At 46.5% G+C, this 230995-nt stretch overlaps 1 protein-coding gene, 1 non-coding gene and 1 pseudogene across 2 annotated transcripts; all 3 read left to right on the forward strand.

Annotated features, from left to right (window-relative positions):
• The first annotated feature begins 39813 nt into the window (after positions 1-39813).
• LOC144102642 (putative sodium-dependent multivitamin transporter) lies at positions 39814-108493 on the forward strand (annotated as a pseudogene).
• Positions 78998-79070, forward strand: TRNAS-UGA (transfer RNA serine (anticodon UGA)). The gene has a single exon. It is a non-coding gene; the product is annotated as a tRNA-Ser (tRNA).
• A 19224-nt stretch (positions 108494-127717) lies between the features above and the next one.
• LOC144102644 (sodium-coupled monocarboxylate transporter 1-like) lies at positions 127718-219509 on the forward strand. The gene is made up of 17 exons (XM_077635861.1): positions 127718-127755; positions 134528-134698; positions 140524-140787; positions 151193-151258; positions 154124-154175; positions 157723-157790; positions 167836-167993; positions 170256-170396; positions 170554-170683; positions 177325-177413; positions 181981-182090; positions 183150-183217; positions 191708-191794; positions 199932-200119; positions 209877-209977; positions 212946-213040; positions 219354-219509. Exons 2-17 carry the CDS (start codon positions 134585-134587, stop codon positions 219507-219509), a joined length of 1887 nt encoding a protein of 628 aa, XP_077491987.1. The 5' UTR covers positions 127718-127755; positions 134528-134584.
• Positions 219510-230995: the final 11486 nt, after the last annotated feature.

Here is a 230995-nt window from a genome sequence, read left to right on the forward strand (position 1 = left end):
TGTGTGTGTGTGTGTGTGTGTGTGTGTGTGTGTGTGTGTGTGTGTGTGTGTGTGTGTGTGTGTGTGTGTGTGTGTGTGTGTGTGTGTGTGTGTGTGTGTGTGTGTGTGTGTGTGTGTGTGTGTGTGTGTGTGTGTGTGTGTGTGTGTGTGTGTGTGTGTGTGTGTGTGTGTGTGTGTGTGTGTGTGTGTGTGTGTGTGTGTGTGTGTGTGTGTGTGTGTGTGTGTGTGTGTGTGTGTGTGTGTGTGTGTGTGTGTGTGTGTGTGTGTGTGTGTGTGTGTGTGTGTGTGTGTGTGTGTGTGTGTGTGTGTGTGTGTGTGTGTGTGTGTGTGTGTGTGTGTGTGTGTGTGTGTGTGTGTGTGTGTGTGTGTGTGTGTGTGTGTGTGTGTGTGTGTGTGTGTGTGTGTGTGTGTGTGTGTGTGTGTGTGTGTGTGTGTGTGTGTGTGTGTGTGTGTGTGTGTGTGTGTGTGTGTGTGTGTGTGTGTGTGTGTGTGTGTGTGTGTGTGTGTGTGTGTGTGTGTGTGTGTGTGTGTGTGTGTGTGTGTGTGTGTGTGTGTGTGTGTGTGTGTGTGTGTGTGTGTGTGTGCGTGTGCGTGTGCGTGTGCGTGTGCGTGTGCGTGTTTTGTTTAACTATGCTGTAAGTTGTTAATAAAATTCGCCATTTTCTATAAAATACGTCTTCCTGCACTTTAAAACTTATTTCACCTCTCAGCTTTTGAGCCACCAATCCCCCCATCACTTTTTGCTAATTTCCACCGCAGATTTATTTACATGACTATTGTTATCTATAAACCCTAAGACCTCAGGAAGAGTGTCTGTGCCTGCATCGATGTCGGGATGGATACCATCACATATTAGAATGAGGTGTTCTATTGTTTCTACAGATTTACGACACACACAACATGTGTCATCTTCTTCGTTAAATTTCTTTTTGTAGCTGCGCGTTCGAATACACTCTAACCTAGCTTCAAAGAGGAGGGCACCGCCTCTTGAGTTATCATAAAACCTTTCCTTCCTGATCTGTCTTTTCCAGCATCGATATAGTTCTACACTATGCTTATTTTTCATTGAATCTATCCAATTTTTACCTTCGACGCTTTTAACCTGTCGTTTAATGCTCCTTCTTTCTCCTTCCTCGTCTCTGGCAACCTTACTGGCCAGCCTTCTAGTTCGTTTCCGTCACTGTGTGTCGACGCTCTTTCTCTAAAGGTACTTAAATATTTTAGCTGCCCACCTGTTATCGTCCACTTTCCTCCGGCGTTCTTCGTATAGTACTTTACTCCGAGCTTCCCGTGCTTCGAACGTTGCTCCGCCCATATCCCCCTGTACTGCCTCGTTTGGGGTTTTCCCGTGGGCACCTATTGCTAACCTTCCGACAGTTCTCTGATTTACTTTTAATCGCGACAGAACTTCAGCCCTTAAGCATAGAACCGCATTCCTGAAAGTAAGCCCCGGCACCATTATTCCTTTCCAAATACCTCTGAGGACTTCATACCTGTTATACACCCCCCCCCCCCCCAATGCCCTATGTTTCATTATCCCGGCATCTCTTCGCCCTTTTGCTATGAGAGACTGTTCGTCCTTTTCCGTACACATATGCTCTTTGCATACCCATACCCTGAGATATTTGTATTTGGCCACTCGGGGTATTTCAAGGCCTGGTAATGTAAGCTTCTGATCAGTTGTACAGTTGAAAACCATCACACCTGACTTAGTTGCGCTAAAATAGAAACCTAGACCGTCTCCTTCGTCTCCCCAGCAATTCACAAAAGTTTGCAAATCTTCCTGGCTATCAGCTAACAGTACAATATCGTCCACATACATTAAACCCGGTAGTCGTTGCTCAGCAACCTTTCCGCCTAATGTGTACGACAGATCATAACCTAGATTGCTTCCTTGTAGCCTTCTTTCCATACTTATCATATAAAGCATGAATAGCAGAGTTGATAGAGGACAACCATGCCTTAATCCTTTGTGTACCTGGACAGTCGTTGTACTCTTAATTCCTTCCCAAGTTATTTCTACTTCATTTTCTCGATATATTTCCTGTGTAAAATTAATTACCTCATGACAGACACCTTCACCTTTTTATATGTTTTACAGGAGTTCCCTGTTCACGTTGTCGTATGCACCGCTTATGTCCAGGAAGGCTAAATACAGAGGTATGTTTTCCGCCTTAGCTATTTCTATGCACTGGGTAAGCACGAACAGGCAATCATCTAAGCGCCTACCACTTCTGAACCCGTTTTGAAGTTCTTCGAGTATTCTATTACTTTCTACCCATGACTCATTTTTATTTTCACCGCCTGCATCGCCAGCCTGTATGTAACTGATGTTATCGTAATCGGTTGGAAGGATTTTATGTTCGTCTTATTGCCTTCCCCTTAATAATTCACATTAATTTTACTCTGTTTCCAGCTGTGCGAAATTTGCTGATTTGTTATGACTGCCTCCAATATTTTTATCAGCGTTTGCTTGCCTCATGAGCCAAGTTCATTAATTAGCTTGATTGGAATTTCGTCGATCCCTGCTGAAGTACATCTTGGAATATTTGCTTCCGCCTTTTTCCAGTTAACATTCGTCCGTTCCACGCTGTTTTCTATTGTGCGTTCCTGTGTTGCTCCCTCATTTGGGGTGATTACTCTATCGTCTTTCTTAAATGGCTCAGCTATAACTGATGCAAGGTAGTTCACAGCGTCATCTCCCTCTAAACATTTTCCCTCCGCATCGTGAATCTGTTCCTGCTTTCTGTGATTCGCTTTGCCCAGCCAGCTTATGTGGTTCCAGAATTTTCTTGGCCCCCCTTTAGTTGCATCGCAAACTTCAGCCAGCCAGCGATCAGAGGACTGCTTTATTTTAGCCTGGACGAGGACCTGCACTTGCTGTTTCTTTTGTCGATAAGATGCCCGTTTTCGGCCTATTTCCTCTTCAGATAACTGCGCCCTCTTTGCTTCACTGTGTTCCCGTGATGCCAACCGTCGTTGTTCGATGGCCTCCCTTATTTCCTTATTCCACCAACTTCGTGGCTTCCTCTTTCCTCTCCAGCGGTTTACTCCTTTTATTTGTTTTATTTTTGTACTAATGAGTAGTTCTAACTTATTATAATCCCACTTTTTCATGGGATGTGTCTCTATTGTTTCCCCTATGCAGGGCGCTATTTGCGCTATTTGTTCGAAATTTAATTTTGCATACTCTTTTTGGCTTCCCTTCATTTCCCCTTTGAGGAGGGCTCCAAACTGTAAACTCATACGCTTATGACCACTACCGAGGCTGTACTTCCCCTCTACGTCTATTTCTATCATTGCGAGCTTGCTATACATCCCCTGCGAGATTAAGCAGTAGTCAATGGTCGCTTGCCTGTTACGGGATTCCGACGTGATTTGTTCCTCACACTTAGTCTCTCTATTTGCAATAACTAGGTTGCGTCGCTCACAGAAGTCTAGAATCAACTTCCCGTTACAATGTGTGTATCCATCCAGATCCTCGATGTGGCCATTCATGTCCCGAAACAGAATAATATCGGCGCCTTCTCCAAACTGCTTTATATCGTCATTGAGACACTTAACTAGATCCGTGTTCTCTTGCCTGCATTTGTCCCCTGTCCATAAATAAACTACTACTAGCCATGTCATTTTACCGGTAATTGTACCCGATACCCAGACATGTTCTTTGCAAGTTGACTTTATACTTTGCCAATTTGTTCGTTGATGTATCACCATACCTACCCCTCCTCCCTTCCTCCGTTGTTGTTATGTTGCTCCCTTCCCAGACGTAGCCATCAATATATGGTGGGTCTTCTAGATCCCTGAGATGTGTCTCGCATAGCGCGTATACACCTACTTCTTATTTTGTGGTTTTCTTCCTGGACCTCCTAGTGGCCATTTTATTGGTGTCAGCCTGCATTGCTACACTTTCTACTTTGCTTCTACCTACCTCTATGCCCTAAGCCGCAGTGGACTCCCTAAAAAAGCTACTGCCCTGCCTGCCAGGCGCCACCCGATCTCGGCTCCTAGCTTTCCATTAAAGTGGACACCATCTCGTGTAAAGCCTGCGCCAAAGCCTGCTCTATGCACTTCCCTGTTTATGTCTCCCACCTCTAAGCCTTTCTCCTGGCTTAACTTCCTTATCTCTCGATTAACAGCCACAAAGTCCTTAGCAATTTCTCCGTTCCGTCCTTGTACTTCCGGCACTGTGCACACCACGACCTGTCACAATTTCTTGTCAGCACCATCTGACTGCGCGTGCATGCGGGCGATATATGTCAGGCGCACCTTCCCTGATGTGCTGGCCTGTTCGCGCGCGCATTTCAGACAGATACGCCATTTTGGAGACAAGCTGCAGATGCCGCTCTTTGCTGGCTCTCTCGTGCAGACAGCCTGCTGTCTGCACGAGGGAGTCATCATGCGAGAGCAGCGTAACCAGTCAATCTGTATCGCAAATTGCCACCTCGGCACAACTTCTCGCTTACGTTATGCATGCTGTCCATGAAACGGATCGCTTCAACGGCGGTAGTTATTTCCACAAGACCGTACTGCAGCGTGCAAGCCATGTCAGCCACCGCTCTAAAACCGCGTCCGATGGGCAATGCGTGCGCGAACAGGCCGGCAAATTAGGGAGAGCGTATTGCGCTTATCTCGACAAACAAATGTCACGCCTCTTTGGATAGCGCCGAGAAGCAGTTCTGCCACCATTCCCGTCGTCCTTCTACTTTTGCTCACGCCTACACATTCGGCATGTGCTGACTGATATTGTGTTTCGTACATGTGACCTCGGTGATAGCCTGAGTGGCTTTTCAGCCTAGCGACAGAGTTCGATGGCTTGCGCCGTGTTCTATAACGCCTACCGACTGCTGGGCGTTCGTACCGTTTACGGTGTTGCTGGTAATGACCCGCTTGAAAATACATCTCACCCCTTGGTATCAGGATTTGATACTGTTCGTCGGTGCTTTTATTCGTGTGGACACGTGTCTCCTTTCCTTTCGTTTTGTCCCCGGAGGCTACAACGCAGTCGGTCCGGCAACTGGGGCGATAACGACACTGCCTGACCGAATGGCCAAACAAGCCCAATACGGTGTGAACGCCCCTGGGAGCTGGTGGTTTGGAATTTGCTATGCACAACGGGCCTCAGTATGGCCACAGCGTCACTTTATGAGCAGTCCAGATGCGAGGCGAAAGACTCCGCATTGCCTGCAATGCTTCCCGTGCTCACGTCCTGTTGTTGCGACGGCCACTTAGCATAGACGCAGCAATAGCCTGTTACCGGAATCTGCCAGTGGAGCTGGCACATGTAACATACTTCACGTTTACGCAACTTTCTCGCTTAGCAAAGTTCGGTTCTCGGGGAAAATCACGTATTTGCTATTTCGAGACGCTAATTCATCAATTTACCTTGTTTAATTTTTCTCCGTTGGTGGCGATGCTCTACAATTCTGTATGAATTTCTATGCTATCGACGAAATGCGCACCACGTGAGGTTCTGGGCATCTGCGCGGCAGGAAAATGTGCAAAGTCACATTTGGCGGAAATGCGGGTACTTCGAAAGTGTAGACTAGACAAGCTACACGTCCACAAGGGTATAAAAAAAACTGCTTAATGGCGCAACTTCTGCAGAGGCTTGAGACCAAAGCACAAGTTGCGCAGGCAAGCACTCAGGTATGTGGAGCTCCTGCCCTAACTGCATAAATGACCCCTATATGCGCCCTATCTGTGCGGCTACAGCCAATACCTTTGCTAGAAACATGTGACAGCGTTTCCTGTTCGCGGCGCGATTTTGCTATCAAAGCAGGAAACTTCTGCGCCGACACTACAAGAAAATAATATTTGTTATCATTCGATACGATTCCAAGAGGGCAAAAACAAGAAATCAGCGCGGTCGGCAATTCGATGAATGTTGGTCAAATATTTACCACCACCACTGCAGGCGCTGTTCTCGATGTGAAGCATTGCTGGCCCGGCCGCCAGATGTGAAGCATTGCTGGCCCGGCCGCCATGTTCATCATCCGGTCCTCTTTTATCCGTGTTGTACCCGCACCCTCCGGAGGGGCATGTGCACGCGACGAAGACAATTTTTTTTCTTCTAAATTTATTGCAGCAGTTATTTATTACTCTTTTACCAAGACAAGCGCCACCTCCTCAGAAAGGTTAGCAGCAAGTTTTAGTACGAATAAGTGGTGTTTGAGACACATTAACTCCAAAACACGAAGCCTTCATACAACGAAATACATTGTACATGCGCTCCCGTAGCTAGTACTGTTGCATAGTGCTTTTGAGCATTGCTCTAAAACAACTCGCAGAATGTCACAGTCTCAATCCGCGCACGCCTATCGCAGGTTTATTAAATGAGTGAATGAATCCGAAAGACCAAGAGAGGAAGAAAGCGGTTGAATAAAAAAAAAATTTCAGCCGGCGTGCTTAACTGCCTGCCAGCTACTCTGCACACAGGACAGAGACACGGGCAAAAAAGGCGCAAGAGAAAGATTGAGAAACGTAGTCACAAAAGAGAAGATTAATAAAAATAAAAATTGGCCTTCTTAAGTTTATAGTGAAAACATTTCAAGTCATGATCAAAGTATAGCTATTCCAAAAGATCAATGCTTGGACAAAGGTAAGGGAAGCTTGATGCATGGCGCTGCAGTAAGAGGCAGAGCGAAGAACTTCGTACACATTTAATTGACTTTGGTATCATAGTAAGCGCCTCCATTTTAAAGTGGTAGCCGTCCTCTCACCTTCATATGACGGCTATTAGAGAAGAATGTGTTCTAGAGTTCCAATTGGGCCACATATCTCACTCTGCGGACCGCCACTTTGTCTGTGTCAAAGCCGACGACCGTCACACAAACATCGCAAAATCAGACGAAAGGGCGGCCTGAGCGCAGCGTTCTCGAACCGTTGATATTACCGTTATATAAATGACACTCCCAGGAAAAGCTCATCACTTTCCTCGTGTGTCGCTGTTTCACAACGTCAAACTTGACGTTCAACATCCTGGGAAGCAAAGGTGCAGTACAAAAAGCCGATAGCTACAGCACATGCGTTCTAGGCGAACAGCGGAACAGCGGCGAGGCATGGACCATACACGCAGCTGTTGCGTTGTTCCCCTGCAACGAATTCATACGAAATCGCCCAAATTTCAGCTCTACTCAGCACATGTGTTAGTTGCAAACCATTGCCAAGGAGCATCTAATGATCACACAGCAATTTTTTTCTTCAGAAGTAGCGGCCTTCGCTAAGGAAGCTTTGCTTGTGAACAGATGTAATGAAAGAAAAGCATTGCACTAGAAAATAGGAGCGTCGCTCTGCTGCTGTGTTGCGTTACGCCTCTACTCTTCGCCTTCGTTTTTTCGCACTGGTAGATTATGAGACCAGCATGCCCGTCTCTTTATGCCAGCACAGTTGGTCGAAGAAGTGAAAGCTGCGTTTTCATGTAGGCGATTACTTTCTACTGAAAGGTGCATTTCCTGTGTCCGATAGCAATACTGTCAAAGGCACATGGCTTCTTATTTCTTCCCAATGAAAGCCATCTGTACAATGCTTGCGGACGAGGGGTTTTACTCCTAAAGCTCACACTGCTATGTCTATAGTAGACAGGATAATAAGGAGGCAAAACGCTAAGGCTCCCGTGTGCTGTGCGATGTCAGTGCACGTTAAAGATCCTCAGTTGGTCGAAATTATTCCGGAGCCCTCCACTACGGCACCTCTTTCGTCCTTTCTTCTTTCACTTCCTCCTTTATCCCTTCCCTTACGGCGCGGTTCAGCTGTCCAAATATATTTGAGACAGATACTGCTCCATTTGCTTCCCCAAAAACCAATTATTATCACCAGTTCTGAAAAGTGTGTCTCTACCTGCGTAAACCTGGGGAAACAATCTATTTCTGCCACCTCCTACTGTCGTTGTTTAGAAGTTCTTGTCCTCGACCTATTGAACCTAAACGGTAGCATCTTCGTAACCGCAAGGAATTACTTTTGCCGGTTCTCAGAGGTTGTGATACTAATAAGCTAAACGACTCAAGTATTCACGGACGTACTGAAAAGCCTGTTGGCTAGTAAACAGAGTACAGGTGCTGACAAATGCAAACAGAGCACACTATTGGTTTCTAATATTTTTCACGCGTTGTGTAATTGAAATTGCCAGCTGTGGTTCGTACCAGCTCATACAGGACGCTGGTGCACTTTCTGATGGACAACGAATGTTTCTTCTTACCTTCTTTTTCCCCAGCAGCGGCTGAGAGCCATCCCTTCCTTTCAATAAAGAATTCATTCATTCATTCATTTCCGGTAGAGAAGGCGTGGTTGCACTCGAATCGGAATAACGTGCTCTGTTTTCTTATGTCCGCGCCTGTATGGGACACTGGAAATGTATTTTCTTTAGCGCTTACGAAAGAAAAAAGAAGGGCGTGAAGGCACACACGACGAACGCTTGAAAGTTAACGCTAAGATGGGCAGAATGCGTTCACGATTCCTCAGCATATGTGGGTCTTGCAATTATATCCAGTTTTCTTGGCGAAAGTCTGCCTCGTTGCCTGTGTCGTTTGGGTTTTAACAATTCACGGAAACCCCTACCTATGCTCAGTCAGACGGCGATGTGCAAATGATGATTTGCACGTTAAAAGGCAAACTTAGAAAGGTAAAACATCCAGCGAGGAGGACACACCAGGAGAAACAGGTTTCTGCAACATGGAATTCTCAGTTCTAATAACAGAGAAGCAGTCCCGTCCGCGCTATCGAGAACGACAGAGATCGCAAGTTGAGATGAACCCTACCAGCTCAACCAGCTCAACCAGACAAGAGTGGGTCCGAGGTCATCCAGGAAACATGTGTGTAGTCCGGACCCCGTAGATATCAGTTACGGGTCCCGATTGGACTTATTTTTGGAAATGTGGCGGGGAGTTTTAAGGTTGCTTCACTTCCACCACCGGTTGGCCCGCTATTGCACTTCCTCCGGGATCGGCCTTGTTCTTTATACCGCGCGTCTTTACTATCCTGTCTTTCTAACCCATCTTTCAACTCTCCTACTATCTGCACGCGGTAGCGATTGTAGCTCGGCTTGGGCCAGTGGGCAGGCTTGTGCGTTTTCCTTTTCTTTCTTCCTGGCAACAACAGACAGACAGACAGACAGACAGGAAACATGTGTTTCACTGCACTGAGCCACACTCAGATTCAAAAGTGCTTGGTTGTTGAGACCAAACGTGGCACAGTTCTAGAGCACAGTGAAAACTATCGCGTGCCTTTTCTTTTAAAGACATCAGGTTCTCCATTCCTCCACGCTCACTATCTGGCACAAGTGGCAGAAATGCTTGATTCACGAATCGTCACTGAAGAGCCTGAGCCATCGCTTGAAGGCGGTGAAGAGACAATGCGCATTCGTACCGACAGCCGTGTTGTGCAACCGGACCGCTTTAGCTTTGCGGCCTACTACTAGAAGGAAGAGGTGTAGGGCCCACCACATTATAAAAACATTGTGAAAACACAGGCCACTGTGAACGCCACAGGCGCCTCAAGTGCATGGGTTTATTCCAAGAACCTTGATGCTTGTTTACCTACCTTCTTATTGGTTGTGCAATCCTAAGCCACTTGTGGCGCTTCTATATAGCACTGTGCTTGCTGCGTTAGCAGTGGACCGCAGTCCACTGGTTTGGCTAGTGTCTCCTCACTATTCACACTGTCCTATTCACACTATTCACTGTACTATTCCCACGGCCCCTTGGCAAGCCAGGAGCAACTTGCCATCTCGAGGGTGCCATGTGCTCAACGTCTGCTCCGGACTGGGGACGTGGTGCATGAAACATGGCCGTTACCATAAATGCGGCTTGTGACGCCCACGTTCCGCCATGGCGGTGGTTAATGCCGATGGTTAATGTGACTGTTGCCATTTCAGTGATCAGGACCGACGCAGTCCGGAAGAACAAGCTTGCTCTACCTCACCATCGATAACAAATAAAAGGAATTAAAATGAAGGCGCCCAAAAAGCACTCTTTAATTTCCTAGTTCCTGGGTATCTTCTCGTATTATTCTTCATACCCGACTGTCTGCAATGCTGCGTCTTGCTATGGACCCATACGGATGCATCTCACGGAAATAGCAGTGTGCTTAACAATTATGAAGCAGCTGTTATTTCGCGCGTAATGCGCACTTATCAGTTTTGCGTCTCAATGAAAAAAAAAGTAATAGCGGCTAAAGGCTTCATTAAGCTTGCTCCAACGACAACAAGCCACTTGCGGTGACACGTGCGCTACATCTGCATGAGACCTGCGCGCATTAGCTTAAAGCTTGATTGTGCGCAGCTACCCGGAAAACGCGAAAGCTGACTTTGCCACACGGTCGGTCTTTCCTAATTGGCGGATAATAATGCTGCTCTACCGCCTGAGTGTTAACGCCACTTTGCGCCGAGCACTGCTCCGGCACTTCAGTCTGCTGTCCTGCATCCTTTTAAGGGGACGGCATTTTACCGTAATCAAGTCAGCCGCTGCTCCCTCCGTTCCCAGCATGAGCTACGAAGCGTGAGGGATTCTCCAAATTATCGATGGCAGTGTAGACTAGGAAGGTCAACATAGTGCAGAAGAAGAGTTGAAAAAAAAAGTCACGAAACCAAGCGCCTACAGCCACTGCAAGGACGCTACCACATAAGGTATATGTAAGCAGAAAAATACTTGCGCCCTGGAGAGCGCTATAGATTTCGACAGCCTGCAATCTGGAAGCTTGAAAAGCTCCTGGTGTTTTCCTACTTGGGCGACCCAGAAATTACATCGACAACAAGCAGGATAAAAAGTATTGGCGAAAGAAAGCAATATTTTGTACCAAAATTTACATTACGACTGCATCAGTAAGTCACGTAGACGAGTGCTATATCTAGAAAAAAACCTGTAAGATATCTTCCTCGGCCAATGGTCTGAATGCCGCAGACTGTGCAGTGTTCGGAGTTCTCACCGCACTGCGGTACATGGTTGGCCAGCTGGCCTTTTCTGTGGTTCGCCGATGACGTCACGTATGTATCATAAGTTTATGACGCAGTTTTGTTCAAGGACTTTACCGTAGCTCTTATTGCTTTGCGTTTATAAGTTAGAGTGTGAAATGCGTAATTGATCATGACAAATACTGATTCCTAAACTCTGCGTGCAATCTAGCGTGTTGGCTAAAAGTGACCAGATTTGCAATATTCTGGAAGCTGATACCCAGGCAATATCGTGCAGCCCTCAACTCATTAACAAGAATGTTTTGTATGAGGCAGAGTTTTGTAGCGACCGCTACTTTACGGTAGCATTTGGAGCCTTCAGCGTGGCGGCGCCACCGATGGATGGATGGAAGGCAGGAGCGTCCGCTTTGAAACGGGGCAATGGAAGTTGCCACCATGCTCAGTTTTTTTCCTTTATTTTTGTTTAACTCTTTTATAGGTTGTTAATAAAATTTGCAATTTTCTTTAAAATACGTCTTCCTACACTTTAAAACTTAAGTCACCTTTCTGCTTTTGATCCACCAATCCTCCAAACGCTTTTTGCTATTTTCCTCCGCTGATTTATTTGCACGACTATTGTTATCTATAAACCCTAAGACCCCAGGAAGAGTGACTGTGCCTGCTTCGACATCGGGATGGTGTCGCCACTTCGCGCACTTTAGCGTGCGCTCCCAGACACCCTTAGAGCGTGTGGGGATAGCGGTCTTGGTCACAAAGGAGATGCCCTCGACTCAGTGTGGCAAGCTCAGCCGGAGACCAGCTACCAAGTTACAAAGGGGTTGGTCGTTTGGTGCCCAGCTTTCACCGGTCGCAAGCCAGAGAATGGGTCGGTGCCAAAAGGTTCACAAACAAAACAAAGTTTATACAGCTGAGAGACGATACGGAGGATTTCACTTTCACTCGTACGAGCATATACAAAGTGATTTACAAATACAATGCACTCGTGCAAAGTATCAACAGAGAAAGATAATAATTCAACAGAATCTTTGCACCTAAAGTGCTCTAACACAGAGAGAGACCATCAAACAAAACACAATTTGTTCACCGGGCACTGCGACAGTCCGACGCCCTGAGGAGCACGACGGGGCCGATGCGCAGACTGGCGCACGTTGCCTCGCTGGTCCGTGGCTGGGCGAGTGGTGTTCTCCCGGGAGTCGAGCGGGCGCGCTTCTCGGAAGCTTAAACGGCGGCTCGGGCTGACAGCGGTTCAAGCCCCTCATTTATAACCGCAGTACGCGTCTGTTTGTTCTTCGCGCCAAGGCAGGAGCGTACATGCACGCAGCTTCAACTGCACAAAATCCTTCTACTTCTTGAGCCGAGCGCGCGACCCCATTGGTCGAGCGCGGAAGCCACCTTCTACAACAATCTAGGTCATTCGCGGCACGATGAGTCATCGGTGCAGCAGCGAAGGGGAGATGGCATCACTTTGGCGCGGCCAAGGGTACCCCCTTTCCGTCGACAACGAGCAAAAACTTCTCCGACATTCCAGAAAAATCGACGCCGCGCTTGTCTATGTTTACGTTGGCGCTCCGCCGGTGAGCTGAGTGGGAAGCCCACGCACGGTTTATGCGCTCTCCGGGGGTTCTTTCCCGCTGTTTTTTGTTTTACTTTACAGCGAGCCGGCGCGATTGCTTAGGCGCAGCGCCGGTTTTTTTTTTCGAAAATGCGCCGAATTTTGTGACACAGCGCCGGGTTTTTTTTTCAGAAATGCGCCGAATTTTGTGACAGATGGGTACCATCACATTTTAGAACGAGGTGTTCTCTTGTTTCTACCGATTTACCACACACAGCACACGTGTCATCTCCTTCGTTAAATTTCTTTTTGTAGCTGCGCGTTCTAAGACACCCTGAACTAGCTTCAAAGAGGAGGGCACTGCCTCTTGAGTTATCATAAAACGTTTCATTCCTAATCTGCCTTTTCCAGTATCGATATAATTCTACACTATGCTTCTTTTTCAGTGATTCTATACAATTTTTACCTTGGACGTTTTTAACCTGTCGTTTAATGCTCATTCTCTTTCCTCGTCTCTGGCAAATTTATTGGCCAGCTTTCTAGTTCGTTTCCGCCACTGTGTGTCAACGCCCTTTCTGTGCAGGTATTTAAATATCTTAGCTGCTACCTTTTATCGTCCAATTTCCTCAGGCGTTCTTCGTATAGTACTTTACTCTGAGCTTCCCGTGCTTCAAACGTTGTCCAGCCCATATCCCCATGTACTGCCTCGTTTGTGGTTTTCCCGTCGGCACCTAGTGCTAATCTTCCAACAGTTCTCTTATTTACTTCAAATCGCGACTGATCTTCAGCCCTTAAGCATAGAACCGCATTCCCGAAAGTTAGCCCCGGCACCATTATTCCTTTCCAAATACCTCTGAGGAACTCATAACTTTTGTACCCCCACAATATACATTTTTCATTATCCCGGCATCTCTTCGCCCTTTTGCTATGAGAGACTGTTCGTGCTTTTCCGTGTACACATGCCCTTTGTTTACCCATACCCGGAGATATTTCTATTCGGCCACTCGGGGTATTTTATGGCCTTGTATTGTAAGCTCCTGATCAGTTGTATTGTTGAAAACAATCACAGCTTACTTAGAAGTGCTGAAACTGAAACCTAGACTGTCTACTTCGTCTCCACAGCAATTCACCAAAGTTTGCAAATCTTCCTGGCTATCTGCTAACAGTACAATATCGTCCGCATACTTTAAATCCGGTAGTCGTTGCTCAACAACCTTCCCGCCTAATGTGTACGACAGATCATAACCTAGATTGCTTCCTTGTAGCCTTCTTTTCATACTTATCATATAAAGCATGAACAGCAGCCGTGCTAGTGGACAACCTTGCCTTAATTCTTTGTGTACGTGGACAGCTGTTGTACTCTTAATTCCCTCCCATGTAATTTCAACTTTATTTTCTCAATATATTTCCTGTAGAAAATTAATTACCTCATGACCGACACCTTCACCTTTTAATATGTTCCACAGGAGTTTCCTGTTCACGTGTTCGTATCCACCGCTTATGTCCAGGAAGGCTAAATACCGAGGTCTGTTTTCCGCCTTAGCTATATCTGTGCACTGGGTAAGCACGAACAGGCAATCATCTAAGGTCCTGCCACTTCTGAACCCGTTCTGTAATTCTCCGAGTATTCTATTACTTTTTAACCATGACTGCAGTTTTATTTTCACCGCCTGCATCGCCAGCCTGTATGTAAGTGATGTTATCGTAATCGGTCGGAAGGATTTTATGTTCTTCTTATTGCCTTTCCCATTATAAATTAAATTCATTGTACACTGTTTCCAGCTGTGCGGAATTTGCTGATTTTTTATGAGTGCCTCCAATATTCATATCAGCGTTTCCTTGCCTCTTGGACCAAGTTCATTAATTAGCTCGATTGGAATTTCGTCGATCCCTGCGGACGTACATCTAGGAGTATTTTCTTCCGCCTTTTTCCAGTTGAGATTCGTCAGTTCCACGCTGTTTTCTATTGTGTTGTCCTGTGTTGCGCCCTCATTTGGGGTGGTTACTCCATCGTCTTTCTTAAATGACTCAGCTATGGCTCAGCTATAACTCAGCTATGACTCAGCTTAAACGACTCAGCCCAGGCTGCGCCACCACGCTGTGACGTGGTTGGTCACCTGGTGCGGAGCAGCTGCCGGCGGCGCGGCTCCGTGGCTGATCACGTTGTTTGTCACGTGACTAATTTCCACTCGGCCAGCTTTAGCTATCGCGTCACTCCAGGTCTAACCAGAGCTAAACCACCGCCAATATATTTCATGGGTGACAGTGCTGCAGAAAAGATACTATTGTCCGACCTAGCGTTGAAACCATGCATCTTCTGGCCCGAAACTATAGTGCCTACACAACAACACAGGTGCTCACTTCGCCAAACGGCAAAATCGCTACACATACAAGCTGCACAGGGATGTTAGATGTACACTCGTACATCCACTAAACGGGCACGTAGAAAAGATATGAAGCACAAACAAATCATATGACTTGTTCTATTGGCGTAAGGCACGTTCTAGCAAGTTTTTGTGGGGGGCGTTGAGTTTAATATATTAGGATTCTCAATGGTGTCCAAGGAGCCGCTGAGCATTTCCACCCGCATTCAGTGCAGTCAAGATGAACCTGCCCCAAATATTGTGATGTCACCGAACCCACCTGTAAACAACCAGTGCTTGGCGGTGATGCCGACGTCATTAGGAATGTAGTAGCCTACTGGTTAGCCGTTAGACCGTGACATCATCCTGCACTTCGCTGGCGTCGACAGGAACAGCAACTGGATGTACAAGATCGTGCGTAATTAATTTTTCACGCACGCACTGTCTTTTAAAGCCATTTTTCATGATGACTAGACCCATAGGCCTCTTTGAAGGTAGAAAAACAGACGTCCAAAAAATTTGTTCCTGCACCCTTTCAACTATTTGGCACTGGTGCACTTGCGATAAGCTCAGCGGAGAAATACTGATAATTAGATTAAATCTTGTAATACTGAAACGATAAAATCTTACATAAGTTTTTCACTGAGATGCCTATGAAGGAATAAATTGTCTCAGACTAAGTCATAAGCATTCATATTTACAAAACTGCCACATGCCTTCGAACACACAGCCGCCGCGGTGACTCAGTGGTTCTGGTGTTCGGCTGCTGACCGGAAAAACGCTGGTTTTGGAGCGGCCGTGGTGGTCGCACGGCCACGAGGCCCGTGTGCTTGCGAAATCAGGTCAAGTTAAAGAGCCCCAGGTGGTTAAAATTATCCGGAGCCCTCCACTACGACGTCCCTAACAGCCTGAGTCGATTTGACGCGCTTCATGCTTTCCCTGTGTTACGATCCCCTCATGTCCACACCCTTGAATGCTCTCTTGAAGTAAATTGTCTAGCAGTCAGCGCGTATCACGTTATGGACCCTTTCGACACAGCCAGATTTTATTATTTGGCTGCAAGGTTTGAACTCCCCCAAATATTGCAAACTGAATGATTGAGTTCAAAAAGACCGCGTATTAAAATCTTCATCAAAAGGCGCGTAAACAGAAATAAAATTTCTCCATTCTTTAAATCGATGTGCGCTCAGCCGCCGCACAGGCGAATAGCAACCGTGTCGTTGACCATAGAACTTCAGTGAAAGCTTCGAATTTTGCTAAAAAACTCAAAATAAAATGACTCATTCTCTTTCTTGAAATCACACAGGCAATGCACGTTGATCCGAATACAGACGAACGCGGCAAAAATGAGAAATGCAACACCGACCGAGGGAGCGTAATATGCGCCCGAATAAATCAGAACTCCTAATAATCAGAAAACGGAGAAACGGCAACATCGTCAAGGTGGGGTTAACGGAAACAGATTTTATGAAGTCGCACGGGCCAAAATCCTTGAGCTGACTGTCGCAAACATCAATATCAGATCCATAGGCTAGACAGACGGGAATACGCGCCACGGGATGTAGAACTCCACAAGAGACACGAATTGACTCTGAGGAGAACAAAAACGAACACATACTCAAGCACGAAAAGACTTTACGCAGTGTACCCAGAAGGCTATAAAGCACAATGCGCATACTGTGGTATATAGACGACATATACCACATTATATAGGCCTGGCGAAACAACACAGAAATAGGAGGGATAAAAGAGCCGGCGATTGATCTGTGGGACAAAATTCTATCCAGCTCACACCCGTTCAGCAGGAGCTGACCGAAAGGGCAACAGCGGCTGCAAGGTCCAGTGGTCTCCCGTAATAAGGGAACCAACCGCCAATACTAGCAAAAATTAAAACGTTTTCATTATCACCATCAGGATCCGAAGTATCCATTGAATGAAAAAAAAAGGCTAACGAAGGCGGTAGCCAAACATACTCAGATCGTTCTGTGCAAAGCAATGAGCGCTTTTATATGCGGTGACAAAGCGCACGCCTCCATAGTTTGAGTGCAACAAATGCACTCAACAAACATTACTGATCGTTGACAAAGAAAGGTTAAACAAAAAGAACACACGGGGACACGGCAGTTACACTATTATAGTTTCTTGGCAGTCTGTGGTAGAACTGCATGAAATCAATAGAAATATTCCGCTTGTCTCCGGCCGGGAAGCAGTCTGAGAATCGGCAACAAATAGTAACTACTTATTTGAAAAATTACCGCGCGGAAAACGGGGACATTAAGGGTAGAAAACACAGGACAAGTGATTATACTTGGTGATACGCCATTACCAAAATCGCATGAGACCTTCTTCGGATGGGCCCGAAGTTCTGTGTTTAGCCGCACCTACGTAAGGAAGAAAAGTTGACCCTGCCGCGTTCGATTTCTCGCCTTGTACCGGATGAGCATCGTCCCAAGTGCGTTGAGGAGTGCACAGCTGTTTTAGCCAGGACTTCTACGGCGGCTAAACGTGGGAAGGGATTTGGGTCACTGATTAACTTCCTTGTTTCGAATAATTTGCGATTGGTAACTGCTGACAAAAGAGGGTTGTTTTGTCGTCTTACCGGAAACGTTGTTTTCGGATAAGGCGATGTTAGCTATTCAGAAGAACTTTCATCCGGTCTCAGCAAACACAAATAAGACAAAAGGCATGGCTATGCAATTGGTTGATAATTTGAATCAGGAACGTCTGAAAGGCAGTGTGAATAAGAGAAAGAGCAACTGTTTTAAAATTTTCTTCTCTGCTAAGACACATAAAACGGCAATACCGTTCTGGGCCATTGTGACAGAGAAGAACACCTGGCAACATGCAGTTTCCGGCTTTTTACAAAAGCATTTGGCAGCATTATCTGTTAACGATCCTTTTCTGATTCGTAACTCTGAGTGTGTCGTTAAATTTTTACAGCAGCAAAACCCAGGTTTGTGTACAGCTTTTAGCATTGATGTGGTAGATCTGTTCTACTCTCTTCCGCACAAGGAACTGATGACTGCTGTTTTTAATTACATTACTTCGGACAATGATGAAGAACAATTTGTGGAAGGATGTGGCATTTCGGTAGCTGGGTTCCTTGAGCTCTTGTTTTTTTTATGTCAAGTCTACCTTCATTGAATGGGAAGGTGCGCTCTATACCCAAAAAGCGGGCGTGTGTATAAGTTCTAGAGTTGCGCCTGCTCTTAGTGATATTTTTCTGTCATTCGTGGATCGAGATATTCAGAAAGGTTTCATTGAGAAGACGTCACGTGTTTTCAGATACGTGGATGATTTTTTGGTTCTTGTTGAAAAAATAGAACTCCTTGGACACATGTCCGGTGTGTTAAAAGTATTACAAGCCAATACGTGTGGTTTGCAGTTCACCACTGAGGTTCCGGTTAATAACTTGATAAAGTTTTTATATTTGTGTTTGATTATAGAGGAAGGACACATGAGTTGGAAGTACTCACCACGAGGCGAGAAACCGTTGCTGAATTATAATTCTCATCATTCAAATGTAGTAAAAAGCGGAATTGTTGTTTCATCTTTGTCATCGGCGTTGTCATAATCCCGTCACCATGCTATTAAGCAAAGCTTCGATGGTCAGGCTAAAAGGCTTAGGGATGCAGGTTATCCAGATGAGCTCATCACTTTTGGTTGCAATAAAATGGTTAAAAAGCTGAAAACCTCGGCTTTGCTGCTACCTTCACAGAATGAACAGAAGCGAAAAAAGTTCGCAGTCGTTCCCTATGTACACCGCCTGTCTCATGGTCTTAAAAATGTGGCCCATAAGTATGAAGTTGATATATTTTTTTCGACACCAAATAGGGTGAATAAAATTTGTTCATTTGTTGAAAATAAGGCTCGCAATCCTAACAAATCTGTAGCGTCTTGTGGCATTAAGCATGAGAAGAAATTTTTACCTTGCTCTGAGGGCGAAAAAAAAAACAGCAGCGCTTGTCCTGTGTTTTCTACTCTTAAAGTCCCCGTTTTCCGCGCTGTAATTTTTCAAATATGTATCACCAACTCGCCCGCCTTGCTATCGTAGTAGCTACGACACGTTGCACGCCTACAAATATTCTTCAGGGCATAGGGCCACTTGATTAAAATTATTCGAAGCTCAGAAAAGGCATCTCACGTGTAACAATGCTTTTGCCCCCAAATATTTTGAAAACGTTCGCACATCACAGCTTGACGTCTGTCTGCCCAGTGTTTTAAAAAAAAATTCGGGGATCTTCAAATCATCCCGCTTGTTTCTTGGTTTAGCTTGGTCATAAGAGTTTAAGTTCAAAGTTTTGTTTTGCGCGAAAGCGTGCTCGGTGCTTCCATTCAGCGTGCCCGCACTAGGGTGCGTAAAGGATTGGGCAAGTTGGTCAGACATGCTGAACGGAATAATGGCGCAGATCAAGTGACAGGACAGCAGGTGAGTACATGGCGCTTGTGTGTGTTTGTACTCTCCTGCTGTCCTGTCACTTGATCTGCGCCATTATTTCGTTACGTACTAGGGTACATCGACATAGCGTAAGTTTCGTAGACCAGGATCACGGATCACTGCTTCATGGCGACACACGCAACGCACTAGCACGCACTTGCACTCGCGGGGAGTGAAGATGGTTCCGGCAAAACTCAATTCAAACTTTCGACATTTCAAAAGAACTGGTTTCTTTGGGGTTGGCGTTAACGCCTGTGGCGACATTAGGCTGACGCCTCTTCGTGCATTCTACAGTCACACGACAAGGACCGTTACTGCGCACAATTCACCGCACTCCAAGGACACTGTTTGCTTTTCCGTGTGTGAATGCACCAAGGGTCGTGAAGAAGCCCGCTTACAGGGCTTACGTGTATGGAAAGAACTCAATACCTTTTTTTCGCACAGCTTTATCATGCTTTCTGCGGAAGTGCGTATTTTTCTTGCTTCAGATGATGAGTGCTTGAAAACATTAGGGTAAGTCATTGGCGGCTCGTGTAGTTGGCTGATGGGTGTGCAAGCGACGTTGTCATGCTGGAGACATCCCTGGGTGGCAGCAGCCTTTCTGAGGCAGCCCTCACCATCTCCGTTTTTGCTTCTGCCGAGAATGAGGTGAATGTGGTGGCCTACCAGGAACACATCTACGCCTACGGATTTCATTTGCTCTGGCCGCTTCTCTTGGCGCCGTTGGCGGCGGTCGTTACTTCGAGAGTGTTTTTGCCTGCGCTGTACGAGCTGCGAGCAGCGTCTGCCTTCCAGGTGAGTATTTGGGTATTACATAAGAGCATCTGTGACCTTGCTAAAATGGTCTATAGAGTGTCCATAGACATCTCATAGACTCTATTCCCTTCCTACAGATATTTTTCTTCTATTCATAGTCTATGCACGAAAGTCCACTAAAATTGCATAGCCAGAAATATACAGACTGTCTATACACTGTCTATAGGATTTGTATTGCTATATACTAGTCTATAGGATTAGTCTAGAGAAAGTCTATAGACGCAATAGACAACCGTCTATGGGCAGCTATAGACTGCCCAATGAAATGTTTGTAAGGTTGGTGTCAAAAGAGAGTTGCAGACGGTGGGTAAGTGTGGTGAGGTAAGAGGATGACTCTTCTCTGCTATTACACCTACCCGAGAATGCTAACGGCGCGACGACAAAGGCGCCCTTTTTGCATAAGGACTGGACCCGCTTATTCGCTAAAAACTGAATTCATTGAATCAACCACGTTCATCTAGAAAGATTTTTAAAAAGCTAAAGAATTCTCAAGAGAGGCTTCAAGAGAGGGTTCTCGTACACCTTTTGCCCTCACCGTTAGATCCCGTTTGATGTGGCACTCGCGCTCATATAGGACGTGCTACGTCCACCACTATGGACAAAGGTGGCCCTGGTGAACACTCTCAAGGTTCAGTTACACTGCACATAAATACCCCCGAAAGCAGAAGATTGGACAGCCGTCGCGCCGCTGCTCAGTAGGTAGAGCACCGGACGCCAAATTCAGATGTGGGGTCGGATCCAACCGGCAGCGTATAGTTGTTTTTCTTCTTTGGTAATCAATTATTTTCAACTGATAAAATATTTGTGATGTCAATCTACCACTGATCACTGCAAGAAATTGAAAAAAGGAAACATCCCCTAGGCTCCTTGGTTTCAGTAACTGTTTGCTTCCTTCAGGTATGTAATAACGAGCCCCACTATTTTCTTCCCTTGTCTGCTCAAGACTGTGCGATAGTTTAATACGATAATAATAATAAAACGTGCTTTTGGCCGCAAACGTACTAACCTGAAATGATCAATGCATCACGTGGTCTAAAACAATAAAGTTTGGAAGTTTCTTAATATGTTCTCCGTGAGAATCGATCTCGCCTTTTCGAAAGACAGTATTCCCCCCCAGAATTCTCTGAGAGCGCGCCAGGTAACACTGGCAAGTACGAATGTGAACTGAAATAGAGAAGGTGTCACTGCGTCCTCGAAGTATCTGAGAGCAAGGCGTCTACTTGTTGCGTTGCAGCTTGTTTGCTTCAGAGAGCCCTGTTTTGACCTTAGGCTACAGCATTCCATGTGCGCGGACATGTGCGTATGAATTCTGCACTAGACAAGTGCACCTGTGGTCGTGAACTTTGTTTTTTAGTCTGTGCAGTTCACTGCATAATAGGTGCACAATTATGTAGCAGCCTTGCTACAAGGATTGTTGGCTTAACCACCGCAATGGTAGGTGAGCGATTTGAAAGGGAGTATTGAACTGGTACGTTAGTTGGAAGCAAAACCTTTTCATTTCTCCACGCTTTTGAATGGAATGCAAACGTTTTCAGATAAATGGAAAGACAATTTTAGAGGTACCCTTGGCTTTCACGCCTTAAGCGAGTGTATCGGAATGCCCCCATGCTTCCGTTCACTGGCTTTTTTTTTTCTTTTTTGTCATGGAGTTCCTGCGCCTGCGCTTCGACAACAAGGTTGGCAACACTGCTTGCGTCGCCTACTTCGTCATCAGCGCGGGTGAGGAACCGAAAGTTTGTCTGGATGGAACGCAAGTTTTGTAGTTCTGTACATCGAGTTAGTTTAGGATTCTTTCACTAGGTGCCGGAAATTTTATTTTGAGGACTGTTACTACGGGCTGATATTCTGCCGCAACCGCTATTCTGTGCAAGGTAGAGTCAGCAAAATAACCTAAATTATTAACGCTCTCTGCAAGTAGACAGAAAAAGAATCAGCCTTAGGGCTGCTACGCGAAATGGAGTTGTGGAAGCCCGGTAATGGGGTCTTTCTGCCAATAACAACTCCCAGGAATTTCGTTTTTTACTTAGCAAATTACAGGCCGCACAGTAAGAAAGGCAGATACATTTTTCTTAAGGGTATTTTGAGACAAGATTTATCATTATTATTAATGGAACACACGTGTTTAAGTTACATGAGAGCCACCGTATCCGAGGCCTGCGGAATATTTTTGTCTACACGAGGTCTTTATTTGGCTCCTAAATTGCACTATGCACCGGCGTATTTGGATTTCTCGTCCATCGATATGATATTGACACGGACGAGGTTTGATTCAGCAACCTTGGGTTTTGCAACCAAACGCCATGGGCACTAAGCCACCTAGGAAGGCTGTTTTATTTTCCACATTTTTAATCTGCAGCGGGGTTTTCATATCAAAGTGAAATAAATAAAATAAATGCTTCTTGTGAAATGACCAACGTTGGGCATGCATCCAGAACACACCTATATTATTCGGAATGCTTTCGAATGCAGCAAACACTACGTGCCAGGGGCGTCTACAGCGCAGCTGTTGGAATCTCAGCAAGTAGGTATCACTCATTGCCATCAATTTCTTTCTGTTAGTATTGATGGTGGTAAAGAATGTCAGCCCACCTGCTTCCAGTGCAATACAATATCAGAAGTTATTTTCAGTTAAGCCTGTACAGCGCCAACTGCATGCTTCTGCCCTCTCATCGCAAACTGCCTTAGTTCACTCCCCCTGCCGATTCTATACTCTCCCATGCTAAGTTTTGCTTGTGAGATAATCGCTTTCTTCATCCTATGCAGTAACACTTTGTGGGTGTGCGATACTTCCCCTGTCCTCGTTGTTTCACGTAGTTTGAATACATTTATTTTATCTGCAACATTCTTTCAGACACAATTGGTCTCGGATAGCAGGGCTGAAGGCAGACGCTCACTGGCTGACAAGGGCCCTGTCAACCATACGCTGGTCGAAGAAGATGATCCAGCACCGACGCGAACGACGACAAAGCGCTTGCGCCCTCGTATACTGAGGTAAAGAAGAAAAGGGAGAAGAATCCCGTCGGTTTCTCGTTAGGGAACGCTGCCGCTTGTGTCCCAGTCTCTCGCCTCGCTGGCTCGTAGGTTACTTGTGCTAAGGTCTTCGTCGCCGGCGCTTCCAACGTGCCAAAAACCGCTCTACATTTGGTGGAGGTTGCTCCGTTCCCCTTTTCCCCATCACCGTGGACCTTCGCAGCCGCACCATCCCGATGTCAAAGACCAAGGCCAGTCAAAAACCCGCCGCCCCGTCGCAGCCAGTCACCTGCTCCGGTGCCATCCGGCAGCGGGACCCCGCTGTTTTCAGCGGCCACAGCGACCAGGATGTGAAAGATTGGCTGGAATCGTACGAACGGGTGAACCGTCATAACAACTGGGACGACCGCGTCAAGCTTACCAATGTCATCTTCTACCTCAGCGATGTCGCGGACCTCTGGTTCCCAACCACGAGGCCGACATTTCCACTTGGGCCGTTCTAAAGAGCACACTTGCGGAGAATTCAAAGGCTTCGTGCGGGACAAGGTCTTCCGGCCGCTCTCGCTCCTATCTCGCCAACACCAGTCACCGTCCGCCCTCAGCGCTGAGATCCGGCATGCCATCACGCAGGAGCTCGCCGATGTCGCACACCAGCTGCGTGGTCTGACGTCACTCTGCGCATGCGCACAACTGACGAGGCGGGCGGCGTCTGCTCCGCCGTCGGTGCAGCAGCGAGGGTACGCGGCGCGCACACCAGCTGCGGGCTATGACGTCACTCCGCGCATGCGTACAACTGGCGGAGTGGTGGTGCCACGGCTCAGTACGCAGCCACGCTGACCTCGCGAAGTGGCTGGCGCAGTGTAGCTATCGCTGCAATACACTAGTCAGTTAACGGAACTACTGCTCTCATGTGAACCTTCGTGCCCCTGCATCTGGAAGATTTGTACTGAAAGTAGCACTGGTACATGTATGCTTTTTTTTTCAGCAACTAGCCGCTTAATTGCCGCGTAATAGTGCAGCCCGAAGTTTGTAAATATAAGCCATCTCGTAACCTAGGCACGACCGAAAACGTAACATTTAAACTCTGCCAAGGCATCGTAACCGTGTAGTTTTCCTGCAGCAGTGTTGGTACCTTCCAGGTACATATTAAGGCAAAGGGCACGTGTATGTGCTGTATATTTTTTTTTATTTCTCAGCCCGTGCGTCTTCCCACTCTACCGACTGTCCTTCTGGGTCGCCGTCTTCGAAATCGTTGTCGCCATCACATTGGGATTAGACTGTAGTTTGCTGACAGGCATGTACTCACGATTCGTTTTTTTTTATATTGATTGCGGTGAAGGAAAGGACAACTATATATGCTAAAGCAAAATGATAATATTAACCTTTGATGTGGACGCATTCGGTCTGACTAACGCTTCTTTTTCTCCTCCTTTTGTTCGTATCCTCGACTTTACTTGTTTAGTGATAGATAGGTTTACTGATAAATTCTGAAATATGCAAACATATATCTTGCTGCACGTCGTAATATTATATTTAGCAAAACTGATTGTAATATATAATCAGCGCGACTGGCAAATTAGGCAGTATAGCAGGAAACTATGATGCAACTTAAGACCACACGGCGAGAGCTGCTGAACTTGTGAGGATCCGGCATGAGCCTGAATTTTCAAAAGCTGCCAAATCTTGTGCTGTGTTTAGCGTCTCAAAACCGGCCCGGCAATTACTTTCTCTTCTATTAAAGGCAATTCTTCATTCTTGTGTGACCTTTGATGTCTGTGCGCTACAGCGTGGCGGTAAGCTGACGCCGCAGCCTTATCAGTCGCTTGAAGGCTCGAAATGCTATCGTGATGTAGCTGCGTGGTGTGACGTCACTTCGCGCATGCGCCCACGGACGAGAAAGGCAGCGTCTGCTCCGCCTTCAGCGCAGCGGCGAGGCACGCGGCGCGCACACCAGCTGCGGGCTATGACGTCACTCCGCACATGAGCACAGCTGGCGGAGTGGTGGTGATATTTTCGGCAGGCTAAGACTAAGCGTGTGCTCTATGCGGTTGTAGGACTGGCAAGTTTGCCGACGGCGCACACACTATCTAGACTGGAATGTGCGCCAGTCGGCAGAAGAAAAATACCGTGCGTTGACCGTTCGCATTCAGTATGCACGTGAACAGGACAACATAGGCACTACCCTGGCCCCTGGGGAAAAGCAGGCTCTATCTGAGTGCCTTACATTACGGCCGCAACCACGCTCTCAATGCGCTTGGAAAAGCGACGGGCTTTCCTCAAAGTTCTACAGTGCAGGCGCCCCTTGACTTAACTTATATAACTTCGCACAAGAATCAAGTCAAGCCAATTTTATACACGTGAATAATAAAAAAACATGCATGCGAATCATCTGGGCTCTAGGCCTTCTCGGCTAGAGTTAGGCCCATACAGGAAATGCAGAAGCATTAAGCGAGACCCCTCACCTCTTTCCCCCCGTGTAGGGTAGCAAACCGATTATTCTTCCGGTTAACCTCCTTGCCTTTCCTCTTCTCCCTCCTCCTCCTTATAGCGAGACAACCTAGTACTATAAATCAAGTTCATGTACAACAAAGTAATGCAGTAGCTACATGCAAAGAAAGGCGAATTACGCTGGAAATCATTCAATAGTTACAAAAACAAATAGTGATCTGCAAGCAAGAAAAGCAGTGCGTTATACGGCATCGAATGTTGATTGTTTCGGCAGAAATTTTTTCATTTAGATGGTGATTTCAGGAACTTGATTCCAAATTATAGCAGTGACGTAGACAGTAGTTACTTTACCATACTCGTTGTTAACTGGAAGGTTAAAACGACAGTGGAAAATATTCCGGGTCGAATGGGGATGAATAGACGAAAGCAGATGATAATGGAAGTCAGTTCGTGTCGCTGACAATCGTCCCTGCTCTCTCCCTCTTTGTCGCCCCTTGGCATTAATCTTTCCCCGGACCGTCTTTAATTAGCTCTTGAACGGCGAAGCTGACACAAGTATGCCTGATGTCGATGCCCTTAGACTTTGTCAGCCTAAAACTATTTCTCCACCTTTAGCCACAGCAGTGGCCTGGCCAGGATGTGCGGGGTTGGATAGTTAGTGCTGTTGTGTGGGCGTCTGCTTTCTATTGATGAGAGAGAGAGAGAGTAAGTTAATTAAACGTCCCCAGGGTGAAAAACGTGAAAAAAATGAGCATGTGACCCCACTACAGGCAGACCAAAAAACATCATGCTGCTCTTTGGACAAGCTTCTCTCAAGCCAATAAAATGAAGATCGTCGTCATTTCTTCCCGTCCAGAGGCCCTAGCATTATCTTATCAAAATAACGATTCTTACAATTGTACCGCCAGGAATTACGTTTCAGGACTGCCAGCGAATTTACTTTTTGTGGCAAGGGTTATAAATTATGCTTTCACTTCAATACATTATGAGAATCCTCCATTCGTATATACCTTGCTGCCTTCAGATTATCGGGTGCTGTTTGTCGCTTATGTGTTTACTGGTGCTACAAGTGTATGGTACGGTGCGGCGGTATCACTCAGTTCTCTGCAGATGACGCGAAACCTAAAACGCCTAAAGCACAACACAACATAAGATGTGACCATAGTTTGGACTAGAAGGCACTGATAAAAATAATTGAAATACACTCACTTTATCGAACGGTCAACTTTAACGCACAGCTTGCGTCTGATAGGTAATTGTTTATAACGATTGTCCCACCTATTTCTAACTAGATATGCAACTTAAACCGTGTTGTTGTCCTGCGCAAAGAGCAAATACAAATATTATTGCTCAAAACTTTTTACTCAGCGTAAACAGGTTTTCATGCATTGCATAGAGGCCGCAATTTCTCCTGGAAAACTGTAGAGCATCTCACAGAAAGTCTAGGCTATGAATTCTCATTTCAAAATGTATCATGAAATTGTTTATTCGTTGCGTAGCCGTTCCAGTTTTTGGAAGGAATTTCCACGAACTATGCAAAACCGTATCTTTAAAAAAAAAGACAAACCTCCTCTATGGCGGCCCGATCAGTTCTGGGGCGAGAATCAGGTTCAGCGCTAGAGACATTAGTCAAAATAATGCCGTGCACCTTTCCTGCCACTTGCTGCTGTGTGTTGCTGTATGACGGGAATTGTAAAGGAAAGGTTAGACGCGGCTGTGCGAAGTTTCTGGTCGTGAAATTGAAGCGCGGCATAACGCTCAAAATCGGTCTTCAGCGTTGCACCGAACTTGTACCTCCAGTAAGTGGCGCGCGTTCATGGCAAAGTGGTTTTTGCTATGCAGCGAGACAGACTTTTGTACCTTTGGAAAGGTTTCATTGCAAGATAATGCATGCAGTTTTGTTTTTAGCGAATGGTCGTAGGTGTATGGAAGCGCGCTCCGCATTTTTGAGGCATATAGGATTACATTTGAGGATTTTTCCATTTTGTAACCGGCATGCCTTACTGATTCTTGTGTAAGTTTTCCAGGCGGACCGAGAGGAAACCATATTTTCCCGCAAATCTCATTACCCAGGGAAATACAATGAAATCTGGGATAACGTACCCCCCTGTAGCGAATTGTTCGATATTTCGAAGTTGCCTGGTTCTAACGCCGGCCCCATTGAGTATATTTGTAAGCTCCGCGTTAAGAAGGCTTGCGAGGATGACCTTGATATTAGGAAGTCGCTCTGCCCATTATCTTGTAGCCAGTGCTGCGTTCCTTGAATTATAGTCGCACCAAGCAAAAGTTCAGAGATGACCAAACACGAACCGCTATGGCAGGAATGGCTATGATCGCAACGTGCGATCATATAAAAAGTATACCACAGCTGTATCTTACCGGCACTCACCTCGGGGCAGAAGCGTGGAGGCTAACGAAAGGGCTTCAGCTCAAGTTAAGGAAAACGCAGAGAGCTATGGAAAGAAAAATGACAGGTGCAACGTTAAAAGACCGGAAGCGGGTAGAGTGGGGGGAGGGGTGTACAAACGCGTATTAATGACATTCTAGTCGAAATCAAGAAGAAGAAATGCGCTGCTCCTCAAGGGTAACGGAGTGGATTTCAAGAGAAGGTACGCGTAGCAGGGGGAGGCAGAAGGTTAGGTGGCCTTATGAGATCAAAAAGTTTGCGGGGTACGATGGCCGCGGCTGGCGAGGGAAAAGGTTAAATGGAGAAGAATGGGAGAGGCCTTTGCCCTTCAGTAGGTGTGTTCAGGCTGGTGGTGATGATGATGATGATGATGATGGTGGTGGTGGTGGTGGGGGTGAGGATGATGATGCAACGTGCGAATGCGGTTGACACAACGCGCCATGCTCCAGCGCGGTCGGTGCCTCTCCGCTACAAACAATGGAATATCCGCTTCGTATATGAAAGTTTTAATTCTGCAGAAGTGACGGGCCGATCACCGTGACGCCGGAACTTGCGACAAGTAACCGGTTCGCGTGCAATGCAAAAAGTACCTTGTGCTGCATTTCACGTTAACGGTAAATGCGGATACTCGAAGCAGCCTTGTCTTCTTTCTCTTTGTACTTTGCACAACGGCAGTAATGCGAAAGCAACTTTCAAAACATGCCATGCATGGGAGACTTTTAAGTGAAAAGGCAGCAACATTCGTCTTAAAGCCAAATTCTGGGGTCAAGGTGTATACGTGAATATTTCCTTGTTATCGAAGGCCACTTACATCACAAATTTCTCCTGAGCGTACGTGCTCGGTGCTCGCATGGTATCAGAAGTGAGAAAACGGAAAAATGTCGGAAATGTAAAGCATCGCAGGTGTGACATTAGGCAATAGGATAAAACGTACAACAGAAGGTGCGGCTTGTTATCTGTAAAACTTATAGAACATTCCGTTCTTAGATAATTAGAGAATCATAAAGGAGCCTGTACAATGTACATGATAGAAAATGACTGATGTTGAACGGCTTTTCGAAATATTTGTAGCTGCATTTTAAATAGGCGGTATTCAGAGTGCCCGTAAAAATACCCACCTCACTAGCCTCGTGTTTCTGAACCTGTGGAAGCGCTATAAGTTCCTTCAAAAAGCGCTCCAGGTGAATCCAGGTTCCTGTATCATCTTGCTATATGAATATCTCTTTGTTGTCGCAGCTGTACTTTTTTTTCAGCACTGCTGCTACACTGCAAAATAGATAAAGTATCGGTCCACCTGGTTGAAAAGAGCGATGCCGTGGAGCAGTTTCCTTTTTATTATGTACAGGTACGGCCAGCATGCTGTTCGCAATGGCAAGCCGATGAATGACATGAGATTACATATGTCTAAAGAATGATTTTAACGGCGTGCGGCTTGGCGCGAGCACTCCTGCCCGCGCCATTGCGCAGTTCGTCTTCTTCGTCACACTACCCGGGGCCGCCGGGGGATCGTCCCGATCGCGAACGAGAAGAGCGGCAGTGAAGATGAAATGCTGTAGATGACGATGGGTTTCAAAAATGGTTGAATGCAGAAGAACGAGGTGAAGGGCTTGCCGCCACCATGGATGACATGATTGACGAATGAGTCTTGGTCCACGAATGAGTCCTGGCAACCTGCGGGCCGGGCCGCAGGTTGCCAGGAGCCGACGGCCGAGGTCCTTGGAAGCACTGAACGGCAGGGGCAGGAGGGCGGTGTCTCAAAGAGTGGGCAGCGTCTCGGGTCGGTCGGGCCATGCTGATGGCGGCAACATCGTCAGTTCTTCGCGTCTTGCGGTCCGGGGGGTGGACGGGGCTGGGGTGGGCAGCGAGGTCGGTTCTGGTCTGGCGGGCTGGGACACAGCCGGGCGGAGCGGACCAGGTACACACGGCCGATGACCACGGCAGGCGCAGGACGCCGAAGCTCCGGGACCAAGATGACGATGAAGGGGACCCAGCACCTCCACCAAATGTTACATGACGGCAAGCCGATGAGTGAGATGAGATGGCAGATGGCTAAAGAATAAATTTTAATGGCGGACGGCCTCGCGCGAGCAGTCCTGCAAGCGCCACTGCACAGTCCGTCTTCTTCTACTTTGACAGAATATTTCAGAGCAGCTTTTTGCGTTTGATTTTTTACCACATGTTCCGCAGAGAACGTTGCATGGTTTCATTGGTTCGTACGTGTCCGTCGGCGACCGGCACTACGGCGGACATCTGGCCCCCAAAAAAGTGGCGTCGCTATAGCCGTTGTCTATCCACCAAAGCAGCGGGACGCAGTGTTCGCGCGCAAGTCAGAAGAAATTTTAGCTGAAAAGAAGCGGGAATTTCAAATGGCGCAAAAACTAAACCTTGATTTTTAATAAACTTTTTGGGTATACACTGTTCCATGAAGCTGAAAACAATCCGAAGTTGACCTGCATCCATACATTACAGCGTCCTAACCGCAAAGGGAATACTTTATTTAAACATGAGCCTTTTAAAAGCTATAAATGCCAAAAAAATAAATGCATGAATTTCAGCCACCGACAGTTTTCATATACTCCAACGACGCGTTTTCCTAGTTCATTATTTAGAACCATCGCGCCGCTGCGCCATAAGCTTATTTGTGGTAATTACCGTGTACCTCATCAGCATACATCATTTCTTTGTGCTCCTCAAACAGCTTGGCGAACCTGAAACAAGAAACGGATGAAAAACTTCACCGGAGCACCATCACCAGGACGAATGTGCGGCACTCAACGTCGAACTGGCTCCGCACATTGAAGGACACAATAACGAAACCAGTGGAAAACAATTTCACAGCACTACGTAACGGGAAACTCGGGGTCGCTGAAGGATATGACTGTTTCGTTGATTTCAGTTTGCTCCGAAAGAGGCAAATGTCTATAAAATCATTTTGCCTCAGAAGAAATCAAGCACTTTCCTTCCGAAGGAAAAGTAGATAAAACCTTGTGCTTTTTTATTTTTGTACAAAATTGCGCCACCTTTACTCGAAGCCCAACAAAGGAACGAATAAGAAATGAATTACTAAATAATGAAAAATTACTTTCTGTGCATGCTGTGAATGCTCGATTAGAGGTATCCAGGAGGAGGAACTTGCCGACAACATTATTAACAAACCTGGTTATTAATTCTTTTGGCGTCGAATTCGAATCCGCAGCTTTTCAATCCTAGTCAGGTGCACAGGAAGCTCTTGTGAATTATGGGAAGGAGTGCTCGACCTAGAGCACTGAAGAAAACTTGCGCACCGTACTCATCACAGCGGGGCACAAAACTGATCGCTTTGTAGCGAAATCGCTAGTCACTTAAAAATCAAGTTGACGTAAACTATACAACTGACGGCTTAAAAGGTCAAATGCAAGGGCAGCTTTGAAATAGCACGCTTTACCTATGGGTAACCGGTGACCCATGTGTCATGGGCACGGTACAAAGAGTTACTCCGCACACTGAGGTCTCCGCTCCAGGCTCCAGAGCATTCGTCATTCTATCGGAAATGAAGGTAAGGAGGTTCTGTACCTCTCGCAGGCAAAGAACATAAGCTTTCAAAGCTGCGTCCTCAGAACTTTATACAGAACTTTGGCAGTTAGAGAAATAGTTATTTCAATTGCAGGTTCATAAAAGCCAACCTTGACCGAACAGCGAAAGAAGAAGGCGAGGGTTGTCCGAAGGAAAAAGAAAACATAATAGAACATATATACAATTCCAAGAATCTCGAGAATAGGCTAGCGTAACCATAGGCTTGCTGTCCAGGTCATGAAAGCAATCGGATGACAGTCTTGACTCAGCGCACACAAAGTGCCTAACGTTCTAAATCACTTGTCCGTCCTAGTTTCTATTTTCGCGAAACGGAACAGAAGTCTGCTTCGCCAAGAGCGCATGTCGAAATGTGTCTAAAAATCAAAAGTTCGTCTACAAGTTGACAGACCTAGGAAACCAAATCTTAGGCTAAATGTAAATCTGCTTGCTTTACTGCCCTGCACACACTGGATACAAAGCATCTAAAATCACAAAATGTCTGCAGATTTTTTCGCTTTCCTATATATGGAAGCACCCAGTGGCGAGGAGTAGGAGGCGGAGGAAGAGGAAAGGCAGGGAGGTAAACCGGAAGTGACGAGTGAATATGGCAGAAACGAGCGACAGCAGCCACAGCGGGCTTTTTCTCTCGCTTTAATTGTGCTTTGTTCCACGATGTTTTTGGCCGGAACAAAAGGGCGAGTCAGTGTCTAGACAAATTTTACTCGACCACGACCTTACATTCTGCTGCCTCCTCAAGACTGTGTGCGGTGAACACACTTCAGTTTTTGAATTCCGGAAGTGAGGTCACACTTTGTGATTTCTTTTTCTGCAAGCAGCTGTCATTTCGTTTCATACACGGCCTTTGACTGCTTATTGCGAATTATGGAACGAATATTGGCTACTTTTTATTAAACGTTTCTTCCTCCGCTTTGCAATATGGTAGTTGTGCATTAACATCTTATCAGAAGCACTTATCTTTGTCAACAAATTGCTTTCACGTGCCTGCTTCCCTTACCTGATCAAAAGAACTTTTTAATTTTGTTTGCATATAAGGTCAACCGGCAAACTCTATTTCTGAGTTATTCTGCTCTCAACGAACATCATTAATTAGTATCAGGGGGAGTCAAAGGTACCCCCTTCTTTTGAGGAAGACATAACTCAGTTCCGACTGTGCAAATGACGCGTCCACCTGGTCATTATAATCATGGTCGTATACCGAGCTGATGCTGTGGAAAAGCCTCAATAGCCTTCAAATGACAAAATTATGATTTTTTCTCTCTTCTCTGCTGATTCTTCTGAAAGTTTACATGTTTCATATTGCACACGTAGTGGAAACCTGTTGCTCATCGTCTACAAAAAAAATAGTTGGCCTCTGAAGCAGAAAAAAAATTGCTTGCACCCGTACAGCCCTGGAGAAAACAGGAAAGCGTGCAGTTGTCGTTTGAACGAAGACCAAAACGGCGTCAGCTGATCTCCATCTGTGGCGTGCGACATGAGCTTCGTAAGGCTTCCTTTACTGGAACAAGATGCTATGTTTGCGGGATATCATGCGCGATTTCCACCAATCTATCCTAAGCGGACCACCGCACCACAGAGAGAATTATCACGCGTGCTACCTCTTGACTTTACTTTTGTAGTGATGCATGCGAGATGCTAGCAGAAATTCGATGTTAGCCTCCTTCGGGAAGGTTTCCAGACCCTTCCAATCATTTAGTTCGGCGTGGATGAAAATGACCAGGAGGCGTACTTGCAGAAGATGACAGCACAGGATATATTTACAGTGAACAAGTACAGAGAGTGAAATTGTATGAGGCAGAACTGAATTTACAAATGGAATACACTTTGCGCTATTTTGCTCATCGACCTAGCTAGGTAGAACCTAAGTAAAACCGCGTCACATGCTAAACATGGAGCCCCTGCTCAGATTGAACTGAAAGGTGAAACCGAACTTAACTGCGTGGTGGTATGGTCCAAGCTATGGTAGTATTACCACTTGTTCATGTGGCTATGACCATCGGGTACCTGACCTTAACCTTGGACTTTGACCTTGCCATTTCATTTGAGACAGTGAAGACCATACTTAATAGAGCTTTCGCTCGTATAACTAGGTTCAGGCCACGTTTAACCCCGGCGATTACTGAACGTGCATAGGGATATTTTGAACGTGCATAGGACACGGTTCTTATTACTTTCGTCCTTCTTTACTCGCAAGAAAAGCGAGCGCGCCTACAGCGTCAGGGTGGTCCGCGAAGATGGAGATGGTGCGGCAGTGACGCTGTCCATTCCCTTTCTACAGTATGCGGGCGGGGGCTCTTTGTTTACAATAGAAAGCAGCTTCGGCGGCGGCAGGTTTCATGCAAAGGAACGCAGCTGGTAATGAACGGCGGCATTACTATACTCCCGCGAATATTACTGAAAGAGTGCACATCACGCATTCGATATGTAGAAGAGTAGGCCAAGTATTGCGGTTGCTATCCTTTAAATGCTCAATTAAAGGAAACGAAAGTCGTCGCTATTTGTTCGAACTAGAGTCGTTTGTTTACTCCATCAACCTTTTTTGTTTCCTTCACCAACGAAAATTGGCCGCGTTGTGTAGCAGCTTAAGGGGAACCCATATATCGTTTGTCGGCGTTAGCGGCCGATTTGTCGAGGAGCTTATCTGATACACCCTCGGTGTCTACGTTGTGTCGGCTTTATGTGATGTTGATATTCTGCTGGCTGCGCTGTGTGGGCTGTCCAAACTTTGCACAAACTTGGCGACGCGAATAATTCACGTCTCGATGTCGGCAGAGATAGAGGAAAGAATCGAGATACTGACTTTCCAGAAATAGGTTGTAGCGCTGGATAAGACAACACACAGCAAGTGAAACGAGACAGGCGCCTGTCTCGTCTCACTTGCTGTGTGTTGTCTTTTTCGGCGCTACAGCCTCTATTTCGGGAAACATGCACCAACTAGCCCATTGACAAGTATTACTGAGATACTGACATACACAAGTTACATTGAGAAGAAGTGTAGAAGAAGGGTTTTTTGCATGAAGCGGCAGGTTTGGATAAAATATCGATGAGATTAATCTTTATATTTCGTAAAGAAACGTGAAAGGCTCTGTACGCTCTTTTAAGCGACATACTGATAAACAAACAGGTTGCAGCAAACGAGGAGAGAGAAGAGATGGAAGAAAGAAGGCAAAAATGAAGGAGATCGCACTACGTCCCACGGGCTTTTAACAGTTTCTCTATTATTGTACAGAATTTCAATGCAAGCAAAACAAGGATCACCTGTGTGGTTAGCGGTAGAGGCTGAGCTAAGGCAGAAGCTACAGATTGGTTTCAGGCAAGGGCGTCCATTAAAAATTAACTTGATGGCTTTCTCATAATAAATTCAAATTTTTTCACTTTAAGGGTGGCCACTGTGTGCGAATGTCTAAACAATAACTGGGCTTACGAGAATGCAAAGCACGCCATCTTATGGTAAACGTTGTGAAAGGCGGCTATGCTTATAAAAAAAATCTATAAAGCCACGAGGCCGTGATTTGGTAACGTATGGAAGGTACATCGTGTCAAGGTTAAAAGGTGCTATCGCCACTGCCTTTTTTATCGGCGAAATGGGATTTTACAAAGAACCAGAAATCTGTTCGACCGGTTTGTTATTTTTCAGAAGTTGGACCAACGCTTACCCTTTCAGCTGCAAGATACAAGGTATGTAAAGAGGAAGTGCGTCACGTTCACAGTAGTTGTATGCAATGAAATGACACCTTTACACCGAAAATGACTCAATGTTTGCCTTGGGCTACATAACAGCAGGAACAAAACTTAAAAATCCCGTCCTGAAGACAAAGCGACAACTCTAATAATGGTTGACATATGTCCAGGAACGTACTGTCACGGACAAACCATTATGAACAACGCTTCAGGAGCCAAACTCTTATTTACCTTATCATAACGGAAGTAGAAATGTTTGCTGACCGCGACGGCAGCGTTTCGCTAGAGACGAAGCGCAAATTATTGGCGCCCGTGTGCTGTGTGATGTCAGTGCACGTTAAAGATCCCCAGGTGGTCGAAATTATTCCGAAGCCCTCCACTACTGCACCTCTCTCTTCCTTTTTTTCTTTCACTCCCTCCTTTATCCCTTCCCTTACAGCGCGGTTCAGGTGTCCAACGATATATGAGACACTGCGCCATTTCCTTCCCTAAAAACCAATTAATATTATTCTTATTTTCTGAGTCAGGGGCAAACGCAAAAGTATTTATTGCTTGCATATGCGTCAGACATGATTACGTTTCTCTTGGTAACGTGTCAAAAGTCTGGCGGCCGAAGCGGGGTCCATTTTCTTCTGTCCGCGACTATACGATGCATACACGCACGTGTTGATAAAAGAACAGAGCCGCAAGACACCTACCCATTGCCCGACATATGCTTAGTTAAGCACACCCTGAGAGCATATCATACTGCTCTGACCATCCGCTATGATGTGGCGGATATAGAGAACATAAGAATTATAACAGAACCCAGTGTTCTTACAGAATCCCTATGGGCTATAGCACAACTTATAAGAGTCAATAAGGCGCTAAGTTCTATTAATCAGGAGGAAGAGGAAAAATGTGTCATGACCAAAGAAAAGGTACTGACTTAGCTGGTGGATGAATCCTCAGCCTGGGACCCCAGTTAGACTGGCCGACGAGCGCACCAAGTGAATGAGCATTCGTTGGATCTCCAAGGGGACACTTATATTTGAACCTCCCAATGCTCGCTCTGGTGTCGTGTCCGCTATCTATAATTGTTGTTGCTTAGCCTGTCACCCCCCTTGTTCTATGAAAGAATGTCGAACTAGCACTGCACTAGGGGCAGGCGTTTCGGTATTATGTGGGGTGAATTTTATGGAAAATTGTAATGGATGGAAAAGCATTCGTTTCAATTTGACGGCAGCCATAGGCTTCCTTTGAGGAGGGGCGCATATGTGGTTGCGGACAAACCCGGTGGTCAAGCCGCTAGTCCTGAAGGGGTTCTCATTGCGTAGGAGGTAGGAACGAGGTGGGGCCCTCATTGCCTCACGTCCAAACGAGGTACGCACCCTGAACAGGCCCATAACGAATCTTACCGTGACAGATTTGACTCAAGACGAGGCTGAAACACAGCCTACTGTAGAGTGGACGCATTAACACACCAATTCGCGAACACTAATTTAAAGCCATCAGCTTCCCTTTGATCCCTGATGCATCCTTCCCATTCGAGAATTTATAATCAGACGTTCACATGCCCGCATTCTGTTATGCTGTTTTCACCTTTCTTTGCAACTCAACGACACTATAAGAATACGGCTGCAAGGCTGGGACAGTGCTTACTCCGCCAGCCATGTGCCGATGAGGCTCTGAAAAACAGCAGGACTCAACACATGTCCGAAATGTTCCGCACTAACCGCTGGGATAGACATCCGTGTCCTGGTTAGGGCGGGTGCAGAGACGAAGGCTCAAGACGGGAGCGGTAAAGGAAGATCCCGGAGGATCTGGGAGGACAGTTTCTTCACGCGGATGACTGACAACGAGTTGGAGCCTGTTCACGTTCCTGCCCGGCAATAACCTCCACGGCAACTAATAGCTAGCGTGACCATAAGCCACTATCTTGGATGCAAAAATGGAAAATAGGTCGCACGTGGGAAATTATATGTGCCCATGTCCTAGCATACCACGGGAAAAAAAATGAGAGATTTGGCTGTCAACTGCACATGCCAGGCGATGGATTTGAGGCAGAAATTTTCCGCTGAAAAATCGAGAGATATGGTTCATAATAATGAGTGCAGCAGGATTACATTGCGAAATTTCGATCTATCGGCAGTTAAGGTATACAAGTATTCTTTTAAATGGTTAATTAACAACGGAAACGGCAAAGTGAGATCAGGCAGTGAAAATAATGACGATATTGAAAACACAAGATCATGTGATGAAGCGTAGGGTACTGTGGGAGTATAACAAATATGGCGTAATTCGTTCAGGGGGGAGGTGCAGTGGTGCCGCCATTGTTCTTTGCAAGCATTGGGGTGTGCATGAAAGCTGCCTTACATTCTGCGCTTGAATAACGCTAAAGACGTCGGCAGGCTTACTTTAGGTGCATTCGAAAGTACGACGAAAGCAGCGGTGCAAGAGGATTTTAGGTGGAAAACCCTCGAAGCACGTGATACAAAATCAAATCACAGTTGAAAAATACGACAGAGCCGGTCCTAAAAGACAAGTTTTTTGTCCTTCTGTCGTTACGGCCGATTCCTCTGTAGTGTTGCAAAGTTCTCTGTTGTCGTGAAGGAACTGTCTCTGTCATTACATCTGTCGTTGCATTACTGCAGAAAATGCTGTTGCCACGACAAGAATTTCTGTCGTCATGTCGCAAAACACTACAGGAAAATGTTGACAACAAAAAATTGTCTTTTGTGTTTCTCGGGACGAGAGTTTTGGTTTCCAGCCTGCTGGAAAATCCAGAGAAATGCAGCCTGCCAATTAATTTCTGTATGGCTTGACGGCGTACTGCCGGGCTGGCGACATGTGCCGGTTTCGGCTTGTCGACTCGTCGCTACGGCCGCTTCTCGCAACGGCACCAAGGAAGGTAGAGCAGGTGCTGCCAGACGAGCATCCCTTAATTGGTGGGCCAAATGAGCATTAGGCCACTCTGGTGACGCGCGTGTGCATTTGAGCCAGCAGCAGCACGTCCTTGACGCTTCTGCCCTTGATTGCACACGTTCAGAGCTGGTCCGAGCTACAGTACACAGCACCTTCATTTATTTTCAAAACTATAATGAAAAATAAAGCAGACGGAACTTGTGTTAAGCGCTTAACGGAACTGTAAATAGAGAACCTACAAGCAGCCTGGCATGAAAGCTGCGCCGGGTGTGGCTGCGGCCGCTTCGAGATGCAAAACAGGCACTAAATTGCGAACGGAAAGTTGCCACCTGACAGGACGCTCCCACATGTTGCGAGGAGAATTCGCTCTGACAAGCTGTTGGCCTAGAGTCTGGCTGTGCCAAAGCGTTACGAAAAATTTGAAAAAGCTGCGCGAAATTTGTACGGTGTTCGCAACCGAGGCTCGTGATATTCGGGCCCGACAGCCTAGAGTAGTAGTTCCCTGAACGCAGACACATCGTTTCCTGGAAAAGGTATCGGTATCCTTTTGTAGTGCAGCGCCGTTCTTGTTCCCAAAGCCGGAGAGCAGTTAAAAACGTCTCAAAGGTTAGTCTCTTGCAAGTAATTGCGTTTCCATAAGGACCTGTTCTTTAAAAGACCTACACCTATTTACGCAGACCCGCCGCGGTGGCTCAGTGGTTAGGGCGCTCGGCTACTGATCCGGAGTTTCCGGGTACGAACCCGACCGCGGCGGCTGCGTTTTTATGGAGGCAGAACGCTATGGCGCCTGTGGGCTCTGCGATGTCAGTGCACGTTCAAGATCTCCAGGTGGTCGAAATTATTCCGGAGCCCTTTACTACGGCACAACTTTCTTCTTTTCTTCTTCAACTCCCTCCTTTATCCCTTAAGGCGCGGCTCAAGTGTCTAACGATATATGAGACAGATACTGAGCCATTTCCTTTCTCCGAAAACTAAATATTATAAAGTATTTTTTACTCAGAGCTGAACAGTCAAGGGGTTGGCTTAAAAATTGCTCTCTTTTGGAAGTGATTGCCTTTCAGTAAAGACCTTTCCTGTAAAACCATTACAGCTATTTACTCAGAGACGAACAGTCAAGAGGTCGCGGGAAGGATTTTTCTCCCCGCGGACTACCGATTTGTTGCGTAGAGCAAGTGCGGCAAGTAGTCCCATCTTTAAGCTTTTTTGGCCCACAGTGAACATTGGACAGCGTGTGAAATAAGCGCGAAAGCATAAAAAGCCTTTTCAGCTGAAATATAAACCTGATTAGACGTGACTGATTATTTTAAATGAACGGCAGCTGGCTGCTGAGAATTTGCGCACGAAACTTCACGAAACTGAAAGCGTTAAACGAGTACCAAAGGAAGACAGGAGAATAGAAATAGGGTGCAGGAGTTCGTGCACAAGCAGTTGAAGTATCTAAAGAAAAGTAGTCACACGAAGATAAGGCATAGTATCTAATGCAGGCCCAAAGGAAACGGCTACTCTGGGCACGGACCGATACAGGCAAGAACTCCGCATGGCTTCAAAGCCGGCCACAAACTTCAATAGCCCTACAAATGACTTTAAAATTGTTCAAGTTGGTTCTAATAGGCTCAGAGTGACGACCTGAATGGCCAAGAAAACTGCCTTACCTCTTTTTGCCAAAACAAATCTGCGATTTTCTGCAGATCGTATAAACTGATATCATCACCAAGTTGGGCATACCTTACCTGTGGACGGATAATAGTGGGAGGAAGCATGTCTTCCCCATCGACGAGCCTGGACGCCGCGGACATCGCCGTGTTCGGCGCGCTGACCGCCTTGGGGTACCTGGTCGGAATCTACTTCTCCGTTGCTCATCGTCGGCGAAGGGTGCGTATCATAATGCACATAATGTCAAGGTCTTATCATGATGCTAATTTCGTGTCGTCAAATTGGGTTGGGGAGCATGTAAACACAGCTTGCGTTCTTTTGAAGTGAGGGCAAAACATAGAAGCGTGTGTCATAGACGCATACCTAAAATCCTCGCAGATGGCAAGACCGGCAGCAAAGAACGTAGAATACAAGCGCTATTGTGGGGGTACTTTTCTGTTTGTGTTGGTTATTTAGAGCTTGTTTATGTAGAGACCCGTAGCAACCTATTCAGTTTTCCGCTCCTGTGTAGCATGAACGTGTGATAAGCGCGCCCAAAAGTTAAGCTACCGCAGCAAAATTATTGTCGGCGCGATTCATTTGCTGCTATCTTGCATGGATTGCCATCGGCTTATGGATGACACTGAGTAAAGCAGAAATTTGGGTGAACTGGTATGCACTGAGTATAGGGGAACAGCGTAACAGTGGCGGGACATAGACAGACAAGCGCTGGTAAAGACTGAGTTTACTGAAGGACGGGAAGTTAGATATACACAGCGAAAGTCAACAACCAAGCGCGTATTAGGAAAAGATTTTAAAATGCAGGCAAAGAAATGGTATGTATGTCAAGTGGGTGGCAAGATATCCCATTTCCTGGTCCTTTAATCTGACTGAAGGATTGCTGATGGATTTTATGCCGTAACTCTGGATGTAAATAAAAAATGCGTTGAAAATTGAAAATGCGTTCCCCACAGTTCAGCTCAGTCAGCCCTGTCGAAATGGCGTTATGGGCCACGTTGTCGAAGCCCTCTCTAAGGTCTAGTGCAAGTATGATGTATTCTTTCACCTCTTGGTTAAGACTTCTTCTTTCAGGAGTGGGAATACGTCCTGCATAGAATGCCCCACTCGAAAGCCATACATGGCGGGCGGCATCAAGTTGTGGTCGTCTGTGTAGTTCTGTAAACGGTGGAGGGCCACCTTCTCGCAGAGTCCGCCCAGGCATGACGTGAGGGAAATGGGCCGTAGTGTTCCCAAGCTTGGTTTCTTTCCTGTCTTGCGAACTGTTACAATCTCGGCGTGTTTCCACGCTGCTGAAAGGACCCGTTTGGACAACAAAGGTTCATTTATAAACTTTTTGAGAACGCCAATTTGATTACTGCCGAACTTTCTGATCATGATGTTTGCGACACGGTCCGCACCTCCAGCCGTATTTTTGGCTGCTGACCAGGCTGCCGCATAGAATTCCTCCGTCATTAGAGGGGCGTCTTTGCTTAGGTTTGCCCGACCTGTGTACTGCCATTTTTAAAGTGGTAACTTTTGTCAGCATATTTATCTTTCCTGTAATGACCTGCGTATGTCTTGGTCTCCTCCGTCGAATTGGTGGGCAATCCTTCGTAGCGTTTTGTTGTTTTCATGAGAGTGCGTAGGATTTTACATGTCCTGGCAGTGCCCAATATGCCCCGTTGTTTTAACTCCTCTTTTAGTAGCGTATTGCAAGGGTCCTGTTTACACCTTTCGCTACGTATTTTCCTTGACAAACCTTAGTTCTATTATGCCTTTGTTTATCGATGGTTTATAAAATTTTCTTTTTAAATAGTAAATTTCTTTTTGCATCCCTGATATATTTATGGTAGATTTATTATCATGATATCATATTCTTCTTCATCGCCGAGTAGTTTTAGCAAATTCCACTCTTATTCACTAAATGCATTCGTTGATTCTTCTATTATCAAGGATACTGAAAAAGCCACAGTATTTCTTTGCCTCACTGGTTTCGTCAGTACTAAACACCATCTGAGCGACAAACTAATAATGACCTACTGTTTGTTTTATGATACAAGAAATTGATTCCATTTGCGATAGTCGTGATATTATATGGTCGATGCAGTACCGTGTTATTTTATTATCCAGTAGTTCCTCTCTTTTGAAAACGTCGACTTTGTGTTCTAGTTCATATGTAGAAATAACTTCCAAAAAGGCAGGTGAGAGTCTGACAACACAAATCAAGTGCAGGAAACTGCTTTTAAGGAGATATGAACCAGGACAGAAATAACAGAGTGCACTTGAGGCGAAAGAAATTGAAGCTAGAGGCTATACAGGGCCAAGTTGGAAAATCAGATGAGGAACTCAACTGCGATAAGGCGGCCGCTACTGAAGGAGAGGGCTAACGATGGGCGATACCTTTATCCTCTTACTGGGGATGACTGCTTGTGAATAAAATGAGAGCTTGCTGATTTGAGTAATAGCATTTCATTTGTTGCTGTTTAATTACTGCTCTTCAGCAGTAACTCAATTTATGTTGCTAAAATCCTAATAATAGTAACCAAATTGTCATGAGGTCGAATGTGACAAAAGTTACGCTCTAACGTGCACACCGGCTGGCTGAGCTATACTCACGAATCGTGAGTGTTCTACAGTAAAAGATAAGCACAGTGATCAATTCGACGTGTAACTACAGTTACCCGCATAGTGTAGGATCACACTGGCATGTGTTTTACGCTTGTTTCCCACCTGGCGTTGACCCAGCTGACGTTGGCGGCCTCTGTATACCGATGCTGGGAAAAGGCCATACGCAATACGAAATTCTTTATCCTGCCTGCCTTTATCTAATGAATGCGCTATGCGCTGACGGCACGGGTATTTGCGCTTTTAGAGAACAAGAAAAGTTTATTTAAATAAGCATTGCAAATACGGAACTGTGAAAATGCGGGCCCCGTTGATGTACGGACCCCGTAGAACATCCTAGCATGGCAAGACCTATGAATATTATGATACGGAACACAGCGCTATATAAGTACGTAGGTGACAATATATTGAGTTTGTTCCAAACCTGCAGTTTTTTTACTTAAGAGTGTTAAAAACTCAGGCTTTTCTGTTCCCCGTAGAGCTACGTTAAAGTGCGCTGACGTTTCTGAAGAGGGTGGTTTGTTCTGTTGGCCGTTTCGTCTAGTTGGCATTCCTGGAATGAGACTATTGCCGATAATTCCAAAGTCACCTCATTTACTATATACACGAGGTTCACTGGTTTTAGCACTGTTGACCATGTGACGACAATTATTTTCAGTTTTTTGGCATTTTTCCCCCAACTCTATCTAAATAGAATATTCGGTGGTCCCTTCAGGTAACGGATTAGTTAAATATCTAGACTTTAACCACTTTTATTGAATACTCTAGGACCTTTCCTTCAGTTTCTTCTCCGAAAAATTCTTGAAAGTGTTGTTCGTGGGCTGGGTGTTTTTTATATGGGATGTGTTTAACAATCTTGGTAGGATGCTTTTTAAGTTTGGTTTTGTTTGTTTTATCGGAGTTGAATGTCGCAAAGCGACTGGGGCGACGAGGTACGTTGTAGCGGGGGCCTCCGAAAATTTGGACCATCTGGGGTTCTTTGACGCATACTGACATCACACAGTACACAGGCCTCTATAATTTTGCCTCCATTGAAATTCGACCACCGCGGCCGGGATCGAACCCTCGTCTTTCGTGTCAGCAGCGGAGCGCCATACCCACTTAGCCACCGCTCCGGCCCTGTTTTTAAGTTTGTAAGCCACACACTATAAAAAAAGCATAGTTTACGATGACCTCCGAGTCTTGGACATCAACGCATACGTCGGGGTAATGCCCGTGACGGGAAGGTAAGGCATCTCCGCACTGTTTCAGCTTCTTTACACAGGACTGGGTCGGCGGAGACAGAGTTCTCTGAAATGGTTTGTCACCTTTTCTGGGAGGTGTCCCTTGAGATCGCCAGGCATTTTCTTCCAGGCTCAGCAGACAGCATTTTCCCGTATTAGCAACCTTTTTTTCCTTGGAGGCCTCACCTGGAAGCCCGCCACTTAAGGCGCACTGTAAATCCCCGAATGTGCAGTTGCACTGCTAATCTCAAAGTACTTTGGCACGCATTTTCTCAGGGAAACCATGCTAGTAATGTTGTTCAAGAAGTGACTTCGTGTCCGTCAGTTTCAGCGTGCAGTCGAGCTATAAAAACTCTTAATCATTAAAAGGCCACCTCAATTGCAGCTGTTTTTCTTGGTTGTTGTAGGCGACAAAGCCCGAATAAGTCCCGCAGCCCAAATGAGATTCAAGGCAGCTGTTTGATAGACTGCTGTACTAGCCTCGGTGCTTCCAGTCAGAAAGCCGTCCGCGAAAACGCACAAATGGTACTCAAACTCTCTTTGCACATCTTCAGGCAGTAATGAATCAACCAAGAACTGCGTTCAAATACTGTTTTAACAAAAGTAGTAATGATAACGCCTTTATCTGTGCCACATATAACATATGCGACATAGAAGACCAGCAGTAAAGACTGTTATCAATGATAGCTTGACAGAGCTGTCCCCCATACACTGGGCAGCATCACAGCGGCATTGTTTACTTTAAAAACACACGCGGGAAGAATGTAATTTATCCGCCCATAGCAAATGTAACGTACAAAAATATGGTTTAATGGCAGGAATTAAAAATGCCCAATTAGTAGTGCAATCATGCAACAAAAATAAAAATACACGATGTTAGTGGAGTCAGGAGAAAACAAACAATACCAGTTAAAATTTCACTCATCCGTCATTAATAACAGAAATACAAATACACTGATAGCTGGTCAGGTAAAAAGAATAAAGCGCTCATTTTCACCTAAACCAAAGGAAAACGAAGATAATCATGGAAGAAAAAGTTCGCAGTTGGGAATTAACGGGATTGAGAAATCTGGACGGCGATAAAAAACACAGCCTAGCATTTTTGAGATTCCTGCCCAATTTCTTTTAACATTGCGTCTTTAAATTTCATGCATTCTTGATTTATTCTGTTTATACACCTCAAAAATTTGTTCTGTAGTTTCTGCGAACCATAAGGTATAATGAAATATCTCACTTTCCAGCACTCGGTGTTACGTGTCTGGCGGGCGACGGTGTTCTTCTGTAAGGTGGCTAGATGTCAAAAAGTTTGTGCTTTTTTTTCGATACGGAGGGCAGCATTATGACAATATTTATCTGCGTCACGACAAAAGAAAAAGAGCAGGGTTCGGTCAAACATGCTAAAGTAATGAAGGCCGAAGCAGACATTTTAATGGTGATTTGCAGCGTAAGCTATTCGACCTATAGCATTGTTTCTTTTACTCTGTCAGCATTCGCAAGTGCAATGGATACTGAAAAGACACCATCTAAGGAAGCACAACCTCTCATAGATGCAGTCCCTGTGAGCGCTGTACTTCCACCACTTATCTTTTGCTTGAAACACAGAGTAGGGATTCAACATTCCTTCCATTCGCTTCGCCCCTGGTGGAAAAGCATGGTGAAAAGTCTATTGCCAAATCGATCACAGCAGAGTCAGTTCAAGAATCACTTTTAGGCGACTTGAAAATGTCATTAAATGTTTTCTTGACAACATTTTTCGGATTACTGCTGAAAGTTTATTAGGAAGACGTGTACAACAACGTATGCGATCGAATTTTTCTTCCGGCCGTGGTGGCTCAGTGGTTAGGGCGCTCGACTACTGATCCGGAGTTCCCGGGTTCGAACCCGACCGCGGCGGCTGCGTTTTTATGGAGGGATAACGCTAAGGCGCCCGTGTGCTGTACGATGTCAGTGCACGTTAAAGGGACACTCAGGAGAAATTGAAGTTGGCTTGTATCGATAGAATAGCAGCTCCTGATCACAAAAACGCCACTCTTACTGAAAACAAAGCTCTTGTAATGTAGAAAATAGCAAGAACCAAAATACAGGTGTGGCCGCCACAGGCCAATCTCGCAAGTACAAGCGTGATACCTTCCTAGGACAAGAGGCGCCACCTTGGAGGAATTTTCCTTACTTCATAGAAGCCACGAATCTCTGAGGCTAGCAAAGGAAGGTTGCGCACCGCACTGCTAGCCGTCAGAAATCACGGAGTCTGCGTTTACGTCACGTATCACGTCACTCCGTTCTGTGACGTCATAAGAGTTCTCCGTGTCGTCATTAGAGTTCTCGAGTTTGAATCAGAGCGGCGGGAAAAACTTTCTCAACTTCGAATCCAAATTTTTTTGAAATAAATGCATCTTTCGCGCCCGGACAAGCAGCAACAAAGCCATAAAATGCCGAAGTATCAGATTTTGCTAACAAAAAAAATGATAGAGTTCTCCTCAGTATCCCTTTAAAGATCCCCAGGTGGTCGAAATTATTCCGGAGCCCTCTACTACGGCACCTTTTCTTCCTTTCTTCTTTCACTCCCTCCTTTATCCCTTCCCTTAAGGCGCGGTTCAGGTGTCCAACGATATATGAGACAGACACTGCGCCATTTCCTTTCCCCCAAAACCAATTTTTAAAAAATTGACGCTTGTTTCCAGCGCTCAGAAAACCGTCAGCTGATGTCAGCTTTCCTTTCATTGTTTGCAGTAGGTATTATCTTTTATTACGCTCGGGTCTAACACAGGAGGCCAGGATTAGATTCCCGTGCGCGCAGGCTCATGCTCTGTCTGCCCCATATAGTTTATCTTGTCACGTCTAGGCGTGCAGCAACGAACTTTCGGTCCAAAGTGCTGGAGCACTAAAGCCGACGTTCACGCAAACTCCATCTCTCTGTACAAATGGACTCTTCGGCTCTATATGGCTACTTTGACGTTTGTGAGACAGCAAAAAAGAAAATTATCCCCGAGATGATCGAATTTAAAAATCTTCCTGCCAGCTGATTTAAACATTTGACGTCCTCACCGCAAAGCACGGGTTGGCACCACTAAAGTAGTTGATTTGTAACTGCTTTAGTACGTGAAAAACAAAAAGAAGCAAGTCAGCAATATTGTATTGCTAACATATCATTTATATCTATTTTCATTGAAGTGTTCTCTGTGCGTGTGTGTGTGTGCGTGCGTGTGTGTGTGTGTGTGTGTGCGTGTGTGCGTGTGTGCGTGCGTGCGTGCGTGTGCGTGTGTGTGTGTGTGTGTGTGTGTGTGTGTGTGTGTGTGTGTGTGTGTGTGTGTGTGTGTGTGTGTGTGTGTGTGTGTGTGTGTGTGTGTGTGTGTGTGTGTGTGTGTGTGTGTGTGTGTGTGTGTTAATGAAGCTTTGGATTCGTCTTTATCATTTATATTATTGTTGATGACGATTGAACTTTTGTTAGATTCATGCGATCTTAATTCTAATGTCTTTACTTGTATTTCTGTACTTTATAAAACGACTTTTTTCAATTCGCGTGCGTTCCTTTTTGTTTTCATCCTCTTCTATGCACGAATTTGAATGAGTCTGTATTCTATGTGTATTAGAGATTTCTTTTTCACTGGTACCGAGCACTCAGCTTGGCAGGCTTTCCTGCAGGCCCCCGAAACCACGCATTTGTGACGCGAACAAACTCTTTGCTACTATTTTTATTTCCCTCTATTCATTTATGTGAATGCTCAATAAAGATATAGTTATCATTATTTAAGAATGTAATGGTGCTGAAGCGTAGCCGCTGGAATCTGCGCTCAAAAATTGATGTTGACGCATGGATTTTGCTTCCGAAACCGGCCTGCGAGGGCGACATTTATATTTATTTTTTGGTCTTTTATAGTTTTTAGAAGCTCCGCTTTCAATTAGCGTGGTCTGCTTGTAATTAAACGAGGTTACCTATCAGTACAGCTCCCAAGAAAAAAATATAACACAGCCAGTCCCAACATACGACAAAAATTTCTGTCGTCCTGTCTTTACGACAGATTTTTTTTAGTGTGGCGACGTTGCCTGTCGTCGAAAGAAAACTGGCCCGGCCGTACCACACGGAACTGCACAATACTAGAGAATCTTCTGTTGTCGGTGCAAGAATTTCTGTCACCAGGTTCTATATTACTACAGCAAAACGTTTTGTGACAACAGAAAATTTTCTGTTTTGTTTATTGATAGGGAGGCCCAATTTATTGGCCGTAAGTGTCCGTTCATGAACATGAGGTGACCTACGCCTTTCTCAGATATAGGCCAATGGCTAATAAGATCTGCTTTGTTAACGCTCAGACGATTCCAGCAGAAGGCACTGGATGCGAGAGCACCACGACGGACGTGTTTCTTGGGGGCCGCAGCCTTCCCGAGGCCGCCCTCACCATATCTATACTGGCTTCCGTGGTGAACGGGGTGTCCGTGGTCGGATTCCTGGTCCACTTCTACGCCTACGGATTCCACATGGTCTGGATGATGGCCTCCACACCCCTGGCAGTGACACCGACGTCACAAGTTCTGGTGCCTCTGCTGTACAACCTGCGGGTGGTGTCTGTTTTCCAGGTGAGGCATTCAGGAGGATTTCGGAGCGCCTGGCAGGGTCGGCGGTATAGAATAGTGGCGGACTGCGCGACGTCCGATCTTTGGAGCAGCTCTATACCAGGCACTCTATTTAAAAAGAATGATTAAAAAGCGGAAGTGAAGTGGCCTCCTCAAGCCTATCTCTCGTAATGCACCGCTCTCTCTCCTTTTTCCTTCTCGGGTCGTGCTGCAGTAGACCCCACGTAATGGGTTTGCGCAGTGGGTACAACTTTAAGCTGTCTTTAACAACTTTTTGCCCACTGTCCTCCTTTTCTCCTTACTTCTTTTTAATATAAAAAAGGGAAATAAGCTCTCAATTACATTTTATACTATCGTTTACCGTAAAATGCAAATAGTGTAGTTTAACGTCCTGCAGGGACACAAAGGCTATCATCATCATCATCATCATCAGCCTTACTACACCCACTGCAGGGCAAAGGCCTCTCCCATGTCTCTCCAATTAACCCTGTCCTTTGCCAGCTGCATCCACCCTTTGCCTGCAAACTTCTTAATCTCATCCGCCCACCTAACCTTCTGCCGCCCCCTGCTACGCTTACTTTCTCTTGGTATCCACTCCGTTACCCTTAAGGACCAGCGGTTATCTTGCCTTCACATTACATGCCCTGCCCAAGCCCATTTCTTTCTCTTGATTTCGACTAGGATGTCATTAACCCGTGTTGTTCCCTCACCCACTCTGCCCGCTTCCGGTCTCTTAACGTTACACCTATCATTTTTCTTTCCATGGCTCGCTGCGTGGTCCTTAACTTAAGCTGAACTCTTTTCGTTAGCCTCCACGTTTCTGCCCCATAGGTGAGTACCGGTAAGATAAAGCTGTTGTACACTTTCCTCTTGAGGGAAATTGGTAAACTGCCACTTATGATCTGCGAGAATTTGCCATATGCGCTCCACCCTATTCTTATCCTTCTAGTTATCTCCCTGTCATGATCCGGATCAGCTGTCACTACCTGCCCTAAGTAGACGTATTCCGTCACAACTTCTAGGCTCTCGCTGCCAATTGTAAACTGTTGTTCCCTTGCTAAGCTGTTGAACATTACCTTGGTTTTCTGCATGTTAATTTTTTGAGCCATCGATCTACTCTGCCTGTCTAACTCATTGATCATGATTTGCAGTTCACCTCCTGAGTGACTCAGCAAGGCAATGTCATCAGCGAATCGCAGATTATTTAGGAATTCTCCATTTATTCTTATTCCCAACTGTTCCCAATTCAGGCCTCGAAATACCTCCTGTAAACATGCGGTGAACAGCATTGGCGAGATCGTGTCTCCTTGCCTGACCTTCTATGATCAAAGGCTATCAAGAACACTGTAATTGACGGTTCCAGAATAGTTTACACCTCTTGGGGTTCTTTACTGTACGGTGGCATGGCACAGCACACTTGCGTGTGCTGTGTTTCGTTGCCATCAAAATACGTCCCCAAAGACTGGGATCGAACGCGCGACTTTTGAGTATGCAGCTGAACACCAACGCCTCTGAACCTCCGCAGTGGGATATGCTCTTTTACGACGAGGTTGGAAAACTGCCATGGGACACCCATTCCCGAGTTTTTTTTTTTGCTCCATAAATTCCACCATTGATCAATCAGACACTCTCCATGCACAGAAAAATAGTGGATGGCTATTTCTAGCCATTTCTCACAGAAGAGAATGTTCTGCAAAGACCCTGTGGTACGGACTAGTGGGAATGCGAGTAGGATACGCAGCAACGGCTAAATACATAGAAGTAATGGGGCGAAAGGAATGTGGGCAGAATAAGCGACGTCTGCGCGACGTGGAGCAGCGGCAGGCGTTTACGACGAGCTTAGGAATGGGGTTCAGGTCGGTAAAGCATGTCGTCGCCTCGAGTGTTAGAAAATAAACAGCGATTGCCAGGTCCGCAGCTGGCGAATACGTTTCGTAAACAGAAAGCTTCGCAATGCTTCAAAGCAATGAGGCTCTTAGGGTACATGTCGCATCCGGTGTAGTGTACCGAAGAGCATGATAACTAAAGTGCAGCAAAGAACGTCACGGATCTGCCGTTTTTCATGATACGAGGCAAAAAAACGAGAACCTGCGGTATTTTCTCAATATCACCTGCAATCGATGGGCACCTTGCTGAGTACAGTGACTCACGTCTTAACAAAAGATAATTTGCTCATTCCTATTTTGTTGTCCGTTGTGCTATCCACTCGGGAGTTAATTAAGTGAGCGCGCCTAGCATGCTGCATGCCAAAAAAATTGGTAGCTTGCAAAAAAGCTGCAACATTAATTGAAAGCTACACCCCCGAGGGTTTGATGAGGGTCTTTCGAGGGTTTGATGAGAAATCTCTTAATGCAGCGCGAAGAACCCAATTAGAACGATTAAAAGACATCACGAGATGTAGAGGGTAGAAAGGGCAAAGCTGATACAGAGCAAGCTCAGCAGGTAGAGAAACTTGAGCGGGAAAGCGACATGCCCGCCAACAGCGTAAAGCGGACATTATAGCTATTTTGCTGTAACTCGACTAGGCATGTAGTAACGCAACGAGATGTCGTTCGAAAGCAGTCCGAACGTGAATCCATCCCATCACTGCCCATTACGGAGAGCAGTACTTGTGAACGTTGCCTTGAAAAGGACGAGCTCAAACCTAAGATAAAGTAGCACGCGAGCTCACAAAGGGATATTTGATCACGGCGAGAGTTAATATGTGCTTTAGTGACCCATCAGCCTACCTTCGAGAAGTCAAAAAGGAGTTACTGATAGATAGGCAACAAAATACACAAGTTTTTCAGCTAGACCTACAGCACTGTTTTGTTATTTTCCCTTATTTTTGTTTGTCACAGTGTGTGTTTGTAACAACTCTGTCCACCTCCGTTGTAACAAAATTAGGTGTGCATTTGATAAAGTAATTGTAACCAGAGCCCGTCCCGCCATGCGTGTCACTGCGTCCGTCCGTAAAAAAATAGTGCTGAATTTCTTGTCATTGAAACGTATCCTTTACCAACTAGCCCCACAGCGTGTTATTCTGTATACACGTTGACGAACATTACCACAGTAAACATGAATTTATTCAAGACATTGCGGTGCACAGTAAGTGAGGAAATGAAATGCATACAGTTGTTGAGGGTCTAAACAGGCAAGTGTTACCTGAGGCATACAAATAATAGGGAAAAAGAACTAACTAGAGTTGGCATCAACTGCCTGGCAAATGAGCATTTCAGGACAGCCAGTTGGTTACTAGATGTGCAGAGCGAGCGCACTGTTGTGGGCCGATCTCTGCCTCTTGACCTCCGTGAGCATGTGATTTATGAAAGAAAAAAAAAATGAGATGGATGGCGTTTGCTGACGCCCTGAAGCTATTTCAGCGAAACGTATCACAGTAGAATTCTAAAAATTATAAGACAAATAACTGATGTAACGTGCCACTCGCCATTTGCGGAGTCGAAACAGGGAGTCTAAGAAAAGGCACGAAATTACTTGCCGACTGGGTAGCTACTTGTACAAGGTAAAATGACAGGTTTAACCTATAGACAGAAACATTGCAGCAAGGGTTATGAAACAAACTGCCTAAGGTAATAACCATTATTACTACAGCGGAATGTTGCACCAGAGTTTCAAACTATGGCACTCTATACATCTTACTTAAGCATTTTAGGAGGAGCTGGAACATTGGCGTTATTGTGGTTTTCTTTATTTCATTTAAAAAGAAGTTCCGCGAATTAGTCAAAGATGCGCGCCATGGTACGCGTGAGTTATAGCTTTATCGTCATGAACATATAAAGCGCATTTAAAACAAGAATAATCCTGCGTGGCTACCGCATATAATCAATTCTCCTGTCTTGAAACTCAGTGTGAAAATTAGCTTTTGAAATATACTAGTGACAACAGCTGTGTGGTAGTCTCATTTCGATATCATTGAAGTGCTTTGTTATTGTGCTTGCTGCGGCATGTATCTGCTCCCATGGGCTATCAAGGAATGTGGATGTAACTTCTCATTGCGGACATCCTTCTGTTTCATTACTTCAAGTACCTGCGGCTGCGCTTCGACAACACGGTCGGCATCACCGCATGCGTCGTCTACTTCGTCTTCAGCGTAAGTGAACAACATGATGCTTCAGTTCCCCGAAGTGTACAACACTATTACACAGAGAGACGTTCTGTCATTTGAGTAGCTGTTAATTCTGGTCACATCCAAGTGAACGCTGCAAGAGTTTTGTTACACGATGCGCAGGTGGCTGCGTCTGTTGAAATGTAGAAATGTTCGGTGCCGTGGGCCGCAGACAAAACTGCGGTTTCCCAAACCTGCAGTTTTTCTTTGAACAATAGAGCACTGGATGAATTATCGTAATAAAAAAGCCTTAATCAAGTGTTTTGTAAGAGCTTTGAAACTGTGAAAAAAGCGTTTTTTTGTTGGTAATGTCACCAGCATACCTGCAAACGAGTGAACTGCGCACTGCAACCGAGTGCATCCCTGAGATCACGTATGGATGCACTCGGTTTTCGTATGATGCACTTAGTACGGCCATTGCCGTAGCATTTCATCATCATCATCATCATCAGCCTGACTATGCCCATTGCCGAGTAATTCAAGTAACGCCGTTAAGTCTGCGATGAACTCTGCGTTTAATTGATAGTTAGGACACAGTGATTCCATAATTTTACTGCTTGTGAAGCTTCACTGCCTGCGTGATACGGGTACAGAGCCTTCATGCTATGGGGCAGAATCGGCCTCTTCTGGGACAAAACAGGCTTGGACAGGTGAAGACTAAACCTGGGACAGAAAGCCACTGACCGCCTAAGGGCATGGGAGCGTCGCCGGCACTGGCGCATTGCAGCGAACGTCGCAGGTGGGAATGCTGATGACGTTTTAGGGCCAAATTCTTTTTTTTTGGAGTATAAGAGATGCTTCGCGAGTCTGAGCTGTAAAATTAAAATTTGGGGAGAAACTTGTGGCTACAAAATACGGACGATATTCCTGCAATGCAATATGGTTGCAGCATGACAAGGTGTGCCTTCCGCCGTTAATTAGCACATTTCGTGGATATTCATTACCAATAGATCTCGCCAGCAAAATGATTTACATGCGGAGACAACTCAATGTGGTAGCGGTTACGCCCTAATACCCCGGCGCCGTGGTTGTGTCGCACTATTTCTACCTGCGCGCTCTGTCTGAGACCGTAGCGGGAAATATTTTCAGAAAACTGTGTAAAAGTGAAGTTGCTATCAGGAAGCTGCTAGGGGTTAAATATTTTGTTCTAGTCTGTAGATACAGCGAGCGCATACGCGTATAACTAGAATGAAAAGATCTGACCTAACTCACGCTCAACGGAAGTGCAGCGTTCGCCACTCGTGAACGTGCTTTTCACTGTTTCCGTCTCAACGCGGGCACTTCTGTACGAACAAATGGGGACGAATCTGGCCGACTGTAGTGCACGACGCGTCTTGAGCATCACAAGACTTTGCCACCGCACTTCCCGTTCTAAACATTGCATGCCCAGCTTCACAGCATTCTTGAATATAGCGCAAGGCTTTGCCAGCACACATCGCGTTCTGTACATTTTATGCCCAACTTTAACGCACATGCTTGAGCAGCTCAAGGCTTTGCCACCGCACTCTGCGTTCTGCACATTGCATGCCCAGCATTCCCGCACATTCTTGAGTAGCGCAAGGTTTTGCTACCGCTCGTCGCGCTCTCTATGCTTTATGCCCAACATTGCCGCACATACTTAAGCAACTCAAGGCTTTGCCACCGCCCTCTGCGTTCTGTATATTGCATGGCCAGCTTTGACACAGAATCTTGAGTAGCGCAAGGTTTTGGTGCAGCGCATCGTGTTCTGTATATGTTAAGCGCAACTGTCCTGCACATACTTGAGCAGCTAAAGGCTTTGCAACTGCACTCTGTGTTTTGTACAGTGCATGCCCAGCTTCCCGCACATTCTTGAGTAGCGCAAGGCTAGCCACTGCACTTTGAGTTCTGTACATTTTATGCCCAACTTTCCCGCACATACTTGAGCACCTCAAGGCTTTGCCACCGCACTCTGCATTCTGTACATTGCATTCCCAGCGTTTCCACACATTCTGTAGTAGCGCAAGGCTATGCCATGGCACTTGTTCTGTATATGTTATGCGCAACTGTCCTGCACATACTTGAGCAGCTAAAGGCTTTGCAACTGCCCTCTGTGTTTTGTACAGTGCATGCCCAGCTTCCCGCACATTCTTGAGTAGCGCAAGGTTAGCCACCGCACTTCGCATTCTGTACATTTTATGCCCAACTTTTTCGCACATACTTGAGCAGCTCAAGGCTTTGCCACAGCGCTCTGCATTCTGTACATTGCATGACAAGCTTTTCCACACATTCTGTTGTAGCGCAAGGCTATGCCACGGCACTTGTTGTCCTGTATATGTTATGCGCAACTGTACTGCACATACTTGAGCAGCTCAAGGCCTTGCCACTGCACTCTGTGCTCTGTACAGTGCAAGCCCAGCTTCCTGCACATTCTTGAGTAGCGCCAGGTTAGCCACTGCACTTTGAGTTCTGTACATTTTATGCCCAACTTTCCCGCACATACTTGAGCACCTCAAGGCTTTGCCACCGCACTCTGCATTCTGTACATTGCATTCCCAGCTTTTCCACACATTCTGTAGTAGCGCAAGGCTATGCCATGGCACTTGTTCTGCATATGTTATGCGCAACTGTCCTGCACATACTTGAGCAGCTAAAGGCTTTACAACTGCACTCTGTGTTTTGTACAGTGCATGCCCAGCTTCCCGCACATTCTTGAGTAGCGCAAGGCTAGCCACCGCACTTCGCATTCTGTACATTTTATGCCCAACTTTCCCGCACATACTTGAGCAGCTCAAGGCTTTGCCACAGCGCTCTGCATTCTGTACATTGCATGACAAGCTTTTCCACACATTCTGTCGTAGCGCAAGGCTATGCCATGGCACTTGTTCTGCATATGTTATGCGCAACTGTCCTGCACATACTTGAGCAGCTAAAGGCTTTGCAACTGCACTCTGTGTTTTGTACAGTGCATGCCCAGCTTCCCGCACATTCTTGAGTAGCGCAAGGCTAGCCACTGCACTTTGAGTTCTGTACATTCTATGCCCAACTTTCCCGCACATACTTGAGCACCTCAAGGCTTTGCCACCGCACTCTGCATTCTGTACATTGCATTCCCAGCGTTTCCACACATTCTGTAGTAGCGCAAGGCTATGCCATGGCACTTGTTCTGTATATGTTATGCGCAACTGTCCTGCACATACTTGAGCAGCTAAAGGCTTTGCAACTGCCCTCTGTGTTTTGTACAGTGCATGCCCAGCTTCCCGCACATTCTTGAGTAGCGCAAGGTTAGCCACCGCACTTCGCATTCTGTACATTTTATGCCCAACTTTTTCGCACATACTTGAGCAGCTCAAGGCTTTGCCACAGCGCTCTGCATTCTGTACATTGCATGACAAGCTTTTCCACACATTCTGTTGTAGCGCAAGGCTATGCCACGGCACTTGTTGTCCTGTATATGTTATGCGCAACTGTCCTGCACATACTTGAGCAGCTCAAGGCCTTGCCACTGCACTCTGTGCTCTGTACAGTGCAAGCCCAGCTTCCTGCACATTCTTGAGTAGCGCCAGGCTAGCCACTGCACTTTGAGTTCTGTACATTTTATGCCCAACTTTCCCGCACATACTTGAGCACCTGAAGGCTTTGCCACCGCACTCTGCATTCTGTACATTGCATTCCCAGCTTTTCCACACATTCTGTAGTAGCGCAAGGCTATGCCATGGCACTTGTTCTGCATATGTTATGCGCAACTGTCCTGCACATACTTGAGCAGCTAAAGGCTTTGCAACTGCACTCTGTGTTTTGTACAGTGCATGCCCAGCTTCCCGCACATTCTTGAGTAGCGCAAGGCTAGCCACCGCACTTCGCATTCTGTACATTTTATGCCCAACTTTCCCGCACATACTTGAGCAGCTCAAGGCTTTGCCACAGCGCTCTGCATTCTGTACATTGCATGACAAGCTTTTCCACACATTCTGTCGTAGCGCAAGGCTATGCCACGGCACTTGTTGTTCTGTATATGTTATGCGCAACTGTCCTGCACATACTTGAGCAGCTCAAGGCCTTGCCACTGCACTCTGTGCTCTGTACAGTGCAAGCCCAGCTTCCCGCACATTCTTGAGTAGCGCAAGGCTAGCCACTGCACTTTGAGTTCTGTACATTTTATGCCCAACTTTCCCGCACATACTTGAGCACCTCAAGGCTTTGCCACCGCACTCTGCATTCTGTACATTGCATTCCCAGCTTTTCCACACATTCTGTAGTAGCGCAAGGCTATGCCATGGCACTTGTTCTGCATATGTTATGCGCAACTGTCCTGCACATACTTGAGCAGCTAAAGGCTTTGCAACTGCACTCTGTGTTTTGTACAGTGCATGCCCAGCTTCCCGCACATTCTTGAGTAGCGCAAGGCTAGCCACCGCACTTCGCATTCTGTACATTTTATGCCCAACTTTCCCGCACATACTTGAGCAGCTCAAGGCTTTGCCACAGCGCTCTGCATTCTGTACATTGCATGACAAGCTTTTCCACACATTCTGTCGTAGCGCAAGGCTATGCCACGGCACTTGTTGTTCTGTATATGTTATGCGCAACTGTCCTGCACATACTTGAGCAGCTCAAGGCCTTGCCACTGCACTCTGTGCTCTGTACAGTGCAAGCCCAGCTTCCCGCACATTCTTGAGTAGCGCAAGGCTAGCCACAGCACTTTGAGTTCTGTACATTTTATGCCCAACTTTCCCGCACATACTTGAGCACCTCAAGGCTTTGCCACCGCACTCTGCATTCTGTACATTGCATTCCCAGCTTTTCCACACATTCTGTAGTAGCGCAAGGCTATGCCATGGCACTTGTTCTGCATATGTTATGCGCAACTGTCCTGCACATACTTGAGCAGCTAAAGGCTTTGCAACTGCACTGTGTTTTGTACAGTGCATGCCCAGCTTCCCGCACATTCTTGAGTAGCGCAAGGCTAGCCACTGCACTTCGCATTCTGTACATTTTATGCCCAACTTTCCCGCACATACTTGAGCAGCTCAAGGCTTTGCCACAGCGCTCTGCATTCTGTACATTGCATGACAAGCTTTTCCACACATTCTGTCGTAGCGCAAGGCTATGCCACGGCACTTGTTGTTCTGTATATGTTATGCGCAACTGTCCTGCACATACTTGAGCAGCTCAAGGCCTTGCCACTGCACTCTGTGCTCTGTACAGTGCAAGCCCAGCTTCCCGCACATTCTTGAGTAGCGCAAGGCTAGCCACTGCACTTTGAGTTCTGTACATTTTATGCCCAACTTTCCCGCACATACTTGAGCACCTCAAGGCTTTGCCACCGCACTCTGCATTCTGTACATTGCATTCCCAGCTTTTCCACACATTCTGTAGTAGCGCAAGGCTATGCCATGGCACTTGTTCTGCATATGTTATGCGCAACTGTCCTGCACATACTTGAGCAGCTAAAGGCTTTGCAACTGCACTCTGTGTTTTGTACAGTGCATGCCCAGCTTCCCGCACATTCTTGAGTAGCGCAAGGCTAGCCACCGCACTTCGCATTCTGTACATTTTATGCCCAATTTTCCCGCACATACTTGAGCAGCTCAAGGCTTTGCCACAGCGCTCTGCATTCTGTACATTGCATGACAAGCTTTTCCACACATTCTGTCGTAGCTCAAGGCTATGCCACGGCACTTGTTGTTCTGTATATGTTATGCGCAACTGTCCTGCACATACTTGAGCAGCCCAAGGCCTTGCCACTGCACTCTGTGCTCTGTACAGTGCAAGCCCAGCTTCCTGCACATTCTTGAGTAGCGCCAGGCTAGCCACCGCACTTCGCGTTCTGTACATTTTATGCCCCAATTTGCCGCACATACTTCAGCAGCTCAAGGCTTTGCCACCGCACTCTGCATTATGTACATTGCATGACAAGCTTTTCCACACATTCTGTCGTAGCGCAAGGCTATGCCACGGCACTTGTCGTTCTGTATATGTTATGCGCAACTGTCCTGCACATAATTGAGCAGCTCAAGGCCTTGCCACTGCACTTTGCGTTCTGTACAGTGCATGCCCAGCTTTCCTGCACATTCAGCAACTAGCATCACTTGTTGGCTGGCTATAGGGAGCGCCACTTAAATCAATAGAGATATCTTAAAAATGCAATTTTTAGAAAACTAGAGATTCTCGAGGCATTCTGCGCCAACCTAGGTGCAAAATTTTACCTACAAAGTAATTCCTGCCTTGAGATCAGCTATTTCCAATGGCCAGAATAATTATCAAAGACACGTACTCATGACTGCAAATTCTGGTGGTGAGCGTCAGTGTTAAGCGCCACGAAGCACATGGTGGCCGCCGTGCAAACTAGAATCGTCTATCCAGAAATGTTAGGCTTGTGTGGATGTGCGGCATTTTTCGGGCACCTAAAATATAATATCTAATTCATCTGAAGCGCGCCAGCGTATATGCAGTGATTTGTGCTGTTCAGTTCAGCCTGTAAGTGGTCACAAATAGGACTAAAGTCAGCAACTTGTCGCAAGCAATTTATTTTTGCCGCATACGTGCGCTCGCAGCAGATATTACACCTTTAAGCAGGAGTCGTATGCCTTTCAAACTCCAAAAACGCAAACGTACTTTCAGAGTACAGGAGTGTTTAATAAAGCTCACCGTTGATGATGATGATGATGAGGTTTTTATGACACAAGGGCAGCTTTTTCCAAAAAGCGCCATGGCGCAAGGTGTTTGGTCGGCTCATGGCAGGGTCACAGACCCATCTCCCAAGCTGTTCACCCTAAACAAGCCCAGCAGCAGGCCAGGAGAAAGCTTTTGTTCATTGCCATTGCATCACCGGTGGGTACCCGGTGTCGCTGGAAATCAAGCCCCGCACCTCCCACATGCGATGCGGATGCTCAGATCAATAGGCCACTGGTATATAAAATAAATTGTACCCATACTTTCTTACTCGTCTCGAGGTTGTGATGTGACCAGAGGTGAACTACGCTGTGCCCGCTGTCCTTGAGGCTCACTACGCGGTCAAACTTCATTACGTTGCTGGACCTTGTGCTCTCATTCTCACACCTCGAATATATGCGTAGTACTAGAATCTCTATTTCAGAGAAATTCGCGTGGGTTACATGCGCGGTAACGGTTCGTCTGTTTACGAAGGACGGGAGGGCACGCTGCCCAAAACCGCATGCCTGTCTACGCTTCCCCTCCAAGCATTCCTTACATGCACGGAATTTGCGAGTAGTTTTGTAGCGATAGCTACATTACGGTAGCATATCGAGCACAGCCACATGGTGGCGGCGCCACCACGCTGTCATGTGGTTGGTCACGTGACCAATTTCTACTCGGCCAGCTGTAGCTATCGCGTCACTCCAGGTTTAACCAGAGTTAAACCCTTTCCAATTTTTTAAGACGCCACACTATTTACAATAGCAGCTGTGTCGGAGAGTCTCGTGTGCAAGATCCACAGAGTGTCCAGCGCCTCGAGATTGGCTGATAGCTCTCGGCGAAGTTCACAACTTTATTGTGTTATCAGCCGAGGCTTACATTCCGGCAAAATGCCGACGACTGGCGGGAACTGGTCCGTCATGTCGAATTAAACAGCGCTAAAGACAATTGCTTGGCCGAAGAACAGAGAAACACAAGCACATGATCGTCCTTCGTGTTTTTGTCCTTCAAAAAAAAAAAACTGTTCTCTTTAGCGCTGTCCAATTCAAAATCTCGATTGTGGGTTCAAAAACTGCGCCAGGATGCCGTCGAATAGCTTTGGCCCAGCAGGCGTAGCCCAATTCCATTTAGCGCGCCGTTCGGTGCGGCTAGTCAAGAACACTTTTTCCTGCGTTGCCCAGGCGCCGGAATGGCTGTCAGGGAGGCAGCAGCTGTGCGGCATCCTTCGCGGAACCCACACACAGCCCTCCTGTCGCAATACCCAGAATGAGCGGCAAATAATTGGGTGATAATCTGTTATGATCTCACTGGCAACTGCAGCCACCTTCCCTCACATCTGCTCAGTGCTCAGTGCCCTGGGATGTAATAACTGTAAAAGGGAAAGAATATTTCTTAAGGCGTGGTAGCCGGCCCACGGCTGGGGAGAATTCCACGTGGCTATTGGGCCTTATCGATTTCTCTGAATAGATGTCTTTCTTTCATATTTCAGCTAATTGCTTCAAGAGGCATTCTTGGATGGTGAACAAATTAAGTACGAGAATGACTTAGTTGTTGCAAGGCAGAACCTCGAAGTTGAATTATGCAGTGAGAGCCTGGCCAGAAAGCATATACTGGGCACAATGCTAGGTAACAAGTTGTTGGCGAATTCGTCAACCGAAACTCCCCCGTTTCCGTGAAGGAAACACGGGCTGTAGAGCTAAAACGTCTCGAAAGAACTTTTCCTGGTTTAATGTCAGATGACCGCGCCATTCTACCATTTTATATGCTTCGAAAGTTTACGCAAGCTTGTCTCCTCGCAGCAACTGCTAATTTTTCTCCTATAACCGATTAAACCGGATCCTGGTTTCTTACGTCACTGCTACGGTCACACTACAATACAATGAAGAGTTGTTTCATATTTATCCTTTTTATTTTTCGTATAAGCGCGCACTACCAGGTGTTTCACCTATGATGTTTTGCAATTTTTAAATATAGACTGTTTGAGTGACACAAGCGCTTTCTGCGTCACAGCTCTGTCAGTGGTGTAGCGCATTAGAATACAGCTAAGACACGGTACACTAATGGATTGTTTAAGTAACATTTAATAGTTTACCTTTTATCTATTACTGTTAGTCTCCTTTTCTATTGAGAGGCATGTAGCCCACCATAAGTAATATCCATATCAGTTTTTAGAATTTCCGAAATGCAGTTAACGTCGGCGCTGTGCACCAAGAAATACTGGCTACATCGCACCAAAATACATGTACTTTCGAGAAGCTTGCAGGCAAAGCAACCCCTTCAGTGCACGTAGCTCGTCGAAATGGTCAAAATTTGTGGGACAACAGCGCCGAGGGCAAATGCATTTTCAAAATTCTAAAAACTGGTAGAAAACTGGATTATGGTGTGCGACACGTCTCTCAGTAAATAAGGAGACTAACAGCAAAATACAAAGTCAACTACTAAATAATTAACCAGCCTACTAGTTAGCTCACCTTAGCTGCATTCAGATGCGCTACACCGCTGACAATGCTATAGCGAAGAAAACGCTCTTCTGAGTCAAGAAGCGTATATTCAAAAATTGCAGAACGTCTTAGGTGAAAGAGCTTGTATATCCTTATGCGTGGGCAGTACAAAAGAGAGGACTAAAGGGCCCCTACGATAAAATTTCTCTTGTGCATCGCTCAGCCTAAACAGACAGCCTAGCGAGACGCGCAAGCATTCTCCAAGCGCACCCATAGGACATTTCACGCCACCTGCCAGTGCTTACGCATGACCTTCAGCGCTTAGTAGCAGCCACACGCAGCTAACGTGAGCTAACGTGTCTAGAGTATCTAGAGCACGTGCGGAGAGCAGCTAGGCAAACTAAGGTATCAGCGAACGCACGCCTCTAACGACGGTGCCGCGTTTGCTGTGGCCCAAGTAGCTGACGGCATCCATACATAGGCGCGGATAACAGCAAGTACAGCGCCACCTGGGCACTGCTGCTTTTCTGTGCGGACTTAACATTATTGTTTGCGATGATTACTAACGTATGGACGCTTTCGGAAATAATACTTCCTTTCTCCTCGCCTACTTCAGCAAGGGTGTGCTCTTCGATCCTATGCAGCGGTAGCCTGATTGTTTTCAAATAAAATACTTCGAACGACTTTATCATAGGATACACGTCAAAACGTGGAGTAAATAGAAGTGCCTCTAGAATAAAGTTGTTTGTTTGTTTGTTTGTTTGTTTGTTTGTTTGTTTGTTTGTTTGTTTGAGTTTCGCATCAGAAAATTGTGGTCACGCTCTATCCTAGCTGTTCCCATTACTACTGAGCTGATTTGCATTGAAATGATCCTGCAAACAAAGATATTAAAGCAAAAAGATTAGACGGTCATGATTTCAGCTCAGTCTTTGCACCAAGTATTTCAGGAAACAAATTAAGTAATTATCTGAAGTAATTAACTTCTAACTATGAAAGCTCGGCGAGCGTTTGCAATTAGAGTTCTGTAGCAGGCCGTTAGTATAGCCACATCAGTTTTTATAAGTTACAAAACGCGATTATCCTCGGCGCCGCGGTTCAACCAAATTTGGGTACATCGCGCCAAAATACACGCGCTTTCGAAAAACATGCACGCAAAACAACCTTTCCAGCGCACGCAACCAATAAAAAAACCCGATTTTTGTCGAACCACAGCGCCAAGGGTAATCGCGTTTTCTAATTTCTAAAAACTGATAAGGATATTACTAATGACCGGATAAAATTTCTACTTGCAACTAGGCGTCTAACTGTAACAGTGGAAAGTTAGGGATTAAAAATTACTTAACCAGCTTAACAGTGGTAATGCTAGGCTGAAAAGGCAGTATTTTAAGCTCAAAAAATATATTTTTGAAAAATTACTTCATCTTCCCTGAAACACGCGGTATACTGCATGTCTCAGTAGAACCGGGTGCTTTAAGAAACTAAAAAAAAACTTATCCGACGAGAGGTTTAATTTCTTATGGCATTGGAAGGAACAAATAGTATAATCCTGATGTTGCACTAATAATAAAGTCAATGACCGCTTTTTTTAGAGCATTTCGCGCAGCAAAAAAAAAAACGCAAATGCAGTGACGTTTGTTTTTCTGTTAGGGTTTGGTTCATTCTCCATATGTATTATTTTCATTCACGAAATATCTAAAGTTTGCATGCGTTCTAGCCGCTCTTTTAACATGCGAAACTCTGTTCCCTTCAGCAAACTCTGGGTGCAGTCGGTATCGAAACCTAATACGTTTGGAATATACTTCGGGATATTTAAAATGCATTTAAAACATATTTTGTATTCATGAGTGCACTAAAACTATGCCGGAAATAGGTTCCGGAAGTTTTGTGCTTAGTATTCGAAATATATTCTTAAAATTTCCCAAAAATACGTCACTTAAAGCATGCTTCGAGCACATTTCAAATATGTGAAAAAAAAAACGGTTTTAGCATCTTGCCAATATATTAAAAGGGTACTTTCGAAAATATTGAATTATTGCATTCGAAGCATACCTCACCTAAAGCATGTTTCAAACACATTTCGAATACGTGAAAAATGTGAATGCGGTTTTATCACCTTGTCAATATATTAAATGTGTATTTCCGTAAATATGAAATTAATGCATTCGAAGTACACGCCACTTAAAGCATGTTTCAAGCACGTTTCAAAGACGTGAAAAAATATTAATGCGGTTTTATCATCTTCTCAATATATTAGAAGTGTATTTCAGCAAATATGAAATTAATTCGTCTGAAGTATTCTTCAATTTTAACAAACGGGCAGTCCTTTTAAACATATTTGTAGCACACGTTTAGCTGCCGTAGAACAATCTAGTGCTCGAAATCGCGTTGCGGGAAATGGCCTTTACATGTTGGCAATGTATTGAACGTGTACATTCGCAAATAAGGCATTAATCCCTCCGAAATACACTTGAATTCTGACGTATGAGCTGTCTGCGTAAACCTATTTTCAGCACACTTCAAGCGGCCGTTGAACAGTTAGCGCTCGAAATCGCATTTCGGAAAATGACGTGTTGGCAATGAATTTAAGTGTACTTCCTTAAATACGACATTAAATCGTGCAAAGTATATTTTAATTCTAACAACTGGCTAGTCCACAACAGCATATTTTCAGCACACTTCAAGCTGGCGTGGAACAGCCTGGTGCTCGAAATTACGTTTCCACTAACAGTGAAAACTCTCCATTTTCGTTCATTCGTTTATGTTAACTTCAAGCAGAAAGGCAATCACCACTTATTTAATTTACGTGTGGACAGCGTGATAGCTTTATACCGGCAATGGCGCCATGCGCGCCTCCGGGCCCGAGCATGCCAGTGAAAAGGACCCCGACTGGCAAGGCCCACCGGCTCCCATAGACGCTCATGTATTCGTTGCTTGAAAGTTCGACTCCTGACCAAAGCCTGACGTATGTTACGACTAGCAATTCGTTCCTAGATAGACCGCAGATTCGAACGCGACCACTGTGATGTTTGTGCGACAATTTGTGGGCCCACAGTATTTGCGCGAAAAGCGCCTCACCGGGCAAGATAATGTGTACTCTCACGAGGGGTATATATAAGCCAAGCCAAGTGTTAGGCCTACTGGAGGAATTCGTGTTTTCTGACGTCACTCTCTGTCGGCATTTCCTGCGTGGCGAGATGTTTCACGCTCAGGTCCCGTCACGTGACCTTGCATCGGCATATAGACCTCTTGACGACAACGCGTTTTATCTGGGATTGTCTGTCTTTTGGTGCTCATAATGAGTTCAGTCATTACTTCTGCTGTTGACAACATTGATGAGTGTCATCCGGTGAATCCGGCTAGTGAACTTTTTGTAAGCCGAGCCGAAGTGAATGTATTTTTCATGTATTAATTGTACATTTTACGTGTTTTTTTTAATGTAGTGTAATTTATTTATATAATTTTAGTATACTGTTAATGTATTTATTGTATATTTCTAGCATATTTTGATGTAATAATTTTATATTTATCGTGTATTTTAATGTATTTAATATGTATTTTAGTATATTTTTGATGTATAACAAATATACTAAGCGGACAGTAAATTCATTTTTGATGTTTTTGTAAGAATGTTCAGAATAGTACTCCTAGCATACTTAGAAAGCATTCATACTGCAGTTTAAGCTAGTTTAGTTTAGTTTATGGGGGTTTAACGTCCCAAAGCGGCTAAGGCTATGAGAGACGCCGTAGTAAAGGGCTCCAGGAATTTCGACCACCTGGGGTTCTTTAACGTGCACTGACATCGCACAGTGCACGGGCCTCTAGAATTTCGCCTCCATCAAAATTCGACCGCCGCGGCTGGGATCGAACCCGCGTCTTTCGGGTCAGCAGCCGAGCGCCATAAACACTCAGCGACCGCGGCGACTGCAGTTTAAACATAGGGACAAAAATGCAAAATAAATACGACATTAATAAATGTGTTCGAAATGCATTTTTAGCACAGCCTTTTTTCGCGAAGGGGTTCCTGGCGTTATTACGCAGGATTAGTACCTTGATATTTAGTTTCATGCACGTCATTCCAACGTACTGAATAATTGCCCGGTTTTACTGGTGAATTCCTGCAGGGTGTTTAAAGTTATGCTTTCAGCAATTTAAAAAATACATTAAATTCGTTTCTTGTACGCATCTTCTGCAACCTGAAGGAGACAAAATAAGAGCACAAATGCAGCCGTCGATGTCTTTATTAACTAAAATCTATTAAAAACATTACAGTCACTATGATTAGCGTGCATGTTGATAGTACGAAGTTAAAGCCGCTCGTACTCAACGCCTATTAAACAGGGCAAAACTGGCGCAGCTCACCGGCGCCGGCAGGCATGTACCTCAGAATTTCCAATCTACTTCACGTAATTACTAAAAAATTCGGTGAAGATTGCGGAACTTCTTTCCAGTGTGCCGGAGCTGCTCCGCAGCGCTTTTAGTTTGTCAATGGCACAGAGAAACAGGCGAAGCTAACGACTTTCATCTTTCACTTTCAGCTAGCGACAGCATTGAAATGACAACGACCAACATATGCGTCACATTTGGGAGTAATTTCGCGTTAGTTGTCAGCGCCTCGCAGGCGTGATTACGACGCTTGAGCTGCACATTTTAACGCGATAGCGTTAAGAGCCTCGTTGAGCGAAGAAACCGCTGTAGCTGTTGGCGTTGGCATGCTGAAAAAATCGGGGCCGGTTTAGAGGGTATTGACGTCACAACCAAACCACCTCGCGCGGGTCCCACAACTACAAAACAGTGCAAGAGGGATGACATCACTATACTATTCCTGATTAATCAACAGGGTCTTGATGTCACTGCCCCATTATTACGTAGTGCCTCCTGGAGGGAGAAAAGCATTCGCCTAGAAAATAAAAGTCAGCGAAGCGGGGCTCAAACCGCTGCCCTTGGCGTGGTGAGCCGGGCGCGCTAACCTTCGCCCGCTGAGGGAAGTTTATTCTGTGTGATAGCTAAGGGCTTTATGGGGCCACCTAGTACCGCATATAGTTAGCAACGTTATTGCTCTTGAGGCTACTTAAGCGTCCTCAGAATTTTTTAAGGTAAGAAGTTTTGGAACACGTGCTTGCACAAGCATACTCTACCAAATGCAACAGCCGCAGAATACGATCAGATTCCAATATAAACATGCGGAGTAACTGCAGTGACAAGCTTAATCGCTCGTTTTAGCTAATTCGGAAACTTTCCACAACAGTTCAGTCGGCCTGGTCGCAAAACTCAAGTGCTAAGCTAGAACAGATTTCGCGTGATGCTCATCCTTTGATTTGTACGAAATCCTGGAAGCCTAACTTTGGACTGCAATAAGGTGTTTGTCTGGGCTAGTCGGTACATGGTACGAAATGAAGGCACAGCGCACGAAAGGCGGGACTGAGAAAGAGACAAACACAGCGCTGGCTTTGCAGGTTGCATGGGCTAAGAGGCTTGCACACAGAGTAGGATGCTGAGAGACACACTGAGAAAGGATGCCCGATGTACTAGCAATGTACTGCAATAAGGTGTTTGTCTGGGCTAGTCGGTACATGGTACTAAATGAAGGCACAGCGCACGAAAGGCGGGACTGAGAAAGAGACAAACACAGCGCTGGCTTTGCAGGTTGCATGGGCTAAGAGGCTTGCACACAGAGTAGGATGCTGAGAGACACACTGAGAAAGGATGCCCGATGTACTAGCAATGTACTGCAATAAGGTGTTTGTCTGGGCTAGTCGGTACATGGTACTAAATGAAGGCACAGCGCACGAAAGGCGGGACTGAGAAAGAGACAAACACAGCGCTGGCTTTGCAGGTTGCATGGGCTAAGAGGCTTGCACACGGAGTAGGATGCTGAGAGACACACTGAGAAAGGATGCCCGATGTACTAGCAATGTACTGCAATAAGGTGTTTGTCTGGGCTAGTCGGTACATGGTACTAAATGAAGGCACAGCGCACGAAAGGCGGGACTGAGAAAGAGACAAACGCAGCGCTGTGTTTGTCTCTTTCTCAGTCCCGCCTTTCGTGCGCTGTGCCAACTTTGGACAACCGATAGTTCAATCTCTGAGCAGAGACTAATCTAAACGAATCCTTGCAGTCACTGTTGATACATGCATCGTTGTCGCATTTGGCTCACCGCTGCGTGAACGGCTTCTCCGCTTGTTTGCTTTTCTGTGTGTGTTGACTTCGGCTTCAAACACGTGTCAGTACGGACGGTAGAGACAAACACATTCACTTAGAGCGGTGTGTCCGCTAAAAGAAATGCGCATTGCAAGAAGCAAATTTTAAGTCAAATGGTCTTTGAGCCACAGGAAACCCAGTGTATCACGCACACCACTGAATTCTTCATTTGTAACGTGTTTAGAAATAGTGTACATCTGATGACTCATCCCTATAGTGCTCCTTCGTAGTGTACAGAACTATATTGCCGCTAATCTTTGCAGTGTTAGCTTGTTCATTCTTCAAAGCTGCCGACACGCCGCTTTATCGCTTTGTTTGCGATGCAAGGCGTGACCAGATTTATCTCGATTCATTGCATCCAGGCTCTACGTTGTTCCAGAATTTTCTAGCAACATTGCACGCTTTATCTCGAAAGTTCGCTATCAGTCTTAAATTGAGCACGGCCGCCAGCGGCGGGCAATCTGCTCGACGACCGCCGAGTGATTCAGTCCATTGTGGGTGCAAGTCAGCCCAAATGAAGAGGATTGTTTAGAAGCCATTTTTGGTGTCTCCTACTCTCCGGACTTCAGTCGCCACTTCGTGACAAGATAAAGCCAAGTGGCTGCTTGCTGTTCTTTCTTTTTATTTACGGTTTTGTTCTCGGCCCATAATTTTTTTTATGCCTTTCAAAAAATACCCTTTAAAGTTTTACAATTTTCGTAGTTTGCAAACCTCGAAAAGAGGCATTTTTTCTTGCCCGATTCTGTAACGACTAAATTATAGTTGCGCTTCTGAGGGTGCAAGTGCGAACAAGTACCGTTCTTATCAAAAGTGACCAGACAGCAGAGTTTGTTCCTCCTCCTTCCGGAATAACAGGTATCGCATCCTTTAATATCTATATTCGTGTAATATAACAAGAACCCTTGTCCGCACCCTTCTAGATGTTTTCATGGTTTCGAGTGCCGTAAATTCCTCCCAAAGCGGCTGAAACACAAGTCCCGCTTCCTTCTTACTTTTGTCAATAACGGCACCAGTACACGTGTGTGCCACAAAAGTAAAGCAAGATAACAAGGCGCGCTATCAGGAGCAGTGACCTTCAGGAATATAACTACAAGAGGAGCGGTTGCTGCAATCATGATTGCTACCGGTACCGACCTGCCTGCGTCTTCTTCTGCCAACAAGTGCCGCTGATTGCAGAAACTCAGGAAGTATGCTGCGCTCTGATGTGAAGCCTCGACTAACTCTCCTGTGTTTTTTTTGTTTGTTTACTGCTTTTCCAGTGTTCCCGTTGGGGCTGCTGTACTCTAACATGGTCATCGGGTTCGCCGGCACGATATACACGGCCCTGGTAATTGACGTTTCCCACTTATACCAGTAGTCAAGATGATCATGATTAAGAATTTTACGGTGCACGGGCATCTATGGCCAAAGAACGCCATGGCGCAAGGTATTTCCGACTACTCAAGGTTGGATCAAAAATCCATTTTTCAAGCTTTTCACCCCATATAAGCCGAGCAGCAGGCCAGGATGGATGGAAAAACTACATTTGTGACCAATTTAAAGTGTTCTTGACCCTTACCGGTCACTGGGTGCCGTGGTCGATCCTTGGTCCAGGATGCGGCACTTGACCGCTGCCATCGTGACTCGGCGTACGTGAAATCGTTGCGCTTCGTCGTCCTGGCTTGCCAGTAAGTGCTTCCACTGTGTCACACTCGGGTGGTCTATTCTAGGTTCCAAGTTTTCCTTACGGCAGGTTCATGTGACATGCTCTAGTGTAGGTTTACGCTGGCACCACGGACAATTATCTACACGTTGTGTAGGGAAAATCTTGTGCAGTTTGCGCAGGCGCGGTTAGGTCCCGGTTTATAGTCTGCGCCAGTCTACCGCCTCCTCTATGGATAGCCTTTTGTGTAGGGCTGGGTAGCGTTACCGCTGACCCCTGTAATGTAATGAGTATGTCTGAGTACGTGGGGGTAACAGGGTCAAAGGTGCCTGTGGTACAAAGTGGAAAGCTTGTACCCATTGTATCACTGGTGTGTACCCGGTAGTACGGTAGACCGAACCCTGCACAACCCGCATGCGAGGCGGATGCTCAACCACATGGCTTGCTGCGGTTATATGCCAGTAATCAGGCGAAGAGTGAGACGTCTGTTTTGCAACGTAAAATGGAGAGATTTGCCTATTTTAGACTAAAAAACACAGCGCGGAAGACAAAGCTTCCAGAATTAACACGCTTTCCCGCAGCAAAGACATGACAATGATGGTCATACCACAGCGATCCCCCTCTGACTTCTCTGTTCCTTCGTCAGTTTGCTCCGAACCAAGCTATCATGCTCGCCCGTGCCGACAAGCACTGTCTCCAACAGACGGTGTCTGGAAACTTGAAGCGCATGCTTTCCGGAAACCTTGCGTCGTTCGTCGACAGTAACCTGCCATAAATGTATTTTTACTGCCCGGGAAAACCACAGCCATTGCTCGATATTTACGCAGTCTCCAGCGAAATAACTGCGTGAACAAAAACTGAAAGGGTCAATGCCCTTCGTCGCCAGACGTAAAAAAAATGACATGAAAGGCATGACCGAAATCAGTCGGTTTCAGGCGTACTTAACCATTAACTTCGGGGAACTGTGTGAAAACTACGTTTACGTACCTTTTATGGGGGTAGGCCAGGTAGGCGACCGCGGCCACATGTATTGAGGGCTGCCGGAGAGGAGATGGCTCTGGAGTGGCGACGGTGGGGGATTCGCCGGGGTTTCGTGCAGATCCAGACAGGAGAAAACTCATCCAGGTTTATCTCAATCGGCTCATAAATATAATTACAGGAGTCCGTGAAAAAAATAACGAACCTTGAGAAACCTTGAGAAAATCGGAATGAAAATCGAGGAAACAAAGCGGTGAGGGTCGAATAACTTTATTTTAAAGCAGTAATCAGAAATAAAATAATTTTCAGAGGAAAGTAAAAGCAACCCGAAGTTGACACAAAAATCTCCCAGTTTCGATAATATATCTGTGAAGAAGCTCACACACCTGCTTAAGGGAATGCCCTTTGACGGTTACACCAAAGGAGAGGAGGACGGAAACAGTAAACGGCAGCCCCAGTTGAGCGAATAGATTTTGCAAAATTTTAATTCTCTGCTGTGCAAACCGCCGGCCGGAGAGGATGAAATGATCTATCGTTTCAACCTCCCCGCATGGCGCACACATATTCGACGGTGTGAACCCACAAAGGCGTAAATAAACATTTAGGCGAGGAACCCTGCCGCGCAACAGCGCTCTGGGAACCTCACGTTGCCTTGATGCGCATGAACGTATGTTCATTGGGAACTTTAAGTGTTTGAAATCCGCTGCAGTAAGGATGGGCTCACGGTTCAGGTTCTAGTGTAGTTGGAAACGTTCATAACGGGTCATGGTCAGCAGGGTAATGTTTGGAACGGCAGGTGCAACAGGTCTATTGATGGCTGATTTCGCTAAAATATCAGCTATCGAATTTGAAGTAATGCCACAGTGCCCTGGAACCCACTGAAAGCGCATTTCTTGCACATAGAAGGTTAATTGGTTTGATCATAGAAGGTTGTGGCCAAGTACTACACCAGGGTGGCCAAATCCTGTTCTGGTGAGAGAGTGCGTTGTCGGTTCTGGTCACCGAGATAAGGCCGCACTCCAGGCCTGGTTATGCAATTCCATCGACACGCGGATTTTTTTTCTTTTTTTTTTAACCCGGTGGAGAATTGCGCGGCACCAGGATTTGAACCCCGGTCCTCTTGCACGCGAGGCGGATGTTCTACCTCTACGCCATCGCTGCAATCATCTTGCACATAAAGGGGCACAAAGTACACTAGGGATCGGTACAGAAGACTAGTCTTCGAGCTTTCCAGCGCTACCAAGACTTAGAGACAGGTCGAGAGAAGGATTAATCGACTAAAATTGTGGGGAACTTTTTGAAGGGTCATACCAATAGCAAGAAATAAAGCAGCAAAAATTGGTGTATAATCTAGTGAAGATGAGGCTCGGAGAGGAGGGGAATTCGCTGTGCCGGTGCACTTGGGCAGTGCCTCCTAGAAAAAAAAAAAGAATTCTACACACCTCCTGTGGTGTCATGCACCTTGCTCGGCTGGCGATATCACGACATGAATTTAGAGCACTAGGCTCAAGAAGTGAAGGCTTGCCCATGGTACGGCCACCCGGACGACGTGCGTGACGTCAGAGCAGGAGCGCAGAAGCCTTTCATTTCTAGGAGGCACTGGTTCGAGAGTCCTAGCGGAGAGAGGGTGGGGGAAAGTGCGGTGGAAGATAGGAGGGCAGTGCGAGGATGGGAAGTTTTAGCAGTGATTGCAGTCGTGTCGCGGTCACGTGCACGAATCATCGGCAAGCGTGTGTGGATGCAGGGACTGCGCGTGGCGCCTGTCTGTTCTTTCGTCTCATGGCGCAAACGAAGGTGCGGCTCAGAACACATCCGCGGAGCGGCGTTCTGTGGAGCGGCAGTGTCAGCTCCGGGCTTGTGCTGCACGCTCAGCTGTGTACAGCAAATATCACATGAACTCGCAAAAAAAATGCACAGCGGACGCACACAGCGTTCGTCTTGCGCAGTTAAGTGCTTAAAGAGACAGTGTTAACGCTGTCAAATATTGGAGGTGACATTAAGCACCACGTTAAAGGTAAGAAGCGACCACGCAATAGGTTAATCCGCAACATGCAGAACTGGCCATTCCCTGTTTTACATAAATAGATTCCTGGAGTAACACGGTGGTTTGGGGGGGGGGGGGGGGGCTAGTTTGTTGCTATCCATAATGCAGACAAGTTTCGCAGCATGAATAAAACGCACACAAAAGACAAGGAACAAACAAGACAGGACTGTGCTGCACTTCCAACTGATTTTATTTGAAAAGCTCGACTTTTAAATACAATCAGTTATGATGAGGTGAAACCTAATCACAATCATCCAAAAAAACTATTTCATTCTCCAGCAATGACAGTGAAGGCGTGCTGACGCAATTGTCACCAGCTTTCCTAATAAAAAAGGCTTCGATAATTTCACGCCTAAGCTTGTCCTTGACGTGACCCAGAAACTGCGCCTTCTTAAACATAGGTTTGCATTTGCAAGACCGGCAGTGTACGGCAAGATGGCCGCTGATGCCATCCTCTACTGGATTGAAGTGTTCTAGCGCTCTTTCATTAAAACAACGCCCTGTTTGGCCAATGTACACTTTTTTACACGTAAGAGGAATGCTATAAACGACCTTCGTCACACATTTTGTGAACTTTGTGACATGCTTAATACTGCAAGGCGCCTTCTTCTTTCTCGTTATCATTGGGAAAATTTTTGACGGCTTGCATGGTGCGGAAAATACAACGTTAACGTTGTATCGGCAGGCGATCTTCTTCACATTGTGAGATAACTTATATAGGTACGGTATTACCTGAGTGTTATTCTGCTTCTTTCCTTTATCATCCCTTCCTTTACTTCTCTTTCTATTCTGCATTAGGCTCTCACAAGGAGCTGAAATTCTATCATCAGGAAAGCCGGACATGCGTAGCCGCTCGACTTGCTGATTGACACTATCGGTCATTTGATGCGGGCAGGTTTTTTCTAGGGCAGCATTGATGCAGTTCATGGCAATCCCGCGTTTAATAATCTTTGCATGAGCGCTGTTAAAAGGGAGAAGGGACTTTTGTAGCCTAGGGTTATATTTCCAACATATGTAGTTCGTTATTAAAGTAATTCTGAGGTGTAAACACTGTATGTTGTGAGCACAGGGAAGTTCGTACGTGAATTTTAAACCTCTTGCTGCAGCTTTAAAAGCCGTGATAATTTCTGCAATTGCGTCGTCAAGGGATGAAATATGCGAATTGTCAAGAATCACCAAGTAATCATCGACATATCTAAAAATTCTTTTAACATGAAGGCCCTTTAGTGAATTGTTAACGCGCTTATCGACAAAACAAAGATAGATGTCACAAAGTATGGGAGCTACTGAAGAACCTATGCAAATGCCAGCCTTTTGGGTCTAAAAATGATCATTAAAATTGATGGCCGTTGTTTGAAGATAAGATTCTACAAGCGTTAAATAGTTATCACTGCTAACACCTGATAAATTACGAAAAGACATATCTCCCGTCTCTTCAATCAACTGTTTCACTGATTTAAACAGTTCATCGTGCGGTACGGAGTAATAAAGTTCGTCAACATCTACGGAGAAACCGATGGTATCAGAAGCAATCAGGTTTTGCCCTTGGCTGAGTTCTTGGACGATCTCGTGCGATCCTCGAACCAGGAAACGATCTTCAAGCTTCAAGCTTGTTAACTGCCTTTGCAGGTATTGTCCAACAGCAGATTTCCAACAGTTCTTTTCTGAGACAATGAATCGAAACGGAAATTCCGGCTTGTGTGTTTTACGAGAAGAATGGTTCTAGGCTTCCTTTTTCAGATGTCTTGACTAGACTTGCGACGGAATCGAGACGCATTTCTTGTAGGAGACGAACTACAGTGCTCTTCAGGGATTTCTTTTTGAATTTCGTTTCGTTGAAGTTCTTCTGTATAGTTTGAATAACCTTTTCTTGGTACATCATGCCCTTGGGCAAAACTACAAATCCTCCCCCTTTGTAGGATTGAAGTACCATTAGGTCGTGCTCCTTCAAATACGTGACAACTTTCTGATGTTGAGGAGGGCGAATTGAACTGCGACTCACATTTTTATCACGGATTCGGCTCCTTCCCAGGGGGCTCGGTCTTTGTCGCGCTCCTTTGTTCTTCCAGCGATGCTACGTACCTGGCCAGTTGTTCGTGCTTTTTTGAAACAGGCTCAAAACAAAACTTTGGCCCTTTTTCCTGGATCCCGCGAATCTTGTCAGACAGCTGGGCGTCGCCAAGTACGGTGACCTTGCTAGGAGCAATGTGGGTTCTTTTTCTAGGCGGAAGAAGATGACGGGCCTTTTGCTATAAGAACTCAGCGGTCTGTGCGGCCAGCTTCTTGTAGTCGGCATATTTCCTAGAGCTTGCACAAGCATCACTTGCTGTGCGCGGGTCTTGGACGAGTACATGTAGCCAATCTTCGTAGAGTCGAACTTGGTGCCAGTATTCAGACTTGAGGATCTTGCAAGTCGTCTCGCATGGCCAATGGACGGCGACACAACTCCCAAGAGGGCCTGAACCTCTAGGGGAACCGAGCCTTACTTGATGCAGAAAGACAGAATGCGGCACTGGCAAGTGGTGACTGCCATAATATTCAGACATGAAAACTGGAGAGTGCTTTGCTTGGACAGATGAAAGAAAGCCCAGTGTATAAGATATGCGTTGAAGTAACACGGTGGTTTGGGCTATTTGGTTCCTGTTCATAATGATGACAAATTTCGCAGCATGAATAAAACGCACACAGAAGACAAGGAACAAACAAGACCGGACTGTGCTGCACTTCCAACTAATTTGATTTGAAAAAGCTCGATGTTTAAATACATTCAGTTATCCTGAGGTGAAACCTAATCACAATCGTTGAAAAAAGCCATTTCATTCTCCAGCAATGACAATGACAGCTGTTGGACAATACCTGCAAAGGCAGTTAACAAGCTTGAAGTTTGAAGATCCTTTCTTGGTTCGAGGATCGCGCGACGTCCAAGAACTTAGCCAAGAGCAAAACCATATTGCTCCTGATACCATCGGTTTCTCCGTAGATGTTGAGGAACTTGATTACTCCGTACCGCACGACGAACTGTTTAAATCAGTGAGACAGTTGATTGAAGAGACGGGAGATGTGTCTTTTCGTAATTTATCAGGTGTCAGCAGCGATAACTTTTTAACACTTTTAGAATTTTATCTTCAAACAACGGCCATCAATTTTAATGATCGTTTTTACACCAAAAAGGCTGGCATTTGCATAGGTTCTTCAGTAGCTCTTATACTTTGTGACATCTATCTTTGTTTTGTCGATAAGCGTGTCAACAATTCACTAAAGGGCCTTCATGTTAAAAGAATTTTTGGATATGTCGATGATACTTGGTGATTCTTCACAATTCGCATATTTCATCCCTTGACGACGCAGGTGCAGAAATTATCACGCCTTTTAAAGCGGCAGCAAGAGGTTTAAAATTCACGTACGAACTTCCCTGCGCTCACAACATACAGTGCTAGACCGCAGAATTACTTTAAAAACGAACCACATATGTTGGAAATATAACCCTAGGAAATATAATCCTTTTTACAGCGCTCATTCAAAGATAGTTAAACGCGGCATTGCCATGAACTGCATCAATGCTGCCCTAGAAAAAACCTGCCCGCATCAAATGACTGATAGTGTCAATAAGCAAGTCGAGCGGCTACGCAGTCCGGCTTCCATGATGATGGTATTTCAGCTCTTTGTGATAGAATAATGCAGAAAATAAATAGAAGTAAAGGAACGGATGATAAAGGAAAGAAACAGAATAACACTCAGGTAATACCATGCCTACATGAGATATCTCACAATCTGAAGAAGATCGCCAGCCGATACAATGTTAACGTTGTATTTTCCGCACCATGCAACCTATCAAAAATTTTCCCAATGATAACGAGAAAGAAGAAGGCGCCGTGCAGTTTTAAGCATGTCACAAAGTTCACAAAATATGTAACGAAGGTCGTTTATAGCATTCCTCTTACGTGTAAAAAACTGTACATTGGCCAAACAGGGAGTTGTTTTAATGAAAGAGCGATAGAACACTTAATCTAGGAAAGGATGGCACCAGCAGCCATCTTGCCGCACACTGCCGGTCTTGCAAATGCAAACCTAATGTTTAAGAAGGCGCAGTTTCTGGGTCACGCAAAGGACAAGCTTCAGCGTGTAATTATCGAAGCCTTTTTTATTAGGAAAGCTGGTGACAATTGCGTCAGCACGCCCGCCTTCACTGTCACTGCTGGAGAATGAAATTGCTTTTTTGAATGATTGTGATCAGGTTTCACCTCATGATAACTGAATGTATTTAAACGTCGAGCTTTTTCAAATAAAATCAGTTCGAAATGCAGCACAGTCCTGTCTTGTTTGTTCCTTGTTTTCTGTGTGCGTTTTATTCATGCTGCGAAAACTTTTCTGCATTATGGATAGATTCCCGGGAGCCCTCATATTACTCCTAAAGCAGGGGTGCAGCGGTTTAGCAACGCGCCACTGCTCTGCCATGACAGGTGCTGTCACAGGTGGACCTTGTTCGAGCCAGGTTGCTCTTCCCGAGCGACCAATTTAACTGCAACATGCCATGGTGCACAGTTTGCTCCCTTTCTGTTGGGCAGGTTTTGATGACACCACAAGGTCACGTGACCTAGCTGGTCCACCTGCCTCGTGGGTTGCTTCTCTGGGAAATTTTCGTGAGTTCTTCACGCACAGTCAACGGCGACACCGTATTTTCTCTGACACGAGCTCCTTAACGCTGTTGAGTTAATATTTACGGCACCAATTCGGGGAACCGGGAGTTTCCGAATGTCTGAGCTCAAGTCGTGCGACTCATCTGGGCATTGGAGTAAGCGTAATTAAGAGATTGAGGGTTAGGCGGGTGAGGTTACGGCAGCGTTGCCAGACCTTCGACTCTGTAGAGAGGACGCAGTTTAAAAGACTTCTTTTCAATTCCTAGCCATTGAAGTGCTTGAACACAGGGTGACTTATTCTTCATTGGATGCAAATGGCCACAGTTTTGTGTGCCAAGCACAACAGAAGGAATACCTTTCTGCGCACTCTCAATTTCCTTATCACCGCAGAGAATTAGTGAGCCTTGAAATTATTGATTTTGAAAGCAATGTGTTCTTAGCCTGCTGGGCTTGGTTTGTTGTACAGTTTTCGATGCGACCCGGGTAACTATCGCCGGGAGCATGTAAGCTATCAAGTGATCGGAGCGTCGCCAGGGCTGCGCAAGTTACTCATAGACACTGCACGATTGCATGTGGCCTGAGGTTTTATTCATATTGGGGCCAGGGTCTTGCTCCTAAACGTTCGACAGCGTCCAAAGCACAACTCATTTTAATACGCTTCTGGCCTACGTTTCTGGCACAAGTAAAAACATACGTTTGAAATGAATAGTGCAAGCAATATGCCTACAACAATACGACAAAAATTCATATCGGAATTTTTTCCTCCGTATATGGACAATGCTGCACAGCGGAAATGAAATGTTTTAATATCCGCACTGTATGCACGTATAATCACTACCATAGAGAACAAAGAAATTTAATAGTGAAAACGAATGTGCAAAATTTTATTTGCTCTTTACTTTGCGCGCTCGTAATTTACGGAAGTCTGCTGTAGGATTCTATGCTTCTAAAGTTAGTTATTCTGGGAAAGAGAAGTGAAATTTAAAGCACTTTCAAGGGTTATACACAAACTGCATAAACCAAATAGAGTTTCTGATTATATTACCACAAAAACGTTTGATCTCCCAGGGCTCTAAGAAAGCTACTCAACATGGCTGTTCGCAATTTATATTACGTCTCAAAGGACACCAGTGTTTATGCGTGGAAACGAATGCTCTACCTTGTCTTCGATATCTCTCTTAAACAATGCTACCGACCTGTCCTGTTGTTACCGTACGAAGCCCCGAATACGTTACTTGTGTTTAGATACAAAGTATTGGTTTTATACTTGCAAAGAGAGAGTTTTAACATGCCCTACTTATTTTTATCCGTGAACAAAACTTTCGGGACTGAGAGCAGTTTGTTCGAATGTGACTAACGCAATGCAACGTTGAACTTAAACAGACGGCTCGTGATATATGGCGTCTTACACGAATAATTATATGCGTACTATGATTATTTTCTACCACGTCATATGTACATGGCAAACGTCCAATATAAGAAAGCCGGTTAATTTTTAATATTCTGCCGTGCAATGTAAAAGGCCATCGGTTCATGCTTTGGGCAGGAGAATAATGCAAGCAGGCAGCCTTAGTAGTCTTAACCGGACATACGGGAGCGAAAGTCTGCGTCAGTTTGCGGTCCGCAAAGTACCCTAACCAATAAACAACCACTAAAAAAACAGTGTCCTGCAACAGTGCGGCGCGATTCAAGATACCATCACGATCTAAACTATTGGCCAAAGAGAGCACTATTCTCCTATTCATGAGCTAGAAAGAGTACTTGCACTAGGCAGGCACTGGGCGGTTTACAGAACGTGACACCTGCTATATTGTTTTCCACGCAAGGCCAAGAAATGCGCGCTCTTATATCGAGGTTGCGACATAGATACTTCTTTTTTCTGTGTGACGATGGGGGAACAAAATACGTGGGAGCTCCCAAAATGTGGCAGGAACCTTCGTGGAAACATTCAGAACTTTATGAATCTGTGTTCGCTACATGTCATAACGTGCCCTTCTTTTCCGTTCCCTTGTCTGCTCAATAGCTAAGGTGGGCCTCTGTTCTGGCAGTCTTGATGCCATTGGTAGCATGAGAGGGTTCTCGCACAGCTTCTGCCTTCGCCTTTCGACCATGTTTCTAAGTGGCACTTGCGGTAAATCAGGACGTGCTACGTCCACCGCTACAGGCGAGGTTGACGCTAACGAACACTATCAAGGTACGGTTACATTACATATAAATACCCCCAAACGCGTCGCCGTAGCTCAGTTGGTAGAGCGCCGAACGTGACATTTGGAGGTCGTGGGTTCGGATCCCACCGGCGACATACGGCTGTTTTCCCTTCTGTTTTCTTATCAGTTATCTTCAAAATAATTATCATATTAACTTTTGATTCATAAATGCCAGACAGTTACTTAATGAAACATTCGCTACGATCCTCTGTTTCGCTGACTGTTGACCCCCGTCATGTAGTTGTGTAACGTATGCTGCCGGGCTAGTTGTTTTTGCATTTTTGAAAAAAGACATGGCGCAACAAGTACACGCACGGAACGACGGGAAGCAAAGGACAGGCGCCTTCTAACTTAGTCTCCTCGTCTTTTCGTGCGTGTACTTGTAGCTCCATGTCTGTTTGAAAATTCCATCATGTTTGTTCGCTGTAGCTCGATGCAGACATCCACAAGAACGAATTGCATCAGGGGGTATTGAACCGCAGAAGCTTCGCACGGGAGCTGGAGATGTCAACTTTCAGTTACCGTTGAAGCAGATCTCCACGCGGAGAATTTATTTAACGGATGATCTGTTGCTTCGCGGTCGTAGAATTTGGGGCTGCGCACTATTGCTCATATGTAACAGTATATAACAAAGCATACAAGAGCTGCATCTAACCGGTACTCACCTATCGGGCAGAAACGCATAGGTTAATGCAAACAGTACGACTTGAAGACAACGCAGCTCTGGAAAGAAAATAACTGTAACGGTAAGAGACGGGAAGAGAGCAGAATGAGTCAGGAAACAAACGCGGTTTGATGAGATCCTAATCGAAATCAAGAAGAAATGGGCTTGGGCAGGGAATGTAATGCGATGCCAAGACAACCCAATAGTCACTAAGGGTGACGGACTAGATTCTAAAAGAAGGGACGCGTAGCAGGGGGCGGCAGAAAGTTGGTGGAGCGGATGAGATTAAGAAGTTTGTATGAAAAAGGTGTGTGCGTAGTGGCAGAGGACAGAGTTATTTGGGTTATGGGAGTGGGCTTTCTGCTCCTGAGGCCGTAGTTAGGCTGATGGTCATGATGATGACGATGATTACTGCGGTGCCACGCAGTGAGGAAAGGCTTCACAAGTGTAAACACTTCCGTGTCCCTTAATACTCATCGTGCTGTTTCGGTTTTGGGTGAAGCTGCCGGAAGTCTTTAACGATGTGAGAATTTCGGTTCGCTTTGGGAGCCACCGAAACTACGGATTTTTGTGCTTTTTTTGTTTTACTTAGTGCTCGCTAACTAATATGCAGTGAAGCCCTGTTCTGTTGTAGCAATATCCCTCTTATGACCGGATGACGACCTTGTTTGGATGACCCCACAACTGAGTGTTCTTTCTACCCAAGGGCGGGCTTCGCAGTGTCGTGTGGGCGGACTGTGTCCAAGCTCTGGTGATGCTGTCGATTCCCGCAATCATTATCGCAAAAGTCATCCAGGACTCGGCTGGTGCCAGCCCACCACTGAGGCCATTGAGTGATATCAACGTCACGGCGTACATTCTCCGGTAAGGCCTGCCGCTAGGGTTGCACTTTATTTTCTTCGCCCACGATGCCGATAGCTTACAGTTTCATTCGCTAGCAACAAGCTACGATGTTTCGTCGAACGCGGTCTCCTGAGCTGCACTGCCAACGACGCGATTGGCGGTCAAAGACGCTGAGCACAGGGAGCAGCACAAGTCCTGCCTTCGTGATGGCATAAAGGAATAGCTCTTTCCAGACACAGAAATAACTGCCACAGCTTGGCGTTCCTGCGTGAGCAACTCAGTGCGCCGCTGACTGCGCCGAATAATCTAATCGGTCTTTACACTCAGGGCCCGTAAGCGATTGTTTCCGCCAGTCATTACTAGTTGCTGCACTTTATATCGCGAAAAAAGCCTCCTGGAGAGAGACAATATCTTTTTGTTACCTCCAGTGTTGACACGTATGAGACACGCCAACCATGTGGGTCAACTTAGTGAATTGCTTTTTGTGCTCCCGGCCTTTTACATGCCGGAAAGTATCAATAATTACAGGGATAGATTTTTGTAGCACCAGGGCCGTTTATTAGTTTTACTGCTCATGAAGCTTCGCCGTAAAAAAAATGGGGGGGGGGGGGACAATCCAGCCTACGGATGAAGCCTCTGTTTGCCAGCTGCCATTTGCCACGTTTGGCAGGTGGGACATTCAAGAGAACGACATCCCCTACTGCACTCTCAGGAGATAGGGAATGCAAATGGGAGATGGAAGGCTATGAGAGAGTGACAGGCGACGGGGTGCGGGTGGCCATGTGCAAAGTGGAAACTATCCTTGCCTCGTTTCGTGGCAGCTGCAGCCACGCGGATAGGATGAAACCCGTGCACGCCAGCTGCAGCTAAGTATAATGGAGGATAGATCACCAACTGGCACCTAGTGGAAAGGCTGAATCCGCGTGGCGCCAGCTGCCTGTAAAACCACCTCAAGTAACGTACGCGAAGTGCCGATGCATAATGTGCAAGTGCGTTTAGTTTAACGAATCAAATGGGGAGGAGAGTGGGGCGGCTTAATGCTTTATTTGGCCGTGGAGCTTGCAACGCGTTACGTCGGCCGCTGCTTAACACGTTTATTTAAAACCATTCTTCATTTGCAACCACAGAACGGATTTAGACGCCACAAATGACGAGAATGTCTGGAGCTGCCTGATGGGAGGGCTGTCTTATATGGTGGCGCGCACAGGATTCGACCAGATGGCTGTGCAAAGGTTCATTGCTGCCAGGACACTGCGAGAAGCGAAAAGGCATGTCCTACACGCTTGTGTTTTTAATGTGAAGAAACTGAAAAGAAACTGAAAAGAAACTGAAAATTCTCATTCGTACTTTTCATTGCAGAATGGCGGTCACAGGCGGTTTTATCGCTGTGTCCTTCTTCCTGTTTGGAGATGTTGCAGCTCTATTCCTCATATACTGGTACAGGGACTGCGACCTTGTCCTGTAGGGTGCCATCAATAGCTACGACCAGGTGATTTTCGACCGTTTCTTCTCTTGCAGCCTTCAGCGTGGCTAAGCCTAAAAGAAGCTGACTAGCTTGATGCCATGATTTTTTTATTTGTATAAATTATAGAATTCTACAAGCCAGGTGCCAAAGGAAGATTATTTTAGTCTTGTTTTATAAGTTCTCAGACAAGGGTGGACTGTACAAGGATAGTCAAAAAGCTTTTGCAAGAGGCCACCAAACCACGTCCAGTACGTGTGTAAATATCAAACGCCGCACTGAAAGTATGTACCTATCAATTCTCGTTGCCAATGACGCGTTCAACCACTGCAAGGACCTCCTACGGGACGTTCCCCATAAATGTGAGTATGACGTGTCAGTTACGTCGGGTTTGTAACTGAAGCATTTGGCATTCTTAGGAACTGACACGTACTACATACTCTGAGAAATAGATAGCCTGTTAGGCTTGCTTACGCAGTGGGGCTCTTTGTTTTCGACCGCCAAATATCTGAATTTCTCCAAGATCGGAACAGCTGTCGCCGTTACGCCCGTACTCAAGCGCAGCTTAGCATTTAGACAGTGACGAGAGTCTCCCACTACACAACACAAAGAATTTCTTTGGGCTTCATATTTTTTTACAAATGAAGCAATAAATAATATTAATTGAAGTGAATAAAAATACTGGACATATATGTATATAGTTTACGGAACTCCAAAACTAATAAAATCGTATTACCAAACCGTCGTTTATTTCACTGAGGCCCTCCTTATTTTGTGCTGGGGTGAAAAGCTCACTTCTTCTACGTCAATGTCGAGACAATGAGTCTTGAGTGATAGATGAGCTTGGAATCCGGAAATTTATTTATGGAAATCTATTTATGGTACAACGAGGTGCGCCCTGGAGAAACACGTGGAAAAGGTTTTGTTTTCTTCCACGCGTCCTGATCTGTTCTAAGTTTCTTTTGCTCTCCCACCCACCCACTCCAATTTCCATTCACGGTCAAAATTGCAAAACATCTGAAATTGTTAGCAGCTGTCTCACGAGAAGAATGGAACGATGTAGTCATCAAACCTGACAAGAAGTTTGAAGCCCTTCTCGTAGGTTGGGCAGAGGAAGTCATGACCCTACATGACCGCCTACACAATTATATCAATAAGTTTACTACTTCTATTATTACACAACATCCTTTCATTACAGATCGTTCCGTACTTCGTGAAGGAAAGGCTTGCCGAAGTTACGATGCTGCGAGGGCTTTTCTTGGCAGGGCTTCTTGGCGCCTCTACAAGGTGAGATGAAATGCTAGGCCATCTTGCACCACATCATCATCATCAGCCTGACTACACCCACTGCAGGGCAAAGGTCTCTCCCAGGTCTCTCCAATTAACCCTTTCCTTTGCCACCTGCGCCCATCCTATGCCTGCGAACTTCTTAATCTCATCCGCCCACAACATTCTGCCACTCCCTGCTACGCTTGCTTCCTTTTGGAATCCACTCCGTTCCCCTTAAAGACCAGCGGTTATTTTCCCTTAGCATTACATGCCCTGCCCAAGCCCATTTCTTCCTCTTGATTTCGACTCGGATGTCATTAACCCGCGTATATTCCCTCACCCACTCTGCCTACTTCCGGTCTCTTAACGTTACACCAATCATTTTTCTTTCCATGACTCGCTGCGTTGTCCTTAACTTAAGCGGAACCCTTTTCGTTACCTTCCATGTTTCTGCCCCGTAGGTGACTACCGGTAAGATGCAGATGTTGCACAGTTTCTCTTGAGGGATATTGGTAAACTGCCATTCATTATCTGAGAGAGCCTTTAATGTGCCCTCCACCCCATTCTCATGATCCGTATCAGCTGTCACTACCTGCCCTAAGTAGACATATTCATTTACCCCTTCCAGCACCTCACTTCCAATTGTGAACTGCTGTTCCCTTGCTAGAGTGTTGAACATTACTTTGGTTTTCTGCATGTTAATTTTGCACCCACCGTTCTGCTCTTCCTGCCTAACTTGTTGATCATGCTTTGCAATTCCTCTCCTGAGTGGCTCAGCAACGCAGTGCCATCAGCGAATCGCAGATTATTTAGGTCTCATCTACTAACTGACCCAGGGAGCCAGTAATGCGCCCTTTCTTTCCTCAGAATCATCGGCGTCTAGAACTTGTCAACGGCAACGCCAATGAATACTATGAACGCCGACAGCTTTCGCTTTGTATACCCTGGATTAGCTGTGCATATCCACATTCATTTTTTTTCGGCCGGGCGCAGCTGTCTAGTGAAAATTTCAACAGTTGTACCGAAGACGTGGACCTGAGTAATCGCATGGGGGTTTAAGTGCCCGACGGCATTCTAAAATGCATTGAAGACGATGCGTTCCATATCCTTCTGGCCAAAAATCCAACAACCATCGCCGAGGTCATCACCGAATGCCAGAGCTGCCACAAATTATACAAGCACCAAATTATCACTCGTTCTCAGCTCTGGCGCCAAAAGCCTCCTATGGTTTTGACTTTTGACTCCGCACAGCCGCCACTGCTGTCACAGATCAAGCAGTTAGTTCGGGAAGAAGTTTCGCGTCAACTCTTTCTGGTCCACCACACTCCCGACGCTGCTTACCCTCTGTGCCGATGTTCCAGCAGGTCACCCGCAATCAAGTCGCAGTAGCCCTTCCAGCCTCCCTGTGAAGTTCCTTCCGCCGCTCTCTTTGACGTACGTTGGAGTACTGAAGCAGGGCAGAATGGTGGGCCTGTTGGTATGACATGTTAAAGGAAAAGTAACCAGCCAGAAAAGACGAACACACAAGGAGAGAACAACACAGGGAAACGGCTAGACTAACAACTGATTTCTTTATTGAGTACATACCACCGAGTAATTTCAACGCATGCGCCAAGGCAGGACAAACGCTCAAACATGGTTTTTCAAATTTGGTTGGTAACAACTTTATTCAAAAGTCCTGCAGAGCTTTCGCCGACCGGGCCTTAGGTCTCCTACGTGGGGACGTCGAGGTGTTGCCTCGCCGTCACCTCGCGGGCCTGCTGGACGGCCCAGAGTTGGTCACCGAGACTGGGGCTGCGCAAGTTCATTGATCGTAATCGCTATCAAGTTCTTTTATTGTCAAGTTCTTTTATCGTCAGCGCTATCGATGGTGAACTGACGCAAGCATCGCCATGTTTCGCTATTTGAAAGGCCTCCAAGATTTCGCGTGCCTTCCGTGTTTTTCCATAGGTCAGAATGGTTACATTAGAGAAACGTGGGGAACATTTGCCAGGACATCTACTACAGTGCCAAGCAAGAGTGCCATCTTCACCAGCGCCAACTTTTGTTTTGTGCTTGCGCATCCTCTCGTTCACACAGTCACCAGTCAAACCTATGTAAAAGTTTCCACAGGTCAGCGGAATCTTATAAATCACAACGGTCCGGCACTTTGCGTACATGGTTCTATGTTTGATCGTGCAACGCTTCTTGTTTGCGCCAGGAATAATTCGTGCACAACGACCTGAAAGTTTGACGGGAGCCGAAATAATCAAATTGACCCCTTGGCGCTAGGTGACTTTCTTAACATTGTACGCCACTTTGTGCAAATAAGGCATGACTTGATTTTTTTTGTTTTGTCAGTAGAATCATCGTTTCTCTTCTTGACCTGCCGTTCATCTCATTCGATACGGATTCAGCGACCGCTCTCAACATTTCTGCTGGGAAACCTGCATCCGACAGGCGTTTGGCTTGCGTAGTGACACTGGTTGACACGCTGTGGCAGCAACTTTTTTTCACAGCGTTCTGGAAACAAGCCTTAGCAATACCTCTATTGACTAGTTTTGAATGGTTAGAGTCAAAGGGTAAGAGCCCTTTTTGTACTTGTTACTAACCTTTTCTGAAGAAGACCATGTGTGCTGGATGTACTCACCTAGAACAAAAAAAGCTGTGCAAAAAAGCACGCAGAAAACTGGGATCACGCGTGGCTGCTGAGCGATATATGGCGACTATGTCGACGCGTCCGAAGGCTGCTGCTAAAGTGTCCACGTGATCATTGCCTTTACTTTGTCTATACAAACAATTGACGCGTGCGTGCTCACTGTTTCTAACAAGGAAATGATAGAGAGCCCGAACTACGTAATCTAGAAATCTAACCTCTAGAAACGTTGTTCAATCTAACAGCATCGATTTGTTTTTCATATGTTTTCCCCTCGTACGAATTACTGTTTCTCCTCTATTAAAATCAAATATGTCTGTATGCTAACTTCTCACATATTTTGTAAGAAATGACTATTAAAACTCGCAGCCAGAAGTGTATTGACCGCATTTCAGACAAAAATCTTTCATGAAAGAGTCAGAAAACGAACAAGCTTGAAAATGACCCCCATAATACTAGTTTTCAAAATTTTTGTGGATAAATCCACATTGAAAAGTTATATTGGGTACTGTCTGCACCATGTCGTGTACAGTAGGCGATAATCTCGAGATGACGTGAATCACAGACGTGGCTGTGCTGGTGCTTGGGAGGACGATAGTAGTGAGCATTAAAGCCGTTCTTTGTCGCTTTCTGCAGCACTGTCTCTTCGATCGTCAACTCTCATGCGGCCATCTTCTACGTCGACGTAGTGTCACCATACGTCACGATGACCGAACGGACAACCGTCACCGTGACGCGCCTCTTAGGTGAATGTCATGTTGTCTGCTGCTTTATTTGCGTGGCACGAAATAATGGCATGCTGTTCAATAAGCACAAAAAACGGCTGCCAGGTAAAGCGACTTTCTGGTTGCGCTCCTGTGGCAATATTTCTAATGAAGAGTCCTTAGTCGGGCTGGTTGCTGCATGTTGATGGAAATGGCCGAACACCGCTAACAGACAGAACGGAAGAGAACAATACAGAGACATGCGCCGCTGTGTCTGTGTTCTCTTCCGCCCTGTTTATTAGCGCGGTGCAGTCGTCTCCATAAACGTCCCAACTTGTTATCCGAGAATGCAGTGATATTTGCTGCACGGTAATCGACGTTGCTTATATTTTTGTGTAACACGTACTCTAAACAAGAACACGCATTTGTGGCAGTGAAAAGGAAAGAGCTGTCTTCTAGTGCATTCCGGTTATAAAGGGAAGTGTGTTAGCGGACCGCTTACTACCTTTTAACTACTCTCTGTTTAAAGTGTACACCTTTGCCAAAAGTAACCGGACTAAATAGTTTGCCTTTTACTGCTACAGTGAAGGCTTTACGCTTCCCTGAATACCAAAATTTCTCGGAACGCGAGCAGAAGGGTGGTCCTTACCTTACATTGATTTAGAGCTGCAGGGTATGCAGAATTTGTCCACTATACAAGAAAGAAGGAAGCCATGCTGTCTGGTCACTTTAGCCTTTCGAGTGTCCTGAAGATCAGAAATGTGTTGCCAGTTGTAAATTTTTCTAGGTTGTCTTTTATAATCACCTTCCTTGAGATGTTGACGAAGCATACCGGCGAATAACAACGACCTAACTCGTATACCTAAACAGGCTTATTTAGACACTGTAGCTGGTGAGTGAGACCCGCTTCACATGTATGCGAGTTTCGCCTGGGACGCTGCGAATTCTGTCGGTCTGCAACTAGGGGGAGCTGTCGGCCTAGCCGTAGACGGCTTTCGATCGAGTTCCGTCCGGTTGGAATCCACTCGCAGCGTCGGTGTGGTCGCTTTGCGACTGACCAATGGAGAGCGCCGAGATGACGTGCGAATTGGGGTCACGTGGAAGCTGTTGTCGCGAAAGAAGCAAAACTTTTTACTCCAGTCAAAACATACGAAATATTGCCTCGCATCCAAAAGTACTCTGGTCATATAACATCAACACATTCCGTGTAGCGTTTCTGTCGCCTTTAATCATGGGTTGCCTATGCGAACTTCAAGCAACCTTGCGTGTCGCTCGGAACGAATTCGCTGGGTACGCGTTGCATGTGAAAGCGCTGACCGAAAATCGCACTGCGGCGTCACCGACTAGGCCGACCATTTTAGTTCTTGCCGCAGCATATGAAACGGGTCTAAGGCGTGATCCGCAGCTGTAATAGCCAGCGTAGCCCAACATTAAAATCTAGGTATCTTACAGGACAACCAAAATGAAGCGGCAGCTTGTTGTAGGTTAGTATTTCATGATAGCTTCATGTAACGTTAGCTACTTTCTATCCCTCAAATCTTTGTTAATTGAAAAAAAAACTGCAAGTTTGAAATTAGTCAACTATGAGGTGCGAAGTAACGAGAAGAACACATGCGACAGAAGAGGATTAACGCTTGCAAATTATTTTCAGCGGTAGCAAGCGGCATCATAATGACTCTCTTTGCCATCGCAGTACCATATATGGGAACGGCTGCTAGGGTACGTACTGACTTGTGTAACCTATTTGCAGTTTATTTTTTAATTAAAAGTGTGTTATAGAATCTGATGTGGGTGACTAACAGGAGGCCACGTCGCCATGCTGCAAAACGTACGAAGGTGTTAAACATGGCAGCGGACAACAAAACGTTTAGAGTTACAGATTCTATCCAAGATCTACCTCAGTCCTATGATGTCCTTATAATGTTAGCTGTGCAACCATAGACACAGGGAAAATGTCTTTTTTTTTTACGTGCAAGCCATTTCTAGCAATACGTTGAGGAGCGGCACCACTGATTGCTTGAGACCGTAGCTGCCGCGATGCAATGATCCAAGCCACGAAAACTGCCGTGAAAAGGTTGAGAGAGCTGCGCTAAAATCTGGCTTATGAGGCGCAGAAGCTCTTTTGCAACAGGAGAGGGTAATAACAGCCTGCACCACTTTTATGCAACACGTACCCGAGATTTTCCTGTGAAGTCTACACTTAAACCCTCGCTCATTAAGGAATTGCCTCTATAAGAACATCACGTATAATACTCTCGTAGCAGTGTGCTGCTTTTAGCATGCTGCCAGTGCAGGAAATGCTTCATGGTTATTTGTTGAGCTGCATCTTTATTGTTTTTAATCACAGCTACCTTGGAATCCTAAGACTGATATGAAACACTTCACTGATGTGATGTTGGGCATGCAGCTCTGCCGAAAAGAGACACTTTATAACTACCGCGCGCAAAAGTATAAATATACTAACATAATAATCAAACTTAATAGGTTACTAACGTAAGGCGCGGAGAGGTAGGGGAATCCACCTCTGCAAAGCAGTTATGCGGCCAAGGGGGCACGGATGTGTGTATATATATATATATATATATATCGGCTGCGGGTGTGGGCGGCGGGGGACAACACGTTTTTTTCTTTTTTATTTGTTCCCCTTTTTTCTCTTTCTATCTGTATCTTTTCTAGTATTCTTTGCCTCCGTTTGTTTCTTTTGTTCATGTGTCGTACATGTGTGCCAGTGCCAACTCCTTAAGAAGAGGAAGAAGACCCCTGTAACCTCAGTCTTGAGAAAGGACAGGCTCTGTCCGAAACGTCGACTCAAAATAAATCTATGACTAAATGAAGCGTTTTCAACTTTGCATTATATATATATATAATATATATATATATATATAAATATATATATATCCACGCTAAAGCAGCGAAGGAGCGAGACCAGTGAGCACCGCGCCACTGGCGAGGCAGAGATTGTCGCATAGCACATGCGTCATGGGTTGACGTGATTTGATTGATGTTGTTTTGTGTCCTCCAGCAGACGCGTGGTTTTCGAATGGAGGGATAAATTTCCCGAATTAGTTGAGCAGCAGTGGCGAGGGCAGTCGCGGTTTTGAAATTTTAAGATTTTTAAGAACAAGCATTGCTATTACTAACAGTCAGCTACCCATCTCTAATTGCATTCAGGCATCTGTTGATATTAGTTCAAAAGTTAACTATTAACATTCAGTCAATTGTTTTAGTAGTTGACATAATTAGCCCGCTTTCTGACTTCCACCAATACTGGTATTACTATGCCGATAAAAAATGTCTGTTAATTTGGAAAACCCTACTTTTGTAAATTTGTGGCGGCCCTTCCCTAAAACACCCGGAATTTATGAAGGGTGTTTCACCCAAGACTCTACACGATTTTTAAAAATAGGCCTTTTGAGCTAGAAGCGCGTTTTTTTTTTTGCATAGCATTGCCAGCGGTGCAACACTTCAGAATCAACTAAGGCGTGCTAACTAGCGTCTAGTTAACTTTTTAACTGTTGCTGTTAGGCTGCTTAATTATCATTTTAGCCCACAATAAGTAATATGCATATTGGTTCTTAGAATTTAGAAAACTCGGTTACCGTCGACGCTGTGGACTAACAAATTTTGCGTACTTCGCGCCACAATACATGCGCTTTAGAGAATTTTCCAGGCAAAGAAGCTTCACCAGTGCACATAACTCGTCGAAATAGCCAAAATTTGTTGGGCCACAGCGCCGAGGGTCACCGCGTTTTCAAGAGTATAGAAACTGATATGGATATTACAGTGGGCTACACGCCTCTTAATAATTAAGGAGCATAACAGTAATAGCTGAAAAGTTAACTGTTCAATATTAGTTAACCAGCCTTCTAGTTGGCACCTCTTAGCTGTATCCTGATGTAATACGCTGCTGACAATGCGATGCCGAAAAAAGCGCTCTTTTAACTCCCTCGTTGTCTCTCATAGCCAGAGTTGCTTCGGAACGTTAAGCTCCCATAAACCATCAAAAATCTTATTTTTAAAAATCGGCTAATGTCTTCGGTTAAACACCTTGTATAACAGTTAGGATGAGCATCGGAAGTATGGCTCTGCGTTTCTTTGTTTGTATGTTGGACGTGCGCGCTGCCGTAATTGCCGCCGAAGGAAAGAAAAAATCTCATGAGGAAGCGCGCACTAGGGAAAAAAATGTATCAAAGTGAAAAACTAAGGATAGAATGAATTCTTCGTGACATCCTTGGAAAACATTTGCCCTTGTTATTCGAGTAGTAATAGTAGAAACATTTATTGGCAATTCAAATTAAAAGCGAATTCGACTCTTCCTTGGCTTTGAGAATAGATTTAAGCATGAACTTTTTCAGTACCAGATAGCAATATGGTCATGTAGTAGAGGTCTTGCCAAGAAAAGCTACATCACAAATCACTTCCGGCGGTGATTCGCTTAAGCGCCGAACGATCCAGAGCCACACTTGCCCTCGACCACTCTCTTTCCGCCGTCGTTATTTTTCTATGTACGCCCCACAGTGCGCGGTGGTGGTGGTGTGAATGTACAGGCGGTATTAAAGTTCCTTGTCGGTCAATCCTCTGCCTGAGTCACTGATTTAAGTGAATGTGTCCCTACCGCAGTTCCACCAGGCCAATGTACTCCAAAAAACTTCAAGAGTGATTGTGACACTGATCTCATCTGAGTTCGGGAGCCCTCATGGTACTCAATGACAGCCATTACGTTTGTCACTACACAACCGAGGTGGGGGGGTGAGCGGTCGGAATAAGTTCTCTGTTCAGTCACTTCCATGTCAATGGGTGGAATCGCTGTAGCGTACATTGTTGCATGAATGCTGGTCCTGCGTCTTGCATTAAGAGTGGTCGAGTGGACGCTCCATATCGCAGGAGGTTAAGCGAGAATCGTTCACCGGAAAGATACTTACTAGCGTGCAGGTACCAGAAAAATATCAAGTATTAAAACAGCCTAGTATTTCTCGGGCACCTTCTTGCATTAGTCTCTTGGAGAAAGATCCACAATTAAAACACTGTTGCAGCCTTTACGTCGAGCACAGCGACAGCGGGAAGAAGTACCAAGTTAATAGCGCACTTCATACCGGTACTTCACATAACGTAAAATAAGCTGAGAACCGGGGAAAGTTTGTGCCCACTAGAAAACCAGCGAGTACCCAGCAGCACCCGGGTTCGAGCCCTCCACCTCCCGCATGCAAGGCGGATACTCGAATCATAGGGTGCTACGAGACTTTTGGTGACATTTGTTTGTGGACATTTTCTCCTACTTGAAAAATGGGCTAGTTTTTTGCGAGGATGTTTTTTTTTCGGATACATTTCACTCGGGAAAGTTTTTTTCTGGAATCCGACTGAGATATACAGGGCGTTTCACCTAAGATTTTACCCAATTTAAAAAAAAAAAGGCTTTTTATTTATAACATCACTTTTTTGTATACCATGGTAAGCGGTTTAGTGCATCAGAATACAGCTAAGACCTGCTAACTAGCAGGCTAGTTAATTTATGTTGAATGGTTAACCTTTAACTCTCTCTCTTAGGCTCCTTAATTATTTTGAGTTGTGTAGCCCACCGTAAGTAATATTCATCTCAGTTTTTAGAATTTCTAAAACGTGGTTCCTCTGGGCGCTGTGGCCCAGCAAATTCTGGCTACATAGCTCCAAAATGCATGCGCTTTCTAGAAGCATGTAGGCGAAGCAACCTCTCGAGTGCACTAACTCGTCGATATAGCCAAAATTTGTTCGACCACAGCACCATAGCTGCTCGCCTTTTCGATATTCTAAAAAGTGATATTAATGTTACTTACTGTGGACTACACACATCTATATAATTAAGGAGCCTAACCGTAAGAGTTAAGAAGTTAATTATTCACAATTAGTTAAGCAGTCTACTAGTTAGCACGTCATAGCTGTTTTCTTATTTACTTCAGCACTGATAATTCAGTCGCAAAACCAGCGCTCTTTTAACTAAACAAGCCTATCTTTAAAAACTCTGTAAATTCTGAGGTTGAAACACCTTGTATACGCCTACGATATTGTCGCGTGAAGAGGTAGTGATGAGCACGCAGACTGTGAACAATAACGGCATTTCTTCTCAAGGCTATGTACTGTTCCTTCGCAGCTGTTTCTGTCACTCTACTCGTCGGCCTCAGGTCCGTTTATCGGTCTCATCCTCCTTGGTGTCTCATCCCCGTGGGTCAATGCAAAGGTTTGATTTGCTAAATCATTTTCTTTATAATACTTGCGCACGCACCCGGCCTGCCAAGGCTGTGCTATCATTCTAGATTTTTTGGAGGCCCTCTGTCGATAGGTTGGCATCAATGGGGCTTCCTCGGGCAAGGCGCTGATGCGTCCAGGTTTTCCGGGAGGGTGTAAATCTAGGAATATTTGTGCCGGACAGACATGGGGGGGGGGGGGGAAGGCGCTGAAGGTAATCATGTTTTGTTATTCTGTGTGACGTTCAGTCCGTAAGAACTCTTGAGAACCTGGATTTCATATGAGCTTAAGACTGTGTCGGCCTGTTTAAACTGAGTTTGCGTCCGTGCGAGTAGAGCCCGTTTGTAGTGGTTGCTGAAATAACTGCAAAATAACGATGGGTGTGCCAAAATTTGGAAATTTCGAATACCGAAACGAATATCCTCGTATTCGATTATTAGAACGAATAAATAGTGTACGCTCATATTAGTTGAAAAAAATAGAATATGCCGCCAATTTTTTCAATACTCTTCGAATAAATGGCGCGAAGTTCAAATAAGGCCTGCTGTAATTTTCTTCTGTGATTACTCCAAAGACAAGGACCATACACACCGTGTTACCGTGCTGCCGCGAACGGTATGCGCGGGACGGGGGGTTCAGCGCCACGGTGCGGTTCATTCTCGGGGCGGTTTTCGTAATCCTCATATATGGCCTCAGAGATTAGACGACGCGGCAACGCGGAGGCAGGTTCAGCGAAGCAGGCCTTTATCCCGGACCTCGGAGGTCATGGCTCACGCGTAAGCTCTCGCTCGTCTCATGCACGGAGATGTGGCGCTAGTTTATCATCTTCCCTCATAAAGAGCAAAATGCACTTTTTCTATAAGAATAGCGTGACAATGATAAAGTTAATGCACTTATTTCATGTTGCGACCCTCCAAATGGAGATCAGTGTTGCGTCTTTTAACATATACAGCTATAACTGCGAAAGCAGTCCTTCGCTATCCCTTACGATTGCTCATTGAATATTCGCACAACTAGCGAATTACCCTCAAAATATTCTACTCGTATATTTTTAATTTGTTTTAATTGGTTTTTAGGGAAAGGAAATAGCGCAGTATCTGTATCATATATCGTTGGACACCTGAACCCCACCGTAAGGCAAGGGATAAAGGAGAAAGCGAAAGAAGGAAGAGAGAGGTGCCGTAGTGGAGGGCTCCGGAATAATTTCGACCACCTCGGGATCTTTAACGTGCACTGACATCGCACAGCACACGGGCGCCTTAGCGTTTTTCCTCCATAAAAACGCAGCCGCCACGGCCTGGTTCGAACCCGGGAATTCCGCACCAGTAGTCGAGCGCCCTAACCACTGAGCCACCGCGGCGGGTATTCTACTCCTATTCGATTCGCTTTTCAGCAGGACTTTTCGCATTCGATTCGGTTAGGAAAAAGTGCTATTCGCCCACCCCTACAATACGTAAGTCCACATAATCATAACTAGCCTAAGATTAATCCTCCTATGCCTCAGCTGCCCCAGCCCTATCCCCGTGAACTTCTTTATGTCCTATGCCCACCTCACTATCTTTAGGAGAGTTAACTGCTGGGCTAGTTGGTGTTGCATACTGAAAGAAAGATTTTGCGCCTAACACACACCACACACAGAAAGAAGACGACACCACGGGCGCACACTTCAACTGTTTATTGAGGGTGAAGCACTCGACATATATAGGCCACGAAACAAAACACCTATCTGCCTTCCGTCGCTAAATAATAGTGAGTGGCATCTAACTAGGCGTAAAATGTTTGCAGTCTCAGAACTCTAAGCGCTTTGTAGTCCTTTTGGAGCAAAAGTTGGTCCTCTCGGAGAACTTCGTCGCCGCAACGCACTCTTTCTCGAGACTAATTAGATGTTAGTACTTTCATTCATGTCGATTGTCATACAGCATGAAACAGGCCTACCAAAGCCTCAAAGGGCTTGAGTGGCAGCGCCTGGCAGACAGCGAACATCGGCAAAGAGATAGAGTTTGCGATGAACTTGACAACTAAAAAAAACTTAAAACAATACAGAGAGACAAACATAGAGACATAACTTATTACATCATCAAGAGGGATGAAAGAAGTTTGATAATAAGACAGTAACATTAGATGAAATGATTATTGGGCAAGAAGCAACGAAGAGACATGCCGCAAAGTTTTTCAGGTTATATTTATTTTTCATGCAGAATACACTAGGCAGCTAAATATTGAAACAGGCAGGTGCGTATTATTGACGTCTGCGCTTTCCGTACCGGTTTGAGGAATGAAGAGAGGCGAACTGATGGTATTCACACGGCTCACACCAGTCATCCCGAGGGCTCAACTGTTTGTTCGGAGGTAGGGACGCAGGAGTGCAACCTTCCACCCTATGAGAGCAACAGTTGAAAGAAGAAAAAAATTGCGCGCCGGAGGTGGGATCGAAACCTCAGGGTCCTAGGTTGGAAGTAGGGCGTGCTATATACTACACAACCGCTGAAACTGCTTCAGCCATCCTTATACATGGGTTGTATCCAAACGTAGTACAGAGTAGATAAAAAGACCACTCACGATTTATATAACGTATTGCTTTTATTCACGAAATGTGTGGCCGTTTTATTGTTATACACTCCAGCAGAAAGGTTTTTGCTAAGTCTTAAAGCACAAACGACGCGCGTATAACGTCGTTCTTTGCACAAGGATAATTGAGGCATGTGTGTATTGACACGCAGTGCTTCGCGGCCGGCTGTGCAGTAACCGTGGCAAACTTCACTCGCTGCCTTTCGGCGGCGTATCAACGCGATTTTTCTTCCTTGCTGCTTCCTCCGCGGGTGTGTGGGGTCTTTCCGATTAAGCCAGCGGTATAATTACTGCACTTGTTTAGCACGGCGCAGTCGAGTACATGCGCCACGACGACGACCGTCCGTGTGCTGCCCAACAGATATGTAACCGTATACTTGCTGCAAAGTAAACAAAATGAAATGGCGTATTCTTTTTGCGCATTACTCAGCTCATGCTCATACATGCTTCGAAAGGCGTAGTGTGCATACCGCCGCATTCTCGTCTGCCGACAACTCCGATGCCACAAAGCCTTTCTTGAAGCAGTAGTCTTGGCCTCCGCACGGATAGCGATGGTGTTTTCGTGTATGAACAACCTCAACTCATTATTTTTTTATTTGTTGCGCACTTTTGTGGACTTCGATTGCAGGTCACAATTTGAGGATGATGATGATGATGATGCTAGTGATTTTTATGGCACAAGGGCATCTAAGGCCAAAGAGGGTCATGGCAGAAGGTATATTCGTTTGCTCAAGGTGGGGTCAATGACCCATTTCCCAAGCATTTCACCCTAAATAAGCCGAGCACCGGGCCAGGGGGAAGCTAGTACCCAATTTATCACCGTTGGGTACCCGGCGGCACTCAGGATCGAACCCCGCACCTCCCATATGCGAGGCGGATGCCAAACCACTAGGCCACCGCTGTGGTAAAAGGTCACAATTTATTGAGCAGCAGGAGCAGCAGCTATAAAATGTTAATTTTACAATGTCGATTTCCTGTCCGTTTGGTCCTCTGTCAGTGGTCACTCAGATATACTCTCGGCTTTCAAGCCTCTGAGCAAACCCGCCATTGGGTGTCGACGAGCGGACCTCACCATTCGCTGCCTTTGCCTGCGGTATGCTGCCAATGGTGAGGTCCACTCGCCAAACGCCCAATTGCCGGGTCGCATCTCACAGGCGCTTGACAGCCGTGGGTACATCTTAGTGACCAGTAACAGCGGAGCAAATGGACACGAAATGGACAATAGATGATAGACAGCTTTTAGAATCAGACCCCAAATATAAAAGATAGTGGCTTACAGCGGACATTACGGCGGGGATTGAAAATGTTCATCCCACCATTCGTACAGCCGCCGCGGGGGCTGAGTGGTTATGGTGCTCGGCTGCTGACCCGGAAAACGGTGGTTCTATCTTGGTCGCGGCGGTCGCAATTCGGTGGAGGCGAAATGCTAGAAACCTGTTCACTGTGCGATCTCAGTGTCAGGCAAAGAACTGCAGGTTCTCGAAATTATCCAGAGCCCTCCTCTACGTCGTCCCTCATAGCCTGAGCCGCTTTAGGAAGCTAAAACCCCATAAACCAAACCCAAACCCAAGGTTCGTACCCTTGCCTGAACGTTTAGTCCTTGAAGTCTGCACCGGGCGGTTTTGTCCCGCAGTAAGTTTTTCCACTGGCCAAGCTTCGTTTCCGGCAAATAACGGTCGTAGTTGCTCAGCAAACGACGGAACCCCACTTAGAGGGTATACCTTTGCCGCGTCTGCAACTCATTTGTGTGCAGGGCGCTGCGTGGGCTGGCCTGTTGGTCTGCGCACTCCAGCTGTGGCACGCGGTGGGCAGGGGGCTTTCGGCAGTTCCCCCACCACCTGTGGTTACCGGAACGCTGGAGAGATGTCCGCCGCAGATCAACGGCACTGGTGCAGTAGCCGGTGCTACTACATATCCAATCGACCCGCTACTCAGTGGCAGGTAAGATTTTCTTGGGGCTAGAGGTGTAGCACGTGCTCCTTACGCAAGTATGGGAAACAGACCATAGGTTGCTGATCTTCAATTTCCCGCCTTTTGAAGGATCTTATTGTAGTGAGAGATGCTTGTTCTCTAAAAGTTAAAAACTGATCCTAAGTCACTTGGTCAAGAAGATGCGCCGGTTACCGGCATGCTGTGGACCCCCTATACTGAAGCTTTAGTTGAAGAAAGCGTTTGCTTCTAAGTTCCTAATCTTCCCCTCTTTGTTAGAGCAATAACAGGTATTATGGGTGTGCCATGAGCCCATGCCTTGCCCCATATCACCGATGCATTATTCGTTACATCCACCAAAACCTTGGGGCCTTTTTAACCACAATATTTAAGGAGAAAATGTGATGACATTTGGAAGTTAGATCACAAAAGCCATCGGACAAAAGGCTCACTCTTTGCTAGACAACACGGTGTGCAAATACACCAGGAACATAATTTATGAAAACAGTACTTGCATGGCTGTCACGCCGGAGATAAAGGTCATGATAGGACATCAATGCAGAGTGAAGTTGGTGTGCTTAGCACTGTGATAAGCTAGCATGTAACAACGTTTGAAACAAAACGGTGAATGCAGTTCAATACTGTGCAAGGACCTAGGAGGTATCCCGGTCTTTAGACCGGCAGATGTTTGCAAGCCTTCCGCTGTCGACATACGCGTAACGCCGGCAGCGAAGTTTTATCCTCTCGCCGATGGATGGCGCTGCTTTGCTTCCGACGCAGGGAAAAGACCTCTAAAGAGAGAACTGAAACACGGAATTCGACTGGAACAATTTTTGTGTTACGATAGTGTAGTGAAGCCTCCATCTCAAAGAATCAAAGTATGCGGATTGCGAAAGCATGGTGAAGCTATAAGAAACAACACTTGCTACCGTGGAGAGGCTCAAGACGGGGATTTCATGTATGTGTAGGATGGAGGGCAAGAATGCGAAACTCCTATCGCGAGTCGAGATGCTAGAAACGCTCCTTGGGTTGGAAAAGCCGAGAACCGAAAATTGAATAAACGAAGAAGCAGGGGAAAAGAAGATTGCCGCGACTGGTGAACCTTCTTCCCTGTGTCTAGTGGGACCCGCCAGTAGCCCGAGTTCAGGTATCAGCCATGGAAATCTCCAGCTGGCTTGACGCACTGGTGACAGGTTCTTCAGTATCAACCGAAGAGGGGCTGTCACGGCTCAAAAGAGGTGCTCGGAACATTTAATGGTTTCCCAGAACCACCGCCAGATGTCACGTGAGGGCGACAAATATATTAAATAATATACGAGGAGAGCGGCGTAGAATTCAATTCAAATTGTTTATTAGGAGCCCACAGATTACTCAGCAGTCCGCCGGCGGTGGTAGCAACAAGCGTGCTCGGCCACGCTCGATTTAAAGCTGGCTAGGAACCTGCGCGATAAGTCATTAAAAGAGACAACAATCCGGGAGAGTGTGGAAGCAGTTACGCGTGTCTGCGATCATTCGCGATAAAAGTGGTTCGGTTTATGGTTTATGGGGCATAACGTCTCAAGGCGGCTAAGGTTTGAGCGGCGCCGTACTGGAGGACTCCGGTAATTTCGACCACCTGGGGTTTTTTAACGTGCACTGACACACGGGTCCCGATAAATGTGGTCGCGTCTCGCGTCGCAAACTAAATGATAAAGCCGAGTGCTGACACTTTTATCTTGAAAAACGAACAAACGCAGAGCTGTTTGGACCCATAGCCATTATGTCTAGTAGAAGGTCTAAATGCAAAATAAGCAAATCAGAAATGTCATGCCGCAAAACAGTTTGTTAAAAAGCACTTTTATCATAACAGTGCTTATTATCTAGATGCAAATTACAACAAATGAAAATGAGAAATTTAGCAAACGAAATAGCAAAACTATTCGTGGGCTGCATGAATCCCAAAAGGTTAACTCAAAGCAGAGATGGAGTATCAAGAATAAACCTCATATATGGTTGTTTGTAGGGGGAGCTACACTGGGCTATCAGTCGAGAATTTTTCGATACATGGGAGAGGAAAGTTGTGCGCATGCGCCGTTGCCATGGCAACCGAAGAGGAGCAAAGTGCAGCGTGCGCTTCGCCGTCGCCGCGGCCGCTCCGCCGTCAAAGCCGAGCATGACGTCACGCAGATGAGCAGTTGTGCACATGAGCCGATACCATGGTAACCAGAGAGACCCCACAGCTCCGCCGCGACCTTCGTTGCAGCTTCGCCGCACGCCGCTCTATCACCCGAATCCCGCGTCGCAGGCGCAGCATTGCGTATAAAAGGTGGAGATGTAGTGGGCGTCTATATCAGAAAGTTTTACATGCATGCAGAGAAGCAGAGTCCAGCCGCTGCTAAACGGCGTTATAGACAAGAGAAGATTAAATCTTCCGATCCTGAGGTTGTCGCCTGGCAGTTGATTTGAACCAAATAAGAACACTGGAGTCTGTGACTACGTGAAAAAACATATTGCCGCTGTCAGACATCTCCCTTCAGTCGCGGTGAATAATGGTAAAGCCTGCTGTGTTCGGGTTCTGGACAGCGTCATTATCATCCAAAGTGTCTACGTGGCACCGGGAACATCTGTCCACCAGGCAATTGATGTGGTTGCCACGTGTGTACCAGCCTACGGCATGGTTTTACAGTTGTGTGAGAATTTGGGTGATTTCATCAAGAAACAGGACTCTCTTAGTCAGTGTATGAAAGAAAAGTTTGACTTCAGTTCAGCTTCGGACCCTCACGTCCAGACTACACAATGGGGAACTACAATATAGCTTGCATGCTAAAGAAGCTCTACCAAATCGAAGTACCGTATCGACAAAATTGAGACCGGTGCATGCAACTTCACAGATCATCGGGCAATCTTCGTCTCTGTCAAGCAAATTGAATGAAAGATGTGTATACCCAATGTGTCTCATTGATAAACATAAAGTGACCACAACAAGCTCAGCCAGGGAAACGTACTCTCGCTACGTATATTCTGACATAGCCGAACTAAGCCGATGCCAATTTTTTGCACTCAACTAGTTGTGCTCACATTATTCTGACACTTAGCGGTGACGGCAGTTCGGTGAGTAGGAAGACGGGGAAAGGGTTGCAAACAAAACTATTTATCGGGTCTATTTTAAAAGTATATATTAGGTACATATTGGAAATATATGCACAACTTTTTTATAATGCGTTATCTTACATGCTCTATGTGTGCTGCACCATGTAGCTGCCTTTATATCAAAGGCCTTTCTTGATCTCAATTCCAGTATGTGATGCGCTATCGTTGTAATGATTCATGTACATAAAATACCAACTTAAGGTTCGCTTGCCTACATATCTCTTTGCGAAATAAACGTAAAAAATTCGGCGATGGTATTAGTGACAACTCACTCGGGTGCCACGTTTTCAAAAAATAGACACTTTATGTTCTAAAAAAATACAGCGCTAAAAGAAATAGCATAAAGTCGCTTCGCGCCAGGGGCATAAAGATCATACCGTGAAGAAGCCAAAGCTGGTATTCTTCACGATCAACAATAATGTATAAAGATTACAGCAGAGCCGATGATACAGGCATCATTGATACAATATCACTCGAACTCTCATCCTTCCATCAACTCGCACACGATACAAACACAAACATCGAATCCCTATGGCCTAAATTTAAAACAGTTGTGTCATACTTTGTCACTAACTACGTACCATTAAAAACTAAACGGACCCACAAACATAACCCCTGGATAACTCGAACCGTAATCCACGCAAAAAAAAATGTTCCACGACTCAGAAAGAGAGAGAAAGACCATCCGTCACAACGAACAGTTCTAAAACTTATTTCCGCTGTTGATGATTTTAAATCAGAAATGAAGAGGTCCAAGACATATTATTTTACATAAACACTTCCTAAATTTCTAAAAAATTCTCCCCAAACATTCTGGCGTTATATAAACCCTAAAAAACAAGGTGAAAGACAGGCATCGCCGGAGGATAACAGAAATGCAGCATCTGCTTTAAATAACTGTTTCTGCTCCATCTTCACAACGGATAACAAAGAGCTACCAGGAACTAACTCTAGTGCAGGCGTGACAATCGAACTCCTAACGGTAACTGAACCAGGAGTGTTAAACCTTTTACTAAATTTGGACACTAAGAAAGCAACAGGGCCTGATAACATCTCTAACATATTCCTACATAGATATGCCGAGTGGATAGCCAAATTCCTGGTACTACTTTTTATCAAATCATTATCCACTTGCACCCTCCCTAGCGATTGGAAAACCGCCAAGATAACACCGATACACAAATCAGGAAATAAATCCGACCCTTCGACCTTCAGACTTATATCACTAACGAGCAGAGTATGCAAGTTATTAAAACATATTTTTTTTTAGTTTTCCTCTCTGTCATCTTTCTAACCCCTATCCCCCATCCCCAGTGTAGGGTAGCAAACCGGAGACTCACATCTGGTTAACCTCCCTGCTTTTCCTTTTCATTCTCTCTCTCTCTCTCTTGTTTTAAAACACATAAACGCTTATCTTCAAGGAAATGACATTTTAACCCCGTGTCAGCGCGGCTTTCGTAAGGGCCTTTCTACTATTACTCAACTAATTGAATTAACACATGACATATCCACGAGCATTAATAACCAGAAACGAATTGACCGTATATTTTTGGGCTTCTCGAAAGCATTTGACCGTGTGTCGCATACTAAACTTGTTGCAAAACTTCAACTTATTTTAGGGATTGGCCCTATTCTAAACTGGATTAAAGAGTATCTTAGTAATCGCATGCAATTTGTTGAAATTAATGATGAGAAATCAGCGACAACTAAAGTTACATCGGGAGTACCCCAAGGAAGTGTCCTAGCACCAGTACTGTTCCTAATATTTATAAATGACCTACCTGCTTGTGTTTTACAGAATATTAAACTTTTCGCAGATAACTGCGTCCTTTACAAGGAAATGAACTCTTTTGATAATCATATAGTTTTAAATAACACCTTAACAGCAGTGTACCAGTGGTGTCAGGACTGGCAGACGGACATCAATTTAAATAAATCTGTTTCTTTATCTATAACTAGGAAAAAACACACATCAGCTTTTCAGTACACACTTAGTAATATTCATCTTGCATCTGTCCTTGAGAATAAATATCTTGGTGTGACACTAACCTCTGATTTCATATGGGATTCGCACGTTAATATCATCACATCTAATGCACTCAAACAAGTCAGCGCACCATCTGTATTGCACACTAAAAAGAAAGAATGTTTTTGGGTGCGGCCACTTGATGTCGGCAGTGCTGTCAGTTTGACGTCATGCAGCAAGGTTGTATGAAATGTGCTTGTTTGTCAGTAAATCTTTAGTTGGAAGTAAGTGCTTGTGGTGTCCCATCCTTCTTTGTCCCTGTTTGTTCTGCGCTTGTACATGACTGACTTCATTAACAGACGCCTTAAACTAGAACCCTCTGAAACAAAATTACTAGCAAAAAAAAAACTATTGTCAGACCAATTCTAGAATACGGCAACACAGTTTCGTTTCCCTTTACTAACAAGCTCATTAAAAAACTTCAAGGGGTGCAGAGAAAGGCACTAAGTTGTGTATATAATAAACACTCCCTTACAGACTCACCAACACAATTACTAAAACGTGCAGAACTCCTAATCATGGAGAACACAGCAAAATTCGCAAGACTTAAAATTATGTATCAGCTAATACACAACCAACTAAACGTGCCCGCTACAAAATACATAACGACCACAAAAACTATATCGACCCGCCCCAACCTCACACACAAATTTAACGAGTGTCCATTCGGTACTGACATATTCAAATACTCATTTTTTCCTCGAGCTACACGAGTATGGAACAATCTAAACATAGATATTACTAACAGCTCATCATTAGATGCGTTCAGTGCCCTGGTTATAGATCACCTGTTTGTTTCCCAGTAGTTATTCTCATTTTCCACACTTTTCTGTCCTGTTTATTTTTACCGTTTTGTTTGTGCCTAGACTGAAAATACAATACTAACTGCCGCCAACTTCCTTTTTTGGTATGCTTGTCATCATGTTTGCCGCCTATTATTTGTCCCTCAACTTGAATTCTTAAACCGATTTTGTAACTATTTTTGCAATATTTTATTCTTCAAATTGGTTACTTACCAACATGTGCACTACAACTGTATCATTCAGAGCCCTTCCTGTTACAGTCCCTGCTGGGAGTTAGAGTATCAAATAAAAATTTAAAAAAACGAAATTTTCTTTAAATTATAAAATAAGCCATTTTCTCGCCCCTTAGTGCTTAGTCACAATCAGCAACCAGGTAGCGGCGGACAATGGTGTGTCAGTGTGTGAGTGTGTGTGTTTAAATACAGCATCCAAAATATCTTAATAACGAAGAGTGACAGAGCCCTAGACATAATTTTGGCGTACCAGCTAAACAGCATCGCAGCTGAATCATGGACTAAGTAAATGATCTTTCGCATGAAAAGTCTGCCCAAATCCATGGAGCAAGGAACTCGGCCCGCCTTAGGTAACGTGAGTGAGTGTATGCTAGAGCTCAGTAAAAAACCGTTAGTAGTAAGGCATCCGTCCATCTATCCATCCGCCCATCCATCCATCCATCCATCCATCCATCCATCCATCCATCCATCCATCCATCCATCCATCCATCCATCCATCCATCCATCCATCCATCCATCCATCCATCCATCCATCCATCCATCCATCCATCCATCCATCCATCCATCCATCCATCCATCCATCCATCCATCCATCCATCCGTCCGTTCTTTCATACATGCATACTTGAAGCATGATGGCCTTAGTTGCCTGTGCCCTACAACCCAACATACATACATACATACATACATACATACATACATACATACATACATACATACATACATACATACATACATACATACATACATACATACATACATACATACATACATACATACATACATACATACATACATACGTGCATACATAAACACATAATACGTACATACGTACATACATGCATACACACGCACACATACATACATACATACATACATACATACATACATACATACATACATACATAAACACATAATACATACATACATACATACATACATACATACATACATACATACATACATACATACATACATACATACATACATACATACATACATACATACATACATACATACATACATACACAATCAAATCTGGTATTCATAATGATGTGGAGCCGCCGCGGTGGCTGAGTGGTTATGGCGCTCGGCTGCTGGCCCGAAAGACGTCGGTTCGATCCTGGCCGCGGCGGTCGAATTTCGATGGAGGCGAAATTCTAGAGGCCCGTGCACTGTGCGATGTCAGTGCACGTTATAGAACCCCAGGTGGTCGAAATTCCCGGAGCCCTTCACTACGGCGTCTCTCATAGCCTGAGTCGCTTTGGGGCGTTAAACCCCCATAAACTAAACCATTCATAATGATGCAGCTGGAGGATGTTGCTGACCATTTGTCAATGGAGAAAGAGCCTACTGGAAACACAAGGACGGAATGCGCTTGTCTTCATCTAACTTCTTTTTGTGTCGATGTTTGCAACGCTGTTTCTCCACTAATTTCTGTTAGTCATCTTTCTACATTCTTTAATGAACACTAGCATGTGGACGATTTATAGAGCTTTCGAAAAGAGGTCGAAGGGCGCTGCCATATTGGAAAGTGGGCATTGCTCGTAGCAGAGGAAAGATCTAAGGATTAATGGCTCGCACGACCACCCTATAGCCCCCCCCCCCCCCGCAAATAAAAAACTTTCTCCGAGGGTCACGAAGATGGCTAACATTCCTGCTTCTTCGATAAATCGCCCTCTTTTTCCGCCTGTTGCCACACCTTTAGGAGCATGACTCGGTTCATACAGTCAATTTTCCGTTCTTATATCTTCATTTGCAGCCCATACGTGTTTCCTCTGTACCGCCTGTCGTTCTTCTGGGTTGCCTCCATCGGGACCGCTCTGACGGTGATCTTGGGAACTGCTCTAAGCCTTGCTACAGGTGAGTACGGTCATCCACACATGCCTGCTAGGCCCACTGCAGGACTGACTCATCGATAGACTGTAATAATCTTTGTCCCTGTCAACTGTATTAACCCTCTTGACTCTAGACAAGGCAGAAAATGATCTAAGGCGTCCCAAAGACAATGAAAAGACACTATTGTGCGGCCAATCTTAGAATATGCCGTAATGATCTGGGACCCATATACCAAGATTAACATTAACAAATTAGAAAGGATTCAAAAGAAAGATGTATTTATAATTCCTATGGTCGCACTTCTCTTATTAAAAAGAGTGGCTTACCATCCGTTACTGATAGAAACCGTATCTGTCGTTTGAAATTCTTTTTCCAGTTAACTCATGAGCAATACAACATTGACATCTCGAAAATTGTTAGTTACTCTAGTGGTTATGCAACACGCCTGAGACATTCTCTTTCCGTAAAACCTTTATCCACAAGAACGAACTGCTACAAATATTCCTATTTTCCTAGAACTATTACCGAATGGAACAACCTTGCTGGTCATATAGTCGAAGAGAATAATTTGTCCCATTTTGAGGCGCTGCTGCAACAAGTGACGAAATTTTGAATGTTCGGTTGATGAGTAATTTGTTGAGATTTACTTAATTATATGCTTGGGTCTATGACTGCAGTATATATATTCTGAGGTTGTGAAACGATACAGTACAGTGTGATGTACTAATTTTGTTGCTGTGACGCCTTGTCTGCTGTATTTCCTTTTTTTTGTCCTTTGGTGTTACACAAATTATGTACCCACCTGCGATGGTCTTGTTGTTCAAGACCGCAGTATTTATAAATAAATAAAAAAAAGAGAGGCATAACGGTGCCAATTTTTGCAGCAATGTATGAAAGATGACCCCGGCTGTATAACGGAGAATAACAAAGCGCGAAACATTCTGGTAATCGGACAAAGCAACTACGAGCCCGGAAACGGGCTACAGTCGTCAAAGCCACAGGGAATGATTGTTTTAAATCTTTATTCCATTAGAACAACACCATCACTGACCTTCCTCGCGTCTTATAATTTACTGAGTCTCATTCTGTGATTTCGTGATTCTTTCTTGTAGATGTGTGCGGACGTTTTTTTAATAAATGTATGAGCATGTGTGCATGTATACATTCTTGTACAAGTTGTTTTACACTCAGAAGCAACATGAGACATGGTCTTGAAGGGGATGCACAAGAGCCGAACTGTTTCCCCAGAGGTTTCAATTAGCACCAAAACGATTCGGATTACTGCATTACGAGCCTTTACGTGTACTTTCTCGTCTTACGCTGTGTCGTTAATGCGGCTTTCCACTTACCGTGGGTTTTACCAGCTGCATAAAGTGCCCTGTGTTTCCATCGCTAGCAGGGAACAGTAATTCGCGCATAATAAGAAATGTTTTTGTCCATGCGTAAAAATGAACGCAACAATAGCGCATGTCGAGCGGCAAACTTTAAGCATTCACTTGCATTTCAGCCCTTAGTAACAAAGGAAACGAAAGCATAGAGTGCTCAGCAAAGAAAGTGGCGCCACGTATAACAAGACTTGCTGCTCTCTGGATAGCGTAGATAGTGTTTCATCATGTCAGCACAGAAAAGACACTGAGACAATGAAGACTTGACTGCTCAGGCGCATATGCAGAATATTTCCCCAAAGTCTTTCCACAATTTTGAAAAACAGGCTTTTTGAGTTAGAAGAGCTCTTTTTTCGACAGCATCGAAAGCGATGCTGTAAAAGACATCAAAATTCAGCTGCGAATTTCGCATGGCTTTGCAGGGCTTGAGCATCAATTACTCGTGCTTCAAACTAAGTTGTTTTTTATAGTTTTTTTTATTTTACAGGGAGATATTTTTGTCTTGCTACGCAGGCTCGTACTCAATCAAACGGTCATTAATCAATGACCAATGCACGAATTTTGAGGAAGACGTAATATTTTCCATGTAAGTAACTGCCGACTTGCAGAAGCTAAAAAAACCCAGGTTGTTTACTTGGAAGCGGATGTTTTGGTCGAAGAAAAATTCCTCAAGAAAATATGGGACAACTTTATGTGTAAGGCAGCTCATGAGCTTTTTTGCTCCTGCAGTATATACGGGGTTTAATGAAGGAGTAGCGACAGTTCTACTGCCCTTCTCACACCCTTCTAACATACGGGATCCACGAGAGAGCCAGTTTGCTTATAAATGTTCCAGTGTGAGAATTCAAGTACTTTCACGTGATAGAACAAATCAGCTCACATTTGCGCTTCATGGAAGCTTCAAGAAATCTTTGAGGCGAATTTTTATGCGGTAATTTTCCAAAGCGCTAGAGAATCTTCATTAAAAAAGAAGTTTGATTACGTGCGTAATTCAGACGCAACTTAACATTACTCTGGTTAGCGTTCCGACGTTATTCTGAATTGCAGGAGAACTGTATGGTTCGGAAAATAACAGGTATCAGAAGTAAGTGCTTATCCATGTTTTGGTTGCCCAGGGTAAACATGCATTAAGAATTGAGGGGACAAAAGGGGTGAGTTCACGTTGACGTCCGAGTGTTAAAAACAATTCGGCCTGGTTTGTCTGTAAAAACAACTTTGTTTTAGGCGGCGTCCAGACGGCGAGAAAGAACACGCATCTTACTAGCCCCATGTTCCTGAACCTTTGGAATCGCTTCAAGTTTTTTCGGCAATTACTGAACGTGAGTATAGGTTTGTCTCATCATCGTCGGTACGCGGCGCTACGACCTGACAGAAAAAGTGGGCTCCCTTTGGCCGCTTGTACAACTGCACCACCAATTAGCTGAAGTATCAAAGTAGTGTGTATTCGTTTGGCGCAATAGTTATACAGCAGATTACGTGTTCCTTCTAATGGCCCGTATCTTCACTCGCATACTGCATTTTGAGTTTTATTTTTCGGTGTGTACTACCCGCATTTGCGCATTCGTTGCATTTTTCGCATTCTGTAGTGCGTCCCCTTAGTTGAACCTGTGCTTTTCACGGCTTCGTAAGACTAAAGACAGATTGGTTCATGTGAAAGGTTTGAATATAAAGACCCATGTTTACCCACGCATTGTGTTCACTGAGGATGACGATTCCTGTTATAATTTAACTACATCTTGTCTTCATCAACTAATATGGACTATTCTCGCTTTATTTTGTTCACAGAAATTGAAATCAAGGATACCCAGTAGGCGCATGTGGTATTTTATTACGGAATGTCGCAAACCGCCGAGCATATGGTGCAAATTCTGAGGATTGTTCAGAGTGTGGCACCACAGTTTGATCCTAATCTGCCGTTCTTATCGAGAGAAAAACCACGACAAAAAAAGTATATCCTAAGTCTTCATGGAGACAGAAATAAAACAACTGGTTCCATTGTTTTTGTCGACGAATCGTTTGCATCACTCCCTTAGCAAAGTTGCATGATTCAAGCAATGTCAATCTTGTAGGCAACGGCCGAACGTAACTGCGGCGCCGACGGGCGCGCCACTCGCGGCGAGGAGCGCATCTTCTGCAGGATAAGCTCGCCGCCGCACGAGCTCCAACGGCTGCAATTCAGTCGCGGCGGCGGGTCGTGCTGCGTTCTCAGTCTGTGAAGACTGCCGATTAAACACAAACAGTTGAGTTGTCGCAACGCTTTCCATTGCACAGGCTTGCACAGCTTAGAAGTCGCTTTTACACTCCCAGTCGACCGCGCTTCTCCCGAGACAGACGTTGCATCTCACACAGCGTTTATCGGTTACCGAAGAATGACGTTATAAATACAAATCGTATGCAACAATGATTGAGATTGGCTCCCTACTCCTCACTTAAGAATATATGGCAAGCTTTTTATTGGTGGTGCGAAATCACATGAGACCCAACCCGGCTTACTACCGTTCGACACTTTTGCAAAAGCATCTCTGGCCTCAGGATAGAGGATCACTGTATTAGCACAAATGTTTTCGGAAGAAACAATTCCTTCTGAACTTGTATTTTTTTAGCACAAGTTATCATAGCGCTGTTGAACCCCTGCCATTTCCGAGAACAAATATATGATGATTTGAAGTCACACGGGAAAGACACCTCTGCTGCAGGAGCTGTTCGCGCATAACACATGATAGTCAGCACGCAGTGCTTTGACTGCGGGCTGACTACGACGACTGCGGGTTGTCCTCTGGGTGGGACCCCTAATACTATCACGTCAAACCTTCTTCGCCTTCGCTCGCCATACTCCAACTTGCGCCGGTATCTTCAATGTGACAAACGGTACCTTGAAGATTCGCTAGAAGAACAAGCATTTCATGCATTACATTTATTACATCGTCATCTCTTCAAACGCAAAGGTCGTCTCCTTCGATCATTACAACCACTCGATTAAAAAGCCTTACAAAATAATGAACATCGATCTGATCCGAGGTTCGCACTCCAGGGCGGCACCAAGCGTCCTTCCCCCCCCCCCCCCCCCCCCCCCTCCATATACAAAGAGTATTCCCCCTTGCCCTACGAGTAATCCGCCAATTACAACGTGACACAATATATTACCGCGCAGCTACCTTCCACGACACGCACCTGTGAGGTCGTGCGGCTCCCTAGTTCCCGGAAATATTCCGCTGACCGTTATCGCCATCGCAGCCGCTGGTCCCACGTATTAGAAATTTTAGTATGAGGAGACCCCATCAATTATCTAGGTTCTAAATGTCTTCATTATATCCTTCCACGACCACCAAGCAGGTTCCGAGAATTCTCCGGTGTCGTCGCCTTTATTAGTCTCGTCACCAGGTCGCCTTCTCGGATGCAGAGGTTCCACACTTAGGGCTCATCACGACAGGTGGCGCCGCCAAAGAACCTCTATGAATTTCTGAGCATGTCACGCAGGAGTAACTAGGAGTAACTGGCTGGGGAGCTGAAAGGCCTTGTTCTTGGTAGCGATGACCGCGAGTGCCGACACCATGACTCGACTGCAGTAACCCCCCCTCCCCCCCCCCCCCGACTCCTAATTCGATAATTGCAATGATTGGCTTGCATGCAGTGTCATTCGTGCGTTCGGTGCTGTCGTTGGATTGTTGAGCCCATCACAGACCATCAGGATAAATCTCACAGTTTAAGCGTTCTTATTTTCACTGTCCTCGTTATTATGTCCCACTTTATTTAAGCGTTCTTATTTTCTCTGTAGTAGCCGTGGCGCATCGTTGCTGTTAAAGGCAATGACAGAGATTACTTTCGACCGAAAAAATAAATACAAATAATGTGCCCTGTCCACACCGGCAAAAGGCGCTGATTGTCAGATGGAATAGAAGACAGCCTCTTTTGATGGGCAAAGTGTTTGTTAAAACTATACAGCCCAAGGGGTCTGCTTCTGAGCTCTGCTACGCGGCTTTGCTTGCATAATAAGGGGCCCTAATTTCACGAAGGCGGGATGAACTTATGTCCTCACCCCTCCTAAGCTTAGGACTGTCAAATCTGCTTAAAGAACTCCGCTAAGCGGTTTGGAAAAAACCCCTGGGACTGTATATTTTTGAAAACGACTCTATAGATGTACTGTCTCTGAAGTACAAGAAAAATCGTCCGCGCTTTCTCTTCATGAAATATCAACAGCTTTTGATGAGCCTGTATGCTTCAATTGACAAAAAAATTGGTGCAGTTTTTGCTGACATCAAGTGCTAAAAAATGCTTGCAAGCACTTTTTGGTTCCAGAAGAGAGCAAATAATCAATATCACATGGAAGAGTTCGGTTGAGGAATTTGGGGAGGCCGAGTTTATTCTAGAGCCCATGACAGTAATGCGCCGCTTTTCAGACACAACGGTAATTAAATTCCAGCATTTAGGTAACAGCAATTTCATTGCTGAGAGCTTGAGCAAGTTAAGTGAAAAGTAATCGCATTACGCTTCTGAAGTAATTGTAATCTCATTACTTTTTGGACAAGAAATTTTCAATGTAATTTATTTACACATGCCTTATTCGTAAGGAAGGAATTATTGATGTAATTCAATTCCTTTTCAAAACTAATTTTGCCATGGACGCTTATAACTGGGGTTGTAACGTTGGACTAGGAATAACCGTTGCATTTAAGCAGCTTTATTTCAATCCAACTCATTACAAAGGCCAGAAATTTTAGCGGTGAGCGAAGGCACCAAAAAATACACAAACCGCGAGAAAAAGAAAATCTAACGCAAATAGTTTCAACATAAAATAAAGGTAAAAATTGTTAACAAATGAAATCGAAGTTGACATAAAAATAAAAATAACAAATTGTTAACAAAAGAAATTGAAGTTAAGGAGAAAAAATACAAGAATAGAAAGCGCTGTAAGATGATAAAATGTTAATTGAGCCCAAAATATCTTAGTTCTGAAATTATTGAATACGCTAACTTTTTATTTTTTACACTCGTTGCACAGGAAAATGCGTTTCAGTGATATTGGAAGTCGGGGCGCAGATTTTGTCCAGACAGTGCAATCTTCCACTTAGTTATCGCCGATTTTGCACCAGAGCAAAAACAAAGTGTCCAATGCTTTCCTCTGGTTTGGTGAAGTAGCACGTCTTGGTCATCTATTCTTTCAACCGCGCGTAAAAAATATGTGAGCACTGACAAAAGGCAGTATGAAGGCATACTAGTGGGTCGCCAGTGAATGTTACAGGATTCCATGTCGTGCCTGCGAATGGCTTATTCGCGATACCTACTTAGACTGACTCTACACTCCATCCCCGCGACATTTAAGATACTTTTTTACCTTGTTCACCAACAGCTTGAAGAACCGGAAGCAAGAAACGGATGGGAGTCGACACCGGCGAAGCTCGACGGCGACGAATGCAAGGCCTTCCGCATTGAAATGGCTGCGCACACAGAAACCAGAGCACTCATTCAACAGAAAGGCGACAAGAAGCTTCAGTGCAGCACCTAATCTAAATCTGCGCGCCTTTGGAGGTTATCTTTCGTATGACTCTGCCCAGTTTTTTCGTAATAATAGAGGTGTAAATATTGTAACAGAATAAAACTGGGTCCGTGTTTGCGGTGGCTGAGTGTCGTCGGCGTTGCTGAGTGTCGTCGGCGTTATGCTCATGAACAACTTCGGGGCTCCATTCGCAGCCGCAATTTCTTCAATCGAATAATTTCGAGACGCGAAAGCTCTCTGGCGTCCGAGCGGAAAATTAACGAACATCAATCGGTTGAGTGCATGCAATGGTGCTTTGCCGGATGAAGAAGTACCGGCTGTAAAATTAGATCCATAATTTGTTGGAAAAGACGTACTTAGCGCGTATGCACGTCCTGCTGGCCGTCATAAAACTTTGCTGAAAAATATATAGTCGTAACTTTATCCTCCATATGCGCAGTGTGGTGCGCTGCTCTCGAGCAGAGCGGCATCGTGCACTTCAAGCTTCGGGCACTCAACCCGCCGCAATAAAGCAATGTACCACGCCTGAGGACGTCGGCACCCTTCGGTTCAGTAAGATGGCCACCGTCTTCGATTATCTCTGACCTATCCATGTATGTATGTATGTATGTATGTATGTATGTATGTATGTATGTATGTATGTATGTATGTATGTATGTATGTATGTATGTATGTATGTATGTATGTATGTATGTATGTATGTATGTATGTATGTATGTATGTATGTATGTATGTATGTATGTATGTATGTATGTATGTATGTATGTATGTATTTATGTATGTATGTATGTATGTATGTATGTATGTATGTATGTATGTATGTATGTATGTATGTATGTATGTATGTATGTATGTATGTATGTATGTATGTATGTATGTACTCGGTTTTACGGGGGTTTAATGTCCCCTAGCAACTCAGGCTATCAAGGACGCTGGAGTGGAGGACTGCGGGTAATTTCAGCACCATGGAGTTCTTTAACGTGCACTGGCATCGCACAGAACACGGGCACATTAAATTTCGCCTCCATCGAAATTCGACCGCCACGGCCGGGATGGAACCCACGTCTTTAACGTAAGCAGCCGAGCACCATAACCACTGAGCCACCACGGCGGCACTTATGCACATATGCATGCAGGAATGTCGCATGTATGAACGTAAGTTTTCATGTATGTGCATACATATGTACGCATGTATATGTATATGTATGTATGTATGCATGAATGTATGTATGTATGTATGTATGTATGTATGTATCATGTACGTATGTATTTAAGTATGGATATGCTTGTATGCGTGTATATATCATGTTTGTATGTATTTATGCATGTATGTATGTACTTATGTATGTAGGTACGAATGTATGAATGTATGTATGGAATACCACTGGGGAGAAAAGTTTCCAGGACGTGAGTTCTGGAAGAAATGCTTATTCTAGCTACACTTCGCCACCCAGTCGCCTGATATTGCATGAAGGCGTTAAAGGCCTAAATGCTCCGTCCTGTCTTCCCATTGTTAGGCGACTGAGTAGCAAGGTGGAGCTAAAGCGCTTTTCCTAGAACTAGCGTCCCGGAAACTTTTGTCACCAGCAGTATGTATGTATGTATGTATGTATGTATGTATGTATGTATGTATGTATGTATGTATGTATGTATGTATGTGTGTGTGTGTGTGTGTGTGTGTGTGTGTGTGTGTGTGTGTGTGTGTGTGTGTGTGTGTGTGTGTGTGTGTGTGTGTGTGTGTGTGTGTGTGTGTGTGTGTGTGTGTGTGTGTGTGTGTGTGTGTGTGTGTGTGTGTGTGTGTGTGTGTGTGTGTGTGTGTGTGTGTGTGTGTGTGTGTGTGTGTGTGTGTGTGTGTGTGTTGAAGCATCCGCTTTGAAACGGGGTGGTGACAGGTGCCACCATACTTATATCTTTTTTTTTACATTTCTTAAACTAATCTGTCAAAGATACCCTTAATATCTACAAATTCGCCACTTTTCTTTCACGAGAAATTCTACTGCCTTCAAATCTGACCAATTTTAATCCCGAAGTCGTATCCTTAAGTTGCCGACCTGCTTTGATACATCATCATCATCATTAGCCTGACTACGCCCACAGAACATCAAAAGCCTCTCTCATCTCTCTCCATTAACAAAATCCTTTGCCAGCTGCGCCCACTTTAAGCCCGCAGACATCTTAATCTCATCCGCCCGCCTAAATTTTTACTGCCCCCTGCTACACTTGCCTTCTCTTGGAATCCACTCCGTTACCCTTAAAGACCAGCGGTTATCTTGCTTTCGCATTACATGCCCTGCCCAAGCCCATTTCATTCTCTTGATTTCGACTAGGATGTCATTAACTCGCGTTTGTTCCCTCATCCGCTCTGCCCACTTCCGTTCTCTTAACATTACGCCTATCATTTTTCTTTCCATCGCTCTATGCGTTGTCCTTAACTTTATCGGAACCCTTTTCTTTAGCCTCCACGTTTCTGCCCGTAGGTGAGTACTGGAAAGCTACAGCTGTAGTGCACTTTTCTCTTGAGGGATATTGATAAACTGCTATTCATGATTTGCGAGAACCTGGCATATGCGTTCCACCCCGTTCTTATCCTTCTAATTATTCCCCGCTTATGATCCGGATCAGCGGTCACTACCTGCCCCAGGTAGACATCTTTACCACCTTTAGAAGCTAATTACCAAGTGTGAACTGTTGCTCCCTTGCTATACTGTTGAACATTACTTTGGTTTCCTGCATGTTAATTTTTAGACCCACCCTTCTGCTCTGCCCGTCTAGCTCATTGATCATGAATGGTAGGCGCTTGGGCTGGTTTCTTCATTTCAAAGGTGGAAAATGCAGCGTTGTTTGTGTCTGTACTCAGAGTTCTTGTCGTTTTTGCGCTACATTGATCATGTTTTGCAATTCATCTCTCGAGTGACTCAGCAAGGCAATGTCATCAGTGAGCCGGCCGATTATTTAGGTATTCTCCGTTAACTCTTATCCCTAACTGCTCCCAATTCAAGCCATGGAATACCTGCAGTAAACAGGCGGTGAACAGCATTGGGGAGATGATACCTGCCTGCCTGATGCCCTTCCTTATTGGAATTTTATTGCTGACTTTATGGAGGACTATGCAGCTGTGCAGTCGCTATACACCTCTTCCAGTATTTTCACATAAGGCTCTTCTACACTCTGATTCCGCAATGCCTTCATGACTGCCGAGGTTTTCACGAATCAAATGCTTTCTTGTAATCAATAAAGGCTATATAAAGATGTTAGAGGGGCTATATATAGGAGGCTGTATATAGGGATTATATATTGATAGTCTGAATATGATCTATTGAGGAATGCAGTTTTCGAAAGCCTGCCTGTTCATTTGGTTTATTGAAGTCTAAGGTTCTCCCGACCCTATTAGCGATGTCGTTAGTAAGTACCTTCTCGGCAACGGTCCGTAAGGTGATCGGTAAGCAATTTTTCATGTCATTGGTTTCTCCTTTCTTATGACTTAAGAAAATTGCGTTCTCCCAAGCTTCTGCTACGGTCGAGCTCATGAGGCATTGCGTATACAGGGTGGCTAATTTTGCTAGCACAGTCTCCCTTCCGTAATTTAACAGATCTGCTGTTACCTGATCCTCACCAGCTGCTTTTCTCCTTTGTATTGCTCCTAAGGCTTTCTTTACATCTTTCGTTACTAACGGGATGACGCATTGCTGTTCGGTACTGTCTCTCTCATTAACGCTCTGATTACATTGGCTACTGTATAGATTTCTGTAGAACTATTCGGCTACTTTAACTATCTTATCCATATTACTAACGACATTGCCCTCCTTGTGTCTTAACCTATGCATCTGGTTTTTACCTATATCTAGTTTACTCTTCGCCGCTTCGAGGCTACCTCCGTTCTTTAAAAAATGCTCGATTATCTCCTATATAACCTTCCTTATGTCGGCTACCTTCGTGTTATTTATTAACTTCGATAGCCCTGCTAGTTTTATTTTGTCTCTAGGCCTAGCCATCATGCCTTGGCGTTTTTATCCGATCTTTCGTCTCCTGAGATAGCTTGCCGGCGTCCTGTCAAACCATCCTACCATCCCCTTCTAGGGCGCACTCCGTAACGATAGCAGTGAGATTATCACTCATTGTTTGAACATTATTATTGTCTTCCGCTGTTAAAGCCGAATATCTGTTCTGCAGCAAAATCTTGAATTCCCCTACTTTCTCTCTTACCGCTTAATTGTTAGTTGCCTTCCGCTTCCCTAGTTTCTTCTGTTCCGACTTCAAATTTAGGCTCATTCGAGACCTTACAATACTGTGGTCGCTATACCGCACCTTTTCGACGACCTGCACATCCTGCACAATGCCAAGGTAAGCGCATAGTATGGCGTCTATTTCGTTTTCAGCCGCACCATTGGGGATCTTCTAGGCCCACTTCCTGTTGTTTTGTTTTTGGAAGAAGGTATTCCTAATCCGTAAACTATTTCTATCGGCGAACTCTCTTAACAACTGTCCCCTGCTATTCCTATCCCCTTAGTCGTCTACCGCCTGGTCGCCAGCCTGTTTCTTTCCCACCTTCGCATTGATGTTGCCCATCAGTGCAGCATACTGATATTTTACTTTGTTCATTGCCGATTTCACGTCTTCATAGAAGCTTGCAACGATCTGGTCATCATGGCTGGATGTAGGCGCGTAGGCCTGCACCACCTTCACGTTGTACTTCCTATTGAGCTTAATTACAATAGCTGCCACCCTGCAGTTAATACTTTAGAACTGCTCTATGTTGCCAGCTATATCCTGATTGATGATGAATCCCACGCCTAGTTCTTGTCTATCAGCTAATCCGCGATAGCACAGTATGTGCCCGTCCTTTAGTACTGTATATGCCTCACCTGTCCTTCTAACTTCACTAATCCCTATGACATCCCATTTAATGCTCGCTAGTTCCTCGCTTTTGCTCTTCAACAGCAGATTCGTTCCCGGTATATTTGTTATCTCTAAACCATGCACTGCTAGGGAGTGTAGCTCTACCTGTATCGACATTTGGATGGATACTGCCACATTCCAATAATATATATGTTTCATTATTTCTGCGGCTTTATTACACACTGCACATGCGCCATCTTGGTTTAACCTCTTTTGGTAGACTCGCATTTTAAGACACCTTCATATGGCTTGTAAGAGTAGGGCAGTGCATCTTTACTTACCAAAGAACAAGTTCCTTCCGGCGTTGTCTTTTTCATTTTTTAGGCAGGCCTGAAGTCTGCTTTTTTTCTTTGAACTAAGTTTTTACCTTCTACCATTTTTGCCTGTCGTTTAAAGCTCTTTATATCTCCGTATGGGCTGGCCGCATACTTCCCAGTTAGTTTCCTAATTTTTTTTCCTTCACTCTGAGTCAATGCCCTTTCAGTGCAAGTATTTCAGTATATTTCAGTACGTCAGCTGCCACCTTTTAGCGTCCAATCTTCATACCCGTTTTTCATAGAATGTTTTACCGTGAGCTCCTTGCCCCTGAAATGATGCCTAGCCAATGACCTCCTGTATTGCCTCGTTTACGGTTTCGACGCGGACATCTAGTACTTATATACCCACAGCGCGCTGATTTACTCTTAGGCTCGACTGAACTTCCACCCTGAGGCACGAAATCGCATCACAAAAGTAAGCTCTGGCACAATTTTTCCTTTCCGAATATATCTCAGTACTGCATACCCTTTGTGCCCCCATAATGTTCTCTCGCCATCTCTGCACCCTTTCGCCGTAACAGTCTGTTCGTGCTCTTTCACACACACACACACATATATATATATATATATATATATATATATATATATATATATATATATATATATATATATATATATATATATATACTTTATTCCTTCATTCACCCACACCGAGGTTGTGGTTGGATCTGTTGGGCATTAAACTTGGCATGGCAGGTTGCAGGTGCAATATCTCCTTCCTTTCGCATAGACAAGGAGGAGTTGCCTCGCTCCAAATTGCAATTTGCCACCCTGCCAACCGCGGAAGGACGCAGCTGGCTATTCCGTGTTCTTGGCAAGCAGCAAGACCCACCAGCTAAGGTGCCACGTTGCAGGTGACAAAGTGCGCCGCCGGCGGTGGCTGCGGGGTTATGGGTGTCTCAGTCTATCGCAGAATAAGGCTTGGGCTCTCCTTATCCCATCGGCCACGTGCCGACAGGGTTCTCAAGAGAACAACGGGCCCAGCATGTGTCTGAAATGCTCAGCGGCCACCGCCATGGGGTTGACATCCCCCACCTAATGAGCGTGCGTGCAGTGATAAAGGCGTAAGTGACAAGAATAGTGAAAGAAGTTCAAAGACTACCTTCGAGCATCAATCCACTTCCGTGGATCAAAGAAAGAGCACAACTAGAGTTGGATCATGCTGTGTTTCCTGACCGACAACAGCTTCCCCGAGTACTTTTGATATATAGATAGCGCGAACTTACGCCAGTCTTGGAGACAAAAATAAGAAACCAATACGCTTGTCGATACTGACGTGTGTCGATAATATGGTTCTTTGCGATCTGCCAGCCAGGTGATCTCATGGACATGTACTCGCACCTTATAAGTGAGATCGTTGGATATCACCAGATTGACTCAACAGTGCAAACGTAAAGCCTCGACCGTCTAGTTTATCTCAACAAGCACTATATAGAGTTTCTAAATCTTCCCGGTTTACAGTTAGTACTAATATAACTCTAGCATACATTAACCCCTGTAGCCGCTGCTCATGGATCATTCCACCTAATTTGTACGAGAAATATTTACTTTGGCTTTTGACCATCTTTCCGTGTTTAGCATACGAATCATGAGCTGCAGCGGTCACTGAGATAACCCTTCCTCAATCCTGCTTGTACCTCGACTTTTGTCGCACTCCTCGTTCATGCAAATCCAACCTTAATATTTTAGTCGATTTAAGCTTTGTCACTTCTATTACATCATTAGAGAGGCCTTCATCTTAGAGTATGCTCCACAGAAGCTACCTATTCATGTTGTCTAGCACGCTACTTACATCCAGGAAATGGCAAAATACGGAGGCCTATTTTCCGCCCTGGCTATTACCCTGCAGTGGGTAAGCAATAACGAGCGACCATATAAATGCCAACCGCTTCTGAACTCGTTCTGAAGTTCTCCCAGTAACTTATTGCTTTCTACCTATGTCTGGATTTTTAATTTCGCTGCCTGAATTACTAGCTTGTATCTAACAGAAATTATCGTAATTGGTCTGAAGGATTTAATGTTGGTTCTATCTCCTTTTCCTTTGAAGATCAATTCCTTCTACTTTGTCGCCACTTCCCGAGAATTTCCTTCTTTCATGTCGGTTTTTTGGGTTTTTAACATTTCCTTTCATTGGGGGCCAAGTTCATTATTAGCTTGATCTGAATTCTTTCATTCCTGCGGTTATAAATTCATAAATATTTTGCCCCGTCATTCTTCAGTTAAGATTCTCCAATGCTAAACTTCTTTCCGTCATGCTGTCCTGTGTTGCTGCTCAATTCTGGGCGATTACACTATCGCCGCCTCTAAAAACTCAGTCGTAAAAGATGTCTTACACAGCGTCATCCTCCTCTAAACAGCTTCCCTCAGCAGCTTGTACCAGTCCCGCTTTCTTTGGTACTTTTTAGCCAAACTGCTTACATGGTTCCGGAATGTTCTCGGCAAGCTTTCGGTTGTATCGCAAACTTTTCGTTCAGCCTCTATAAAAACCGTCTCAAATCGAAGATGCTTAAACTTTCACTCTGTTCACCCGGCCACACAAAGGCTTCTTAACCGCACTCTAAAGAAGAAAATGCGGTGGCGTTCGTAAGTTGGTCCACTCGCCTAAATGTATAAAGTACCCCTGAGAGTTTGCAAGTAGGTACACCCCACGAAATAGAATAACCTTTAGCCCATAAACCACGAGCTTTACGCGCGGTGAGAGATCGTACGTGTATCGCCAATGACGAGTCGCACTCTCCTGGCCCGATGTTGCGCTGCTCCTACCGCCAGTGCCGACTTACGATTGCTAGTTACGTTGCGTGCAATTTTCAACACTAAATGGAGTTATTTCGCGATAATAACGCGTTTGTCGACTTCAGAGCGTGGTTTAAGCATGACGACATAAAGTCTTTTAATAATGCGCCACACATGAGCGCGGGTGAGGGTTATGCCGCGAGAAGAAGACCTGCCTCTTGAAGCAGTTCCGGCAGCAGCTTGCTGCGATCTAGAGTTCGAGTTGCGCTGGGCAGTGCGCTTTAACTACTAACGATGAAACCTTCTTTATTTTAAGATGAAGCGACATCTAAGCACTATGCAGTGTGTTACAGCATATCGGATCACATAAAAGCGGCTGATTTTTGCACGTGGTAACCAATTGTTATGGCACGCTGTGGGAGACAGCCACGCCCAAGAGCACCTGTTTTTTTAATCTCGGGGTTAATTATAACAAAAACCAATCAATATATTTTGAGAATCTGAATTACACGAAAAATTATGACTACTTAAAATATTTGGCGACGTTGGTACGTTTTCCTGAAAAAAAAAATTTTGGTTAAAAGGTTAAAGTGGATTAGTGGGAGATTAAGGTAGATTAATGAGAATGTGGTGGTGGGTTAAGATGGATTAACGGCGGTTATAGGTGGAACTAAGGTGAACTAATTGTGCTTAGTTTGTGTACTACGGTGGATTAGCGGGTCGGGTTAGTATACTTCTCATATGATAATCCCGTGGAATGTACTCACTCAGTCCTAAGATTTTCAAGTTTGGCGGTGCTATAACATTGCGAACCTCTCGACCAATCTCAGAACTTTGTTAGAGACAAACCGGCCATGTGCCGACGGTCATGTGCCGGTGGGGTTCTCAGGAGAACGTAGGACTCAACATGTGTCTGATATGTTCCACGACGACCTCTGAGGTTGACGTCCGCCACCTAATGAAGACGCGTGCAGGGACAAAGGGCTCAAGGAGAAGAATGGTAAAAAGCTCAGCGACGCCCTGCCAGCACCACCTACTTAGGTGGATAAAAAAAAGAGTCAGAGCCTCCTGAGGTTCCTGGCCGACAGCAGCCTCCACGACTACTTTTGGTATATAGATAGCCCGAACTGTGCCACAGTCTTGGACACAAAGAAAAAAAACAAGGCGCTTGCCGATACTGATGTCTGCCGAGAATCTGGTTCTTCTACCAAAGAGCCAGAATGAGCGGTCATTTCTGCAGTAGAGGCAATGTTTTTGGGACAGAGATTTAGCGCACAAAAAAGGAGTTATGGCTCATAATAATGAGTCGGACAGGGTTACATGGCAAAATTAAGAGCTATCGAAAGTTACGCTACAGAGGTATTTTGGTTGGTGTATAAATAATGGGATGCCGAGGTCCGTGAGTGGAAATAACGAAAGAAGTGAAAAGATATGCCGCTGTGATTAAGCCATATAGGACTCTGGGAATTAAAAAAATATGAAGGAATTATCTTAACCCGGGAAGGCGAAATGCTGCGTGATTATCGTTTTTCAATTGCTGTTGCGTGTATGAAACCCCTTGTCGCGTTCGGTAAATGAAATAACGCCCAACACAGCATGCAGGCGTGTTTTCAGTGCATACGAAAGCACGCCTTCTGAAGCAGTCCAGAGGGATATGAGGTGGCGAAAGCTGAAAACGAGTGCAGCCAAAAGCAAGGCTCAGCGAGAAGAACGAATGGGGAAGTGCATCAGAAGGGAAGGGTACCATTTGTTTTCACATATTGTGGCGTTGACGTATCAATATTATATGCAGAACAGCGCGATTGTTACCAACTAAATGTAAAGATCACACAGAAGGGGTTGTGGCAACCATGAAACAAAATGTACTAGACGCAGAAAGAAGTCACTGATTCAATAAAATGCTAGACATAATGACATTGGAGCTTTGTAGGATACAATCAAAATATAAACAAAGATTTTCAACGAGACTTGGACTGCGTGATTTTTTAAGGAGAAATGATAGTGACGAAAAATTTTTCACAACAGATGATTTTTGCTGTTACTTAAACGAAGACAAGGAAACGACAGAGCATGCTCTTATCCAGCTTAAGGCAGTGCAGCGCCTTGTGTACGAGGCCACCTTAAAGATGCGATATTCTCTGACGCGGTACTTTAAAATGGCCAGGGCATGGCCAAATTTCATAAAAGTGGAAAAGTAACACGCGATTAGAAGATTGGTGGTGAATAGCGAGGCAGTAGCACTGTTTCTCCATTTCCTGCACTTATAAAGCATGTGGAAACCCGTTTCCCCCCTCCATTTCGATGCGGCCCATCTTCATCGTCGGCCGTCGGGACGGACAGCACCGGTTGGGCGAGGAGGGAAGTCTCCCTCATGGGGGAAAGAGAAGGGCGACAGGAGCACCACCTCGTAGGTTACGCGGAATTCTGCGGGACCGGACAGAGTCTCTTCGGGATCCCGCCAGCGTTACGAGCGGTTGGAGCCGCACGCTCTCGTCACCTTCCGCGGCAGGCGCACGGGGATCCGTTGTGCCTTGCCGCTGGACTTCAGGGTTCCAGGCAGCGAAGCGAGCGCAGCAAACGCGTGCCCTGGTTGCCTTCCCCAGCAAATGCTAGGCAATGGCTTTGCCCCAAGAATGCGGCGCGCACGGGAAAACCCGGCCGCCATTGTCGGCGCATACAAACGTTCGCCGCCGATACCTCCGAAGTCGCACCCCTGCCCCAGCCGGTAAGTCGGAAGTCCTTCTTACGTAGCCTTCTATTTCCGAAGAATGCCTCGTTGATGTTTTGTAGCTAGCTGGTCCGCTCTGTGTATTAATTGCAACAGTAATAAATAGCATATGAGTGTTAACGCTTTGTCGTCCCCTCCCTTTGTTCCCTCGAGCACGAGCCCCATCCGCGGTTAGCGAGCGGGAACGCTGCATCCGCGGAGTGGGAGTGCGGGCGGGGCGAAAGGCTTTGTCCCCCCGATATTTCCACAAGCACCAATCGTCCTGTCGCGGACGCCAGAAATTGTCGCATGCTTACCTATGGCGTGCGCTCCCAGAATCTCTTAGAGCCTGCAGGGGTAGCTATTTCAGTCTCTCAAGAAATTCCCTCGGCTTAGATTGACAAACTGAGCCGAAATTCAGCTATTAAATGACAAAGCGGGGTTATCATTTGCCGGCCGCTTTCGCCAGTCGCAAGGCAAAGAATGGGTCGGAGTCAAAGGTTCACAAAAAAACAAGCTTTATACAGCAGACACACCATGTAGAGCAATCACGTAGTGCTCAAAGAGCAGATGCACAATGTTCTCTAAAACAGTTCCAACGCACGGAGATCACTGCTGAAAAGAGGCTATAATAAAAAGGCATATCTTTCAGCAATAGGCTCTAATTCACGACAGAGGTAGTAGTAGTAGTAATAGTAGTAGTAGTAGTAGTAGTATGTTTATTTGGCCATATTATATACAATATGCCCTCGAGGTGAGGCTAAAGGAGGTAGACCAAGCATACCTCCTGACAAGGCCTACACCCCGATCACACATCAAATAAACAGTAAACCAGGCACTACAAAACTCCGACGACCAACCGGATGGCTACGCAGGGCGAGGAGCGGATCAGAGATAAATCTGAAGCTAATAACGGCCGACACGAAAGAAAGAAGGGAAGATAATTTGCTGCACATTTAATGCGAAGGCAAGGTAACCGACGGTCGTTAATGATAACGGATTGGATTCCAAGATATGGCAAGCGTAGCAGGGGGCGGCAGAAAGACAATGGCTTGATTAGATTAGGTAGATAGCGGGGATTCAGTGGCTGCAGCTGGTAGCACAGGGTCAATTGGAGGGACATGGGTCAGGCCTTTATCCTGCAGTGGACATAGTTAACCCGATAAAGATGCTGATGAGATGAAATTGACGTAGTGAATAGAAAGCTAATCATCATCAACATCAGCCTGACTAGGCCCATTGCATGATAAGACCCTTTCCAATGTCTCTCCGATTATCCCTCTCCTTTGCCAGCGGGGGCCACTGAATCCCTGCAAACTTATTATCATTCGCCCACCTAACCTTCTGCCGCCCCTGCTACGCTTGCCTTCTCTTGGAACCCACTCCGTTGCCCAAAAGGACCATCGGTTAATTTGTCTTCGCATTACATGCCCTGCCCAAGCCCATTTTTTCCTCTTGATTTCAACTAGGATCTCATTAACCTGCGTTTGATCTCTTACCAACTCTGGCCGCTTTCGGTCTCTTAACATTTCACCTATCATTTTTCTTTCCATACCTGGCTGCCTTGTCCTCAATTTAAGCTGAACCCTTTCCGTTTCTGCCCCATAGGTTAATACCGAAAAGATACAGGTGTTCTATACTTTTACCCAAGAGAGTAATAGTTCACAATTATCACCATCGCAATAGAAAGGGTCAAGCAGCGTAGGTAATCGGCCCTATATTGGAAATGGAAGGTTTCACTGCAGCCCTTAGTAGGGTCTGCCTTTGCCAATACATTTCCAGTATTGGACAGAATACCTGTGCTGCTTGGGTAAGATGTTACTGTCTGTCCTTCATCAGTGCGTTTTCTTTCATTTTGGCGCCCACTTGCGCCGTTACTTTTTGTTACCACGGCACGCTGACCCGCTCCTTGTGCCTGTGCGCATGACTGGTCATATAATGTTATCTGCCACATAGGGCGCGTCCGGCATCGACACCTTCTGACATGCCGATTGCTGGCTCTCGCCAGAAACAAAATCGCCTTAACGCAGACGATACATTGAATAGTTGACTTTGCAAGAGCTTCCCTCATATGAACTGTTCAGAAAGATTGCAGGACGCTTGCTTGCAAGCAATACAAGAAGAGAGGAGGCCGCGGTACGACACTGCCAACTGTTTCATCCTTACTTCCACAAGGACGGTTACAAACCACCTTAATGGAGTGCATTTGGGAAGAGCCAACTGCCTTGGTACAACGGTTATTTTGAACCCCTTTGCCAGGGAGCCCGTTCTAAGTTTAAGGCGTCGCCTTCCAAGAAAAGAGGTCCACGAGCCATGGTCTCTCACGGCCCAAGAAGTGACACACCCGCAGTCATCATAATAGATAACGGTTTATTCTGGACAGAACCAACGCTTCCAAAGGGACAGATCATAGAACATATCGGCGGATCAGAGCATGCGGTAGAGGTTCTCGTAGACCTGAGCGTGACAAAACGATAACTGGCACGCGAATGGGGCGAAGCGCCGTTGGCAAAGGCTCGAAGGAGTACATTAAACCTGCCTGCTCGCTTAGCAGCCACCCACGCCAAACAGCTATTCCATCTTTGAAGATGTCATTCCCACATTCTCTCTTCATACTGGTAGGGTGCCGCCCTGTCGTCGGTGCAGTACATCCCGATGGCTCGTGCTGGCTGTCGAACGCCTGGCCGCGCCCAACGTTTTTAGATAAGGACCGTTGGAAAGAGATTAACACAGCGCAACGGAACGAGGACAAAATAGAAGAAACACGAAGCACAGGACGTCAGCGCCCGTCCTGTGTTTCGTTCCTCTTCTAGAAATCTTGTCCTAATTTCGCTGCGCTGGGTTAATCGAAAGTATGAACCAACTAGCCCAGACCAGAATCCTGCTAGAACAGTTGCGGAGGGAGGATAAACATTTAATTGTAAAAAAAGAAGACCGGAGCGGGGTGTGGGTGTGGTCGTCAGTCCAAGACTCTAGTGACTTTCTCCGACGCTTTGGCGATGGCGATTAGCTTCTCCTGGTCTTCCAGGGTGCATGCCCAGCGTCACCTCCCACTGCTCCAGCGCAGCGTTGTGCGGTTTTAAGTGGTTCGGTTTGAAAACTTGCTCCGGAGATGCGGCCCCAGTTCCGACGCCGCTTTAATATCAAAGAGACGTGTGCGCCATCCCTAGGGTTGAGTAAGCACCTCGTCCATTGTACCACACCCGTTGGATCCGCTTGGTCACGTGGTCATTTTGCTGCACAACTGGCCTACGCTGGCTCGCGCTTCGCAAAGTCTGCGCCGGGTGCGACTGCTTCTAGTCGCGCGTCGCTATGCTGATGTTGACTGCTTGGATTTCGTCGACGTATTTATAATTCGCATGCACTCTGCGCCTGAGGTACGAGAGAGCAGGATGCTGGGGATTGAGCTTTTAAATGCAGAACTCAGCCAAAACTGAAATTCCTTTTTCCGTGGTTCCACATGGTGAAATAGAAGAAACACGACGTGGAGCTTGCGCCCTCGTAGTTTGGCTTGATAAAAATTTCACGTGGGTAATATGCAGCTGTGCAAAGTAGTTTTGCAGGTCTGCTTAGTCATTGCCGAAGTACTAGTAACAGCACTAAATTTCACGAGGTGCGGGCACCTTAGTACTCATCTCGCAGCACCGACTGCACTGAAAAGCACCTTATTGGGAGATTTTCCCTTGGCTTCTTTTAACAACTGCATTCAGGAATGAAAAATTGAGTGATTGAGATCCTCAGAAGTAAATAAAACACCCGCTGAATAACGCAGCCTCAGCCTGGGCGCAAACACGCATGTAATATCACCTCGTTAAATACGAAGTCTGAAGTTTATAAGCCGCCAAAACCGGCTTTTAGGAGGCTAACGAAACTTACTTGCCCCGGTATGCATAAAGATAGTGTTAAAGAAGCCCGGACAAGGAGCTTTTACGCTTCCATGACGGGGCACAGCATTCCCCCACTTTATCGGCTCCCTGAAAGTTTGCACAGCTAGGACGTCACAACGAGATGAGCAGCCGTTTGCCAACGCGTCTTTAACGTGCCCGGCTAAAGTTATGGTTTTAAATGCTACTAAATCGTATTGTTTCATTGATAAAAAAGAGATGAAGGCGGAAGCTATGTTTGTATTCCTTAAATACGTTTTTGTACGCACGCGAGCCACCGTCCGCGGTGCTACAGTGAATTAGTAGCTGCTCTCCTCAGAGTAGCAGACGACGCGCCCATCTTAAAGCTACCGTAGCACCACCGTTTAGGCGGTGAACGCGTTGGGTCAGCGCCGCTCCCTTGCGCACCGCGGCAGTTTTCCCACTGCCCTTACCTAAAAATGTTGACCGCGCCCCAGCAGCGCTCCCGCCGGAATTTCCCGGCGCGCTTATTTTGCTGCCTTTGTCGTCACCGCAGCGATCGGGTGCCACATCTCGCGAGCGACATTTCAGCCATGCTCAGTTCCGCTGCATCCACACGCACCTAGGTGACTGACGCGCGCAGCTGAAATCACCAGAAAGGGTCCGTAGAGTCCTACAAAGGGTAAGACAACGTTTTAATAAACATAGTTGCCCCTTCCGACTTTTAAAGCTGCCCCATATTTTCCTTTCTTTTGCTCTCTGTCATCCGCCAAGGCCTACGTCACCTTTCGGTGCGGGCAAGAATGACTGAGTACCGAAAAAAAAAAGTAAACGCGATATGCACGGGCCTTCACACAGATGACAGTCCGTGATGGGAGAGGTATTCGTGGCAGTTCTATAGTTCAGACTGTTGACGAGCGTGCTCGTGAGCGAAGGCTGTAAGTCGCTGTCATTTAGAGAGGGCACTTCAACTGCGCCACAAAAAAAAAATTGTTGAAGCAGCACATATAAGAACTTAGTAAAATAGAGATCCCACATAGCCCAAAGGCGTGGATAGGGAGGTCGACCTAAGCATGTTCAGGTGAGTATACTGTCCGGACTCGCCTAGCGTGTAGTTGATTCCGTCTGCCTTTGCGATTGCGTCATCACTGGCGACTAAATGAGGATGCACTAACAGCAACAAATGTTTCTAGTTGCAATGTAGACAATCTGCTATCGCACAGCCCCCGCAAGCAGCCTCGTATCGAACGTTCCAGCCTGCACTTGTACGCAGGGCGCACCTGTGCCCCGCAGTACACACCCGCAAGTGGCCGGATGTTTAGGCAGAATGCGGCTGTATTCGCTTTTTTTGTGTGTGTGTGATATAGAAACCGCTAAAATTTGGGCGCCGACATTACGTAAAACGCAAGACAATGCCCGTATCAAGCGCAGACTCCACATTGTATATTATTCCCGTGTGTGAGGCGCAGAGGCAACGTTCAACCGATTGGGGAGCATACGGAACATAAAATTTATCAAAACTATTAATCACGCAATTATCTCTTTACAGTAAACCGCATCGAAGTGAACGGTAGTATTTTCTGTGATGTTTGTTTCAACTGAAGCTTGAAAGTTCAGAGCAGGTGCGAGGTATGGTGCGCTGCATCTTTGTTTATTTTTTTTTACACCATAATGAAAATTAAGGAAGATTGCGAAAGCGGTGGAAATCGTCATAGATTAGCGAATTTAGAGCAAGTACAAGCTTCCTGCTGTGAACGCTTCACAAGGTGTGGTGCGACCATTCCGAGCTAAAAAAAAAACAAATGGAAGCAATTAGGCGCGAAAAGTTACCTTCCCATATGGCACTGCTCCTACCCTGCGAGGAGCATTCGCGTTTCCACATAGTTGGCTTGCACTCCGAATCTGGGAAAGGTGAACCAGTGTTCTCTGTCGGGGCCCTCTTACTCTGCATTGGATACGCCCCGCGCCACTCGAACCCGCCGGCCTGTCATTGTGCTCCTTAAAACGCCATTACATCGTTTCCTCCGTCAGGTATCTGGAACCTTGTCTAGCGCCCCACCGTTATTTTCCCTTTGCTGGAGTGCACTAAAAACGCCACGGAGGGGAGTCCTTGGGAGTAATCGCGTTTTCATAAACACCAGTTACTTAACAAGACCGTGAGTTACCCTGTCAGAAGCTGATGGCAAAGAGATCACCCGAATGATGAGTCTCCGCTGAGGAATTACGAATTGTCGTGTAGCTTAAGACAGGAGATTGTTGTTGAAAGACACACAAGAGGAGCCATAGAAAAACGGCCAGCGCCTGAGTACACCTCGTCCTCCTCGTCCAACACACACACAAGCACCATGCTTCGCCATCTTCTTTGTCCTAGCCTACGGCCGTAACATAACCCCCGTCGGCAAAAGCACCGTCCCGGTGCTGAGGAGAAGACGTATCAGGGACGAGGTATGGCTTAAGCCGAGCCACATGAAAGACGTCAGTCGTTCATCGGGACGTCAGCCTACGGCCGTAACAATATTTCTGACAGACTGTACGTTACAGCTCCAGCGTTGGAGAGGCGAACGAGAAAGTTATGTTTGTTTTTTCAGCTCAATTCACAGTCTGCTTCGACGTGACGTAACACTTCAAGTGGCGCAGCCGGTGACCGCAGATTATTTCTCATTTATGTGTGAAACAGTGGCACGAAAATGAAAGCGTAACCGAAGGGCCAAAGCAAGATCGGAGATTTGGAATAGTGCGCATAATTCCGCACCCAAGGAGTTGAACCGATGAGCAAAGGAGTGCTCTAACTTCAGGTCTACAGTCCGCGGGTTATACATGTTTAAATATTGAAATTTGTCGCTTTGCGGACTTGTCTGGGGGGTAGAATGTTTAGGGGAATCCACCAAGGAGGAGTCTGGAGTTCGAACCCGGGACCACCGCTTCACCGGAACAGTCGCTCTGCCAACTGATGGTAGGGCAAATGCGAATTGATCATATGTTTAGGGGAATCCCCCAAGGTGGAGTAGATTTGTAATAAGAAAGAAATTACCCTTTGACATCCACCCAAGCGACGCCAGGTGGCGAAAAAGGGAAGCTATGCAGCTTTCTCAGAAACTTCGCAGTGAAAGGAAAATCCGTCTTAGTCCGGAGTTCGAACCCGGAACCACCGCTTCACCGGAGCAGTCGCTCTGCCAACTGATGGTAGGGCGAACGCGAATTGATCATATGTTTAGGGCAATCCCCCAAGGTGGAGCAGATTTGTAATAAGGAAGTAATTACCCATTGACATCCACCCAAGCGACGCCATGTGGCGAAAAAGGGAAGCTATGCAGCTTTCTCAGAAACTTCGCAGTGAAAGAAAATTCCGTCTTAGTCCGGCGTTCGAACCCGGAACCACCGCTTCAACGGAACAATCGCTCTGCCAACTGATGGTAGGGCGAAAGCGAATTATTCATATGTTTAGGTCAATCCCCCAAGGTGGAGTAGATTTGCAATAAGGAAGTAATTACACATTGACATCCACCCAAGCGACGCCAGGTGGCGAAAAGGGGAAGCTATGCAGCTTTCTCAGAAACTTCGCAGTGAAAGGAAATTCCGTCTTAGTCCGGCGTTCGAACCCTGGACCACCGCTTCACCGGAACAGTCGCTCTGCCAACTCTTGGTAGGGCGAAAGCGAATTAATCATATTTTTAGTGCAATCCCCCAAGGTGGAGTATATTTGTAATAAGGAAGTAATTACCCATTGACATCCACCCATGCGACGCCATGTGGCGAAAAAGGGAAGCTATGCAGCTTTCTCAGAAACTTCGCAGTGAAAGGAAAATCCGTCTTAGTCCGGCGTTCGAACCCGGGACCACCGCTTCACCGGAGCAGTCGCTCTGCCAACTGATGGTAGGGCGAAAGCGAATTAATCATATGTTAAGGGCAATCCCCCAAGGTGGAGTAGATTTGTAATAAGTAAGTAATTACCCATTGACATCCACCCAAGCGACGCCATGTGGCGAAAAAGGGAAGCTATGCAGCTATCTCAGAAACTTCGCAGTGAAAGGAAAATCCGTCTTAGTCCGGCGTTCGAACCCGGGACCACCGCTTCACCGGAACAGTCGCTCTGCCAACTGATGGTAGGGCGAAAGCGAATTAATCATATGTTTAGGGCAATCCCCCAAGGTGGAGTAGATTTGTAATAAGGAAGTAATTACCCATTGACATCCACCCAAGCGACGCCATGTGGCGAAAAAGGGAAGCTATGCAGCTTTCTCAGAAACTTCGCAGTGAAAAGAAAATCCGTCTTAGTCCGGCGTTCGAACCCGGAACCACCGCTTCACCGGAGCAGTCGCTCTGCCATCTGATGGTAGGGCGAATGCGAATTAATCATATGTTTAGGGCAATCCCCCAAGGTGGAGTAGATTTGTAATAAGGATGTAATTACCCATTGACATCCACCCAAGCGACGCCATGTGGCGAAAAAGGGAAGCATGCAGCTTTCTCAGAAACTTCGCAGTGAAAGGAAAATCCGTCTTAGTCCGGCGTTCGAACCCGGAACCACCGCTTCAACGGAACAATCGCTCTGCCAACTGATGGTAGGGCGAAAGCGAATTAATCATATGTTTAGGTCAATCCCCCAAGGTGGAGTAGATTTGTAATAAGGAAGTAATTACACATTGACATCCACCCAAGCGACGCCAGGTGGCGAAAAGGGGAAGCTATGCAGCTTTCTCAGAAACTTCGCAGTGAAAGGAAAATCCGTCTTAGTCCGGCGTTCGAACCCGGGACCACCGCTTCACCGGAGCAGTCGCTCTGCCAACTGATGGTAGGGCGAATGCGAATTAATCATATGTTTAGGGCAATCCCCCAAGGTGGGGTAGATTTGTAATAAGGAAGTAATTACCCATTGACATCCACCCAAGCGACGCCATGGGGCGAAAAAGGGAAGCATGCAGCTTTCTCAGAAACTTCGCAGTGAAAAGAAAATCCGTCTTAGTCCGGCGTTCGAACCCGGAACCACCGCTTCACCGGAGCAGTCGCTCTGCCAACTGATGGTAGGGCGAATGCGAATTGATCATATGTTTAGGGCAATCCCCCAAGGTGGAGTAGATTTGTAATAAGGAAGTAATTACCCATTGACATCCACCCAAGCGACGCCATGTGGCGAAAAAGGGAAGCTATGCAGCTTTCTCAGAAACTTCGCAGTGAAAAGAAAATCCGTCTTAGTCCGGCGTTCGAACCCGGAACCACCGCTTCACCGGAGCAGTCGCTCTGCCATCTGATGGTAGGGCGAATGCGAATTAATCATATGTTTAGGGCAATCCCCCAAGGTGGAGTAGATTTGTAATAAGGATGTAATTACCCATTGACATCCACCCAAGCGACGCCATGTGGCGAAAAAGGGAAGCATGCAGCTTTCTCAGAAACTTCGCAGTGAAAGGAAAATCCGTCTTAGTCCGGCGTTCGAACCCGGAACCACCGCTTCAACGGAACAATCGCTCTGCCAACTGATGGTAGGGCGAAAGCGAATTAATCATATGTTTAGGTCAATCCCCCAAGGTGGAGTAGATTTGTAATAAGGAAGTAATTACACATTGACATCCACCCAAGCGACGCCAGGTGGCGAAAAGGGGAAGCTATGCAGCTTTCTCAGAAACTTCGCAGTGAAAGGAAATTCCGTCTTAGTCCGGCGTTCGAACCCTGGACCACCGCTTCACCGGAACAGTCGCTCTGCCAACTCTTGGTAGGGCGAAAGCGAATTAATCATATTTTTAGTGCAATCCCCCAAGGTGGAGTATATTTGTAATAAGGAAGTAATTACCCATTGACATCCACCCATGCGACGCCATGTGGCGAAAAAGGGAAGCTATGCAGCTTTCTAAGAAACTTCGCAGTGAAAGGAAAATCCGTCTTAGTCCGGCGTTCGAACCCGGGACCACCGCTTCACCGGAGCAGTCGCTCTGCCAACTGATGGTAGGGCGAAAGCGAATTAATCATATGTTTAGGGCAATCCCCCAAGGTGGAGTAGATTTGTAATAAGGAAGTAATTACCCATTGACATCCACCCAAGCGAAGCCATGAGGCGAAAAAGGGAAGCTATGCAGCTATCTCAGAAACTTCGCAGTGAAAGGAAAATCCGTCTTAGTCCGGCGTTCGAACCCGGGACCACCGCTTCACCGGAACAGTCGCTCTGCCAGCTGATGGTAGGGCGAAAGCGAATTAATCATATGTTTAGGGCAATCCCCCAAGGTGGAGTAGATTTGTAATAAGGAAGTAATTACCCATTGACATCGACCCAAGCGACGCCATGTGGCGAAAAAGGGAAGCTATGCAGCTTTCTCAGAAACTTCGCAGTGAAAAGAAAATCCGTCTTAGTCCGGCGTTCGAACCCGGAACCACCGCTTCACCGGAGCAGTCGCTCTGCCAACTGATGGTAGGGCGAATGCGAATTAATCATATGTTTAGAGCAATCCCCCAAGGTGGAGTAGATTTGTAATAAGGAAGTAATTACCCATTGACATCCACCCAAGCGACGCCATGTGGCGAAAAAGGGAAGCATGCAGCTTTCTCAGAAACTTCGCAGTGAAAGGAAAATCCGTCTTAGTCCGGCGTTCGAACCCGGGACCACCGCTTCACCGGAACAGTCGCTCTGCCAACTGATGGTAGGGCGAATGCGAATTAATCATATGTTTAGGGCAATCCCCCAAGGTGGAGTAGATTTGTAATAAGGAAGTAATTACCCATTGACATCCACCCAAGCGACGCCATGTGGCGAAAAAGGGAAGCATGCAGCTTTCTCAGAAACTTCGCAGTGAAAGGAAAATCCGTCTTAGTCCGGCGTTTGAACCCGGGACCGCCGCTTCACCGGAACAGTCACTCTGCCAACTGATGGTAGGGCGAATGCGAATTAATCATATGTTTAGGGCAATCCCCCAAGGTGGATTAGATTTGTAATAAGGAAGTAATTACCCATTGACATCCACCCAAGCGACGCCATGTGGCGAAAAAGGGAAGCATGCAGCTTTCTCAGAAACTTCGCAGTGAAAGGAAAATCCGTCTTAGTCCGGCGTTCGAACCCGGGACCACCGCTTCACCGGAACAGTCGCTCTGCCAACTGATGGTAGGGCGAAAGCAAATTAATCATATGTTTAGGGCAATCCCCCAAGGTGGAGTAGATTTGTAATAAGGAAGTAATTACCCATTGACATCCACCCAAGCGACGCCATGTGGCGAAAAAGGGAAGCTATGCAGCTTTCTCAGAAACTTCGCAGTGAAAGGAAAATCCGTCTTAGTCCGGCGTTCGAACCCGGGACCACTGCTTCACCGGAGCAGTCGCTCTGCCAACTGAGCTAACCGGGACCGGGGCACAGAAAAGCATTGATTTTTTTCAGTATCGCCGAGTATGACATGAAATTGCCAACGCTTATTCTATAACGAGGTTTTGCTATACTTGCGCTGAGCGGGCAGACACTTTTTAGGCGCAGCTTGCAAACCTGGCTTCTGCGGGAAGTGTACCGGGTGCGTAATATGCAATAAAGAAATTTGTTTCAAGCAAAAATTAAATCCTGTGGGCTCTTTATCGGATGTGGACTCAATACCGAAAATTCTGGTAGTCGCGTGAAGAGCGAGCACATTAATCAACCACAGCAGGCACCCACACCGAGCGAGCGGCGGCTCCGCCAACGGACCTGCGTTGAACTCCGCGAGGCTTCGAAGCCATCCATAAGTTTCAAGAGTGCTACAAATTGTTTTAAAGATCTTCTGTTTGGTTCTAATAGGAATCAGTGAGGGTTGATTAGCCCAGGAGCGCTTGTGTGAGTGAGAATGTTTGTCAACGAAAAGCTCGTCTAACCGGTGCATCAATTTTCCGAAATTTACATTAACAGGAGTCATCAGGAAATTGCGCCCGCCACTACTGTAGACGGAAAAAAATCCGAGGAAACATGTCTTCCACATTGATGAGCCTGGACGCCGCGGACATTGCTGTGTTCGGAGTGCTGACCGCCCTGGGGTACCTGGTCGGAATCTACTTCTCATTTGCTCATCGGCGGCGCCAGGTACGCGTCATGATGCTCATGGTGTCCAGGACGCTGTGATGACGTTCATTTCGAGTCGGCAAGTTGGGTTGCGAGGCTTGTAATCACAAATTCGGTTCATTCAAAGCGTGTGAATGTACTCAATCAAGTGTGACACAGGCGGCAAAACAGAGAGGGAAGAACGCAAAATAATAATAATAATAATAATAATAATAATAATAATAATAATAATAATAATAATAATAATAATAATAATAATAATAATAATAATTGGTTTTGGGGGAAAGGAAATGGCGCTGTATCTGTCTCATATATCGTTGGACACCTGAACCGCGCCGTAAGGGAAGAGACAAGGGAGGTAGTGAAATAAGAAGGGAAGAAGGAAATGCCGTAGTGGAGGGCTCCGGAATAATTTCGACCACCTGGGGATCTTTAACGTGCACTGACATCGCACAGCACACGGGCGCCTTAGCGTTTTTCCTCCATAAAAGCGCAGCCGCCGCGGTCGGGTTCGAACCCGGGAACTCCGGATGAGTAGTCGAGCGCCCTAACCACTGAGCCACCGCGGCGGGTAGAATGCAAAATGCAGTCGTCGTATTGTGCGTACTACTTCGCTTGTGTCGCCGTTCGTTTTGAGCTTGTTTACTTATTAATTTCGAGCAAACATATCCGGCTTTAAGTCGGAGTGTTGGATGGGTGTAAGGTAAGCTTGCCCAAGAAAGCACCCGTGCGTTACCAAGCCAGCGCTGCCGGTTACTTTTGCCACCATTTCGATGAACTCATATCGGCTGACATAAACGTTAGAACTACTATTTCCACAACTGCGCAAACAATAAAAAAAAAAGGAAGGCGCCAACATTACTAGACACGCTGCTGTTCTGTTGCTGCCGGTTGTTGCTGAGCGGGTTGTTAGCGGCATAAAGAAGGATGATTGGCGTATTGTCAAGAGAAAGTGCGCGGCGTGCAACGTATAACAAAAAGGGTTGTGCTCATGTGCTTGGGCAAATAGAACGGAGCAAGTTGACTTGAGCGAGACATGTGAACATGTGGAGAAAAAATCGGTGTTAAAAAAGTGGACTTGAAGCAAACGAAAGGGAACCCCTGGGCGGTACAGGGTCTGGATAGAACATTCGATTACGCAATTCTCTGGGATAGAGTGGGCGCTGCTGAAACAGGCCAGGGCTGATTAGAGAATGATAAGGCAAGGCTTGATCATCTTACTCGTGATTGCTATTAGCGAAGACATTAAAAACACGATGATTTCAGCCTAGCTTCTCAGCAATAGCTGGAATACTATCGTTAAAACCCTAATAATTATTGACGAAAGTGCCATCGCATATGTGCTTGTAATGAAAGTTCTCATCGCCGGCCTCGGAAATTTTCCACTTGTACACTCGGCCACATGCGGCGGCTCAGCTGTGCTCACGAAGTGCACGTGTCTACGCTAAAACGAAAACAAGCATTATGATGGCCTTTTGGTGGAAACGTGCCTTATTCGCTTAGTGTAGGAGCACGAGGGCATGCGTTTACGCTTGTACCGCGCGTGGCGTTGTTCCGGGTCATGATGCGGCCCCTTCGTAACTTTGGTAGGAATGTGACAGATGTCATGCTCAATCGTTTCACCTCTCTGTCTTCCACTGATTACTGTGCTATACGTAGGAGCAAACACTTTGCGCTTTATATAGAAGAAAAACTTATAAAAAAAGTATTCGAATTGCACAAGTTCATAGAGTGGTGCGTTGAAGTTTTGATCCCATAGAATGGTCGGCCAAGACAAGTGCTATGACTGCTTACTGCGTTACGAAACATAGCGTTGTAAACACAGAAGCAATCATATTGGGTTTCTTACAAAAAATAATATTTTTTACATTTGAGGCTCCTAAATTCTCAGTGTTCTTTTGGGCATAAAACTAATTTTAAATGCGTACACGTTTCTCCAGCGGCTTAATTTCTTATCTGGGCCGCTTCCACTTTTGGCGTTTCTCTAATGAGACTATTTCCAATAATTATAATGTCACCTGAATTAATAATAATAATAATAATAATAATAATAATAATAATAATAATAATAATAATAATAATAATAATAATAATAATAATAATAATAATAAACGCCTTTATTTTTCATACAACATGTTTACAATTTTAAGACAGGTCTGCCGAAGCCATAAAGGATTGTAGGGCAGTAGGCTGCCGTCGGTGAATGACAAAGATATTGCAAAACAGGCGTGGCAAAACAAGCACACAAGAATAACTTTAATATCAAAAATAAACAAAAACAAAAGAAACAGTCTAAGTTACCGACATAAGCGTTTTAAAGAAATTCTTTAACTGTGACAGCTAAGAAACTGAAAAGATTGAATCAGGCAAGGAATTAAGAATGATTTGGCTGAAGTATTGTTTACTATATTGCTTGAATTACTTTCAACTTTTAAGTGAAGGAAACAGCGCGAAAGACAAGGACGTGACAGGACCACACAGGCGCTGAACTAAGCACTGAGGTTTCTTGTAAAAGACGGCAATTTAAATGTCACAGAAAACAGAAAGAAAACTGCATCAATCGGCTACTATCAACTGATAAAAGGCGTAAAGGGGAACTTGAACGTGGCTGATGGCGTAAAACAACTAAGTTCGAATCTGTGAGCGAAGTTAAAACTGAAATACATCGCTTAAGAAAAGAGAAAGAAGAAAAAATTCAGCAGAGGCACTTAGGACTGCATAAGTGTGGGAATGCGAAAGCATTACTGTTCCTGGTTGCATTGTTTACGCGTAATGTTTGTACATACATTAAAGTTCTTTTGTACGAGTTTATGAAAGCCACTTCTTTGAAACAGGCCAGCGCTAAAAAACACAAACACAAGGCGAGAGAATGGCGACACGACAGACATGAGTCCCTTGTGTTTGTTCTTTTTAGCGCGGACCTGTTTCTAAGAAGTGCTTAACCAACTAACCCAGCACCAAGTTTTATTAAAGAAAGCCACAGCGTCTTACAGCGTTCCTGACGGTGTCCACGCGCGTATGAAACCACCCGGAACGCTGTACGAGGAATAATTGCATCACAGTTTTGATACCATAGTCTGGAAAGGCATAAAAATGAAGGGGCATATGTCGTCGGTTCGAACCCCTGTCACAAGCTAACCTCCATCTTGACTGGCTCATGTAAGCTATATTCATTCAGAAATCATACACCACCCAGAACGGTGCATGACAAACGGTTGCGTCAAAATTTTGACACGAATGTCGGAGAAACTAGCGCCACATTGAGGTTGGGCAGTGGGGATTGTATGTAGACGAAAGACATGTATAGGATTGTCTGAAGTGGCGGTGCTCGGCTTCATGCGTGCGTCATATGGACGCCTGATGACGTCATCTTATGTTTCTTGCCATCGCTGGGATTTTCTATACCATCTGCGAGTATACACACAGACACGCCGCCGGCTTCTATCATAATGGGACTAGTAACGCTTTAGCATTAAGAGTGGTGCATCTTGTTGCACAGGTACGGCGACCCAAAGTAATGAAGGATTGAAGTGTCAACACGGGTGAAAGTGGTCATCCATGTATGCAAGTTCCTTGTGCAGTGCGATCGACGGGGTGCTGACATAATGTTGGCCAATCTTGCGAATGCACAATGCGTCGTATATCTTGCGTGTGTGCCTTTCCTTGAATGTTCTTAGTGTGCTGCACCTTGTGAAAGAAAGGAATCCAGTATGCACGACGCACAGGGTTCTGCCAGATTGCTCCCACTTCCCGACCGGAGGTCATTCTTGCGCTCCAATAACCGGGCATTTATGCAATGACCGGACTGGCCCCCGTAGCATCTGTCATACGAAACGGCGATCTTCTAAACTCCAGTCTTACGTACGACGAAGCGTTCTTATGCATCTGCGAAAAGTTTTCGCATCACTGCAGGAATATTATCGGGAAAAACAGCACCACAATATATGCGAGCCATTTTTTCTTCCACAAATCTACGGGACCATGTACAATAACGGTCTAGGGTTAAATTTTTTTAAGAAAAAAAATAATAAATTTTAAATGAAAATTTTTTTGCCCATCCTACAGAGTGACGTTTTGTCCATGAACATGTTGCTAGGACAAAGAGACCTTTTGCTCTGTGTTTTCTGCTGTGTATGCGAAAAGGAGGAAGTCATAGTACACGTAGGCCCGCTCTCTGGCTTTAGAGTCGTAGTAGTAGTAGTAGTAGTAGTAGTAGTAGTAGTAGTAGTAGTAGTAGTAGTAGTAGTAGTAGCAGCAGTAGTTGTAGTAGTAGTAGAAATAGTAGTAGCAGCAGCAGTAGTTGTAGTAGTAGTAGAAGTAGTCGTAGTATTAGTTGTAGTTGCAGAAGTAGTAATAGTAGTAGTAGTAGCAGCAGTAGTAGTAGGAGTGGTAGTATTGGTAGCAGCAGCAGCAGTAGTTGTAGTAGTAGTAGTAGAAGTAGTAGTAGTATTAGTTGTAGTTGTAGAAGTAATAATAGTAGTAGTCGTAGTAGCGATATTAGTTGTAGTTGCAGATGTAGTAGTAGTGGTGGTATTTGTTGTGGTTATATAAGGAGTAGTAGCCGTAGCAGTATCAGTAGTAGTAGTAGTAGTAGCAGCAGCAATAGTATTAGTAGTAGTAGTAGCAGCAGCAGTAGTAGGCATAACTAGAGGTTGCTAAACCACGGGAAGGAGGAGGAGGAGAAGGTGTTAACGTGGAAAAAGAATGTCTGGTAAGAGCGGAGGTTACCGTGGAAGTAGGACGGAGAGTATGGCGAGTACGGAAGCGGCTGCTGCGGAAAAGCGCGCCACGCGAGGAGACGCTCTGTGGCAGTGTCGCCGTGCTCCTGGAGCGGCGGACTGGAGAAGTGCTAATCGAAGAACATACATGTGTGGAAAACTAAAACTGATCTATAACAGTGCATATAGCCATATCGCTCTTAAATTCTTTACATCAATGTATAGCGAAACGGAGATACATAACAGCCGTCGCAGAATCTCGCGTTAAGCGGTGGTAACCATCATGTAAGTTTTTTGTTGCTACATTATGGTAACATTTCGAGCCTTAAGTGCGGCGGTGGCGCGTGACCGTGGCGGTGGCACGTGGCCAGCCATGTGGTGCGGAGCAGCTACTGCTGCCGACCACGTGGTGCGCCGGTGAAACCGAGCTGCAACAGTTGTGCGCATGCGCCGTGTGAAGCGGGACGAAGATGAAACGGAGCGGCGAAAGACTGACTTTGCAATTCAACTCAACAAGTTCCACTCGGCCAGCTGTAGCTATCGCGCCACTCCAGGTTTAACCAAAGCTAAATCACCGCCAATATTTTTTTTAAAGTTCTCTAAAGGGTTTAAAGAAAATGTGGACCGACTTAGCTGCATAAGATACCTGAATTTTGAATTGTGCGCTCATAGAATTTGATAATGGGTCTCTGCTTGCACTGTTTATGGAGATACAGAGGGACACCGGGACACTCAGACCCTGACGAGCGACCTTAATTGGTAAATTGTTAAAGAATCAATTATACGAATCACTTCTTTAAGTAAAGGAAAAATCCGCGCATAACAGAACTTCTTACCTCCATCGCCCGGAAAATAGTCATCACTATGTCAGTCAGAGTACAGCACGACGTTTGGATTTTATGCAGTCTGTATTTTCTTTTAGTATGCCCGGCTGTAACGCAGGAGCATCGTTAAGTTCCCCTGTGGGCAGGCTCATGTTCTATCCGCCGCATGGAATTATTTCTTAACGTGACGCGACTTGGAAAAGACCAAGCGTTCACGCGAAAATTATCTAGCATTTAATTATTTCATGTGGCCTATACACAGATATACAATGCTTTCAAATCAGACCCCTTTCTTATCATTTAGGTGGTTCCAGCTGAAGACAGTGAAAGCGGGAGCGCTGGCGTGGACGCGTTTCTGGGAGGCCGTAGCCTTCCCGCGACCGCGCTGACCATTTCCGTCCTGGCTTCCGTAGTGAACGGTGTATCCGTGGTCGGATTCCTGGGCCACTTCTACGCATACGGATTCCATTTGGTCTGGCTGCTGGCTTCCACACCCCTGGCAGTGACAGTGACGTCAGTGGTGCTGGTGCCCCTGCTTTACGAGCTGCGGGTGGTGTCCGTTTTCCAGGTAAGGCTTTGAGGGGGGCTTGGTTTGTTTTGTAAGGGTTTAACATCCCAAAGCGACTCAGGATACGAGGCACGCCGAAGTGAAGGGCTCCGGAATAATTTCGGCAACCTGGGGTTCTTTAACGTGCACTGACATCGCACCGTGCACAGGCCTCTAGAGTTTCGCCTCCATCGAAATTCCACCGCCGCGGTAGAGATCGAACCCGCGTCTTTCGGGTGAGCAGTCGAGCGCCTTAAGAACTGAGCCACCGCGGTGGCGAATTGAGGACGATTTCGAAACACATGTGCGGGATATCGAGGCTTTGAGACACGAGTATTAACGAGGAAAAAACTTGACATCTTTATTTGTACTGAAGCAGTGTTTTACGTACAGCGTTACAAGTAGTTAATCATTAGTGATAAATTATATTTGTTAATTTAGTAATCGATCGATTACTTTTTGAAACGGTGACGTTATAGGCAATTTAGTTAATTTTCCTTTAATCTGTTAGCATTAATTATATACTTTTATTCCAGAAAAAAATGCAACCAACGGTACAGCTTTAAGAACCTCACCTTGGCGGCAAACACTGCATAGTGTTAGCGGGGATGTTTACTTCGTTACGGAGCAACAAAGAACCGGCTGCTCCGAAGCATAGCGCGCGATCATGTTAGGGTCATGGCCGGGTAACCGCCGCCTCTAATGGCAGTTGCCGTCTCGAGAAATATCACACGACTGGTCTGTAGTAACCCGCAGTCCTGTCAGATGACCCTGAACTTACCTCAGTACACCAGTTCATAAAAGCACAGAAGTAGCCGATCGGTACAGACAGGGCGACAGCACAATTTGGTCTTCATCGTGTTCCCCCGTACACCCAACTGGGCGGTTTCGGCCGAGCTTGGAGGCGCAGATATAGCTGAACATGGCGCGCACAGCAAGGGTTCTGTTGGAACCACAACTGCTGCTGGAATGTTTTGTGAGCATGTGCGAATAGTGGTCTTTAAGTTCGAAGCGAATAGTAATTTTCTTGGAATAATTTCCAAGTGAGTGTTGCGAATACTGCTTATACACAAAAAGGTTAAACGTTACAAGAGGCAGTTTCAAGCTCATGAACTTTTCGAACACACAACTGCATAACGTAACAAAAAATGGCTGCCAGTTTAGAATTGCTAAGCACAAAATACAGGTGTTGTGCGAAAGCGCAGTTTTTTTGCTGGTGGACACCACCGCCACGTAGCTGAAAGCGCGATTGAGGTGTCCACTGACCCAGGCAGTCAGTTATGCGTGCCTTGAAGTTTTTCATCGCAAGAGCCAAATGACTGAATGTAAGCCGGCGGCCTAAGATCCACTGCCACGTTCCTGCAGCAATATGTTCAACGCCAGAGCGTATTCCTCTAGTGCCTTGCTTCTACCACAGCGTTGTGCACGCCAATGTTTGAAGCACACATCTCTGTGTCACTGCCGTCACTTAGCTGGAAGCGCGAATATTAGTTTCTTAGTAGCATTAGTTGATGAGGCGATGTGCGGTGCACAGTGCGGGAATGTGTGGCATATGAAAGTTCGGCTGCAGCGATAGCCGAGTGCTCTCGCTCAGTGGCCAACTAGGCTGTTCTGTTCGCGCCGCCAAGTGCTCGAATCCCAGTATTTATTTGATTTTTATTTATTTATTTCAGTTTTCACAAGCCCACAAACACCCCAATATCTTGTTCGGGGTAACATCTCTGAGGGGTAACATCAGAATAGCACTTTCGTGCTAAAACTAAGAGTGCACTGAAGCTTAGCCACACTCATTGCAGCTGTGCCAACTTTGTGCAAGAATGCCTAACCGACCTACTGCGGTGCCGGCGTGTCTGTGGGGTGCGATACCTATATGTGGGGGCCTCCAACGGCAGCTTTTAACTGCGACTGCGTCATTGCGCAGCTGTTACTTCTCAGCAGTGACTTCATGACACCTGCTACAGGCGGAAGCACCGTACGCCTAGTGTTTCTGTATAGACAAGCGTCAGGCCATGACGTGAAAGAGATGTGGCGGCGCTGGCGTCAGCAGAGACTTTCGTTGTGTAGGCAAAAAGCGGGACCTTGCGCATTGCGTGCACCATACTTTCGTGTTTTTGGGCGCAATTCACGGCGTGCCGACAAATTGTGGTGCGCTTTGTTGAGCCGCAACGCAGAAGAAAGGAAGCGGCATAACTTTATTGCAGTCAGATAGGCGCGAAAGCGTCGGGCCGGGGCCGAGGAGCAAGACAAGTTCGGCGACGGATAGGATCCGCGGCTAATTATTACCGCCGACCTTGTGGGCTATTACGCCGAGTTAGTTTCACCCCTTATGTTATTACATTGTGTTTCTGCATTCAAATCTAATAAGTTGGTTTGTATCTCTAGCATCGCATCGTTGCTGTTCGGTCGCGTACGTGGTGAACAGTGCAAAAATCAAGTAACGCCTGCAACTCGTTCTCATTCTGTCATGCTCTCAGCATAAGTTTAGGCGATATTCCGTGTGCTTGAGATCGTAAGATGAATGCAGGGGACCATTTTCATATTCTTATCACCTGGACAACGTCCCGAGCATCACTTCGCACGCGCAAAAAAAGACAAAAAGCTGCCGCCAGTCGCCTTCAGCGTTCACACGGTGCCGCGCTTAAGAAGCACCGGACTCGGGTAGTAGCACGCCCGACGGGTTTTTTTTCTGCTTTTATTTTCCCGAATTTCAGCAGGGGTGTCGTTTCAACACCGGTCCAACGACGCTAGGATCTCGACAAAGTCGCGCAGTGTTATGTCCAAAATTATTTGAATTTTCACACTGCAGGTCGATCAGAACCTGGCGGACACAGCAAACTCCAAGCCAAAAGCCACTCCGATCAAGCAGAATGCGCACACATGAATAAATTCTAAAATAAGAAGCAAAATTTTATAGCCTAGCGGAGTGAGCCTAAATTTCGTTGGAGCTCGAGGAAAACGTCTATGTATGCGCTCGCGGAGCTACCAGATTGCATTTGCCTCATTCAAAGCAGCTATAGTGTACATTAATTTCCAAGGTCTCCGGAGTGAAGCGGCTCGGTGAAAATAGGAAGCACATTACAAGGTTCGTCCTGTGAGAAAGCTGATTCGCGTCGTGCATCACGTCGCCCTATCTTGCACTAGCAATCAGGTATGCTTTATCGGCCCATAAATTGAGAACTGCGGACGATTAGTTCTTCCCCATACCTCGCGCTTTCACCCACCGTAGCGTTGCGTTTTATTTGTCGCCAACTAAGAGTGGAGAAGCACCCAACGCACCACTCCGCCTACTAATTCCTTCTGGCGAACAGGCTGAAAATGTGCAGAACTACTCTCCGAGCATCAACAAAAATGTTTCTAACCACAAGCGACGCGCACGCTTTGAAATATTCGCATACACCAGTCGGTTTCGAAGGCAGCGTTGCTTGGCGCACAGTAGGCGTGCTTCGTTTTTGCCTACACCCCGCGTCGCTGCCGACCGCAGCGCCACATTTGTTCACAAACATGACGCTTGTCTATATCCTTCCCCAGGGAGTAGAGTTGTGGGAAGGTCCGCCTACTATGTCTCCAGCTCTGCGGAAAAGCCGCTTCTCGTATGGAGGTACCACACCTCCTCCCGGTGCTTGCTATGCAATAACCCCTCAGTCGGATAACAAAGCGTACTGCGCTCAAGATGGTAGCGGCTGGCTCTCTTCAGCTTAATGGGTATAAGACGAATCGAACAGCAACAATTGACGTCATTGGGATCATGTGACCACCGCTCCGCTAACAGTGTTACGAGCGCCGCGGCGAAAACAGTCACGCCACTCTGCTCCCTGCGGGAGCATATACGGGAACATGGGCGCTGAGCGCCACCCCAAACTCGGCTCCCTGCGGAAGCATATGAAGTAACACGCTCGCACCCGGCGCCACCCCACGTGTGGACACCCATCGGGCTGGCTCCCCTTCGTGCCGTTTAGCGAATTTCACGCGGAACAGTGGCTGCGGCAGCTGCAATCAGTTCAGACTCGTTCCGCGGAAGTCAAGGGAACCGCAAGTCCTCCTATCAGACACATTTGCCATAGCGCGATCAGCTTCCGAGGGAAGCCACTGCGCATGCGCAAATCGCCTTGAGGACGCTACAATGCGCCAGGCGCCGGCTAGCTGTTTGCGCGCTTGCTCCGTCGGGAGCAGGGACCAATCAGCGCGTGCACACTGGTGGCGCGCGAAAGCGGATTGAGCTATGCTAAAGATCTTCATTGATGCACGTGGACGTGCGGGTTACACCTGGCAGATGCAGATCTGGGTGCCGCACTTATGCCTGCTGGCATCTGTTGCCGGGAGGGTGCATGCGCAGACCGGCTCCGCGCGGGAACGCGTGCACGAGGCGCAGAGTGGGGGCTTTGGTAACGCGCGCGGCGTGCTGCCATACCGGTGGAAGTACGCGAAGTCGCCCGCAGCAAGGTTTCCAAAAACGTTATTCGCTCGAGACAAATACTCCGAGATTTCGAATACCAAACGTCCGGTTAGAGTCCAATAACGAATACTTTACTATTGGACCGAATATTCGTACACGCCTACCGTTTTGTGGTATCAGATGGAAAATCGCGAGGACTACGTGGGCTTCTATACAGGAAAAAAACTGTTAAGCGACGCTCGGTGGGTCGTTTGAATGCGTTACCATTTTTGCTGCTGATAATTCAGCTGGAGCTCCGCCTTAAGGGTATGACACGATAACGTCAATGGATTAATGCCCGTATATGCGCATTTTTTCATTCTACTTCATGCATTCTTAGATCAATGGGAGATATCACACCACCACTGGCGCAGTAGTGGGTACTCCCCCACAGGTGGCTGTTTCAAACACAGCCTCTGGTAGGCCTTGTTAGACGGAGGTTGCAATTCCTGAGCAACATCTTGCGACCAATCATTGATATGAGTGCCACTTGGCATGGTGCGCAGGTTGTGATGATGTCACGAGATTCTCACGCCGTCATCGCACAGGTGGAAGTTGAATTAATGCTTGACACTGAGAGGCTGCTTTGGAAGTTAACCAAGGCCTAAAGTTCGTTATATAAAGTTCGTGACGGCGGTGGTTATTTCCTTTTTCTCGGACCGTTAGTGCTAACGCAATAATAACAGCGCAGCGTTGGACTAAAAAAGAACACATGCAAGGCAGTGAGATGGTGCCACGTATGTTTCTTCGTCCTTGCATTTCTTGCACTTTTTAGTACTCTAGCATTAAGACCCCCCTCACCGATTTTGCCGCTGCTTGTCTGGCTCCATGGGATGCTTACCGGTTGCTCAAGACGGCCAACTACGTCACGTGATTTTGTGACGGGATCCCGACGTGCCCACCGGAATGTGTGATCAAACTGCCCATCGTGTCAGCACAAAGCAGTTCAATTATTGATTGGTGGCAAGAGGTTGCTCGGGGACAGTAACCGCGGGAAGAGCAACCCAAGTCTCTCCCAACCCAATCCCCCTCCCCCTCTCCCCCCCCCCCCCTCCCCCCCCACCGACGGGGGCACCTGCCATCGCAGGGCTGTGCAGAATCACTCTTCCGCTGCACCACTGCTCCAGAAGTGGCGTGAGGAGAGAATTTAAGTGCACCCTCCACTTTTAGTGCGCCAGCGCTAAAGTCCTCACTCACTGATTTCGCACATATTTGCCTGAAGCCTGCTTGACGTTGAAAACCGAGATACGAAGCGAAACTGAAATGAAAACCTAAGTGGTAGTGCATCTAACTCGCGTTTGGCCTAGCCACGCTAAATCTTCCGTGCTTTTTTTTTCATTAGGCGCCACTTACTAGACTTATCGCTATTGTGCACTTGAAGAGAGAACTCTTTTGTGCACATATATGGGCATTAACCTTAACGCTATCGCACCGTACCCTCAAGGCAGGGCTTAAGTGTCCCCCCCCACCAGTTTTTATTTCTTCTACGAACGAAAGCATTCATTTCAATCAGGCACTGCTTATACGCGGTTCCGGTGGTCAGAGGAGGATATCATGCTAAGAAACCATATTGAAGACTTATGGGAAAGCGAGCGTGTCAGAGCGTGACAGCTTTCAATAGCTGAATGCAGTGTATGAATGCGGCGAAAGAAATGTGGAAAGGATACGTTGCAAGAGCGCGACGTAGAGCGGCGGGATTTTTAAGGCCGCACGCGCAGCGACGGGGTTATGGCTTGTGGAGCCCATCGTCGCCATGAGCATTATCAAGGCAGCAACGATGACGCGGTGCACAGCTGGCGGATGTGCTTCATCATAATAATGGTTGGCAATGCGTCCAAGTTGAAAAGCGCTGAGAGGACTTTTCCGCACCTGTTCTCGTGCAGCGCAGGACAAATAGCTTGCATCCGGCAATGCGGTGATCCTCCGGATGCCAGCACAAGAGCAGAAACAACTCAGTTCGGGCCTCATTAAGAGGTTCTATCGTTGGGCATGTTGCCGAGTCTAGTGACGTGCTTTCGGGAATGTTATTTGCTCACTTTTAAGTGTATTTGTGCATTTATTTTTTTAGCGTCCCCTACGTGTGAGTGTACATAAGGAGTATTATAAATGATATATTTTGCAACGCAAAAAGGCTATTCGTTTATCTGGCACGTGAAGGTACTTAGGTTCTTGTTTCCTTTTTTTCTGCGGGCCATGTTTCTAGCCTGACTGCGCAGTCCAGCTCATAAGCCAGCCTTGACTGCTTAAGCGGGCTGGAAAGGACTCTGTAAAATACTGATAAATAAAGCCTACACTGTACCCAAATACTTTTGGAACACTGACTTCAGACAGTGACGCAGCATCGGGAGAACATTACGTACCAGCTCTGGTTTTGAAATACCTTCCATGAGAACACATTACGGAAAAAGCATAATAAAGTACTACATTCCCCACACATTTAATCGCCTCCCTAAAACAGTATTACAGCAAACAACACGATCCGGAGTAAAAAGAGCGTTAATTTAACTTCAAAAATAATTGGTGCATAGTGCTTTAATTCTGTGTTTTTTATGATGTTTTGGAGCATCCGATACAGTTACTTTCATTGTGTATGTGCGCAAAGGCATTGTTCGATGTTTGATATTTTTATTTCTTTATTTTGCCTCCCTGTTCATGTTGACAACATTGAAAAAAGCATTAATATGCATGTATCATTTGTTTAACATACTTGCAAAATACAAGTTTGAGGTTCAGTGTTTTTCTCTAACAGTATGTTTAAAAGCTTTTATTTTAATGAAAAAGTGCATACCATTGTCTCCGAACGCTGGAGCTGCCCCGCTGCTGGGCACTGCCATACAAGCCATGTAGAGGCTTCGGCAGGCCCGGCAACATATATGTATTCCTTGAGGAGTAATAAAGATTTAATATTATTATTATTATTATTATTATTATTATTATTATTATTATTATTATTATTTATATTATTATTATTATTATTATTATTATTATTATTATTATTATTATTATTATTATTATTATTATTATTATTATTATTATTATTATTATTATTATTATTATTATTATTATTATTATTATTATTATTATTATTATTATTATTATTATTATTATTATTAACGCGATAGCATTAGGAAAGCCATTAATGCGAAAACTGTTCGGTGGCAAAGGCTTCTATATGAAGTCTCCACTGCCAACCGTGCCAGGTGGTCTTCATAGAGATTTTCTCTCCACCCGCCAGCCATTCCCCTCTCCGCATTCCCGCTCTCCACTTGCAAAGAGGAGGAGGAAGACGCCGAGGGAAAAATGACTCAGAAAATGCAAATGACTAAGAAAATGACTGCGACAAAAGCAGGCCTGGGCGCTAACTAGACAGCCTTGCGAAGAACTATCTGCTCGAAAATGAGGCTTGCGAGAGCTATTGCGTCACCCATTTCTCGGTTGGCGCACCTCGCGTTTTTAAGCCCATCAATAAATGTGTTTGTTACAGCTATCTGCCAGTGCAGTGGCACTTCGCTGAAGCGCTGCGCCAGTGCGCCGGCAGTATCACATGGACTCGCCGCGGTCCATGAGTATGACACATTCTGCACAGTTGCTTTGTCCGAATGGGGATAGAATCAGAAGAGGAATAGATCGGACTCAATAGTGAATACTGTGGGTCCGCTCGCCTCCCTAGTGCAGGTTTGCACTCCAGACACTTTGCAGCTTTCAAACGAACTGTCTATTGATTCAAACCTACGCCCAAAGCGTTTTCGCAGGGCGTGAAGCAAAAGTTGTTGTTAGGGTAGCAAAAAGAACCAGATCGGAACACTTTAAGGAGCATAAAATACAGGGGACGGAAAAAGAAAAAAAGGCCGCAAAAAAACCTCGGCAGGTGCCGGAAGCTGAAAGGAAGCGCTTTATGGCTCCGGACCGCATAACCCGAGACATATGGCTGTCTTTATGTGAATCGACGGGGCGCAAGTTTCGCAATGAAAGTGATGTTACAGGAGAGCTGAGTACTAAAGCAACAATGGCGTAGAGATAGTAGTGCGTGCCTCCCAGGCGGGCTAGACACTGCACTCCATTCTCCGTAGCGTTGTCACGTGTACACTGTGGGTGTGCACTCCCAGGCACCCAAGAGAGTGTGAGGGTAGATGTACTGGTCCCCCTTGGGAGATGCGCTCGATCTAGCGTGACGTACTTTGGCGAGAAACAAGGCACCAAGTGACAGATAGTTGCTTGGCGCCCGGCCCCAAGCCAGATGATGGGTTGCAGGGAAATTTTTGGAACCAAAAACAAGCTTCATAACAAAGAGTCAGTACCGAGGAAATTCTAATCTCTAGCAGCTACACATTCAAAGTGAGGTACAAAACAATGCAATGCGTGCAAAACAATACTAAACTTTAGTTTATAATACCAGGAGAGATCTTGCAACAAAAGCGCACTAATGCTTGAGAGAGGCAACAAAAAAAAAACGCAATTTGTTCACAAGGCACGGCGACAATCCGGTGACTGGAGGATTCCGATGAGGCTGCCCCGGAGACTAGCAAACCCTCCCTCGCAGGGTCGTGGCTGGGCGAGTCGTGCCATCCGGATGTCGCGCAAAAGGTTTTCTCCGTAGCGACAACTGCGAACCGGGCGGACCAACGGCGCAAAACGGGCTTCATATATACGTCGCACTTAGTATGTTAATCATTTCGCCTTAAGGCAAGCGCGCAGACATACGTAGCGTAGACACTACAAACCCTATCTCACTCTCCCACCGGGCAGGCGTCACCATTGGCCAGCCGAGGAGACAGGTTCCAGAAGTCTGCAGCCGCTTCTTCTCCGATCGAGCTTCGCTGCTTCCGAGCGAAGGGGCAAAGCGGAGAGGTGATCAGTCAGCACGAAGAAGGCTGATCTCTCTTTCTCGGGTCGGTCATGCGTATATTTCTGTCGATCGTTCTCGATCCATCCAAGGCATGCGCGAGTGCAATTCTCTTCGCGCCACGTTGGCTTCCGGAATGTGCGCTGAATTTTTCGACAACTGCCTTAGCACCCACCTGCTGTCAAAAGAAAATGTGGTGTTGTTAGTATTGAGAGAGATGATGAGGTGTTCTTAGCAGCGTAATGGTGCAGCACTGTAAGGAATTTAGGGTAAAAGAATCTTTGCAATGTGCCAGTAGCCATTTCTGCGGTCGAAGGAAAGCGGCTGAGAAAAGAATCCAATTTACTTGAGGTCCGTTAAGCGAAGTAGATAAACGAGAATCATAGGCTTCACTCAATGCTTCAGAATGGTATGCTTAAAATAGGCCCAAATATGCAGTTCTAATACGCAGTCCAAATATGCAGTGCGTCTCTAAACTGCATGAACTATTTCTGACCACTGCCGTATTTAGCGGTTTAAAAGGTTCCCGAACATTCATATTCAAATTCAAATTCACCTTTATTTTCAACATTTCACAATGTTGACTGTCTTCCAGGAAAAAGCTGTGAGGACAGCTCGACGAGGCCTGAAAGCCGGCGGCAGGCAACCGTGACAGCAGTACAAAAAAAAAAGTTATACATGTACTGCTATTTCGAAAAAAACACATTTTATCATAAATTTGCCTTTTTTATTTCTTTATTTCAATAAAAAAGGTGGTCCCACAGAAACGGCATTGATTGGAAGCGTGGCACATTTGAACCATATTTCTTGAATCGGTCGGAGTTCACACGCTGTGCAAGTGTAAAAGAAGTCATAATCTGCCGCTGTTCTTGCAGCCTCCTGGGCTGGTCAACCAGGTACATCGATATGAGACCGAATCCTATTAAAAAAAGCATTATTTCTGAGCTGTAGAGTTATGTGGCCTAGTCCATGGTGTCTGAATCCAAGCGCGAAATTCTGTTTCCCAATTTTGTTGTGGACAATTAGTCCTATACCAATAAAATGAGTGTTCAGAGCTATTCTAGCTGCACTGTATATCTGTTTGCCTCAACCGTCAAACTGTGTTGATGCAGCTTTTATTCATGTGTGTTCATTTCTTTCTTCCCGTGAAGTACCTGCGTCTGCGCTTCGACAACAAGGTCGGCATCACCGCATGCGTCGTCTACTTTGTGCTGAGCGTAAGTAAACAACCTTATGCCTTTCTGTTCTCTGAACTGAACCACACGAGTGAAGAGACCGAAGGCAAAGGAAGCATTCGTGCAACGAAATTCAGTTTGGAGAAACGATTAACTCTTTCCACGTCCTAGACAACATTCCAGAGTTTCGGTTCTGCGATGTACAAATGACTGTGTGCGTTCAAACCTAGAAATGCCAGTATTTACAGTAGCAGAAAAAAACATTTTCCCTTCCAAACTACGCAGTTTCCCCTTCCTAGTAGTATCGTTTTGAAAACGGTGACCTTTATGCATGTACGCAATAAAGAGAGCCTTGACCAAGCATTGGTTAATTTTATAATTAAAAAAAAATAGAGCAGTTGTTAGCGGCGCTTCTTGCATTTCTGCATGCGCACGAGTGAACTGCGAATTGAAGGCAGATATCAATGAGACAATGTGAAAAATGCAAATGACAGTATTTGTAACGCGCTTTTTAGGATTTACGTCACACGTAGAAGGCACGCTGCGGTTGAAAAGCCGCGCAGCCCCGGTGATCATCATGATTGTATTTATGCAAGAGTAATTCCTGTGGCGCTGTAAGGTCGGCGACAAACTCTGAGTGTAATTGGTGGTGTGGTGTATACAGTGTCTAGCGCTTAGCGCTCCCGGGGTTGTAAGCATATGGCTGTTAGTACGTAGACAATGAGAGATGCCGTAATGAAGGTCTAACGAATAATTTCGACCATCTGAAGATTTTCAAGCCGCACTCACATCGCCCAGCATACGGACATCTTAAACGTTTTCTCTCCTATATAAAGGTGTTCTCCATTACCAGCATTCGATCCTGCTACTTCGGGCTTAACAGTTAAACGCCATGGACACTGAGCTGCCGCGGTGGGCGAGTTTAATTTCTGCTATGTTGGGAATGACTTAGTAGTCGACCAGAACAATTCGAACGGCACTGTATTTAATGATTTACGTTCAGTAGGTGGACAACACCGTTCGGAGATGACGGTTGACGAAGTAGAGAAACAACCGGTTAACACGGCGTTTAGTAATTATCACCATCATCTCATCAACCATACTGCCTCCGATGCAGTACATAGCCCTGTTTCTGCTAATCCGGATAGTTTAAATTGGACGGGCTTGCGTTAGTAACCTTAGCCTTAATAATTACCAAGAATGTTTGCTCCGCGATACTCCTTGCTACCCTTGGCTAGGCTTCACGTCCTTTGGGTCCGCTTCTGTCATTCTCAGAGACCACCGCCTCTCTGAGTGCGGGCTGCACACCTGGCTTACTCAACTCCCTCTCCTCAATTTCATAAGTGGTGGCGTTACTCGCGGGGATTTTCATTCCACCTTTAAGACGTAACAGCGTCTAGGCTTGCAGACGAGGCTAGAAGCGCTCGGTCTCTTCGATTTTCACAAATTCGAGATATTCGCTATCGCCGCGCCTCCCACGGTTCTTCCATTTCATGGCAGTGTCAATCGATGGTACTGGCAGTGTCTGGGACGGCTATAGTATTATGCTGGGAAGAGGGTAGTCTTTCATGCCTGGCATCACGAGGTTACACTACCAGCGGCACGTGGTAGTATATCACAGCTGGCATATCCACGACACAGTCGTCATCGGCGTCGTTGAAGCCTGTAACGTAACCAGTGCCATCCGCGCAGAGTCACGCACCAGTGCTGGTTACGTGACAATGCGCGTGGCGTGATGAGCGTCCTCTTTGGCCGTGTTCACGACATACGAAGAAAAATCGGTCAGAACAGGAGAAAGGAGATTCGTGGGGCCCGGCTGACGACAGGATAGCTGCGCATAGAACAGCGGCGCTGGTCAAAAGTATTTAGGTGAAAGCAAAATGACCGAGTCATTTTTTCCTCCTCTGCATAGACGGGCTAACGCGCCAGGAAAGCTTCACCACTTTTTTTTTAGTGCATGTTAACCCTCTTGTTCCGATACGCGTACGAGAATGTAAAGATATCGCAGCTTCAATCTCAGCGCCCAACGCTCCAAACCCAAATTAAAAACATTGATACCCCAACGCTAAAAGCACTAAACCTCAAAAGAAAACATTCTACAGAGGCTTCATGGTTAAAGCAGACTTAAGTTAAATGAGGAAGCCACGCCAACATTGACTTAACACGAAGTTCCGAAACCTACCCAGTTCGTTCATCAAGTGGGACTGCGGGCGAGTTGCAGGTTGGGTTTTCAAGCCCTCGTGTAGTCGGCCGTCAGGTCACTGAATGTAAAACATGGGTGTAGGATAGTGAAAGCGTTCCGATGGAGCGGTTAGCATTCCCCGCGTCTTTTGAATGCTGCAAGACTCAAGCAAGAAAGCAAGAGCCTCCTGAGCTGGCATGGCTTGGTCTCAAGCCCTATGGTTCCCTACAAGTCAATCCTGTGGTACCATGTCTCACAGTGCTCGGCCACCGCGTCTTGATCCATCTTGATTTGCCTGTGATCAGCTTCGTGCTCCTTCATTCTTTCGGTGAAATTGTTGGTTTCGCCAACGTAGGAGACCCAGAACTCAGGGCAAAGGATTTTGTATACCACACCTTGGGACTTTTCTTTAGGACGACAGCCTTCCGGACGCGGGAGGAGGTGTCCGATGGTGATAGTCGGTTTGTGCGTTGTTTGCACCCCGTCCTTTTCGAGAATACGGGCCAGATTTTGCTGACGCATTTTACCTAAGAAATGCATGCGAGCAGTAAAACAGAAAAATAAAGAAGCGGTCAATTACATGAGTAATTTACAAACTTTCACGCAGAATACAAAATTATTAGTGTTTCGTTAACCATTATTTAAGTTCTTTTCCTTGACAACAAACCCAAGGTTCGTATAAGTTTCAGCCGCTCTCCTAACTTGTGGGATGTTGTTCACTGCAGCAAACTCTGGGTGCAGTCGGTATCTACACTGCCGCCATTGGAATATCAACGAGTAAGTATTTCTGTGTATTCATATTTTTTTCTTTCACTTCCGTGAGAAGTTGGTACAAACGTTGTTCATTATATGGGCATGTTGCTCAAGTTATCTGAAGCAAATAACCTAAAGGCACTACATCACGACTCGCGCGTTGAGTTCACTTATGAAGCCGAAAACACCGCAGCACCATGCTACTAATGCGGATTCTGGTGTTCTTCTGCAGGATTTGTATCTTTCTCGTGACTCACATGAGCAGTTTTAAGCGAATCTATTTCAGAGACGTACCGTAACCTGACTGGTTTCACGCGTGAATTTCTACAGTTTGCTTAAAATTTACCTTTCAGGATTTTTTTTCTTAAACTATGAGCCGCACATCAATGCCTGTATTTGCTGCACGTAGGTTCTCCGACCAGGCGGACATGAAGTACATGGCAATTGCCGTTTTCAATCCCCTGGTTATTTAAAATAAATTGGTAAAATCGGTCATTGCGGTAAGCGTGCGCGTTTAATGTGGAAACTTGTAGCACTTTTGGAAAATTTGGCATGACCCCGCTCGCGTGTCGAGGGATGAAACGGATAATATCCAGCTTAATCCGCGTATTTACGTACAAAAGGCGATTAAAATACAGTAGACAGTTTTAGCTGTGCGTACGCAACCGCTTAGCGTACGCAAGCAGTTTGCGGGGACGGTAGTGCGCATGCGCAGAACGCAAGCGCAAGCCCTGCGTGCGTATGCTAGCCAGCGGACTTTGCGTTGCGGCGCTTGCGTGGCTTGCGTACGCTAACTTTGACAAGATGGCGGCGCCCTGCTCGCCCGCTTCGGAATAAATACATGTCGCCGCTGGATTCTCCGACGCAATAGCTCGCTCAAATGGTAGCGGTTCGCTTTTATTTCGCCTACTCTTGCCCACACGCAGCGGTATAAGCGATAACTAGCCCCTGTTTTTCAGATAATTTGGTGATTTTCAAGCTCCTAGGCCTAACTATATGCAGTGTGTTTTCCTTGTAGCAACGACACCTGGCTAAGCAGTTTTCTGGCTTTTAGCCAGTTCTTACATTTTCTTCGGCTTGCATAGTTTTCCTTCTTGAAAAAAAAAAAGCTCACAATGCACTCACACTAGTTATCAGTAATTGCGGATGAATTTTTCTTCAACCGAGCGTTGATGTGCTTTGACGTCTTATCACTAGATGGCGCTACATCCGCCAGAAGGACGCTACGGCTCGGCCAGCTAAAACTATACTTCGGAGCGGACAGTGTACAGCACGCAGAGCCGTAGCGCTTTGCGTACGCACAGCTAAAACTGTCTAATAACTTCTCTCCAGTGTACCGCAGCTGCCACGCTCGGCGCTTCGTCTGCTCACGGCGCAAGGCAGCAGGTGCAGCTAACAACTGTTTTATTTTATTATTATTATTTAATTAGTTTTTGGGGAAAGGAAATGGCGCAGTATCTGCCTCATATATCGTTGGACACCTGAACCGCGCCGTAAGGGAAGGGATAAAGGAGGGAGTGAAAGAAGAAAAGAAAAAAGGGGTGCCGTAGTGGAGGGCTCCGGAATAATTTCGACCACCTGGGGATCTTTAACGTGCACTGACATCGCACAGCACACGGGCGCCTTAGCGTTTTGCCTCCATCAAAACGCAGCCGCCGCGGTCGGGTTCGAACCCGGGAAGTCCGGATCAGTAGTCGAGCGCCCTAACCACTTAGCCACCGCGGCGGGTTTTTATTTTTTTTTTCCCAAATGCGGAACGCTTCACGATTTTGCAACTGCTGCGCCACGCTGGGGAGTAATTTAGCGCCCTTTGTCGCCGCTCTGCAGTAGTAACTACGCTAATTGAGCTGCACAATTTCGAGGCGACTAAGTTAGAATACAAGCTTCCTAGGGGGGTTATACTAATTTAAATAGTCTGGAAATATGAATACTCCTAAGCTTCCAATACAAAGATGCCGGTAACAGCGGGTCTAAAGAGCTTGATGTAAAGTTTAATTAATCGAGGAACTGACGACAGCAATTATCGTCTCAGATGGTGCCCGCCTGGTCGCAGAACCCATTAGCATAGCAAGATCAAACTTCCGTGTAGTGCAAATCGTACCTTTTTTGAACATTCTTAAAGAGCCAACTTTAAACAGCCTTTGAGTGCGACGGCAGAGGTAAATATAAATTCAAAGAAAATTGAGGCTGAATGCTGTTTATACTTCCCCCGTTGTTCCGTTTAGCTGGCTGCTGATTCCTCGACTCTCGCGCTCTTGTTTTTGTTCGTGGTCCCATGAAATACGTGTCAATAGACTGCTGCTAAAGGGTCAGAACACTGAGCCCATACACTTCCCTCTGTCGGTCCGTAAAAGAAATGCATTCTTCGACAAGGAGTTTTCTCTTCAGTTCTCTTGGCGCCGCAGCGAATCTAGTGTATTCCGCACACGAGATTCTGCTGGTTTATAGTGAATTTGGAAATAATATAGCCCTGATAAGAGCAGCCCCTAGTGCCCATATATGGTGTATAAATCTAAGGGGAATCGGTATTTGCTGTTTTATCTTTTCAGTTACAGTTTTGGTCGTAAGCGCGCAATATTGATTGTATAAGCGGGCGTATCTAGCAAAAAAGCATTTATTCGTGCCCAAATGTGTACTGACGCAAATTTCACTGCTCTTAATGCGTTCTTAACTTAACTTAACACTTCTTAACTTAATTTAACGTGTGAATGTTTTCGTAATGCAAAAAATACACCGCAGGTTACGGCGCTTGTGTAAAACGGGATTTATCGAGAGCTATCCGAGATTTCTAGCCATGTTATAGGGTAAATACATTATGCAGCTAGTCAGGCGCGGCAACGATAAGAACAGCGACATACAAGACAATTCTGGGCAAACGAATTTTAAGCAAGAAATCGTTTATAGACGCAATTGTTAGAAATAATGTAAGATTTTAGCATACCCATGATTATATCCGCAGACCACCCGACGGCAGTCTTGTATTTTTTTTGCTATTAACATTTTTGCTATCGTCAAAAGCGTTCCACATTGATTTTCTATAGCAGCCTTAACCGCTCTATACTATCGACGGAAACACGTTAAAAGAAGGAATTAGTTACACATCAGAACAATGGGTCATTGCTTTCAATATTTCCATAAGAGTGTCTTACAATTTTTCAATATTCAGAATTTCTCTCCAAGAATGTTGGATATGTACCGTATCAAACGTATCAGCCATGCAGCTTCGCTGGCCCGTAATTTGGCAACAGCTGCTAGGGTCCTCTCTGCTTTTCGTTTCTGCTTCGTGTTACATTAAGACGCCACAGAACCGGAAAACGCGTTCTTCACAGCTGACGCTGTATATGGAGATAATAGGGCGCATCATGAGGAGCAATGCATTGGTGGTATGAAGAAGAAGAGTGGTTTCTAACCATAAAGCTCCCTCCCGGCACCTATCTACCCAGTCTCATTGTCTCGGCCAAAAGGCGATCTTGAATGCATAAACTTATAAAGTGTTCTGTGCATGAAAAATATGAAGTCGCAAATAAATAAAATGCGTTCTCCTTATCTTTGTTGTTTACTATTTTTGCAGTGTTTCCGGTGGGACTGCTGTACTCCAACATTGCCATCGGTTTTGCAGGAACGATATACACGGCTCTGGTAAGCGACATTTTGCACTTACGTTAGGCACTGCGCTGTGCTTTAAGTCAAACATTTGCACTACCACTTGAAATAGTGGTACTTCGTGTACGTGAGGGGCACTAAAGCGAGTATAGAAGACAGAACTGCCAGGCTTATCGTCCTCTTCTGAGGCAAAATTAGGAGAAAAATGGCGCACCACCACAACTTCCTCTCCTGCTTATTTTGCTAGACAATTGTATCTTTCAGGTTGATATGAACCCAGCCATCATGTCTGCCAGTGCGGACCAAAACTTTCCCCGGCAGTCGGTGTCTGCTAGCTGTTGGCAGAAGCGTGAACTTCCCGGAGACAAAAATCGCCGTCCGGGAACTGTAAGCTGCCAAAAATGGATGTGTGGAAAGAAAATTCTGGCTCCATGTGCAAACTTCCTGCACTCTCAGAGAAAGCGGAGTTCTAGAAGGAAGTCCAAGTGGGCGACAACTGCTGGAATATAAACTGAAGGAGCCAAATGACCTACGCTACTGGAAGTAAAAAACGACACGGAAGTCATGACCACAACTGAGCGATTTACATGCATCAAACTCTTCGCATTGGGGACACGAGTAGAGTTTGACCTGAACTGCCTTATTAGTCGCTTTTGTGTAGTCCCGTGTAGTCCCGATTCTTCATATACGAGAGGAGAACGGCAGTTGGGACCAATTTCAGATGTTTAAAACCTTGACTATACAGGACTGGATAATCCCCGCAGGAGGGCGTCTGCAGCGTGCAGGCGTTGGTGAGTGGCGACACCACGGGTTAACGAGCATCCGCAGGGACCTCCCCGCAGGGGGATGATGGTGAACAGTGCATCACCACGGACCCGGGCACCCGCGCCTGGCCGTGCGTGGCGTCGCGGGGTCCAGGGAAAAGGGGATCCTGGTGGTTGAGCCGATGCCGAGCGTGTGGACCTTTAAGGACCCTCGGCGCCGGCAGCACACCACTTTGGCCCCAGCTTCCTGTAGACGGCACCTCCGGCCTGACCCGCCCGGGGGAAATTGGCAGTCGCCTTTTCCTATCCCCCCCTCCACCTTTCACTTTCCTATCTCTTACAACTCTCCTTTCTCCTCCTCTCTTCTTGGTTTTTTCACTTTTCATTAGCGGCTAGGGTTAACGTTGCGTTGCCAACCACCCAGATTTGCATCATATTTTGTTACAGTTGGGGTGCACAGCTGGCGTGGGCAGGACTTGATTCCAAGTACCTGCCCCAATCGAAGTCACATTCCCGGTTAAATGGAGGAAAGCAATGTCAAAAATAAAGTGGAATGAGAAGTAGCCTGTGCCTGCAAAGCATCACCAGCCTTAAACCAATCAAATAAAAAATTAACAAGGCCCATTCGGCCAAAAATTTAATTTGGTATAAAAAGCCAATTGGAAAAATAAAATTGGGCACGGTAACTGAGACGGTGTCCTAAGTGCGCAACGAGCACAGAGGGGTGAAAAAGTCCCCACGTGAGCTGATTTATTGGTGAAGAAGGAATACTTTGAGTATGAAGGTGGCCCCCCAACAAAGCAGACAGATACACAAAGTAAAATAAAGCAATGAGAATAAAGATGTAAACTTGGAGGACAAGGACAAAAGGGCAGGTGATGAATGGTAGGAGGAGTCTGAAAAAGATAATCAGACAAACACAGAAAAAGGAATAAAGAATAGTGCACGAAAAGACTTCCCTGTTAGAGAAGAAAAAATAGATAAAAGAGCCGATGTCATGAATTAAATCCCATCAAAAATTTTAAAGAAATACATACACACACAAACACACACAGAGTGAAAACCGTGACAAGTGGTTCGCAGAGGAGCGGACGTTAAAGACGTCCACCTCATGTGGCCTGATCGTCTCCCCTGAGAAACCACAGTGCCACGGGAGAAAGAAAGAGACAGAGAGAGAAAGAGAAAAGGAAAAGAAAGAAAAGAGAAAGGGAAACAACAGAAACTGAAAACAGAAAATAAATATCAAAATCAAAATCAAGGGTGGTTCGGGCAGGCGGCCCCAAAATCACTCGAGGCCGGCTATCGAAGTCTGCAACGAGGCTAGCGGACGACAGTCGAGAAAGGAGGAGGAGGAAAAGGAGTAGTAGTAGTAGTAGAAGGAGGAGGAGGAAAGGCAGGGAGGTTAACCAGACGAATAACCGGTTTGCTACCCTGCACGGAGGGAAAGGGTTGAGGGGAGAAAAAGATGAAGGAGAAAAGACATTTGCAGGAAACTAAAGTCACTATGTAAAGTCACAGCGTTCAGTAAACTCGCAGCCTATCGTGCAGGCCACAAATCTTCAAAAAGCGGAGCAGTGCCTTGGACGCCTTCACCGCCGATGGCCGCCGCGGCTAGTGGCCGAGAATCTTCGTTTCCGTCAGTGGGCGCAGGTCTAGATGCCCCAGTGCACGACAGAGAGACTGTCTTTCGGCGCTGTAGGCAGGGCATTCGCAAAGAATGTGGGCTATAGTCTCATCACACCCGCAGATGGCACATGCAGGGCTGTCAGCCGTACCTATTAAGAAGGAGTAGTGCTTGGTGAAAGCTACACCAAGCTACAGGCGACACAACAAAGTTGCTTCACGTCGTGGTAGGCCGGATAGAAGCCGAAGCTTCAGATCTGGGTCCATGGTCTTTAAATGCGAATGCCAGAACTGGCCTTAATTCCACGCGGCAAGCGTGATGTCCCGCGACAGTGGTCTAAGCCTGCCCGCTGCGTCGGTTCTCGAGATGGGGATGGACACGCAATCACCCCCATGGTGAGAAGTTGACGCAGCCTTGTCCGCGCGGTGGTTGCCTGCGATGCCACTGTGTCCTGACAGTCATTGGTAAACAATATCGTGCCCTTTGTTGATGGCTGTGTGGTTGAGCTCTCGGATTTCCGCGACAAGTTGTTAATGGTATCCATGATGAAGAGCAGATTGTAACGCTTGGAGACCTGCCTTTGAATCAGTGAAAACAGGCCATTGCTGGGGTGTTTCTTCACTGATATGCTCAATGGCGACACGAATGGCAGCAAGTTGTGCACCAGCCGATGAAGTCCGGTGTGATGTTTTTACTTTTTTAACTATGGTCCTTACGGGGATGACTATGGAGCCCGAGGAACTGGAAGGGGTCACTGAGCCATCGGTGTATACGTGCAGTCCGTGTCCGTGTTTCTCGTGCAAATATTCTAGAGTTGCTGTTTTAGTGCTGTCGTCGATAAATCAGCCTTCTTTTTGATGCCCGGTATGAAAAAAAGTACACAAGGTTGGTGCAAACTCCATAATAAAGAATACGGTCTAGAAGCTGGTGTAAATTGGGTTGGTAGGAAGTCACGATGGGCATCAATAATTTTAGCAAACGATGTACTCAGCCGGTTAGCAGGAAGACTGGCAAGATGGTGTGCGGGAATCCAAGAGAGGGGACGAATATGCGCTCTCAGAGCTTCGATTGTGACATCGGCAGTCACTGGACTCTCCTGAGCGATGAGTACTGTTGCGGCTGCAGACGCGTATTTTGGCAGTCCTATGCACGTCCGCAGAGCTTGAGCCTGAACACTTTGCAGACACTGTATGTTCATTTTCGTCAAGTTTCCAAGTGCAGGGATACTATACCGAAGGAATCCCATGAATAGTGCAGTGTACAGCTGGACCATCGACATCACTGATGCTCCCCAGGACTTCCCTCCGAGAAAGAACAGAACATGAACGATCGATGTCAGTCGCCATTTCATATACTGTACATGTGAGCTCCATGTTAGATTACGATCGATGATTACTCCAAGAAAGCGATGGCTCTTTCGTAGGGTATTGTTGACCCATTTATGCGTACGGGGTAATGAGACATGCTCTTGCGTGTAAAGGCAACAACGGAACATTTTTCAGTAGAAATCTCCAGGCCTTGCAGGCGGAGGTAGCACGCAAGAATGCTTGCCGCCTTTTGAAGCCTTGCTAACATGTGGTCGCGTAACTCCTGATGTCCAGATACAAATATCGTCTGCATAGACTGAGACTCGCCGACTGTGGTAGTACATCGATAAGGCCGAAAAGCGCAACATTGAAAAGCGTTTGGCTAAGTCGTCCACCGTGTGGGACCCCACGGGAAGTGTAATGTGAAGATGTTGGTCCATCCTCAGTCTTCAAATATAGTGATCTGTTGGATAGATAACTGCGCATCCAGCAGAACATGCGACCACCAAGTTCTGCAGCTTTCAGATTGTGCAAAATAGCTTGATGGGTGACGTTATTATACACCCCTTTAACATGAAGAAACAACGCCGCGGTCAAGCGCTTCAGATGCTTCTGATGTTGGACTGATGACACCAGGTCAATAACGCTAATAATAGATGAACGTCTCCGCCGAAGCCCAGACGTTACATCTGGATATATTTGATAGCGCTCCAGATACCACTCAATTCGCGTAAGTGTCATCCTTTCCATGAGTTCGCCCACGCAACTAGCCAGTGCGATTGGACGGTACGATGCTAGGTCAAGCGGCGATTTTCCAGGTTTAAAGACTGGAACCAGATGACTTGATTTCAACGCATCCGGAACTGTACCCGCACACCATGATGAGTTGAAGTGGTCTAAAAGAACACGTCGAGCCTCCTGACCAAGGTTTGCAAGTGCAGAGTATGTTACTCTATCGGGCCCCGGCGATGAAGACCATGGCGGCGTCTAGTTGTTCCATGGCGAAAAGAAGGTCCATTCGCGAATCCCTAGATATAGGCACTTCGCAGCAATTCAGAGTTGTGGATTAGTTCCTGGGACCTGCTATTCTTGCGCAAAAATCTTAACCAATCTCCGCTTCGCTACGTCCTTGGTGAAGTGCGAGACACTTGAATGGTTGGAGCTGCTGAGGAGATGTTCGCAAACCACGAACCACACTCCAGATATGTGAGAGAGGCTTTCGAGGATCCAGTGATCCACAGAATGCCTTTCAACAGTCAGCCTGCAAGATTTGAATTCTGCGCTGGATTTTCTTTTGTGTGCGCCTTGCGTCCCATAAGTCGGGCAGCGACATTGTACGCCTGTATCTTCTCTCTGCTCTTCGTTGAAGTGATCGGAGGCTCTGCAGCTCCACATCGAAGTCTGTAAATTTTGGCATTGGGGTGAAAAGCATATCGCGTGTTCTATAGCCTCCTTGATGCACTCTTGAATGCCTGTTGTAATGTCTTCTCTGCAGGCTTCTTCCATAAAGGTTTTAAACATTGACCAGTGTATTCGTTGCAAACGTATGGCAGATCTCCATCCAGCGAGACCAGAAACAATATATGTAGTGATGTGGTCAGTTCCATGCATTTCTACCTCGTCAAACCACCGGACGCGTCTCGCAAGGCACCGAGACACAAACACCAGGTCCAGACAACTGTTGTAAGACAGTCCGCGAATGTACGTTAGAGAACCGTCGTTAAGGCATTGTAAGTCGTGGTCAGAGGCCTAAACAGACAAGACTTCTTTCCTTCGAATTCATCCGGATGCCTCCCCACATGGCGTGATGCGCATGAAGGTCACCAGTGACGATCCAAGGCCCAGGTGTTACAGCCAACAAGTCCCTCAGTCGGTCGGCGTCAAACCTTGTTTTTAGAGATAAGTACGCGCCCACAAGCGTAAACGTAAACGTCAGGGTGCGCCTTTTCACCGTTAAACAGACGTTCTGGTTATGGTTGTGAGGGGGAACCGTATGGTGCACATAAGTAAGCTCCCTTCGAATGTAAAGGATGACCTTGCTATTTCCCCTGTGCGTGGAGGATTCAAACGCTTCATAGCCATAAATTGGGATGGTATTTTGTAAATTGGGCTCATTAATCACAAGAATTGGACATCTGTGTTTATAGACGTATTCGCGAATGTCTGAAAAACGGGAATTGAGTCCACGGGCATTCCACTGGAAAAATGGATGCTTCTCTGACGTGGCTTTCAAATGATAATGCTGAGAGAGCCATTGTGTCTGCTACTGGAAAGCTGCAAGGACTGGATTTAGCGCTTCCAGTACCTGCAATGCATTCCGTGCTGATGGCGAATGAATGATAGCATCAAACGCATGGCGTTCATAAGGTATCTCATGATGGCGAAAGCCTGCACTTCCTCACCTGGGGCTGTATCTCTGCCTTGGGCTCGCTCAGCTGTAGGCGTGGGAGTGTGGGGCGTGGTGCCTGTTCCGACACCAAGGTCGAGCGTGGCTGCGGCAAAGGTGTCCATGTCACCTCTGAAGAAGTCGTTCCGGCTTCACCGGTGACCGGGCTTACATTACTCGGCGGTGGGGTAGGATAAGCAGCAGGAGCGATGGGGGCTTCCCTGCCGCTGTCAGCCTTTTGTTTAGTAGACCGTCGGCGACGAGAACGACGCCGACGCACCGTAGTTGCGGCCTCTCTGTGCGTTGAAACGTCTCGTACCATTTGCTTCAACACCGCCCGTCCTTTCTTCAGGCGGGGACAGACTTTCGAAGAAGCGTCATGAGGGCCATGGCAGTTGGCGCACTCACAAGACAGTAGCGTGGCAACTTTCACCGCTGTGTGGTTCAGAGCAGAGCGGGCTCGCTATGGTGTTAATACAAATACCACTTACATGCCCAATTTTCATGCACTTCCGACACTGAAGCGGCTTCGGGACGAATGGGCGAACTGCATGTCGAAAGTGGCCAACCTTCACGTGCGATGGAATACAGTCGCCCTTAAAAGTGAGCTTTACTCACCTTCACTTGCCGAGGCGCTGAACCTTGGTTATTTCGATGCTGTTCGTCGCTGATTTAATGAGTATTGGCAGGTCGGAGTAAAAGATGTTTGCATTAATGTCGTAAATGGCGCCAGCGATTGTGCCATAGTTTTCAAGAACAAGAGAGCGGACGGGGACGTCTCCGATCTTCTATATGGTGGCTAGATTTTCCAAGGCGCTCCGTTCGTTACATCGATGGCAAGGAGGTTCCTTCGGCTGTTGATCCTGACGTCCTTGATCACCCCCGGGACGCGAGCCTCGGGGAACACCGACGTAGCTTGTCTGTTTAGCAGGGTGAGGTTGTCGGTGGACGTTTCAGGCGCAAACAGGACTGTATGCGCCGATGCACCACGCGTCGTGATGAAGGTAGATGTACTTGATGAGGACGAGTCCTCACTCTTACGCAGTCTTCTCTTGATTTTCTTGCTCATCATGGGGACGAACCCGTCGTCCGCCGAGGAGTCCTCGCTTGTAGCGGAGTACAGCACAGTGTCTGGCTGCTTGCCTCACTCGATTGGTAGAAGCGCTTCCTCTGGGCAGCTGCCGCCGACCCACCGAGTTCCAGAGGGAGCCTGACGTCCTCCACTTCCATCGCCGTCACAAAAAGGGAGCGGGGCCTTCCTGATCATGGGAAAAACGATAAACCTTCAGAGTTAAACAGATTTAGTTCTCGTCTGGAACCTGGAAAGTAAATGTAATGTCACGTTTAAGAAGGTGGTTCATCACATTTTACCTCAACCTGAAAAAAGAGATCGCTAGTTCGGTTATTTTGCGTTTTGTGGTATGTATTATGACGAACACCAAACAAAAAACAAAAGCCTGCTTTTTAATTTGATAGGGAATGAAATATACTTGCAATTCATTCATGTGGACAGGGGAATAATAAAGGGAACTCATCTGCCACGGTAAAAATATGAGCTATTTTCTCTAATATGATTGACCCCGGCGTGTGTAGTCTTAATCGAGAAAAGCATTATGAAAGCATGAGCTGTCTTGTGGCCCGGAAAATACTCCATCCATAAATCTTGGGAGCCTTCTTAATCACTTTCTTATAGAAGAAAATGCGATGGCGTTTGGAAGTTGGCCACACCAAAAAAAGTAGGCCCACCCTAGGAAATGCGTCAAGGTATGATAGTGGGTGGATTAATATGAATTAGTAGAGACTTGCTGGTGAATTAGGGCAAAATCATAGAAATTAGTGGGTGGATTAATGTGGATTAGTGGGTCGGGGTAGTACAATTCCATACGATAAACCAAATGAAAGTACTGCAACATTTATGTCCCCAGATTTCCGATTTTGGTGGTGCCGATGACGTCATGGCCTGTTTACCGGTCAAAGAACTTCGTTAACGAAAACGTTAGCATTGGCTTATCTAGGCTATGCCACGATATACGTAACGTGAGCTACGCTGAGCCGCTGAGCTGCAATTTCGGTCTCCTCCATGGCTATAGCACACTGGCAAACGCCCCGTTAAATGTATACCCCCACTGATACCTCTGCGCATGCGCACAAATTGAGAGGCGCTATCAAGCGGCTCCGACGCAGGATCAGACTTGGGTACTGCGCAACGGAGGCGCACAGCTGGACACGCGCCGGCGCCAGTGAGTCTTTCGCGGCTATGACGTCACTCTTCTAGAATGCGCAGGCCGGCGAGGCGCGCGCGGCGGCTCCGGCGAGCCAGCTGATCGCCGTGTGACGTTACTGCTCCTCGCGCATGCGCAGCACGGCTCTCCAGGAGCCACGCGAAACTTGTGAACCTCGGTCAGTGTAGCTCACGCTACAAAATACGCTGGTCTTCGCAAGACGGTAACCCTAAATGCTATGGCATTAAAACCAACTACTCAAAACACAGGTTGTCGGCCTTTGCCCTGCCTAGTCTGTGTCGAGTGTTCGAGGCTCAGTAGCCCAGCGCCCTAACCACTGAGCCACCGCGGCGGGTAGGGGTGGGGCCACTTCTCCATTTTAGTCTTCTGGGAAGAGATTCGCCCGATTTCTTGATGGTCCTGGCCGTTATGATGGTTGAAAGAAAACAGTTTTCAGCAGGGAAAGGGACAACGCCCTCTTCTCCCAAAATTAGCTCAGCGTTGACATCGCCGTTCCTGGGGCCTTTATTTCTGTAGCGGGAGCTACACTAGGCAACCAGTCGAGCATTTCGCGGTACATGGGAGAAGCCAAATGTGCGCATGCGCCGTTACCATGGCAACCAGAGAGGAGCAAAGTGTGGCATGCCGCGCGCCCGCTCCACCGTCCAAGCCGAGCGTGACGTCACGCGGATGAGCAGTTGTGCGCATGCGTCAATACCATGGTAACCAGAGAGGCCCCACTGCTGCGCCACGGTCTTCGTATAGCCGCCTCGACGCACGCCGCTCTATCACCTGAACCCCGCGTCGCATGCGCAGGATTGCGTATAAAAGGCGGAGATGTAGTGGGCGCCTGTATCACGTTTCACGTGCATGCAGAGAAGGAGGGTGAAGCCGCTGTTAAACGGCGGTATAGACAAGAGAAGATTAACTCTTCCGATCCTGAGGTTGTCGCTGGAAGTTGGCTTGAGCCAAATAATAACGCTGGAGTTTGTATGTACGTGAAGCAAGGTATCGCCGCTGTCAGACATCTCCCTTCGATCGCGGTGAATAATGGTAAAGCCTGCTGTGTTCGGCTTCTGGAAAGCGTCATTATCATCCAATGAGTCTACGTGGCACCGGGAGCATCTGTCAAGCAGACGATTGATGTGGCTGCCACGTGTATACCAGCCTACGGCATGGTTTTACAGTTGTGTGAGACTTTGAGTGATTTCATCAAGAAACAGGACTCTCTCAGTCAGTGTTTGAAAGAAAAGTTTGACTTTAATAAAGCTTCGAACTCTCATGCCCATACTACCTAATGGGGAACTACTACAGAGCTTGTATACTAGAGATTCTACCAAATCGAAATACAGTATCCACAAAATTGAGATCGCTGCATGCTACTTCAAAGGTCATCGGGCAGTCTTCGTCTCTGTCAAGCAAAATGATAAAAGATGTTATACCCAATGTCTCTCATTGCTAAACATGCAATGACCACAACAAGTTCAAGCAGGGAAACGCACCTCTCGCTACGCATATCCTGGCATAGCCGAGCTAAGCCACTGCCAATTTTTCTTCCTTCTTTGGAGCTGCCTTTGTTTCTTTTCTCTATTCCCGACAGAGGCCTCATAAGAGATGAACATTTACACCAGCTTTTGGAGACACTAATTTGATGGATTTTTTTTGCACTAGTATATGTGAGTTAATGCGCACTAATCGACACCATTCACGCGTACAATACCCAGGTGGCTTCAGTTTCTTTGGATGATCTCAACAAATAACCATTTCTCCTTTTCCAGGGCGGACTCCGTAGCGTCGTGTGGGCGGACTGCGTCCAAGCTCTAGTTATGCTGTCGATGCCGGCAATCATAATCGGCAAAATCATCTACGACTCCAGTAGTACCAGCCCACCACTGAGGCCTTTGAGTGACTTCAACGTCAAGGCGTACATTCTCCGGTAAGGCCTCCCGTTACGTGTGGGCATTGCTAATGCGAAAGCATTAGATGGCTTGGTTGACGCCGGAAGTGTGTGCAAAATGTGTCGCCGGAAGTTGCTCCCCTGTGAAGTCACTGGGGTACTCGTGCACCAAGGGCACTAAATGAAATGGCTTTAAGAACAGTTGTAGTCTGGCTAGTTGGAAATCGTCTGCAGAATACATGAGTAAAGTTGTGCTCAAAAACACAACACACAAAGGAAGGGCACACAGAACAGGAAGAGCGCAAACTATCAACTTATTTATTCATGGGCTGAGCCCGAAAATATAGAAAGTAGCCGCATGTGCGTATAAGGCACATTCACGACAGGTCAAGATACACGTGCGCACTCATCATGCCCTAAACGACAGAATTCAAAAACACTAGTTTGCTTTTGTACAGGCCCACTAACGCACCCCTGACACAGTCGTTATCGTTCTTTATAAAAAATGCGTCCAAAATTTCACATGGAATAGCACTGCTGCCGTTGCTAACAATCTTTATCTCCTGAAGGCGTAAAGACATTTCCACTTTCTTCAGTGCTCAGAAAAATGTATGCCGCCATCTTTATCTCCTAATGAACGTTCATGCTCCGCTGTGCGATCATTAATGCAGCACCCTGTCTGACCTATGTAGGCGTTTCCACAAGACAGCGGTATTGTGTAAACCAGACCTGTCGCGCGTTTTAATAAGGGCTTCACATGCTTTTTGTCACAGCCACTTTTTCTTCCTTTAAGCTTTGCCGTGCGAGAGCACAGCTGGTCTAGCCTCCTTGGTGCTGAGAACATCATGACTGCGTACCTGTTGGCCACTTCCTTCAGGTTTTGCGCATTCTTGTGCATGCAAGGTACCACTACAGGTTTCGTAGCATTGTTTTGAGCCCTTTCGCGCGCTATTACTTTCAACTTCTAAACCATGCAAGGTTTCACTTACCGCCGCGCCAAAAGGCTGACAACAATGCAACGAAACCTGTACTGGTACCTTGCATGCACAAGATAGCGTAAAACCTGAAGAAAGTGGCCAATAGGTGCGCAGTACCGTTGTTCTCAGCATCAGCAGATGTTCTCAGGCCAGCTGTGCTCTCGGCGGCAAAGCTTAAAGAAAGAAAAAGTGGTTGTGACAAAAGCATGTGAAGCCCTTAGTAAAATGCGCGACAGGAGTGGTTTACACAGTACCACTGTCTTGTGGAAAGACCTACATAGGTGATACAGAGCGCTGCATTAATGATCGCACAGGGGAGCATGAAGATTCATTAGGAGATAAAGATGGTGGCATAAATTTTTCTGAGCACTGAAGAAAATGCAAATGTCTTCACGCCTTCAGGAGATAGAGATCGTTAGCTACGGCAGCAGTGCCATTCCACGTGAAATTCTGGAAGCATTTTTTAGAAAGAACGATAATGATTGAGAGAGGGAGAGAAGGAATTTTAATGAGAGGAATGGAGGAGAGGTGCGTCAGTGGGCCTGTACAAAACATTTTTTTTAATTTTGTCGTTTAGGGCATGATGAGTGGGCCGTGTATCTTTGCCTGTCGTGAATATACCTTATACGCACATGGAACAACTTTCTATAATTAGGGGTTTTAGCACATGAACATATAAGTTGATTGTTTGCGCTCGTCCTCTTCTATGTATCCTGCCTTTGTGTGTGGCGTGTTTTTTAGCGTAATTTTTCTCATGGCTTCTACATAAAATGGCAGTTACTATCAACTTTTTGTTGATTCTATAAACATGTGACCGTAACTGAAAATAATCTTCGCGCGTGCATTGGTAAAAGTTCAGAGTATGATGCTTTTGTGATGCTTCCGGGTCACACTGAATATTACCTAAGTGCCTCTGATTCGTACTGCGGGGTAGGTATTCTTTTCCTTGTTCGCTTTAAGCGTTCTGGTGATTGCTACATAACATAAGGCGTTACATATCAAACAATGGAATGCAAAGAGGCGCTCGCTATGGGATAAATGATGGAATCCAGCAGTCACCGAAACCACATAAAAACGCTAGAAATATTGCACAGCTCTTCTCATTTACCTAATAAACTAACGCAGTAGGAATGTCCGAAAATAATTAATATGTGCTGTCGTCACATACAGATTGACCCGGCGAGTGCTTACTTATATGCAGAGACTATCTATAGTAGACTGTTCCTGACCGGCAAGGCCTACAATATTTTATGTGGTCGTTGCACATGCGTCGGTAGCCGCTTAACTCGTTCACTTCAGAGCTACACTTTTCCTGTGCCCACAGAAATGACTTTGACCCTACAACCGACGAGAATGTCTGGAGCAGCCTGGTGGGAGGGCTGTCTTATATCGTGGTACGCACCGGATTTGACCAGATGGCAGTGCAGAGGTTCATTGCCGCAAGGACACTGCAAGAAGCGAAAAGGCATGTCTCTTACGTTTCTGTCTGTGTTGTCCCCTCCAGACTGGCACGGCTGATCAGCTTAAGCTGTTCCCGGGCTCGTGCAGCAAGAAGCGCGGTCCACCAGGTGGTTCCATTAGGAAGAAACTGAAAATACTTTTTCTCGTGCGCTTCTTTGCAGGATAGCGGCCGCAGGCGCTGTGTTCGTTGTGTCCTTCTTCGTGTTTGGAGAAGTTGCAGCTCTGTTTCTCATATACTGGTACAGAGACTGCGACCCTGTCCTGTCGGGTGCCATCGAGAGCTACGACCAGGTGATTATCGACGGTTACTTGTGGTGAAATCTTCAGCGCGGCCATGCGTGACTAGAAGCTGAATAACAAAGTGTGGGGCTGTCATCCCAAATTTTATTTCTCACAATATCGCAGCCAAAGGAACAAGCATGAGCATTATAAACTTGTAATCACAAGTTGTCAGAAACAGTCTGGGTTAACAAAATTTTGTCAAACTGCTTTTGTGATCACGAACCCACGTAAAGGCGCAAGTAATCACCATCATGGTTATTAACCTATTTACTTCCACTGCAGCACTTAGGGTTGCTGCCTTATCCTCCCAATTAACCATGCTCCAGCCACCTTATTCCGGCAAACTTCCTAATCTCATCCGTCCACCTGGCTTTCCCACCCTCTGCTACGCTTCCACTGCGTTTTCCTTAAAGAACGTTCTCTTGTCTTTACGTGTCCACGTCCATTCAATCTTCTTGATTTCGACCAAAATGCCATTGACGAGCGTTTCTTCTATGACCGACTCGGCGTTATTCCTGTCTCTTAGCATCGCACTTAACGTTTTCGTTTCCATAGCTTCTGAGTTGTAATCCATTTAATTCCCATAATTTCCAACCTTTTTTTAGCCTCTACATTTCTGTCCCATATGTGCGCACCGTTAATATATATATATATATATATATATATATATATATATATATATATATATATATATATGGCCGTTAACATTATATATATATATATATGTGTGTGTGTGTGTGCGTGTGCGTGCGTGCGTGTGCGTGCGTGTGTGTGTGTGTGTGTGTGTGTGTGTGTGTGTGTGTGTGTGTGTGTGTGTGTGTGTGTGTGTGTGTGTGTGTGTGCGTGTGCGTGTGTGTGTGTGTGTGTGTGTGTGTGTGTGTGTGTGTGTGTGTGTGTGTGTGTGTGTGTGTGTGTGTGTGTGTGTGTAACATGTTGCTTAAAGAAAATTACTTATCAAGCTCCAGAAAAAACAACCATGCCGCTGGTGGGATCTGAACCCATCACCTCCGAATATCGCGTCCGATGCTCTACCAACTGAACTACGGCGGCGGTGTTCAATCTGGTGCTTTCGTGGGTATTTATGTTTTACGTGTAAGCGAACCTTGAGAGTGTTCACCAGCGCCACCCTCATCCAGTTCGTAGAGCACCGGACGCGATATTCGGAGGGCGTGGGTTCAGATTCCACCGGCGGTATGGTTGTTTTTTCTACTGCTTGATAAGTAATTTTCTGTAAGCGACAGATTAATCGGAGTATTATTCTCAATTGATTGGCACTACAAGTTAAAAAAATAAATAGAAACATTCCCCTATGCAATTTGGTTTCGGTGACTCGGCTTCCTTCATATGTTTGTCAAACGGGCCCCTCATTTCATTTGCCTTGTCTGCTAATAGCTTAACGAGGGTCTCGGTTCTGTCAGTCTTGATGCCAAAGGTAGCATAAGGGGGCTCTCGCATAGTTCCCCCATCGCCGTTAGATGACGTTCCACGTCACACTCGCGGTATTACAGGACATGCTACGTCCGCCGCTATGGACGAGGGTGGCGCTGGTGAACACTCAAGGTTCGCTTACACGCAAAACATAAATACCAACGAAAGCAGCAGATTGGACAGCCGTCGCCGTAGACCAGTTGGTAAAGCACCGATATTCGGAGGTCGTGGGTTCGGATCCCACCGGCGGCATGGTTGTTTTTTCAGCTGCTTGATAAGTAATTTTCTTTAAGCGAAAGATTAATCAGAGTATTCTCCCATTGACTGGCACTACAAATTAAAAAATAAATAAATAGAAACATTCCCCTATGCACCTTGGTTTCGGTGACTGTTGGCTTCCTTCATATGTTTGTCAAACGAGCCCCTCATTTCATTTGCCTTGTCTGCTTTATATATATATATATATATATATATATATATATATATATATATATATAGAGAGAGAGAGAGAGAGAGAGAGAGAGAGCGAAGTATACGCTTCGTTAAAGGAAACATTTGTATTTTACTCGACGTTTCGATCGGAGGACCGATTTTTTTCAATAATGATCATACAGTGCATGGACGCGTCTTCATATAGCACGGGACTTGGCACAAAGAGGGCTTAGAAAAGAAGAGAAATAAAAAAAACGAAAGAAAGAAGGGGGAGCGGTACACAGCAGAGACACCTATGCCATGATAGGGAAGAAAAGCGCCGCGTCGCGTACGCATGAACTCACTGCACACACACACTCGCACGCACACACGCACGCGCGAGAGAGAGGCGAAAGAGGGAGGCCGGGCTGTGAGGGCATGCGGCTACTTCGAGAAGAAAAAAAGAGGGAGGGAGAAAAACCAAGAAAGAAAAAGCGCGTTGGGGGCTCAACAAAAGAAGGGAAGTGTCCGCCAATTGTTCGCGTCTGTACCACTCTGGCCGCGTATAGTCCCAACTCGATAGACACATCGTATACGCGTACCGGCGGAGCGCCTACGCACTCGGGCGTACGCTGCATTCTGTCTGCGCATGCGCAAAGCACGACGCGCGCGCTGGCGCGAGCAGGGGCAGATATCTGTCCATGTCAGATATTATATCCGCGCCTGAGCGCGGATATATTAATACCCAAGAAATACAAAAAAAGCACGTGACATGTCCGCTCGCGCCGCGATTGCATTGCTCTCAAACGTTCCGTGTAGGAACGAACAGATCATTTAGCCCGGTGTGCTGCCGCTTAAAAAGTGACAGGGCTGCGACTCAGCAGCTGGCTGTGCGATATAGGCCAGCGGTATGCTTCCCTTCTGGCGCTTGATAGCGACAAGCAGGCACAGTCCTTATCGCTTGCGCTCGCCTAAATTGCACAGCCTGCCTAAATTGCACAGCCAGCCTGATAGCCCTGCAATCGCGGAGCGGAAGCGGACATGTCACGTGGTATTTCTTGTATTTCGCGGGCATCTGCAGTGAGCGAAAGAAAGCCGATACGTAAAAGATGGAAAGTTAGACTCTGTACACTGGTACCTTTCGCAGAGCGTATTCTACAACTTTCTCACTGGACTTTTTCGCCTATCTTTGTTCCTTGCGAAGTTTTTTAATTAATCTGTACAAATTATGCAATTAAGCGGAATACAAAAATAGTTTGAATTGCTCCATACAATAGCCAGCAACATGCATTTGGTCGCGTCGTCTTAGATTTTCTGGGCATATTTTTAAACCTTGGCTAAATTTAGCTGGGACACTCTGTATACATTCTCGCACGATGTGCACTTTCCATCGTCGTCTTCATAAAATAATACTACTACCGTCTAATGTCGTCGCCAGAAGTGCTGACGCCCCATCAAAGCAAAACAGTGAGCCTACAGAGGATGAGAAGCACCAGGCTATCGCCCCAGCCGATTACGCCTCGTGTTAAGACTGCGACACACTCTTGCGCCGTGCATTGGACACCGTCGTCTGCTTCAACTAATACTACTATCGAACTAACATCGTCCCCAGATGTTCGGATGACCCAGCAAAGGAAGCGATGAGCCTACAGGCCCAGAGACACCGACAGAGCTGCTCTCAAATTTCGCGTTAGGGAGAATCGTATTCTCCTTGCAATTTTTAGACGACACACTTCAGATCTCGCAGAACCAGCTTGTCAAATCGGTGTTTAGTAAGCCAACGAACGACAATAGTTTTGAAAGTATATACTGAAAACATTGCAAGAAAGGAATGCCATACTTCCAGGCTCTAAGATTTGAACTCATCTGCTCCCGTGAAGAAGGCTTAATCGCTCCTAACTGCGAAGCACTCCGCAAGTAACTGGTCCGACAGCGCTACCCGATTATCGACGACGCCTTGAAAAAACCGCCCGCCATCCTAAGTCACACCTTGCCTACGCAGTCGAGTTTCCGAGCAAATCTGATATTACTTGAAAGTTAATTATTTTGATTTAACCTAACCGAGCCGAGTGTATATGCTGGAAACTTTTTAATTGGGTTCCTGCAGATTAGACGATTTTTTTCTTGTCGTCAATGAGTAGGGGCGGACTTTTCTCTAATTTGCTTGAGTGGTCTTCTAGCTTACCCAGGATTATAGCATTGAAGGGCAATCAACTTCATGCGAAGGTTCGCTCTTCTGCGAAAGGTGTTTTGTAGCGAGAGCTACACTACGCTAGCACTTCGAGCCTTCAGCGTGGCACCTCTTGAGCTCCGTGGCGGCGCCGTGGCTGGTCACGTGGTTGGTCACGTGCTGCTGCCGGCGGCGCGGCGCGCTGGTGAAACGGAGGGGGGGTGGATAGGGGAGAGAGTGAATCCACGTCCAGGGACGAAGATGAAGAAGGTACGCCAAGCGAAACGGAGCGGCGAGAGCTAAACCACAGCCAATATTTTCGGCCTAACGACTATTCAGCACCGGATTCATTTCAACGTCGCCCGAAAGCAAGCATCGTGACACACAAAAGCACTAGTAAGCATTCACCATTAGGACTTGTGGGCATGGGAGGACAAGAAGAAACATCCTCACAAGGTTTAGAAAGCCCATAATTCACCTGAAAAAGATGGAAGATTGAGCGCTTTCCAGCGGCGTCACTGCTTCACTGCCAAGTCTATTTTAAGGCTTTGACCTCGAACTTGTTCCTGTATCACGGTAGCACAAAGCCAGCAACTCTTTTCAACGCCTGGAATGATGAAACATGCTTCAAGGTGACTCCGTTACACTGAAAAGTGATTGATGCGGTTGCATCGAGTTAAACACATTTAATCCAGCTTGAAATCTCACTGCAAACTTACTGCTCGACAATGTTTTTATTGTATCTCATATCTCAATTTGTATCTCACATTTTGCAAGAAACATCTGTCATCGAAGCCACATGTAGCAGCTGTTCACGAAGCGTGATTCACTTAGTTGTCCAGAATTAATGGTTTATGGTTTACGGGGGTTTGACATCCCCAAGCGACTCAGGCTATGAGGGAGGCCTTCTTGAAGGGCTCCAGAAATTTTGACCACTTGGGGTTCTTTAACGTGCACTGATATCGAACAGTACACGGGCATGTAGAATTTACGGTTTATGAGGGTTTAGTGTCCCAAAGCGTCTCGGAGCTTCGAACACCCGCCCGATAGCCTCCCTCGCAGGTGATCTAGTCGAGCTCCCATGTGGTTGTGTACTCCATTTCATTCATAGCAAGCAATACAGCGAAGTCTTCAGAAGTAGTGGTCCCGCAAAACCGTGTTACTCCGCCAAATATATCATTCATTCCTCTGGAAGCCTGTGTGATTGTACGGACGAAAAAAAAAAGAGCGGTGTAAAACAAAAAGCCAGCATTAGGAATCACAGTCTAAACTGTGAGGCGGCAGGGTCCGGGTTCTCTGGCTGTAAGTTTCCCGCAGTGTGTGGTACTTTTTGGGCGCTGATGGAGCCAGGACTATCCTCACTGCCAGCCGCGTGTCATACCGGCACATGTCATTCTTATTTCTCGAAGTCTCGATGAGTCTCAGGACAAATACGTGGACAGAGGTGAAACGAAGTTCCCAGTTGCGGTATATGATATTTGTCGAAACGAAATATGCCCGTGTTATTTATTTATTTGTCAATACTATGAGCATTTGACAGGCCCATACAGGGAGTGGGCTACAAACGTATTCGCAATGTGCATCACTTTGTACGACATATTAGCACATCAGCGCACTACTGTAGCAGAGCATCATTCCGCTCAAGCTGCAAAAAAAAAAAACTTCCGCGTTATGGCACTAAATGGAACAAACATTCTACCTTAGCGATAAAGCTAGACACAGAACCGCCGTCAACAACATCCCGTGGCAAAGAAATCCAAATATCTACCCACGACGGAAAAATGAAAACTTAAAAATATTGTGCCGTGCGACGTATGCTCTGATGTGCTTATCGTGATTGCTTGGTTGTAGGTGAGCTACTTTTCAGATATAGTTTTGGCTTGCGCGAAACGGTGCGCTACCTTAGGCGGCGTTGACTGCAACGTATGAACCCGAGTATAGATATATAGTGTCCTGGTTTCTCTCTTCGGGCGTGACAATTCTTGTGCGTCTAGTTCTCTCGTCGCGTGTATAAAATGTATGTAAACATGCTTGTGCCAAGGCTGTCGTTCCCATAACTTTATATCCGCCAGAGAGACATCACCGAACCTAGAACGCGTGACACAGTCTTAACGAAAATGAAATCAGAACCAATGCTTGTGCCGAGACCGAAATTACCGGCGACGATTCTAAGAAAACATTGCCGTATGCGTTACGTCATCTACGGGTGCTCACAAGTGACGTAACGAAACAAGCGCGTCAAGGTTTCTTTAGTGAGAACCTTCCTTGGATTTTTCCTTCATCAGCGAACATAGAAATCGTAGGACAACACACGTGGATTCCAGCAGCGACGTAATGTAGGTCTATAGCATAGATTAGGCCGCTAATTTTAATCTTCTTTTTGGTCACCGGCTGTAGAGTGTACTGCAGCGAAAACTTATTTGAAGGAAACGAAACGAACTGGCGATGGCATCTGAAGAGCTTTGAAAGCAGCTCTGTCTAGTCTGATCTGCAGAAGCATCGACAGAAGATATTGTGCGCTGTTAAAAGGCTTTGGTTGAAACGTGGGAGAAAACAGAAGACCAAAGATATTGGATTTTATCTTTTTAATTCACATGCTCTAGTGGGCACGCGAGCACCAACATAATGCATTTTCTTCCAGATTGTTCCGTACTTCATGAAAGAAAGACTTGCCGACGTTACAATGATGAGGGGCTTGTTCCTGGCTGGCCTCCTCAGCGCGTCTACAAGGTGAGACGTAACAATCCGCACGGCCCTCTTGCATTATGATCTTGCACGGACCTCTTGCACTATAATCTTGCACAGCCCTCTTGCATTATAATATTCCACGGCCCTCTCGCACTATAATCTTGCACGGCCCTCTTGCACTATCAGTGTGCCATGGTCGTAATGTTTTGTCAGGACACGAGGCAAACATTACGCAAGCGTTCCAATGTTTTACATCTTTCTCATCCGTGTCCGCCCATGTGCTGAGCGTGAAGGTGAAGCGCCTTCACCCGGAATCCCGCGCGAGGCCTTTAGCGGAAAAGTGTTCAAGGCGTATAGCTTAAAGGGACACTGAGGAGAACCCTATCAAATTTTTTCGTTAGCAAAATCTGATAGTTCGGCATTTCATGGCTTTGTTGCCGCTTGTCCCGCAGCGAAAGATGCATTTATGTCAAGGAAATTTGGATTCGAAGTTGAAAAAGTTTTTCCCGCCGCTGCGATTCAAACTCGAGAACTCTTATGACGACACGGAGAACTCTTATGACGTCACAGGACGGATTGACGTGAAACGTGACGTAAACGGAGACTCCGTGATTTCTGGCGGCTAGCGGTGCGGTCTAGCAGCTGCCGACATGAAAGCTACCGCCGCCGTACGTTGAAGGCATCTATCGGGGGTCGCTACCGTCGCTCTGTTTGCGTTTGCACCGGCGTCTTGCCAGCGTTGCGATGGATCCCGTTCCCGAACCCGAGGACGTAGTTGTCGCAAAATCTCCGGCCTGCATATCAGCCACCTCAGCCCCACAGAGCGTGCGATGCTTTTGAGGGAGCACGGTTAGGTTAGGCGCCGGCGGGTCGTTTCCCCCTTCCTCAGTGAGCAGCCGTTGCAAACTAAATATCATAATCCCAATGCGGGGAGTCGCGAGGCGCCAGGACAAGGTCGGCGCGTTGCGCCCATCGGAGGCTGGCCAGGTCTTTGGGGCCAACGGATTGGGATTCCTTGAACGGCGCGGTTGCACGGGGCAGCAGGCGGCGTCGAGGTCTCCCACGGTTGCAAGAAACAAGTTATTTGTTTATTTTATTGCCACCAAAAATACGGATAGGTGCTCAAGGGCGGTCGCGTTTAAAGTGGGCGCCTTGAAACTAAAGCCGACGCACGACGCTTCAAGGGCTTCCGCAAGATCCAACGGGTCCACTGGATCGGGCTCTCGTCCACTTGCATGTACCTTCTGATGTGTACTGTGAATGGATCAAATTAGCCGAGAGCTCGAAAAGAACAGCTCCGCCCAACTGCCGAAGTTATTGAATTACGTCACAACGCGCACCTCGCCGCGGAGCCGAATCAGTCCGGCCGGGCCGGCGGTGGCTGGCGCACTCGGCGAGAAATAGAGACATGCCCCAAGTCTCCCCGCCAGTGCGGTCAGAGTGCGCCGAAGCCGCCGAACGCGTCGGCTGTTAAGCGCAGTATAGAGGGTCTCGCTTTGGCCGACGTGACGTTGCCGTGCAGCGCGCGCGCGCGCGTGTTACCCCGGAGCATAAACGCGCCTTAACAGAGCCTGCGCTTACCCGCTAACCAATGTATTCGGTGGCGGCATCTATGGGAGCCACTGAAACCCCCCGCCCATTCACTAAATAAAAGAAAAGAAGTCTGGTGCCGAGGTTTGGAATCGAACCAGGGCCTTCGTCCTTTGTGGCGGAAACGCTGCCGCTCCGCCACGACGGCTCAAGTTACAGCCGTCAATAAAGGCGCATCTAGTGAGTGCACTCTTCTGATGCAGAAATCTCCGCGCTTTCGCTAGGTATATCCTGGCCTAACAGAGCTAGGCCACCAGCAATTTTTCTGAACTGTCTTGTACCTTGTCTCTCGTCCCTAATAAACGATTTCCGTTAGTTTGAAGTTGACCGGCACAGCCGGGAATGTTTCGCCGGGCGAGCGTGCGAATACACAGGTGCTGCCTTGTACGATTGCTGACCACCGTGCCATCATAGTTTTTCACCGACCGTGGCGATCATCTGACAAGCCTTAACAGGCTCCTTCAATGGTTCACTAGCACTTGAAGCGGCACTTGGAGTTCCTCTGCTGTTGGGTGCTTGTAAATCGAGGCGCGTCAAAAACAAAATCACGGGGCACGCAAAGCTCATAGACGCGAAGCGCCTTAACAAATCGAAACTCTCCTGGCCGCCTGTGGTGCCGCCAAGCATCGGTTTTCTTTGCTTCCAACATTCAGGTTGTCTTTTGTCTGCCTTCCTTATGTGTTAAAAGTGCGCTATCGGTTCAAAACAAAGCTTACTTCAATATTGAACCGCGCAATCTTCCTTTGTCAGCCTCAGAGATTCGCGCCCCATGTAGGAAGGATAATTCCTCCAAGGTGGCGTCTCTTGTCCTACGACGTCACCACGCTTGTACTTGCGAGTTTGGCCTGTGGCGGCCATACCTGTATTTTGGTTCTTGCTATTTTCTACCTTACAAAAGCTTTGTTATCAGTAAGAGCGGCGCTTTTGTGATCAGGAGCTGGTATTCTATCGATACAAGCCAACTTCAATTTCTCCTCAGTGTCCCTTTAATTACACCAAACATTTCTGCTGCGATGCCGCTTGAACCACGCAGCCCTGCTTTCCGGTAAAGCTCTGCAAAACTGCTTGCCAAGAGGGCGCTGCGTTTTACAGCGTTAGTTGTTATTTACTCTTTGATCAAGAAATCTGATGAGGGCCACGGAGCAAGACTATACAGGAGGAAAAACTCCCGTCTGCGCGAGCGAGCGCAGGCGACCAGATACGGGGGCGCATGCAGTGGCGGCGCCTCGTAGGCAGCAGGGAAAAAATAAAAAAAGCAGCGCCCGGGCAGGCGGCGCGCGCTCAAAGCAGACGACAAGCAGACAAAACGGGTGTTTTCTTCAGCGGGCACGCCGGACGTTTTATACCAGTAGTTTCTTTCCACGCCGCCAGACGCCGCCAGCAGGATAGTGGCGCCGTGGGCTTGTGACCTTTTCTGGTCGCCGCAGACGGCGGAGTTTCCACTCCTTATAGTCTTCCTCCGTGATGAGGGCGGCGTCCGCACAGCCAGCTACCGGGCACCCACGGGGCGGTTGGTGCCCCTGCGGGCCTTCACTCACTAGCTCGACACAGGGTTGGCCCACCAGCCACCAGCACCTCTCGAATACGACGCTAATGCTCTTAGGCCTCCGTTCTCAGATTTTTCAATGAAATCGGCCCAGATTTCCGTCTGTGACACTTGCGTGTGCTGTGGTGTGCGCGTCTACACGGGGTACAGTGCGGACCACACATGTGCATACGCTTTTGTACCGGGACATGTCACTGTGTGCTTTCAGCTTTTTCAGGAACAGTGCGTGATGTGAGTGCACCTCCGTTTGTACCGATATGTGAGAGTGCGCAGAGCCCTTATCTGTAGCTGTGCGCGGTGTGTGTGTGTGCACGGCGTGTATGCGTGCAAGACATATGCTGCATGAGGAGGACAAGCGCTCCATGTGCTACATATTGTATGCTCCATGCTTCGGGGCAAATTTGGCTTATGAAATAATTGTAATGCTTGCTCTTAGTAACGGAGACATATTCTCACCTATAAGCATAGTAACTGGTAACAATTAGCAATAGAAGCATACTACATTTGGCACCGGAAGTCGCGAGGTTAGGAAATAGAGCAGATTCAAAAATGAGCTAAAATATTTGTGACTGCAAAAACTTCTAATGTTTCGAAGAGGGCATGTGCTTCTCCAGCCAACCGTAAGCATTCGATATTTATTCCGATGAAAATCTACCTCATGGCATGGGCAGCATATCTTGCCCCTAATATAGAGTGCTCAACAAGGACGGCTTACTCCATTTTCACTCCCTTTTAAGGCATTTCGCTTCAGAGTTCATGAGCTTCGTTATGTGAGATCTAGTTCAGACACCTCAAAGCAATGTAATGAGCGTGGGCCTCGTGTAGACGGCCTTGTACGTGCAAAAAGAAGCGCAGGAAACTACAAAGATTTTGACGATCGTGCGATGCATGATGATCGTGACGATATGCCTGAAGGCTGTCCTTACTGAAACATTACCAATGCTTTACACTGACAATACAAATCCTTGACGTATGCTTACTTGCGCTCTTAACATGGAAATAATGTAAATTCAAGAAATAGATCTGCCGAAACTTTTAATCACTAGAAACATTCCGCCGTTTATCGCCACTAAAAGGGTTATTCATGTATTTTCCGCATTGCTCAAATCATACTGTTTGCCTTTTATCAAACGCCGAATGTATGTACACTTTTCACAGATTTCGTAAGAGATAAGTATTAACACGCGCAACCAAAAGTCTACAGGTAGCATTACCGACAAAAGCCTGTCATGAGAGAATTGGAAAATAAACTGCTTTAAAATTACCACTAGTGGGGTTTGCAAATTTTTCGTTGCCAAATTTTCAGCTCCAAAGATTTCTTGGTTGCATTCTACTGTACGCAATAAAGTCGGCAATAAAAGCTCACGCTTTAAAGTCCATTGTTCACGCATCACGTTTGCAACGAACGTAGCTTTGCTCATAATGACCAGGATACCAGAGCGGATGTAACACGGCGTCCTTTCTACTCTGCAGCACTGTCTCTTCGATCGTCAACTCTCATGCGGCCATCTTTTACGTCGACATAGTGTCACCGTACGTCACAATGACCGAACGCACAACCGTCACCGCCACGCGCCTCTTAGGTAAAGAGTGTGCTTATTCAATATCGTGTCGTTCCTTTATTTGCTTATTTGGTAAAAAAGGGAGACGTGCTGTTTAACAAGCACAAAACGCGACTTTGTGGCTGAGCTCCTGAAAGAAAGTGGCTCACTTCAGATCTTTCACAGCAATGGTATTGTCTGAACAGTAATCGAAGATACAGCCTTCCACAGCACTTGCGCACACAGCTGGAGGTCACATTTCGTGGCCGCTCTTTCTTCCATTTTTCCCCTATGTTCCCTTCCCCACGAATAAGGTAGCCTACTGGGCATCGCCTGGTTAACCTCCCTGCCTTTCGGTTCTTCTGTTTCTCTCTCACTGTTGCCAATTTTAAGATAGTGCAGGATGTCCTTCAGAATCAGGTTTATTGTAGATCGATAGTAGAAAATATTGGCAAATAACGACCTTGACTGGTATACATGAGCTGGCTAATTTTAAGACATTTGATGAGTAAGGTGCGATCCCGAACATCGAAAGGCAGACATGTCCAACATTCTCAACAAGAAATTTTGAAAATGAAAAAAATTGTAATATACTCTTGTAGTAATATTGAAGGTAAAGGTCCGTTCTTCGGATATGTAACAAAATCTTTCTTCGAAAGTGTCTCCATCGTTCGGATCGAACAGTTAAGTCTGCCATAAAAAGACAAAGAAACGCTTTTGACGATGGCAAAAACGTTAATAGCAAAGAAATACAAACTGCGGTGCTGTGATCTGCGGATATATTGATTGTTAGAGTGAAATCTTGCATTATATGAAAAATTGCGTCCATAAACGTTTTCTCGCTAAAAATGTATTTTTCAGACTACTTTGGTATGGTAGTCATCAGTTAAATGAAGGGACATTTGCAGAATAACAAAACTAAAGTTTAGTTGAGTTGTAGGCTAGCTATTGCTGGGAACTTCCGGTAACGTTACCTACGTTCATTTCCTCAAGTACGGTGTTCACTGAACAATTTTACATTTTAACTGTGAGGTGGGAACTAATCATCCAAAACGCTTCTGCAAGCGATGGAGAGGGTTAATGCGCAAACATTATTTTCAGCCTTAGCGAGCGGCGTCATAATGACTCTCTTTGCCGTCGTGGTACCATATATGGGAACGGCTACCAGGGTACGTATTAACTATTCACTTATTCTCGCGTCTTATCTTCTTTGCCTAAAAGTTATATTCAACCCCTGTTCTGAGTGTGTGACAGAAGGGCACGCCGCCACCTCGCCATGATGTAAAACACGTGTAGGCGTCAAGCATAGAAATGTACAGCAAAACATCTAGAACTACAGATGTGGTATAAGATCTACCTCTGTCCTGTGGAAACCTCACTGCGTCTGCACGACAGTCATACACGCAAGCAAAAAGTGTTTACTTCACAAGCGATTTCGAGCCCCACCTTTCAAAGCATCTAGGCTAATCTGTTAAGCCTGCTCAAGAATCCAAACCAGTGGTCCTTAGGACTCTCCAGACCGCTGCGCTAAAATCTCTGTAATCCGTTGCAAAACCTACTTTGTACCAGGAAAAGGTTATAGCCAGCCTCGGCCACTCACAAAATTTAGCTGAAATTCACCTATTACAGTCCTCCTCAATTCTCTTACTCTTTAAGACTTCCCACAATATGAACACTTTCCGGAGCCTAATTTAGCCACGTTTTGTTTTTATAAACCCGCTACTGAATTAAACGCTTAATGATCAGTCGTTCAGGAACATCTTTAGTGTATTTGATTAGAGATACCCTGACATCCTTTGACTGATATGAAATACTTCAAAGATATGACGTCGTACATGTATCAGTGCTATCAGGAGACACTTTAAAATGACGGCGCATTGTAGAGGGACAGAGACTTAGTCCCCAACAAATTAACGGAGCGCGACGCGGACGAAGCGAACAGGCCGGGAACCATGAATCAGAGGAAGAGGAAGGAGAAGAAGGAGAATGGCAGTCAACAGCGTGGCACCCATGAGACATGATTGATGACGGCGCGAACAGAGTCAGTAGAAGTGGGGCTTGAGATTTCGTGGTGGCGGGGTGAAAGAGAAACGTGCGCGATGTAGGTGGGTTTCACGCGGTCGATGGCAAGAATTTCTTCTCGTCCATCAACAGACAGCTTCAGATATTTCTCACCCCGCTGCAGGACGGGATAAGGGACATCGTAGGGAGGGGTGAGGAAAGGCTTGATGACGTCTCGACGCACAAAGACATGGGTGGACGTGGCGAGGTCATTGCTCACGAAGACTTGGTGAGTCGATGGACTTGTGGGGATGGGTTGCAGGCGCCTGGAGAGCAGGCGTAGTTTTTCCACGTAGGCAGGTGGCGAGATGTCCTCGGTGCGGGCCGAAACGAAGAACTCGCCTGGCAAACGGACGGTAGTCCCGTAGACCATTTCGGCCGCCGTGCACCGCAGATCTTCTTTAAAGGCTGATCGAAGGCCGAGGAGCATCAATGGAGCGGAATCGGGCCAAGAGGTGCGAGCTTCGCGTGCAGCAAAGCCAGCCTTCAGCTGTCGGTGCAAGCGTTCAACCATGCCGTTCGCGGAGAGATGATACGCGGTGGTGTGAACATGGCGCACGCCAACCAGAGATGTCAGGGCGCGAAATAAGGCGCACTCAAACTGGCGGCCACGATCCGTCCTCACTGCCTTGGGGCAGCCGAAACAGGAAATCCATCCACTGACAAAAGTGGACGCCACTGTAGACGCCGTGATATCGGGCAGCGGAAAGGCTTCGGGCAACCGTGTGTAGCGGTCAACACACGTAGGTATGTATTGAAAACGTCGTGTTGAAGGAAGAGGGCCAACAATGTCGACGTGGACATGTTCGAAACGTCAGTCGGGGGGTCGTAAAGGGTGGTGAGGCGATCGAGTGTGGCGCGTTGTTCTTGCACGCTGACATTGCAAGCACTCACGAGCCCAGCGACGCACATCTCGATTGAAGTTTGGCCAGACGAACCTAGACGTCACGAGCCGCTGTGTAGCACGAATGTCGGTATGGCTTGCGTAGTGCAGCTGTTCGAAGACTTGGCGGCGGAAAGCGGTGGTTACAAAAGGCCGTGGAGAACCACTGGAAATGTCGCACACGATGGTGTCCGAGCAGAACGGCAGGGGCATTGGCGACAAGATCAGAGAGCCGGGGTTGGCTTGGAGGGCTTGAAGCTCACTGTCTAACGCCTGTGCGGCAGCCAGCGCTGCGAAATCAAGCGGGCCTGATGCAAGAGCAGCGACACGGGAGAGCGCATCGGCGGCACTGTTCACGGGTCCTTCGATGTGTCTTATATCCACCGTAAATTCAGAAATAAAACTCAGGTGCCGTATCTCTCGTGTAGTGTATGAGCTCTGATTCACATGAAAAGCGAAAGGACTTGTGGCCCGTGAGCACATAAAAAACGGCTCCTTCCAAGATGTGACGGAAGTGTCGAATGGCGAGATAAACAGCTAGTAACTCACGGCCGAAAGTACTGTAGCGCGTTTCTGCGGGCTTGAGCTTCTGGGAGAAGAAACCCAGCGGGAACCAGAAGTGGTCCTGAGGCTGTTGCTGGAAGGCGCCTACAGCTGCACCAGAGGCGTCGGTGATGAGACGCAACGGGGCGTCAGTCAGCGGGTGCGTGGGCAGAGTAGCATCGGCAAGGGTGTCCTTGGCTGCTTGGAAGGCGGTTTCGGCAGCTGACGTCCACTCGATAGGAGTGTGAGGACCATGCGGTGACTTTAAGAAATCGGTGAAGGGCAGGGTAATGCGGGCAATGCCACACAAGAAACGTCGGCGGAAGTTCAGGAGGCCGAGGAACTCGCGAAACTTGCGAAGCGACGTTGGGCGAGGAAAGTTACGGTTGGCGCGCACCTTGCCCTCCAAAGGGCGTATTCCCTGCGCTGTGTCGTGATGATCAAGGAACTCGATGGCGTCGACGCCAAAAACGCGCTTGGCAGGATTGATGACGAAACCGTGCTCTTTGAGGCGTCAGAAGAGCAGGCGCAGGTGTTTAGCGTGTTCTTAATTCTGACGAGGAACTGACAATCAGCAGATCATCGAGATACGCGAACACAAAACGCAGGCCACGAGTGGCCTCGTTGATGAAGCGTTGGAATGTCTGAGCAGCGTCTTGCAGACCAAAGGGCATACAGGACGTACTCGAAGAGGCCAAACGGTGATACAGTTGCTGTATTAGGGATGTCTGCAGGCTCCACCGGGATCTGGTGGTTGCCCTTCACCAGGTCAATCTTGAAAAACATGGCCATTCCATGCAGGTCGGCCGCAAAGTCTTGAATATGAGGGGGAGGATATCGATCCGGGACAGTGCGGGCGTTGAGCATGATAGTAGCCGCAGGGGTGCCAATCGCCGGGGTCTGGTTTCGGCACCATACGCAGCGCCGAAGACCAACTGCTGGACGACAGCCGAATGATGTCCAATTGCAGCATATGGTCGAATTCGTGGCAGGCAATGACGAGGCGGTCGCCAGCAAGGCGGCGCGGTGGGCAGAACACTGGAGGGCCCGTAGTGACTATGTGGTGCGTGACGGTCTGACGGATGGGAAGCTCAAGGTTGCTGGGCCGCGTGATGGCAGGAAAATCGGTCAGAACCACAGCAAAGGCGGACGACGGCAGCTGCGGAGCGGCTTGCAGGATGGGGGTGGCCACCGGGGCGAGGACGCCGCTCACAGACAAGTGAGTCGTGTGGTCCACCAGTCGACGAGATCGAAGGTCGGCAGCGAGGCCAAACGTGGTGAGAAAGTCGGCTCCGAGGATTGCAAACTGCACGTCCGCGAAAACGAGAATCCATCGGAATGTGCGGCATAAGCCCAAATCGAGGGTGACTATGCGCTGTCCGTAGGCAGTGATCGGAGAGGTGTTGATCGCCTGCAAAAGCGCTCCTTGCACAGCGCGTTGCCAATCGATGCGGGAGGCAGGTACGACGCTAACCTGTGCACCGGTGTCCACAAGGAAGCGGTATCCCGAGATCCTCTCGGTGACGTATAGTAGGCGGCTGGATGTAGAGCCAGAATCACCGGCCGCCATCAGTGAATCGCCGGCGCGTTTCCCGACCACTGGCAAGGCTGCCGGCACTATCGGGCAGCGGCGCCGAACTTGCGGGGGTACCAGCAAAACCCGTCACGGGCTGGGCTCGATCGATGACTGGAACTGGAACGATGGCGCGACCGTTGGCGAGAGGAACGCTGGTAGCGACGAGGAATAGACGCTCGCAGTGCGGCAACGGTACTCGTGAGGTGGTTATTTTTAGCTTCGAGGCTTGACTGCCGGTCGACGAGAGTGCACGATGCGGCGGAAGAAATTGCAGCCACAGAACGCGGGCCACAGTAGTCCGAGACACGATCAGCCAACTCCGCGAGCTTATCCAAGCTAACATCACCTGCTGCAGCCAGGACGACCACGAGGTCCTGAGGCAGGCGCTTGAGGAACAGCTCACGGAGTTGCGGGCTGTTGACGTCCTGTGGGCGGTCGCCGAGCTACTGTCGCATGCGATGGAGGAGCTGAGATGGTCGACGGTCGCAAAGGTCCTCACTGCGGAGCAAGTGCTGCAGGCGGCTGCGCTCCGAGAAGGTTTTCTGGGCTAGGACCGTACCCATGGAGTGATCTAGGGGGGCGGGGGGGGGGGGGCGTCTTCAAAACTTCGTCAAACTCGTTCATTACCTCGGGGAGGAGAGTCGACACGACGTGGAGATACTTCACGTGTTGTGAAGTGATGCGCCGAAGGTCGAACGCAGCCTACACTTGCGCGAACCATACGGCAGGATTCCGAGGCCAAAATGACGGCAGCTGTACGTGGACGCTGGCGATGTCCTTCGTAGCCGGTTTATGAGCCGGGACCTGGGGCCTGGGCGCCGCAACCGTGGCGGCGTTATCCGCGTCCATCACGTCCGGGTCACCAAACTGTAGAGGGACAGAGACTTAGTCGCCTACAAATTCACGGAGCGCGACGCGGACGAAGCGAACATGCCGGGAACCAGGAATCAACTGCATTTACTCTACGCCGCACGTGGCCCCACGTAGCCAGAGCGAGCGCATGTAACGAACCGAGGTGGCGCACCACTGTTGATGATGATAGTGCCGCTACACGCATAAAAATACACCAACAAAGAGCAAAAGACGAAAAAGCAGAAACAATCATACTCAACTATGCATACAGGTATAGCCGATATGAAGATTCTCTTGAAAGAAAATAAAAGCCGCCATTTTTAAATTTACACTCGTAAATTCTAGAAAGCCATTTTCGTGCTTTAGAAACATGCCAAGTGCCGCTTGCAAGCACGTACTTCCGTTCTAAGAGCGGCAACCTTGCATCACATCTCGTACCTGCAACTTCTTGCTTCTTGCCAGGATGTTAATTCAGCATATGGGTAGCTCATACTTGTTATTTAGCATTTTGTGCCGGAAAATTAGGAAATTCGTTCATGTTTTTCTTTGCCAGCTCGCGCTCTATGCAATGGTATTTTTAAAACGCAGGGGTAGACAAGGGATGACAGAATTGGGCAGGGGCCGGATTTTATTAGCTACCGATTTTAAAACCATCATCATCATCATCATTTATTTTCTCTTAAAGGCCCTAATGGTGCATTACATTAGGGGGGGGGGCAAATGGTAATAACGGGTCATAAAGGTAGAACACAAATATAAATGGCAAGCACGAATAAACATAGTAAACGCATTGAAATTACCATTTCGTGTCCGTATGGCCCTCTATCATTGGTCACTCAGGTATACACGCGGCACCCAAGCGTCTGTGGGAAGCGACTCGGCCATTGGGTGGTTGGCGACCGGAGCTCACTATTGGCTGTCAATGACTGCAATATGCAGCCACTGGTGAGGTGCATCGCAGCGCAGTGTCAACAGCAGGCGACCGGACCTGACCACTTCCCGCCATTGGTTGAGATGTGCAGCCAATGCTGAGGTCCAGTCGCCTTGCACCTAATGGCCCGGTCGCTTTCCACTGACTCTTGAAAGCCGCGGGTACATCTGAGTGACCAATGAAACACGACAAGACGGACGCGAAAGGACCATTTTAAAGTGGGCAGTTTTAGATTGCGATCCCAGGAGTAGTTTTCTTGTCTCCCCTCTTCACCTGCGCTCTAAAAATTCGGAATGCTATGCCAACTATCCCAGCGTACAAGTTTCTTAACCTCCACACGTTGTCATTAAAAGAGCGCTTTGATCAAACTTTATCTGTCTTCCCGCATATACAACCTACACCTTGTGTTTTCTTCAGAAGATACAAGGTTTAAAAAAGAAATAGTGTTTTTGAGGTAAAGAGAAGGTTTTTGCAGCTTAGTAATACCGGTGTTTAGGGACGTCAAAAGAAAATTGGCGGTGGTTTAGCATTGGTTAAACTTGGAGTGGCACGATAGCTACAGCTGGCCGAGTGGAACTTGGTCACGTGACCAACCACGCGACGAACCACGTGATCGACCAAGGCGCCGCACAGCCGGCAGCTGCTCCGCACCACGTGACCACCCACCTGACAGCGTGGCGGCGCCGCCACAGGGCCGCCACCGCCACGGCGCCGCCACGCTGAAGGCTCGAAATGCTACCGTAATCTTTTTGGTTACAGGCGCGAAAACGGACACAACACAAGGTAGAAAGACGGGACGGAGCACTCCGTCCCATCTTTCAACCTTGTGTTGTGTATGTTTTCGCGCCTGTAACCAAAAAGGTGTACAGTTACCAACTTGCCCAGCAAGACGTTCGTTTAGGCTACCGTAATGTAGCGGTCTCTACAAAACAGACGGTTGATGTTAAGTAGTAAAGTGATTAACTTAATTCTAATAGGTAACTTTTTAACTATTACCGACCGGCACCTGGTTACAATTAGAGATTTGCAGCCGGTCGTTAGTAAAAGCCATATAAGTTTTTAGAATTTCGAAATCGCTATTACCATGGCCGCTGTGGGTTCACAAAATTTGTCTATTTCGACGAGTTACGTGCGCTGGAGAGGTTGATTTGCCTGCATGCTTTTTTCAAAAGAGCAGATATTTTTGCGCGATGCGACCAAAATTAGCTGACCCCCGGCCCCGAGGATAATCGCGTTTCTAAAATTCAAAGAACTGACTTGGCTATTACTAACGGTCGGCTACAAATCACTAATTGAAATCAGGCGCATGGGTAATAGTTAGAAACTAAACTATTAGAGTTTAGTTAATCACTTTGCTACTCAGCATGATTCGCCTGTTTCTGACGTCCCCCAACACTGGTATTACTATGCCACAAAAAAAAAATTCTTTACCTAAAAACCCTTTTTTTTATACGGACCTTCAAAAAAAAAAAGAACACCCGGCATAAACATTGTCATATAGGTATGTTATAGGGCCATCTGTTTCCGGGGAAAACACAGTTTTCTTGCACCCAGAAAAGATTGCATAAAGTTCTGGTAAGCACGACCACTACTTATAAATGCGCGTTCCGGAAAGCGCATTTTTCTAGCACACAAAGCTAGAGACACCGCCCTAAAATTAGAGGGTACCTTCTGCTTATTCCAAGGGGGCCCTTACTGTTAACAGATAATTTTAAACCTCTTTTAATGCTTACTGTTCAAGTTGCAGCGTCCGTTGGGAATAACTCAGTAAAGTACTTGAAAAATGAGAGGTAAAATTACGGGTACTGATTGTACGTCTCATTACCATCTTTATATCAAGCGCTACCAAAACTAACGACAGCCTTCCTGATGGCTCTTGTAAATATAAAATGGTCGCCACGATCTTGAATTAATGCATTCGCAGTGCACAAGCCGTGACGCTCCTGCATGGACGTGATAGTGTATAGCAGAAAATGAAGCTGCAGCGAAATACTTACGTTAAATTAGAATAAAAGAGCTGATACCTGGTTCGATCAGTGAACAGACTTTTAGTGCTCCTGCCATTTTCATTTACCTCATTAAATTGTAACCAATAAAGAAACCATTTTAAACAACAAAAAAAAAACAACCGCTTAATGTAAAATGACTCTTGCTAGAAAATGCGTATATCTCAAGAAAAAAAAAACGAATTCTCACAATTTTTGCTCAAGAACCCGGTTTTCACTCGAATTTGAGCTCATAAAATAACTAACCATGTTTGCCTCGCTAAAAGCGGCAAAAATATTGCTCGCGAACGAAGGGCCTTACTTATGTAAGCATTTGTTAAAAATACACAAACCAATGGGTATGCATACGATCAATTCAGAGTGGCTCCTTTTTGTATCCTCAGCGACCCTCATCTCTCTAGGGAGAGGGGATCTCGGATCCTAAGCCCTCCCGGGTTTAAGAGGGCCAATACTATCACACAGCCGCTCTGCATGGCATTGAAGAGAGACCCTTGGGCTGTATATTTTTTTACTAAAGCTAACGCGTGCACTTCTGTGATTCCCGTCGAGTTGAGCGCATGAGCATAAGGGACTCAAAAATATTCAACACTTGCACGAACGCTATTGTTGCGTCAAGAGCCTCTGGCGAGCCGGCACAATATGGATAATAACGGTATCTCTTCTGAAGCCTCAAGTACTTTGGTTTGGGCTAGTTGGTGCACAGCTTCTAGATGATGTCAGGACGGCGCGAAAAGAACAAAGACAAAAGAGGAACAAGAACGCAACAGGACTGGCGCCATCTGAAGCCTGTTTGCAATTTTTCTGCAGCTGTTTGTGTCACTCTACTCATCAGCTTCGGGTCCATTCATCGGTCTCATCCTCCTTGCCGTCTCTTCACCGTGGGTCAATGCAAAGGTACGTCTTACTCAATCCTTCTCTAAACGGCGTTCACGCAGGTAACACCCGGCCGGCCAGTGCTGTGCCATCCTTGTAATTTTTCTTTACATGGATTAGTTGCCACCACTGTCCGCATCATCGAGCGGATGCGTCGTGACAGATTTCTTTTTTTTTTTTTGGGGGGGGGGGGAGTAAACAATATGCCTGCTTGGCAGGCGTAGGTAGAAGGCATGAAGAGCAATCAGCTCGTAATACACACAAATTTTGAGTGTCCCTGAGTACCATCAACGTTGAACAAAACGCGAACGAGAGAAATAAAAAATCGACAAAAAAAACAACGGCAAATACTATACACACGGTGGTGATCAACACTTCAAAAGCCCAGACAATGCGTTTTCGATGTCAAGCTAATTTGCGCCAGTACTAAGTTGTCTCTGCATAGCATGATCCCATTTTTCAGTTCGTGTCTGAAATGTCTTGTTCTTGTTTCATTTGGCGCTGAGAGTACTTACCAGCCCGCGATAATCATCCAGTCCATCTGAGCCTTAGTTCGTGTCGGTCTGCTTAGACGTAGTTGGTGTGCGTGTCAGTACAGGAAGTCCACAGAGGTGGCCGCGGTTATATGCAAATAACTTCGGATGCAGTAACTAAAACAACCATTCTAACCTCGACAATGAACGCAGACAACGCAGTTAGTAAAGGTCAGAACTGAATTTAATGAATTTATGAGCGTAATCGCAGCGACGATCATGTCAGGCGACCAGCGATTATGTTCTACCGACTAACTGCAGTGATTTCCTCCCCACGAAGACACGCTGCCGGCCGGCGTTAAAGTGAATGGGATTTCATGGTGGCGTTTAATAATAATAATAATTGGTTTTTGTGGAAAGGAAATGGCGCAGTATCTGTCTCATATATCGTTGGACACCTGAACCGCGCAGTAAGGGAAGGAATAAAGGAGGGAGTGAAAGAAGAAAGGACGAAAGATGCCGTAGTGGAGGGCTCCGGAATAATTTCGACCACCTGGGGATTAAAGTGCACTGACATCGCGCAGCACACGGGCGCATTAGCGTTTCGCCTCCATAAAAACGCGGCCGCCGCGGTCGGGTTCGAACCAGGGAACTCCGGATCAGTAGCCGAGCGCCCTAACCACTGAGCCACCGCGGCGGGTTTGCATGTTCCTTTTTCAAGATAAAGAACGAATAGACAAGCCGCGTCCATAAAAAAAAATTAGATGGGACACTTCAGCTCCACCTTAAGGGTATGATCATATCACGCGATAGCTTTAATGAGTTAATCCCCATATATTCGGAATTGGTCGTTCGTTCTCAAGTTTACATTCATAGGTCCCTGGGAATCCTCACACCACTCCTTCCGCAATGGTGCAGCGATTAAGCGATGCGCCACTGCCCTTCGACGGCTGACGCTGCCACTTGTGGGGCTTGTGCGACCCAAGTTGCTTTTTCCGAGAAACCTCTCGCGATCGATCATAAATTTAAACCCCACAAGCCATGGTGACCAGTTTGCTCGCAATCCCACCTAGGTTGCTTCGCTTGAGGGTCACCACCTGGGCCATCGTATTTTTCGCTCACAGCGCCGACGCCGGATTTTCTGAATAACGGGGCCTTTAACCCTATCGCGTTCAAAAGTAACGAGGGTGATGGGAAGGGTGGAGTGCCGGACTCGTGCTCTGGGGCCTTAGCGGCGCTGTGGAGTTAGCGGTCGTGCTAGACTAGCAGCGACCTGAGAGCTTTGCCAGACCGGAGGGAAACAGAGAAATCCGCCTTAGAGTGAACGTTTTGGCGCTCCACGGGCCCGCAGGTGGTATGGCTGTGTTAGACAGGATCGATACCTTGAAACGAGGTTCAGACTGACTCAGTAAGCTTACAGGCATTCGTCGATGGCTCATGAGCGCTTGCGCCTCTGGCTCTTGCTGCGTGCGACTACATTTGCGTCGGTACGAACTCCTGTAAAGCGGCCTGTGGTATGACGTGGCATGAGCTGAACCAGACCCTTTGTGCTTAGCCGGCACTGCAAAGCATTTCTTGCATGCGCCTTGGCTCCAGGACGAGAAAGGCTGAAGTTTTGAAATCGGCGACCAGGCGTCGGTTAAACATCCGCATAGACTAAAGGTACAGGTTTAAAAGATCACGTGGTGAAAGCCTTCACCAGCAGTGATGAAGTGTGTGAAGCATTTTGCCTAAAGTTGGGCGGTGGGAACTGTGAGAGGAAGTTCATCAAGGGACTCACCCATGAGGCATACAATGACAAATACTTATCTCGGGGATGTGAAACGGGTTGAACCAGGCATACTGGGTTGTGAAAACGCGAGAAGCGTTCGTTGAGCCGCTGTCAGCAGAAACTCAGCCCGCAGCTAGTACGAGGGGGCTGCACAGCATCTGATATCCGAATCCATGGTCCCAGGTTTGCACGCGTTCGTGTTGCGTAGCGAGCCCCTTGTAATCGGTTAGCTCACAACTAGGCGGAAGAGAACGAGCATTCAGTCCGGAAGCATCGCCAGACATCCCGAGTTCTCATTTGACTATAAAAAAACTTTTAGCTTCCACTTTCCTATATTTGCGTCGAAGATCGTCTCGAAATCACAGAGAATTCACCTCGAAACCAACGATAAACAAAGCCCCATTTTCCCTCAGAATTTCATCCATGGCGGACAAAAAAACGTTCGCAGGTCTGCGGGCGGGATTCGAACCAACACTTGCGAAGTCCAGCAGCGCCATTTCCCCTGTTATGTCACTAAGCCTCACTCGAAGCATTGTGTCGTGACTTGTAATTGTAGCGCAGAAGGTGCCACTCTGTGAAATCAAAATTAGTCCACCTATCACAGATGGGCACCATTTTAAAGTATGTTGATAGTTGCTTCGTGAATGCACATGCAGTGTAGTTTCAGGACGATCATCATAGTCTTCTAGGTTCGTTTTACGACACCGGAGCAAAGGGTAGAGGCATAAATAGTTTTCGTCATCGTCACCTGCCATCCCTCCCCCTGCCTGATGCATTTTTTTCCGCGTTTTCATGACTCCCGATCAGTCGAGAGCCACGAGGCATCTTGTAGGTAAGTAGCACAGTGCTGGTTTGATGTTAAAGGAAAAACTAAATCGACTATGTCGGTAACAGCCTCTTTACATGCGGCCGCACACCAACTCATTCAATGCAGCCTAATGCGCTGCTAAGGCTAAAGTATGACACTTTCGGAGCACAAAGTCTGTTAGCCGATATCTTTCGCACAAGACACCTCTGTTTCAAGAAAACCGGTAACGCACTACCAGATGAACACCGAACTGCGGTCAGAACTCATTAAGGGTGGTAACGGAGCTCATCATCCCCACATTGATCTATAGCCTCCTCTTACACAACACCACCAAAACGGAAGAATAGAAAACGAAGCACAGATTAGAAAAGCATACAAGACCGCAGTCGGACTCGCAACCTCTGCGCCGACCAACGCCATCAACACTGTAGGGATCTTGGGAACATATGCAGAACTGAAAGGAGCCGTCAGAACTAGACAGGAACGCAGACTGCAGCTCAGCACGACCAGGGTGAGGACAAAATAGAAATGGGACCCCAAACCCCAGTGGAGGAAATCTAAACACAAAGAACCAGGCTGACACTAAGCGCAAGAGAAGAGTACACAGTCCTACCAGTTCCGAAAGACATGGACCCACGCCACCATGGTGAAAGACGAAAGGCCATGGAAACGAGCGTACAAAACTCGATTATTCAACAGCGTGCAAATATTCTATAAAAAGCCTGAGTCGTTTTGGGACGTTAAATCCCCGTATACCAAACCAAACCCGATGCGAGCACCTGCCCGGGTAGAGAAGGGCCAGTGGCGGCAGTCACCAACAAACGTGGGAAAGAATCAACAAGCGCTTACATCAGGAGAAAAAAACTGCGTAGAGAACGCAGAGGAAGTCGCACTAGCTCTAGCTATAAAACACGCAAACACCACCGAACAGATGACAAGGATCTTATGTGACTCTCAAAAACCGTGCAGAGCAAACATACCTTAAATGGGGTACTTCCAGGGCGGCCGCGAACATGATGAGAACCAGCAGACAAGGGGAAATACCAGACACACTTTAATGTGGATTCCAGCACACGAGGGCATAGAAGGAGGCAAGACAGCTGACAAGACAGCTCGAAGCCACACACACCGAGCCCTGGCATCGCCACTCTCCAAACCTTCGTCCCCTCCAACATACGTCGACATCATAGAGCGCCACCTAGTAAGCAGACGTAAGTACGCCGAACCTCACAAAAATCTTGCTCTGCCAGAAGCCACAATAAGGAGAAACATATAAGCAGGCATGCTTTAAAATCTAGTACGGTAAATCTAACTCTGGCCGCAACAATACCCGACTAACGCATTCCTAGACAATGGAGAGGTATCTGTACTTATCCACGTGTTCTGGTACTGCCCCGAACAACTTAGAGAATGCGACAGCGAGGAAATCAGCCTTAAAGGGTGCGAGATGAAGCTGGCTTAATAGAGCTTCCCCTTCAACGACAGCCTATCGTCCATGCCTATAGGACCGTCGACAACAATGGTCTCCCAGACTTGGGCGAACCACTCGCGTAATCGCCAGGCACTAATAAAGTTTGTCTTCGCTTTCACTCTTCGTTCTCAGATATATGCCACTGCTTTGGTTTTATCTCTCCCGGTGTATATTCCCTTGAGCTAGCTGTTCGCGGGGCAGGATGACGGAGTGAAAAGATTCAGGCCATGTCTAACCTTAAAAGGAGGAGGATATAGCCTAGCTCTTGAGTTGGCCCTACTGATATGTTTTAGGCGTTGACCACTTCGTAACAAACCGCGCGACCTAATGCGCACTCACGGAAAGACACACTAGCATAGAGGCAGGCACCCGTGCGCACAAGCCTAACATAAATACGCAACAATTCTCAAAAGAGTCAGAGTTGAGTTTTAGGCTTTAAGCTCTAAGTGTGTGCCCTGTGTACCCTAGTAGTAATGGCCTACCGACACGTGAAGAAATGATCTCCTATTCCTCTCTTCCTTTCTTTACCCTTCGTTCCCCATCCTACATGTAGGGCAGCTAGCATACTGGGCGTCGCCTAGTCAACCTCCCTTCCTTTCCGTTCTCCTTTCTCTCTCACTTTACACACACGCTCTACAGTCGTCCTATACTTGTGAGAAGGGGCTCCAGGGCCAATAATGACGTCCGCTTGAAGCAAGCTTATGCTCCGTTATTGTCGCGTTCAGGCAACAGCTGGTGGAGCAGCTCATAGGACTTGATGAGCAACAACATCCAGACCCCAAGGCTCTCCTGTTGTTCCCATTACTAGTGCCCCTAAGGATCAATAGCACAAGCCCCAGAAGCTACAAAGATACAGTAACTGCAAATTGTGCTACCAAGAACGGAAACTGGAACAAAAAACGAACGTTTTCTGCGAGACCTGCTGCGCAAACTTGTGCTTCACCACATCACGCAACTGCTTTGTGCGGTGGCACGATAGCAACTAGGGATAAGATAGGATAGGAAAACTTTTATTGAATCATAAGTATTTAGGCGATCAGAAGTCTTCTTGCTTGCTTCGCGTGTCGCTGTCTTCACGCTGCGCTGCAGGGAAGGCTTCTTCAGCAAAGGGTGGTCCCTCAGTCCAGGGCTCCACTGAGTTTGGCTGCATCCCGTGCATGCTCTACCATCCTCTTTTGGACGGCGAGCTCGCAGCTGACGAGCCGGCTCTCCCAGTGCTCCGCACTCGGGGGTTTGTGTTCTCGGAATGCGTTGTTTCGTTCGCATTCCCATGTTATGTGAAATAAAGTGGGTGTGGCCCCGCACCACGGGCATGTGCCCCTATATTGCGTTGGGAACATCTTGTTGTATATAAAGAGGTTGGGGAAGGAACCTGTTTGTAATCTACGCCAATCTGTTGCCTCCTCCTTTGTTAGTGCTTTATGCGGGGGCGGATATTTATATCTCACCCCTCTGTGATGTTGGAGTAGTTCTGAATAGCTGTCCCCGAGGATCATGGCGCTCAGACCACGGCTCTCCTGCTGCTGTCCGACTCGGAAACAAAAAGCTCGAGCTAGACCATCCGCCGCCTCATTGCCCCGTATGTCCTCGTGCGCAGGTATCCAGATTAAATTATGTTGGACTGTTATGCCCTCTGAGAGGTTGCACTCTCTGAGCACCTTAAGAGCAGCTTTGCTAATTCTGCCCTTCGTATAATTTTGACAGGTCTCTTTTGAGTCCGTGAGAATATTCAATGATTTGTTCTCCCTATATCCTTTTGCTGCCGCCAGCGCTACGGCTAACTCCTCGGCGTCCGTTATACTCCAGATTTCCGTGGATGCCCCGGAGGTTAGTTCCCCATCTTTGTTTACTACCACTGCCGTACCTATGTATTTGCTTCTGCCGCTCGCTACTTCCATAGCGCTTGCGTCCGTGTAGAAGGTGTTATCCTTCCCCGCTAGTGTTCTTTCAATGTGTTCTGCCCTGGCCTTCCTTCTGCCTTTGTGGAGCCTGGGGTCCATGTTCTTTGGAATGGGTCTGACATAAAATGTTTTCCTTATTTCGGCAGGCATGTCTTCGTACCGCTTTGTGTCGATGTATTCGCAGCCTATTCTGTCGAGCAGTGCTCTTCCAGTGTAGGTCCCTCCTAGTCTTTTAATTTGCGATTTTCGTTGCGCCTCCACCATTTCTAGGAAGGTGTTGTTGACGCCGAGCTGCATGAGCTTTTCGTTGGGTGTGTTTCTTGACAGGTGTAATGCTGTCTTGTATGCTTTCCTTAGAATGGTTTCGATTTCTTCATTAGACGTTTTGGTCCTTACGTGGAAGGGAAGCGAGTACGTAACTCTGCTTACTATGAGGCTGTTGACCAATCTTAGGGTGTCTTCTTCTTTCATCCCATGTCTTCTTTGAGAGACTCTGCTTATCATTCTGCTGACACTTTCTGTTGATTTCTTGAGTAGGGAAATCGTGTGGTCGCATTTTCTACTACCCTGCAGCCACATGCCGAGGATGCGGATCATTTTGCATTCCGGTATGAGTTGTCCTTCGAGAGTGACTTCCAGTTTCGCCTTAGTCTGGTGTCGGCCCACTCTCAGGAGCTCAGACTTTTCGGTAGAACAGTTGAGGCCTCTAGCTGTCACGTAGTCTTCTACGCATCTCGCCGCTTCTTGCAGTGCGGCTTGCTTTTCTTCTAAGGTCCCTCCGGTAGCCCAGACCGTGATGTCGTCCGCGTACATCGCGTGTCGGACTCCCTGGATTTGCTCGAGTTTTCTTGCTAGGCCAATCATCGCCACGTTGAATAATACGGGCGAGATTACGGAGCCTTGGGGCGTACCTCTGCTAGGCGTTGCAAAGATATCGCTCCTTAGTTCTCCTAGGCCTACTGTTGCCGTTCTGTTTGAAAGGAAGTCCTTCACGTAATCGTGTGTTCTCTTCCCGCAGTTCGCGTTGATGAGACCTTCCATGATGGCCTCGTTAGCCACTAGGGATAACATTTTCCTTTGTAAAAAAATAACTTTTACAGATAGAATGTTTATATTTGCAGGAATGTTGTGTACAGCCTTTTTATTTGAAATGCATATTTATAATTTTTTTATCGTGTCTTGATGCAAAGCAGCATCGACGTTTTTGCGGAGTTTTCTCGTCTTTGTTAAAAACTTTTTCATAAAGTAATTTTTTCAAAACATTGGTAATAAATTGTTGTTTGTAAACAATACCATTAAAAAGCACATTTCTTCTTCTACAAATTGGTACTAAACATTTTAATATCAAACATTTGGGGTAGCAGCAAAAAAATGTTTACTAGACCACCCGAAATCTGCTTATTTTCCCGCGGACAGGAAAGTGTTAAACAACAAGAACAGAATAAGGTATCATACTGTTTGTAGGTTCTAATCGTAGCTTAATCCTACTATGCGATATCTAAGGAAACATAATAATAATGAGCCCACTGACAACCACTGCAGGCCAAAGGCCTCTCACCGGTAACTAACCAAGACCTGCGCCGGCTGACCACTCAACCCCAAACTTCTTGGCCTCATACTTCTGCCTCACTTTACGTCTTCCGCTGCTAAGCAATAATATGCGATACTACTTGAGTAAGCTGCATGCGTTCGGTGTGCCTACCATTACAGATTCTGTGACTGCTTCGTGTGCAGGGCGCTGCTTGGGCGAGCCTGTTGGTTTGCGCGCTCCAATTGTGGCACGCGGTGGGCAGAGGGCTGTCAGCTGTGCCCTCTCCACCCGTGCTCACTGGAACACTGGAGAGATGTCCGTCGCTGACTAACGGCACTGGCGCAGCAACCGGAGCTGCCGCATATCCAATGGACCCTCTAGTCAGCGATAGGTAAGATTTTCTTGAGGCCAGGGCTGTAGCGCAAGCCGCATATGGAAGTATGGAAATCAGGTCATAGACTCTTGCAATGGTCATTCATTTCCCGTCTTTTGAAAGAGTTTAAGGATGTTCGTTTTGTCCAATAGTCCAGAACGCAGGCGGATATTCCTTTGAGAAGGTGCGCTAGCTTCGGGCATGCTGTGAACCCTTTATATACTGAGATTGCAATTGAGGTAATCGTATATTCACCTATTCTCAACATGGCGCCATTTTTCTGCGGTCGTTCCTAGAGTTTCTGGCGCGTAGTGAGCGCACGCCTTGCCCCAAGGGACGGGCGCGCTATTCATAACACCCACGAAAATTGACGCTGATCGGAAAGTGGGTGAAAACGTACCGTTTTGGGCAAAGGTAAGAGACCCCCCCACCCCCCTTCATGTTCCGACTAGTGACACTCTGCGTGGGGGCGCCACCTGACAAAGCACTTCTGGTGTCGAAACGGGCCCACTGCTCCGGTCTCCACACCATAGGTGACTTTTCAGGTGGCGCCCCCATGCAGAGTGGCACTGGTTGGAACTTGGAGGGGGTCTCTCACTTTAGCCCACGAAAGTAGGCTGTCAGCGTTACGCGGAAGGAGGAGAAGAGTGCCCTGGCAAAGACGAAGCGCAGTCAAAGAAAGAGAATTGGTTTTAAGAAACGGATATGGCGTAGTAATTCATTTTTTTTTTGTACACACCTCGACCATGCCGTTAGGAAAGGAAGTAAAGTGTGGGTGAAAAGAGAAAGCAGCATGGTCTAGCTAGTCATAGAAAAAAAAAACTCAGGAGACAGCCTGATCATGTGGCCACCAATCGCAAGCCAAGTGCCCATGAAGTCGTTTCCTCCCCGAGTTTTTTGCTCTCCGAGTCGGTCCCTAATGTTTTGTTCTACATGTTTCAATGCGCATCTGCAAGGCCCTTGCCGCAGGTGTCAGGAGTGGCGAGCTTCGTTTAACCGCGATGCACCGCGCATGCGCGCGCAGCGGTGATGAATACCACCGCACGCCATTCCGTGATGTGATCACGTGGAGGAGCAAATCTTTCCTTTATTTAATTTTTGACGTAAGGGTTGTTAATATAACTAGAGGGAAAGCCGTTGGCACTACACTTCATACATCATGGTGAGGCGCTGGGATGCCGGGAATACACGGCTTTGTACATGGCTTGGCTATTGTTGTACATAAAACGTGCATCTAGCCCTAAAATACAGCTCTTCTCGAGGCAAACCTGGAAGAAATGCTGCGGAAGTTTCCATACCACGCAGCCTAACACCGAGCTTTCACTGGCGCTAAATCTATTGAAGAAATGAAAAACGCTGCTTCGAAATAATTTATCCTGCGCTCAGAGCAGAGCATCGCGGCGAAACTACCAATTTCGAGGTGCAATCCACTTTTTCGGCCCAACATTAGCCAAGCCAAGTACGAAACCTCCTCTTCCCTGCATTCCCGCGGTAGATAAAGTGCTGTTTAAGAAACTCGCATACACAGTAGCGCCAGCTTTCTGTCTAGGTAGTATTGAGAAACTATGTTTTTTTATTATTAGGCTTCAAGGGTATCGCCGGATGCGCCCTCCTGAGTGTTTCTTTCTTGCATCGGTCTAGTGGCGCGTGATTCTCTCAAAGCTACGGTGCACATGAGGCGAAGGCCAACTATCCGCGCTGAAGAGGCAAATGTGGAGGTGCGCGCTGAAAGTGGATCTGCTTAGCGGGGTAAAGACAGAGCGTGTCACAGCTACCGTTAATGCCGATGGATTAACAGGTGGGGGTCATACGGTCGCAGAAACTCCTTCCTTCCATTGTGTTTCGTGATTTTTGCAGCATAGCGCAAGCTTCGTGTCCTTATTTTTTGCAAGACTGCAATTGTACGTGCAGCTTTTTTTTTATGTACCGATGTCGGCCACGCACCCGAAATCTTTTTCATGCTGCTCCTAACCCAGAGCCAATGGATTGCATCACATAGGGTGACAATGTACCGGGAGTTTTATCTAAGACTACACTATTTTTTTTAAATTGGCTTTTGGAGTTAGAAGAGTGTTTTCTACGGCATAGCATTGTAGCGGTGTAGTACATCTGAATACCGCTCAGAAGTGCTGACGAGCAGGTTGGTTGACTAGTATTAAATAGTTAAGTTTTTAACTATCACCGTAAGGCTCTTTAATTATTGAAATGCCTGTAGCCCATTGTACGTAACATCCATACCAGTCTTTAGAATTTTGAAAACGCAGTCACCCTCGGCGCTGTGGCCTAAAAAATTTTGGCTACATCGCGCAAAAATACATGCGCTTTCAAGAAAGTTGCGAGCAAAGCAACCCCTCCAGGGCACGTAACCCGTCGAATTGTTGTGCCACAGCGCGGAGGGTAATTGTGTTTTCGGAATTCTAAAACTTGGTATGGATATTACTTACGGTGGCCTGCCTACACTCCTCTAACAATTGAGGAGCTTAACGGTAATACTTAAAAAGTTAACTATTCAAAGCTGTGCCGTAAAAACTGCTTTTCTAACTCAAAATGCCTACTTTAAAAAATAGTGTAAAGTCTTAGATGGGACAACCGGTTAAAAAGTTCACTATTGAATATTAGCTAGTTAGCACGCCTTAGATGTATCCTGATGTAATATACCGCTGGCAATGCTATGCTGAACAAAGCACTCTTCTCTTCTTACTCAACAAAGCCTATTTTAAAAACTGTGTAAATTCTAATGTGAAACACCCTCTATAACCAGCGTGTTTCTTGGCGACCTTTGATGAAGCTGTTTAGCACGCGACCAATGTGGTGCAGAGCTCAAAGCTGAGAGCTGAGCGATCATTTTAAACACCTTTATTCGCAAGGACACGCTACCAAGCATATGCCAAAGCAGTTGCTTATATACTAGATATGATGTCTGTTAGGCAAGCACTTTCTGTGTCGAATAAGGTAAGTTAAATATCAACGCTTGTGGCGGCTGTTGCGTTTAGCACCATTTCACGCGAGTTATCATCCATGGCAGCGTTAAGAGGTTTGCGTGTTTGTTTGTTTTTTCGAAATATACTGTCACACGAGTCCATGTACGTACACGTTCATTCGGCGTTAGCTTTTCAGGTAATTCTATGATGAGACACAGAGCTAGCGGCAAAAAACAGCCGCCTGCATTATGAACGGTAGTAATGCTACTACTGTCATTGCTAACTCAAGCGGCCCTTGCACTGCTCACGAGAAAGGTGTAATTTATAGACTGAGGTAGCTAACACATTTAAAATAACGCAGTTTAAAGTCAGGCAGAGCAACTAGTTTTTCGTAGTCGCGGTTTCGAGGATGACAGCTGCAGTGCAAGCAGCGCTTGATGACTTGGTAGACAAGTGCGGTCTAAGACCTTCAAAGGGTCCCTCATTCGGATCGCAACCGCTCCACTTGGATTGCATTGCCGTTTGCAGTTGTGTCGACGGGCGCACCTGTGCTCTCGAAGCGCCTGCAGCCATTTTTGCAGCTGGCCTCAGTTTGTGAAACTCATGCATTACATATCACGGTCGACACACATGCCCTCCACAGCCAGGTTACAAGTGGCTGCAACATGTACAGCGCCTACTTTGATGCGAGTTTCGCGTCGAAAGAAAACTTGATGTTCCCGTTATAAATAGGCTTTTGTCAGACCAATGCACTGTGGTCTCTTTTTTCGTTTGGTTCACGCGGGTGTAACGTCCCAAAGCGACTCAGGCTATGAGGTACGTTGTAGTGAAGGGCTCCGGAAATTTCGACCACCTGAGGTTCTTTAACGTGCACTGACATCGCACAGTACACTCTAGAATTTCGCCTCCATCGAAATTCGACCGCCGCGGCCAGGATCGAATTCGCGTCTTTCGGGCCAGCATCCGAGCCGAGCGCCATAACCACTCGGCCACCGCGGAAGCCAGTCTCTTTGAAATATGCATCGCACTGCATCTTGCATCTAAATTTCCGGGCATTTTTAGCTGGAGAGAGCATTCCAACGCTATCTGAGCCCCTATAATTCAAGCAGCCGCACGTTTTTCCAAGGTATACATCAGCCCACTGCAGCACCTTACGACATTGGTAAAGTTTCCAATATCGCATCCTATTGACCTTAGAAGCGTAGTGGATCATTCGGTGCTTTGCATATCTCCTAAAATTTCTTTCGCGCAGGAACAGACAACGTTGAACATTTTACTTGCCACTTTTTTTTTCTGCGCAGTCCTAGCTGTGAATGCTCGGGTTGGACCACTTCATGTTTCTCTTCCCCCCTTTGCACTTTGCTTTTTGTGCGCTTAGTTTCTTGTTAGTGGCTATTTATTAATAAAATAACTATGGAAGGAAAAGACGTTGCTAGCCGCGGCATCTGCCGTCGAAACCTGAAGCATCTGAGCTGCGGCTGGCCGGAATAAAAGGACAGGGAGAGGACAAGGAGGGTGAAAGAAAGAGAGAGCGATAATGAGGAAGGATACGGGAAGGGGGTAATATACACTACGTACAAATACAGATTTTGGAAGTGATTTGAACAAAATTGAAATTAATAATAATAATAATAATTGGTTTTGGGGAAAGGAAATGGCGCAGTATCTGTCTCATATATCGTTGGACACCTGAACCGCGCCGTAAGGGAAGGGATCAGAGAGGGAGTGAAAGAAGAAAGGAAGAAAGGTGCCGTAGTGGAGGGCTCCGGAATAATTTCGACCACCTGGGGATCTTTAACGTGCACTTACGTCGCACAGCACACGGGCGCCTTAGCGTTTTTCCTCCATAAAAACGCAGCCGCCGCGGTCGGGTTCGAACCCGGGAACTCCGGATAATATTAATAATAATTGGTTTTGGGGGAAAGGAAAGGCGCAGTATCTGTCTCATATATCGTTGGACACCTGAACTGCGCCGTAAAGGAAGGGAACTCCAGATCATATTTGAAATCGGAAAATTGGTTTTTGGGGAAAGGAAATGGCGCAGTATCGTATTAGTGTCACATCTCGGCGGACACCTGAACCGCGCGGTAAGGGAAGCAATAAAGAAGAGAGTGAAAGAAGAACGGAAGAAAGAGGTGCCGTAGTGAAGGGCTCCGGAATAATTTCGACCACCGGTGGATCTTTAACGTGCACTTAAGTCGCACAGCACACGGGCGCCTTAGCGTTTCGCCTCCATCGAAACGCGGCCGCCGCTGTCGGGTTAGAACCCGGATACTCCGGATCAGTAGCCGAGCGCCTTAACCACTAAGCCGCCGCGGCGGGTCAACAGCTAAGTACTCTAGGTAATCGTAGTTTTGGCCAAGCGCCACTTCACACTATTTTGTTTTATGTGGATGAAAGATATTGCCACTGCTTTCTGCACTGGATTCGTAAAGTCTGACTACATCGGGCCACTACACTGGATGTTTTGTCCACCAGAACTTGCAGACCAATCGGCTCTCCTTCCGCGCCGAGAGTTCCCACCGGGCTGAAGAAGTCGCTGTCGCCCTCGCGTTCGCAGACACTCAGTGCAAGGTTGTCATCTCAGACTCGCGTTTCGCTTGCTAGAGCCATGTCAAGGGCGATGTATGTTCTCTAGCGTATTAAATACTCTACAACGCCGTTAAAGACGCCCAATTAACCCACGCCTATACGAATCGTGTGGGCGCCAGCCCACCAGGGACTCCGTTGTAACGAAGCTGCCAGTGCGACTTCCCGAGCACTTATCCTTCGGGCACCTACTTCCACATCCTCCCCAACCGACGAGCCTAGCCGACCGCTTCTGCTACTTCGAGAAATCGTCGACTATTACAAAGAAGGGAATCGCCAGTTCCCTCCACCGCCAAAAGGGTTGTCGAAGGCAGACGAACGCATTCTGCGACAGCTAGATGAACGCATGGTAGGACATCAGTAGGTGTTCGTCTGTGTGCTGTCGCAGAATGCATTCGTCTGCCTTCGACGGCCACAGACGAATTCCTACTGGTATCCCGCCATGGCTGGTCGCTGTGTCCCGAAAGTGAATCCTTTGTGCCCACACTGTCACCAGCTCTGTTCTCTATCGTGCATGGCGTGGGCCTGTTAACACAGTCCACACTTCCCTCCGCACCCCCCCCCCCCCCTCCCCCTAAAGAGGCTTGGTAGACCTTCATCCTCGAGTGTTCGAGTGCGACGACACAAGCTGCCCTCGCACTCCGGGCTCGCGAGGCGGCGGAATCTTGCGGCATCCCGGACTAGTGACGCGGACCAAGATGTCGGTACTCTCCAACTGCGCCGGCTTATCCTCTGGATTTCCATATTAAAGGTTTGCTCTCTCGCTCTCCCATAACGAAGCTTCGTTTTACTAACGTCTCATGTCACGAACCTTTTATAAGATGGTTTTTGTAGCTCTTTTTATACATTTGAAATACCATTTCATTATAGCATTTGAAATAGGGACGTATTGACGTAGTGAGATAGTCAAATAGTGACGTAGTGGGGGGCGCATGACAGCGTCATCGTAGGTATCGGTAAATTTCCAAACCATAAACGCCTGCTCTGAAGGAAAAAAAAAACAACGCCACTGAAGGCAAATCCCGCAAAGCATTGTTTGGCAACGTCCACCGAGGCACGGCAAGGTGCGGCTGAGAACAGCGGTAATTTGAAATCATACCTTCCGTGACGTCACGCTAAACTTCCCCGCACTTCTTCGTTGCTTTGAGGTGAAGCGCGAAATTCAATCCTCGATTATGTCGCCATTTTAAACGCTAGTGCAAAAACCCTTGGCACGCTTTACCTGCAGCCAATATAGATTTGAATCCATGAATATCGCGAAATTCTAAAAAAGTGGTGCAATTACGCTTTAAGCCTTCTTTCTTGTAAAATAAGCTTAAGGTAAGTTGAACCTCTTTCACAGTAAAGCCCGGGATACATGCGACGTTTTTTCCGACGATATTCGCGCGGCAGAAAACGCCGTGGCGGCGCTACGCCCGGCCGGAGATACATGGAGCGAATAAGCAGTAGCCCGCCGCCGCGTATCTCTCAGCGCGAAAGCAATGTGATCGACCAGTGGCAAATACCATTGAGCGAGGAGCTCTTTGGGAGCAGCGACGCCGACTCCTCTGTTAGAATAACCAAATTTTTTATTTAGACACCACTATACTGATTGCAGCACGCGTGCATAGGTATCTACAAGGTTTTGCGTGCTCGAATGCATGCGGTCACGTACCTTTCGATGCACGCTCAGCCGTGGGTACCATCGGCTGCGGTTTTCTTCGGCACCTTCGCTTCAGGGAGGAAAGGCAGGCATTTATTTCCTGCGTTTATTTCCACGATAATAACATTTCCGTACAATAAACACAGCTGAGCTCGTCGGCCATGGCGGCCACGTTGGCGGCGGCAGCCAAACCGGAAGAGCGGGATTTCTGCGCTGCTATTGGCTTGCTCCGGCTGCCGCTTCCGGTCTCGCCGGACGCCGCGCGTCAATATCTGGTGGGACCAGATGGGCGGCGGCGGGCGTGTTTTTTTCGAGGCCGGGCGTCAAATGCGCGCCGTCGGGCGAATATCGCCAACAAAAACGCTCCATGTATCCCGAGCTTTAAAAGAGACCTTCCGATTTATTCAAACTGAAGATCTCGTGCCGACGACAAAGTCAGTCATGTTTCAATGATATGGAGCCGGCCGCGCCCTCCAGTGGTCGCGTAGTTCCCGCTTTTCTCCCGACATTCTTACCAGCACGTGCCGTGACTGTAAAAATCTTTGCATTGATGGCCATGAAAAAGATGCACGCCAGAAGTTACAAACTGAACGCCGGGGCGCGTCGGCCGTCGCTGCTGGTCTGCCACCTTTCCTAAGCATTGAATGGCCGCGTGGCCGCAAACAGGCCTGGCACCAGATAAGGCCTCTCAAGTATGACCGCCCGGGCAATGCAGCGCGTCAGCTCCTCGTTCGCATTCACTTTCCTTCCCTTTGAACTTCGCATAACTCGAACAATGTCCGGTGCACTCGAAGCCTCAGTTATCGAGGGTGGACTGTATTGCTTTATTGGTATTATATCCACTTTTTAACAAGATAAACATTTGTACCCCTCTGTTATTAAGCAACGCTTCATCTTGTCCTGGTTAGTTGACATTTGTTGATTAAAAAACAACGCACTAGAAAAACTGGAATGCTAAGCAGGTAGACGAAGACAGCACTGGAGTTCAACTGCTGTACCGATCCGGAGTTCCCGGGTTCGAACCCGACCGCGGCGGCTGCGTTTTTATGGAGGAAAAACGCTAAGGCGCCCCTGTGTTGTGCGATGTCAGTGCACGTTAAAGATCTCCAGGTGGTCGAAATTATTCCGGAGCCCTCCACTACGGCACCACTTTCTTCCTTTCGTCTTTCACTCCCTCCTTTATCCCTTCCCTTACGGCGCGGTTCGGGTGTCCAACGATATATGAGACAGATACTGCGCCATTTCCTTTCCCCCAAAACCAATTATTATTATTTATTGGCCTGGTGTTTCCAGGTCGCTTTTCCTTCATCAACATCTTTTATATCCTTCCTCTCTCTCTATTCGCTTCCAGCGCACATCAGCATGTCGACAGTTTATATGAGGTTGCTAAAAGCTGTGCTTTAACGCTATAGCGTCAAGGAACGCGTTGCGCAGAAAACCTGGCGCCGTCGCCGACGTCACTGGCGGCAGCGGTGCGAGCGAAAATTCGCCACAAAACCAACCTGTGTGCTGGTGGGTCACCTAGGTCACCGCAACCTGCCCACCGGATTGTGAGCAAATCGATCACCGTGACTGGTGGCAGTTAAGTTTTCGTCGTGCATGGGGCAAGGGAACAGCAACTTGAGTATCACAACCCCCACCGGTGGCTCTGTTTAAAACACCGATCTGTGTCCGATATGTAAAGACGAGGACATTTAAGCCGACATTCATCACTTACTGTGGGACTGCCCAGCTCTCAAGCCTACAAGTATCCGGCACCTGAAGGTAGCAGGTCTTTCACCAAGCAACCCTGCTTCATACATTGCCTTGACGCAGGGACCGTACCATCGTTCTCTACTGGACTTTGTCAAATCAGCTAGCCTTTTTTCATTCATTTAATCATTGCTACATATTTCATCACACTTTCACCCATTGTTGATGCCCTGCGGCAATAAATTTCGAGTAAAAAAAACACCCATTTGTCGGGGCAGTGGCATATCGCTTAGCCGCTGCACCACAGCGTCAGGGAGTGGTATGAGGACTCCCAGTGATCTGTGAATGTAAAGTTGAGAATGACCAAGTCTGCATACATGAGCATTGACCCATTAATGCTATGGCGTCACATCCTCAAGGCGGAGCGTAAAGAAGTCGTCGTGGCGAAAGACGCTGCTATGCATGAATCGCCGTGTGGCATTCGCCTACAACCGCTAAATAACTTATGATTGATTTTTTATCTGTCATGCTGTTTCGGTTTCAACAGCACACCGATGGATGTGACGTCAAAGTGTGCTTATATGTCACGTGAGGCATGGAAAAACGTCGATATATTCACTGCTTTATCGTTTTAATTCACTGCAGTGCTGAAGCCAGCCTTCTTCAAGAGCCGAAATGACAACGAATGTAGAAGCAGCGATTATATTGCTGTTTCTTCATGTCTCACGTGACCTGTAAGTACATGTTGACGTCACAGTCCTCATTTGGCTGTTTAAACCGAAACAGCACGAAAAAAAAATGCCATTATACACGCACCCAAAAGTTGTGTCTTTACTCTTTTAAGTGTCCCCTTCAGTTTTTGTTCATTAATTTTTGAAACATTTGAAACATGATGACAGCCCGTATTCCTTTCCTATATCTTTATGCGCAGCCCGTACGTGTTCCCACTGTACCGCCTGTCCTTCTTCTGGGTAGCCTTCATCGGCATCATACTCACAGTCGTCTTGGGGACGGCTCTAAGTCTGGTCACAGGCAAGTATGGTCATCCTCACAAGCCGGTTGAGCCGAATAAAGCACGAAGGCCCCTTAGACGTGCAATTAGCTATGTGCTTTCGCGCGCTTATCAACCATATCAAGTTCTGCCGCCCCGCGTCCTTTATACACAATAGAAAGTGGCCTAAAGTAGTCAATACGCAATTAATAGTGTCAGGAGCTATAAGGATGGAAACGTTCACCGTAATGTATAAAAAAGAGTTATGCCTTGTAGCGCAGAAGAAATAAGTCAACGCAAAACATTCGGTCCTCGAACAGTGGAATAAGGGAGTAAATACTCATTACTACCCACCCAAGCACAGCTATACTGCTAAAAAACAAGCTATACAGGTTCCAAACAACCTTCACAATTGATGAAAATTCGTCCTGGTCGAGGGATCGAAGCCGGCATCACCCCCAATCCAGTGCAGTCATGACACTAACTAAGATAACCGGGACGGCTAGCATATGGTACTGCGAGACCGAATTGATCAACAACTCGTAACAGAAACGGTTTTAGTCCTACATTTAGGGGAATTCTCTAATATGGAGTATATTTGTAATAAGGGAGTGATTACTCATTGACACCTATTGAAGCGCAGCCATACGACGACAGCTAGGTAGGTCGGTGCCAGTCGTTCCGGCCACAGCGAAGACCCTCCTCATTCTTTACTTAACAGGGTCGTACTTCGCGATCCAATCATACGTTCTCAAGCCGCCGTCATGCTTCACTCAACCCGCACCATAAAATCCCGGGAGATAGAAACCTGCTTCAAAAAAGGACTGTTCAGGAGGTTGACCTTGCACAGTATATACCCTGGGAGACATCGCTGAACACAGAGGTTCTGCGTGTTGATGCATCATACGGCTTTTTCAGAGACTGAAAGGTGCTACCAGTAAAGAAAGATCACAAGGAATCCTAGAGTCGCCCATTACAGGGAGTTGAAATCTTGTAGCGTGGGGCATGCCCTCAAGCTCCTTTTTAACAATGACTCAGGAAACCACAGCATCACGGCAGCGCAGACAAAAGTAATCATAAGGCTCTAAATACTCCCATAGGATCAATACACTGACAACTTCAAAAACGTACACCTGGCGCGAAACCATATTCTTATGGTTAAGGTCAGTGCGTGCAGTTCAAGAAGGCTTTTGCGGCTGATCGAAGATACATCCGCTGAAGTCGTTTTAATGCTGTGGTATCAGAAAGTGTAGGTAGGACAGCGGTACATCGGTACAGCAAATAAGGACTCGGTTAGAACCTTTATGGTAGACTTCGAAGGTGCTTAATACGAATGCTCGTGCTTTATCTGCAGGCGCTCATTGGAGGGGCCGCAGTCTCTTACTCCTCTTGTGTTGGTTGCTAGCCAGGCGTCCCGTGCCAGCAGCAACCAACCTACTCCCGCAAACCTCTCGATCTCGCCTACCAGCCTTGCTACCTTTCCGCCTTCTGCCTACGTTTCCCTTGCAAAAATCGCCTCTTATTTAACAAGACATGCTGCTGGCTTCCTAGTGCACATTGTTATGCCTGATATCGAAGCAAAACGCACTGAGATTAAGACTGCTTGACGGATCCTTCAAATGATATTAACGCGCAATAAATTAGTATCTAAAATTTGAAGAGACTTAAGAAAACTTTCAACATAAAACTTGAGAATTAGTTACCTTCAACGTATCCATTCTTTGGTAGTTTGTTGTATTGTTTTTCAACTTTCGTTTCTTTTGTTTGCACCGGCTATTTTGGTTACGTTGAAATAATAAAATTCTGCATTAAGTTGTTTCTCACCACCGCTCGAATGACCTCAGTTGTATTGCTTTTTTTTCTGGCCCTGCTTTCAACCACGCCTTGTTGCTTTATATTTGTTCAAAACCAAGTTGATAAACAAGTTGAAAACAAGTTGAAAACTAGTTGAAAAAAAGATTAAAACTGCTTGCAGGCGTCCAGACGCAGATGCAGCGTGTCCACACATCCCCATTGCACCCAAAACCTATCCTCCACGCTGCCCCTTAATGATACCCCGCTTTTCACTCGACGGCTGTGTATTTTGTACAAATTCTTTCAGCATCGTAATTTGTGCTGCTTCAAACTTGATTGTTTTTACCTTTAAGTGGGGCGTACACACGTTCCTACTACAGTGACCCGTTTATTACTCCATGGCCAGTGCGCGGATAGTGAAGAACAGAAAAGCTTTCACTGTAGCTGATTGTAGCCACTGTAGCTAAATGTCCCGAAAACAAATATTGTGATCGACAACTTCCTACAGGTTATCCGGTAGTACACACTGTCTGGAGCAGCGCGTCTTGAGCTGAGCTGCTGCTCAGTCATAGGAGGACTAACAGAGTGGTGTCGACCGCTCCATCGCCCTCATTACATCTTTCTCCAGTACGGGATACATGACGGCGCCAGTCTGCTTGTCAATCTTGAACTTCTAGGAGCCTAGAAGTCCTGAGAGCGATTAGGAATCAGCTCCTAACTGGGAATTAGTATTTCTTACCTTGATGTTGACTCTGTTTTTGTGAATTCTTACTTGTTATTGTAAAATATTACCACACCGTTCCAAACCTGTCTCTCCTGCGATAATGCCCTCAAGGCGACGCAGGTATTCTATGAATAAATAAATGAACAGTGGAAGTTGAGAGAAAACTATCAAGCTTCCTACTTTGGGGAAAACTGGCAAAACGGCTTCCTTGCGAAAAGAACTTGCATTGTGGACGTATTACAGACGAAAATTTGAAAATAAATATCTCCTAATGGAGTTTCCAGCATCATTTTGTACGACCGCAGAACTATTTAGCTAGACGATTATACAGCGTCCGAAGTGAATAAACGCAGCATCAGAGCCTGACTTCACAGGAAGTGCTTCGGCTAAGACGAAATAAATGAGCAGAGAGAGGAGGTGTGTCCGTGTTTTCGTCCTCGCTTCGCGATGAATACCGATCGATTTGTCTGTGGCCACAACTTTCCTTTTAGGAGGAACCAAGAGAGCCATAAAGAACAAGCACCTTACCAGCCCAGTGTTTCTGAACCTCTGGAGGCGATTCAGGTTTTTGCGGCAAGCACTGAACGTGAGTGCAGTTTTTGATACCGGCCTTGGTACGTGGTGAGACGACCGAAGACAGAAAACTGGTAGTTTGTTTGTGCTCACACTGCTATATTAGTGGCCGGATGAAGTATAAAAACAAGTATTGTATTCTCCCTATAACCACTTGTGTGTAATGACTGTTTAACACTTTCGTTATGTATTCCAACTGCAGGTATCCACTTGCGTGCTGCTCGCTTGTTTCATATCTGCGTTGTATGCATGTATCAGTTTTTCTTCTATTTTTGCCTTTTGTAATGCGTCTGTTCAGCTTGAATTGTTTCTTTCCAAACTTTCAAAGTGTAAGAACAGATTGCTTGATGTAAATTCCTTAAACATATCAACGCGCTTTTAGTCATGTATTGTGCCTGATGCAAACATCGAGTCACGTTTTGATTTAATTACTTCTTGTTTTCTTCTTTTAATAACGGATGTTCTAGAGTTTTCTTTGGTTCCTTGAAACTCAAAGCAAATAAATGAACCAATCACTAGGTAACCGCGGTATCTTTTCGCGGCCTATCGCAAGCCACAAAGCATTAATTTTAATTGCTCAAGACTGTTGCCAGTTTCAACTCAGCCAACATTAGTTATTGCCAAAGAAATCACCAGCAAAAGCAAGTTTTAATCTTTATGAGCAAGGAAAGAAAAAGAAGGCCTTTGAAAGGAAAAAATCCATCACTGTTTTCATCATCTAATCATCACGTTCATCTACTGTTCCTAGGTCAGCGCCTTTTTTGCTTTTCTGTTCAGTGTCGCTCTAGTAGCACCCTTGAGGAACCTGGCTGCGGCTAGGGCTGCAGCTCTCCTGGCTCTCCGGGCATTTGGATCACCACGGGTACAATATGGGCCTAACAGCATAGTACAGAAAAAATGCCGGCGGCTTCGAAGCTTCCCACGAAAGCAGTGCTTCGTGAACTTTTGAAATACGAGAGCAACGTTATAAGGAACAAGACAAAATCCCCAACTCCTTTTTAGTGCTTACTTTTGCTGTCGCGGAACTCAACAAGAGGTAAGCTGAGCTGAGCCAACCGACCAGTCACCAATCTTTTTTACATAGCTTCGCAACCGGCTAAGTAACGGTTTATAAGCTTCACGTCGTGCCTGAGCACTGCCTACAGCGTCTACGCGCGTTAAGAAGAGCGCTATCTCGAGTTAATTAAAAAGACCAAAAATGCGACAGCACCATCTCTCGCTAGGCTAAAACCCCTTGATAAATTGAAAGTAGCGACAATTTCCTACGCGCTCTGCTTTCCTCCTCGATTCTCCTTGCCCGCCGACTACCAGCGCTGCACACGGAACAATTTTTTTTCATATGCACCCTCGCACCGGCCGCAGCACTCGACGGAGACGCCTATTTTTGGACCAGTTCTGCAGCCCAGCGGCGTGTAAGTTTTCAAAAAAAAGTGATAGCAGCACTGAGATTACTAAAAGTGGGGTTAATGAGTAGGTTTTGCTTTCTTAGTCGCCTGAATAGGAGATAATGAAGTAAAGCGAGATGTTGGCTAGGTTGGTTCCCTTTCTTAAGACACTTTCTCCGTCGCAAGATGCTTTATAGTGTACAACGGGCCTATAATATTGTCGCTGGCACGCGTACATCTGCGTTTCACTTTGCTTAGTGTATCTGCGGTTACGCAACGCAGATGTTTTACTCAGCATGCTATTTTACAGTAATTTAGTTGTGCGTGCGGCGTCCGTCCGCGTGTGTGGCTTTCTAATATATGAGAACGGTTTTTAAGCTGCTGTTATATCTAGACTGAAAAGAAGAGTTCGGTAACTTCAAGGCGACTCAGCAGTGCTGGCAACCACACATTGGTTACTCGTGAAACGTGGATCGACTGAAAAATTGGCAGTGGCTTAACTTGGCTAGCCCTGGAATTCAGCGAAAAGCAAACACGCTCGCTAAGCTTCTGAGGCTCGTCCATGGCAGCTCCGCCACACGCTCGCGACAGCCGCTCTATGTATGCCCACACGACCACGTGGCTATGACGCGGTATCAGATGGTCTTACAACACCCCCATCGGATCTCATCACGTGGCTTCATATCACCCATCGGATGTTCTTAAGGCCAAAGGTCAACCCAAAGGTCACTCAATGTAAAAGGTCAAATATTAACTAAAGGTCATGGGTCAAGGGTTCTACACTATAACAGTGCCACATACGGTCATACACGGCCATCCTTGGTTGGGCTGAAGGTCGTTCAACGTCGTTGTCCTGCCTAACCGAGGACGGCTTTACCTAGCGTAGTGAAGCTTTTCGCTTCAATATTACTTTTAGACAGCGGGGAGAAAAACATTTTAAATCTAACACAGCAAAGACCTGTGAGTGAAGTCGCTATTCTGTATCAGGATGAATCAAACAGCTCACATACAATGACAGGTCACTAATGCGTGACATGCGTATGCACTAATTGCTAAACATGTATTGTCTGCAGGAAATCCCGGCCTTATTACATCATAACCATAATCATTATGGGATCGACGTGCTGGCACAGTGGGTTTGTCGTTCGGCTGTTGATCGCAAGGTCACGGGTTCGATCCAAACAGCGGTGGCTGCATTTCGGTGGAAACGAAATACAAAAACGGCTCTTTGCTGTGCGATGTCAGCGCACGTTAAAGAACCAGATGTTTTGGTGGTGAAGAGCGTGAAAAACACGAGGACAAAAGTAGACAAGAGACAATGAGCGCGACAGCGCTCGTGTCTTGTCCACCTTTGTCCTTGTGTTTTTCGTGGTATTCACCACCAAAGCTGCCAACCAACCAACTAGCCTGGCTTGCAATTCTTATTAACGAACCACAGGTGGTATAAATCCAACCAAACTCTCCCCTAGAGCGTCCCGAATAATAATAATAATTGGTTTTGGGGAAAAGGAAATGGCGCAGTATCTGTCTCATATATCGTTGGACACCTGAACCGCGCCGTAAGGGAAGGGATAAAGTAGGGAGTGAAAGAAGAAAGTAAGAAAGAGGTGCCGTAGTGGAGGGCTCCGGAATAATTTCGACCACTTGGGGATCTTTAACGTGCATTGATACCTCACAGCACACGGGCGCCTTAGCGTTTTTCCTCCATAAAAACGCAGCCGCCGCGGTCGGGTTCGAACCCGGGAATTCCGGATCAGTAGCCGAGCGCCTAACCACTGAGCCACCGCGGCGGGTCTCCCTAATAACCAAGTTTCGCTTCGGAACTTTAAAGCCCACATTAATAGTTTATTTACAAAACCATCATTAACTGCGCTTAGGCTTTGAGCTCATATTGTCATGTTGCGATGGCGGCAATCCGGCGGCCAGGAAGACAGCGAAAGGGGCTTCTAAAAGAAGCTTCTTATTGGGCAGACGCGCGCCCACAAAGAACTGAATGATTCGGCGGTGGCTTTCCAACAAGCGTGCTCGGCGGTCGTCGAACAGAACGCCCGCCGTTCTCTACCCTGCTCAATTTAAAGCTGACAACAAACTTTCGGGATAAGGCGTGCTATATAACCACAACAGTCTCGAACAACGTAGAATCGCTTCCGCCTGGCGGCGATCTTTCGAGATAAATCTTGCGTCACAAATTAAGCGATAACGCCGCAAGCCGGCGGCATTAAGCACGAAGAAAAAATTCTATATCACTGCCGGCGGCATTAAGCACGAAGAAAAAATTCTATATCACTGCGGTTACCCGCATTAGAGTAATGCGAAAGCATTGACGCCTCCTCAGCACTCGTCGCCTCTATTTGCTCCTATTTTCCTCTATTGACCCTATTTGCCTGAGAATTTGTGCAGTTCGTCTAATTCCCACCAGGCTCCCTTCCAAACTTTCAAATTTGGCACCGCGCGTTGGCTCCACGCACACTTCCGATCACGTGGTACTACACTTCCGGCGTTTCAGATTTGGCGCCACTTTTGCCGGGGCCACGGCCAATTTTTGCACATTTCTGGCTATAATTAATTAGCTATTCATCCGATCGTCATCAATTTTTTTCCGCCACATCCTCACATTCTCCTGCTTCGATTATAGCCGTTTTTTAGACGTTTTCTCTTTCTAGTTCCTTACAGTGGCTGCGGACACGTTTTGGTGACACGAAACCGCCGACATAGCCTATAGTAAAGTTTTCGCTTTAATAAACATCATAAAGCTTTCCGGCATTAACCCCCTCTTAAGAATCGACGACCCCGATGCTTTACAATGGAAAGAAATGTGGGCAAAAGTAAACACTGTGAATGCAAAAAATAATTGCTAGATGCAAACACGGAGCCATTTTGCGCACATGATAAGGCTTTAGTGGCCTCAGTACCGAGAATTGTTTCCTCGGCCAGGGTGTCCGGTATGTAAACACGAGGACATTGAGGCTGACATTCACAACTTACTATGGGACTGCCCAGCTCTCAAGTCTACAAGGATCCGGCACCTGATGGTAGCAGGTCTTTCACCAAGCAACCCTAGGCTTGATACATTGCCTGGACGCAGGGACCGTACCATCGTTCTCTACTGGACTTCATCAAATCAGCTAACCTTTTTCCATTCATTTCATCTCTACTATATCATTCATCACACCTTCACCCATCATTGATGCCCTGGGGCAATAAATTTCGTTTTAAAGAAATAAAAAATAAGGCTTTAGGCGCACAACGTAGAACTTTTGGACGTGAGCTGCGCCGCTGTGCTGCTCTCGCTCCGTCAGGGGCAACATCATAGTCAAGCTCTCCAAGTCTACGAATGATCTTGTACGGGCCGAAATAGCAGCGCGATAGCGGCGCACTGAGTCCAAAAGATGATCATTTTGGTTTCAGACGTGTCCACCACAGAACACTATGGCGACGTACTGTTTGGAAGAGAAATATGCCGCGTGGAATTCTGCTCACAGGGCGCAGTAATAAGACAAAGGGATCCCAGGGAATGCTGGAAAGGCGGGTATGAACGACGCAAAGATAGTTAAATTGTGCAAGTCTATCTCCGCGTTGCCCGCATATCCGAGAAACGTAAAGCCTTGTTCACAGTCTTTACGTTCGAACAACAAATGCAGCAAAATTGTACGGAGTTATGCGACCTTGTTATTTCGAATGACGGCTACTAAGGAACACGACATAACCGGTGTCCTTTTTCAGTGCAGTCTGTGAATGGGGAACCGCAACCCGTCATAACTTTTCTATTGTCGTAAATTAATATCGACTGTGTCATGCACAAAACGCTTCAAGGCCAACAAAAACCTTCAGAAGGAATACGCAATCTTGTGGCCCGATGGACCAAGCGCATAGAAATAGGAGAACGCTACGTTCAAACAATATATGTATAGGCTGAACCTTCCTCTGCGGTAAAAACTGTAGAACAAAAAGCGTACATAATTTTTTCCTTACCCTCGTTTGCAGATCTTATTAACCCGATTTTCAGTCGCGATGCACATTTTGTTGTTTCGCCAACAGCCTTCGGTCCAGGCGATATAACATACTAATTAGTTACCACAGGTTTGCACCAGTGCGAAAACGATGTTCAGATTTTTAGAGCAAAAGCTCCACTCATCGCGCTACAACTCCCAAGGTCAAGTTTTGTGCGCGTCTGACCTTGAGCCAACGGAGCGGAGGTGTGGCAATTGGCGTAATACCACGTGACTCACTGTGGAGAGGCGCCGCTGCTTTACCGCGTGAGTAGCGGGGCTGTAACAGCTTCTTCTCTGGCGCTCAGTAGCTGAGTCTCGCCGTAGGTGAGGCACGCGCCGGACAGACTCCGGCGCCAAACAATGCGTAACCATGCTTAACAAATCTTTCGCTCGTATCACTAGGTTGAACAGGCTCTAAACCTCTGCCAGTTTTTTCTTCCGATCCGGTGCAAGACCACGTCTGGCCTGCCGGCTGTTTTTCTCGTACAGGAAAGTTGTGTGAGCACTATCAAAAGTTAGTCTTTAGGCATAGTGTATGCCCTTATAAAAATGGTCTATAGATAGCCTGTAGACTTCTTATATACTCTACTGCCTTCCTATACATATTTCTTTTTGTCTATTCATAGGCTATAGACTGTCTATAGTGAAAAGTTTACTAAAAGTGTATGACCATAAACCTATAGATTGTCTATAGACTGTCTACAGAATTTGTATTGCCTATAGACTGTTTTTTAGGGTTGTCTATGGAGATTTTATAGACTTTATAAACAGAGGTCCATGAACAGGCTATAGAGTGTCGAAAGAAATTTTTGTAAGGGCCCGTCCGTGTGCGGTTGATTTCATGGGAGAAAATTAAAATGGTTAATTCCGAATTCTTTCTTCAGCTTGCTCTTGAAAGCGTGTCGCTAGAACTTAAAATACACTCTCTTTTCTCCTTGTCCACCCACAGCTTTGCGAACCGGAAGCAAGCAAGCGAAGGACATTAAAAACAGTGAACCTCGACCTCGACGAACGGACGAAGCTCCACGTTGAAATAGCCCCGCAAGATGAAACTGGGGGAGTCATTCAGGACAGTAAAGAGGAATTTCTTCATCGCAACGCCTAATGGAGATGTGCAAGCTTTTAGAGATAAATTTTGCTTCTCTCTGCCAAGTTTCTTCTTATCAGAACATGTAATGAAGCCCGCAGCACGGATCAATGACGACGTAGCAAGGGTACATTAAGCAAGATGTTCGAAGAAGTGGCCGCGTTTGTTATTATTGCGATAGCAACACTACGCTAGGTGTAATCGCCCGTCGCGTATGCCGTGCTCCCCCCAGAGCCGGCGCTGCGCTTGGCAGGTGGTGTGACGTCATATCTCTCCGCTGCTAAGACGACGCGTGACGTCAGCTTGCTCCCCGCAGCAGCTAGAAGGGAGCCGCTCGTCGCGTGTGCCGTGGACCCCGAGCGTGCGCCGCGCCTAGCAGGTGGTCTCTTCGTTGATATGACGACCTCATCGCCTTGCGCTCGCTCTGTGGCGGCTTCACTGGGCTATATAGCGGTGCGCTACGCGTTGGTTCATCATTCTCGCCATGGAAGTTACCGACGAAGAGTCTATATCTGAATCTAGTTGCTCCACTGCTTCGGAACGGTTTAATTCTAAGGCGAAAGCTAAGCAAGCTTTCGCAATTCAACCAGGCTTAACCAGAGCTAAACCACCGCCAATTTTGATCTCGTTTACAAAAAGAATGAATAAAGATACTGCAGCTCGGCTAAATGCGACCTAAGCGCAACGGTTGCTCAGTGCTTCAGTCGTTCGGTTCTTCATCATCAGTTCACGGCTTCGGACCCAGCGGAAATGGCCGTATTTCAGTACACTCGAAATGCGAAAGCACTACGGTTCGAGGGAGGGTTAAAATAGCACAGGCGGCTTAAATTCATCCGCGAACCTCCAATGCAGCGTGAATACTAGAAGAAACTATGTTGTCTTTCCATGTGAGGATTCATTAACCACGAAATACAGTCCGGATATTGTTTGTGCGCGCGTACTAACTACGTGTGCCACTTCGTCTCGAATGCCTCCATTAATCGTAAATTAATACGGGTCGCACTGCGGCCACTGAAGAGCCATGTGAAGGTCATTCACAGTCGTATCCCTTCCACATTAATTTAATGTTGCTACTATTTAGCGGTATTTATGTTGAATCGAAATCCTTCGTCAGAATGAGCAGTCATATACAATCTTGAGAGGGCGTCAGCCCCATTTTCAGCAGTTTATCGTCCTACATCGGTATTTAAGAAACTCTCGCGCCGTCTTTCATCGCACACGGAGCACTGACGCTGGAAATCGACTTCAATGGAGTTAGTACACATAAAGTTGTTCTTTAAATATTTATAGTTCTCTTTAAATCCTCACCGGAAGTGTTCTCTTGTGTCCTTCACACGTTATGATGATCGTTAATATTATTATTATTAACGTTATCAGGCAGGCAAACAGCGGATGCACAATGCTATAGAGCAATTGTGACCAGCAGGAGAAGAGCCTGCGGCCATGCGCTGACATCGCGCGGACCCTGTATTAACCACGTTTGGTCTTTTTTATTTTTATTTCGCGCACTTGCCATAAGGAATAATTTCGGTTCGTCCTATACTGTAGGAAATCATGTGAGGTATTTTTGTGCAGGAACCGGAGAAGGCTCCTGCACTTATTGTTGTAAGTCAGCCACTTGGAGAAATCCTCCTCCCTTGTTGCCGTTACTCCCAATTCCTCTAAAATACATACCCTTGAAGCTCTTGTCCCTGCGCAAGTCCACAGCAGGTGGCGAACATCCACCTCTGCAGCCAGTGTGGAACACCTCGGGCAGGTGGTGTGTCTCGCGCATTCTTGTGAGCCCTAGAGGATGCTTCTACTTCTAAGGGATGCCTCGTCCAATCCCATTAAGTTATGAGGGAGGGGGAAAGTGCACGGGGGAATGAGGGCACGTGTACCTTTTTTAAGGAGGATGCTGAGATTGAGAGAGCGGAGCGGCCATCAAAAGGGAGCCTGGCGGGAACTAGAGTGTCTGGAACTTGGTGTGTAAGGTTGTCCACGCTTCTCTGCTCAGCGTTCTCAGCATCGTCTTGTGTCCAGTGTATCTGGACGCGTATCTTTATTTTCTTATTGAGTGCATGTACCTTGTCCTTGTCACGTGTAGATCATGTGTGTGCTACCATATGACGGTCAAAGCAGGCCTCAGAGTGCGGGCTCTGATGAGCTGGAGTGCCTGCATGGTGAAGTGGAGTTGTTACTTCTCTTCCCCTAACGAGGAGGCTGAGTGGGAGAGGGATAAAGCTAACACCTGGAGCTTTTTCACGCACTTGTTTCAGCATATACCACCCATCGTAGAGAAGGCTGCTTACGTTGCGCTGCTCGCTTGACAATTCGCGATTGTGAATATTCTACGTATAAAGCAGTCAAATAAAACATATAGAGCGCTGCACCTAACATGAGAGGTTGGCTTAAGACGGCCTATAAAAATTTCGCTGAAAAGCTGACGGAATAAGGCAATCAAATATAACATACGGAACGTTACATCTAGCGTCAAAGGTTGGTTTGCGACGGCCCAGGAACGTTTTGACGGAATAAAACGGTGTAAAAATTTACCCACACTGATTTGATCTTTTGCACTCCATCAATTTCGTAAGTTGAGTACTAACAGAAGGGGCCGAATTTATGGAGTATGTCTTGACCCTGCGAAACCCGAAATCTACTTTGAAAGATTATCATTGAAACGGAGCTAACAAATAGCCATAGGTGGTCACGGTAGCTAACTTCTCTCGCGGATAGCCTCTGCTTGCAATACCTGGCGGAATTTGCAAATTACAGCACTAAATACGCGCAACTAGAGTACTTGCCGAATTTCTTCTCTTTCGCCTTCACTAACCTTGACAAATACCAGAAATGATTAAAAATATACTGCTAAATACTGCAAATACAGCTAAAGCAGGGATTTTCAAAACTTCTGCAGGGAATAATAATTGGTTTTTTGGGGGGCGAAAAGAAATGGCGCAGTATCTCTCTCATTTATCGTTGGACACCTGAACCGCACCGTAAGGGAAAGGATAAGGAGGGAGTGAAAGAAGAAAGGAAGAAGGAGGTGCCGTAGTGGATGGAGGGCTCCGGAATAATTTCGACCACCTGGGGATCTTTAACGTGCACTGACATCGCACAGCGCACGGGCGCCTTAGCGTTTTTCCTCCATAAAAACGCAGCAGCCGCGGTCGGGTTCGAACCCGGGAACTCCGGATCAGTAGCCGAGCGCCTAACCACCGAGCCACCGCGGCGGGTTTCTGCAGGGAACAAAGGGGCATTTTTATGTCTAAGCAGGAGAATTCGCGTTTATGGCATGGAACGTCACTGCGGATGTATTTCATCACCGCTACACAAGTAATGCGAGTTTGTAGTAGAGCTTTTCCTGAGGGCGAGAGCTTCACTCTGTCGTAATCGCCGCGCTGCAGAAGAGTCGCGTTAGGCACATCCCTCATTTTGGTCCCTACGTTCGACGCAAACGTTGCTGGTAAGACCTCAAATTGTCTAGCCCCTGTTTGCACGTGGAATATCACCGAAACCGTAAGTCCAACCCAGAAAGCACAATCTGGCACGACGTATCCCCTCTCTGCTCTCCCCCACCCACCACCCGACGTTTCCCACTCTCTCTTCGTCTTCCATCTCTCACTTTCCCTCTCCATCCATAATCATCAGCATCATCAGCCTGACTACGCCCACTGCAGGGCAAAGGCCTCTCCCATGTCTCGCCAGTTAACCCTGTCTTTCGCCATATGCGGTCACTCTCCTGTGAATGGGGTGATGCGGACTTTCCTCTCACAAGTTTGCCGCTTGCCAACCAAAGCTTCAGGCAGTCGAACGGATTTTTTTCGACATGAGTGTTTTAATGCTAACGCATAGAAAAGAATTGAATTAGTGCTGTGTTTCGTGTTTTGTATTGTGTTATTGTGACTCTTTACATGCTCAATAAATAAAGAACGGCGCGGTACAGCGTCAGCGAACAAGCGTAGAATTCTGCTCGGAACAACTGTTTTTCGAAATAGGGTTTTATTTCACATACGCACATATATCCAGCCAAAATAGTTCCCCTGTCCGTACGTGTGTCTTGGTGCACTACAACACACGTTTTACCTCTTGATATACCCTATCCGAATTACCTGCACAAAAATTTTGAATATTGAAAAATTTAAAGGTACTGCAATGAAAATTTGGAGGTAGTGGTTCATTCTTCCGATGTGATGCAAAATCTCTTAATAGTTTTCCATCAATCGTATTGAACAGTTAATACCGCCATAGAAAACCAATGGGGGACGCTTTTGACGATCGCGAAAACATTTACAGCAAAAACAATTAACGCCCGTCGACGGGAGATATGCGGATGTATTGATTCTTATAGTTAAATTGTATGATATTGGAAAACAATTACGTTCATAAAGTCCTTCTCGTTCAAAAATTTGTTTGTCCAAAATTGTTCGGTGTGTATATCGCCATGTCTCCCATTTGCGGGCGCAAATTCTATTCATAACCTGCTCGCAAATTAATCCCGCCCGTCCTGCTCGGATTTAGCCACCGACACGTGGAAATATGCCATCGCTTATTTTTAATCTAATCATTTTAATTAAGAGATGTAGTTACCTGTCCAAATTCACCTCTTACCGCGTAACTCACTTCGTTTTTGTGACGCGGGCAGCACGCTACATTCTATAACACCCATGTGCTTGCTAACGAGGAGAAATAAGCAGCATGTTGTCTAGTCAGGTACTTACGGTCGCAGCTACAGCTCGCGTACAATGGCGGGTCGCTAGGGAACGCCAGCGCGGTTGTTCAACAACGCGCGATAAAGATTTGATCCATTATTCACTCGTACTGAACTCCTGGTATTCTGAAAATGGTCTTTTTTTTATTCAAGATGTTCGCCGTGAGGCATATTGAGAAAGGAAGAGGGGATAGATATGAAGGGAATTTAGGAGGAGTGTATACAAGCCTTGCTAAAAAAAGTGGCAAAAGTTCTAGATAAAGCGATTATCAAGAGTCCACTTGCGATCGTCGCCCAACCGTATACCTCCGGCACACACTTATGGGGCAGAAACGTGGAGGCTAACGAAAAAGATTCAGCTTACGTTCAGAACTACGCAGCCAGCTGCGCAAAGAGAAATCATAGGTGTAACGTTTAGAGGCGGGAAGCTGGTAGAGTGGGTGAGGGAACAAACGCGGGTTAATGACATCCTAGTCGAAATCAAGAGGAAGAAATGGGCTTGGGCAGGGCATGCAATGCGAAGGCAAGATAACCGCTGGTCTTTAAGGGTAACGGAGTGGATTCCAACAAAAGGCAAGCATAGCATGGGGCGGCAGAAGGTTAGGTGGGCGGATGAGATAGGAAGTTTGCAGGCATAGGGTGGGCGCAGCTGGCAAAGGAAAGGGTTAATTGGAGAAACATGGGAGAGGCCTTTTCCCTGCAGTAGGTGTAGTCAGGCTGAGGGGGATGATGGTCATGACGATCGAGGAGAATTTGTCAATTCAAGGAGTCAATGCTCGTGTTTAACATTAGCTGGCGCAGGCTCTCAGGGCTCGAACTGGCCGATGCGGATCACTTCCTCCTCCTGTTTCTCAAACGATAATTATATATGGACTGCACTTACAGCTTGGAACCATGGGAAGAAGAAAAAAAAAGGCTTTCTGTCTAACTGCGCATTGCTCTCTACGTGGGGTAAACATGTACTTAGCACCTGGATTGCGATCCAGCCATTGCGGCAGCAACCGCAGTCTTGTCCCGGCCGTCCTTTCCAGCATTTTAAGCCGTTTCTCTCAAACAAGTAAAATTAAAACACTTTTTTTTGTTAAAACACAACGCTTCCATGTCAACCATAGTCTTTTGTGCCTTCAGTCCAAAGGGTTGTATTGAGTAGAACTGCACTTGTTGCCGTGGAGATAATGAGACAAAATTAGAGCGGTTTCATCGCGACAAGACAGGCCCCCGACTGCTCTGTCATGCACGGGCGTGTTTACCTCCAAAAGCTTGCAAATTGTGGTTACGGCTTACGTCTTTGTTCATGCCTTGCTAGACCGGCAATAATTTTTGTCATGTAGTGCTAGCTAGACATGTACAACAATTACCAGCTGGCCTAAACACTTTTATCACAAGCAGCGATTAATAAAATAAGCAATCGTGAGTGCCAGCAAAGCGGCGCCATTGTGAAAACTCACAAATGCTACAACAGGGTACTTTCTTCCTCGCAGACATGTTCCGGTGGCAACTGAGCTGCCATGCACAGGAAATTATGCGACCACCTCGAGGGGTGTTGCCGTTCGTGCGCCTGAACAGCGCGATTAACCTGACGCTGTCGCCACGCCAAGCCTTAGTGGTGACAGATAATACCTAAGAAGTTACGCCCAATTCTATGCTTTCGCACAAGACCTTATTTCAGGTACAGCGGTGCAACTGCAGGACTGCCAGTCTTTAGCACGGATACTGGGGCTTCGTTTAGCAGGCTCGCCAATCAGCTGAGCAAAAGCAATCTCGTAGGAAAAGCTAGAACACAAAGCGATCAACGGAGGGAAAGAGTATCGACAGGCAGGAAGTATTCTTTTTAAGAGCGACCACCTGCCTCAGGCACCGGAAACGGCAAGAATGCGCAACAGTTAGGGGATTACAGGGTAACTTTAGAGGTATTAGAATTCGACGAGGTTAAAGGTATTGAATGTGTGAAACCTGCAGATAAACATTGGAGTTTTTATTTGTGCTAGCATTTTAATCCCTGACGTAATCGACAAATAAATCCGCGTCGGCGTTGTGGGGACCTGCCCTGCAGTCCCTTGTGTTTGCTTCCCCGCGAGGCACCGTGCAGCAGCAGCCTCACCTAGAGGAGGAACGCATTCTCTTGTCAGTTGCATTAACTAGCAATAGAGGCCGCCAGCGTCGCAGCGTGAGAGACTGCTCGAGCCCGCGCGCGGGTGAGGGTATGAGGCTCTTCGGCTGGGATCGTCGGTGCGAGCGGATGTGTCGCTCGCGGCTCCGCTCTTCGCCAGCGGGGCGAGGATGCGACAGGGAGACCCACTCCCGTATCTCGTTCCGTCCGGCCTCCAGAGTATCCCTTGCCTATAGTGAACTAGAATACCTATCTAGTGGCGCGAATGGAGGCGCGCGGCAGCGTAGCAGCTGAGGCAAAACGCCTCTCCTCGCCGCAAGGGGCGCTACTGCGCCTTTAACTAGCCCCGCGCTGCCGCTGCCGGGCTGCTTCTCACATTCGGAACGGCTCTCCGGGCGCTGAACTGGCTGAAACGAAGTGTTTCGTCTGCGTTCTACGTTTCGGCGTGGCTCCTCGAGCTGTAAACTGTGAGTGATCCGGAGAAAATCGTCTTGCGTGTGTGAAGTTCGTGCTATAAAGGCACTACAGCGAGGCACAATGCCGAAAAGGAAGACGGACTCCCATTGCTTTGCCCCGGGCTGTCGGAGCGGTTACCCAGGAGCTCCTAATTTGTTCGCCGCTCCCACGGACGACGAACTTAGGAGGAAGTGGGAGCGCAATCTGCGAAGAGATGACAAACATTTCACTGGGTCCTCAGCGGTCTGTGAGCGCCACTTTGAGCCCGAGTGCATATTGCGGGACTACATACACATGATAAATGGCTCCGAAGTGCGACTTCCCCGTGGGAAGCCGTCACTGGCACAAGGTGCGGTGCCTACCCTCCTGCCTGACTGTCCGTCTTACCTTTCTGTCCGAAGAGCGAAACAGAGGCCAGAAAGAAGGCCAGCAACAGCAAGCGACAGGACGCACCGAATGAAAGTGCAGATGTCGCGCAGGAAGCGCTTCGTCAGCCTGTAACCGATGTTTTGATTTCCGAGCTGAACGCTCTAAATGAAGCTGCAGGCCCCAACGAGAGTGAGCCCTTCACAGTTAACATGCCTCGAGGAGTGATGCTTCCCTCAAAGACCTGGTGCCGGATAAATTGCGACAGTGACGCCAGCATATGCTCTTCGCAACAACATCGATACGAAGAGACACAAAACTTGAAATTCTTCACGATAAATCCGTGCTGTTCCCCTTTGGATGCAGATGCTGGCCAGCAAATTTAGCTCCCATAGTGGCAGGCAGGAACTTGTTGATAAACTGCTCGATGCAGGCAACATACATGCACCAAATGCAGTGCTCCCGAAATTACCCCCAGACCATTCCATTTGCACTGTGGCATCAAGTGACAGCCGGCTAATATTTTATATAGCTGGTTATGTGGCCAGGAAATGTGTCCTGAAGACGGGCTGTGAAAGCTGCCTCAATTTGCTTTTGTTGACCAAAGAGGCGGCTGGGAACTTAGACCTAGCCCAGTTCCCTCGCATGAAAGACAACGGTGGTCTTCTGCATCCCGCTGCCGCCCTGTACAAATTTTAGCTGACCTAGAAAATGCTTTCACAACATGTTTTAGCCTCCTGGAACTGCATGCAGACAGTATCATTGATATTGTAGATGTGGTTAAGGCAAAAACAGAGCTTCGACTTAATTGGCTGTTCAGACCACTGTGAGAATGTTGCAGCCGAGCTCACTGCTTTTTACATAACAACCCGCCTTCACTTTTTTATGAAAAGCATCAATAGCAGCAACAACCGGAAATGCCAAGCTTAAGTACCTGAAAATGAGTCGATGCGCTTCGATTTGCGAAGCACGCAGTTAGGGTAGCTGCAAGCCTGCAGCCTTGTTTCCACGGATGAAATTTCTATGTAACCTAATTTAGGCTGGTTACGTCAATAATGTGCCTGCCATCAAACCAGTATTTGCCTCAACTTTTCTTTTACATGTCCGCACTTGTCAATAAAAGTATAATGCTCGCCTCCCGTGTATTAATATTTATCAACCTGGCTTATGTCATGCATACACTGCAAGTAAAATTTGCCGAAAATTAGGTTGGAAATATTTTCAGTCATGGGCAAAATTTTCTGAACAAAATGCGTTTCTGAGGCCGCTTAACCGTCTCAGGTAAAAACTGATTTCCGTAAGACTAGATCACACGTAGCTACGTGCGCCTAGGCGCGCGCATACATGAATGAGGGGTGTAGCTCTCTATAATTAAGTCGCCGCGGTGGCTCAGTGGTTATTGTGCTCGGATGCTGACTCAAAAGACACCGGTTCGATCCCGGCCGCGCCGATCGCATTTTGACGGAGGCGATATGCTAGAGGCCCGTGTACTGTGCGATGTCAGTGCACGTTAAAGAACCCGGGTGGTCGAAATATCCAGAGCCCTCCACTGCGGCGTCCCTAATCGCCTGAGTTGCTTTAGGATGTTATACCCCATGGCACCAAACTATAATCGCAGATAAACAATATCAGCTTGGAAAAAGATGCACCTAGACAACTAACATCCACCGGCAAATCCGTGAGCCTCTCTCATTGCCCGGCGCCCGTTCTCGATAGCAGACGGCATACGACGACGCGATTTTTCATCATCGCCGAAATGCTCAAAGGGGCACTGCAAGGGAAAAAAAGGTGCCTATGAGTTTACGTTGAAGCTAGTTAAAGCAAATGGCATGCATGGTTATTAACTACAGGCGTATTAATGCACCACACCGGAACAACGACTCGGAGAAACACACACAAGCTCCAGCGACGACGCCGCGACGCCGCTAGAAAAAGTTGCAGTGGCGCCACCTGGTGGTTTCTACGCCAAACGGCACGCCTGCGCCTTTCCGTTCGCGCCACTAGGATAGTATTCTAGTTCACTGTACCCTTGCCCTAGACCGGCCGAACATTCGCTCGTAACCTTGCTGGTGAGTTGGACGACCTTGATTCATTAGCGCACCTTGTTGCTAGCTGGCGTTATTGTTGCTGTAGCAATAAATGCCTGTTTGTGTAAGCCAGTGTGTCGTTCCTTTGTTCCCTCAGAGCAAGGCCCGCCGTGGTTGGCGTGCGCTTGGTATCGTACGCGATCACGTGGTGGGGTCCGGGTGGCTTTGAACCGTGTAAGCCGCGATTAAATGGGGAGAACGTATTTATCTCCCGAATTCAACCCCACCGTGTCAAGGCTTCTCTGCTGTGCACAACAACAGGCAGAGCTCGCAATGATGATGTCACGTGCGGTGGCGCTACGTGTCAGCGTTACGTTTCGGTGAAGAAACTGCTGTTTCAAGGAAGAAAACCAACGCCATTGAAGACAAAGGCCACAAAGCACTGTTTGTTGCCGGCACTGTACTACGCACGGCAGCATATGGGCGAAGGCAACGGGCATCTCAAATTTCGACAACAATTACGTGATCACAAGTTTCCGCACACTTCTCAAACCCAGTGAGGAGACGCCTGAACATCGTCGCGATTTTAATCGGTGATTACGTCACCATTATAAAATGCTAGCACAAAACTACTTTGCATTATGTACCTAGAAGCTACATACATTAAAATTCTTGAACAACATAGAATTATCAAAAACCATTCCAGCTTTTCTTTAGAGCATGCACTATGCGAAGAGTACGGATGTTGACGCTGTTAAGTAATCGTGAACAGAACTGGGACCAAACAGGTGGTGCGAGCTTAATGGTTTTTGGTACGCAGCGCTCGTCGCCGCAGGAGTGAACTGCAGGCGATATTTGAGTGTCGCTGCCGCTATGAAGATGCATGAAGCGGCACTGGCGTGTGGTCGTGCGTGTACGCGTTTAATAATAATTGGTTTTTTGGGAAAGGAAATGGCGCAGTATCTGTCTCATATATCGTTGGACACCTGAACCGCGCCGTAAGGGAAGGGATAAAGGAGGGAGCGAAAGAAGAAAGGAAGAATAGGTGCTGTAGTGAAGGGCTCCGGAATAATTTCGACCACCTGGGGATCTTTAACGTTCACTGAAATCGCACAGCACACGGGCGCCTTAGCGTTTTTCCTCCATAAAAACGCAGCCGCCGCGGTCGGGTTCGAACCCGGGAACTCCGGATCAGTAGTCGAGCGCCCTAACCACTGAGCCACCGCGGCGGGGCATACGCGTTTGTGTGCAGAACTAATTTTACAATCTCGGCACTTCTTTCTTCCTTTCTTCTTTCACTCCCTCCTTTATCATTTCCCTTATGGCACGGTTCAGGTGTCCAACGATGTATGAGACATACTGCGCCATTTCCTTTCCCGCAAAACCAATTATTATTATTATTATAATCTCCCCACTTTGACTCTGCATATCCAGTCATCTGAAGTCACACATTACGCGCTCCTTGGCCTCCGGTGGTGGGCGCAGATGTCGGTGGAGGAAGTCTGCAGGTGTTGCAAGCCACGGTTAATACCCAGCAAAGTAGTGCCAGGTTTAGGTTGGGGTGGGACTTAAAAAGTAATAATAAAATACGATGCAGTAGCCCTTCCAAGAAAATTATATGATGCAATAACCTCATACAGGCTTCGTCATATGTCCAGCATTCTCGGGCAAAAATTTTGAAGATTTGAAAATTGTAAGATACAGTTATGTAAATACTGAAGGTCATTGTCCATTCTTCTTATAAGTAGCAATGCCATTCTTTTAAAGTGTTTCCATGGAATGCATCAAACAATTAAGTAAGCCGAAGAAAAGCAATAGGGAACGGTTTTGACGATTGGAAAAATGTTAATGG

Source organism: Amblyomma americanum, chromosome 8, assembly GCF_052857255.1.
Source record: "Amblyomma americanum isolate KBUSLIRL-KWMA chromosome 8, ASM5285725v1, whole genome shotgun sequence".
NCBI lineage: Eukaryota > Metazoa > Arthropoda > Arachnida > Ixodida > Ixodidae > Amblyomma > Amblyomma americanum.

Bases quoted from the DNA above. Each gene is read 5' to 3' on its own strand.
- LOC144102644 (XM_077635861.1), top strand. From the start codon at position 134,585: ATGTCTTCCACATTGATGAGCCTGGACGCCGCGGACATTGCTGTGTTC. The intron at 182,091-183,149 runs GTAAAGAGTGTG...CATTATTTTCAG, and splicing joins CACCGCCACGCGCCTCTTAG to CCTTAGCGAGCGGCGTCATA. The intron at 213,041-219,353 runs GTGAGTGCAGTT...GTCCACCCACAG, and splicing joins TTTTGCGGCAAGCACTGAAC to CTTTGCGAACCGGAAGCAAG.